At 47.1% G+C, this 212,826-nt stretch overlaps 7 protein-coding genes and 1 long non-coding RNA gene across 23 annotated transcripts; 4 read left to right on the plus strand and 4 right to left on the minus strand.

The window, feature by feature from the left end:
* Positions 1–954: 954 nt before the first annotated feature.
* LOC115649930 lies at positions 955–15,343 on the minus strand. The gene is made up of 2 exons (XR_003999969.1): positions 14,413–15,343; positions 955–5,626 (listed from the first exon to the last, which is right to left on the minus strand). It is a non-coding gene; the product is annotated as an uncharacterized LOC115649930 (long non-coding RNA).
* Positions 15,344–21,071: 5,728 nt separating this feature from the next.
* On the minus strand, positions 21,072–24,583 carry FOS (Fos proto-oncogene, AP-1 transcription factor subunit). Its single transcript, XM_030559114.1, has 4 exons — positions 24,079–24,583; positions 23,178–23,423; positions 22,688–22,795; positions 21,072–22,558 (listed from the first exon to the last, which is right to left on the minus strand). The coding sequence occupies exons 1-4, from the start codon at positions 24,217–24,219 to the stop codon at positions 21,932–21,934; spliced, it is 1,122 nt and encodes a 373-aa protein (XP_030414974.1). The 5' UTR covers positions 24,220–24,583; the 3' UTR covers positions 21,072–21,931.
* Positions 24,584–57,193: 32,610 nt separating this feature from the next.
* On the plus strand, positions 57,194–81,271 carry TMED10 (transmembrane p24 trafficking protein 10). The gene is made up of 5 exons (XM_030559116.1): positions 57,194–57,438; positions 62,925–63,045; positions 67,347–67,420; positions 78,449–78,575; positions 78,993–81,271. Exons 1-5 carry the CDS (start codon positions 57,226–57,228, stop codon positions 79,112–79,114), a joined length of 657 nt encoding a protein of 218 aa, XP_030414976.1. The 5' UTR covers positions 57,194–57,225; the 3' UTR covers positions 79,115–81,271.
* Positions 81,272–101,183: 19,912 nt separating this feature from the next.
* NEK9 (NIMA related kinase 9) lies at positions 101,184–140,564 on the plus strand. 4 transcript variants are annotated; one of them, XM_030559117.1, is made up of 22 exons: positions 101,184–101,537; positions 104,980–105,157; positions 111,572–111,627; positions 112,533–112,603; positions 113,953–114,058; positions 117,530–117,661; positions 118,737–118,847; positions 119,536–119,600; positions 120,856–120,906; positions 123,165–123,357; positions 124,854–124,998; positions 125,353–125,553; positions 126,069–126,115; positions 127,478–127,633; positions 128,084–128,192; positions 128,920–129,081; positions 129,553–129,723; positions 129,931–129,990; positions 132,090–132,280; positions 136,395–136,559; positions 137,312–137,524; positions 138,011–140,564. In XM_030559117.1, the coding sequence occupies exons 1-22, from the start codon at positions 101,349–101,351 to the stop codon at positions 138,131–138,133; spliced, it is 2,895 nt and encodes a 964-aa protein (XP_030414977.1). In that variant the 5' UTR covers positions 101,184–101,348; the 3' UTR covers positions 138,134–140,564. The 4 variants fall into 4 exon arrangements, with proteins under 4 accessions (XP_030414977.1, XP_030414978.1, XP_030414979.1 ...); XM_030559118.1 differs by having other exon boundaries at positions 138,017–140,564; XM_030559119.1 differs by lacking the exon at positions 101,184–101,537 and adding an exon at positions 102,824–102,923.
* Positions 140,565–143,713: 3,149 nt separating this feature from the next.
* Positions 143,714–148,488, minus strand: ZC2HC1C (zinc finger C2HC-type containing 1C). Its single transcript, XM_030559122.1, has 3 exons — positions 148,408–148,488; positions 145,531–146,815; positions 143,714–144,148 (listed from the first exon to the last, which is right to left on the minus strand). Exons 2-3 carry the CDS (start codon positions 146,806–146,808, stop codon positions 143,888–143,890), a joined length of 1,539 nt encoding a protein of 512 aa, XP_030414982.1. The 5' UTR covers positions 146,809–146,815; positions 148,408–148,488; the 3' UTR covers positions 143,714–143,887.
* ACYP1 (acylphosphatase 1) lies at positions 148,092–151,311 on the plus strand. 3 transcript variants are annotated; one of them, XM_030559125.1, is made up of 3 exons: positions 148,092–148,162; positions 149,049–149,144; positions 150,674–151,311. In XM_030559125.1, exons 2-3 carry the CDS (start codon positions 149,061–149,063, stop codon positions 150,887–150,889), a joined length of 300 nt encoding a protein of 99 aa, XP_030414985.1. In that variant the 5' UTR covers positions 148,092–148,162; positions 149,049–149,060; the 3' UTR covers positions 150,890–151,311. The 3 variants fall into 3 exon arrangements, with proteins under 3 accessions (XP_030414985.1, XP_030414984.1, XP_030414983.1); XM_030559124.1 differs by lacking the exon at positions 148,092–148,162 and adding an exon at positions 148,558–148,635; XM_030559123.1 differs by lacking the exon at positions 148,092–148,162 and having other exon boundaries at positions 148,660–149,144.
* Positions 151,312–152,572: 1,261 nt separating this feature from the next.
* MLH3 (mutL homolog 3) lies at positions 152,573–184,611 on the plus strand. 7 transcript variants are annotated; one of them, XM_030559130.1, is made up of 13 exons: positions 152,573–152,655; positions 154,121–157,500; positions 160,477–160,575; positions 161,846–161,916; positions 162,849–162,953; positions 164,063–164,135; positions 165,043–165,114; positions 166,791–166,899; positions 170,751–170,910; positions 179,996–180,019; positions 180,258–180,336; positions 181,614–181,765; positions 183,807–184,611. In XM_030559130.1, the coding sequence occupies exons 2-13, from the start codon at positions 154,194–154,196 to the stop codon at positions 183,888–183,890; spliced, it is 4,335 nt and encodes a 1,444-aa protein (XP_030414990.1). In that variant the 5' UTR covers positions 152,573–152,655; positions 154,121–154,193; the 3' UTR covers positions 183,891–184,611. The 7 variants fall into 7 exon arrangements, with proteins under 7 accessions (XP_030414990.1, XP_030414986.1, XP_030414987.1 ...); XM_030559126.1 differs by having other exon boundaries at positions 152,598–152,696; XM_030559131.1 differs by lacking the exon at positions 152,573–152,655 and adding an exon at positions 152,665–152,700.
* A 452-nt stretch (positions 184,612–185,063) lies between these two features.
* EIF2B2 (eukaryotic translation initiation factor 2B subunit beta) lies at positions 185,064–194,129 on the minus strand. Of its 5 annotated transcripts, none has more exons than XM_030559133.1 (8): positions 193,853–194,129; positions 192,760–192,880; positions 191,592–191,740; positions 190,001–190,164; positions 189,545–189,640; positions 188,420–188,557; positions 187,606–187,672; positions 185,064–185,603 (listed from the first exon to the last, which is right to left on the minus strand). In XM_030559133.1, exons 1-8 carry the CDS (start codon positions 194,013–194,015, stop codon positions 185,446–185,448), a joined length of 1,056 nt encoding a protein of 351 aa, XP_030414993.1. In that variant the 5' UTR covers positions 194,016–194,129; the 3' UTR covers positions 185,064–185,445. The 5 variants fall into 5 exon arrangements, with proteins under 5 accessions (XP_030414993.1, XP_030414997.1, XP_030414994.1 ...); XM_030559137.1 differs by having other exon boundaries at positions 193,902–193,973; XM_030559134.1 differs by lacking the exon at positions 193,853–194,129 and adding an exon at positions 193,606–193,803.
* Positions 194,130–212,826: the final 18,697 nt, after the last annotated feature.

Here is a 212,826-nt window from a genome sequence, read left to right on the forward strand (position 1 = left end):
AGCCCTCAGGGGAAGCAGGGAGTAGTCACAGAGGAGGCAGCAATGCCTCTAGTGAACAAGAGGAATTGCTGATCAGGTGGGAGCTGTAGAAGAGCTGTGTAGCTCGGACTCATTTATCTCACCAACAGACGTTGGTCCAATAAAAGACATGCCCTTGCCCACATTGTGTCTCTTCTGAGTGACATTCCTATGGAGCAGCAGGGACACAATGAGGCTGTGAAATGTGCATTATACTTGGCTGCCCTACCAAGAGAGCAAGGTAGGGCCCTAAACCAGCAGCTGGCCAATAAAGGGCACTGCAAGATCCATTGTTATCAGTGGATCTTGACAGAAGGCACTGAGCAGCAGACAGGATGTGGCACATAAAAAAATTTGAGGTAGCAGGGCCTGATGCGTGGCCACAGGATAGCACAGAAGCACTGGCGTCAGAAGCAACCCTGAAGAGCTGGGGAAAGTAGCCAGTAGCTGTCTCAGAGCAAGACTGAGAAAAGGGAAGCACACCCGAAAGAAGGCAGTACAAGCAGTCAGATAATGCTGGTTAGTGCTGGGGAAAGACTAGCTGTAACAGTTGGGTGGGAAGCTGAGCAATCAGTAAATGAGAGAGAGCAGGAAATAAAGTGATAGCAGGAGAAACAAACACACACTGGGCAAGGAGACAGAAATAGTCTGCTACCCAGAGCAGCAATGATGATCCATGTCTCCAACACACAAAGGCTCCCACACTGACCACCAAGTGACACCCACAACACCAGAGGCAGTACTGCCAGTACCATGCATTCAAAAATCATGACAACCCCTACCGCAAATCATGATCAGCTTAAAAAAGAAAAATCACAAAATTAAAATAAACTGTAAGTAATATTATTTGCCTTCTGGTCACATTCCCTGTTTTTCCCCATAATCCTGTGGGCTAAAAAACTTACTTTACAAAAAAATAAAATTGAGTCACATGAATCCAGGAAATGGAGCTTTAAGAAAAATACCAAATATCATAAGACTTGTGATAAAATCGTAAGAGTTAGCAACCTTTAAGAGGTGGCAGGAAGCCCAGCCTTGTGAGTCTGAGAGACTAAAATTGCCTTCTTGCCCAAGAGGTTTAGACTCAGGGGGCATACTGGGTGTCTGATGAACTCTGGAAAGCAAAGATACCTTTGTGCCTTCTTGCTAGACTGCTCTCCTAGGGGCCTGGGCTTTTTCTAACTAAACCACTAAGACTTGTACCTAGGGTATTTCTACACTTTTCTCCCTGCCAGTTCTAGTAAAGATTATTAGGAAGTAGCTAAAGAAACAGCACTTGTATATCAAGGAGATAAGTGCCTGCTTAAAAAGATAAAGATTCCTCAATTAAAAGATGTGTGTATGTTGGAAACCCAACTAGGGCTTGAGCCTAGAGAGGCTAGTGTTTGGAGTGTCCACAGCACTTGTTTTCAAAGTCAGGGTACACCATAGTGCACAAATATCTGAAAGCCCTTAGTTACCACAACCTACATATTTTACTAATGCACTGTTTATCCCCCTCAATTTACTCTGAAACTGCTTTTACGCACATGACAGCACATTGATCTCAGGGAGCAGGTCCTAAACATTAGAATGAGGAACTAGGAGTCAGACTTACTAAGTTCTATTCCCAGCTCTGCCACAGGGTTATTATATGACCTTAGACAGTCATTTCCCCTCTCTGTACCTTGGTGTCCCGTTAGAATGGGATCAGAATCTTCATCTACTTCACAGGGCTGTAGGGAGGCCTATCAAGTCAAGTACAAGGTGTTGGTGCTTATCTTTAAGGTGCTCAGTGGCCTAGGGCCAGCATATCTAAAAGATGCTCCTAAAGTTCTGAGATGAAAACCATGGCCAACAACTCCACTCCTCTGACACAATGGAACTCTCTACAATAAGGGTGAAGCTTGTCTGTGCAGGAGGCAGCTTTGACAGAGGCCAGGCCAAGACTGTAATGAACTCCCACAGAAAGTAAGGACCATCACAGACCTCATCACCTTCTGCTTGACATGCAAAGCATGTCTTTGACCTGCCTTCTCTAACAAACATGTTGCAACATTTATTTTAAAAAAACAACCCTAATGAAACAACACTCCACTGCACACCCTGGGCAGAGGATGAAAGAACAAACCACATAACTGATGTTAATCAGGTCACTTAACACAGTGTTTCCTAAATGGTGGGCTCTGGGACTAGTGTGGGGAATGGGTTGGCAGGAGAGCAAGCCTGCCCTGCACTCATGCTACAGCAGTGGCTCCTGGCATATGGGGCCAGGCCAGCTTCCTGCTCCAAGCGTTGCCAGAGATGGATTAAGGTTTCAGGGGGGCATGGGCTAGAGCAAGTGGGGGGGCCTCTCCACCCCTTCCGCCTGCGATTCCACCCACGTTCCACCCCTTTCACCTATGGCCCCACCCGTAGCCTCACCCTTTTCCACCCCTTCCCCTACAGCCCCACCCGTTCCATCCACAGTCCCACTCCATTCCACCCCACCCTACCCACTGCAGCACTGCAACCGGTTTGCTCCTTTCTCCCCACCCCTACAGCCCCAAGACCAGAGAAGCTCTGTCCCCCCCCCAACACACACACCATGCCCCAGCACCACAGCTGGGACTGAGAGCTCCCACAGCCCTGAGGCTGTGGCAGGGAGAAAGAACTCCTCCAGTCCCAGGGCTGCAGCCAGGGTTACCCAGCTCTTCTGCCAGGGCTTCAGGCTTTCGTTCCCCGCAATGGATGTCTGTTGGGGAACCCATTTCTCTGGGGCCCCTGGGCATGAACTCCATTGGCCAATATGCCACTGTGTATTGTGACTTGGCACACGTTGGCAGCATCAGAGGGCAACTGGGCCAAACCTGAGTGGCCCTGCAGCCCCATATGCCAGGGTACAACGGCGATCACTCAAATTTGGCCCAGCCACCCTTCTCAGGAATTCCATGAATTTGGACCCTAGGTGTGTTGCAAAGAAAAAAAAAAGAAGTGGGTAGACCCCCTTAATAAAAGTTTGAGAACTACTGATTAATGCACTACTGAAAGGTGCTCAGACTGTTTGTCCTTCGAGTTTGACTATGACCATGACATCACTGGTTGGTTTGGTTTCTGTGAACATGCGAGTGGCTGATCAGGCCAATTTGAGCTTTGAACTAACAAGAGATGCCGCTACGGGTCACTTGATTAATAGTGACATGCTGCTGCTGTGAGATTTATACTGCTTGCGCTTCTGCTCTGCCTCAGCTGGTCTCCTCCACTCACAGACTAGCTCCAGTACAGATGAGGCTTTGTCAGGTAGAACAATCATGAGCGAGATCTTCCCAAAGCTCTGGGTCAATGTTGAAATGCTCCAAGGATAGCCTGAGGGAGTCCCTGAAATGTTTCTTTTTGCCTCCCTGAAAGCGATTTCCCTCCTTTAGCTTGCTGTAAAAGATCTTTGGCAGTCACTTATCTGACATTCTGGTGACATGATCTCACCATCTCATCTGTGATTTCATCAGAGTATGGATACTTGGAATGCCTGTCCGCAGGAGAACCTCCGTATCTAGAGCTTTGTCTCGCTGTCTTATCCTCAGTTTCTTCAAACAGACCATGTGAAAGTGATTCAGCTTCACAGACTGGCATCTGTACACCATCCAGGTTTTACATCAGAGTTGGCAATGCAAGGTCTTTGTAGACTTTCAGATTTGTTTGTTGACTATTGCCTCTACGCTCCCACACAATTGCACATAGTCTGCCAAAGGTCACACTTGCTCTGGCAATTCTGGCATTGGTTTCATCGTTGTGAACTGCACATGATAGTGTACTGCTGAGATAGGTGAACTTGTCCACTGTCTGAAGGGTTTGGCCAGTCACCTTGATAGTAGGCTCTACATAAGGCTTTCCTGGTACAGGCCAATACATCACTTCTGGCTTCCTGATAATTGTGAGACCAAAGTTGTCACAAGCTGAAGAGAAATCGTCCATACTCCACTGCAGGTCGGACTCAGATTTGGCATTCAGGAAACAGTCATCAGCAAACAGAAGATCACGAACAGTCACTTCCTCTACATTTGTCTTTGCCTCTAGTCTCCTCAAAGTGAATAGCTTGCCATTAGTCTGGTATCTGATGCCAATCCTAGTGTCACAGTCATGAAAGCCATCTGTAAGCATGGTAGAAAGCATCATACTGAAAACAGCTGAGGCCAACATGCAGCCCTACTTGACTGCACTGATGACTGGGAATGGTTCAGATGACTCACCGTCGTCCACAATGCGAGAGAGAATGCCATCATGGAATTGCTGAACCATTGCAATGAATTTCTCTGGGCAATCAAGTTTTGCCATGATCTTCCCAAGGCCCTCCCAACTGACTGTATCAAATGCTTTTGTCAGGTCAATGAAAGTCATACAGGTTGGAGTTCTGTTCCTGGCATCTCTCCTGAAGTTGACAAGCTAAAAATACCGTATCTATAGTCCTGCATCCTTTCCTGAAGCCATGCTGACTTTCAGGCAGGAGCGCTTGTTCAATGCATTGCACAAGGCAATTCAGCAGAATTCTGATGAGAATTTTGCTGGCTACTTACAGTGAGATGCCCCAATAGTAGTTGTATAAACAGAAAGACAACTGACAATCCTACAAGTGGATGATGGATGCATCCTTGTACTCCTGGGATAAAGTTCTTTGTGTTACATTGATTGGAAAAAATCAGTCAATTTCAGAGTCACGTGTAAGCCTCTGGCCTTTTAGACTTCTGCTGGTACAGCATCTGCTCAATCACTTTCACAGTTTCAATCGGCATTGGGAGATGAGCAAGAGATGTTGATACTGATCTGGGGCAGTCAATCAATTGCCTCCTCACTAACAGATTATTCTTTATTGAGGATGTGTTTAAAGTGTTCTGCCCACCTTTGCAGTATCTTTTCTTTACCAGTGAGTAGTGTGGTGCCATCAGCTTTCAGTATTGGAGATGTTCCCGATGACCATGGCCTATAGATTGTCCTCAGAGCACCACAGAAGTATTTCATGTCATTCCTGTCTGTGTAGGATTGAATCTCATCTGCCTTGTTGCTCAGAATGAGTTTTAGATCTCTCTAAGTTTACGTTGGACAGTCCTCTTGATGTTGTTAGGCTACTTTCTTAGATGTTGAACTGTATCTCCTAAATAGGCCTTACGGAGCCAAATGTTTCTCATTCAACAGTCTCACTACGTCAGTATCATTTTTATCAAGCCAAGCTTGATGTTTACATGTGATGGAATCAAAGGTATTGGATGCAGCCAAGTACACAGAATCTCTAAAGGATGCCCAATTTTCGTTGTTATTAGAGTTTGCATCAATTGTAACAAGTTGGCTGCGCAGTTCAAGGAAAGCCTGTTTCACATTCTCCTGTTTCAGTTTGGAGGAGACATTAAGATTTTTGGATGCCTTTTTACCTTGTGGTTGCCTACTAGGATGTAGCTGGATATTCAGCTTGGAGACTATAACCCTGTGATCAGCCCAGCATTCTGCACTTCTCATGGCCTTTGTCACTCAAACATCCTGTCTGTCTCTTCTCCTGAGGATAATGTAGTCAATGAGATGCCAGAGGTTGGAGCACAGATGCCTTCAAGATGTCTTGTCACAGGGTGCTCAGATGCTATGGTGAAGAACTCAGTGTAAGAACCTGTATAGAACAGAACAGACGCTTAATTCACTAATGTCTGTGAAGGACTCAGTCTCAAATAGAAAGCATGAGAAAAGGGCAGAGTACTTATTTTAAATTCATGTGATTATTTCAATGCATGATATGGTTTTAAAAAGCAAATACAAAGCTGTTAATAGTCAGAGTTGATTGTCACCATATTTCTGAGGACATGCAAGATTGCTTAAAGGGCACTATTTGTAATCAAACTAACCAGTAATTACACTATATTTATGACAAAATTGAAGGCTACAAAGGATCTCCTTGTGCAACCACGTGCCACAAGGGACTAAAATTAGCTGTTAATTGTTGTCACATGCATGTGACAGTTCAGGCCTCTAGCAACAGGGAATGTCAGGGGTTACAGCAACAAGTGAGAATGTAGACTGGGAGGATGGCAGAACATAGAATCTGGTGACACGGGAGGAAGGTAGATCAGAAAGTTTTCTTGGGTTTTGACTGACTGAGTGGTTGTGCTGGGCTGCAACTTTGTGACAGTCTAAGGCCTGATCTACACTACGCATTTATACTGATTTTAGCAGTGTTAAACCAATTTAACGCTGCACCCGTCCACACAACAAGGCCCTTTATATCAATATAAAGGGCTCTTTAAACTGGTTTCTGTACTCCTCCCCGACGAGAGGAGTAGCGCTGAAATTGGTATTACCATATCGGATTAGGGTTAGTGTGGCCGCAAATCGATGGTATTGGCCTCCGGGTGGTATCCCACAGTGCACCATTGTGACCGCTCTGGACAGCAATCTGAACTTGGAGGCACTGGCCAGGCAGACAGGAAAAGCCCGGCGAACTTTTGAATTTCATTTCCTGTTTGGCCAGCGTGGAGAGCTCACCAGCACAGGTGACCACGCAGAGCTCATTAGCACAGGTAACAATGCAGTCTCCTGAGAATGGAAAAAGAGCTCCAGCATGGACTGCATGGGAGGTACTGGATTTGATCGCTATATGGGGAGAGGATTCTGTGCTAACAGAACTCCGTTCCAAAAGATGAAATGAAAAAACATTTGAAAAAATTTCCAAGGCTATGATGGAGAAAGGCCACACCAGGGACTCAGTGCAGTGCAGAGTGAAAGTTAAGGAGCTTAGACAAGCCTACCAGAAAACCAAAGAAGCAAACAGAAGGTCCGGGGCAGGGCCGAAAACATGCCGCTTTTACGCTGAGCTGCATGCAATTCTAGGGGGGGGGTCCGCCACCACTACCCCACCCCTGTCCATGGATTCCGAGGTGGGGGTGGTAAACTCAACCATGGTTGAGGATTCTGCGGACGGGGAAGACGAGGAGGAGGAAGAGGAGGACGAGCTTGCAGAGAGCACACAGCACTCCGTTCTCCCCAACAGCCAGGAGCTTTCTCTCACCCAGACGGAATTACCCTCTCAGCCCTCCCAAGCCAGTGGCCCAGACAATGAAGCCATGGAATCAACCTCTGGTGAGTGTACCTTTGTAAACATAAAACATGGTTTAAAAGCAAGCTTTTTTTAATGATTGATTTGCCCTGAGGACTTGGGATGCATTCGCGGCAAGTACAGTTACTGGAAAAGTTTGTTAATATGTCTGGGGATGCAGCGGAAATCCTCCAGGGACATCTCCATGAAGCTCTCCTGGAGGTACTCCAAAAGCCTTTGCAGGTTTCTGGGCAAGGCAGCCTTATTCCGTCCACCCTGGTAGGACACTTGACCACGCCATGCATGTAGCAAGTAATCCGGTATCATTGCATGACAAAGCCTAGCTGCGTATGGTCCCGGTGATTGCTGGCATTCAAGCAATGTCCGTTCTTTATCTCGCTGTGTTATCCTCAGGAGAGTGATATCGTTCATGGTAACCTGGTTGAAATTCAGGAATTTAATTAAGGGGACAGAGATGGCCATTCCTACTGGCCTGTTGCTTAAAAGAAATCCTTCCTTGCAGGTAGCCAAGCAGGGGGAAGGGAGGGGGGTAATGGTGCTGAGCTTTTTCGCGTTTGGCTAGCAGGGATCTTCCCTGCTACCAGCCACGCGGTGGGGGAGGGGAGGGGAGTGATTAGCAGTGATCTTCCATGATACCAGCCACGTGGTAGAGTGAGGGGTAAAGCTATCATCCCAGAGAATTGGATGGAGGGGGGTGGTTTCTGCTGCTGCATGTTAACAGGAAAGCAGCAGCACTGAACGGGCTTTGCTTCGTATTTGGGAAAGGAGGGCACTGTGTATATGAAGGCTGCAGAAGCCAAAAGACAATGGCTTACCATGGCCGCATGGAAGCTGAATTCTGATGCCTGGACCTGCGTCTGTAAGATCTCTAGCACCAGAGCCGCAGGCACTCAATATTGATGCAAAATGCGACCTTATAGTGAAATCACATGTGCTATGTAAGGTGAATAGTGTTGTTCACTGTGAAAGAGTATAACCAGTGTTCTGTAAAATGTATCTTTTTAAATACTTCTCTCCCTTTTTTACCTCCCTCATGCAGCTGCAAATTTTTCAAGCCTCCCTACTCCATCCCAAAGGCTATCTCAGATAAGGCAGAGGAAAAAAAGATGCGAGACAAAATGTTCTCGGAAATCATGGAAGTAACCTGCAATGAAAGAGCTCATCTGAATGAGTGGAAGGACGTGGTATCAAATTATAGGAAAGATGCCAGTGAACGTGAGGACAGGAGGGACCAACGTGAGGATAGGAGGGACGCTCGAGATGAGAGGTGGCAGCAGGAAGATCAGAGGTGGCAGGATGCAACACTGGGGCTGCTGCGTGATCAAACTGATATCCTCCGACGTCTGGTGGAGCTTCAGGAACAGCAGCAGGGTCACAGAGTGCCACTGCAGCCCCTGTGTAACTATCCTCACCACTCACCATGTTCCATATCTTCCTCACCCAGATGTGTAAGAAAGCATAGGGGAAGGCTTTGTGCACTCGCCCACTCCACCCCCGCGGACAGCCCAACCGAAAGGCTGTCATTACTTTGAAATATTTTTAGTGGCCTTTTCCTTCCCTCCTATCCTTCTCCCAAACCACACCCGGGATACCTTGTCAGTTCTCTCCCTCTTTTTATAATGACTTTTTAATAAAGAATACATGATTTTTAAATGATAGTGACTTTTTTTTTCCTTAAGCTGTAATTGAAGAGGGAGGGTGGGTTGCTTACAGGGAGTGAGTCAATCAAGGAGGGGGGTTCAATCAAGGGGAAACAAACAACAGTCACACCGTACCCTGGCCCGTGATGAAACTCATTTTCAAAGCTTCTCTGAGGCGCACTGCTTCGTGGAGTGCTCTTCTAATAGCCCTGGTGTCTGGCTGCGTGTAATCAGCAGCCAGGTGATTTGCCTCAGCCTCCCACCCTGCCATAAAGGTCTCCCCCTTACTCTCACAGGGATTGTGGAGCACACAGCAAGCAGCAATAACAATGGGGACATTGGTTTGGCTGAGGTCTGAGCGAGTCAGTAATGTGCACCAGAGCGCCTTTAAACAGCCAAATGCACATTCTACCACCATTCTGCACTTGCTCAGCCTGTAGCTGAACAGCTCCTGACTACTGTCCAGGCTGCCTGTGTATGGCTTCATGAGCCATGGCATCAAGGGGTAGGCTGGGTCACCCAGGATAACTACAGGCATTTCAACATCCCCAACTGTTATTTTCTGGTCTGGGACATAATTCCCTTGCTGCAGCCGTTTAAACAGAGTAGTGTTCCTGAAGACGCGAACGTCATGAACCCTTCCTGGCCACCCCATGTGGATGTTGGTGAAACGTCCCTTGTGATCCACCAGTGCTTGCAGCACCATGGAAAAGTACCCCATGCGGTTTACATACTGGGTACCCTGGTGCTCCAGTGCCAAGATAGGGATATGGGTTCCATCTATCGCCCCCCAGTTAGGGAAACCCATTGCAGCAAAGCCATCCACTATGACCTGCATGTTTCCCAGAGTCACCACCTTAAGCAGCAGCTTAATGATTGCTTTGGCTACTTGCATCACAGCAGCCCCACAGTAGATTTTCCCACTCCAAATTGATCCCCGACTGATCGGTAGCTGTCTGGTGTTGCAAGCTTCCAGAGGGCTATTGCCACTTGCTTCTCAACTGCGAGGGCTGCTCTCATCTTGGTATTATGGCATTTCAGGGCAAGGGAAAGCAAGTCACAAAGTTCCATGAAAGTGCCCTTACACATGCGAAAGTTTCGCAGCCACCGCGAATCATCCCAAACCTGCAAAACTATGCGGTCCCACCAGTCTGTGCTTCTTTCCCGGGCCCAAATCGGCATTCAGTGGCTAGAACCTGCCTCATTACCAGCAGGATCTCAAAGCGCAGGGGCCCACCGTTTGAGAGAATTCTGTGTCCATGTCCTCATCACTCTCGTCGCCACTCTGCCATAGCCACCTCCTCCTCGCCTGGCTTTGCAGGTCCTGGTTCAGCATAGACTGCATGAGAATGCGTGAGGTGTTTATAACATCCATGATTGCGGTCTTGATCTGAGCAGGGTCCACGCTTGCTGTGCTATGGCGTTTGCACAGTTCAGCCAGGAAAAAAGGCACAAAATGGTTGTCTGCTGCTTTCACAGAGGGAGGGGTGAGGCTGTACCCACAACCACCCACGACAATGTTTTTTGCCCCATCAGGCACTGGGATCTCAACCCAGAATTCCAAGGGGCGGGGGAGACTGCGGGAACTATGGGATGGCTATGGGATAGCTACCCACAGAGCAATGCTCTGGAAATCGACGCTAGCCTCGGTACATGGACGCACACCGCCGAATTAATGTGCTTAGTGTGGCAGCGTGCACTCGACTTTATACAATCTGTTTTACAAAACCGGTTTATGTAAAATCGGAATTATCCCGTAATATAGACATACCCCAAGGCTGAAAGTGTTGTCTCTAGCAATGCAGGATTGGTTATTGTATCCCTATTCCCTTCCATTCCCCAATCCATTTCTCAAACTTTGTGCACAATTCTTATATTGTGAGTCAGTGGTGAATGATGTCAGCTCATCTTCATTAAGATTCCTTTGTAGCCTGTGTGGTACAGGTGAGCACAAGATCATTAGGTTACATTTCTTCTTAACTGATCTGCCAAGGCACACGCCTCACCTGTGTAATCACATGATCTTTTTGCTTCTCCTTCCTTACCCCACATCTTCCTCCTATTTGATACATGCACTCATTGCATCACTATTCTTAGGAGGAAGGACTAGGGCTGTTTTCTACACCAAAGTACCTGCAAAATGTAATATGATCGAACTTTTTATTTAAAAATTCCCCACATTGTAGCCCAATATATTATAGACTATACTCTTCAGTACAGGCATTGTCTTTATTTTTGTCCTGTACAGTGCTGAGTATGTTGCTAACTTAAAACAAGTAAATACTATGTTGTGAGAATGTAACACTTCCCCTGAAATAAGGGAAAGGGAAAACAGTCCTTAATAGCTGAAAAATAAGTTGTAGTGAAAATTAAAATGACTCTTAGTGCTGCAGCTGCTTCTCTCAAATGGCAGCTACCAGAGACTGTGCTCAGAAAGGTTTGTATAAAAGCAGAGTTCTCAGCTGGTCAGACAAGGAGAAAGCAGGGAGCTCTTAGCAAAAAGAAGACCAGATGTCCACCTCTCTGAGAGCAAGTGATGAAAGGGGGGGGGGGGAGAAAGCTTGAAATCTGAACTGGAAACAGTAAAAGGTCCCATATACTTTAGTTAATTTCATCCTTTTGTTTTACTATGACATTCTGTTGATATAATATCCAGATCCCTCTTGGACATCACTTGCTTACAACCCAAGAGAATGATGAATGAGTGGCACTACTGGTGGTGAAGACAACTGGTAATTCTAGAAAATTTGCTCCTTAACTGCTCAGGAACAAGATGACCACCTGATGGAAAGCCCAGAAGGATGTAGCAGTCCATCTAAAGGTGCCAATCATAGCAGTGATGGAGAACAAATACGGTGCTATTGGTGTACTACTAACGAAGTTGGCCCAAACTCCATAGGCAGCAAGTATGATAGAGCTGATGCATGCTAACCAAGACCAAAAGATTCCAAAGAAGGCAGGCACTCTAGAAAGAAGAGAAGAAACCTAGAGCATAGGAGGAAGCTGAGACACATCATAAATAGTAATAGGGGGCAGCAGATGAAAAGTCAATGGCACTTCTTAAGAATGAGACCCTGACCTAGACCACATCATGTTTAAGGAGAGGAGCTCTTCATAAGCACCGATATGTCTACTGCACATCTCATTTATCGCTGGATAATCAGGCTGGTATGCTATTTGACAGAGATCCAACAGGGCATATAGGGCAACTGAAGAATCTGAGCAATACCATATGGCAAAGGCAATAATTCTTTGGCATCTCCTATCAACTCCGCTTCTCTGAAAATCAATATAAAGCAGATAATACCATGAAGTTGTATTGTTCTGCCTTATAAGCAAGAGAGACCTGAAGGGAAGATCAGTGTAGAAACAGCAGATCACACCTTAAATCAGTATATACTCTTCGTCAGGGCCAAAAAGAGAATTGCTGAGGAAGCACAGGGATGACACTTTAGCTAAAGGCTTCATTGTGGCAGAAAAAAGAAAAGTCAGGTTACCAATGAGGCAGCCACAGATGGAATGAGTGGAGCCATCCAACAGAGTAAGAGATGTTTAGATTCATGATCACGTTCCTTGTGGCAAGCTAGAAATAAAATCTGCAAAAAGGACCTCTGCTTTCTAACACATTCTGATGCTGCAGAGTTAAATTAGAAAAGTGATGGTTTTCATTCTCTTAGATGACAATTCATATCATCAGTACCCTGATTTACCTTTATATTAAATTCACCTTATTTTTGGTGGAAATTTTCACAGTGACATGAAATTTTATTCTTCAGATGAATAATTGCATTGTACAAGTTTCTAGGGGAAACCTGGAGGTTTGGGATGGGACATTTGGGGCTTTACGCTGCCACAAAGGAGCAGAAAATGATTTGGGGTTTTTACATTCAAGACAACTAACTGAGTGTTTTTGGATTGGGGAATAGATTCATCTTTATTAAACTAGGTTCATATCACACCCTCTTTCTATGGGTAGATACAGCATGAACTCTGCAGCTGCACAATACCCAGGCTGCAGTTCTTAGTTGCGGCAGTTTAGCATATATGGTTCTAGTACCCTTAGAGTTAGAACTTGGCCAGAAATTCTCAGCTACAAGGAACTACTTCCTTATAAAATACAGTAGAATCTCAAAGTTATGAGCACCTTGGAAATAGAGATTGTTTGTAACTCTGAACAAAATGTTATGGTTAGTCTTTCAAAAGTCTGCAACTGAACATTGACAATACACTTTTGGAACTTTACTATGCAGCAGCACTGTCCATGAATCGCAGTTAACTCATGTGATTAACTCCAAAAAATTAACTGTGATTAATTGTAGTTTTAATCACAGTGTTAAACAACAGAATACCAACTGAAATTTATTAAGTATTTTGGATGTTTTCCTACATTTTCATATATATTGTATTCTGTGTTGTAACTGAAATCAAATACTTGCACTGTAAAACTGAAACAAATGAAATAGTATTTTTCAACTTACCTCAAGTAAGTACTGTCCTGCAATCAGTTGTGAAAGTGCAACTTACAAATGTAGATTTTTTTTGTATTACATAACTGCACTCAAAACCAAAACAATGCAAAACTTTAGGGCCTACAAATCCACTCAGTCATGCTTCGGCCACCATTCCAGAGGACATGCTTCCATTCTGATGACACTCGTTAAAAAAAATGTTTTAATTAAATTTGTGACTTAACTCCTTGTGGGAAAAATTGTATGTCCCCTGCTGTTTTACCTGCATTCTGCCATATATTTCACATTATAGCAGTCTCAGATAATGACGCAACGTTGTTCATTTTCAGAACACTTTCACTGCAGATTTCACAAAACACAAAGAAAGTACCAATGTGAGATTTCTAAAGATAGCTACAGCACTCAACCCAAGGTTTAAGAATCTGAAGTGCCTTCCAAAAATCTGAGGGACTAGGTGTAAAGAATGCCTTCAGATGTCTTAAAAGAGCAACACTCTAATGCAGAAACTACAGAATCCAAACCCCCAAAAAAGAAAGTCTGCTGATGGCATCTGACTCAGATAATGAAAATGAATGTGTGTCAGTCTGCACTGCTTTGGACTGTTATCAAGCAGAACCTGTCATCAGCATGAACACAAGTACCCCGGAATGGTAGTTGAAGCATGAAGGGACATATGAATCTTTAGTGCATCTGACACATACAATCTCAAAACACCAGGTACAACAGTGCCATGAGAACACCTGTTCTCACTTTCAGCTGACAAACAAGAAGCAGGCAGCATCATCTTCTGCAAATGTAAACAAACTTGTTTGTCTGAGCAATTGGCTGAACAAGAAGCAGGACTGAGTGGACTTGCAGGCTCTAAAATTTTACACAGTTTTGTTTTTGAGTGGTTTATGCAACAAAAAAAAAAATCTAATTTGTAAGTTGCACTTTCACAACAGAATGCACAACAGTACTTCTATGAGGTGAACTGAAAAATATTCTTTTTTACAGTGCAAATACTTGTAATTAAAAATAAGCGAGCACTATACATTTCATATTGTGTTGTAACTGAAATCAATATATTTGAAAATGTAGAAAACATCCAAAAAATATTTAAATAGATTGTATTCTATTTTGTTTAACAGTGCGATTAATCATGATTAATTTTTTAATGGATTGACAGCTCTACTAAGCAGAAGAAAATGCTTTTAACTATATTTATATGAAACAAGCACAGGCACAATTTCCTTACCTTGTCAAATTTTGAACTTTCCCTGTATTTTTTTAGTATGTTTAACACAGTAAGGTACTGTATCCCGGGGGGGGCGGGGGGCGCTCTGCTGCTGCCTGACAGCAGACTTCGTGTTCTAAATGAGGTGTGTGATTAGTCAGTTTATAACACTGAGGTTCTACTGTATATAATTCACCCTCCCGCAAGAATGACTAAAACAAACAGAAAAACAAGCCCCCTGAAAGTTTCAAAAGGAACAAGATCCCAGCCTGAATAAATCATAGGTCTGACCCAGGAGACGGGACAAACTCCTGTGCTCGCTGACTTGAACTAGTGATCGCCAGGCTAAAGCGCTGTTCAATTTTGGGTATAGACCCCCGAGCATCCACACCACAATTAAAGAGCCCCTTAGCCCCAGCCCGCTGGCACAGGCCAGCCGCAGGCGCCTAACTGCTGTACAGCCCCACCCTAGGCGGTGTCCACTGCACCCGTACCCACTCCGGCGGCCCCCCAGCGCCTGCTCCATGGCTCCGCAGTCTCTGCAACGCGCACGCCTGCCTGCGGGGCGGCAAGGCGAGGCCCAGGGATAAATCCTCGGGGACCGCTCGGCGTTCTGCAGGGGAGCGCAGTGCCGCGGGAGTCCCGAGCCGGACCAGCCCAGGGACGCGCCGCTCGGCGCTCTCCCGTCTGCCGACACGCAGGGGCTGGCCGCCCGCAGGCAAGCTCCTGGCGCAGCCCCTCTTGGCCGGCTCGCCCGCCGGGAGGGGAGCAGGGGTTCCCCCAGCGGAACATACAAGCCCCATTGCGGAGGAGATCCTCGGGGCAGGGCGGCTTGCCATGGAGCACAGAGGCGGTTCCATTCTCAGGGCTGCAGCCTGGTAGCCGCGCCACGTCATGCGCCCCGTACGTGCGCCACTCCGTTCTGGAACCTTCCCCCCAGCAAAGAAGGGGAGGAAGGACAAGGAAGGCGATAGAGCTTCCCATATATGGGCAGCGTCGGAAGCATTTACGTCATGGCGTCGCCCCGTCGCGTCTCTGCGGGCAGCGAGCGGAACGTGACAGCGTTGTGCTCTGCACAGCGCCCTGGAAACCAAACAGTAAACAGCTAGCGGGGGAGGGGCGGCTCAGTGCGCAGGCGCACGGGGAGCTTGCAGCCGTGGGAGAGCTGTCAAGCCAGACGGGTCCCGGCAGGGAGGGGTTCTGGAGCCAGCTGGCAGGCGCGGCACGTGAGGCGGGGCCAGGGCCGGGTGAGCTGCGGGTCGCTGGTCAGAAGCGTCCCCAGCAGCGCAGCGCAGGGCAGGCCTGGCCTCTGCGAACAGCCTCCCGTGGCAGGCAGCAGCGCAGAGGGGCGCGCCCGGGTCTCTAAACCCTTTTGAGGGGCCGCCCCTCCCCGCCGTGACCCGAGGCCAGCGCCAGGGAGCGATCCCTCCGGGCCTAGCGGCCTGTGCCTGCGGGCCCCTGCCGATCCCCCTCTGCCTGTGCCCGCCGCACGCACGGATAAAGTGCAGGCCGATGCAGCCAGTGGCAGGCGTGGGCAGAGCAGCTCTCCGGCGGCTGCAGCCGCGCACGCCCCCTGAAAGGAGAGCGGTGTCGCAGCGGGGACAGCGGCGCTGCCTGGTTACCCTGGGAGGAAAGGTTCCTTAGGAGAAGGAGTGGGGCCGGGCCGCTGCGGCAGGTTATTGTGTGTCCCTGAACCGTCTTGTGTGATCAGTGACCCCGTTGCCACTGGGAAAGCTCCCCGTCTCAGACTAACACTTGGGAGTTTACCTTTGGGCAGCGCTAACTTCTTGTCAGGGCAGTAAAGTTGCTGACACTGAAAAGTGCCTGGTCGTGTTGGTTTTTTCTGTAAGGTAAAGTGGAGCACAGAGGAAGATTACATCCCTCAAATCCTTCTGTATTTCATAAGCACAAAAGTCGCATGAATTTTTTGATGAATAGACAGTTGCTATGTTTTCCCAATGTTTGGAATTGACTAATACTGAAAACCTCTGTGATTACCTCAAGCTGCTCAGTAATTACACAAAATAAAAATAGACTTATGGCTAATGAATTTTTAAAACTGTGTTTAGAAATATCTATCATTCTTCTTTGATGGTGATTGATGCTTATGCTTCTACCATCAGAGGCTGCCATTGTACCCGTACTCTAGCACAGAGGTGGGCAAACTGTGGCCTGCAGGCCAGACTTGAGCTGGCCCAAGAGTCTAGCCCCCTCCACCTGCTGTCCCTCCTCCCCGGCAGCCTCAGCTCGCTGTGTCACCCACACTCTGGGTGGTGGGGCTGTGAGCTCCTGCCAGGCAGCCAACAGCCTCCCCCAGTGCTCTAGACTGTGCAGCAGTGTGGCTGGCTCCAGCTGGGCAGTGCTTCTGCCAGTCCTGGTGCTCTGAGTGACATGGTAAGGGGGCAGGGAGCAGGGGGGTTGGATAAGGGGCAGGGGATCCCAGGGAGCAGTCAGAGATTGGATGGGATGGAGGTTACGGGGACGGTCAGGATATGGGGAAGGGGAGGGGTTGGATAGGCATGAGAGTCCCGGGGGGGCCTGTCAGGGGGCAGGGGTGTGGACAGGGGTTGGGGCAGTTAGGGGACAGGGAGCGGGGGGGTTGGATAGGAGGCGGGGTCCCGGGGTAGTGGTTGGGGTGGGAGTCCCAGGAGGGGGTGGTCTGGGGACAAGGAGAGGGGAGTTGGATGGGTCAGGAGTTCTGAGGGGAGAAGTCAGGGGTGGGATGAGGGAGGGGCAGATGGGCACAGGGGACAGGCTGTTTGGGGAAGCATAGTCTTTGCTACCCAGCCCTGCATACGGTTTTGGAACCAGAATGTGGCCCTCAGGCCAAAAAGTTTGCCCATCTCTGCTCTAGCAGCAGGTCTAGTCTGATGATGTAGGATAGGACTAAGAAATCGATCTCATTTAAATGCAAGTCTCAAAATTGTAGTTTCTCCTACATTCAAATAGACTCTGCATCTGTGCATTCCTAATCTATATACCAGATTGTTAGGATAACTAAATCATATTTGACTGTTAATTATTCCGATTTAAATATATTTAAAAGTCTTTGAACTTTTTTTTGTGATTTATTGTTTGTAATTCGATATAGTGTTTAGACTTTTTCTTATACTGCTATGCAGTTTCCTCCTAAGAATTAGCTAGAAGTATTGCATGCTGTAGCACCAATAATTCAAGAGCAAAGAAAGATTCCCGCTAGGCCAATAATACTCAGTTTTTCAATAATATTCTGTTTTATTTTTGCCAATATCTGTGTAATGTGAGTACCAAAATATGATTGATAATTGAGGAATATGTATTTATTCCAAGTGTAGATTTGTATACTACAAGACACCCTCCCATGGAAATATTCAAACAGAAATAGTTCTTCCTTGTGCAGTAAGTCACATATGACCATGTAGTCCCATGGAATGGGACAGTAAATGAGATCAGACCCTAGTCACCCAGAGCTAGCAGCCGGAGCTCTTTAAAAAAAAACAACACAGCTCCTGCCTCCCTTGGGAGGCCCGCCCCATAGTTTGAGAACCTCTGTTCTATGCTTTGTTAGGTACTTTGCCAAAATCCAGCACCTCACCTTTTAGGAGAGTTTAGATTGTAAACTCTGATGCATGGACCTCACCTTGATACTTGTTTGTCAAACAACTAGCACAGTGTTAGAGCTACATCTATGTGTCACCTCATGGTTTGGTACTGCTGCCCATTACCTTAGTGGTGGGGCACTTTTCACTTAAAATAGATTGGGAATATGAAAGTACCAGTTTCTAAGTGTTTGATGTCTGAGAGTAGGATCTAGGACAGGGGTAGGCAACCTATGGCACATGTGCCAAAGGCGACACATGACCTGATTTTCAGTGGCACTCACACTGCCCGGGTCCTGGCCACTGCTCTGGGGGGCTCTGCATTTTAATTTAATTTTAAATGAAGCTCCTTAAATATTTTGAAACCTTATTTACTTTACATACAACAATAGTTTAGTTATATATTATAGACTTATAGAAAGAGACCTTCTAAAAAGATTAAAATGTATTATTGGCATGCGAAACCATACATTAGAGTGAATAAATGAAGACTTGGCACACCACTTCTGAAAGATTGCCGACCCCTATGCTATGACATCCTCAGCTCACCACCACACAATCTGTATTAGCATAGCAGTGCCTAGAGGCTCCCCAAATGAAATGGTGCCACCACTGTGCTAGATGCTGTACATACCTATAGCAGGAGACAGTCCCTGCCCTAAAGAGCTTACATGACGGGGCAACACAGCACCAGGCTGTCCATGTGGCCAGGCCTTCTTTAGCTTGCCCATCATTTACATCTACATTTAGTATAGGATACAGGCCCAGAGGCTATAAAAGATGGAAGCAACCCCCAATGGCAGCCTGCACCATGCACACCCAAAATGAAGGGCGGAAGGAGTGAGATTAGTGTATCAAAGTTTTTGCAGGGAGGATAAGACCAGATCCTACTTTAAACCGCTGCAGCTGAATCCCATCTCCTCAGACTACAAAGTGCATCATTTAGCACTGGAACTTTTATTGTGTGGTCTGTTTTCAATCCTTTTCTTATTTTTTGTTCATATGTGATTTTGTTAAGGACTTAAGGGCCACAGCAGAAAAGCACCTGAGGAATGTAGTACAATGTAATGCACATTGTAAGTCAGCCTCTGGGGCTGGAGACAGTTAAGCCTAGTTTTTGTTGCTCACTGGGGGAAAGTTCACCCCAGTACTGTAGTGTTTCTCCTGGCACCTGACAGGAACAGCCCTGGTGCTATTCCTCTGTCAACTAACCACACAGAATGAAAGCATGTTTCACTTTCCACATCAATATGGTGACACTAATGTGCATGTAGCTAAACATGAGCTGTTGATTTTGGGGGTGTTCCAGGCTGTCACTGTGTGACAATGGGACACTTTGCTTGCTGGAACTAAAAACGTTTGCTTGCTGGAACTAAAAATAGATTTTCAGTGGCACTCACACTGCCCGGGTCCTGGCCACCAGTCCAGGGGGGCTCTGCATTTTAATTTAATTTTAAATGAAGCTTCTTAAACATTTGAAAAACCTTATTTACTTTACATACAACAATAGTTTAGTTATGTATTATAGACTTACAGAAAGAGACCTTCTAAAAATGTATTACTGGCACCAAATCCTTAAATTAGAGTGAATAAATGAAGATTCAGCACACGCTTCTGAAAGGTTGCTGACCCCTGACGTAGGATCAGTGCTTGAGATCTGTGTCATATTCTGGTAATAGTAGATTCTTGTTTAATGTTGTAAAGCAGGAAGTTACGTAAATATTTTCACAAAGTGGGGGACCTTTGTGTTGAGAGGCTGTGAAGCTGCAATATGGATACAAAGTATAGTGCATTCAGGGGTGGCTCCAGGCACCAGCAGGACAACCCCCAGATTAGTCTAGACTAGAGCCTTCTTTGTTGCCCTTGCTCATTCATCATTGCCATCAAGTTTTTACTATCACTGGATTTTAGGGATACAGTAGAACAGCCCTCCTGTGTCTAAGCCCACAGTCAGTGCTGAAATCTGCTTAATCCAAAAATACTTTTAATAGGTGGATATCCCCCCTCAGAAGAGCTGAGTTTGTGTGCCCAAGCACAGGGAAGGGGATGGGGGAGTAGGGAAAGAACAGAGAAAGGCACTTTAAGTAAAGGAAGATGTCTATTTTAAGACTGGCCCAAGTGGAGAGAAACAAATCCACATAGTAGTTGGACTCTCCCACCTGACAGAAAACAACCATATCCATCTTAGCAGGGAAATAAATACAGCTAATAGGAAGTGAGAGAGGGAAGAAAGTAAAAGGGAAGTGCCAAAATTGCTTTAATATACAAACATTTACTGCCATTAGAACTGTGGTATAGGAGACACTTTAGACAAGCTCAGATTTTGCTACACCAGTATTTGTTACAGAAGAGCAGTGGACAGGAGTTAATGGTTTCTGTAGTATTAGATTCTGCAGAACCTAGACTGCCTTGTAAGAGTGAGTTTCCAGCCCCCTGGTTGCAAAGGAAATATGGCAAGTGTTTCCTAAACAAAAATCAGAATGTGTTGTTTGACAGTCTCAAACTACTGATTTGAGTGTCAGCTTCCCTCCTCCATCTGTTTGGAATATTTACTCTGGCACAGTGATGAGGCCACTGTTAAATACATATTGTGGTATTGCAGATCATTTTTGGTAGATGGAATGGGAGAAGGCCATAGTGGGGGAGAAAGATTTGGAAAATAGGAAGGAGAATGAATTGCTGCATAGGGAAGTACAATGTCCTTCCAGACAGACAAGATGAAAGTCAGTGTGAAAAAAGCAGCACCCTAGAAAATGATACATTCCCTCCCCACAAAATGTTGAGTCTGGTATTTAAATTCAGCTAGTCCATAACCAATCTTGCCTTGACCTTGCTTCCCTTGAAAATTGGTTGGCCACCACCAGCCATCTTAGAGTCTCATTGACCTAGACCACAGTTGAAGGCCAGCAGAATTTATGCCTGCCTGCAAAAGAGGGGACAGGCAGCATGAGAGGGAGATTGAAGTGTTGTTTGTATATGGAAATTAGGAAGTAACACATTTGAACCCCAGGGTAACTAGTATCTTCACTATTAAGTAGCCAGTGTCACATTTCACAGCATTTGGCCGTTACAGAAGTTCCATTAAAGACCCCAAAGCAGGGATAGCATTCAACTTAAATGCTTTTATTGACAATGTCTCTGAACAATAATAAGCAAACAATGCTTCAGTTTCATCCAAATTCACTTTCCACATGTCAAAAAGACCTTAAGGTAGAAAAAAATAAAATAAAAATATAAATATCTGAGAATCCATCTTAATAAATAAATTAAAGACACAATAAAAACGTTTTCATGGAAAACTTATGTCAGAACATTCAGATCACCTTGACAATGCATGATCAGTACAGTTACAATGAACATTGATGTAGGAGAACTACAGTACATGGATATAGCTATTTATCTCTATCTACTAGAAAATAAGATACAGTCTCTTTTCCCAGTTAAGATGGGTCATTGCTAAAGTCATCAGAACACGATATTGCCAGGAACACAGTAGTTATTGTTAAATCAGCTGCACTAGATACAGTTGGAGATACCCAGCACCAGGTTAGATTCCAATCATTAAACCAAGAGATTAATTAATGCTAGTGAATACTAAGTAGGGAAGGGGAGTCACCAACCCAGCCATGTTGACATGCTACAGACTACCAGCTCTCATGGATAGGTCACTGGGGACAAGACAAACTCCATGCTATTTGCTACATCTCCGGAAGAGGTCTGAGGCCTGGCTGCGGATCGCTCCGCAGGGTCCTTTAACGCCGGACCGGCCTACGCTCGCCCAGGAGCAGAAGGACGCTTTGCCCTCCCCAAGTCTGGGGTCTAGCGCTCCGGGAACCCCACCCCAGGAAGAAGGTGGATCTTTTGGTGAAAGGCCTCCCCACACACACAGCAGCAGCTGGGAGGCTTGCGATCCGCCAGGTTCGTCCCTCGCCCTGCAGTCAGTGCCCTGGAGCTGCGGCCCCTCACAAGGCCAGCAGGGTCGGGGAGCTGAGCGAGTCGGAGGAGGGCTCGTTGCTGCTACTGCCCTTCCTGTGCGCGGCTGCACAGCTGGGGAAGGAGTCGGCCTCCGGGTAGGTGAAGACGAAAGTAGAGGTGTAAGTGCTGGAGCAGGGGGTGCAGGTCACCACCGGGGTGCAGAGCGGCTCCAGCTCCCCGCACGCCCCGGCCGCCAGGGGCTCCCAGTCCTCCGTGTAGAAGGAGGAGGAGCCGGACAGGTCCATGTCGGGCACTGAGCGGGCAGTCTCCCGGGACGAGTGGGGGAAGAGGAAATCAAAGGGCTCGGGCTTCAGCTCCAGGCTGCTGCTTGCCTTGGGAGGCTCCGGGAGGGGCTCGGGCTGAGCGGCCTCCTGCAGCATGGGCAGGGCGAAGGCTGCCTCCTCGGACTCCGGGGGGCTGGGCACAGGCGCCTCCCCCAGGCCGCTGAGGTCCAGCGAGGAGACAGCGAGCTCCTCGGAGAACTGCAGCTCCTCGGGGATCTTGCAGGCTGGCCGGTGCGCAGCCAGGATGAACTCGAGCTTCTCCTTCTCCTTCAGCAGGTTAGCGATCTCGGTCTGCAACGTGGACTTCTCCTCCTCCAGCTGATCGGTCTCCTGCGGGCACAGCGAAAGGGGGAGTGAGACACAGAGCATCAGCCGTGCCCAGTGCCCCTAGGGGCGGACAGCTACTTCAGACCGACCCCTACCCCAAGCCGGGCACGAAGGAGGTGGGGGAGAACTTACCGCTTGCAGAGTGTCTGTCAGTTCTCGCCTCCGGTTGCGGCACTTAGCTGCTGCCATCTTGTTCCTTTCCCTCCTGATCCTTCTCTTTTCCTCTTCCTCTGGGGACAGCTGCGGAGGAAGAATGAGCACGATTAGTATCCACTGCCACCCCTTGCTGGTGATCTCTGGCAGCCCCACCACCCCCAGACCGAGCTCCCTCTCCGGGTCTCCGCAGCCGGAGCCATATTGAACGCGCTCTCACAGACTGCGTGTGACTTGCATGTCAAGTTAGTTCCTGAGCAGGAGAACAAAGTGAACTCCAGTCCCTCGGACAGTCCTATGGGAGCTGAGCCGGGTTATCCCTGGCTGCCACTGTCCCCTCCCAATTCAATGCAACTGCCGGGGCAGTGTCTTTACTGCTCTCCCAGAACCACTAAGCAGAACTAGCCCCGCCTCTTCCCCTCCTGCCCAGATGCTTCTTTGGGGTGATCGCAGAGAGCTGTGTATTCACCTGTTCGATTTTGCCCCTTCTGCCAATGCTTTGCCCTCTGCCTCCTGTACTTTTGACAATTCCAGCCCTCGAATAGGCGCTGGCTGGAGGAGTAGGGACCCCGTAGGGATGGGCCCGGTTCTGGGACGGTGCCACTGAAGAGATTAAGGTGGGCTGCACCAGCCATTGCAGATCTGGACTTGTGGAGATGGCAGTCACTGTCGGTACGAAGCTGGAACTGGAGACAGCGAGGTCCGTGCAGAAATCCTGAACACACAAGGAACTGATATTAGGGAGTGAAATACAGAACTAGATGAGGGGGAACCCCCGCCCTGCACCCCCTCAGCAGGCTGTATCCGACACAGTGCCCCAGAGGCTTAGTTATGTGCTATTTTAAGCCAGGCCTGCAACCCCCGGAGCCAGGCTGGCTCAGGCGCTGCGCTACCATCAGACTCCACATGAAAAGGGGGTTTGTTATAAATATCCCTGACGTCTGCACTGACGCAGGCGCCGCTCCGGAGTCTCCTCAATGAACTCCCGTTTTTATCAATGAAACTGCTTTACACACCCGCTGCAGAGCTGAATCTGGGCCACAATCCCCCTTCTCTGGGCAGGGCCCGTGGCCACACTACGGCTTCCCCCGCATCCCAAGGTAGCCCATCTCCACTAACTCCCCAGGACAGGGGACTAGACTGCTGTCTCCTCCTTCCCCCCACCCCATGCACAGGTAGCTGGGAGAAGAGGTGTACCCCGTGCAGGACAGACCCTTCCTGACGTGCAGGGCGGTCATCTCTGCACCTGAGCTGCCTCGTCTATCAGTGTACTATGGTTGGAGACCCAGACAATGCCCCTCTGCGACTCTCCCACCCCTCAGGCGTCACTGCCCCGTAGGCAATCACCAGCCAGCGTCCCGGTCCCTCACCTGCTGGTTGATAGGCGAGCCCATGCTGGAAAAGGAGTCGGCCGGGGAAGTGTAGTAGGTGAGGCTATCCCCGGCCGGAGAAGCACTGCTGCAGCGGGAGGAAGACGCGTCATAGTCGGTGGTGAAGCCCTGGTACATCATGTCGGCTAGGCTAAGATTGTCCAAACCCGGTCTGGGCGGTGAGGCTGTCCCGGTTGATTGTCTGTGTGTCTGTCCGGGCTGACTGTCCCTCTGTCCGTGCAGACGGGTTGTCGCTGTCCCCAGCCGTAGCTCTCGTCTCTTTTCTGTTTCAGTCACTCAGATTAGCTCTGCAGCTGGAGTAAAGTGCGGCGCCCCCGCCTTTTAAACTCTCCTTTTCTGAAAGGATCCTATGTCGTCACTGGCAGAGTCAAAGCCTGTGGGGGGGGGGACGGCGGGGATACGCCGCCTCTAAGCTTTCCCCGCAACTCTCGGCTCCCTTCCTCATCTTTTACGTACCCTATTGCCCCCAAGCCATGTCAAGGTGGTTACACTGAGGGTCTTCAGGGGGTCTAGGCCCCTCAGGGATAGGGAAGGCTGTTGGTTTCCCCCCTTCCACAATGGTACAGTCCCAGCTCGGGAACCCACTGACGCAGATATCCTTATATGGGATACATCCTGTGCAAGGGGGTGTGACTGACGGGAACCGCTCCAGGCTGCAGCCAAGTGCGACGCGCGCGCCAGCCCGCGAGCATGTGTGTGCGTGAGAGAGAGGGTAGATTGTACGGAATACACAGCAGCAACAGGTCCTCTTGCTGAGGCAGCGGGCCACGCATAAGTTCAAGTCCTTGCTGCAATAGCGCCCCTCCCTCCCACAAGGAGAATCGTGTTAGGTTAGTCACACAAGCCTCCGGACAGTTCATTCACCTTTCCAGAGGTGACTTTTACAGACCAGCTCCTGCCATCTGCACCTGCTTCCTCCTACTCCCATTCAAATATTTCTAATCAAGTTCGGCTGTTGCTATGATCACATGGTATTAAACTTGCTTGTCACTTTACAGACAAGTCTGAAGACAAGCTCCCTGCCCCGAGGGACTCCGCTGTCTTAATAGACAAAATACAGGGGAATGCTGGGAAAGGGGAAATGCGGCATGAAAACAATGTGAGTGAGCAGGGATTTAAGGCCAGTCTTGTTAGTTCCATTATCTTTATTTTATTGTTAATGTTTGTTTTAATATCACAGGGTAAGCTAGGTAGCTTTCTTGATGCTTTTTGAAGATGGATGGAAAACAACAATTGTCTTTACTATTATTTAGGGAAGAAGGTTTGTTGTGTTTTGTTGCGTGCTAGGGGAACTTTTAAATTATAGTTTAGAGGTTAAAGAGTTGTTGATGAAGAAAGGAACAGTTGAGTTGGGAGGGTTGTTTAGTTTTTGAGGTGACAAGCCCATATTTTGTGTTGTATTTTTATCCAGCATATTTAAGGATCTGGTGTTGTCTTAGTTACAATTTATCTAACATTTCATTCTGGAGTCCGAGTTTGAGTTTCTAAGTTAATATGTGCATTCCATATAATAAGTCTGTTAATGGTACACAAAAAGTGTCATAAACTAAGTAGATTTCTTCACATCTGTGTAACAATTTTCTTTGTTGTGTGGTACTGCCATTACAGGGAGCCTGATACTGTGCCTTTCACTTTTATAACATTTTAAAGTATTTGGAGAAAAGTTTTCACATTTTTTGTTCACCTTTAAAATGCGTTTATATAACAAAACTTGCAACTGGAGGAACTATATTTAATAAATATCTCATACATTTTCTGCATTTAGTTTTATGAGCACTATAAAAAGAATTGTTATCTAGTGATTGTGCAGTGGGCCTTATCCAAAACCTACTGAAGTCAACAGTAAGACTCACATTGACTTTACTGGGCTTTGGATCCAACTCATACTGTGGTCCAGGTTTCTAATCCATCCAGGAAAATATCATATCTCTTGCAAAGATTTGAATAGCAATTCTACATCTGTTTGTATCCAAGCAGACAATGGTGCAAGTTATACTTGCTATGTGAACATAGAATACTTTAGATCATATCCCTATTAAATTCTTTCTTAAAAACAATATTTATTATACAACAAAACCCAACAAACTTAGCTACAAAGTAAATCAAAGCGATGCTGTGTATCCCAGTTGGTGTTATGGAGCAGTTACTCATTAAAAGAACACACACTTTTCATTGTAAATAAATCTCTATCGTGCCTCAGAATTATTTCTGTCTATACTTTGGGATTGGAATATTACAGAATGTACATGTGGAAAATATAACGTCCTCCACTTCCTGCAGTGAGGAAAATGTTACACGCGTAATTATTATTCATTTTGTTATTAAATATGCAGAATACAAACTGAGAATAAAGTTAATACTGAGCACAGGTAGGAGTGGTTAGTTAAAGTCTATCCGGTGCTATGAAGGATTAAAGTGCAACCCGGGAGGTTATTGTTATTTATTGTACATTGAACTTCCCAGAAAAGTTACATACAAACAGAAGGGCGAGGGAGTTGCTAGGATGTGCCCTGTGCCATGGTGTGGAGACAGGGGGCTGCTGGCCTGGGAGACTGCCAAACAAGGGCGATGTTAGACAGAGGAGGTTTCTCCTTTCCCAGAGTTTGGGTCTGATATAATCTTTGTGGCAGTGAAGTTCAGAGACACCCACCCACGGCGGGGATGTCAGGCAGCCCTGGCTCAGGTCAGGCCAAGCCAGGAGCCAGACCGCAGACTCGCCTTGCACGGGAGCCAAGAGATCGCGGCTATACATAGTAACAGGGAAGCTGCAGCGCAGAGTGTGTTTACAGCAACAGAGCCTCGGGCGCAGTCTCCAAGCAGGGAACGTCACAGAGTCAGGCTGGGATGATCCTGCTGGCAGCTGCTCCTGCTGCCTGAGCTCATGGGCTAAAAGCAGCGCCTGATGCTGCGGCGCGGTCACCTCCATTCTTAGAGATCTGGGCCACCGGGGCGGGGGAAACAGAGCAGCAGTACTCGAGGCCCCATTACATCGATTCTTCCCGCAAGTGGAGGGGAGCTGCTCTGACCTCTTCTGCAACCCCTGCCCCTGGATAATCTTGCTCTGTCCCTGAGGGCTGGGCTCCTCCAATCGTGCCCCAGCGACAGGGTAGCCAGAGACCTGATGCGACCCCGGATTACTACCCCAGCAGTGTTCGCAGCTGACCTGGCTTCTTTCAGGCAGAGGGCAGAGCTGGAAAAGCCCCTTAGTTTTAGCCCCACTCCCATCTAGTGTATGACAGGGGCTTTGGGCAGAATTTAGTTCAGCAAAGGGGGGCTGAACATCGCTGCAGACTGAGCTCTGCGGGGCAAGGAGCTTGATCTTCATTCTTGTCTGTAAAACAGGTGCAGAAACAACAGGCCACTGAAAGATCATCACACCCAAACCTTTGCTTTATTAACACAAAATTGAGCAGCCGGGGTAAATATTTGCTGCTGGGTCCTTCCTCTACCGAGTTCCCAGCCTGACTCCTCAGCTATTGCCAAGGAATAGAATGTATTCTATTCTGATGTTTATATCAGACCAATCCCCATGGTATCTGAATGCCTCTAATGTAGATACTTTGAAATCTAAGTTCAGCTTCTGTGTATTTAGAGGAGTCTTTATCAGCCCAACTACTTTCTGAGATGTATCCTTGCTGTAAAGTACCAAGAGATGCTCACTAGACAAAACAAACCATCAAAGAAGTGCCAAAAAGGGGGGAAGGGGAGGAGGGTTCACTTAGCTGAGATCACAAAATATTTGTTGATATGTGTTTGGTGCCTGCAGATGGAAGCTGGTTGTTCCCACCTCCAACAGCTACTGTGTGTACTCTGTATCAAATGGAAAGTACTCAGAAGCTGCACGTATCTAGCATGTGTCTATGAAGACAAGGAAACCGAAAACACATGACGTGGGTTTGTTGTTTCCTCCCAGTGTGGTGTGCATACATTTATACCGCAGCATGTGAGAGGCAAAGGAGAAAGGCAACTCATGTCAGCAAGCACAACCATGGAGACAAAATATAGTCATAGCATAAAACCACACTGTCCACATGGCTGGAGCTGAGCTCATTCCTTGCATGGCCAAGATTGTTCTTTCTGCTATGAGGGGTAGGCAACCTATGGCACGTGTGCCAAAGGCAGCACATGACCTGATTTTCAGTGGCACTCACACTGCCCGGGTCCTGGCCACTGCTCTGGGGGACTCTGCATTTTAATTTAATTTTAAATTAAGCTTCTTAAACATTTTGAAACTTTATTTACTTTACATACAACAATAGTTTAGTTATATATTATAGATTTATAGAAAGAGACCTTCTAAAAAGGTTAAAATGTATTACTGGCATGCAAAACCATACATTAGAGTGAATAAATGAAGACTCGGCACACCACTTCTGAAAGGTTGCTGATCCCTGTGCTATGATATCCTCAGCTCACCACCACACAATCTGTATTAACATAGCTGTGCCTAGAGGCTCCCCAAATGAGATGGTGCTACCACTATGCTAGGTGCTGTACATACATATAGCAGGAGACAGTCCCTGCCCTAAAGAGCTTACATGGTCACACAGTGCACAGAAGATTGATGGCAGAACCAGCCAGGAGTAGAACACACATATCCTTAGTGCCAGTCCAGTGCCCTGTCCTCTGGACCAAACTGCCTCTTTACACAACTGGGACAACAAACACTTTTGTTCCATCTCTGTGGATGGGGCAACACAGCACCAGGCTGTCCATGTGGCCAGGCCTTCTTTAGCTTGCCCATCATTTACATCTACATTTATACAAGATAAAGGCCCAGAGGCTATAAAAGGTGGAAGCAACCCCCAATAGCAGCCTGCACCATGCATACCCAAAGTGAAGTGGGGAAGGAGTGAGGAGATTAGTGGTTCAAAGGTTTTGCAGGGAGGATAAGACCAGATCCTACTTTAAACCGCTGCAGCTGAATCTCATCTCCTCAGACTACAAAGTGCATCGTTTAGCACTGGAACTTTTATTGTGTGGTCTGTTTTCAATCCTTTTCTTATTTTTAGTTCATATGTGACTTTGTTAAGGACTTAAAGGCCACAGCAGAAAAGCACCTGAGGAATGTAGTACAATGTAATGCACAGTGTAAGTCAGCCTCTGGGGCTGGAGACAGTTAAGCCTAGTTTTTGCTGCTCACTGGGGGAAAGTTCACCCCAGTACTGTAGTGTTTCTCCTGGCACCTGACAGGAACAGCCCTGGTGCTATTCCTCTGTCAACTAACCACACAGAATGAAACCATGTTTCACTTTCCACATCAATATGGTGACACTAATGTGCGTGTAGCTAAACATGAGCTGTTGATTTTGGGGGTGTTCCAGGCTGTCACTGTGTGACAATGGGACACTTTGCTTGCTGGAACTAAAAAAGACTGCCAGATTTAAAATGCTGTGCAGGACTGAAACATGCTGACTGAGAAGCCAGTTACTGAACTACCAAGCTCCCTCCCTATCTGATTGGAAGATTCTATGGTGCTACAGATTGTAACAGTGGTAACCTATATTGAAAGCTTATCAGGGCTGGGACTATGTCTTTTATTTTTCTTTCAAATACTGGGCACACCTATGGAACTGTCTATATAATAATTAATAATAATAGCAGCTGCATGTGATTGATTCTCTAAGGAGTAAAATGCTGCACATGGACACAGCTTGGCATCTTTTGATTAAACATCTAAATGGCACTAGTCAATTACCCAACAATTACACTGTGTAAACCTCTCTCCCATTCCCACCCTCCCCTTTGCCTGTCATCCTCCTCTGTGCCATACTGTATCTTAACTAACTTAAAATTTAAGCTCCTGGGGCAGGCATCATGGACCCAATTCTCCATTCTCGCAAAGCTGTCCTTGGCAGAGGAATGTCAGGGAGCAAGTCTTATTGGGTGCTGGGAAGTGGTCGGGTAATTTAACCTACCGTGGAGATTCCTATATTCTCTATCCTGCTGTGGGCTCATCTAGCCTTAGACCTCTAAGTTACACTTAGCTACCATGACCCCTGGGTGCTGTTCTACAGCCAATGGCCACTGGAACACAGTGTGCTCTAACCATACCTCTTTCTTCCCCTGACACATCCCCTGCCATGGGGGCTGCAATGTAGAGACATTCTGATGGCTCTGTGCCATCTAGTTAGCTCCTTGTGCAGGGGACTTCCACAAGATTTTTTTTCTGCTAGATCGTTGTCCCTTTTATGCCAACAGTGGTGATGCAAGGCAGCTGGAGCAGGATGGACAATCTGGCCTCATATCTTTTATTTGTCTCTAGAGTGACATGCACACTCGTGGTGCTGAAGATAATAACCACACATAGCCCTAGGGAATTAGAATTAATCCACCAGCGAGAAAGGCCTAAAACATCCAAAATAAAATGCTCCCAAACTTATAAAATTAGTCAGCACCAGAGAGATTAGACGGAGAGAGAAAGAAGGTGCTCATGTACTCCAGTGACAGGCAGCAGTATAAAACTCTAAGCTAGCTAGATAACTTTCTTTTTAGCTGAACAAACAAGGTAGTGATCCAAAGGTGGGAAACTACAGATGCACCCTCTTCTCTGGAACAACAAGAGGAGCACACAGCAAAATCCTGTGGACTCAAATAGTAAGACTTAGCCTTTATTTCATCCAAGAGTCTCAAAGCACTTTATGGCACTGGCTATGAGGTGATGGGACAGGAAGTTCCCAGGGCCACTGCATGTGCTTGCCAGAAGAGCTTCACACTGTGAGCTTTTCTTTAACCCCCCAATCAGGACATCTTACAAGACCAGCCAAAGCTCTGCCTATGCACTTCTATAATGAAGTCCCATAGCTGTCGTGATCTTTAGGCAGCAGTAGGGTGCTTGTGCAGTAGGGCCAGGCTACTAGAATAATGCTACATTGTATGCTGAACTCTGTACTCTCAGGAAGTCATCCATCTATATTAGATATGAGGGAAGCAACACCCTGCTTTATTTGTTGCCAGTTAGGTGTGGCCCTCTAGCAACAGTATGGCAAAATGTTCTTAAACTATATAAAGGTAAGAACTCTTGAAATCAAGAAGAGACTGAGGCAGCTCAACTTGGTTGAGGGGATCTTCCTGCAATAGGGTAACAAAGTGGGAGACACCAAAGAAATGGACAGGATGTGAAAGATTGTTGACACTTTTGTTTGGCACTTTTGTTTTGTTTGCGGGGGAGCATCTTTTGTTTTGCCTCATCCAAAACTAGCTCTTCAGCAATATCAAAATCCAGAAAAGCCATTTACTGATATAAAGGGGCAACTGGAACCCAATCGACCTAACCCTAGACTATGGCTACTGATCCTCCCCAACCTTAAATTGCCCAAAGGGGTTGAGGCTCTGATCCTTCCAATGGAACATGAAAAAAGAAATCCTGAATGCTGAGACTACAAAGTGCCCTGGAGAACTGCTCCAGAGAAGAGTCACAGTCCTTTCAGGAGGCACAAAGAGCCACAAAGCTGAAGATTTCCTGGGGGGCGGGAATTCCAAGGCTTTGGCCCTGACTAGGGAAACAACCCTACTACACTTGAACAAGCCCCAAACCCTTTCCTCTCCTCTTTCTATGCAGCATTATATTTAGATACCAAGTTACTGAACTGGCTGCACAGGAGGAAGAATTTAGTATTTAATCCAGACAAAAAACTCTTTTTTAAATTCTGCCATCACTCAGCTCACATGGTAGTGACCAAGCCGTAAAACTTGGAGAGATTCAATCTCATTCATTCGACGTTACAGTATGGACCTTCAGTGGAGATTACACAAATTTGTTGGAGCTAAAAAGAAATGGGGAGATTTGATGTTTGCTGCTTGTTCCAGATGAACTGCAGATCACACTGGACAGCAAGATTGAACATTATACACACCCAGAGGCAGTCGTCAGCTGTGTGGAAAGATGCTGCCACTGCAGTAATAATGGCCTCAGCAAAGCATCAAGAGAATAAAGGATGAGACACAGCCGCAGCTAGAGTGAGTGTCCCTCCTCGAGGAACAAACAGTGGAAAATCACTCTGAGGAAACTGAAATTTGTTAAAAACTATTTATGAACTGAAATAAATATGGATGAAACTTTTAAAATAGTTTATGGCTAACTGTATTGTGAAGAAATATACTTGCGCAAGAGACACTGAGTGATACAGCCATCCCAGCCCCATGCACACAATAAAACACCAAAGAGCACAGACCTAGAAACTCAAGATACTGCACAACCTGCCCCTATAACCCAGACACAGAGGCTAATCTCCTGACAGCAAACCAAGGATTAGATTTATTTGACATCATGGTCTGTGAAAAAATATGTCCTCAGTGATCCCACAGCCTTTGTGAAGGGGGAGAGGGAATTAATGGGGTGTAAAACATGGCCTCAAATCCGCAAACTACTTACTACACTAAAGTGCCAATACAGTGACAAAAACAAGCAGATATGTGTGTCTGCTCCACTGCAAGGAATCGCCCAAATACAAGCCTCTCAGACTGCACCAGATCTAGACCCCACCACCATTGTAGAACTAAGGACAGTTGCAACTCTAAGGACTTTTCTGTCACAAAGGACCAATTTCTTCTGTGTTCCTGATACCCAAGCTGCATCCAGTCCTGTCAGTGTTCGGTCCCCTGCCTGCAGTGTCTCTGTGAACCCCTTCAGCTTTGCAGTTAGTATAGTGAAGAATAAAAATGTATGAAAAAAGGAAGAAAATCTTATTGTAAAAGGCGTGGGTGGCACAAGGGACCAGGACAGGGACAACAGAGCCTTTCTAGTCTACTTTATCATTTCCAAGCCAGTCTCTTGTTGGGTAGACAGAATGGCGACTAGTTGGTAGGCATTTAAATTCTTTACTATTTCATGGCTTCTTGGTAGCTCATCTGAATGTGAAACGATTGGGGGACTGATCCCTGTTTCTAGTTGACAGCTGTTCATCTCAACCACAAACTCCTCCACTTAGGATGACCAGTCAGCAAGTGTGAAAAATCGGGACAGGAGTGGCGGGGTAATAGGCACCTATATAACACAAAGCCCCAAAAAATCAGGACTGTCCCTATAAAATCGGGATATCTGGTCACCCTACACTAACTGGCCCCTTTCTGGAAAATCTCAGCAGAGGGCCAAGGACTGAATGGGCATGAGCCCTAGAGGCCAGAGGCGGCGCCAGGCACCAGTGCAGCAAGCGTGTGCCTGGGGCAGCCAGCCAAGGGGGGTGGCCTGCTGGTCGCTGTGCAGGCGGGAGTCAGGCAGCCTTCGGCGGTGGTTCTGCGGGAGGTCCACCGGGCCCGCGGCTTTGGCAGCAGTTCGGCAGCAGGTATGCTGAAGGCACGGGACTGGCGGACCTCCCGCAGAACTGCCACCGAATCCGCATGACCGGGGCGGACCTCCCGCAGAAACGGCGCTGAAGGCTGCCTGACTGCCGTGCTTGGGGCGGCAAAAAACATAGAGCTGCCCATGCTAGAGACTGAGCTCCTCTCTCACTTCGGAGGTGGCCCCTCCAGGGCCAGGGTGAAGCACAGTGGTAGGGCAATATGTAGGAAAGTTTGTCTTTTCACTGCTGCAGGGCTGCCAACAAGGGTGACCAGATGTCCCAATTTTATAGGGACAGTCCCGACTTTTGGGTCTTTTTCTTATATAGGCTCCCATTACCCCCCACCCTCTGTCCCGCTTTTTCACATTTGCTGTCTGGTCACCCTACTACTGCCAGCGCTCCAGATTCTTTTGTGAGTGACAGGTTTTGGGGTGGGCAGGACCCTACTCTTGCAATGATGACAGAAGATCCAGCCCCCTAGTGAATGGGAACCCTAGTGAATATGAGTTGTCTGCTCACAGCCTGAGGCTGAACAACTAATCTGAACTGCTGCAGGCAGCGTTCTGTCTTCTCCTCAGCAACCCCAAGCCATTCTCATGGGGGTGGGGAGGAGGAGAGAGTGGAAGAGCCCAGTAACTCGGGGGGGCTCTGCTTGCTTCTCCCCTGTGAGCAATGGGGACAGGACAGTTCCTCTGCTCCTCCCCCTTCCCTGCAGCACTTGGAAAGGGGCAGAGGGCAGCTTAAGAGCCCCTGGAGCTGCCTCCTCTCCAGCCTGGAAGGGTATGAGGAGATCCCCACTGCAGCCCTTCCCCTAGGCCTGGAAGAGCCCCAGGAGGAGCAGAGGTGAGGCTGGGGAGCAAAACTGTGATGGGGCCTGAACAAACTGGGAGTTTTGGGGGGCTGTACTGATGGAGGCTGATGGCAGGCTAGGCATGTGTGGGAACAGGGGGATGGGCAGAACAAATGTGGGGTCAGAATTCATGACAGGGCTGGAGGGGCTGAGGGGGCAGAACTGATACGGGGCATGGGGGGCAGGATTTATCTGAAGGTTGGGGGGCAGAATAAATTGCTGGGCAGGGGATGGAGAGGTGTGGGGGTGAGAGCTCCTTCAGCAGGTGCCAAAATCACCTTACCCAATACATTTTGGAGAGTAGGTGACACTAATTTTCACACCCACACTGGGGATGGGCAGGGGGAGTTCAAAAACCAAAACACAGACCAAAACCACAATATAATCTTTGCAAAAAATCAGGATTTCTGGGGTCTGAGTCAACATTTTTGGTCTTCTGAGGTGGGCAATACTGCTGCCTAGTTTGGGGATAAACAGCCCACCAGATTCCAGGGTTGTGAATCTGCTACCTAATACACCAGCGTGAAGTACACTGTCATCCTAGCAACTTCTGTGGGGAGATAAAAGCCTAAACTTTCTGTGCTTTGTGACTAAACAGACACCGGCTTGGAGCAGCTAGGAAAACTGGAGGACACCCCACAGCTACCTACTGTGATGCAGACATACCCAGGCAGGTATGTTACCCTTGTGTCTGAGCATCTTCTTAACACTTCACCGAAGGGGTTGTGTGTAGTTTCTACTGCAAATTAAGCTGATCATGGTTATTGCAAGATGTTTGCATAAAAACTAGTTTAAGAGAGCTGTAAAATGTAGACTACAGTATTATTTTGCAAAACTTGTCACCTGAAGTGAGGTGGGGTCATAGGCCTAACTCAATAAATGCTGAAAACAACGGACATTTGTGGAGATAGCACTTTATGTGTCTCGCCAGATGGAGATTTGAGCATTTGCAAAGATAAATGAAACCCCATCAGAGCTCTCCAGAGAGTGGGGCCCACTGGGCTGAAACAACAGTCTGAACCTATAAAAGCAGAAGAAATGGCACAAGTTGTTATCCATTGCTCGGAGAGACTCTGACAGCAAGGGTGTCTCATGAAAGCTGGATCCCAGCTTTCCTGAATTGAACAAGCACAGTAAGAATTTACCATTTTGTAAGAAATACCTTATTAGATGGGAAAGTAATTGCTTAATAAGTATAAGCTATAGATTGCATTTTATGTTTTTCTTTTCCCTGTAACCTTATATTTCCAAACCCTGTTACTTGCTTTTGTTTGAATCTCAGTCTCAAACTCGGTTAAATAAACTTCACTTCACCATAGACCCCATCTAACTGCCTTGTGCTCAGGAGAGTGTAAACTGAAGTGAAAGCAGTGAACTCGGGCACACTACTTGCTCGGAGATAGCAGAATGGTGTACATTGCAGGAATCCAGAAGATAAGAGAGTGGGCACTCAAATCTAACAAAGTAGGGCGTAAACTGCTAGCCTGATGGAAAAATGAGTGGGACTCACAGAGCCCAGAGCAGAGCCTGTTTTGCCAATAGCAGGGAGTGTTTCTCCTGCTGAGCTCACACAAGGCTCCCTCATGCAGCAAGATAGTGATTCACTCCAGACACCTCTCAGGTAACCCCCCAAAGTGTCACACCTACATCTTAAACTCTTTGCTGTGGTGATTTTCTGTAAATAGAGATTCTGCAATTCTTTTCAGTAGAAAAATCTTACTTCTACCAGATATCCCACAGCCAATGCTGTGGAGTGTCCAATGCAGGTTGAAAGTGGGGGCAGAGGGATATGAACTGGAGATTGGAATCAAGACACTGGAAGATAAAGCTAAGAGGGAAGAAGGGGGGTCCTCACCCAACTGCCTAGCAAAACCAACTTCCTGTGTGTGTTCATTGTCTAAATATACATCCCTTGCCTGATGACTGCACCCTGAGGTGGGAACTACTAGGATTCACACACGTGTTGTTCTCTGGTTCTCCCATGTGCTGGGTGTTCTTAGTGATTTAATTTCAGGTGAAGGATATTTGCATGTACAAATCAAGGCCAAGTCTTGTGCAAGATGTGCCAAATTAAACCTGCTCTGCCACTCCGCCCTCTAGTTGGGAGCTCACCCAGTGGAGCAGATGCCAGCTTATTCCTTCCCACCTCTGCTGGCTGCCTTCCAACCTGAATCAAACACAGGTCAGTGCCCATCCCTAAGCCTGGCTGGAAATATTTAGGCTCCCGCTTTCTACAGAGTGGGAGACACACGGACAAAGAACAGGAAACACAACCACCCCCCAAAACTGACTTGTCCCAATAAATTGTATTAGTCCCTCTGGACTGGGGTATTATCTGCACGTGCCTCCTGCTAGAATCTATACTGATTATTGTTATTACATGAGGGGCAAAGGAAATAATGAAAGGCTGCTGCTGCTAAGAGGAAGTATGGACTGAGTCAGAAAAAAAAGGAGTGTGAATGGCAGGTTAGGAGAAGGCAACTGGGAGAAAGAGAAAAGCATCTGCCGTACTAGACAGCTCTAGTACTTACAATTCAAGAAGAAAATGGTATTGCTCCCTTACTAGGGAATGAGCATGTGCATGACCACACATTAACCCATTGGTCACACACACACACGGCACATGTACAGGAGCATGTTCACTGATGCACACACACATACGGGTACATTGACAATCACTTAGCACATAGGTGCACAGCCAACCACACTCAACACTCAAGCACACACCCGGTACATGGCCACCCCACTCACACACAGGCAGGCAAGCATGAGCATCCCCTCCCCCAAACACACAGGTGCATGGCCAACCACAATCAAAGCACATGAGCCCACATACATCCAGACAGGTGCATGGCCAGCAACGCTCAGCGCACAGGCACACACACCAATACATACACACCCCGAGGGGGTGTGGGGGCACGGGCGCCTATGAGCAGGAGACCGTGGAGTCTCCGAGGGGACCCCTTGAGGTCTCACAGCTGATCTTGGCCGGGGGACGGGAGAGGCTGTCTCCTTCTTTGCTCCTAGAAGAGGAAAAGCCGATGCAGGGCGGGGCGGGGACCAGCCTTCTCTCCCTCCAGGACCCCGGTCAGGGCCGGATAAGGCATCCCCGGAGTCCACCACCCTCTGCACACGCGGCCCGGACACTTGGGGTTCCCGGAGCAAACTCCACCGCACCCGCCCGATCTGCTAAGACCCCGACCTTCCAGAGCGAGTGCCCCGCGCAGGCCTGGCCCCTCCCGGCCAATCCTCGCGTTGTTGCTGGAGCCAGGCCGGCAGCCTGACGTTGCCCTGGAGACGACGGAACGTTGAAAACATACAAAGATGTTGACGTGGGTGCGTGATTCCCATGGCAACTGGCCGGGAGACGTCATCACCCTTTCCCTCCTCTTTCAGCCCTCGCGGACGACGCAGACGGGGCGTCACCTGTCGCGGAGAGGGGAGGCGCTAGAGCCCGGTCCCTGTGGGAACAGGAGGGGGTGGAGCCTAGTTACCATAGCAGCAGGAGGGTAGGGCCTAGTCACTATGGCAGCGGGAGTGGCTGTTTGTTTGTTTGTAGTTGTGATTAGACGGGCGAGGAGTTGCAGGTGTATCTGTTCCGCAGCAGCGGACTCTGGTGCGTGCTGGTCAGTTCCCAGGCCCATCGGGCCCCTGCTACACTGTCAAATCTGCTTGTCATCCCCTCCCTCTGCCTCCCTTCCCCAGGGCTGGGAGATCCCCTGGCCCACACCCCCCGCAAAACCAGGGGAGACCCCCCACTCCCCCAGCCAATGCCAAACCAGGAGTCCTGGATTCTGAGATGTCGAAAAAGACCTAAGCACTGGGAAATGTAATCTAAAAGTTAATAAATAAATAAATTTGTTAGCCTCTAAGGTGCCACAAGCACTCCTGTTCTTTTTGCGGATACAGACTAATAGCCTGCCACTCTGAAACCTAAAAAATTCCAGACCTTTCTGGGCTTTTCTTCACCAAGAAGAAGCCAAAGGTCCAGCTCACTCTTGGCTTTAAGTCCCTTGAGAAGGGCCTGACCCTTGTAGAATATCTGAGGTAGGCCCCGTTCCCTGTGATAACCCTTGACTAGCACTCCTGCCCCCGCAGAGAGGAAACAGCACTGAAGGGCCAGAGCTGGCTAGCTGGGATCCTCAATACCTGAGCTGTCCCTGCACAGCTTTTGTCCATCAGCCACCCCCTACCCAAGAGAGATTTTCCTGTCTGATAAGGCGTGGGGAGATCCACCTACCAGTAGTTCTTCAATGATGCCCAGGGCCAAGGAGTGGTGGGGGAAGCCGGTACAAATTACTGGGACCCAGCAGTCCGGAAGGGGGCCCCCGGGGTCCAGCTTCGTCGGCCCTGTTAAGCCAGTCCACCCTTGCTGGGGGGGGCCTGAAAAATTTTTTCACTGGGGCCTGAACCCACTCTCGGCAGCCCTGATGATGCCATCAGGTGGGTGGGTCACACAGGCCAGGAGGTTTCCTAAAAATGAAAATACTGTATTGGCATGACAAGCTGTGCAAGTACAGCTGATAGATGAGAAAGGACAAACCTAGGGACTCTGTCTAGAGGCATCAATTATGGTACATCAGACACCTGCAGGGTGGGAATACCCAGCACCTCATCCTGCTGAGGCCAGCAAACTAGAAGTCAGCTTCTTTCCCCACCCTTCTCCAACAGCCAGGCTGTTGTTATCATAAGTTGTTTTTACGGTCAGCACGTTTGACTTGGCAGGCACAGAGCGGCAGTTCAGTTCGCACTGGTTTTTAAGGACTGATTCTGCACCACACCCATTAACAGAACTTACGTCTGGGGTATACCCTCATCCCAGAGCCCTGGGCAGGCAAAGGTCAGAACGGGAATTACCATTTACTTTTCAGACAAGCCACAACCTGTCTGCATGTCATAGATAATGAATGAATGTATGTCAGAAAAGCATTCCCGCAGCTCCCTGTGTGCCTCAGGGATAGCGCACGTGGGAAGGTGTGCAGTCACCATGCCATATGACTACCTGCAAGCAAAGAAGGTGCTTAGAGGAGGCTAGAGTGCCAGAAGCAGGAATCATACTCTGACTCTGACCAGTTGAACTATAGAGAATGTTTGAAGTTCTCTGCCAGAGTGTGATGAAGGCAAAGATAATTCCTCTTCTCTCCACAGTGCCCCCAAGGTCCTGGCTTTTCCAGTCACTTTGCTGATAAGTCTGCACTCAGATTCAACTAATTTGGCTGCAATCTGCAGCATCAAATCTAAGCTAGAAGAGTATGAGGAGGGGGTTGTGAAGTGTATTTTCCCAATGTACATTGGAAAACATAATCCCAATTATACATATAATATGATGGGGTCTAAATTAGCTGTTACCATTCAAGAGAGAGAACGTGGAGTCACTGTGGATAGTTCTCTGAAAACATCCACTCAATGTGCAGCGGCAGTCAAAAAAGCAAACAGAATGGTGGGAATCATTAAGAAAGGGATAGATAATAAGACAGAAAATATTATATTGCCTCTATATAAATCCATGGTATTTGTACACTTTGAATACTGCGTGCAGATGTGATCGCCCCATCTCAAAAAAGATATACACCTCTACCTCGATATAATGGAACCCAATATAACACGAATTTGGATATAACATGGTAAAGCAGCCTGTGCACTCCAGCAGATCAAAGCAAGTTCAATATAACACAGTTTCACCTATAATGCAGTAAGATTTTTTGGCTCCCGCGGACAGTGTTATATCGAGGTAGAGGTTTATTGAAATTGGAAAAGGTTCAGAGAAGGGCAACAAACATGATTAGGGGTATGGAACAGCTTCTGTATGAGGAGAGATTAATAAGATTGGGACTTTTCAGCCTGGAAAAGAGACAACTAAGAAAGTCTATTAAATCGTGGCTGGTATGGAGAAAGTAAATAAGGAAGTGTTATTTACTCCTTCTCATAACACAAGAACTTGGGGTCACCAAATGAAATTAATAGGCCGCAGGTTTAAAACAAACAAAAAGAAGTATTTTTTCACGCAACACACAGTCAACCTGTGGAACTCTTTGCCAGAGGATGTTGTGAAGACTATAATAGGGTTCAAAAAAGAACAAGATAAGTTCGTGGAGGATAGGTCTATCAATGATTATTAGCCAGGATAGGCAGGGATGATGTCCCTAGCCTCTGTTTGCGAGAAGCTAGTAATGGGCGACGGGATGGATCACTTGACAATTAACTGTTCTGTGCATACCCTCTGGGGCACCTGGCATTGGCCACTGTCAAAAGACAGGATACTGAGCTAGATGGACCTTTGTTCTGACCCAGTATGGCCATTCTTATGTTTAGTAGAAGGGGGAACATTTCACCCCATGTGTAAGGGGGTACTTTTCTCTTGGGGGCTGGGGATTGGCTGCCTCCAGAGTGTTAGATCCATGTTGGAGTTGAGGAGATAAACACAGTCTTCTCTAGCTGAGGCTTATGTCTCTCTAGCATGGGTTCTGCCCTATGAGATTCTGGCAATTTTTGACCCCTAAAGTAATGGAGGAGCATTGAGTTACAACCTGTGAGATGGACCTTATCCCTCTCATCTCATATATCCTAGTGAGGGAGCTGAGTCCACTGGTGACTCTGTTCTCTCTTTTCAGCATTTCTCACTGAAGTAACAAACCATCTGGTGGTGGGAATCTTGCCATTTATCCCCAGGCTCTCCTCCTTTTTTTCAAGGCAGGTTGTAGAGAAAGTTTCGGCTGTTCTGGCAATAGTCTGAATCCTCAGGTTTGCTACTGCTGGCCATGAGATGATATTCCTGTTGACAGACACAGGCAAGGGTGGATGGAGCTGAGTTTGTGTGGCTCCACACTTTTCTCCCTCAGGGATCCCTGAGAGTGATGTTGAGTAATTGCTTATCTGCCTCAAGTGCTTTCTCATTCAGTATACCACAGGGCTTTGTCACGTTGCCCTTTCTAATTACTGTATATATTAGGCTGATGGACATAGTGCTGAGAAATGGCTAGGGCAGCTGTGTGTCTCTTTTGCAACCCACCTGGGCAGTCTGTCCCTAGACTTTTCCCTGTGTTTGGCTGAAATTGGAATGTGGACCACAACAAGCTGACTGGGGCTCAGTCCACACAAGATGCTACCGATTGGTTCAGGAGTGATGTCTGCTTAGCGTCAAGATGCTAATGGGTTTTTTTTCCAAATGAAGTTGTTTGTCCAAATCCACACAAGGGTTGTGGACCTTTGAAAAGTCCCAAGATTAATTGTTTTTTATGTGCAAAGGGTCAGCCTCTGACAGAGGAGGAAGGGGTGAACTGAGGTCAGTCGGAGTTGGCCAAGCAGAAGGAGTGAGTCGGGGTGTAAGAAGAGACAGTGGGGGCAAGGTGCGGTTTCCAGATGAAAGAATTATTGTTATGGGGTTTAGAGAACAGAGGGTACACTGGGCATTCAGACCATGAGGAGAAGCAGGAAGTGGGAGGGAGGCTCTCAAAATGAATATGCCCAGAGGAGAATGCATGTACCCAGAGGAAGTGGGAGGGAAGCTCTGAGAATGCATGTGCCCAGAGGAGGATCTGAGAATGCATGTGCCTTTCTTGAAGATGAACCACAGACTGTGTGCCAGCTCTTTCAGAAGGGGTGTATCTTCTTCTGCACCTAGGAACCCAAGTGCTATATGTGGCTGATGAAGGTCAGGAGGTGGGAGCCCTGTCAGGAATTGGGTGTGTGTGTGTGTGTGAGAAAGGGAATGTGATTGTGTTTGTGTGTGGTGGGGGGAGAAGATGATCTGAGCAGACTGGGATTGGGTTGTGAGCCTTCTAGGGAGCTACACAGTAGGAAGCTACAGTGGTGAAGCAGCAGATTCAGGGAGTAGGCTCAAGGAAGACTTGGCGAGGAGAAAGGGAGCTCAGATATGAGAGAAGAGAGACACACAACTCAGAGCTTTGCTCCTGCCAAGGAGGAAGTTACCGATCCTGGGGATGGAGGCAAGTGCTGGAGTGTTTGAGATGAGAGATGGCATCAGGGTAGGAACAAGGCTGGATTTAATGTGGGGAAGGGAGAGGGGAGAGTGAGGGGATATGCCCCACTATTTGAAAACCATCACTTCATGACAGGAGCCAGCAGATCAGAAGCTGGTGGGAGCCACCCAGCCCACTCAGGCCCCTGGCTCTCCGCATTGTGGGAGACAGGGCACATGACCCCCCAAGACCTCCCTACATCACCTCTGGGGCCATATGACCCCGCTTACCCCCACACACATTGCCTCTGCCCCTCCAAACAGGGCAGCACATGCTAAGGGGCGGCATTCGATCCATTCTTGGGGCACAGTCCTGGCATTTTTTTTTTTTGCTTCAGAAGTTTGGGTGGCAGTCTGAGCGGCTTTTTTTTGTGTGTTTTTTTTGCTTGGGGTGGCAAAAATGGTAGAGCCAGCCCTGCCTCCAAATATAGAAGTCAAACTACACCTAGGGTTGCCAACCCTCCAGGACTGGCCTGGAGTCTCCAGGAATTAACAATTACTCTTTAATTAAAAATTATGTCATGTGATGAAATCTCCAGGAATACATCCAACCAAAATTGGCAACCCTAACTACACCTATGCTAAGGGGATGTATTGCGGGCTTCCAACCCAGCAAGGGAGCACTCTGCCCTGCTCCCATCTCTCTGCTCTTCCTCCCTTTGCCTTACTCTGATCCCCATCTTCCTTTCCCCATTTCCTGGTCTGCTGCCATCACGTTTTCCTTCATCTCCCCTTTCTGCACCCCTCATCTTATCTCTTCTCTCCCCACCTGCCATTTTTCTTATAGAATTTTGGTCTCCAATGAGTCTCTGTTCCCTCTGTCTCTCATAAAGGGGTGATAACCTAAGTGCTTTCTCTCTTCAAAATTTCCCTTTGAGTTGTAGGAGAGAGGGGAAGGTGATTCTGTGGGTACTGTCCCTTTAAGAGGAGTCAGGCCACATTGTGCTGCCTCATGCACCTTTAAATATCTTGTGAACGACAGATGGTTCTTCTAGGGAACTTACTGGAACCCTGGCTAGGACAGGATTGGATTGTGCCAGGGATGGAACCTGAGCAGCACCCATACTCACATATAGTTGAGGAACAGGATCCAAGCTTCATGAGCATATGCATACAGATGCATTTGTCAAGTATATGTCTCAATTCCATATAGCAGATAGTCCACACAGAAGATAACAGCCTGCTACTGCTGCCAGTTAATGGAGTTACTTCTTTAGCTTAAGTGGTAGTGTAGAGGTCTGTGCTTTGGTGCTTGAGGTCCTGGATTCAAACCCTGCTGACAATCTGTGGGAGGTGCTGTTATACATGCATGTATTTATGGCTGGCACATGGGCCCACACTCCCATATGGTGGTGTTAGAAGATCTAAAGCTCCTCAAACACATGCTACACGCACATACAAACATCAGTGGCTCCAGGCACCAGAGCACCAAGCGCATGCCTGGGGCGGCAAGCTGTAGGGGGCGGCCTGCTGGTCCCTGCAAGGGTGGCAGTCAGGCAGCCTTCGGTGGCTTGCCTGTGGGAGGTCCAGCGGTCCCGCGGATTTGGTGGCAATTTGGTGGCAATTCAGCGGCAGGTCCACCGAAGCTGTGGGACCGGCGGACCTCCCGCAGGCAAGTCGCCGAAGGCAGCCTGCCTGCCATGCTTGGGGCGGCAAAAAAGCTAGAGCTGCCCCTGCATACAAAACACACATGCAAGAAATGGACAGGACTCAGAGTCCCTCTGCAAATGCTCACATGCTTTCCACACAACAGCTGATGACATCCAAGCCCCATGTGCACATACATACAATGCACCTGCATGACACAGGCTCCATGAATGCACATACACCTTAGCCTCCAGAAACTAAGGGTGTAAAAATCTGAGCTGATGACATGCTGTGTCTGAGAGAGAGAGAGTGAGAGAGCTCCAAAGCAATGCAGGTCATGGCAGAATGCTTTATATAACCCAGAGCCACAGAGAAAACCAAAATAGCTGCCTCCCTGCTGCTCAGTTAGTCTCCTCCATCAAACATGGATAAAATTAGAGCAGGCAGTGACGTTCACCTACGTCTGCACAGGGACTCCAGGGAGACAGAGGGAGCCAGGCTCAGGACTCTGCCATCAGCTGCACAGGCTGCCAGAGCTTTCAAACAGAATCTGTCACTAGGGATAGTATGTGAGCTGAGGGGCAGGGTGGGGAAGAGAGTGAGGGGAGGGGGTTGGGAGCTCTGCTGTTAGATGCTCATAGACAATGTTCCAAACAGAGCCCATGCCTCCTGGAAAAGAAGCCTGCATATTCACACACAAACTGGCATTTCCCAGCTAATCACCCACTGCTCTGAACTCCAGCGAGCCTGCTTCGGAGACACCTGGTGAGCCTTGGAGCAGGTGAAGCTCAGAGGGTGATCTCTTGAGCAGATGAGCCTCAGAGCAGGCATGCTTCAGAGTGGTGACCTGTAGAGCAGTTGTGCTGCAGCGGGGTGATCCTTGCAGTAGTTGTGTCTTGGAGAGATGCCCCACAGAGCTGGTGGTGACCCTCCCAGAACCTTGCAACTTTGTGGGGACACAAATTACATGTTACTTTGAAAGCAGCAAAGAATCCTGTGGCACCTTATAGACTAACAGACGTTTTGGAGCATGAGCTTTCGTGGATGAATACCCACTTCGTCAGATGCATGTAGTGGAAATTTCCAGGGGCAGGTATATATATGTAGGCAAGCTAGAGATAATGAGGTAGTTCAATCAGGGAGGATGAGGCCCTGTTCTAGCAGTTGAGGTGTGAAAACCAAGGGAGGAGAAACTGGTTTTGTAATTGGCAAGCCATTCACAGTCGTTGTTTTAATCCTGAGCTGATGGTGTCAAATTTGCAGATGAACTGAAGCTCAGCAGTTTCTCTTTGAAGTCTGGTCCTGAAGTTTTTTTGCTGCAGGATGGCCACCTTAAGGTCTGCTATAGTGTGGCCAGGGAGGTTGAAGTGTTCTCCTACAGGTTTTTGTATATTGCCATTCCTAATATCTGATTTGTGTCCGTTTATCCTTTTCCGTAGCGACTGTCCAGTTTGGCCGATGTACATAGCAGAGGGGCATTGCTGGCATATGGTGCCGTATATTACATTGGTGGAGGTGCAGGTGAATGAATCGGTGATGGTGTGGCTGATCTGGTTAGGTCCTGTGATGGTGTCGCTGGTGTAGATATGTGGGCAGAGTTGGCATCGAGGTTTGTTGCATGGATTGGTTCCTGAGCTAGAGTTCCTATGGTGCGGTGTGCAGTTACTGGTGAGAATATGTTTCAGGTTGGCAGGTTGCCTGTGAGCGAGGACTGGCCTGCCAAGGCCTGTGAAAGTGTGGGATCATTGTCCAGGATGGATTGTAGATCCCTGATGATGTGTTGGAGAGGTTTTAGCTGGGGACTGTATGTGATGGCCAGTGGAGTCCTGTTGGTTTCTTTCTTGGGTTTGTCTTGCAGTAGGAAGCTTCTGGGTACACGTCTGGCTCTGTTGATCTGTTTCCTTATTTCCTTGTGCGGGTATTGTAGTTTTGAGAATGCTTGGTGATTTTGTAGGTATTGGTCTCTGTCTGAGGGGTTAGAGCAGATGCGGTTGTACCTCAGTGCTTGGCTGTAGATCATGGATCGTGAACTACCTCATTATCTCTAGCTTGCCTGCATATATATACCTGCCCCTGGAAATTTTCCACTACATGCATCTGACGATAGTGGGTATTCACCCACGAAAGCTCATGCTCCAAAACGTCTGTTAGTCTATAAGGTGCCACAGGATTCTTTGCTGCTTTTACAGATTCCAGACTAACACGGCTACCCCTCTGATACAAGTTACTTTGAAAGTGGCAGAAAAACAGAATCAGAAAATGCTGTGTGGGGAGACTGAACCTTCTCAAACAGAGCTGAGACCAATGGTTGCACTCACAGTCCCACAATAGGCACCTACATCCATACTGAGGCACCTCAATGAGCTTTGGCTCAGTTTTCAGAGGTGCTTGAACACAACTTGCAATGCTTGCAATGGGAGCTGGAAATGCTCAGTATATCTAAAAATCAGGTCAAATCTTATTTTAGGTGCCTAAGCTGATATAGGTATAATAATAATAATATAATATATACACCTATCTCATAGAACTGGAAGGGACCCTGAAAGGTCACTGGGGCCAGCCCCCTGCCTTTACTAGCAGGACCAAGTACTGATTTTTGCCCTGGATCCCTAAGTGGCCCCCTTAAGGATTAAACTCCTAACCCTGGGTTTAAGCAAGCCAATGCTGAAACCACTGAGCTATCCCTCCCCCCTAAGATGTCTAACCTCAGGCTCCAAGTCTGAACATTTTGGCCTCAGCTTTAGTTGTCAGGTCCAGTGATCTGAGCACAGGATAGGAAGCCAGGCAATGGGTTATAATCCCAGCTCTGATGCTTACTTGCTCTGTGACCTTGGGCAAGTCCTTTCCCCAGTGTGTGTCTCAGTTTCCCTTTCCTTTACCTGAGAATAATGCTCTTTACCCATGTTCTGGTGCTGGGACGGGAGTTTGTGAAGACAGATGGAATTAATATTTGTAAAGCACTTTGAAAAGGACAAAAGCCCTAGGGAAAATCTAAGTGCTAATTATTAGCTACAGAGACACAAAAAAAGGATGTAAGGTTTAAAAATGCTTTTCTGGTCTGAGACACATATATCCATTAATGAAAATAATTTATGCCTCCATCCGTGGGGGTTCTGCCTTCCACCCCCACCTCGCGACAGTGCTGGAAGCCTCTGGCCTTGGAGAGATGGCTCAGACTCAGCTGGTTGCTGGCAGGAATCAGAGGTATAAATAGAAGCACAGCAAGAATAAGCTAGGCCATCACAGCAGCAGCTTCTCACTCTGGACTTGAAAAATCAAAGAGAAGGAAGAAATCTCTGTTCATTTCTCCCATGAGTCCCTGAGGCTTAGTGGCCCAGAAAAGGAAAGGTGAAAAATAGCTAAGTGAGGCTTGACTGGTGGGTGCTCCACATCCATCAGGGCTCAACACTGTCCTGAAACCACCCTGACTGGCTGGAAATGGGAGACAAGGAAAATGTTTCCGCTTTGCCAAGGGCAGAGTGAGTCACACACTTCCTGTGGGGGACAGTCATTAGTGAGGATCCATCTCTCCCTATCATGTCCTTAACCAAGCTATCTATGGTATTTTAAGGCACCATCCCCTTGAAATCCAAGTGTCAAAGAATGATGAAGATGAATCATTAGTTCAATTTGCAAATAAGCACCTTCATGCTTTCCCCCATGCTGCCCCTCACACTTCAGAGGAGGTCCCTGTAAACACCCACAAAGCTATCTCATTATCCACCTTCAAATCCCTCCTTATAACTCCCCTTTGCCGTGATACCTACAAAATACTTGACAATGGTTAGGGCACTGGTGTACTGACACCACTGCCCGCCATGCTGATTAATATTGTCTCATTGTTTCCTTGTACTCCCCTGTTGGTCTATTTGTATCTATCTGGTGTCTCTTGTCTCATACTAGATTGTGAGCTCTCTGGGGCAGGGATGGTCTTTCTGTTCTGTGTTTGTAAAGCTCCTAGCTCAGTGGGGTCCTGGTTCATGATTAGGTCTCCTAGGCTCTATGACAGTGGTGGGCAACCTGTGGGACGCATGCGGCCCATGGGCCACACGCAGCCTGTCAGGGTAATCTGCTGGCGGACTGCCAGACAGTCTGTTTACATTTGTATGGCTGCCCATAGCTCCCAGTGACCATGGTTCTCTGTTCCCAGTCAATGGGAGCTGCGGGAAGCAGCATGGGCTGCAGAGACATGCTGGCCACCGCTTCCCACAGCTCCCATTGGCCAGGAACGGCGAACCGCGGCCACTGGGAGCTGCGGGTGGCTGTGCAAATGTAAACAAACTGTCTGGTGGCCCACCAGTGGATTATTCTGACGGGCTGCTTGCGGCCGGTGGGCCACAGGTTGCCCACCACTGCTCTATGGTAATACAAATAATAAATAATACTAATAGTGATAATAAGCATGTAACAGTATCAGCTGTTACTTCCCTCTGTTCTCTCCTGTGTACAGGTTGGCTGTCCAGCAGTATGTATGTGAAGTTGAATATGTTGTTGTTATATGTTCCCAGGGGCAATACTCATGAGAAGTTTTCTCCAAAGTTGTGTCTGGGAATCAAAGGACTTTAAATAATTCACTCAGAGGTCCAGATCTTTCTGTTGTTGTGGGAACCTGTGTGCTGCCCTGAGGCAACTTAACGGCTGCCACCTACAGTAACTAGACTTGCTGCAGCTTAACCATAATGTGATTCCATTAACAATGAGCCAGTGCAGGGCGTCCTGCCTGAATGCTACCTGCACTACCTGCATTTGAATACAGGCTAAGTTAAAGAAACCAGCAGACTGGGAAGGGAGGGTTCTGAACCATCCAGTTACCCAGGTTACTCAGATTACCATGCTGTTAGGGACTCGAATACTGCATTTCCCCATTTTATTAAAATCTCTACTTCCATTACTGGGGAAAATCCTTTAGAAGGAAAGTAACGGTTCATCCATCCCAGCTGTGCACCATCCCCATCACATCTCTTGTGTCCTATCCACACTGCCTGGTTATACGGCATCTTCACCATGCAGCACCATCACTCCTTTATATGGGGGGGGGGCCTAGTCAGGGAAGCTGAAAGCAGGTAAGAAGCTTTGAACTACTGCTGTAACTGAGTGAGGGTAGCACAGCTCCAAAGACATGTACTTTGTGCCTCCATCAGCAAGCCTGAGAGGACCAGAAAACATCCTGCATTCCCAGATCCTCTGCTCCTTGATCCGTCTCCTGGGGGATTAACTGCACAACAACAGTTAGTGCTGGAAGAAGTAATAATTGAATGGAGACTATTATGAACACTTATTATGGAGAGCAGCATAATTATTATCTATTCCTAGTGGGAATTAAATTTCGGGCTGGGATTCCCCTGGGATTGTCTAAGGTTGTTGTGCATACCAATGTATCTGTGCTAGTTAGATAGACAGGGGGCAGAGATAATTTGAACCTCTGCTACAGTTTAGTGGCTGGGATTCTCCTGAGAATGCCCTTGGGAGCAGGGTACACATATGAGCTTTGCACTGGAGCCAGGCTCCCACAGGATATTTAATTCATTAGGAAGATCTCGGGAATGAATACTCTTCCCTTGAACAGTGGCAAGGAGCCCTAGCACTCGTGTGGTCTAAAGGGGATTTTTGGCAACAGGAGTGCCTCAAATGTGGCTCATTCACAATTGTCCCTACACCCAGAAATAACCTGCACTTGCAGCTGGAGCTCCCTGCACAAAGAGGAAGAAGAGGCTCTCAGTGAGGTCAGAGGGAAGAGCACCCTGTCTAGTCTGACATCCCAGGGGATTTCAGCCTTGACAGCCCCTGGAAATCCCCCAGCCCCAAAGCTGCCTTCCTGACTCAGAGCTGACTCAGGTACAAAGCTGGCACTGGAATGAACTTCATCACCTTCATCGGTACGAAGGCACCTGGCACCTGTTCCCCATGTCCAGCTGACATTAAGGAGGGTCTCTGGAGCCTTTCCATTCCCACTGCAGGGAAAACTATCTTCCATGCTGCTTCTATCTCTTCACACTTAATCAGCTCCTCTTAGTCCCATGGCAGGGAAAATGTGCCTCCATTGCTTCACCTGCTCATCCATCCCTACACCCTTGTTTCCATCCTTACTGCAGCTACTACAAGACTATTGCTGCTTTTGTTGCGGCGTCCATATCAGACATTAATGAGTGTGAAACTGTTAACCACATTCTTCTCAACACCGCTTTAGACATCACCAGGGCCATTTGTCTTTGATGGCTACAATTAGGGATGTCTTTTTGCCACTGACTGACATGGATAAAATCAGTGTCTCTGAGACTTCTATTTCTCTCTTCCAGGTCCTAAACCCAGCCCAGCTGCTGAGCCTGTCTCTGCCTACAGAACTCCAGAATGCAGAAATTGCACGTTTGCACAGTCGCAACATCTGCTGTGGTCTGGATGAGACACCAAGCCCGGGAGAAGTCCCTCTTTAGAAAGGTTATTTATACTCCCTGTCTCCACGTGCCATGCTGACTTTCTGCCAGGGACAAGTGCACCCCTCATGTGCCTATGGAGAAAAGGGACTTCCCAGTGCTCATTCACTGTTTCTCATTCCTGCCTTCTTGCACATTGATCTCTGCAGAGGGTATGAATGTGCCCTGCTGATTCAGTCCTCACTAGGCTAACTTCCCCTTTTCCTAAGGGGGAATATTGATAATCTAACACTCAAGTCACCACAGAGTGCAGCTTGTGGATGACATCCAACAAACATGCCATTTAATTGCCTCCTCTACTTCCAAGCATCCTACAGCTGTGTAGAATGCAACTGCCTTGCTGTTAAATGTACTGGGAATTTTTTGCAGCCCACCAATTCGATGCTGCCCACTCTTAGGAGGTTGCTAGAGAGCTGTGCCTAATATAGGTCTGCAAATAACCAGCAAGGCATTTTTGAGTAGCACAGATGTGGCTGCAATCTGGATAGATCCATTCAGCGTGGCCTTCTATGTAAAGCTCAGCTTGGTACTACTTACTGCATCTGTGTTTGTCCCTGGCATGCAGATTCCTTTGAAATACACGGTATATACACTCCATATACACTCCATATACAGTAAGTTTAATACAACTTGTTCCCAGAGTGATATGGGATATTATTATGAAGGCATCAGTAGTGACTCCATACTTACAAAGTTTTGCATTTAAAGTAGGGATTCAACTTCTTTATTATATATGAAAAATACCATGTACCCTCCCCAGAATTACAGCATTCACTCTTTGGGTACAGAATGAAATTTCTGAGAATTGATAAAGTGCATCTGTTAATTAGCAGAGGAATTAAAAGTACGTCCTTTAAGAAATATGGACAATAAAGTGACACACCTGTTCCAGGCTAAAGCATTGGGGACTCTGGATATTTTATTTAGTATGCTGTAATTTGGTGGATTTTTCCTCTACCTCCTGTGCATATTCCTGCAACCAGTGCCTTTCTCTGCATCATTCTAGGAGCATGGCAATACTGTACATAAATAGAGAGGATAGCTGCTCTGAGAAATGATGAAAGCCAACCGCCTGGGTTTGACTGGGCTAGTCAAACACAAGCATTGTTCCAACACAATGGCATTAAATGCACTTGCTGTAGTCTTTCAGACTGTTTTGATCCTAAAAACAAAACTGAAGGGGTTTCCTGCCTCCTTGGTCAACTCCTGGTGAAAAAAAAATCTAATGTGCCTTTAAAAATCAGTTTAGTCTAATCTGGCTCCATAAACACTATCGTAATTTAATCAATTGCATGGTATCATTACATAGCATAAGGTTTCTCCTGAAGAAGAAACTTTCAGCTATGTAGAATAATGGAAAAAATATTAATCCTAAAAAAAACAGATGTAAAAAGACAGTGTAGTCCAGCCACAAGATTTCAGTGAGTTTTAACTATAAAGGAAGTTAGAAGAGCCTGTGACAAGGCAAAGTTAACGTTGTATTGATTCATCTGCAATCCCATAGTGAACAAACTATGTTTTACAATATGTTACATTGTTACTTAATATTGTATGCAACAGATAATTAAAAAAAAAATCACTAATAAGAAATAATCTTTCCTGCTCCAAACTCAGACTAAAGGCAATCAAGGAATCTCATGCAGTTCTTTTGCATTGATATCTGTTTTTATTGTTGTAGATCTCATTTGCAGATCCCTTATCTTAGATTGTTGCATTCATGCCTGGCCAGAATACACCACCTCAGGCTTCGTTTTTACATTTCTCATTTTGGGTTATGTTTAGTGTTCTCATCCCCCATGCTGTGCGGTATTATAACATAATGTCCTTTGTACGGAATCTCATCATATGCAGCAATTATACCTCTATAGTTCCAAAAGGACTCTGAGACTGGAGGTGCCTGGACTTTTTCTATTGGCCATCCATCTAGAATTATTGTCTCAGACTTTTACAATATTGGATGATTTTGTGTTTCTTGTTTGAGCTTGTCAAACTGTGTCTAAAAAATGGATAGTACTTGAGTCGTGTTTACTTCAAACTCTTCTTCCTACAGTATCTTGCTTTCAGTATTTATATGTTCTCATGAAAGCAAATCCACTATAATTATATTTGGAAGAATTAGATTTTTATCGGTAAATGTCAGTAAACATCAATTACAGCATACACAAACAAAACGGTGAAAAAATGTTTCCATCAATAACAACAGAAATTTACAGAGAGGCAAAGTAAGACAAATGCTGCTTGAGAACATAGAGTGTGATTTATGGATATTTACTTGGTATATTTTGATGTCATGTTGACAATTTGTGTTTTAATAGTTATAAAGCTTCAACTTTTTGAATCTCAACATTTACTGTCATTAACTAATTATTGTCCGCACCCACCCATAATTTCTTGGACATATGAAAATGTAAAAAAACATTGAAAAATGCTAAAACCCCATAATTTTGTGCAACTGTGAACATTTAAATCCATAATAAAAAAGCTTAAAAAGAAATGCTGATATTATCTGTCAAAATTATAAAAAAATAAAAATCTAATTCCGCCAAGCTCAACTATAATGCCCTCAACAAGCCTCAATTCCACATTTAACAAGTACTTTTGGAATTTCATTATCATTTTTTGAAGCAATGGTTTATGTTCTGTTTCTGTCTCAGCTGTAAACCCTTCTAACTACCAGAAATAATTGCAAGCATTTATTCTTCAACCTGAACACAGATCTGTTGTGTTTAATCATCTGCCACTGAACAACTGTGTTGCAGGACAGCATCCAACCCACATGCATGTGCATCAATTTCAGTCTTAGGTTCTTTGCTAATCTCAAAATATCTCACTACAGGTGTTTCAGTGACAACTTTTTTTAACTCCTAAAAGCTCTTGTCAATCATCCCAGTGCCATGCTGTAATGTCCTCAAGCAGCATTTTGAGTGGACCACTCATTTGTTACCCCTGTAAGGTCTTCTTTTGGGGGACTTTGTCACTGACCCTATGTCCTGCAGAACAAATCTCATTCAGTCCAATCTAGCACTTCATCTTGTTCAATTTTCTTTTCAAATTTCCATTTAAGGCCCTTTTCTTTGGCCCACTGCATATGCAGTTTCACATTGTGGTGTTGATCATTTTCATCCCATAGTAAATTAAAATTACTTAATTCCATTCCATCCAGATCCTCACAGACATAGGATGTAATGCTTCAGCACACCTCCTATGCTGAGGCAGTCCTAAAAGGAAGTCACTTAAACATGCAGCTAACAAAAGGGAAGGTGGAGGTATAAAATTTTGCATTTTCTGCAGACCTTGCAAAACCCTTAATTTGTATCTGAAAATGTTCTTGCAGTAGCTCCTGCTTTCAATAGCCTATTTCAAATCTTTTGGATCTTTAATCTGTTTGGTTATGTAACAGTGATCATACTGTTAACACAATCAATTCAATAAGGCAGAACAAAGTAGGCAAATATTGCCAAAGTATAAAAAACCTCAAACCCTCAGGAATCTGTCAAAGCTAGGTTAAGGTCAGCTCAGAATTGGGATATGCAATTGTTCAGCATTTCATGGCTTGTGTCCGTTTGCCAGCAGCGATCATTCCAAATCCAGTAGCAGCCAGCTACACAGAACAATGCCATCTCCGCCATCTTGTTGGGATAGGTCTCATAACTAGAATATAGGTGGGGGGGAACTGCTTGGTCAGGAAGGACAGACAGGATAAAAAGGGAGCAGGTGGTACACTATACATTGAGAATGTATACACTTGTTCTGAGGTCCAGAAGAATGTGAAAGGCAGACCAGTCTCTGGGTAATGATAAAAGGGGCAAAAAATAGGGATGACAATTTGGTAGAGGTCTACTATAGCTCACCAAATCGACGAGGTGGATGAGGCATTTCTAGAACAAATAACAGAAATATCCAAAACACAAGAGCTAATAGTAACGGAGGACTTTAACTATCCACATATCCATTAAAACAGTAATATGGCAAAACACAAAATTTCCAGAAAGTTCTTGGAATGTATTGGGGACAATTTTTTGTTTCAGAAAGTGGAAGAAGTAACCAGAGGGACAGCCATTCTAGACTTGATTCTTACCAAAAAGGAGGAAATGGTAGCCAATCTGAAGGTGGTAGGCAATTTGGGTGAAAGTGATCATGAAAATCATAGATTTCATGATGGTAAAGAAAGGAAGAAATGAGAGAAGCAGCAGAATAAGGACAACAGAATTCAAAAAAGCAGACTTTAACAAACTGAGAGAGCTGGTAGTTAAGGTCCCGAGGGAAGAATATCTAAGGGATAAAGGAGTTCAGAAGAGCTGGCAGTTTCTCAAGGAGACAACATTAAAGGCAAAACTGCAAATTATCCTGATGCAAAGGAAAAACAAGAAGAATAGCAAAAGGCCAATATGGATGCCTCTTTAATGACCTGAAAAACAAAAAGGGAGTCCTTCAACAACATGGATGAATTAGTAAGGAGTAATACAAAAAGAATAGTACAAGCATGCAGAGAAAAATCAGAAAGGCTAAGTAAAATGAGTACATCAAGCAAGGGACAAAGGAAATACGAAGAGGTTCTTTAATACATTGGAGCAATAGGAAAGATGAAGGAAAGTGTAGGCCCTCTATGTAGTGGGAAGGAGAGCTAATAACTGACGACAGGAAGAAGGCTGAGGGATTTAAAGACTATTTGGTTTCGTTTTCACTGAAAAGTTAATGGTGACCAGTTATGCAGCACAATTAATCTTGACAACAGAGGGAAGGAATGCAATCCAAACAGGAAAAGGACAGGTTAAGAATATTTAGATAAATTAGATAAGCATTAACAGGAGTGTCCATATATGTTAATTCTGAGCTACACTAGAAATTAGATTGACCAAGCTATGTTGCTCAGGAGTATAAAAGATCGACACCCCCGGAGGAACATAATTAAGCTGATTTTAAGTCCCCATGTAGACAGTGCTAGATCAACGGATATATCTTCCATCAATCTAGTTACTGCCTCTCGGGGAGGTGAATTTATTACAATGATGAAAGAACTCCTCCCATCGCTGTTGTACACCAGGGGTGGGAAAACTTTTTGGCCCAAGGGTCACATCTGGGTACAGAAATTGTATGGTGAGCCATGAATGCTCACAAAAATTGGGGGCTGGGGTGCGAGGGAGTGCGGGCTCTGGCTGGGGGTGCAGGCTCTGTGGTGGGGCAGAAATGAGAGTTGAGAGTGTGGGAGGTGGGGTCCAGGCTCGGGTAGGGGGTTGAGGTTCGGGGGGGGTGAGGGCTCCAGCTGGGAGTGTGGGCTCTGGAGTGCGGCTAGGGTATGAGGGTTTGGGGTGCAGGAGGGTGCTCTGGGCTGGGACCAAGGGGTTGGACGGAAGGAAGGGGATCAGGGCTGGGGCAGGGAGTTGCGGTGTGGGAGGGGGTCAGAGGTGCGGCCTTCGGGTGGTGCTTATCTCAAGGAGCTCCCAGAAGCAGCGGCATGTCCCCATTCTGGCCCTGACACGGAGGAGGCACAGCCAGGCAGGTTCCGCACGCTGCCCCGTCCACAGGCGCTGCACCTGCAGCTCCCATTGGCTGTGGTTCCTAGCCAATGGGAGCTGCGGGGTTGGTGCTTGGGGTATGGGCAGCATGCTGAACCCCTTGGTTTCCCCTACATGTAGGAGCCAGAGGGGGAGTATGCTGCTGTTCCAAGAGCCGCGCAGAGCTATGGTACATGTGCAGCAGGGCAAGGCCCTGACCCCACTCCCCAGCTGGAGCAGGGAAAGCCCCAGACTCTGATTCCCAGCTGGAGCTTGAGGGCCAGATTCAAATGTCTGAAGGGCTGGATGCGGCTCCCGGGCCATAGTTTGCCCATACCTGGTCTACACTGAAGTGCTACTGGCGTTTAAATGTAGATATAGCTTGAGACACAGGAGGTAATTGTCCTGCTCTACTAGTGATTGGCGCAGTGCTTAATTTGTGCCATGGTTTGCCAGGGCTAAGCATCGGCACCTCTAAGCTTGGCAGTTGATAGCCCCAATACCTCTGGGCTTGCAGCATCAGTTATGAATGTAAAAAAATTGCTTGAGCTCCAGCACCTAATTGCCTGTGCCTTGGCACCTCTCTCATTAAAATTAAGCACTGCATTGGTGAGGCCTCACTTGGAGTACTGTGTCCAGTTCTGGGCAGCACACTTTAGGAAAGATATGGACAAATTGGTGAGAGTCCATAGGAGAGGAACCTAAAAGATAAGGGTTTAAAAAACCTGACCTATGAGGAGAGGTTAAAAAAATAGGCATGTTTAGTCTTAAGAAAAGATGACCTCAAGAAGGACCTGATAGTCTTCAAATATGTTAAGGGCTGTTATAAAGAGGACTGTGATCAACTGGGTTCTCAGTGGCCATGATATGTGGGCCAAGTAATGGGCTTCACCTGCAGCAAGGACGATTTAGATTAAATATTAGGAAAAACTTTCTAACTACAAGGGCAGTTTAAAAGCTCTGGAAGAGGGAGGTCGTGGACCCCCCATCACTGGAGGTTTTTAAAAACAGGTTGGCCAGACACAGGTCAGGGATGGGCTACGTACGTTGACTTGGTCCTGCCCCAGCGCAGGGGTTGGACTTGCTGAGCGCTCCAGGGCTCTTCCAGACCCACATTTCTCTGATTCTGTCTGTCTGTCTGTCTCCTAGGGTCACTCAGTTGTTGTCTGAGGCGCTCATTGCTCTATTTTATCACCTGGTCAGCTTCAGCTTTTAACATTACCACACAGCTAATGCCGCTCTCCGCCACAAAGTCTCCAGTCCCCTCCTCTCCCTAATGCCCTGCTTCCTTTGCCCTGCTTTCTCCCATACTCGCTCCTGCTCTCCCCCCACAAGCCCTCATCCCCCCGGCTTTGTCCTCCCCCCGGGTCTCCCTAAAACATCCCCTCCCTCATTCTTCCTGTGCCATGGTCGCCCCCTCCCCCTCACACAGGCGGGCTAGCGGCGGGTCACATGGTGCGGGGGGAGGGAGGGAGCGCGGCCTGTGGGACCCGGATCCGCCGCCATGCCGCTGCCTGTACCCGGCTGCCCTCGGCTCGGCCCGGCCCTGGCCCTGCTCCTGCTGCTCCTGGGCCCGGCGCGGCCCATCTCTTTCCAGCTGCCGGGCAAGGCCCGCAAGTGCCTGCGCGAAGAGATCCACCGCGACACGCTGGTCACCGGCGAGTACGAGATCGGGGTCCCGCCGGGGGCGGCCAGCGGCCCGTCCGCCAATCTCAAGGTGCGGGGGGCGGCCAAGGGGCAGCCCCGACTTGTCCGCGTGGTGAGGGCCTAGGTCCCCGCGGACAGAGTCTCCGCGGGGGAGTGGTTCCCCGGGTCAGGCCGGGCCTGCTCGGCTCGGGGAGCGGCGTGACTCGGCCCAGAGCTGAGCTCTGCGGGACCCACGGAAGGAAGTGCCTCCCCCCCCCGCGACGCCATTGCCACTGCCACGCCGGGAGGGGACCAGGCACAGGGCTCATTGCGGTTCACTCTGTGCACATGATATGTTGGGGGGGGGAATGTGTCACTGCCATAGGGCCACGTTGAGGTTCACTCTGTGCACGTGGCATGTTGGGGCAGGGAGGAGATGTGTCACAACCATGGGGCCACGTTGAGATTCACTCTGTGCACCTGGGGTGGAGGGGTCACAGCCATGGAGCCCCCCCAGTGTGCCATGTGCACAGAATGAACCCTGATGTGGATGTGTCACAGCCATGGAACCATGTCGAGGTTCACTCTGTGCACATGGCATGTTTGGGGAATGTGTCACAGCCATAGGGTCACATTGAGGTTCACTCAGTGCACATGGCCATAATGGGGAAAGGCTGACAGCTTTAGGGCCACATTGGGGTTCAGTCTGCACATGGCAGACTGGGGGATGGGCCACAGCCATAGAGCCACATTAGGGTTCACTCTGTGCACGTGGCACACTGGGGGATGTGTTACAGCCGTAGGGGCATATCGAGATTCTGTGCAAATGGCACACTAGGAGGATTGGTCACCAGCCACAGGGCCACGTGCAGCTTGATCTCTGTGCACTGAGGGGAGAGTGACAGCGACAGTGATGCTGGGGTTCACTCTTCACATTGCACAGCGGGAATACAGATGGGAAGAGGGTTACAGTAACAGGGCCATACCGGGGCTCCATCTCTGCATGTGGCACAGTGTGACGGGATTGAGGAGAAGGTCATGGAGATAGCATTATGTGGAGACTATTCCTTTCTTGCTGTTGCCAGGGGTATTAATGGCAGGTTTACTGAGGGGAGGGTGGCAGTTGGGCGCACTGGCGCTTGGAGGGCATTCCATATGAGGAAGAAAGCACAGAAGTGGGAGCACAAGGAGGACGTGAGGGGATGTGAAAGGGTTGTTGGAGCTGAGGTTAAGGCCAAGCAGTGTGTGCACAAATAATACACATATACCATCCACATGACAAACTGCCATTCTAATGCAGCTTTGACAGTCTTGCTTGCATCTCACCCAATAACATGTCCTCTCTGGTGGCCACTTCTAACTTCACTGTCACCTCCCACCCATCTGAGCAGTGGTGTCACCTTGTCAATCAGTTTTTCAGAGACACGCTTCTTCTTTCTTTTTAAATGTGGGATATTCCCCACTAATTGTCCCTGCCTGAGGTCCAGAAGGCTTGAGAATTTGTGATAAACTTAAGTACAATATCTTATGAATCCTCAGGGCCAGAAAAAGAAGCATTATCCCACTGGAAAGGGAGGATTTCCAGCTTCACAGTGAGGGACACAACATCTGCCTTGAACTCAGGAAGGGCCCAGGATATTGGCCCTTATGCTACTTTTAGGTCTAGAAAGGCTCTTTTACATCATTTTTTATTTTATTAAATGTTAGGCTATGTCTAGACTTAAACTGCTGGAACTGCACCGCTCTAGCACTTCAGTGTAGGTGCTCACTACAGTGACAGGAGGAGTTCTCAAGTTGCTTTAATTAATCCACCTCCCTGAGAGGTGGTAGCGAGGTCCACAGTTCAGCTTAACTATGTCCCTCAGGGTTTTTCACACTCCTGAGGCTAGGTCTACACTGGGGTGAACCTAAGATATGCAACTTCAGCTACGCGAATAGCATAGCTGAAGTAGGCGTATCTTAGGTTGATTTACCTGGCCATGAGGACGGCAGTGAGTCGACCACTGCTGCTACCCCGTTGACTCTGCTTCTGCCTCTCGCCGCGGTGGAGTTCTGGAGTCGATGGCAGAGCGACCGGGGATTGATTTTTATCGCGTCTAGACACGATAAATCGATCCCCGATAGATCAATATGACGGGTAGCGTAGACGTACCCTGAGTGACGTAGCTGGCTCAATCTAACTTTTTAGTGTAGATCTGGCCTAAGCTCACTCGCTCTCTCTACCTCAGCTCTGTACATTCATTGCATTCTAGATTCATTGTAAGAAGGATGGATATACAGTGGCTTAAGAACTCAAATATTTCTGCAGTTGTTTTTCTGATAACACATGGCATGGATAAAGCTCATGGTGATGTGGTGGATTACAGAGCTCCGTACGAGCAGAGTTCGTGCTTTGCAGCCTTTTCAGAACTGTGCTCTCTCTTCTGTTCTCAGTCAGTGATCCAGTGTATCCTGGTTCTTTGCTTACCAATCCTTTGTACATCTGATTCCACTTCCTCTTCTGAGACTTCTGTCTGCCACAGAAAGCCAGGTCCTGATGCAGCATTACTTTTGTGCCAGGGTTGTGTTCTGGCTTTGTTGCCTTATGGGGCATTGAGGTTAGTATCACTGGCAGAGGGAAATGTGATTTATTTTATTAGAATGTTAATCAAGCTTGGGTTGAAGGTCCTCCCCACCCCCTTGCAGCACTTCAGGCTTGGTAATAGTCTGTGGCATTTCTTGTCCCCTTCCCTTGTCATGCAGGACTGCTGTGGCCAACACTTGTGTTCTAAGGATGCTAGGTTTGGGCTCCTTTTCTATTGAGTGTGTTTGTGCAGTGGGAGCCAGGGGGAGTTGTTTAGGACAGGATATCTCCAGGTGGCACCTTCCCCACAGCCTGGAAGGTCAGGTTGTCAGAGCAGCCTCTCAGCACTAGGTCACCAAGGTGTAGAAAGTTGGTAGTTACTGTGTGTTGTATTGAAGATGGTTCCTGTCACTGAGCTGGGTGAAATCCCAACACTAACAGTGGTACCGTCTCTTCCAGAGGAATCTGCACAATGCGCCAGCTGGCTGCAGAGTGGATGCTTTTGGGTGGATGACGTCCCACTTGGGCCTAGTCACTTGTGGCTCTCTCATTGTTTAAGCAGGCAGTGTGGGGAATTGATGGGCTGTTTGTCAAGACAGAGAACAATGCTTTGTCTGTAAGGGATGGCATTACTGTAAATAACGTTTGAACATTAAGAAGAATCCCTTTCAGGTTAGCTTGTCCTTCCATAAGAGTGTTGGCTGGGTTATAAGCTGCTTCCCCCCCATGCCCAGCTTGATGGGTAATGTGTCTGGCTGAGTCTGAATAACGGGTATCCAATACCGATGGAAGCAGACAGCAGAGCTGCCACTCTCTGAAATCTACTTCTGGGCACTCTACTACTTCTTAGCGTATGCGCAACGTGCCTCAGTTGGCACATGATCAGGATTCATCACCGAATTTGGTCCGCTGGTCGGATCATTAGCTTCCCCAGCTCTGGCTGGGTACTGATGCAGGGAGTGCGTTTTGAATGCTTATTCACCCCCTCATCCCCACCCCAGCATTCTGCTGCTAGTGTTAAAGACAAGGCAAAAAGGTAAGGCCTGTGTACCACACAACTGCTTCTGTGGAAAGATAGCACTCAGAGCTTCCCCCAGAGTACAGCAGTGAGAATCCCAGTCAACTTTAAAAGGCAGTACTCCAAATACAAGGGACCTTTAAAGTAGGTCCTTTTCTTTGTTTCCTTTACCGGATTCAGTGTGCAAACTCAATACAGTATCATCCTGAATAATTTGAATTTGGTTAATCATAGTTGTTCTGTGGTGTGCAGGGTAGGCTAACCAAGAAGCTGACCAAGTGTATCTTGTAGTCTCTCTGATGCTTGGATTAAGATGAACCTCTGAATAGGAACTGCAGTACCAAAGCAGTGATTCGCCTAGTCCAGCCTCCTGTCTCTGGCACTGACATATACTACAGAGTTCCAAGGAAGTTGCAAGAAACCCCATAATAGACAATTATGAAACAACCTGCCCACAGAGGAAGTTTCTTCCTAACCTCCTGCTAGTTATGGCTTGTACTCTTTAGCATGAGAGTTTACATCCCTTATTATTTTTAACTTGTCTAATGAACCTGGTTGTTCTCATTATCCATATAAATATCTGAACCTCTTTTGAATCCTACTAAACTCTTGGCCTCAATGATATCCTCTGGCAGAGAATTAATTAGGTTTGTTTTAAAAGAAAAAATATTTCCTTTCAGTTGTAAATATGTTGCCTTTCCATTTCATTGACTGTTTTGTGTGTCTCTGTTGTGTTTTCTTATCTCCTTTGTAAGTAGCCCTGAAGATCTCAATGTCTTAATTTGGAATACTTTCTAGACTTCTCATCACCTCAGCACCCCTTTATTTCTGCTCTGTCTTTTGAGATAGGGGGAATCATCATATCTGAATAGCATTCCACATAAGGGCATACCATTGATTTATACAGTGGTGTTAAAACCTTCACTATATCAGTTGGCATATTTGTTTGCTGCTTTTTTTTTTTTTTAACACTGCTGCACACTGAGAAGAGGTTTTAATTAAGCTATGCACAGTGATGTCTTTCCTGAGTGGCACCTACCATTGTGCTGTCAATTAATGTAACTTTGTTAGAACCATCTGTAGAGTTGACTAATCTAAATAATTTTGTGATAGCAGCACAAATTAGCAGTTACTCCTTCAACGTATATAGTCTGTCTGATCTGCAGTCCTGCTTCTGAGCTGTGCTATGAAGTGCCACTTCTACAGACCTTGGTACCCAAACATTGCCCGGCTCAGGGCATATTGACATTTGGATCTAATGGCGCACATTTGCCCCTTCTGCAGTTCTGCTGCTGGAAAGTCCGTTCTGTTTGTCCCTCGTTACCTCTCGCTGTAGGAGCCAGAGAATCTCTGTGCTTTGCTGAGCATTACTTTGGGAATTTACAATCCTAGCAAGTAAGGAGACGCTAAGGCCTGGTCTACACTGGGGGGCGGAGGATCAATATAAGATACGCAACTTCAGCTATGAGAACAGCATACCTGAAGTCGACGTATCTTAGATCAACTTAGATTGACCTACTTTGTGTCCTCGTGGCGCAGGATCAACGGCCGCCGCTCCCCCATTGAGCCCGCTTCTGCCTCTCGCCCTGGTGGAGTTCTAGAGTCGACTAGGAGCGCATTCGGGGATCAATGTATCGCACCTAGACCAGACACGATACATCGATCCCCTCTAGATCGATCACTACCTGCCAATTCAGCAGGTAATGTAGACATACCCTAAGAAGTCAATGAACAAGGATTCAGGGAATTAGACAACTTAAATTAGTCTGTGTCCAGGATGTTTTAACTAAAAACTCAGTGAAATGAGATCCTAGAAGTCTGCTGTTTTTGCCAGCCTGGGGGAGGAGAGGAATTGAAATGGGGCAGATGGAAGCAAAGTGCAGCAAACCCTAAAGAGGGCACAGGAAGAGCCTAAGTTTGTCCATGTGTCATTGAGGGACTGTGCTCCTGCCTGCATCTGTGCTTGAGCCACTCTTGCTGTCTGTCTCTCCTACAGATAACTGACTCAGCTGGACACATCCTTTACTCCAAGGAGGATGCTACTAAGGGCAAGTTTGCCTTCACCACTGAAGACTATGATATGTTCGAGGCTTGCTTCGAGAGCAAGCTCCCTGTGGGTGAGTGCAGAAAGCTGCTCCCAGCCCTCTCTCTTCCTTACTCTTGGTGGAGTATGTTGGGTGAGGGGTCAAGGTGAAGCAATTTCAATGTCCAGTTTGCAAAGCACTTTGGGATTCTTCATGCCAAGAAGAATGGGATCCTCTAGGATGAGGAGTTTCGCGTTACTGGTGCAGAACAGCTGTTGCTTGCATTAGGGTTGGGGGTGAAATGATCCTTGCGGCTCACCTGCAGAGCACTATGAGATCCTTCAGGCCCAGGCACAAGAGGAATGGGGTCACCAGCACGGAATTGTGGGCAGCAGGTGGGCTTCCCAGAAGTGCTGTTCCCATGCTGCCTCTCCTCACATCTCAATTCTGACAACACAGAGTAGGCTGATACCCATTTGTCCTCCCCATTTGCCCACTTCTTCCTCCTCCTCTTTGATGGTAGAGTGTGGTCCCTTTTTTGGGTGCACCCTGTGGCAGCAGCCCTGTGCTAGGCTGGGAGCCCCTTCCCAGAGGGGTTGCAGCACCCTGTGATAGTTGCCTGTGGTTGCACAGGGTGTCTCTTCCTTTGAGTGATCCTTTGACAGAGGGAAGAGGAAGTGAGCTGGACGTCAGTCCTGCCCTTGTGCTGCAGGGACAGTTGCCTAACTCACACTGGGGCTGCCATTTCCTGTGAGTGTGACGCATTTGCCACTCCCTGCTGAATAGCTGGGATCACGTTCAGAACAAACACCCTGAAACCGCAAGCATGCGGGTTCCATCCCCAATCTGGGGAAGGCTGATCTGATCCCTGCTGTAGCCTTACTTCGACTTGGGGTGCTCTCCTCTTCTCACAGTGTCTGCAATGGTTCCCCTTTTGTGATCCCATTCCTCTTATGCCTTATCTTATGGGATCCCAGAGAGCTTTACGGACTGGCCATAGAGATTGCTTCACTCCCACCCCCGACCTAAATGCAGGCACTTTCGTGTAGGATGGAGGAGCTGTTCTGCGCTGGGCTTAGGATGGCTGAAATGGCAGGCGCTAACCTAGCTTGAGATTTGGTCAGGCTGTAGGTTGTAACACTCTGATTCTTGTGCAATGCTGAAGATCCTGTGCCATGTTGCATAAGAATCAGGGTGTTATAACCAACATCCTGACCAAATCAGGGCTTTGATTTTATTTCTCATTCAAGAGATGGCTCTTCCAGGAGCACCGTCCCCCATCACTTTGGAGGCTTGAGTCTTTTGGAGTGGAAGGTCCTGGCTCCCCTGGAATGTCAGTTCTGGGGGAATTGATTGAATTTTCCTGAGCTAATTCAGTTGGACAATTCTCCCTGCTTCCCTGTTAAGGGGTTTCCTACTGGACCCCTTTGGCGTCTGTGAGCAGAGAAGTCCCAGCTGGGGCTGCAGCCTGGGAGGTGCTCATCACTAGCAGAGCTGTGGCTTTCCTGGGAGGGCAAGCTGGGCAGCAGGAACTGTTGGTGGAGAAAACGAAGAGCCGTTGGGCCAGGTGGGTTCTGAACAACTAGGATTTCTCAACCCCCAGCCACAGAAATGGGGAAGAGGAAGTGAAAGGTGGCAGATCAGCTCCTTGTGCAGGGCCCCAGGATCTGGGACAGGGCAGCTTGCCAGACATGGGGATCTCTCCTAGCAACTCTTCTGAGTGTGGGTGGTGTACATCAGGCTGTGTCTCTCCTCCTTTATCCATTTGCCCTGGTCTGACAATTATTGCATTACAAGGCTCAGGTCAGAATTGCTGTTAAGGCCCATGTGGAGAACTGGCCACAATCCCACCTAGCAATGGAATAGCAGGAGCTGGATTGTCTGGGGAACTGGAGCATCACTTCACTGCCAAAGCCTGGGGCAGCATCTTCGTCTCTGCTTGGCACCCTGCGTTAGGAGCACAGAACCCCTATCTGTCTGGAACAGCCTGTTCTCTTCCCACCTTCTTTTTGGGGAGAACAGACCTTTAACAGCTTCGTCTGAGAGACACAGGTTAAGTTGCATGTTTCCCCTTTGAGCTGGCACATGAGTAGTTGTGTGGACCCTGGTGAAGTTGCCCCAGGCCCAGCTACTCTCTCCCCACTTTTGAGTAGCTGCAGCAGCTATTCTGAAGTGGCCTGTGAAAGGCCCCATCTTCACGAAGGGCTTTGCAGGAGCTGGGCAGAGTGAATCAGGACTCCTAGTCTCTAAAACCCCAGGATCATTGATTTTGTTTCATGTCTTGACACCACCAATTCCTCAGCTACAAGAGGGAGCAGGGAGTTTATTGAAGGTCCTTGGAACCCAATGTAAACCACCCTGAGCCTCAGGCCTAGCAGCCTCCCAGGGGATCACCATCTGGAAGCCCCTGAAAATGTTAACCCCTCACAAAGTGCCTGCTCCCCACCCCTATTGCACTCACCGGCTCTCTCACTCTTCCTGCTACGTGGTGGCTGTCCCCTCATCTCATGCTTCAAGGTTTGTTGTCCTGTCCACCAGGCTTCTCGCTCTCCTCACCTCAGCCTGAGGGTCCCAAAACCCTACTCAAACTTCTGTAAGTTACATAATATGCAAAAAATCCCTCACTGATCTGCCTGCGTTGAAGGCCCTTGTGTGGCTGTTGGCAGTAGCTCCCCCCCCCCTTCCCTCTCAGCCTCCAGATCTGTCTGCATGACATAAACAAAATGTGTGGCAAATTGCTGAAATGTGAAACCACCAGGGTTTGCTGCGTATCATGGTGTCACTGGCAGATTACAATGGTTTTTAATTCTCTTTTAAGGATCTTTCCTCTCTGTGTGAATTATATTGACCAATTTTTTAAACAAGAACTAGACAAAAAAAATTCCACCCTGTGCAATCATAAAGACCTTCCCTCCTCCCCAAATTTGAATCCCGGGCTTTCAGGTCTACAGCAGAGACATCTCTCGCATGGGCTAAAGGAATACATTATACTCAGTGTGGAACAGCTGCTAGAAGAGTGTGCAAGACACACATGTTGCCAGTGGGTTATACAACTTTTTGGTAGACAGCAGTAGAATGTTGGACAGTAGGAATCCTGGATTTTGTTCTCGGCTTTGGGAGGGAAGTGTTTGCTAATGGTTAGAGCGTGGTTGGTTAGAGGCAGGATAGCCAGACACCTAGCTTTGACACATTCATTCTGAAAGCCTGTGTAGCTGAGGGGAATAAAGCTTGTGCCTGTTATATTAGAGATCTGGGATATTTTCCCAGCTCTGCCTGAAGTGACCTTGTGTAACTCTGCTTTTAACTTATTTGTAAATTGCGGGAATGATACCTGAGTATCTCCTAAGGAATCCTTGACTGTGCTTCCTGATAAGGACTCTGAAGTGCATAATCAGTAGAGGTGAGATTAGAACTGGTGGTATCCATGCACCTTCCTTTAGGCCAGGGGTAGGCAACCTATGGCACGTGTGCCAAAGGCGGCATGCGAGCTGATTTTCAGTGGCACTCACACTGCCTGGTCCTGGCCACTGGTCGGGGGGGCTCTGCATTTTAATTTAATTTTAAATGAAGCTTCTTAAACATTTTAAAAAACCTTATTTACTTTACATACAACCATAGTTTAGTTATATATTATAGACTTATAGAAAGAAATCTTCTAAAATCATGTATTACTGGCACACAAAACCTTAAATTAGACTGAATAAATGAAGACTCGGCACACCACTTCTGAAAGGTTGCCGACCCCTGCGTTAGGCTACAGGGTATTTGGATAGGGAAGATCTCTCATCTGCGAACACTTCCTAGTTGGGTGATGTGGTGGAACAGGCAGCTTGATGTAGCTGAAATATGAGATGCTCTGAAAAATCCTGTATACTTGTAATCTTTTTCCCCTGCCCTCTCCCATATGTGGTAGTTGGCTGTAGCCCTGTGCCTGTTGCTTTAGGCTTCCCTGTTCTCCCCCAGCTTGTTTTTTGGCTGTCATCCTTCATATTTGCAATGACCTGCACCCTGGGGTGGCTGTTGTCTGTAGCTCTTGCTCTACTCATGTGTGTCTCTAGTCTGTCTGCTGAGTGGAGGTGGCTGTGTCTTCTGCCTTGGGAAGCCCTATTCAGAGTCTGGGCACACTTTAACAGTCTTGGTGCCTGGCAACGGCTTGTGTCCTGTGCGCTTAGTGCTCTTAACTACAGCTTGTTCTCATTATCTCTGGGAGCCCTTCCATCAGCCAGGGTTCATTCAGAAGGTCCTGTGATTTTAAGCAGGACTGTGCTGCTTCTGCAGCTGGCTGGAGACTCGCCGGGGGAGGAGTGTTGTGAATCTCTCTCCAATGAGGGGAGTTGGTGAGTTCCTGGCAGCCTGAGAGCTGCGCACAATGAATCCTTTCAATGCACTTCCAGGAACGGGGAGGATGCTGGACCAGCTCGTGATCCTGGACATGAAGCATGGAGTGGAAGCAAAGAACTATGAGGAGGTATGTCCCTTGCCTGCTGCCGGTACCTCAGAGCTCCTTCCTAGCAATCACGTGATGCTGTGTTTGGATCTGGGGCTTACGACTGGAAACTGCTTTCCCAGCTGTGATGACAGCCTATCTGCAGCTGGGAGCTTCTATTAGCGTCTCACGTGGTAGAGATCTAAAAAAAATCTGGCTGCTCTAATTCTGGGTGGGCCGAGGCCCAAGAGGTAAGTTTCTCAGCCAGCCAGCTGGGGTTTAGGTATTGGAGTCAATAACAGGCTGACACCAGTAGTTTCTGTTGCCCCAACAGCAGGGGGCAATGCAAGGAAAAAGCAAAGCCTCCTAAATGTGAAGCTTTATAATTTCCATTCACAGCCACAAGAGATGCTGATCCGCAACCTCCCCGGAGGGGGCAGCTGCCTTTCCAGGGACAATTTCAGTGTTTCTCACAGTCAGAAGAGCTGCCAATACAAATCTGCAGGTTGGCTTGAAGTGCTGAGGCATGCTGAGCAGTAGGCCGGGAGAAGGATTGTGTCAGGTGTTGGGCCTGGACATGGGATACCAATTACTTGGGACAGTCACTAGCTGGTTTGGGGAGGGAGAGGTAAGGGAAGTTTGGTAGCTCTCTTTCAAACTGTTAACCAGGTTTTTTCTAAGCTTGTATTTTCTGGCTTTTGACCCCTGCAGGCTGATGCCTGGGAAGATCAGTCGTAAGCTAGGGAAAGCTCTTGTACGTGTTCAGTGGGAATAATAACTGAACACCACATGAAAAGATATACCCGGGAAGCAGGAATGGTTCAGGGAGTAGAGTGGGCAGCAAATTAGGCAGGAGTTTGCAGTGTTAGATGGCAGCAAAAAGTGATAGTGCAGTTCTGAGGTAGATAGGTAAAGACCTCGCATCCTGGAGCAGGTAGAGGACAGGCCTTCTCTGTCCTCTGGTCTGACAGTACTTATAATATATAATTGGAGATATACCCATCTCCTAGAACTGGAAGGGACCCTGAAAGGCCATCAAGGCCAGCCCCCTGCCTTCGCTAGCAGGACCAAGTACTGATTTTGCCCCAGATCCCCAAGTGGCCCCCTCAAAGATTGAATTTATAACCCTGGGTTTAGCAGGCCAATGCTCAAACCACTGAGCTATCCTTCCTCTTGAGACACTACAGTCAGTTCTGGGCATCTACCATCCGGATATTAACAAATTATACTGAGTTCGGAGAAGAGAAAATAGGGATTGGTGGTAAATGTGTCTAGGTGGGACGATAACAGGACTATAATTGTGTGTATGTATTTAAAGATTAAGTATTATCCTCATTTTACAGATGAAGAGAGGAGGCACAGAGAGGGGAAGGGACTTTCCAAAGGTCATTTAGGAAGCCTGTAGCTGAACCAAGAAAATAATCTTGAGCTCCCAAGTCTCAGCCTAGTACCTACAGTAAAGACCATCCTTTTTGCTGCTGGGAAGTGAGTTAGGCCATGAACCTGATGCGCACAGCTGGGCCGAGGCAGCACTCACAGAGAAAGCTGGAGGAGTTGCTCTCCAAGAAGCTTTTTGTCAAGTTACCCTACAGGCTCCCCTTCTCCCACAAGCAGAAGTCACTGCTCCTCCTTTCTGTCCACACTGCGGTGGACAGTGCTGACTCGCTTTATCTACCTGCAGGTCAGGTTCTGCTCCCAGAGATTAGGCATTGAGAAATAGACTCAGGCTCAGAGTCTGCCCCAATGTTACCACCCCATGTTGTATGCTAGGCAGAGTATGGGTGCGCAGGCATTCTTAGTCACCCCCACTGCAAAGCTTAGCATTAAGACGAGAGGGAGCTGTGCAACTGTCTGGTGTTTACTCAGTATACAGAATCCTCCTGCCACTTTGTGTCCCTCACTTGTTGTAGGAGAATAACCAAAGGAAAAGAGACAAGGAGAAGTGCTAGCAGCTGGAGTGGCAGAGGAGAAGGGTCTTGCTCAGTCTACACAGTCAGGCTGAAATAGAACTTGAGGCAGCATTCCCATAATATTAGTAGGAGTGTTGTAAGCAAGACATGAGAAAAAATTATTCCACTTGACTAGCATTGCTATGGCCTCAGCTGGCGTATTGTATGCAGTTCTGGGCACCACACTTCAGGAAAGATGTGGACGAATTGGAGAAGTCCAGAGAAGAGCAACAAAAACGATTAAAGGTCTAAAAACAAGACCTACAAGGAAAGATTGAAAAATAAATGTTTTTGTTTAGTCTGGAGAAGAGAAGACTGAGAGGGACATAACAGTCTTCAAATACATCAAAGGTTGTTATAAAGAGGAGGGTGATAAATTGTTCTCCTTATCCACTGAGAACAGAACAAGAAATAACGAGCTTAAATTGCAGCAAGGGAGATTTTAGATTAGACATTAGGAAAATTCTCTAACTGTAAGAGTAGCTGAACATTGAAACAAATTACTTAGTGATGCTGTGGAATCCCCATCATTGGTGGTCTTTAAGAATAGGTTAAACAAACACTTGTCACGGATGGTCTAGGTAGCACTTAGTCCTACCATGAGTGCAGGGGACTGGGCTAGAAGACCTGTAGAGGTCCCTTCCAGTCCTACGATTCTAATATGTGAAAACAGGACCTCCAGGCATGGGAAACTCCCTGATTCAGCAGCTCCTATGCCCTATTGACTTTCCTTGGCCCAGAGAAAGGGCCAGTAAAGAAGCTGGGTGTCCAGTACCCGCACACATTTCTGGGGCCCCTTCTGCAGAAGAGGTCTTTCCTTTCTTGGCACTGCACATTACCTCCAAGTATTCACAATATAAGGAGATGAAGGGCTCGATCATTGCCCCCTAGTGCACAGTCTGTGACTTACATAGAGCTGGATTCAAAGGACTGTATTGCTGCCCCTAATGGTGAAATGTGCTGCCAGTTGAGGCCTTCTGCAAAACTTCAGCTTTCAGTATCCCTCTAAGTGTGAATCAAATTAAATTCTTACCACAAAGACAAGTGGCTGATTAAGTCTTATAGGGGAGAGAGAAGGATTTATAGAGTCATAGACTCTAGGACTGGAAGGGACCTCGAGAGGTCATCGAGTCCAGTCACCTGCCTTCATGGCAGGACCAAATACTGTCTAGACCATCCCTGATAGACATTTATCTAACCTACTCTTAAATATCTCCAGAGATGGAGATTCCACAACCTTCCTAGGCAATTTATTCCAGTGTTTAACCACCCTAACAATTAGGAACTTTTTCCTAATGTCCAGCCTAAACGTTGCTGCAGTTTAAGCCCATTGCTTCTTGTTCTATCCTTAGAGGCTAAGGTGAACAAGTTTTCTCCCTCCACCTTATGACACCCTTTTAGATACCTGAAAACTGCTATCATGTCCCCTCTCAGTCTTCTCTTTTCCAAACTAAACAAACCCAGTTCTTTCAGCCTTCCTTCATAGGTCATGTTCTCAAGACCTTTAATCATTCTTGTTGCTCTTCTCTGGATGGATGGGCAGGGTTAGAGGGGGAGGGGGTCGTTCAGAAAGATGCAAGTTCCTGTTATAGATGGGTAGCAACAGTGTAAAAAGTGATTGGCATTGGTGTGACTTACCTCAATTTCAAACCAGGTAAGCTGCACCTGTACAAGTCATTTTCACACCACAACTAGGTAAGAGTTTGCACCAGTGTAACTGCACCATTGCAAGAACCCCACTATAGACAAGCCCTCAGAACACCATGCTGGTTAATAATGGAATAGTGGCATGATGGCGGACAGGTGGGTGCCCTGGAAGCCCTGGGTATATTTGCAGGGGATTAACAGATCTCCCTTTAGCTGCACTAAAGGGAGACCTGTTAACCCCCTTCAGTCCTGGAAGTATGTAAAGGGGTGTTCTGGGCTTGGCCCAGTGAGAAGCTTAGGTTTTTCCCAGCAGAGCCTTCCCATTCGCCATCCTTCAGTTCTGGATGTGGAGAGCAGCATCATAGAGGAAGTAATCTGAGTCTCACTCACTTCCAGACTTGTTTCATCAGGTGCCTGACCAGAGATTTAGTCACTGAGGGTATGCCTACATTGCAGGACAAAACCTGTGGCATCCAGTCTCAGAGCCTAGGTCAGTTGTCTCAGGGTTCAGGCTGCAGGGCTAAAAACTTCAGTGGAGAGGTTCATGCTTGGACTGGAGCCAGGACTCTGAGACCTACCTTCCTTGTGGGATTTTAGAGCCCGGGCTCTAGCCTGAGCCTGAAACTCTCCATTGTGATTTTTAGCCCCACAGCCTGTGCCAGAGTCAATTAACCAGGGCTCTTGATGCCTGGTGCTGCAGGTTTTTTTATTGCAGTGTAAACGTACCCAAAGCTACTAGGAAAGGCTGTGTGCTGTGGGCCCCTGTATAGGAAGGGGATTATTTGAGGAGGTGGCGGCATGGTATGCGTAAAGCCCTTTACTGAAATCATCAATTAGCTAATATTGGTCTGACTCTAAATATCTTTTTAAATCTATTCTCTCTTGCTCCTACTTTTTTTAAAAGCCACTGTTTATAGAATCCCCAGGTTTGATCTCCCCGTTAGCTGCACATAAAACAGCTTGAGCAGAATACGCTGTGCTGTCCATTTTACTCGGGGGAATTCCGCACCTCTGCACAAGCACAGAATTATTGTTCCCTGCAGATTTTACTTTCTTCCTGCAGAGTACACCTCTGCTCTGATATAACACAGTTCTTGGGAGACAAAAAATCTCACCGCATTATATCAAACTTGCTTTACCCCTCCCTGTTCCTTGTTTCCTGACCGCCCCTCCAGAGACCCCTGTCCCTAATCATCCCCAGGACCCCACCCCCAACCCAACCCCACTGTCTCCTGACTGCTCTGACCTCTATCCACACCCCCGCCCCCTGACAGGCACTCCCCAGCAGCGGCAGGAAGCGGAGCAGCCTGGGCCCAGTCCGCTCCACTCCACCAGTTCCCAGCTGTGGCGCTACGCTTCCCGCCGTCGGTGAGTGCAGGGAGGTTGGGGAAAGGATGTCCCCCTGCACTCACCTGCAGTAGAAAGCGGAGCGACATGGCCCCAGCCTGCTTCACTTTCCTTGCCCCGGCCCCAGCCTTGTCACTGGGGGGTGGCTGGGGAAAGGTCCTGCACTCACCTGCGGTGGGAAGTGGAGCACCACAGCTGGGAGCTGGCGGAGTGGAGCTGGCTGGGGCTGGGCTGCTCCGCTTCCCACCGCCGGTGAGGTTGGGGAAAGGATGCCCTGCGCACTCACCGGCAGCGGGAAGCGGAGTGCTGCAGCTGGGAGCTGGCGGAGTGGAGCTGGCTGGGGCTGGGCTGGGCTGCTTTGCTTCCCATCGCCGGTGAGTGCGGGGAGTTTGGGGAAAGGACGCCCTGTGCACTCACCGGCGGCGGGAAGCGGAGCAGCCCAGCCCAGCCCCAGCCAGCTTCACTCCACCAGCTCCCAGCTGTGGTGCTCCACTTCCTGCCGCAGGTGAGTGCAGGACCTTTCCCCAGCCGCCCCCCAGCGACACAGCTAGGGCCGGGGCAAGGAAAGTGGAGCGGGCTGGGGCCGGGCTGCTCCGCTTCCACCGCCGCTGGTGAGTGTGCGGGAGGATCCATTCCCCCAAGCCCCCTCCCCTGAGCAACATGGCTGGGGTCAAAGCGAGGGAAGCAGAGGGGGCTGCTTCTGGCCCTATGCTAATCCCCCGGGCCACTGTGGGGCCCCCAAAAGTGCCCTCCCACAGCTCCTGCTCCCCAGACCGGGTGGGGAAGCCCCTGACCGCCCCCAAGACCCTGTGCCCCTTATTGAACCCCTTGGCCCCGGCCTGGCCCAGCACCCTTAACACACTGCTCAGAGCAGCATGTCAGGGCTTTACCGCATTGTATGCAAACCCACGTTATATTGGGGTAGAGGTGTAATTAATTCATGCACCTGTCCCAGGCAGCGGTCCCACGTGGGCGCATCTGGTGTGGACATTGGGAGTAGCCGAGGGAGACACAAAACACTGCTTCAGGAGGCTGGGCGTGACTGCAAGACTTTGTCCCTCTTGCTCGGTATCATGGTGTGCCCAGAGCAAGGGAATGGCAGGGCTGGGGATGCCTCAGCCAGTGGCTCCTACCATGTGTTGGGCTCCAGCTGGGCTGGAGGGGAGAGAAAGGACTTCCTCTTCCCTTGAACGGGCCTTCCTGGCACCAGGGTTGGGTCAGACCCACCTCCAGGGCATCCAGACCACACACACATGCCCGCCCCCCACTTGCACCCAGACCCTCCCACCAAGCCCCACCCTTCTGCATCCAGACTCCCACCCCAAGACCCAGACCATCCCCTGCTGAGCCCCTTGCACTTGAACCGTCCACCCTGCTGAGCCCCACCCACCTGCACCACCCCGCTGAGCCCTCTGCACCCAGACCTCCACTGAGCCTCACTCCTCCAGCACTCGGACCTCCTTGCTGAGCTCCCTGCACCTAACTTCCCCCCCACCCCCAAGCGCCATGGTCCCCACACCCAATTCTTTGCTGAGCCCAAACCACCCACCCTTCACCCCCCCCTCCCCAAGTCCTATTCTCCCTGCACCTGGAACCCCCCACTGAGTTCTTGTGTATTCAGATTGCACCTGGACACCCCTCCCCCCCCCCACTGAGCTGCCCACACTCAGATTGCTCCCCACAGAACACACTCCCTCACACCTGGCTCCCTCACACTAACCCTTCCACACTTGGCTCCTGGCAGGCTGAGCTTGCTTGCCCCACACCTGGATTGTGGTGGCAGATCTGGGTGTGCATGAGAGTGTCCCCCTCTTGCTTGCTAATGCATGCACCTGGCCCAGAGGAACAGGGCTGTGGGGTGGGGCAGGCCTGGCCCTTGCGCTGTGTTAGGGTCGGGTGCAGCCCCACTGCCAAGTCCATGTCCCAAAGGGGGTGTGGGTGTCAGGGTGATCCCCGACCTCTGCAGCCAGTGGCATGCGCTCCCCACTGCCATGCTGGAGCCTCCACTTCCAATCTGTTGTCTTAATTTCTAGTCCAGTGATTGTACAATGACATGCTGAGTACTACGCTGGATATGAGCTATGTCATTCACTAACTCCCGAGTCTGGCAAAGCATTTGTTTCAATGGGGATACGCTTACGCTGTGTGGTGTTTATCACACAGTGACTCAATTACTTGCAGAAACAAATAGTATTCATGAGGGAATTCTGTGCCAAAAAAAAAAAAAAAATCTGCATATTTTATTTGTCAAAATAACAATATAATCACACCATTTTCAATTGTTTTGGTAATGTATTTCAAAGTACCTGTCAGCAAGTATGTCTGTAACAATACAGACATCAAAAAAGATTCACAAACATTTTTTTGACAAATTGATTCCTTACTAGGTATATCAGCACATCTATATGGCTCCACAGAGCAGATGGCAATACTAATAATGGTGAATTCGGGGCAGGCACCTGTGTTACTTCTACACTAGGGTGGAGAATTTAAATGTAGCAATGGCGAGAAATGTAATCTGCTTTCAAGCCAGAGCTGATTGATTTAAATCACTGATTTAAATCATTATTTAAATTAGCAGAAAACTTTGATTTAAATCATCAATTTTAATCATGTTTTGCATTTTTACTTTTTAGTTATTTTCCTAAAGAAAGATTGATTCTCATTGATAACCATTAGAACATGTTGGTTTTCCAATAAATATAGACTTTATACTAAATTTGCTGCTACTTTTTAATAACCAGGAAGCATATATTGCATTTATACATGTGTTTAAGCAATTATTATATAGCTGAACTTATATTTATTTGGAGTATTGATTTTTACATTTTCATTATGTTAGAAAATGAATGATGCATTTCTGATTTCCCAGATGATGATTAATTTTTTATATCTAATTTCTGTCCAGCTTTATTTGGATAAAAATTCAAATTCAGTTAAAAACACACAAACAGTATTTTTTTATTTATTTAACTAAAATTATTTTAAATGTGCTGAATACATAAGAAGAAAGTTTATCAAGATACCTGTTACACTTAAATCTACGATATATACTCGGTCATAAGCCAGTTCGTTTATAAGCTGACTCCCCCCAAGATGGATAAGTAAAAATGGAAAATTTTTATGATCCGTTCATAAGCCGACACTATAATTCAGGGGTTCAGCAAACTTTGGCTCTCGGGCCATCAGGATAAGCCGCTGACAGGCCGAGATGGTTTGTTTACCTCGAGCGTCCGCAGGCACGGAGGTAAACCTAAGTAGACAAAGTGTCCCGGTGCGCCAACTGTTTACCTTGATGGGCCACTGGTGGGGACATTTTTTTGGGGGGAGAAGCTGGAGGTTGGGAGTAACCCCTGTGACCACCACCACATGACCCCACCCTGAGGCCAGGACCCCCACACTCTCCCTATCCCATCCTTTCCCACCTTATCTGGGGAGGGCCAGAGGAGGATGTCTCTGACCTGGCTGGAACTGCTCTGGCAGGCTGGGCAGCACAGCCACAGCATGTTTCAGCAGGCTGGGCTGGGCGGCGCGGCCACAGCGTGCTCTGAGGGTGGCGCCCCGGACCTGCAGCTGCTTTGGAGGCTGGTGGGGGAGAACAGCGTGGCCAGAAACGGAGAGACTCTGGCCCTGCCTCTTCCCTTCTGGCTCTGCTGGCTGTGCTGCCTCTCCTTGCCCCCTCTGTTGCGGGGAGGGGCTGTGTCCCACCTCTCCCTCTCTCTACCTGTTCATAAGCCAACACCCTTCTCTGGTGCTTCCCTTTTTTACTAAAAAAATTCAGCTTATGAATGAGTATATATGGTAACTAATTTGTTAAACAAAGGCAGATGAAATTCAACAAAATGGCAGATTAAATTCAATGTTGATAAATGCAAAGTAGTGCACATCCGAAAACATAATCCTAACTATACATATACAATGATGGGGTCTATAATATATAATAATGGAGATATACCTATCTCCTAGAACTGGAAGGGACCCTGAAGGGTCCTTGAGTCCAGCCCCCTGCCTTCACTAGCAGGACCAAGTGCTGATTTTTCCCCAGATCCCTAAGTGGCCCCCTCAAGGGTTGAACTTACAACCCTGGGTTTAGCAGGACAATGCTCAAAACCACTGAGCTATCCTTCCCCCCGAAAGTAGCTGTTACCACTCAAGAAAGAGATCGTGGAGTCATTGTGGATAGTTCTCTGAAATCATCCACTCAATATGCAGTAGCAGTCAAAAAAGGGAACAGAATGTTGGAAATCATCAAGAAAGGTATAGATAATAAGACAGAAAATATCATATTGCCTCTGTATAAATCCATGGTACACCCACACCTTGAATACTGCATGCAGATGTGGTTGTCCCATCTCAAAAAAGATATATTGGAATCGGAAAAGGTTCAGAAAAGGGCAACAGAAATGATTAGGGCTATGGAACGGCTTCTGTATGAGGAGAGATTAACAAGATTGGGACTTTTCAGCTTGGAAAAGAGGTGACTAAGGGGGGATATGATAGAGGTCTATAAAATCATGAGAGAAAAGAGAAATTAAATAAGGAAGTGTTATTTATTCCTCATAATACAAGAACAAGGGGCCACCAAATGAAATTAATAGGTAGCAGGTTTAAAACAAACACAAGAAAGTATTTTTTCATGAAACACACTGTGAACCTCTGGAACTCGTTGCCCAGAGGGTGTTGTGAAGGCCAGTACTATAATGGTGTTCAAAAGATAGCTAGATGGATTCATGGAAGATAGGTCCATCAATGGCTATTAGCCTGGATGGGCAGGAATGGTGTCCCTAGCCTCTGTTTGCCAGAAACTGGGATTGGGTGACAGGGCATGGATCCATGGATCCATGGATCACCTGTCTGTTCATTCCCTTTGGGGCACCTGTCAGAGGACATGATATTGGGCTTGATGGACCTTTGGTCTGACCCAGTATGGCCATTCTTATGTAAGGAAATATTATCTGTAGTTAATAAATTGAAGTGATTTTTTCTGGTCACCCTGTCCGTCAGGATTTTAGAACTAATAGATCTCATCCTCTCATACCTATAGATGAAAAAGGAGAAACTAGTTTTTCTGCTGTTTTGACTCCTATTGGTTTCTTAACTTGTAATGAGTTAGTCATTAACCTGAACTAGATGAATGAACTGAAATGAAGAAAATATTCTCTCTGCACCTGCAGAAGAGGCTATTGCAGTCAAAAGCTGACTCCAGGTGCTTAGCCAGTAACTTCAATAAGTTCAGTGGGTTTTTTTGTTGTTTTTTTTTAAATTGGCACCAGGCATATTAATTAGTATTATTTATTTAATTTAAATTATTTTAATAGATTATAATAACTTCAGGCCTTAATATAGGTTATCATAATTTCAAATTTAATTTTAAATAGGTGTATTTTTTAAAATAAACCTGTATTTACATTTTTTTAAAATCAGTTTTAAATTTTAAAAATCTGAATTTTTTTATTTTAAAACAATAACCAATTTTTTATCCTCCATGTTCCCAGCAGCCCCCGTCTATGTCATGTTCACATATTGAGTGCGCTCGTGTTTATGCCTTAGATTTAAATGCAATATAGTCAAGTTACGGTGCTTCTGGGAAGGGGAACTTAGAACTTTCTGAGTCGGTGTGTTTACATTTTCATCCCTGAAATTGTTGCAGTACCAAAGTGGGCTTTGTAACTGAATTTCCTGTGTCTTTTTTTTTCTCTATCCTTCCTGTGGCATGTGGGGAGGGCCTGAGTGCAAGCCTTCGGCATGGAGTTATCACACCACCCACACAAGAACATGTAACTTTTCTTGTAACTTTCAGCCACGTGGCAGACTCTACCAGCCCAAACCCCAGAAACCAATTCTGAATGAATGAGAACTAGGGAGAGTCAGAAGGGAATGTGCTTAAATACATGCATGCATGAGCACCCATGCTATGTTCCTGCTGTGAGCAGGAGCAGCTATAGGTGTCTTGCTAGGAGTGGGTGGGGTAGATGGAGTAACAGTGTGGAGAACCTCGCTGTTTGGAGTTACCTGTGATTTTCTGGCCTGCAGAGGGCACTGTCTTAGTGGAGAGATGCCCCAGATCTAGGCCCATGTAAGAGCTGCTGTTTCTAGCTCAGTGACTTACTGATTATCCCCTTAACAGATTGCTAAAGTGGAGAAGTTGAAGCCTCTGGAAGTGGAACTGCGGCGCCTGGAGGACCTCTCTGAGTCTATTGTCAATGACTTTGCTTACATGAAGAAACGAGAGGAGGAGATGCGGGACACCAATGGTAAGAGTTCATGTACTCCCAGGGAGGACTGCAGCTGTAAGATCTATACTCTCACTACGTCTGGGTTAATGGGACAGAATCTGGAGATTAGGCAATTACAGCTGTCACTGTCTGTTCTGTACACTGTCAAGAGACCTTTAAACTTCTGGGAGGGGGATGCTCAACCAGCCCTTTCTAGAAGTCAATTCCTTTTCTCCCACACAATGCTCATGATTCTACCATGGGAAAATAAACTCATGGTGGTGCTGCATCAGCTCAGCCCCCAGTTCCCTCCTCCTCACCCTCAAATCTGAAATTTCACCACTGAAGTTCTACAGAGCTGAGGGAAGATGATTTCTGGGAGACCTTCCCCTCAAGAGGATCCTCTGTCTTGACTCTGGGCATCAGAGCTTCTTTGTGTTGGTTTCTCTGTTTCAGAGTCGACCAACATCAGGGTCCTGTACTTCAGCATCTTCTCCATGTTCTGTCTCATCGGACTGGCCACCTGGCAGGTCTTCTATCTGCGTCGCTTCTTCAAGGCCAAGAAGCTGATTGAGTAAAGGGGTAATTCCCCTTCCCCTCCTCTCAAACCCAGCTGGACACCGCTGGGACCCAGCCATGGCCCTCCAGAGCCATCTTGCAGATGATACATGCTGAGTGGAGGTTTTCTGCAGGAACTGTCCCTTAAGAGGGGAGGGGAGTATAAGCACTGGAGACTACAAAGGGGCTTCTGACCTCCTGTTGGATGGTAGGGACGGGGGAGGTTCTGGTGGGTTTGGGGACTCCGGAGGCAGTGATGAAATAAAATTTGTTTCTGTGACAGCTGCAGTTGGTTTTGCACGCTGTCTTTTCTCCTTTTATATTCTAAGCTTGGTGTCTCCCATCTGTCTGTGACCACTGTGTTACTCTAAGCCACTTGAACCAGCTAAGCTCATTAGGTGCCATGCAGCTAGAATTTGGGGAAGGGGGAACTCCAAAGTTCTGGAACCAACCATATGCAAACAGAGCTTGGTGCAAAGTGACAGGGTTGCAGTGCTAGCAGGGAGGGGGCATTGAATTTTAGCCTCTGTCATAGACATTGGTGTTTCTCCCTGTGGGAGCTGGAATCTTTATGATGATGGGTCAATGCATTCAGGCAGATAAGGGTTGGATTTGGAGGATGGGGAGCTAACAGGCTGGGCAAGATATTGCTGAGCTTGAAGAGAAGCCTGCCTGACTCAAACAAGTTGTTGAGAGTCAGCCCCACCCTGTCCCCATGTGTTTGTCTTGGATTTGCTTCTCTTTCTGAAACGATGCAGCAGTTCCCTGAAAACGCCTTGGTCACTGAGGGACCTTTGTGTGGAGGCAGAAGGCCTTGCTCCGATTCAGATTTGCAATGCAGGCTTGGGCCCATCTTTAGAATGGGAGCATGGTAGGATGGGAACTTCGTGAGGCCCTCTTCTCATCTGCTAGAGTTAATGCCAAGTGTAGCTGGTTGGACCTTCATTCCCTATACATGATATGCCCTGCTTTGTGTTCTGGGGATGTATGGGACACCCTCCTGGCTAGCATTCAGAGGAGCCGAGGGAGTGCAGATGAAGTGGAGTACAGTACACAATGGGAACACGGATGTGCCCCTTCTGAGGGTCTCTGAGTTGACGAGCACATGTGACAATGGCAGAAATGTCTTCCCTAAACTGGTGAGAGCAGCTGTGCTGTATGTAGTGAGAGGCCCTCTGTAGTCCTACTGCCCCTAGCACAATGTTGGATTAAACAGACCAGGTAGATTCATTTCCTGGACTTATCCCACAAGGGTTTCTGGGCAGAATTATGAAAATTCTTTCATCTTCCCTTAGAGCAAAAAGACCATCAGGGCCTAGCCCCTGATCACACACCCCTCGTCCTTCCAGCCCAGAGGTCTCCCTGCCATTCAGACAAAGCAGCGTTTGTGGTGTTTGTGTTTTCTGAAATTATTTTGTGAAATGTTTTTCTAGTCTGAATTTATCCTTCTGCTATTTAAAAAAAAAAAAAAAAAAGCCCACAGGCAGCCAGGAAGGAAGAGGAGAAAATTGAAAGTAAGACCCTCTATTGTCTTCTAAATCCATTAGACAAGTCACAGTTTTGTATCATTTGTCCAGAAATCTTGTATCTTTTTAGGCTTTTTGCTCTTTCTTCACTAGACCCTCCTCCTCCTTCCCCATCTACAAGATCCTGACCTTGTTAGTTCCACCTGCAAGTGCCCAAGATGCTTTTAATTTCTGCTTTTTTAACAGCTCTGTTCAGAACCCAAGGCCCACTTGCTTTATCCCTTTAAGCACTGGGAAGCTGTTACAACACCACAGCAAAGATGTCTCAGGATGGGACTGAGCTGGAAGAGACAGTTACAGGTAGCTTAGCTTCCCACAGTCTGAAGCCTCTAGCAGATTTGCTAAGGCTTAAAAAGGGTGAGAATGAAAAGAATGTTTGGAGACACTTCTCCTGTCTCTGCTTTTGCTCACCCCTTTGCTATGTTGGCACACTGAGATCTCTTACATAAATGAGGTTGTGAGGCTAGCACTATACCCAGGTGACTGTTGCTCTGTAGTCACATTGATGTTGCTCAGCCTCTGTCTCTGCTCTTAGCTCTTGTGGTATGGGGACTGGGGAACAGACACTGGGAACTTGTATAGAATTGCCTGTAATTACTTGTCTGGGGATTTTGTCATTTTTCTCAAATAAAGCTTCCTTTGGAAAAATAACCCTCCTGAATTGTGTGACTCTTGTCCTCTTCAGGCTACATTCCCACTAACTGATTCTCCTTGCACTCCTGACTGCAGGCACGCTAACCAGGGAAGTCTCAGCACTTAAAGGAGATTTGCAATTTCCTCCTCTCTAACCTCAGTAACTGCTTGTAAATTAAATTTGTCTGAGGAATGTAAGTGAATTCTGGGCTGCTAAAAGGAGTCATGTTGATAGGCCTGGAGATTGCAGGCCTTCAGTTTGCAGAACAGGTGCAGTACAGGCATCAGCAGGACAAACAGCACTCACACTGACCTAGAAGGACCACCTCTAACAGGGAGAGTGTCTCTGATTCATTAAATCCTTGCCCTCTCTACTAACTATGCCACCTGATCCTGTGGGGGCCATCTTTTGTGAAGCAACTGGACTGAGACCATCAAATGATTTCACCAAATAACTCTCAGCTGGTAACTGACATGGGCTGGTGCTCTGGAGCTGAAATGCTCCTTATCTCATTGTCGCTTATTCCTGTTCATTAAGAAAAATGGGGTAACTTTAGGTCTGTTCTACAGAGGGAACTTTAAATCTCAAACATGGGTTTGCCCCTTGTGAGTGACAAATATGCACTGAATGGAGTGACTGCTAGGCAATTTCTTTATTGTATGCAGGCAGCGTCCCCTGTTGCGCTCCTGTACCTCTTGCTGAGAGATGCTGGAACTGTAGTACTGGAAGCGAGCACCCCTTCCTGCACCACTTCCTCAGGTGCCCTATATGGTGAGATGGGTAATTGCTAATTCCCCTCATGATCTGTGCTGCTGCATCATTCTTTAGAACACCCCTGGCATTGCAGGAGTAGAGGAAAGGATTTCAGACTAGTGTTTTCAGGAGAGCTTCCATTCTCTCCAGTTAAGTGTTGTTGCAGTCAAAAAAATCCATAATTCTATGGCAGCTTACTTTCTGGTGTGCATACTACAGACATCTCCAGAGGAGTTGGCTCCAGGTGACCTAGGCTAGGCCCTCTCATCCTGTACTCTTGCAACCATATTTCTTATGTTTATACAGTGCCTGACACAATGGGGCTCAGGCCTGTGGCTGCTATTGGAATAATAACTGTCAGTAGACAGCTCTGCCATTCAACATTTCAGGAAGGGAAATTCTCAGCCCTGTCAGATAAGGTGTAGTCTCTCTGCATACATTTAAGTATATAATCACTAGATACAGCTGTTCTCTCATCTGGATAGTTTGGATTTGGGTCTGGATCTCCTCAACGTTCTTAGGGAGTTGATGTGGTTTGTTAATTCTGTTCCAAGTCTGAGCAATGGGCTGATGCTGAGCTATTCAGATAATTAGGTCTTGGCCCATCTCTACTTGTGACAAACAATCACCAGTAGATGTAATTATTGAAGCAAACCCCATCAGACAGACAGTGCCAGACATCTTCCACCCACCCATTCTAATTGAACATGACTAACAATTCCTACATTATTTAGACAGTACATAAACATTTTACCTAGAACTGCTTTAACTCAGATATAGCCTCATATATTCCATCTCTCTTCCTATGTCAGGGCAAATTCTATGCTCCGTACAGAATACCTACCTTGGCTGCTCTGTTTGTTGTTATGAAATTAACATCTTACACCATATCACACATCTCCCAGAAGACATCAAAATGTGTAAGAAATAACCACAATGTGCAACACCTGTGTTTTGTTGCATGCTGTGCCATGACTGATGGTAGATAATGTTTTTTAACTAAAACATGTTAAAGACATTTTCTTGCTGAGTGAATCAAATAAACCAATCTGTTAGAGAAGGGTAGTGGGTCCCTACCTGGGCATCTCATGGAAAGATAAGGGTTTGGAGAAAGAGGGATGGTTCCTGCCAAGGGTCCCCAAATTCACTTAATGTTGGTGGACACCCCTTCTGAATTAACTTGGTTTAAGCTGACCCTACTTTTAGCTTCCTTTGTTACTGCCTTCACCAGCACGTGCCTTCCTGAGGCTCACAAGGCCCTCAGGCTCTGCTCCTCTCTCCCTCTACCCTTAATGAGCAGAGAGAAGCCTCTGAGAGTGGTAACTTAACTGCCCTGGAGCGGATAGTTGCGGTTGGGGAAGGAGGGCATGGGACCGATGCATTTTTCACAGGAGGAGAGCAGGAAGTAAAGAGAGAATGGCGCCTATTAGCCTGTGAAGAGCACAGCAGTTCAGGTCCTACTCTGCTCTCTGCCTTTTCCCCTCTGCCTCCCTCTGTAAAAATGTATCATCGTACCCAGTTGCTCTCCCCCTTCTGCCTACCCAAAACAACCACGGGCATCCTTCTGGGCTTGTTTCCTTAGAGGCTTCTCTCTCCCCCTTAGAAGGGAGGTGGAAAGGGGAGAAGGGGGGCAGAAAGCAAAATGCACTGTAGAAGCCTGGGACACTTGAGTTCCCTGCCATACCAAAAATATTAAACTGGTATTAGTCACCTAGCACAGAAAGAACGAGCAATGAGAAAAAAAGGATCAATGTATGTATGATATTTGGATGGTTTAATATGAATTTTTATATTATAAATGGACATTATAGTGAGAGGCAATTTAGAAATACCTAAAGATTACATCCTGTATCTGCATTACGGTAACAGATTATCTCCACACTTTGTTTTATTAACTAACATATGTGGCATATAGCTTAAGCAATACTTAGGTTATCTGGCAACCTTAACTTTGAGCTAAAGTTTTTAGCTGAAAATGTCCTTTTGTAGGACGGGGGTGCGGAGAGGGGGAGAGAGGAAGAAAGCAGCAGAAGATACTTTAGGAGCTTAAGCTGATTTCAGTTATAAAGTTATATGTTGATAAAACTTTGTGTCAGAACGAGACTTTAAATGAATTATTTTCAGTGTGTAAAGGGGTATATGTCTAAGTCTTTATGTACTGAAACGAATTCAGTGTATAAATTTTGATGCAATTGTAAACTCTTCAGGGCATGTTTGATGTCCTCCTGTGTGCTTGAGGTAGAATGGTAGAGTGATTTCAGTTGGGGCCATTGGGTGCTACCTCTATACAAATAATAAATAAAAAGAATAAATGTGAATAACACTCCTGCTGAAAGGGCCTCTTGAATTTCTGCGCTGTTTGCTAATTCCACATAGATGGGTTGTAGGTGTTAAAAGCAACTATAATTTTTCTGCTGAATTTACAATTTTGACTTGGATTCCTGTGAATGCTAGATATACTTTAGCCAAACATAAGTTATTGTGCTCAATACAGGGGTAACTGGGTGAAATGTAATGGCCTGTGTTATATAGGAGGTCAGACTAGATGGTGTAATAGTCCTTTGTGGACTTAATCTCTATGAGCCTATGAAATACTGGACCTAAACCTTTGTGTTGGAGGGTCTTAGCTTTTCCCTCATTTTAAGTGGACACTCCTTTCTTCAGGTACAAACAATGTAATGTGCTCCTCCTAGTGAATCGAGTACATGCAGTAGTTTCTGTACATGAAGTGAAAGGCATGGAGCTTTAACCTGCACCAGACTCAAATCCTGGTAGATGGTGAGGACTCAATATTTCAAATTTTATACTGGCTGAGGATGTTTGTGGCAGTTTATGGGGAGGAAGACCAACCACCTTTCAGCTGATTGTCTTTTGTACAAAATATTATCTGTGTAAGTCTTCATACACAAGTATTTTTTATTGCATAAGGGTAGAGGTTTGTCGGTATAATGTATATGATTAATGATGTCATTACATAACTGACACCTTAAACCGTACTGATCATCAGGTGACCTGCCTTGTTTCCCACCTTCACTATCTAAAATGACATCTGAAGTCCAAGGTCTTTGCTCTTCACATTAGCTCTGTTGCCAGCAGCGCTGCTAAGCTAACCATGGACAGATACAGAGCAAAAATGCTCTGCATATACTGGGAATGCACAGACTAGGAGCACCAGAGTTATGGGTCACAGGAGAAGAGTGGCAATGAGGAGCAGGGGGCTCGCTCAGTGCATGCAATTTTATGTCCAATGTTTGCCAGAGTCCATTTGATTAGCAGCTTTCCCTGTGTCGCTAAGGATAAAAGATACCAGGTATATTTAGTATATAGAGGTGAAATATAAGAATTAATGTTGTAACATAGGCCCGAGGCCTGTAAAACAACCGCTTAGCTAAATTAACTATGACCTAAATATTTGACATAAGCCTCTAACCAGTAAGTGACCCTAAATCACAAGTTGTCACAACATAGCAATGACCCTATAGCACAAGATGTCACAAACATGAACGACACACAGAAAACTTGAAACTCAGAAGTCTTATGAACATAATAGAGTGTTTCCCATCAAACCCCTCTCACATCTACACTTTTAAACAATGGAGTGGCACCATGTTGAAAATTTTTCATGTTGGCCTTCGGGAGGAGAAACTGGTTTGTTTATATGCCAATAATGCCCAGAGGTGCCAGTCAGGATTGGAGTGCTATTTTGCTTGTAATTGCACAAACAGATCTGTCCTTGCTCTGAATCACTTGCCATCTAAATTGGAACAAGATGTAGTGGGAGGGTGTGGAACAAACCACATGGTGAGGGGAACGATAAAGTTGCCAATAATAGGAACACGAGTTGCATAACTTACTTAAGTTTACAATTTGGAGTGTGTATGTAGATAGAGAGAGAGATATAGATATCAAGGATCATTAAAGGCCTGTTGGTGATTCTTTAGTTTCACTTGTTCACTTCTCTCTCTTTTTTTAATTATACTGATTAAGGATGCTAATAAACTTGTTTTTAACATTTTCATATTAAAAGTTGCCTATTTTTGGTTTTATAGATAAAAATGTACAGAATGTTTGTGTGAAAATGCCGTTTATGTTAGACATAAAACATTAGTAACATACCCAGATTTTTTAAAAGGCTAATTTTTAAAGTCCTGTAATTTAAAACAAATAATAATGAAATAAATTAAAAGGAAAAAGGGAAATAATCTTTACTATAGTCTGTGAGTGGTTGCAAAAATGTTAAGGCCAAGAATGTTTCCGGAGTTCTAGGTCAATACGTGAAAATGAGGCCTAGACTGGAACCTTAACTATGAAGAGACTAAAGGCCAAAAGTGAAATCCTGGCCCTACGAAATACACAGGCAATGTCACTGGGGCCAGGAGCCCTCCAGAGTTCATACACTAACTGTGATGTGTGCATATATTGCAGTTTGCACAAGCACATGCACAATGAGCTATTTACACACCTAAGGCAGTCTCAGCATTTTGGGAGATTTGTCCCCCAGCCCCTCCACAAATCCCAGTGCTGGGGTGGAGGATGGGAGCCACAGTATAAGGAAATGAAGTTTTCTGTTGAAAAAGAACACCATGAAACTCTCAACACAAGTCATCCCCGCCCCTCGCCCTCCAACTTTCAGAAGTGGTAATGGAGCCTGGACCTCAGCCCTATGTGGAGCATCTTTGAGCTCTAATACACTCTAGGACCCAGCCAGCTGGTGTGTCCAGAGCTCTTTGCTATGGCATGTTCTGCTGTGGGTCTCCCTCAATTGCTTTTATTTAAGTTCAACTTTATTTAAATAATAGAATAATTATGTGATGCTGGCATACCCAGTGCCAGCTCAGGCCACTGTCGTTAGGCCTCACTGAACCCTTACAGATACATAGCTGGAAACCAGTGTTGCTTACCTGTGTGTTAGGTTACTAAAACAGATATTAGCGTTAAGACAATGTGTTTAGATTTTATGGAACACTTGTGGGATGTTTCATGTACTAATCCCACTTACAATGTCTGTATCTCATATTATAAATGATTGCTCTGTAACTATAAAAATGTATGTGATTTTTTGATGTAAAGTGACCATCTATCACATAATCCATCTTACCCGGGTGGCAAGATGAACTGGAATGTTCAAGGAGACTGTCTGTGACTTCATGATAAAACTGCTACAGTGTTTTTGGAGTTCACATTTTTTATTGGATTGGTGAAACAATTATAGAATGAACCACCAGTCTGGGGTTTCTGCCCTGCCTTTTGATAGTCTGTCCTGAGATTGGCACTCATGGTCATGAGACACTCCAGCCAGTGCGACACATTAACTGGGCCAAAGAATTAGAATGACTCCATAGCCTAGTGGTTATTGCATTCATCTGACAGGGGGCAGATCCCTGTTCAAATCCTTTCTCCTGCTCTGGAGACGGGGGGGGGGGGGGAGTGGTAGTTGAATGACGGGCCTCCCACATTCAGAATGAATACCTTCTTCACTTGACTAAATGTTATGACAGTGGTCCCCAACGCAGTGCCCACGGGCGCCATGGCGCCAGCGGGGGCATCTTAATGCGCCCGCATCCTGGCCCCCAGGAGAGCACCTGCCAAAATGCCACAGTGGGAATGCCTCTCGATGATGACACTTGTCGCCAACAAGTGATGTAATCGAGAGGTGTTGCCTCCGAATTTCAGTGGGGACGCCTCTCACTGACGCCACTTGCCGTCGACAAGTGATGTCATCAAGAGGCGTCGCCACCGAATTTCGTTGGGAACGCCTCTTGCTGATGTCACTTGTCGATGACAAGTGACGTCATTGAGAGGCATCACTCCCGAATTTCGGCGGGGACGCCTCTCGATGATGTCGCTTGTCGACAGCAGGTGGCATCATCAAGAGGCGTTGCCGCTGCATTTCGGCGAGTGCTCTGCCGCCGCTGTGGTCCTTCGGCTGGCACCCGCCAGCTAAAAAGGTTGGGGACCACTGTTATAAGGGATGGGGGTCTCCCTCCCCACTTGTATATGAACTTGCCTGAAGGGCCCAATCCAGTAAATGGCTTCCCAGTACACATACTCTATCACGCCCCAGAATACAACTTAGGGAGCCAAACACCTATCTTCCCCTGGTTCATGAATCACAGAGAGCACTTCCCTGAAACCTGTACTTAAGCACCCCTCTCTGAGAGAGGGTCAGGGCTTAGCATACTCTACTTGCGTGTGTGTCCCATTGGTTAGCTTAAGCAACTCCCTGCCTACTGTGGTGGCTTTGTGGATCACATTCTAAGGTACGTATCTCCCCATTCATTGTACAGAAACCTAGGTGCCTAATTCAGGCTTTGTGGATCCCAGTAGTCTGCCTGTGATTTTCTAGGCACCTAAAAGTTAGGTACCATGATGCTCATCCATTCACATAGCCATCGCAATGTAAAATCCTAGTGAAGATAAAGCACTGTAGTATTTGCCTTGATGTAGCTAGTGGAGATCAAGTCAGGCAGGGAGAGGGGCATGGGTTTAACCTGCACTAGTTATATCGAGGTATAACTCAACTTGCCTTTGCTAGAATTTTACATCACAACAGCTATTCCCAATACAAAACCACAGCTTTCTGTAGTGAAGACATAGGCTCTGAGGATTGCACAGTAGCTGGGGTTATCTGACTCTTGAGAATATTAAAGAGACAAAGTGAGTGAAGTAATATTTTTTATTGGACCAACTTGTTGGTGAGAGAGACAAGCCCTCGAGCCACACAAAGGGTATGTCTACAATACAACTGCTAAAGCAGCAAGGCTACGGTACTGCAGCCGTGCTGCTGTAGTGTAGACACTTCCTACATTGACAGAAGAGGGTTTTCTGTCAAAATAATTAATCCACCTTTCTGAGAGGCAGTAGCTAGGTTGACAGAAGAATTCTCCAATTGACCTAGCCACATCTACAGGGAAAAATAGGTTGACTTAACTACAACAGACAGGGTGCAAAATTTTTCACAGAACTCAGTGACACAGCTTGTTTGGTTTAATTTTTAAGTGTAGACCAGGCCTAAGGCTTGCATAGCTTTTTGCTTATCTTTTGGTGCATTTCCTTTTGCCATCTGAGGTGGATAGATGTCCGTTACATTTTGTCATTTTAAACACTTAAGTGTTTTACAGGATTATGAGAGTTTGCTTTACTTTGTAAAGAATGTTTTTAATGCAGTTTATAACACATGAGCTGTGTGGCTCTCAAATGACAAATGAGTAGTGTTTTGTCTTATGCTCTCTGTTGGCCCATTCCATGACCTTTGAAACAGCTGATCCTGTGATTTTGCTGCAACAATAAAATGATTGTATTCATTTGTGTTGCAAGTGGTCAGCATGGTCTGTCATTGTTCATCGCCCTACCCCTGTATTTTCAATGTTGCCCAAACAGTCTCTGTCACGGGACTGATGGTAGCTGGGTAGCATTCCCAGTGCTCATGGCTGCTAGGGTCACACGCACAGCTGATGCCTGTAAGAGTTGTTGTTTCCTTGAGGCCTCATTTGATCTGTATTATTTCATTTTCTCATACTAGTGACTTAGACGTTGAATAACTTCCTCCTGGGAATTGTTACACAAAAAGAGCTGCTACTGAACAGTTCTCACAAAATGTAATCTCATCTCCTTGGTAGTTTTTTCTCTCTTATTTTCTTTCTATAGTTCATCACCTTGAGGTATCTTTTCCCTTGAGCTGTTGAATCATGTACAAACTAACCTGTGTGATTTTGTATAAACAGCATCAGGGGAGGTTTCATGTTGCATTACAGCTTTATAGAAAGGAACTCTCTCTCCCTGTTTTGGGATGTGGTGCCTCAATAGGTGCAGCACAAAACCTTTGCTGCCATATCACACTGTAGCTCCTGTCTGCTTTTCTGTAAACCCTCATCATTTTGGTCTCTTTCACCCACTCCTGCTTCCCAGATTTCTTCTTCCCATTCAGTGTCTCATTTAAGGATAATTTTCCGCCAGGTGTGTCATGGTATAAATCCCCACTCTGAACAGAGTCCAAAAGATGGGGTACCAGCATAAATTCCTCTAAGCTTCATTATCAGCTTAGATCCTGTAGTGCTGCCACCAACCAGGACTTGGAGTGCCTGGTACACTCTGGTTCCCCCAAAACCTTCCCTGGGGACCGTAAGACCCAGACCCCCTGGATCTTAACACAAGGAAAGTAAACCCTTTCCCCCACCGTTGCCTCTCCCAGGCTTTCCCTCCCTGGGTTACCCTGGAAGATCACTGTGATTCAACTCCTTGAATCTTAAAACAAAGGGAAATGCACCTTCCCCCCTCCTCTTTTCCCCTCCCCAAGAGGTAATACAGATTCAAGCTCCGTGAATCTAAAACAGAGGAAATTCCACCTCTCCCCCTCCACCTCTCTCCCACCAATTCCCTGATGAGTACAGACTCAATTCCCTTGAGCCTCAACAAGCGGGAAAAAAATCCATCAGGTCTTAAAAAAGAAAAGTTTTTAATAAAAGAAAGAAAAAAAGTAAAAGTTGTCTCTGTAATTTAGATGGTAAATGTTACAGGGTCTTTCAGCTTATAGACACTTCCCCCCAGCACAAATACAAATTAAAATTCTTCCAGCAAAATACACATTTGCAAATAAAGAAAACAATCAAAAAGACTAAACCGCCTTCTACTGGTACTTACTATTTGAATAGAAAATTAGAGAGCCTGTAGGTATGTCTGGTCACTCTCAGAACCCAGAGAGAACAGACAAACAAACAACACAAAAGAAAGACTTCCCTCCACCGAGATTTGAAAGTATCTTGTTTTCTGATTGGTCCTCTGGCCAGGTGGTCCAGGTTCACTGCTTGTAACCCTTTACAGGTTAAAGAGACATTAACCCTTAACTATCTGTTTATGACACGCCCCCCAAATCGCAGACAGTGGGGAACCTCACTGGCGGTGATTTCTTCCTAGAACTTTAGAATAAACAGATTAATACAACACATGCACCTTTACATATACTACTAAGAATGTAAACTACAAGACTTTTTATATTTTAAGGACAATTTTTAACCGGTGGATTTTGGGAAACTTTCAAGAGAGAGTGCATCAGCTACTTTGTTAGAAGCTCCTGAAATGTGTTGAATTTCAAAATCAAAATCTTGGAGAGATAAACTCCGTCGAAGAAGTTTTTTGTTGTTCCCCTTGGCAGTATGAAGCCACTTTAGCACAGCATGGTCGGTTTGTAGCTGGAACCGCCATCCCAAAACGTATGAGTGTAGCTTTTCCAGGGCGTACACAATGGCGTAGCATTCCTTTTCACTGATGGACCAGTGGCTTTCCCTCTCAGACAGTTTCTTGCTGAGAAACACGACAGGATGGAAGTTGTGATCCGGTCCTTCCTGCATTAGAACTGCTCCTACACCATGCTCAGATGCATCTGTGGTTACTAGGAATGGTTTGTTAAAGTCCGGGGTCCTTAGCACAGGTCAGACATGAGCATCGCCTTAAGCTGGGTAAAGGCCTTCTGACACTCATTAGTCCACTTAACTGCATTCAGCTGGGTCTTTTTGGTCAGGTCGGTCAGTGGGGCAGTGATTTGGCTGTAGTGTGGTACAAATCGCCTGTAATACCCGGCCAAGCCTAAGAAGGATTGGACCTGTTTCTTTGACTTTGGGACCAGCCACTTTTGGATAGCATCCACCTTGGCCTGTAGGGGGTTTATGGTTCCTCAACCCACCTGGTGTCCCAGGTAAGTTACTCTGTTTTGGCCTATTTGACACTTTTTGGCCTTAACAGTTAGTCCTGCCTGCCTGATGCGTTCAAAGATTTTCCAGGTGTTCAGGCCATGAATCTGAAAAAATGGCCACATCATCAAGGTAGGCAACTGCATATTCTCCCAATCCTACTAGTAGACCATCTACCAGCCTTTGGAAGGTGGCGGGTGCATTTCGCAGCCCGAAAGGAAGCACATTAAATTCATACATCCCCGCATGGGTGATGAATGCTGACTTCTCTTTGGCAGGTTTATCTAGCGGTACTTGCCAGTACCCCTTGGTTAAGTCTATTGTAGAGATGAACTGGGCACGTCCCAACTTCTCCAATAGCTCATCAGTGCGTGGCATTGGATAGTTGTCTGGACGAGTTATCTCATTTAGCTTACAGTAGTCCATGCAAAAGCGTATTTCCCCATCTGGTTTGGGTACCAGAACCACTGGAGATGCCCATGCACTGTTAGATGAGCGGATTATACCCATCTGTAGCATGTTTTGGATCTCCCGTTCTATAGCAGCTTGGGCATGAGGAGACACCCGGTAGGGTGGGATTCTAATTGGGTGAGCATTACCTGTGTCAATGGAGTGGTATGCCCGTTCAGTCCGTCCAGCGGTGGCTGAGAACAATGGGGCGAAGCTAGTGCACAGCTCCTTGATTTGTTGTTGCTCTGGGCTTTAGGGAGGAATTGGGAAATGCTATGAGGTAGTTAACAGCTCCCAGGCGCTCCTGAACCGTGAATGGCCCTTCCTATGATGCTTCCATCTTATCGGCCTGTTGCATCTTCAAGACCATAACCTGGTCTCCTACCTTGAAGGAACGCTCCCTGGTATGTCTATCATACTAGGTCTTTTGCTCTTCCTGAGCATCCTTTACGTTTTCTTTAGCAAGGGCTAAAGAGTGTTGGAGGGTGCTTTGTAGGTTGCTTACAAAGTCTAGAATGTTAGTTCCTGGAGAAGGCATAAACCTCTCCCATTGCTGCTTTACCAACTGTAATGACCCCTTAACCTCATGGCCACACACAAGTTCAAATGGTGAAAACCCTAAATTGGGATGGGGTACGGCCCTGTAGGCACAAAGCAACTGCTGCAACACTAGGTCCCAGTCATTGGAGTGTTCATTCATGAATTTACGTATCATGGTCCCCAAAGTTCCATTAAATCTCTCCACCAGGCCATTGGTTGGTGGTAAGGGGTGGCAACCAAGTGATTCACCCCATGAGTTTCCCATAGTTCTTTCATGGTCCCTGCCAGGAAATTTGTCCCTGAATCTGTAAGGATATCGGAGGGCCAACCTACCCTAGCAAAAAGGTCTATTAGGGCCTGGCACACAGCTTTAGCCCTGGTGTTGCCTAGAGCTACTGCTTCCGGCCATCGGGTAGCAAACTCTACGAAAGTCAGTATGTACTGCTTTCCTCTGGGGGTCTTTTTTGGGAAAGGACCCGGAATATCCACAGCTACTCGCTGAAATGGGACCTTAATTATGAGGAGTGGCTGGAGAGGGGCCTTGACCTGGTCTTGGGGCTTTCCCACTCTTTGGCACACCTCACAAGACCAGACATACTTGGCAACGTCCTTGCCCATCCCCTCCCAGTGGAAGAACTTCTCCAACCTGTCTTTGGTTCTGTTCACCCCAGAATGGCCACTGAGATGATCATGGGCTAAGCTTAAGAGCTTTCCCCGGTACTTAGTTGGAACCACCAACTGTTTCTGCAGATTCCAGTCTTCCTGGTGTCCACCAGAAAGAGTCTCCTTGTATAAAAGTCCTTGTTCTATAACAAACAGGGATCGGTTAGAAGAGCTGAGAGGCGGTGGGGTGCTCCGTGCCGCCGCCCAAGCTTTCTGAAGGCTGTCATCTGCTTCCTGCTCAGTCTGGAACTGTTCCCTTGAGGCTGGGGACACCAGTTCTTCCTTAGACTGGGGACTTGGGCTTGGTCCCTCAGGAAGCGATGTAGGTGATGGGGCTGTTTTCGTTGCTGGTGAACCGCTCTCCACTGGTGCACCAGGTGGTATTTCAGGCTCTGGCTGAGCCTCTTGGGCATGGTTGTTTGCTGCTTCTGCCAGTTCAGGCTCGCTGGCACCCTCTGGCGTTGGGGTCGAAGATGGGTTTGCAAACGCTGGCGTCACTGCCGGCAATAGTTCTGGTGCTGGTTGCTTTTCCAGTTCCTGGTTTGGGACTCCTTGGAGGCACTGTGGCTGTTTCAGTCGTTGGTAAGGGATCCGGGTCCACTACCTCTGTCTGGGTCTCTGGTAACACAGATTGGGCCCCTGTGGACGGCTCAGGAACAGGGATGGGTCTGGAAGCTTGCCTGGTTTGGCTGTGTGTAACCATTCCCACCCTCTTGGCCCGCTTGACCTGGTTGGCCAAATCTTTCCCCAGTAGCATGGGGATGGAATAATTGTCATAGACTGCAAAAGTCCACATTCCTGACCAGCCTTTGTACTGGACAGGCAGTTCAGCTGTAGGCAAGTCTACAGCTTGTGACATGAAGGGGTAAATTGTCACTTGGGCCTTTGGGTTGATGAATTTGGGGTCCACCAGGGATTGGTGGATAGCTGACACTTGTCCCCCATGTCTCTCCACACGATAACCTTCTTTCTGCCCACTCTCAAAATTTCCCTTCGCTCCAAGGGTATTTGAGAGGCATCTGGGCCTGGGGATCATTGGTGTGATGGTGCTGTAATGAACTTCACTCGGTTGGGGTTCTTGGGACAGTTGGCCTTTATATGTCCTAGTTTATTACACTTAAAGCATCGCCTAGCTGACTGGTCACTGGGCCGAGGTGGGTTACTGGAGACTGGTGAGGTGGGATAATAGGTAGTCTGGGGCTTTCCTTGGGTTGTAGGTGGGGTCTTGGGTTGCCCTCAGTTATAGGGTTTATTGTCGGTGTGCCCCCTGAGGTATTCGCTCCCCTTGACAGTAGCTTTTTTCTTTTCTGTCACTTCCATCCATTTGGCTCCAATCTCCCCCGCCTCGGTTACAGTTTTGGGTTTCCCATCTAGGGGTATGTCTACATCTACAATTTTGCAGCGCTGGTTGTTACAGCTGTATTAGTACAGCTGTATAGGGCCAGCGCTGCAGAGTGGCCACACTTACAGCAACCAGCGCTGCAAGTGGTGTTAGATGTGGCCACACTGCAGCGCTGTTGGGCGGCTTCAAGGGGGGTTCGGGGAACGCGAGAGCAAACCGGGGAAGGAGACCAGCTTCGCCACGGTTTGCTCTCGCGTTCCCCGAACCCCCCTGCAAACCGCAGGGAAGGAGACCTGCTTGCACGGGGGTTCGGGGAACGCGAGAGCAAACTGGGAAAGGAGACCAGCTTCGCCGCGGTTTACTCTCGTGTTCCCCGAAACCCCCTGCAAACCGGGGAAGGAGACCTGCTTGATTACCAGACGCTTCCGCAGGTATGCTGGGATACCTGCTTATTCCACGGAGGTCAAGAAAAGCGCTAGTAAGTGTCTACACTTGATTACCAGCGCTGGATCCTCTACACCCGAGACAAAACGGGAGTACGGCCAGCGCTGCAAACAGGGAGTTGCAGCGCTGGTGATGCCCTGCAGATGTGTACACCTCCTAAGTTGCAGCGCTGTAACCCCCTCACCAGCGCTGCAACTTTGTGATGTAGACAAGCCCTAGGATGTACCTTTCTATTTACTCAGGGACACCCTCTAAGAACTGGTCCATTTGTATTAGGAGGCGCAGCTCGTCCATATTGTTAACCTTTGTTCCTGATATCCAGGCCTCATAATTCTTTCCAATGTGTTAGGCGTGTTGGGGGAATGACACATCTGGTTTCCATCTTAGGGCTCTGAACTGCTGACGGGCATGCTCAGGTGTTATTCCCATTCTGAGTCTGGCCTTGGTTTAAAAAAGTTTATAATCGTTCATGTTTTCCTTAGGCATTTCAGCCGCCACCTCTGCTAAGGGTCCACTGAGCTGTGGCCTCAGTTCTATCATGTACTGATCTTCAGGGATGTTGTACCCATGGCAGGTCCTTTCAAAATTTTCTAGGAAGGCCTCAGTGTTGTCACCTGCCTTGTAGGTGGGAAATTTCTTGGGATGTGAAACAATAACTGGTGAAGGGTTGGTAGGGTTGGCTGGAGCATGCTGCCTGGCCTGCGCTAATTCCAGTTCATGCTTTCTCTCTTTTTCCCTCTCTTCCCTCTCTTTTTGTTGCTTTTCCATCTCTTTTTGTTGTTTTTCCATTTCTCGTTGGTGTTTCTCCATCTCTCGTTGGTGGGCCGCATCTTTGGCTTCTTGTTCTCTTTTGTGGGCTGCCTGTTTGGTTTTTTCTTCTCTTTCTCTCAACTCCACCTCTTTTTCTCTTATTTCTATTTCCTTCTGTTTTCTTTCCATGTCTCGCTTGTGGTCTGCATCTTTGATTTGTTCCTCTGCATACAGTCTTGCCCGTTCCTGTTTCAGTGCGTCCTTGGTAGTCACGGTTCCTGCTTTCTTGTGTTGGGGCGCCCTCTGGTGTTTACTGCCTAAAATGCTGCTGCTTTGTTGCCTTCTTAGGGTTGCTTAGCAACAGTGTCTTTTTTAACACTTTTTAACTAGCCTTTCCTGATAGAGTTAAAAAAAAAAGTAACTCTTTGATTTGCAAATACGCTTTGCTGGTCTCTGCTATTCACAGCTTAAGCCTGCTTTGTTTAACAAAAGACCCTTGTTAAACTTGATGTCTTTGCCTTCAGAGTACTCAGAAGGAAGAGAGAGGAAAAAAAAAAACGTGCAGACTTGCTTTTAAAACCCCCCTTCTCTCTGCTTATAAGCAGCTAGCAGAGAAAAAAATAATAATAATCTTACTGGCTTTTCGATTCCATCTTGCCCACACACTGCCACCATGTCATGGTATAAATCCCCACTCTGAACCTTAGAGTCCAAAAGATGGGGTACCATCATGAATTCCTCTAAGCTTAATTACCAGCTTAGATCCTGTAGTGCTGCCACCAACCAGGACTTGGAGTGCCTGGTACACTCTGGTTCCCCCAAAACCTCCCCTGGGGACCGTAAGACCCAGATCCCCTGGATCTTAACACAAGGAAAGTAAACCCTTTCCCCCACCGTTGCCTCTCCCAGGCTTTCCCTCCCTGGGTTACCCTGGAAGATCACTGTGATTCAACTCCTTGAATCTTAAAACAAAGGGAAATGCACCTTCCCCCCTCCTCTTTTCCCCTCCCCAAGAGGTAATACAGATTCAAGCTCCGTGAATCTAAAACAGAGGAAATTCCACCTTTCCCCCTCCCTTCTCTCTCCCTGTCTCCCACCAGTTCCCTGGTGAGTACAGACTCAATTCCCTTGAGCCTCAACAAGCGGGAAAAAAATCCATCAGGTCTTAAAAAAGAAAAGTTTTTAATAAAAGAAAGAAAAAAAGTAAAAGTTGTCTCTGTAATTTAGATGGTAAATGTTACAGGGTCTTTCAGCTTATAGACACTAGAGAGAAGCCTTCCCCCCAGCACAAATACAAATTAAAATCCTTCCAGCAAAATACACATTTGCAAGTAAAGAAAACAATAAAAAAGACTAAACTGCCTTCTACCGGTACTTACTATTTGAATAGAAAATTAGAGAACCTGTAGGTATGTCTGGTCACTCCCAGAACCCAGAGAGAACAACAGACAAACAAACAACACAAAACAAAGACTTCCCTCCACCGAGATTTGAAAGTATCTTGTTTTCTGATTGGTCCTCTGCTCAGGTGGTCCAGGTTCACTGCTTGTAACCCTTTACAGGTAAAAGAGACATTAACCCTTAACTTTCTGTTTATGACAAGGTGTATTATATTAGCTATACTTTACCAAGTTGAATTTCATTCTGTTTCTATATTTCTAGATACTTTTCATTTCTCTGTCATTGGTACTGTCTGCAGTTCCCTCAATTTAGTAACATTTACAAACTTCATTAACATGGTGTCTGTCCCTTTTGAAGATAATCAATGAAGACATTAAATAATACTATTTCTATCAATGGATCCATCCATATGAGTCTTCCTATCCAAATCCATTTGAATTAATCTTTTAATTAAGATTTTGTGGGACATAGCATAGAATACTATTCTTCACCAAACTCCAAACATATTCTAATGTAAATAATTTATTCACTTTTTTTTTTTAAAGCAAACAGGTCTGTCCGACAAGACTTATTCTGTATTCACTGCCAATGCTTCTTATTAATCATAGTTCCATTACTCTCCAGTCTTCAGATTCTGCCATTCTTACATGCATTGATTAATATCTTACTATGCAAGTGGTCCCACTGATTTGAGTAGGACTACTTGTGGAGTAGGGCAATGCTCAGTGTAAGGGTGGTAGATGTTTTGTGATTTTATTCTCTATTTGTTCATCATTTTATGGACAGAAGTTAAATTTACAGGACAATATTGGACAGGATTACTCTTTGTGTGTGTGAAAAGGGGTACATTGATTTTCCACTTGTCTTCCAGTATCCTGCTCCTAACTCCAGAACTATTACTCTCACTTATGTCTTCATTTTGCCAGATCCCTTCTTCATGATGCAGGGACAAGGAGTGCAAGATACTGACCTATTCAACTGAGTACTGTATATCTGAGCTTTTACACACTCCTGTCAAAATCCTTTATTTATGAAGTTAAAAATGTGGCACTACCATTTTTCCTTTCTAGAAGACACTAGCTTTGAAAGACAGGACAGACAGAAGAGAAGAACTTCATGTGGAAAAAGTTATGTCATACAGCAAATGAATTTTGATGGGCAAATTATTGCTCTTTTAAAAAGTGTTTATAATGGAAATGCTGAGTAGCTCTTTAGCCCTAGCTGCATTAGCCAGCACCATAATCATGTCACATTCTAATGCGCAAAAAAAAGCCTCTCTATTTTCAAACTGAGTGACACAGACAATACTAAGCAGAGTTTAGTTGCCTCATTTATTTTGGGGAGATTTATATTTGAACTCCCAAAGTCTTTTGTGTGGTTAACGTCAAATAGCCTAAAAATGAACATATTCCTGGCATTAATCCATATTTTCTTATATTTAACTACAATTATCTGAGAATAAAATATTAGTACGATAGATTGTTTACATTTTTATGGGCAGAGAAACTCTAGGGCAGCATTTCCCAAACTGTGTTCCATGGAGCACTAGTGTTCCGCATGATGTAAATAGGTGTTCCATGAAAGACACTTGCACTTGATTTTTGTACTACTTTATATGCATTTTCCAGTTAGAAATTGTTAGTTCAAGTTGTTTTATAAAATAAAATATATTTGAGCATAAATAACACAATTTTTTTACCTGAGAACCAAACAACTACAAAATAATATTATAAAGCTAAAAAGTGTTCAGTGGCCAAAAATAGTTTGGGAAATGCTGCTCTAGGGTTAAAATCATTAGTACTTCTTATGACAGAGGGGCTATTGCAGCCTTAGGTCTAAATATTATTTATGGGGCTGCTCACAGTAAGTTTACTTTGTCTTGGGTAGAGAAAGTCCAGAATGCAGCCATGTATTTCTGATTGGAGTGGTCTGGCAGAAGCATATTGAACTGGGCTGTGCTTCTGCACTGGCTCCCTCTGCTGGTCACTATTTGCAAAGCCCTGAATACCTTTGATCCAAGTTACTTTTAAAGGCTGCCTCTTCATCAAGGCTTCCCTGCAGTCTATCTGATCAATGGCCCTCTCTCCAGCAAGAGCTTGAAGCTGGTTGTTTCTGGCATTCAGGCCTGGTGGAGATTTTTTATTTAACCACGTGACAAATTTGTGAAGAAGCACGAGCCTGGCCAGGCATCAGTGGTGCTGTGGGGAGGCCTGGCCAGGCTCCCTCCCCAGAAGGCGGCTCCTCATTGAGACGGACGAACACAACCAACCGAGAACCCCCGAGGCCTAGGAACAAGCCATGATGGGGAAAGGAACAGCCCTAGCTAGAGGGGCTAATGGAGCCGGACTCCAGCAACCCTCCGCCCCCAAACTACCCGCGGGCCACAGAGATCTCCCAGGCCCCCTCCCCCACCACAGCTGTCTTCGCTTCCCAATCGCAGAGCCCCCTGGAGTGCTCCCCCAGCCCCACAAAGCCCCCTATAAGTGCTCCCCAGCCCCCGAATGCTGACCCCACAGCCTCTCCCTCACAGAGCCCTCCTCGATGCTCCCCCAGCCCAGCCCCACAGAGCTCCCTCTGAGCGCTCCCCAGCTCCCGAATGCTGCCTGCAGAGCCTCTCCTCAGAGCCCTGAACACCCCCCAGTCCCCCTGAGTGCTCCCCCACAGCCCCTCCCTCAAGAGCCCTGAACACCCCCCAGTCCCGAGTGCTCCCCCCACAGCCCCTCCCTCACAGAGCCCTGAACACCCCCAGTCCCCCTGAGTGCTCCCCCACAGCCCCTCCCTCAAGAGCCCTGAACACCCCCCAGTGCCCCCGAGTGCTCCCCCACAGCCCCTCCCTCACAGAGCCCTGAAGACCCCCCAGTGCCCCGAGTGCTCACCCCACAGCCCCTCCCTCACAGAGCCCTGAACACATCCGTCCCCCAGTGCTCCCTCCACAGCCCCTCCCTCACAGAGCCCTGAACACCCCCCAGTCTCCCCGAGTGCTCCCCCCACAGCCTCTGCCTCACAGAGCCCTGAACACCCGCAGTCTCCCCGAGTGCTCCCCCCACAGCCTCTGCCTCAGAGCCCTGAACACCCCCGAGTGCTCCCCCCACAGCCCCTCCCTCACAGAGCCCTGAACACCCCCGTCTCCCCGAGTGCTCCCCCCACAGCCTCTCCCTCACAGAGCCCTGAACACCCCCGAGTGCTCCCCCCACAGCCCCTCCCTCACAGAGCCCTGACCACCCCCTCAGTCCCTCCGAGTGCTCCCCCCACAGCCTCTGCCTCACAGAGCCCTGAACACCCCCGAGTGCTCCCCCCACAGCCCCTCCCTCACGGAGCCCTGAACACCCCCCAGTCTCTCCGAGTGCTCCCCCACAGCTCCTCCCTCACAGAGCCCTGAACACCCCCGAGTGCTCCCCCCACAGCCCCTCCCTCACAGAGCCCTGAACACCCCCCCAGTCCCTCCGAGTGCTCCCCCCACAGCCCCTCCCTCACAGAGCCCTGAACACCCCCGTCTCCCCGAGTGCTCCCCCACAGCTCCTCCCTCACAGAGCCCTGAACACCCCCCAGTGCCCCCGAATGCTCCCCCCACAGCCCCTCCCTCACAGAGCCCTGAACACCCCCGTCTCCCCGAGTGCTCCCCCCACAGCCCCTCCCTCACAGAGCCCTGAACACCCCCCCAGTCCCCCCGAGTGCTCCCCCCACAGCTCCTCCCTCACAGAGCCCTGAACACCCCCGAGTGCTCCCCCCACAGCCCCTCCCTCGCAGAGTGCCCTCTCAGCGCCCCCCCGGAGGCCTGCCCAGCCCTTCTCCCTCCGAGCCCTGTCCTAGACGGCCCGCCAGCCCACCCCCCCCGAAGGCTCCCCCTCATGCGGGTGCCCGCCGGGCAGCGGGAGCGCGCAGGTCACTGCGGCGGCCGGAAGCGGTTCCGGGACGTGCGGGAGCCAACATGGAGCCTGTCGGGGCTGCGGGAGCTAGGGGAGGCCGGTGAGGGAGGGGTCCCACACAGAGCGGGCGCGGAGCCAGGGACGCTCCCGGTCTCTCCTGCGAGTGCCCGGCCCTGCGGCGGGCGGAGCTGCCCGGACCATGTCCCTGGGCGAGTACGAGCGGCACTGCGACTCCATCAACTCCGACTTCGGCAGCGAGTCCTCGGGCCGGGGCGGGCCCCGCGCGGGCCCCAGCCTGGGCGCCGAGCAGGAGGAGCTGCACTATGTCCCCATCCGCATCCTGGGCCGCGGCGCCTTCGGGGAGGCCACCCTCTACCGCCGGACCGAGGTACCGCCAGCGGCTGCGCCCGGACCGCGGCTCCCCGGCACGAGGGTCCCAGGCCTGAGGGCGTAACCGGCCCCTGCTGTCCCTGGGCGCTCCCCAGGTGCGGCCCTGAGCCCGCGGGCAGCAGGCGGCCGGCCGCCTTCTCCGCCGCCAGGGCCGCGCTGCAGAGGAAGCGGTGGCCCAGGCCAGCCCGTTGCGCTGTGGAGGCGACGCGGGCATGGCTGGCTTGGCACAGGCTCCTACCGGTGGCAGAGGTTTCGGTCTCTCCATCAGCTGTGGCTGGAAATAGGGATCCTGCGCGCCCTGCCTCCGCTGATAAAGCCCCGCTACTGCAAACCGTCTTGCCCAAGCCAGGGCCTGCTTCCTAGACAGGGGACCAGCATGGGCTCCGGCCACACCTCTCCTGCTAACTGGTATCGCAGTGAGCTTCTGCCAGTTCACTTCCAGCTCTCTTCCGCTCTTTGTAGGGCACTGGGATGGCAGAGAAACTGTGGCCTGGTGTATGCTGAAATAGCCATAGAGCTGAGCATTTTCAGCGTAATGTGGAATATTACCGCCCAAAGCATCCAACTCCTGCAGAAGTCTTCTATAGGCATTGAACAGGAGGAGTTGCAAGATAGGCCACTGGTACTCCAGAGAGCGCCCTTGGGAAAATAGTAGTTCTTTAACAACAGCTTCTCAGTTATTGCTGAGAGAGAGAAGCTAAACCACTACAAAGTTGTGCCATATGCCTCTGCAGGAGCCTGCATGCACATCAGCGACATCGGCTGGTCAGTGGTATCATAGATCTAATTATTACGATGTGTACCATGGTAAGGCAGATATCTTCAGTCATAGGTATCAGTACAGTTTCTGTGCCATACCCAGGCCTGAAAGCTGATTGTTTGGAACAGGAAAGCAGAGGAATTGAGATGCTGGCAGCATGCCCTATAATAATCTGTTCAATTTTCTCCCCCAAAATAGGAAGTTAGGGCCCAAGTGATGAAGATGTTAATGTCAAGCAATTTTTTTTGAGCTGGAGTCTGGCTAGTGCTCCTTAGAGGATTGTTGGCCTTTTGGCCTTTCAGATTTTCAAAGTGAGGAATTAAGAATCCCTGCCACTAACATACCTAAATTTTTCTGCTGCTTTCATCAGTTATAACAAATACGAGGCTATCCTGCAGAGCTGACTGAAGCTCCCTTAGTATGTTCACAACCTCTGTAAAAACAGAGGAAACTCAGCCACAGAAACCAAAGCGCTCTCTTCTCCCTTTTCAATTAAATCCATCCAGATTCCTTTTTTCGTTGCTGCTGCTGCTGCTGCTGCTGCTGGCAGAGAGAAACACTTGACTCCAGTTATCGAATTGTCTTTAGGATTTATTACTTCTGCTGGAAGAAGGGGACAACTAGGTATTGTAGCATGGGTGACTGGGGACAAACGATGTTTCACCAAGGCATTGACAGAATGACCCAATGAATGGACACAGGGCCGGCTTTAGGCCGATTCGCCCGATTCCTGGGAATCGGGCCCCGTGCCTAAGAGGGCCCCGCGCTTTAGGCGCCTTTTAAATTTTTTTACTTACCCTGGCTGCGGTCTGCTCCGGGGTCTTGCCTCTGACCAAAGCCCCGGCGGGAGCACAGCTGCCCCACAGCCCCGCTCTCTCAGCTAGAGCTCCGTCCGGAGCGCCGCAAGCCCCGCGGCCCCGGCTGGCGCTCCGTCCGGAGCGCCGCAAGCCCCGCGGCCCCGGCTGGCGCTCCGTCCGGAGCGCCGCAAGCCCCGCGGCCCCGGCTGGCGCTCCGTCCGGAGCGCCGCAAGCCCCGCGGCCCCGGCTGGCGCTCCGTCCGGAGCGCCGCAAGCCCCGCGGCCCCGGCTGGCGCTCCGTCCGGAGCGCCGCAAGCCCTGAGCCCCCGGCTGGAGCTCCGGGCCTTTTAAATAGCCCCCAGAGCCCTGGGGCAGCAGGGGGCTCTGGGGGCTATTTAAAGGGCCAGGGCTCCAGCTGCCTCTGCCACCCTGGTCCTTTAAATAGCCGCCAGAGCCCCGCCGCCCCCATATATTCCCCAGGGCTCCTACAGCTATTTAAAAGCCAGCTGCCTCTGCTGCACCCCCTGCCCTGCCCGCACCAGTCCCGCCCACCGCTGCCTGCAGCCAGCTCTGCACCCCCTGTCTGCAGCCAGCCCCTACCAAACCCCCTGCCCTGTTTCCAGCCAACCCCTGCCACACACCCTTGCCCGCACCAGCCCTACACTGCCCGCCCTGCCCTGTCTCCAGCCCACCCCTGCTGCACCCCCCTGCCTGAAGCCAGCCCACCCCACACTCCCCTGTCTCCAGCCAGCCCCGCATCCCTTGCCCTGCCTGCAGCCAGACCCTACCTCCAGTCAGCCCCTGCCCTGCCTCGAACCAGCCCTATGGCCACTGCTGCCCTGCAGTTGCCAGCCCTGTAACCTGCACACCTGCTTCAATGAGGGGAGCAGGAAGCAGCGGGGACCCACACATGTGCAGACCCCCAGGGAGTGGCGGGGACCCACCCACATGTGAAACGGCAGTCATTAATAACCAATCAACAGCATATATGATGCAATGTACATAATATACAATTTTATTATTTATATAGTTATGGAAAGTAAATAATACATGGAAGAAATGGAAGGCTTTTTTTTACACTTTTTTTTCTTTTTAAGTCATCCCTGCCAGGGCCCGCCGAAAGTGTTCGAATTGGGCCCTGCACTTCCTAAAGCCGGCCCTGAATGGACAGTATAATTCTACAATTGGGTGGGTCTATAAGGGCAGACTGTTACAATTCTCTGTAGCTCCTCAAGTCTCTGGATAAACTGGCTCTGGAGTAGTGAGGAGCTTCTGAGGGCCAGTGCTCTTTCACCATACCCTACATTAATGCTTGTTGGGAAAATAATGGATTATAGCAGATTTGTTGTTTTCCTGGGGAATGCACGATGTGTTTGAGTTTGTGCAAGAAAAAACAACCACCAAAAGACAATTAAAAACCTCCTATTTCCCTATAACACTTTCCTTGATAAGTTCTTAATTTATTTTAAAACAAGAGAGCACTAGCCAGCTAGAAAAAACAGCTACATATAGTGATTTTTAGCCTCAGAAATAGAGAAACTTCAAATTAATTCTGTGCAAAAGCTTTGCCTGAATCATAGAATATCAGGGTTTGGACGGGACCTCAGGAGGTCATCTAGTCCAACCCCCTGCTCAAAGCAAGACTAATCCCCAGGCATATTTTTGCCCCAGATCCCTAAATGGCCCCCTCGGATTGAGCTCACAACCCTGGGTTTAAGCAGGCCAGTGCTCAAACCACTGAGCTATCCCTCCCCCTCACTGAAAGCTGTAAGCGGGAGAAAGTGTGTTTATCTTTCATAGAGGTTTAATTTCCTGACTCAAGGGTACATGTTGTTCTTTACCTTTCCCAGCAATATGTTTTAATTAAGAGTCTTTGTATTTCAGGATGACTCGCTTGTGGTGTGGAAAGAGGTGGATCTGACCCGACTATCAGAAAAAGAGCGTCGTGATGCTTTGAATGAAATAGTTATCCTTGCTCTGTTGCAGCATGACAACATCATTGCCTACTACAATCATTTCATGGATAACACCACACTGCTGATCGAGCTGGAATACTGTAATGGTGAGATCCCCAGTCCCACTTGCAAAAAGGAAGGTGCTATGCAGCTCTGGAGCAGAATCTGCTGGAGCATTAACTGTATTTCTTAGTATCTTCTAGAGGGAAGAGGAAAAAAGCCAAATCTTGTAGTGCAGCTGGAGAAAGGGATATTGGGGGTCTGTGGCAGGGTGCCAAAAAGAGAAGCTAAGTGATCAATCTAGGTCATTCCAGAGACTGACTAGTGATTGTGAGCAGATGGAGCATTGAAAGAAGTGGAGGTATTGTTAATACAGAGCTTTAAATATATCTCCCACATTTGAGCATGTACATAGGTCTTTCTGCACTGTCCTCCTATCAGGTCATCTGCTCCAGCTTCCTGCCAGTACAGGGCATGTCTCTGTTTTAGGGACATGGCCAGAAGACACAGCACCTTTATAAATGAGTAATTTCTTTAGCTAGAATTACAACCAGGGCTTGAAAATCCTCCTGTCCAGGGTAAGCAGGAATCTTTCCTGGGCATGTGCCATCAGCTTTTGTAGAATCTAAATCTTCTGTTGGAAAAAACTTTTCTAGCCATTATGGTTGTGGAGAGAACCTTGCAAACGTGAGCCAAGTTTGAACCAATGCAATGATAACTTCCAAAGTCTGAAAAGAGATTGATGGTGGGGTGGTCAGCAGATACCACTGTTGGGAGAGGGGAGCGGCCAGGCTATTACTGCTGGTAAGGCAGCTGGGAGAAGAGAGAATGTGCAGCTGCTACTGTTAAGACCAGAAAGCTCTGGATGGAGCTACTACCTCCACTCTCTGGAGTAGGGGGCACTGTGGTGTGGGAGTCCAATCACCCCAGCAGATGACTATGTGAGCTTGGGGCCTTCCACTAACACTACCTGGCACTTAAGCAGAAGATTATTCTGTATGGGAGCAAGGTCCCTCATGTTGCCACCACCACCACAGGAAGGATGAGGACTCCACATATGCACAGCTTTTTGAAGGTGCCTCACACACAGGGCTCTCGGCCTGTGGGGATATTGGCAGGAGGAGGTACTTGTACAAGAGCTCTTTGCTAGGGTGGCAGGCAGAGGGCCTATAATCATTGGCTCTCATACTGGCCAGGGCCTCGCTGCTCGTCAGGTCCACTGCCCTTGTTTTTAGGTGAGATGAGGTGTCAGTCTAGGACAGGTGGGCAAACTGTGGCCCGCGGGACCATCCTGCCTGGTTCTTGAGCTCCTAGCTGGGGAGGCTAGCCCCTGGCCCCTCCCCTGCTGTCCACTGTCCCTCAGAGCCTTAGCTCGCCATGCCGCCAGCGCTCTGGGCAGCAGGGCTGTGAGAGCTGCCAGCCTGCCCTGGTTTTCTAAACTGTGCGGTGGCATGGCTGGCTCTGGCCAGGCGGTGCAGCTGCCAGTCCTGGTGCTCTGAGCAACATGGTAAGGGGGCAGGGAGCGAGGGGGATGGATAAGGGGCAGGGGATCCCAGGGAGCAGAGGGCGGTTGGATGGGGGCGGAGGTTCTGGGTGGGGGCGGTCAAGGGACAGGGAACGGGGCGGGTTGGATAGGCCTGTTGGGGTGGGGGTGTGGATAGGGGGTGGGGTAGTCAGGGGACAGGGAGCGGGGGGGGTTGGATAGGTGGTGGGGTCTGGGCGGGGGTGGGGGGGTTAGGGCAAGGGGTCCCGGGAGGAGGCTATCAGGGGGCAAGGAATGGAGGCAGTTGAATGGGTTGAGGGTTCTGAGGGGGGTGGAAAGTGGGAGGGGGAGGATGGGGTGGGGGCAAGGTTGTTTGAGGAGGCACAGCCTTCCCTACCCGGCCCTCAATACAGTTTTGGAACCCCGATGTGGCCCTCAGGACAGAAAGTTTGCCCACCCCTGGTCTAGGAGGAGGGAAACAGCCCCCTGACACCAGTCCTCTTGTCACTCTGACAGAAGCTCTGATTTGGGGCCAGTATAAATTGATTTGAGGGGACAGATAAGGGCTGGCCAGTATTAAGGGTTACATCCCCCCATGTACATGCATGTGTGCAGATGCACACACACACAGTCTTTCTCTCTAAATTGTCTTATTTGAGGGCAGACCAGCATTAATTGACTTATTTGGTGTAGGAAAGGGCAATATGAGTTGAGAGCTCAGAATTCACCCTGCAGGAGACAGGAGTATTAGGGACCAGCTAAGGGGGACCAGGAGGAGGGTGTGTGACTTAAGACACAGCTGTATTTTGGCCTAACAAATGGGCTTAGTATTTGGGCCAGTCAGTGTTGGGAAAATATTATAAGCCCTGAAGATAGCAATAGTGGAGCAATGAAATGCACCAGATGTTGCTCATTGTTTTATTTCTGATGTTGACAGTGGGTTCCAGTTTAGTATAAACTGTGAATTTCAGTATTAGATGTTTATGCACTGCCTCCTTCCAGATAACTAATGAATATGATAAGACCCTACTAGGCATCTCTTGAAAATGGGATGCTTTTGAAGTTTATTGTTGCTCTGTGTTTGCAGTTCATCAGCCAGGTTTCAGTCCAAAATAATTTATATTATTTTTTCAAGCAAGATTTCACTAGACACTATCAAATATACTGTGGAGATCCAAAAACATATGGATGGAAAATAATATTAATATATAACCCTTCTCTCCCAAGGATCCAGGGATTTACAAATGTAGTTAAATATTATCCCCATTTTATAGATGAGGATGCTGACACACAAGGAAGTTGTGACTTGCATAAGGTTACACAGCAATAGTGGCAGAGCTGGAACTAGACCCAGATTCATCATGGAAGAGTGCCAGTTAATTCGTTTTTTGAAAATAACTTGAAGCATAATTGATGGGAGAGGGAAAAACCTGGGAAGCAAGAATGAACAAGAAAGACCCCAGTGTGTTAACTGGCAGCAAATTAGACATGAGTTTGCAATGATTTGATATGAAAAGAAAAAAGCGAATGTGATTTTTGGCTCGCATACACACAGAGGCATCACATAACCAAGTGGGGAAGTAAAGTGTCTCCCTGCGTATGACTGTGGAGATATTGTACCTGAGATACAGCATTTATACCTGGGCAGTTCTGTGCCAAAAAGATGCCGGTACACTGGAAGGAGTTCAGAGAAAACCAAGAAAAATGATTAAAGGGCTTGGGATAGGCGGGATGGGGAGAAAGGGAGTTTGATTTATGAAGAAAGAAAAGAGCTAAATATAAAAGCTTGGCTTTTAAATTACTAAAGGGGAAGATGCATTGTTTTAAAATATTTTAGAAGGTGTGAATGCAAAGCGAGGAAAGGTTTGCGTGTGGCCTGCATATGACTAGGCAGAATGGGAAGAAATTAAGCAAGGGAAATTTAGATTGAATATCAGGAAAATCTTCCTTATAGGGAGATCTGTAGAACACTCTCTCAAGGGATATAAAGGAATTCCGTCATCAGCACTTGGAACACCTAAGATTTGACAAAGCCTTGGAGAATGTACTGCAGGATATGCTGTGCTGTCCCCATGGGAATGAAAAAGAGGGCCTAATGGGTCCCTTCATCCCTTATATCTATGATAATCACCACTGGAACATGAGTAGATGATTGAGGACTAAAATGGTGCAGGATGTAATCAGAGGAGACTTGAGACTTACCAGTAAGATGCTGGCTTGGTAGGGAGTATTTTCTTGCTCACTGCTTGCTGCAGTCCATTTGTTTATCATTCCTTTTAGCTTTCCTTGATCTTCAACTCGCCCTCTTGGAATTGCTAAGCAGCCTGAAGAGAGAGACTCTGATTACTGGTTAAGTCTTCTGCTGTTGTTGGATTGTCTGTTTCACATGGTATATCTTTCATCAGGGCATTTGATGGTCACAAACCTAGATAATGGGGCTTGCACGGACAGAGACGATGGGGATGTAATCACTGCTGCTCTAGGGGATTTTTCTGCAATGGTTGTAATTCTTTTTATTTTGTGTTGAATTTTTTGCTGTGTTCTGCCGGGCAGTCTAGTCTGATTTCCTGTACAGGGTATAAAGGTCTGCCCATTCTAGGAAACACTGTTACATAAGGGACTAGCTGTTCTTTCATATACATCTTTTAGAACAAATTAAAGGTGGTTCTGAGAGAGAATAATCCCTTTCTCGCTTTAGATGTGCCAATTTTCCTGTTAGAGGAAAGGGGTTTGCATTCTGAGGAACTTGTTTGTGTGAGACACTGCAGGGTCTAAGGGTATGTCTACACTACGGGATTATTCCGATTTTACATAAACCGGTTTTGTAAAACAGATTGTATAAAGTTGAGTGCATGTGGCCACACTAAGCACATTAATTCGGTGGTGTGCATCCATGGTCCGAGGCTAGCGTCGATTTCTGGAGTGTTGCACTGTGGGTAGCTATCCGGTAGCTATCCCATAGTTCCCACAGTCTCCCTCGCCCATTGGAATTCTGGGTTGAGATCCCAATGCATGATGGTGCAAAAACAGTGTTGTGGGTGATTCTGGGTAAATGTCATCACTCATTCCTTCCTCCCTGAAAGCAACAGCAGACAATCATTTCGCTCCCTTTTTCCCTGCAGACGCCATAGCATAGCAACAACGGAGCCCGTTTTGCCTTTTCTCACTGTCACCATATGTGTACTGGATGCCGCTAACAGAGGCGGTACTGCAGCGCTACACAGCAGCATTCATTTGTCTTTGCAAGATAGCAGAGATGGTTACCAGTCGTTCTGTACCATCTGCTGTGCCACTGTAAATTGGCGATGAGATGATGGTTATCAGTCGTTCTGTACCATCTGCTGCTGTCATGGGTGTCCCTAGCTGAGGTCGGCCGGGGGCGCAAAGACAAAAATGGGAATGACTCCCCGGGTCATTCCCTCCTTTGTTGTATCTAAAAATAGAGTCAGTCCTGCCTAGAATATGGGGCAAGTGTGCTAGAGAACCAGTGTACCAGAGAGCACAGCCGCTCTGTATCAGATCCCGCAGAAATGATGAGCTACATGCCATTCTAGGGGGTGCTCCTGCAACAACCCCACCCATTGCTTCCCTGCTCCCCCAACCCTCCTGGGCTACCGTTGCAGTGTCGTCCCCCCCATTTGTGTGATTAAGTAATAAAGAATGCAGGAATAAGAAACACTGACTTTTGAGTGAGATAAAAAGAGGGAGAGGCAGCCTCCAGCTGCTATGATAGTCCAGGTAGGACATTAAACGGTGCAGGGGAGAGGAGCCCAGCATCCCGCTGCTATGATAGTCCAGGCAATACAGAATCTTTTCTTTAGACATGAAAATGGGGGGGCTGATGGAGCTAAGCCCCTAGTTACTATGATAAAGACAGTTACCAGCCATTCTGTACCATCTACTGGGAATGACCGAGAGTCATTCCTATTTTTACCCAGGCGCTCCCGGCCAACCTCACCTGAGGCCAGCCAGAAGCACTCACGGGATGATATGGGATGATAAGGATTTCTATCAGTCCTTTTGTATGGTACCGTCTGCCACCGGGGAAGGGAAGGGAGAGGATGCTGCTGTTCACTGACGCTGCACTGTGTCTACCAGCAGCATGCAGTAGACATAGAGTGACGTATAAAAAAGTCAAGAAACAATTTTTTTCTCTCTTCTTTCCCCGGGGGTTAGGGGAGGTAAATTGACAAGATATACCCAGAACCACCCCGGACAATGTGTTTGACCCTACAGGCATTGGGAGCTCAGCCAAGAATGCAAATGATTTTCAGAGACTGCGGGGACTGTGGGATAGCTGGAGTCCTCGGTACCCCCTCCCTCCCTCCTTGAGCCGTCCATTTGATTCTTTGGCTTGTCACACAGCACTGTGCTGTGGACTCTGTATCATAGCCTGGAGATTTTTTTCAAATGCTTTGTCATTTTGTCTTCTGTAATGGAGCTGTGATAGAACAGATTAGTCTCCCCATACAGCGATCAGATCCAGTATCTCCCGTACGATCCATGCTGGAGCTCTTTTTGGATTTGGGACTGCATCGCCACCCGTGCTGAACAGAGCTCCATGCTGGGCAAACAGGAAATGAAATTCAAAAGTTCGTGAGGCTTTTCCTGTCTACCTGGCCAGTGCATCCGTGTTCAGATTGCTGTCCAGACCGGTCACAATGGTGCACTGTGGGATACCGCCCGGAGGCCAATATAGTTGATTTGCGGCCACACTAACCTTAATCCGATATGGTAATACCCATTTCAGCACTACTCCTCTAGTCAGGGAGGAGTACAGAAACCGGTTTAAAGAGCCCTTTATATCGATATAAAGGGCCTCGTTGTGTGGACAGGTGCAGCATTAAATCGGTTTAACGCTGCTAAAATCGGTTTAAACGTGTAGTGTAGACCAGGCCTAAGTGAAGATTACAGAGGGAGAGCTACTTCTGAATAGGCTGCAACAGTCCAGCAGATTCCTAACTGGATTCCTGATGATACATCAGCAGAACATTTACTATCACTAAGATGTGCTTCTCTCTCTCACTTTTAATTGCAGGGGGGAACCTCTACGATAAGATCCTGCGGCAGAAAGACAAGTTGTTTGAGGAAGAGGTAATTTGGGCTGTTTGAGGATAGCAGTGTTGCTGGTTTCAGTGCTACTTGAACATATATAGTTCATGGGTGTTTATACCATGCTCCTTCCCGTAGCATTAGCTCTCCTCTATTCTTGTCAGGGGTCTCGCCTTGTATCCTTTGGGCTGTAGTCCTGCCTCTTCTTTTGGACATCATAAACAGTTATGAGGCATCAGGAAGCCTTTTATATCTCAAGTGGAATAATGGAGGGAGAATCAGTGGCTGTGGCTGCTTTACAGCCTCAGCTGAGATTTTGCTTTAAGATCTCCCTTTCTGCATTCCCGTCTGACTATCACTCTGCTCTTTTCTCTGTTTTGGCCTTCCATGGGATCTATTCCAAATACGGGTTGTTCACTGACTACTTTAATGAACCTGTCTGACTGGACTTTTTCCTGGGCCATACTTGTTAATGTGTACTCTTCTTTTCTCATTAGCTCCCACATTCTCACTGCTTCCTTCTCCTATTTTGTATTAAGATTCTCACATTTGCGCAGCTCATAAAATAAACTTGAAGAATTTGTGAGTCTTGTAAAGATAAAATAGTCCAAGTTGGGGGTTGCAAAGACCCACCCCACACCAAATTCCCTCAGAAGATCATTAGCTGCCACTCCTAATTATTTTTACTGGTAAGGTACCAATTTCTGTAGCATGTGTCACAGTGCACTTTGAAGATCACTGACACAAAATTATCTTATGGAGGTTCCCTCTTATAAGGATCCCCAAATTGGGATATTTCCAGGGGAATGAAAAAGACCTCTCCCTAAAAGAGCCTCCAGCCAGGATATTCCTTGCTGATGGTCACCAGGTTCTCTTGCTGTAGCTTGCCAGGACAATGGTGTGTGTAATTTTTGGACCTCATGTGACCTTTGTTCCTGCCTCTACAGATGGTAGTGTGGTACCTATTTCAGATTGCATCAGCCGTGAGCTGTATCCATAGAGCTGGAATCCTTCACAGGTAGGTGTCTAATGTAACAAAGCTCGGGTGAAAGTGGATTCATGTGTCTGAGAGCCAAACCCATTTGAAAATCTCTGCACTCCTATTTCTGAAGCGGCATACCCCAGGCTAGCAGGAGGCATGAGGAGAGGGGAAATCTGTCATACTTGTGTGATGTTCCTTTGGGAAGCTTCCCTGCTCAGGGCTTATCTGAGTGCTTTGGCATTAAATGCCAGCTCACCTCACAAGTTTAGGTTAGAAACTGAATTACTGATTTTGCACAATTGAACTAGAAAAGAATTGCTCTGTATAGCCCATGCTGCGGCCATTGGAACCTATTGATTGTTGATTAAAAAGGTAAATATCAATAAGGGAATAAACCAGCCTCTGACTTGAAGCACAAAACAAATTTATTTCCTAAATCAGGCAGGTTGGAGGTAATCACTAGTGGAGAACACTGTCCCCATCTGCAATAATATTCCAGCATCAGATCAGTGTGTGACTCTGCATCATTACTCATGTGGGCTAACCACATCACACCAGTGCTCCATGGACTGCAGTGGCGGCTTCTTCACAATTCCAGGTGCTGATGTTGATCTGTAGAACTCTAAATATAAAATAGTGTGTCTGGGGTACTATGTTTTCAGTGAGGGGCTTAAAGCTCTGGATTCACATTCTTTCATACTTAACAGTCTCCTAACCTTAAGAGCTTAGTGTAAAGCTCATCTTTTCCCAAAGGCCTTTGCCTAAGGCCAGAGGTACTGGAACAATTTGTGTAGTGTGGGTGCTGAGAGCCATTGAACCAAACTGTAAACCCAGTATATAATGGAAACCACTTCAAGCCAGGGGATGTGGCAGCACCCCTAGTTCCAGCACCTATGCCTAAGGGTGAGGCAGACGGCTATTATATTTAATAGCTAAGTTCTAGGATTGGGTTGCTTTTACAGTGCGTTTTATTTTGTTAAGAATTTTCCATGGGTTCATATGCTTGGGACTGGCCCATTTCTGAAAATGGAAAAATAAAACTGTCTTTAATGATCTTCACTTTAGTTCACAGGAGAAAGAACTATAGTCTGTACATTGAGCTCTGAAGGATGAGTGTTCTAGACTATTTCTGTTTGTGCATATATGATAAAACACAGCTAAGGTGATTACTGCCCTGGGACTATGGGATGAGAAGCTCTGTCAGTGATTGCAACAGTGAGCTTTCCATGTCTGAAGAAATGCTAATTGAGTATGATGCAGTGAGAGACGCCAGTCACGGCTAACAGAAAAAGGAAGGCAACAAGTTCACTGCAAATCCTGATGAGCAGAAAAACACTCAAGTACCCCAGCTCCATAGTGACACTTCTCTCTCTTTTTCTCACCAGAGATATAAAGACATTAAATATCTTCCTCACCAAGGCAAACCTGATTAAGTTGGGAGACTATGGGTTGGCAAAGAAGCTGAACTCTGAGTACTCCATGGCTGAGACTGTGAGTATATTGTAGCAGAGCAATTTTGGGGCAATGTAATCAAAGAGTTTTTGTTTTAAAGAAAAAAATTAGACATGTGAATGCTTGCTGGTAGGGGAAGTGCTTTTTAGTGGGTGGAGGAATAGGGATGTGAGTCTGCATCAAATGGAAGGGGATTATGGAGAAGGGATAAATGAAGCTGGGTGATAGGGGAGGTGAGAGTGACTTGAGTGCTCAGGTGAGGGGGAGGGACGCTGGGAAGGAGACATGGGGATAAGTGGCAGGAGGACTAGAGGACAACTGAGGCAGGGGCGCTGGTCAGCAACTCTGGTCGGTCCTACATTCCATAGGCGCCGACTTCTGGCACCGGTGGGTGCTTGACCTGCTCCTTCCACAACTGTGCCCCGCCCCCATTCCAACCCCTTCCCCAAATCCCTGCCCTCTCCCCTCCTCATCCCCTGAATGCGCTGTGTTTCTGCTCATCTCCCCCCCTCCAGAGCTTGTTATACCACAAAACAGTTGTTTTGCGGCAGCAAGCACTGGGAGGAGAAGCAGGGATGTGGTGCGCTTGGGAGGAGGTGGAGGTGAGCTGGGTGCAGAGCACTCGCCAATTTTTCCCCGTGGGTGCTCCAGCCCTGGAGTACCCACAGAGTTGGTGCCTATGCTACATTCTCCCCTTCTGTATGTATGCACCCTTCATGGGAGATAGGATATGGAGGGTCTTGCCTCTGGGGATGTGCCAGGGTCCTGGGAGGACTCTGCCCATCTTTTGGATCTGATCCTGCTTCCCTGATCCCCTCTTGAGTCAGGTTCTGGAGGGGGCTTGCCTGTCTGGCAGTCCCTGAGCCCCTCTCCTTACCTTTTCATGTGAGCTGGAGCTGCCCGCTCCTCTAGTGGGGGAGCGAATCTGAGTCCATCTCTCTGATGCCAATGGATATGTCTACACAGCAAAGAGAAATCCTCGCCTGGCCTATGCCAGCCAACATGGGCTGCAAGGCTGTTTCATTGCTGTGTAGATTTCAAGGCTCTGGAGGGTCCTAGAGCCTGGGCTCTAACTTGAGTCTGGAATTCTGCACAGCAGTGAAACAGGCCGAGTCCCATGAGCCTGAGTCAGCTGGCACAGGCCAGCTGCAGCTTTTTCTTGGCTGTGTAGACATATCCTATATGAGCCAGGATCTGGAGAAGCCCTACGCTTCTGCGGGGAGCTGGGAACAGAACTAAACACTGCTGACACAGGTGAGGCATTGAGAATAATCATGCTTGATGCATATCATGGGCTCTCCAGTGCTAGGGCAGGGAGATGGAAACACCTACTGATGAATGGAGCAATTTACACATCTCTGAGTTATTGTTTCAGACTGTGTTAATCTCTATAGGGTGTTCTTATTCATCTGAGATCATCACACCTCTCTGAGCCTCCTATGTTTTTAGGATTATCTTGGGTTGGGGATCTGCATATAGAAAAGCAGTTGCTGATGATTAATTTCATAAATATTATAGTGGAGCAGCAGCTCTGCTACAGTTAGGATTGAGAAGATTTATCTGTTTAAAGGATGATTTTCCTATGTGTTCCAAAATCTGCATGCCTGTCCATATTGTCTTGAAATTTGCTGTGTCTTATAGGGGTGCAGGGTAGGGTTTGTGATCCACATTTGGGGTCATTTGACCAAGGGGTTCCTTAGATATGACCCTCCCCGGAAAAAGCTTTTCTTTAAAGTTCACAGATTCTTCCAGCACTTTTTGGGCACACTGGGCTTCTGCAACACTAATGGTTTAATGGGACAGGAGCAGGAGGGTGAACTAGAAGTGGTGTTGATGGGTGGGAATGGGAGCTATGTGTTGCAGGGAATAGTGGGGGTGGTCAGGAGGAGAGAGAGGCATCAGTCTTCGCTCACAAAACTCAAAGCACTAAACTGCTCAGACTTTGATGTAGCACAGGTGTTTGGAGCACATTGTCCTGGAACATCCAATACAGTTCCGTTGAAGGAGCTCTCTTCTTCTCCCTCCAGTATCTGATCTCCCTGCTCCATTGTTCCTGTGGTGATTAGTAGGCTTGGAATTGGAGACTGCTCTCAATCCCAACCTGTTAAGGATTTTATAGGCTAGGACACCTGCCAACACACACTTTTTTCCCCTAAGGGTTGATTGTTAAATTTAATGCAGCTGTTGGTGTTTTGCTAGGATGCTTCCTTCCTTTAAAAACTTCCTTCCAGAACATCAGCACTATTACATAGCTCCACAACAAATAGGAACTTGGGGTTACTGTAGTATGCCCTAGTAGCTCCTGCTATAGCAAAACCATTTCAGTTGTAACCATTTTCCTCACATTCATAACATTTAGAAATTCACCTTTTGTGCTGAGAATTTCCATGCTTGATTTTTGCTCAAAGGAGTGTGTGTGTGTCTTTTTCTTGCCCTCTCTTTTTTGGCTGGTGGATAGTTTGAGCAAAATTCATTCTGACACTTTTGAGTTCTCTGAGGGTGACAATAAATATATGCTGAAGTTGGTATTTGACTGTATGACTAGAGTTCGTGGAGTTGTATAACTACCACCCAGCTTAAGGGAAAATGGATAGTGGATGATAGAGTAAGAAGAGATTGAAATAACCCTGTGAATGTTCTGGTAAGTTTCTAGCAAAGACTAATGAAAGCCTGCCTCATTTGTAACATAACTGCCCATTCTCCCAGCCTAGCCTAGCAGTCCCAGGATCTGTTGCTGAGACGGTTTGCATAAAGAGGATTATAAATATCCCCCTCTTCCTAAAGACGTGATCTATTCTCATTTCTCTCTCAATTTCATTCCACAGTGGTTAGTCTGACTCATTGCTAAGGGGAAGAGCCTATTCAGCTGGATGCTTCTTCCCACTTACACCACTTGTCATGTTCATTCTCAGTTTCTCATTGTGATTTTGAGCTGTTCATCTTTGATGTGGTGTTCATGATGGCTTCTGCAATTAACCAAAATATAGGTTTCATTGTTGAAGAAAGTCCAGTCCTGCAGCGGAAGTCTTCCAGATGGGACTTGGGCCAGCTTTTTGGCTTCCTGATCCTGAAAACGTCCCTCTTTATTCTGAAACAGGGCAGCCTTTGTCTGCTAACATCCCACGGTCAGACAGAACTGCTCACCAGCTGTGAGCTGGCAGCTGCTTTCACATGCTTTGTCAGATTGTTTGCCCCTCACCTTCCCAAGACTACTCGGAAGGAGGGTGAGGAGAAATGGATGGCTGAGCTTGATATGTTGTCATCGCCTGCTTTGTAGTCCTGTTTGCTCTCACCTGCAAGGTGATGAATGGTGAGGTAGGGCTATAGGTCCCTCTCTTGAAGTCCTAACTTCCACTATGTGCTACATCAGAGTCTGAGCAGCTTGGGTACCTTGGCTTTTCTGTAAACATTAGAAAATTAGGGTTTGCAATGGAAACACTGATGGGTCCATAGTAATTATGGTGGGTCTGGGTGGAATGTGTATGAAGATTTTCTGCTTTTGTTGTCTAGTTGGTGGGAACTCCATACTACATGTCCCCAGAGCTCTGCCAGGGGGTGAAATACAACTTCAAATCTGATATCTGGGCTGTGGGCTGTGTTGTCTTTGAGCTTCTCACTCTGAAGAGAACCTTTGATGCTACAGTAAGTCCACAGACTGAGGGATAAATTGAATACGCTGTTTGTTATTGTCACAGTGTCTCTGCTTGTCCTGTAGTTTTTCTAACTTTTATTTTTATTCCTTCATGGCTATTGGTAATTTGAGTATTTATGAACATGACGGTCTGAGAGCACAACCGAGAGCTGAAAGTAATATGGGTAAACTTTTCCTGCCTGGCTTTGCTGATACTCTTTGATCCTCCCCGCAGCCTGAGACATCACACACACGCAGGGAGTGTAGATGGTCCTGATTTGTACTAGTGTTTGAAGGGAAATGTTCCCTTTTGACTAAAGCAGGACTTCATTAATTGGCTGTGCAACCAAGTCCCACTCTCCCCTCCACCTCCCCCTAGAAGTCTTATGCTGGTAGTTGAGTGTTTCACATACTGCATCCTGTTGTGAGAGTTTGTAATTTCTGAACCTCCTAGGATTTAATCCTTTTGTCTTGTTCCACAGCTTGATTATGTGAGGAGTGTGGCGGACTGGCACAGCTGGGAGTTATCACTCAGCTATGTGGGGAGCATGGCTGGCTGGCTCGCACTTGTGGGTGGGTGGCTGAATAAAGCTGTCAGCTAGTGTAGTGTGGCCATGTGGGGAATGCAGCCAGCTGGCGTGGTATGGCTGTGATATTCTGTACCAGCTATGGGGCTATTTCAAATGACTGTCCTTTTCTGACTTTTCATTGTCAGTGGTGCCAAGACTCCAGTACGTGAGTGCCTACATGGTATCTTCAGAGCTGGGGAGCTTCTGTACACTGATGGAACCTGACAAACAGGGAGGAGCCCACCCTCCCGTCCCTCCTTGCCTCATTTGGAGAGAAGCTTGGTGTTGCCACCAAGCCCTAGCTTGGAAAGCTATCTGGAAGAGGTAGCATTTCTGCAGGGGAGGTGACTAGGTTGCTGCAGCACCTAGTAGCAGCTGAGAGGAGGGGGAACATGTTGAAGTGGGAGAGTCAGAGAAAGACATGATAAACATCAGAGGCCTGCAGCATCCCTCCCCATTGGGCACACTGTCCAACTCAGCTTAGCTCCTTTACAACTGGTCATTGTTTCCTCCTTAGAATCCCCTAAACCTGTGTGTGAAGATTGTAAAGGGAAATCGGGCCATGGAGGTTGATTCCAGTGTCTATTCCCTGGAGCTGATCCAGATGGTGCACTCCTGCCTCGATCAGGTTGGGAAGATTAATTTTTTCTTCAGATCTTCTGCCCATTGCCTAAGTCCTGCAGCTCCAGAACAGTGGGTGACTGCTGAGATGGGTATTTCAGAGTGGGGTATGTAGGTGCAGACAGATTCCCACATGCAGCTGCCTGTGCAGCCTGATGTGTCAGTGAGAATGACTTCTGCTTCCTCTTGTTCTCTGAAAACTTCCTGTCTGGATGCCTTTCCAGCTCCATGGAATTTGGCGGGCTGCTGGATTTTCTCTGATGCTGTATGTTGGGGGAATGGTTAGAGGCTGAGGTTTTCACATTCGTCAGCAGGCCTATCAGCATAATAGATATGGAAGCATCTTCCCAGCGTGATCTATCCTAGCTCCACCTCTGGCTCCAGCTTTCTGGGCCGTGGCTCTTGGCTTAATCTTCTTGTTGCCCTCAGAGCACATGCTTCTTGAAGGCAGTTAAATTGCCCACATCTTTGGAGTGTTGGGAGTCCACAATTTGAATATCTGGCGTTTAACCCTGTGCTGTCCAGAGATGTGATGGCCATTTGGTTCATTTCTGTTTGACCACTTGCCTTTCTGAAGGCAAGCAGGGCATGAGAGGAGGAGACCAGTGGGGCTTGGAATGGGCTATTCTATCCCAAGATTTCACTGTAGACACTGACCCTTTCCTTAGGAGTGACCTGTTGCTCACCTCTTTCAGGATCCTGAGAAGAGGCCAACTGCTGATGAGCTGCTTGAACATGTTCTTCTCAGCAAACGCAGGAGGTAGCCAAATGTTCTCACCTTGGACGCAGATGGGCTGTAGAGGTCAAGAGGGACCTTGCAGCTTTATGCAAACTAATAATTCTGATGCTTCCCGAATTCAGCCCTTAGATTGATTTCTGGCTGGTAGGAGAGACACCTGAAATAGACTCTACCCTTTTCAAGAGAGGGGAGTGGATTGCAGCTATTCAGGCAAGAGAAAACCTTGCTGGTGTCTTTTAATTAACCTGTGTGCCGATGGAAGCATGGAGGTCTGGGGAGTGTCCATCTGCCGTCTTCGGCCTAACAGCTGATATGCTGAGAACTCTGGTGTGTTTCTCTGAGACTCCTTAGAGAGACTCTAGCTACTGACATTCAAGTTAGACCTTTGGGAACACGTAGCAGTGCTCAGGGACTTGAAAGGTCATTGTAAAAGCCCTTTTATCTCCTGTATCTCATGTAATAAGCCCAGTCCAGCACTTTCCCCTTAGCCCTCCTTGCAGAGTTGTGATGGAAATGCCCCATTTCAGTGGGTGCCCACACTTAGCTGCACTAAAGACCATGTTGACAACTTACCAGAAGCCTGAGGACTGTGCTTGAGTATTTGCCCACTCTCATCTTCAGTGCAGAGGGGCAGCCCACAGAGATTGCACGTCAAGTCCCAAGATGTGCTGCTTCATGGAGTTCTAAATGGCCTGGCAGAGACGTAAACTATCCTTCATGTAAGATGAGGGTGGCTGTGGGCCATGCTGTTGGACTGTTTGAGTTAACCCTTTGGCCACCCTGGTGATAGTAGACCTATTTCCTTGCTTGAAGGTGCTTTTTGTTGGTATGCAACTCCCAGAATGATGCTCCAGGCTGTTGTCTTGCTGAACATTCCATCTTTAGGATGAGATTTAAAATCCACATCCTGTTCACTTGTGGTCATTAAAGATCCAGTGGTACTTTTCACAAATGTTGGGGTGTAAGCTTCATCATCATGGCCAAATTCTGGCTCTGGTATATACTTTTTGCCTCCCTTAATTCCCACGAGAGTTTGTTAGCTCTGTGGTACGTTACTTCTGCCCCAATCATGTGTATTGCTGTAGGATGTGTAAATAGCTGCTGCGGTCCACCCCGGAAGGAGCAGCATTTAATTTGAAGAGAAAGTAATTCCTGTGTATGGCTTGTCAGTTTGTGGAGTCTGTAAAGTGTTTAGGCTATAGTAATATGTAGTTACTATTTTCTATAGTGTGTTTCTTTTTTTTCTTTTTCTTTTTTTTTTTTCCCCCTGTGGCAGGGAGATGGAGGAGAAAGTCACTCTGCTTAATGGGCCAACCAAACGACCAAGGTAATGATTTGAGCATGTATTTAAAGAGAGATTTGTAGAGAATAGCTCCCTACCTAGTAATTTTGCTGAGAATGCTAGAGATAAGGCTGTGACATTCTTAATGGAGTGTTATAGTTAGAAAAACTTTAAATGCTAGAAACTCAGGGAGGGTGCAATTGTATGCTCATCAGTGTATGAGGCTGTAATCCGACTCCCTCTTTTTAGGCTCGTCTCAAGGGCAAAGGTGGGAGTTTCTACTACATGTGGGGAGATTGTTAGGTGGATCATTCCGTCTCTAGGCCAAATAGGGAGGGTTGTCATTTGCTTGAAGGGGCCCCATGATTATTGGCAGATAACATGCAGCTAACTGATGCTGAAGCAGCCACTGAGACCCAGTTCAGAAGAGCAGGAGGTGTCCTGTGTGCATCTCAGTTCCCTCAGTGTACATTATGTCACTTGGCTTGGTGAGTGCCCTAGGGGAAAGGGATGGAGTATGGGGGAGGCACTGCTTGGACTCTGAGGATGCTGCCAAGCACAGCTTATATCTGTCAGCTACCCATCCTTCTCCGTGGAGAGAAGGTGTGGTGATGTCCCCACATGCTTGGCTGTTTGTGGTAGTCTGGGGTCCATGGACAGTGTGAGAGTTGGCTCTGGCCTGTATCTGGAGGGTGTGATCTCTGACTGGTATTGGGAGGGCAAATGAGGTAGTTACAGTGGGTTTCTAGGCCAGATAGGGAGGGTAGTCAGTATAGACTGGGCTCTTCGGGCCATAGTGAAATGGGGGAGATGCTGGGTCTACACTGTGTTGAGGGTCAGATGTGAGATGTTGAGCTCTGTGGCACTATTGATGGTTGGATGAACTGCAGAATGGTGAGGTCACTGGCCCATATGTGGTGGGTGGGTTGTGATTCGTCAGTTTGTGGTGTAAGGGAAATTGTGGGTCTGTGGCCCATTTTAGTAATGTAGATGGAATAGAGTGAGTGCTGATGAGGGGGCAAAGCTAACATTGGTATTTTCTGATCTTTAAAGTGTGGCACTTTCTATAAAAGTTCTATTAGCAGCCTTTTGAGGGTGATACATTCTGAACCCTAACTCAGCCCTAATGAAGTTTTTGTTGGATAATTCCTTTGTGTGTATGTTAAGTTTGAGTGAAAGACAGTGTCTTATACTCAGATAACTCAAAAACAGTACTGGAGCGGTAACTCAAGTTAGCTATGGTTGTGGTGCGGAGATGAGCACAATTAATTGAGGTGTGGTGGAACAGTGAAAATTACAACGAATAAACCATAGTTTTTAAGTAAATCCCATGGCAGACTCACATTCCTAGAGGCTAGTTTCCACTTTGAGGCTTTTGAAAATGAGGACGACTAGATTTTTTTAAAATGAGGTGAGATGTGGTGGTATTTGTAACCGTCATTGAGCATTCCAGGACATAATAGTCACTGCCCACAGGTACCAGGCTGCCAGTGAGGAATTGGGCTATTCATTTTAATTTTCTGACAGTTTTCCATAAAACAGGATATGTGCATAAATTCTCCCTTAATCCCAGCTAATGAGCTAATCTGTAGCAAACAATTTCTGCAATAAATGTAGCTGTTTTTCTGCTGGTGTATTATCAAACAGTTTGATTTTCACACATTGATTATTTGAAAGCATTGGCTCAGCTCTGTGTTTGATCCTGTTTCAGTCCATGTGTTGTTCACAAACTACCCGCTTTGACTGTGGCTTCCATTTTGTGATCTGTTGTTTGTGGAGTGATTGGTCACGTAAGTTATATAGTGTGTTTTTGTTCCTTGATTGGATGTCTGAAATTCTGTTAAAGGGAAACTGGAGATTGAGGTGGCCATGTGTTCCTTTGTGTATGTTTGCGTGATTATTTGTGAATCTTTCACTTTCTGAGCACTTTTTCGTGAGTATCATGAGACCTTCACATTTGACAAATACCAACTGTCATGTCAGTGTTCTAAATGTCATTAGATTGGATTCTGGTTTTTATTTGAATGATCGTTGGAGGCTCCTTTTTCTGCAGTACTCACCCAGCTGTGCTCCTGAGCATATTTAGAACACTCCAAACATCACAGTCTCTGAGGAGAGAAGAGTTTTTGTAAAGAAAAACCCACTGATGTTTGTGAAGAGCTGCAGCTCAGACGCAAGCAGTCCAGTTCTCTTTTAGCTTCTCCTCTGTGTGAGGACCAGAAGAAAGGATTTGGGTTGGACAGTGTTGACAGTGGTCATAGCTTCATACTAAGGTCATTTGTGTTCTGGGGGATGTTATACAGGTCGAGCACCGTCAGTGAGACACCAATTGCAGTGGTGACTTCGCGCACTAGTGAGGTGTATGTTTGGGGGGGTGGGAAGTCCACCCCCCAGAAGCTGGATGTCATCAAAAGTGGCTGCAGTGCGCGCCAGGTGTGTGCCGGAAACACTCACTTTGCTGTGGTGACAGTGGAGAAGGAGCTCTACACTTGGGTGGTAAGTGAGCCAAGCAGAAAGAACTTGGGAAGGCAAGGAGCCCAGGGATAGAAGATTTAAAAGTTAGAGTATCCAGCCATAGGTCAATTTATCAGTCTGTTAGAAACAGGAGAATGGAAGCTCAGATTAAATGTAGACAGGTTTGGGGATTGGATGAAGTAGCGGAAATGGTTGGAGGCAGCCCCTTTGGGTGCTAACCTAAACCTCTCAAGTATAGTTTTTTATGGTGGGTAGGGGGTGGGGGGATCAGAAGTTCTGCTGTGGAGTCAGGTGTTGAAGTGCTGCTGATGTTACCGAGAATTGCAGCACACCAAAGGGTGGTAAGTTAGGGACTGTGGCATGGTGCCGTGAGCCAAGTATCCTTTCGTTCTCTCCCTAATCTCAAAGTGCAGTGTCAGTCTTGTACTGTTCCATTGGCCTATATTTATTTTTGGAGAAGGGTTTTCAGAGACCCCATGGAAGGGTGGGGGGGTCCATTAGAATGCAGGAGTCATGTGCTGAGTGCAGGAACCGTGGCCTTACTGGATATAGGTAGGACTCTGAGTACTCTGCAGCAAGCTGGTTCCAAATTCTGCAGCAAGGGCCTCTTCTTTCAGTGACCAAGCTGGGGACTGCCGCAGCTTAAGGTAAATGGAAAAATTGTTTTATAGTGAATTTTAAAATAATTCACTTTTGTTTCGCCAGTTGCTTTGGTATTAAACTAAACAAATGTATCCTACACCTACATTTTCAGCATTCTGCAGATTTTTGTATTGACAGCTCACAACTGCAGCATAGAACCTGTTCAGAGGGGAAGGGGAGGAGCAGGAAATGTTGATCATTGAATTAGGGAATAGCTCTCTTGGGGAGGGAGGCTGTTGGTGATTATGGGACAAACACATTCACTACTAAAACCATCAGTGAGCTCATTAACATTGTTGACACTCTAATTTTCATATTTAGGTTTCAGCATCAACAACCCACCAAGATGAGAGGGGAAATTCAAAATTTTCAGAGCTATTGTTTGTTTGTCTGCAGACTCAGGCAGACGTTGCTGCATCAGTGACACTTGTTTCACACGCTTAAGGATTTCTTTGCACTCATAAGCATTAGCAGTGTTTGTAATAATGAAAGCTGAGATCCTTGAGCACAGTTCTGCACCAATAATCATATCCTGCAGCATTACGGATTACACAGGGCCTTAGCCATATAGTGCACCTGTCCATTTGAGTAGGCATGGGAAAGAAGAGGCATTCCTTCTCAACTCTTGTGGCCATCAGCTGATGGCTTGAAACCTGATTTCGCCTCCTAAGGGCATAATTAAAGCTACCTGAAAGCCCAAGGTGGCATTTGTATCATACCCCACTGAGAGACCAGCCCTTTCCCTAGGATATGGTAGCTAAAATGCTTTCCCTTGCTGTTTTCTCCTTAATTCCTCATTCTCAGGCTTCAAGGGTACTGACAGTATCCACCTGAGCTCTGGATGTGCATCCTTACCAGGCTTTTATATATTACAGAATATGCAGGGGGGCACAAAGCTGCATGGCCAGTTGGGGCATGGAGACAAAGCTTCATACCGGCAGCCAAAGCGTGTGGAGAAGTTGCAGGGGAAGGCTATCCACCAGGTGTCCTGCGGGGATGACTTTACCGTTTGCATCACAGGTGAGAGACTGATTGGGTGGCATGAGGAGAGACCCTGGTTTGCTGCACAGTGGACCAGTCTCTCTCCAAGACCAGATCAGCAGAGCAACTTTACCAGGGAAAGGCTACTCTTTGGCTTTCTCTGTGCTTCTCAAACAAGAGGCCTGCAGGTCCCAGCATGCAATGATCCATCTTAATATGAACAACTAGGTTACATTTCAGGCAAAGACTTTATAATCTCCTTGGGCCACTCCTTTGTATTAAAGATGAGGGTGACCACAGGGATCAGGCTCCTTTGGCCACTCCACGGGAGGCTATTAGGCAGCCTGATGCAAGCTCCGTATGCTGTCTGAGTTTGCTCCTTCTTTCATGCAGATGAAGGCCAGATGTATGCCTTTGGCTCGGACTATTATGGTTGCATGGGTGTTGACAAGGCATTTGGCTCTGAGGTCCTGGACCCTCTGCAGCTGGACTTCTTCCTCAACAATCCTGTGGAGCAAGTCTCCTGTGGAGATAATCACGTGGCTGTTCTGACCAGAAATAGAGAGGTCTACTCGTGGGGCTGTGGGGAGTATGGTATGTGCAGTCATGTCATGTCCTCTTTCTGGGACCTGTTCCAAGCTTTGGAGGCCTAGGGACGTCAGACACAGTATGACCCTGAGAGGGAATGGAAACACATCCACTTTTACTTGCAACTGGCAGGACGGTGGCTACGATGCAGTTATATAAAGCAGGGAATAGATGAAGGCTGCCTAGGGCATCTTGGAGGCCAAAAATCATGTAGTCGTTCTTGAGGTTTTCTTTCCAAATTAGATTGAGAGATGAGGAATGAAACTTTGGGATTTTACTAGGAAGTTGGGAGGCAGGGTGGTTTCCCCAGGAATAGATACTCTGCCTTTGGGACGCAGAGTTCTCTGTGAACTGCAGCAGTGCACGTTGTCCTTGATGAATAGAGAGCAGCACTGTTTCCCAGAAGCAGGGCTCCTGGCTTTGGGGGATTTTGCTAGGAGGGCATATCCCAAGGACAGGCCTCTCAGCCATGGAAAGATTGTGCATTCCTGTTTCTCACCATAGTCTCTCTGCTGACACAGGGCGTCTGGGTTTGGATTCGGAAGAGGATCACTACACCCCTCAGAAGGTAAAACTCCAGCCGCCTCCTTCTGAAACACCTCTCAGGCATTAATCTGGGCCCAAATGAGTCACTGTTTTTGAAAATTTGCTGCCTGAGTTTGTTTTTCCCAAGGCACTGCAGAGCTTTGAGGGTTCCATATTCACTTAACCAATCACTGGCACTAGATCTAATGGCAGCTATCAGTCTGTCTGAGATGGGAAATATAGCTCTCAAAATGGCCAAGCTAAGGTGCTCCCCGTGCCTTGTGACTTCCAACTTCACTGTTCTGCGACCTCCTTGCAGAGACAAATAATGGCAAGTGCTGAACTTGACAAGAAAGTCCTGTAGGAGAGGAGCTTCCTGAACTATTAGTCAGTACCAAATTCCATGCCCCAAATCTACAGAGGAAAATTGCACTTCTCTAACCTACTGAAATTCTTTGAATATTTCACAAAATAATGGCAAAAGGAAAATGAGTTGATATAACTTGTCAGAAATTATTGGAAATCCATATAAAATCCCTCCCAAAAGGAGTGGGAGGTGAAGTTCTATCATGGGTTAGAAACCAGCTAAGAGACGGAAAAAAAAAGGATCAATTTTCTTCATGGCAAGAAGTTTACTTGGAGGCTCCAAGTGTTACTTGTTGTATTTATTAATGATCAGAACAGATGGATTAACCCCCCTCTGTTTAATTTTGCAGATTACACAAAATTATGTAGGTTAGTCAATAGTAGAGAAGACTATGAGGCACTCTGGAACCTCACATGGAACCAGCAAGTCTGCATGGCTAAAATGTTTACTGTGATCATTTTCCGCCACTCACTACAAAGATCACTCCTCACCATCTTTTCTTTACCAAAAAGATGTTGTGTAGATAAACAATCCCCTGATCTTTCATACTTGTTCTTACTTCCCCTACGCTGTCTGTTATTCTAATTCAGTGAGGATCAGATGTTTACATTAAATAGGAAAGAAGATGCAGAAGGAAGAAAAACACATGCTTTGAGGATAAAAGCCAAATTCTGATAGTGCTTAATAAGTGACTTCCCTTATGGAGTAATAACAGTTACTAATGCAAAATACCATTAAGGTCACAAGCTTGGTAGGATTCACTGGAGGATCATACGTTGATATGAATGGGCTTCAGGTCATAAAACCGAACTAATTGTCAGGAAGGTATAACTTTCCGGTGGGCAGTTTATTCTGTTATGAAGTTTCTTACACATTCATCTGAAGTAGCTTGTACTGGCCATTGTCAGGAATAGGACCTAGACTAGATGAACCACTGCTTTGATCTAGTCAGGTGTTTGCTGTGTTCTCGGTTTCGACCTTTGCTTCTGCTCGGTATCTGTCAGGTCTTGATTCCTGGCAATTATGTTTTCAATCTAGGTGGATGTTCCAAAGACCTTGAACATTGTCTCAGTCCAGTGTGGCTGTGATGGGACTTTCCTGCTGACCCAGACGGGCAAAGTGCTGGCATGTGGACTCAACGAGTTCAACAAACTGGGCCTGAACCAATGCACGTCTGGGATCATCAACCATGATGTGAGTGCATCTGGTGCTCCTGTGCCTGCTCCCAGGGTTTCCTAGAAGATGGGGAAGCAGAGGTCCCCCAACAATGGCAAGGAATCCATCACATGGGATACGTCCATCCACTGGATCCCAGCTCAGAACTGCAGGGGGAAGGGAAATCCTAACGCACCTGCTAGTATGATGAGAGGCAAATCATTCCCCAGCCTCACATCTGCCAGTGGGTTCAGTTCACTTCTGTGGTGGTAAAACAGCATGTTAGCTGCATCTGGGGCACTCATACAACGTAAGTGGAATCTGAACCTGGCAGGAATTGCCTGTCTTCTTGCAGGGCTGGCAGACCCAGCACAGTCCTCTACCCAAGACTTGCATAAATAGATCTTGGCTGATGAATGTGCGTGATGTGTGTGCCCCTGGGGTGCTGGCTCTGGGCTTTACCTGATTATGTCTGGTCTCTTCCTTCAGACCTACTATGAAGTTCCCTACACCACTTCCCTTACTCTGGCCAAGCAGCTCTCCTTCTACAAGATCCGCACCATTGCCCCAGGAAAGACGCATACAGCTTCCATAGATGGTGAGACCAACTCACAGTGCAAGTGGTATTGGGGAATGGCTCCACTTCCCCATTCCCAGTTAGAGGAGCTAGTTGTCCCCAGGGATAGGCTTTCACTGTACATGTCACTGGCTTGTATGCTGTGTTCGGAGTTAGTAGGATACCATTTGTGCTGGTCCTTTAAATCAGCTCTATTCCATTTCATTTCAGCTCCACTGAGCAAAGTAGAAGCTCATGAAGCCCCATCCAGTGATTGCGAGCCGAGTGCTGACCTCTGGGCACTGAAGGTTTTAGATAGGGTCTCAGCTCCCTTTGCCACTGGCTGTCAATTCCTGGAGCAGGCATGAATTTCACATTGTTCAGCAGCAGCAATATCAGAGCTTGGGTCAGCCCTCCTAAAGGGAGGAGAGGCTTGTGCATGGAAAGGATAATACCTTGGGAAAGGCTGACATTCAGCTTTAGAACCTGATCAGGCACCTTGGTTCCCCCTGCCAGAGCACCTCTGTTAAGGCACTGGGGAAGAGTCACGGGATCCAGAGTCAAAGGTGGGAAGCAAAGAGATATTTGAATGGCTGGGGGATTTTCTTGGGTTGAAGCAATTATCATTGGCTAATAGTTCCCTTCCAGCATGACCAAGTTCTTGGCTGAGTCCTTTTTGGTCATGGGCTGTTGCTAGTAATTCTCTCTGTCTGCATGGCTGCTTCCTGTCTTGGGTACCTACCATGACTCTCCTCATTCCTCCTCTCAGAGCGGGGACGCTTGCTGACCTTCGGCTCCAACAAGTGTGGACAGCTGGGTGTTGGCGACTATAAGAAGCATCTGGGAATTAACCTGCTAGGAGGCCCCCTTGGGGGTAAGCAGGTGATCAGGGTTTCATGTGGAGATGAATTCACCATAGCTGCTACTGACGGTGAGTGGGCATTTGTGGGGCTGCAGTGGACTCCTCCTGTGGGCTGGGTCTGCAGAATAGTTTGACATTTGGCTGCCATCTAGCAATGGAAGCATTTCCTGTATCTTCTGCCATTCAGGGCAGCACAGAAAGACTGCCATCTTTGCAGTTAGCCGTGGCACAGTCAGGCTCTGAAAGGCTGTGACTGGAACAGGGAAATTTTCCCAGATTGGTGCCATATCAGTGGGGTAGGGCAGCACAAAGCTTTAGCTAACGCTGTCCATAGGCTGACAGGTGGTGGGCTGGAGACTAGCTGCTAGACTTCACTACACATAATTTTAGCCTTCCAATGGCTAGTTGGTAGCAGGTGGACTAGACGCCCTGTCTGTCTTGAACTGGAGTAGCTATGGTAAAGAAGTGAGGTGTGGTGGGGCCCCTGGAAGGGTAATGAGATGTTTCTAAGTTCAGGCTGATGGATCAGTTTTTTCCTAGATAACCATATCTTTGCCTGGGGCAATGGTGGGAATGGACGTCTGGCAATGACACCGACAGAGAGAGCTCATGGCTCCGATATTTGTACTTCATGGCCTCGGCCCATTTTTGGGTCCCTGCACCACGTTCCAGATCTGTCCTGCCGTGGCTGGCACACCATTCTCATTGTTGGTGAGTGTGTTTCAGAGACAGGGGCTGTTCCAAGGACATTTGTTGTGATAACTCAGTACTCACTAACATGAGCTTACTGGGAGAGAGGGTCAAGATCACTGGCGAGTTCATGTTCGTCCCAGTACTGGAATGCTGGTTTTGTCCTGTTTTGATTTGTACCACCTTTGTGAGAGCCCTTTACCGAAGGGATATTCTTTCTTTCCATAGAAAAGGTGCTGAATTCCAAAACCATCCGATCCAACAGTAGTGGCTTGTCCATTGGTACGGGTGAGTAATCAGCCCTGGGTAAAGCCACATGGGTCACTCCACAGCTGGGGTTCCTGGGCAGCAGCAGCTTTGATGCACACTGGAAAGGTTCAGACATGTGCAGGGTCATTTCAAAGGGCTTTCAGAGCCAGTCATTACCCATCCCACCGTCACTGCTTCCTGCCTTCGCTGGGCTTCCTGGTCTCCTTCCCTACTGGGGCCAGCTGGCTGCCTCCTTCTCCAGTATAGTAGTACCTGTGAGGAGCATGATTATAGGAGGTTACTTGCCTCAATTAGCACAGTGCGACACGTCTGCTTAGGTGCAAGCAAAACCAGTCCTTATTAACCAAACCAGGTTTCAGCCCACTCAAACCCCCTAGAAGTGTGAGATCTGAGAAAACTAGAGCAGCTGAAATTTCTGAGGAGCAAAGACTTCAGGTCCTTGGAGGAGGCCCTGGAGATAACAAATGTGAGAGCCAAGCAGCAGAAATGTAAATGTCTGTATGCTCCATGTTGAAGTCCCTGCCCAGCAGAGGTCTTGCAGATTGAGTTAGACTGAATGCAGACAAGAAGGCACATGGTCTGTGCAGGGTGGTTCTATTATTTTATCCAGTCACCGTGGTATCTAGGTATGAATTATGGTATCTGTGTCCAACTGGCTCAGGCCTCTGTATTTTTTCAGACATAGCCCTTGCACCAATGCACTGTGAGAGTGGATGCAGTTGGTCCTGTCACATGGTTTCAGTTCTGTCTTTGCAAGGTCTCAAGGAAGAATGTGAGGGGCTTTAAATAAAGAGAAGGAGGCCAACTAGTGCACAGGATGAGGAAGGGCCAAGCCTAAGGGGAAGGATGCAAACAGCATGGGAGAGGAGTAGGAAGAGATGGAAACAGGAGCTGAGCTGTGTGGGGCCTTTAACATGAGATGTCTGAACTTGATGTGAAAGGCAAGAGGAGATCAGTAGAGGGAGGTTATATGGTGACAGCTGCTGGAGGAGACACCTCTGGCAGAAACATTTTAGATGGACTGAAGGAGGGCAAGATCAGAGGCTTCTGGTGGGAGAACTGGACAGTGTGGGATCTGTGTCTAGTTAGCTTAGCCTGGGGTGCCAGTGGTTCAGTAACTCTCACCAAAGTGGCAACGACGTCATTAACTTTCAAACAGACTGTGTTAGAAGGGTTAGGAAGGCAGGGCAGGCTGATAGGATTGGGCTGGATGCTTGTGGAGGTGGTGGGACTGGATGAGTATCTACAGAGATGAAGACAAGGAGATAGTGTGTGTGGGGGAAAAGCAGTCAACTCTTCTGTCTGATCAGTCCAGGCATTTGTCGTCAGTGTCCCTTTATGTGACAGGAACATATGAACATAAGAACGGCCATACTGGGTCAGACCAAAGGTCCATCTAGCCCAGTACCTGTCTACCGACAGTGGCCAATGCCAGGTGCCCCAGAGGGAGTGAACCTAACAGGCAATGATCAAGTGATCACTCTCCTGCCATCCATCTCCATCCTCTGACGAACAGAGGCTAGGGACACCATTCTTCACCCGTCCTGGCTAATAGCCATTTATGGACTTCACCACCATGAATTTATCCAGTTTTCTTTTAAACACTGTTATAGTCCTAGCCTTCACAACCTCCTCAGGTAAGGAGTTCCACAAGTTGACTGTGCGCTGCGTGAAGAACTTCTTTTTATTTGTTTTAAATCTGCTGCCTATTAATTTCATTTGGTGACCCCTAGTTCTTGTATTATGAGAATAAGTTAATAACTTTTCCTTATCCACTTATAACTTAGGGAAGCAGCTTGATGGACAAGGAGGTGGTTACCTATCTTAGAGTCACCCAGGGACTTTGGGGTTGGGAGAGGTGGGCCAGGAAGCAAGATTGTGTGGCAGAGGGTCACTTTTGGGGAGGGTGGCATGGTGTTTTATGACTTACATGGCTGGAAGGAGACAGTCCAGGCAAATACTCACCCTCAGGTTTCTGCAGTTAAAGTAGCTTCTAGGAGGATAACCCCCTCTTCTCTTTTATCTGCCTCATCTGGGATCCAGCACCTGCTGCATTCCCTGAACTGATAGAGCCAGTGAAATGTGTAAGGTTGCTGCTTCTCTTTCTTGTCTGCCAGTGGCTCAGAGCTCCACAACTGGTGGAGGAGAGGAGGAGGAAAATGAACGGGAATTTGAAACCCCTGATCCAAGTGGAGGCTTTCGGGGAACCATGGAAGCAGATCGTGGAATGGGGGGCTGGGTCAGTGCAACAGAGGCCATGGGGGACAGCAATGCCGACAGCAGCTCCTGCCCTGGTTGGCTGCGTAAGGTAACAAACTGCCTCATGAATTTATCTAAAATCCCAGGGATCACGGTTAAGGGAGAACAAGCTGCCCCTTTTTCCTCAAAAAGCCCAGCAAGAAGAGCTCCAAGAGGCTTCTCTCTAAACTGTCTGCAGCCTTTCTTCTTCCCCACCAGAGGGCATAGGAGACCGCCTCTTCACCAGATTGGCATTTCTCTGCACTTCTTGTTCTGTGGTAGTACCTGGATTTAGACACACAGCCAACACCACTGGTTTGGTCAACTTAATGTACGCTATTTACACCCACACACCTCATACATCATTTGAAAGCTTATCACGTCTGCTTTAATATGAGGTACAATGTGGAGCCGGCAAGTGGTGCTATTACCATAGAAATGGGATAAACAGGGACACCAAAATGACCATGTAGCAATGCAACAAGTCGCTGGTGCGGCACCTCCTGCTGTCCTCCAGGGAATTGGCTTTTCCAGCCTCGGAGCGCCCTCTGCTGGCTGGTGTCCCACCTGTTGCTGGCCCCCATGTCCTTCCTAGACCCCAGTGCCCCTTTACCTTGGGTGCTGCCCTCTGGCAGTACCTCCACAGATCTGGGTCTCCTCTCCCTGAGGAACCCTTAACCCTCTATCCCCACCTCACCTCAGTCTATGGCTACTGCCAGTCTCCATCTAGCCCCCACTCACTGGGGCAGACTGCAATGTACAAGCCATTCGTCATTGGCAAAGAGGGGGTTTGGACCTGCTGTCTTTGCCTAACCCCTGGGCTGCCCCCTGCAATCCCAGTACCTGGTTTGGCCTTGCACAGGGCCTGCAGCCTGGGGAGTTGCCAGGCAGGAGCTCCTCTCACTTTTCCCCAGCCCTGCTCTGTTGCCTGCACCTTCAGCTCCCAGGCAGCTAGGTCCTTCTCCCCCTGAAGCTGGAGGGAGAGTGCCTAGCTCCTGGCTCATAGCCCTCTTATCAGGGCCAGCTGAGGTCTGATTGGGCCATGGCCCAGCTGTGGCTGCTTCCCTAATCAGCCTAGCTTTTAGCTCCCAGCCCTCTCCCAGGGTTGACTGTAACCCATTCCAGACCAGGGAGCAGGTGACCACCCTGCTACAGACCACTTTGAAATATTTGCATACATTTGTTAGTTTAATGACTCTAGGTGTTATTGCAAGACATAAAATTCAATTTCTTTGTGACCCAAAGCATCACATCATCAATCTAAAGGTGAAACAAAATCTAATAACACATTTTTACAGGTATCATTGAAATGTAATAACGCTGGTAACATCTCCAGTCAAGATCTTGTTCATCATTATGATCTCTGTCAAGAGTGCATGGGATAACATAGTCTTCATTGCCTTGGCTTATACACAGTTCTGTGCAGGGAAGATTGTTCTGACTACAGACGCAGTAGATTGTGCAACAACCTTTACTGGTACAGGCACAAATAAGGGCTTGTAGAAGCTCAGCTGCTATCGGACCCTTGAAAAGTATAGGCAGTAGTTCATTCTCTACATTGCAATAGTGATCCAATAGCTGGTTTACCGATTTGTGGGGACATTCAAATATTTGTTTGCCAAGGTGCACTTTTTATGTGCTTTTCAGAACTGTCCTCAGGCCTAGATTGAGGCATAAGCAGTTCGGTTCTCTATGGGTCTCTTTCTTTCTCATGCTGGTCAGACAGCACTGCTACCAACTTCTTTGGTGCAGAAATTGCAGCTTGTCCGTCACTCTTTCCCGATTTGGCAAGATGTCTGAAGTGGTACAGTACCTTTGTTTTGACAACATTAAACACAGTGTTTTCTAAATACTAAACAGGGCTGATACAGACACATCCTGTTAATACATGTACAGCAGGAAGTGCGTTGCAGAAGTCAGAGTGAATGCATCACAAATTGCATGCGCAGATATGAAGCAGTGCTTGTCTGTTGTGCTGGTAATGGTGCCTACATGTTACCTATGTGTTCCAGGTTTGGAAAGCAATGAACAGCAAGGATCAAAACTTGTGTATCAGGTGACCTTCTTATGGTTCCTTTGACACACACAGAGCCAAAATCTATATTGGTACATACAGCATGCAAAAGTATCTTTTTGTCTTCTTTCTCTTGAGTACTGTATAAGTCTTGGACTACTTCAAAACCCTCTACTGGTGATGGCCTTTGCTTATTTCACCATCAGAAAAGCCTCCCGCAAAAAGGAATGTTTGTGTTGGGTGTGCTCCTGCACACTCAGGTGCATTTTTAACCCTATATTCATAGAGGAATTTTAGAAGTGACCGCCTGTTGGATACCACATTCAGAATTTTTTCCGTGGCATCCACCAATCACCTGGTATTTCTTGCATCCAACCTTAGATCCTGTCCAGCACTGTCTGTCAGCAGTTTTCACAAAGTTCCTGCCATATCTGTCAAAGACTTTGATTACAGAATTGGCTTTGTCAAATCCTTTTAGGACCTGCCTTAGGTACTCAGCAGGTAATTCATCGAATGCGTAGAATTAGTGTCCAGCCATCAGCTGTACGACAGCCATGGCATTTCTGGCTTCTTTGTTGTATGCGCTTTGCTCATGGAGTCTTCCAACTTGAGCTTCCAGCTGATGCCTTAATTCAGTTTTATCTGTTCTTTTCATTGTTTCATCAGTATGGAAGAGGGACACAGGCACAGGTCCTATTGGGTGACTGAGAAGAGTTGCCATTGAAACATCATCTCTGCATCTTGCTAAGGACTGGGCTCTGCAGAAAACAATTTTAGGACTAATAGCTGCTGCAAGTTTCCCTCCTTTGCCTGACTTAAACTTGGTGGTCTTGGCCGTGTCAGCAAATGTTTTGGATGCCAGATTTCTTGACTGAGCTGAAAAAGATATGTCCTGTCAGAATCAAGTGTCCCTCTCATAAGTCTGTATTTGTTCTTCACCGACATCTGCTGTTCTCAGTAGACTCCTGTACACCTGATTTTTACATGCAGTCCAGCAAATATGTTGATAAACTCCTTTGGATGTGATTCAGGTCAAATGGGTTTGTCATATAGTTGATGACATTGTTGATAAGAGCTGTAACATGCTCTTCATCCTTCAGTGCAGAAGTCTTCGTTACTTCTCGTTAGGCCACTTCTTTCTCCCATAGCTTTTGCATATTTATATTATGGCTCTGTGTGTTATCATCTCTAACACTAACACTGAGCTCTGCATAAGTGTCACTGAATTAAAAAGCCAGTTTCTAGAATATTTCAAATGCAAGTACTGCACGCATAGGCAATTACAAATTAAAATATTTTACCAAGCAGACTAGATGCTACATTATATGTACAATAGCTTATAGATGGAGAAGCATTATATTAGAAATTCACATACATTTATGTGTACCTACTATGCAGCACAAACTGTAGGCATGCAATCTGCTTCTACTGGTGCAAAACCTTCAGTATGAGACTGATCTGATCAGCAAATTTTCAATTGAAGGTATAGAAAACTATACCTTATCACTTGTAAGATACTTTGATATTGATATTCACCATTTTTTGCCACATTCTAAACAGCTTCATTTCTGAAAAAAATACTTGCCCATGCGAAACTAAAAAATCTTTTAATATATTGTTGTTTGGTAGCTTTGACCAATAAGTACTACACTAAGGTGTTGAAATTAAGTTAAACAGTAAAAACTGTACTCATGGTCCTGTTGCAGTGTTTCTGGAACTGTGCAGAAAATGACACTTTTTTGTTTTAAGATACCAGTGTTTCACCTTGTAAACAGGCTTATGGCACCACTTGACTACTTCATTTTATGCCTCTTCTAAACATTCATAAAATAAGCTTTCAAGTTATATATGGTGTGGGCGTGTGTAGGGTGAGTACATTAGTATGGCCCTTTTTGGAGAATTGTTGCACACCTAAATGGTCACATAAATGGGACCTGTCGGCCAACCAGCCCACACCAGGAATGGTGTGGAGTTCACCCCAATGAAGATCTGAGAGCCTAGTGCTGTCCCAGGCTACTATCCAGAGGAGAGTGTCGCTGCTAGTCTGACTTCAAGCAAGGGGTCTGCTGTATGAGCCCTTAAGCCATAGTCTTGGTGTCCTGGCTGAAGAGATGCAGGGTGTTTGGGAGCATGAGGAATCTCTGATACAATGTTGCTTGTGTGTGTCCAGGAACTGGAGAATGCTGAATTCATCCCCATGCCTGACAGCCCCTTTCCTATGAGCACAGACTCTTCCGAGCCTGAAAAGGAGACTCTTCCCTACGTGGAACTGCAAGGACTCAAAGCGGCCTCTGATGCTCCTGCAGAATTCAACAAGCCCAAGACAGAGCCCCAGGTAACATATATCTTAAGACCACATCTCCCACAATGAATGAAGGTTGACTAAGAGCTGATGGGAGCATAAATGGCAACGTTTGAGTTGTGGGAGGTCTAGTGGGGGCCATTGGGTCAGGCTAATTGATGGTCTGGATGAGAGTGGAAAAGGGCAAGTTAATGATGATCACAGTTGATGCTAACTTGGGAGGAGTTGTGAATACCAGTGAGGAGAAAGAAATCCAAGAGACAGCAAACACATGGGTAGGAAATAAAATGAGTTTCAGCTTAAGAAAAATGCAGCTAACGCATCTGGGGAAAATATTAACCCCATGCTGGGAGACTCCAGTGGGAGGGAAGAACCTGGGAAGCATGGACAGGGCAGGAAATTATACAGGAGTTTACAGTGCTGCCATCTCTAGATGAGGTGCTAATTCCCGACTCACCTGGGAAATTAGGCTGGGGTGGGGAGGCATCAACAAGGATCTCAGAATGACAAGCAGGTAGGGACAACAGCTGCAAAGAGGGAGAGGGAGGAAGGTGTGTCCAAGTTTGGGGTCAGGGGAATTGGCAGTGAATAACATAAGGGTTAATATCGAGCTGACCTGGCTGCCGAAGGATCCAGCACTTGGCATTTGAAAATCTGCAGCTTCAGCAGCTGTGGTGCCATCTTCCATCCTCATTCTCTCTCACCACGGCACAGACAGCCACTGGCCTGGGAGGTTTCACATGTTCCACACACATACAAACTCACTCCCTCATCTCTCTTCGCAGCAAATGTGTTCAACTCTAGCCCTGCCCTGTGTAGAGGGAAAGGCAGCATCTCCAGCTTCAGCCTGTGTGTGCAGCACTTTGCAAACTGAGGTGGAGCGGTTGCAGGGCTTGGTGTTACAGTGTCTGGCTGATCAACAGAAGCTGCAGGAGGAAACCAGTCGTCTTAGTGCCCAGCTCCAGAGGTTCTGCAGTGGGATTGAGGGAATGCAGCAGGTGAGGACATTCCTTGGGTGGGGCATTCAGGCTGAGAACTCCCACACCTGTTGGAAGTTGTGTGTGGGGGTAGAGAACTTTGATCCTGACTCTGGCTGGATTTGGGGGAGGGGAGGAGAAGAGGAAGAGCTTTTAATCAAACTCAAATCTCTTAAGCCAGGAGGAGATGGGACAGAGCAGAGGGGTGTAGGGTAAAAATTTCTTGTGCATGTTGCTCTTTGTCAACTGCAAAGACACTCTGGTTTACCCCATGGCAATAATGTAATAGTAATACAGCCATGAGGCGGGCACTTCAGTGCCTAAAGGGCTTTAGGCAGCTTGTATTTCTCCTGTCCAAGAAGAGGGGAGCAGTTAGATGTAGTGTGCCCTGGCTGGGATTGCCATAGTAGCTCTCTCTTTGATAGAAACTTGCATCTGAAGTAGCCAGCAAATTGTGTATGGCCAGCAGCCAAGTTCTGGGAGTGATTAACTGTTTTGTCTGGACAGCTGCAGGCTTATTCCAAAGGAACCCAGACAGCCAAAGAAGAGATGGAAACGGATCCAAAAACTGACTTGGATTCAGATTCCTGGTGTCTCTTGGGAACGGACTCATGCCGCTCCAGCCTCTAGTCTCCTGAGCCTGCTGGGGTCCATTCAACTTCACAACACACTAACTGAATGCAGAGAGCGGCTTTCCTGGCTTCAGGTCACTCACAGATAAGGAGCGAGGGCGGAGGCTCCAGAGCAACACCCATGTACGTTTGGTGATATGGTCTAGGAGTGAGTTTTCAGAGGGGCAGGGCCCTGAGCTCCAGGCCATGGTCAGCTCAGTGATTATGGCAGCAGCAGCTCTTCTCTGTACCTCATCCATCAATCCTGCCCTTGAGGCAAGACGACCCTGGACCCATCATGTTGATGGCTCCAGTAGCAGCTTGTGGCCCTTTTGTTTCATTGCTTCCTGAGAGCTGACCTTGGGACCCCAGCATTAGTCGCTGCACTTCTAGGTGAGAGAAAGAGAACCATTGAGAACGGAAGTTGGCTGAACTCTAACTCCCCTACCTTCACTTTAGAGTGCTGAACTCTGAGCTGCTCCCGGCCATTATGGCAATGGACAGGGCCCTAGCCTGTGGGACAGCTCAGTGCTGCTCATGGGCAAACAGAGCTTTGAATGTGTTTTACTCTGGAGGCAGTGGGGAGATGGTGATAGAAAGCATGCCCCTGACTTGAGGTGCAGCCTTTGGCCATACAGCTGTGTGCCCTAGTCCTACAGATGAAGTTTAAATGCTTTATTCTGAGGACCTACCACTTCGCTAGTGCTTTTCACCCTCCAAACACTGCACAAACAGGAGAATTGGATGTAGTTTCCAGTTGTAACAGAGGGAACTGCTTGAGATAGGGCTCTTGAGTTCAGACCAGCTGCTTCCTAACCAGAAAAGGTGTGTCTGGATCTCAGGCTGTGTCACACTCATTACTCCATCTGTTCAGCTAGTTTTGGGTGCCAGAGCTCCTCTTGTCATGTCTGGTTTCTCAGAGTGAGTCCATTGCTGCTCCTGGCTTTGCTTCTACTTATCCCTCACAATAGGCTGACACACAGTCTCCATGCTGATGTCAACCTCGTCGGTATTTCCCCCGACCCCACTCCATTGTTTTGACAAAGTGGGAGCACAGCTGCCTCTCAGCATGGGTCTCTACTGCAGTGCACATAGAATGTATCTTTCCCAAGGGCAGTATATGGTTAGGCCTCAGTCTAAAGCTCACCCCTTCTCTAGCTGCACCAGGTTCTCTCCCAAGGAACTTGAAGTGGCCTGACACTTGGGACTTTCCCATATCCCTAGTAGGGAATGAGATTAGATTTTTCTAAATTGTTTAGCTAATTGACTTGGGGTGGATTTTTGAGTTGGGAAGGGCCTCTAGGGGGAAGCTAGTCCCTCACCCATTCCCCAGGGTGGGGCTTCTAGGAAGCAGAGTCCTCTCCTCCCGTGCAGTGGGGTGGGACTGTGATTTCATTATCCCTAAAACTGTCCCCATCACCAGGGTGTCTCTAGTGTTGCCTTGAATCTTTCAATGAGAGCTGTTTCACCTACCTTAGACTTTTCTTCCCTTGTGGGGACTGTTTAAGGGTGCTAACGTTTTTCTTGATGAAATCCTCTGTCTGGGGACAGATGCCAAAGTGTCATGCTTGGAATCAGTGCTCTTTTAGGATCTTCTCTCGTGCCTATCACTGTAGTATCCTAGAGCTGAATCAAATGCAGTCTGTTCTGGGCAGCAACCTGGGCAGAGTTAGACCTCAATCTGGCTGTCTTTATTGTTATAGGGAGGGAAGGAGGGAGACAGCTCCAGCGTAGGGTCTTGAATGCCAGGAGTTCAAGGGTTGCTTGGTTACTGTTGGTGACTATGCCCTCTCTTCTCCCATATGCATTGGAGCCAGTTTTTAGGTTAGGAGTCCCAGCATAAGAATTCTGTTGCTGCAGTGGAGATGGAGTCTCTCATGTTGCAGCAGTGGCTTTGAGAAGGAGTGAAGTGCTAAGCCTAAGCCATGTCCAATAAGCAAGCACCAAGCTGATGGGAGTTGCTCTCCTGCAGTGCACTGCTATCCTCATTTCTCAGTGCTCTGCAGTTGGGAAGACTGGATTCCCCTTGGATCTAGTAGACGATTCAGATACCTGGCAGAAAGTGTCCTGTGCTCCATAACCTCATATGTGCCTTAGAGGATTCACGCTATCCAAGTGGTGCCTATTACAGACCACTGATTTTCACACCAGCTAGCTATGCAACCAAAAAAGCAGTTTAAACCCAGCACCATGTTTTGGGCTGGAAAGTGAAGGGCAAGTGGGCAGAAGTGCCTTTGAACAGTTTCAAACCCCTTTTTACTTCTCCCCCTTTTGCATTGCTAGCTCCATATGTCAGTCTCTCTTGCTAGTTTTGCTATTGAGTTGTTATAGTGGAACACGACTTATGCCTGCTCTGACACTGGCAGAATAACTAGTTTGTCATTGTCTTTCTTTGAAAGAATAAAGAGTGGAGTGGTTTGTAGTTTGTTTAAATAAATGTTTAAACTAATTCTCCAGTGCGTCCTGACTCTGTGCATATTCCCACCTCTCCTCCAGGCAGAATCTCAGCTCAAGGCAGGTTCCTGTTGGAGCAGGGTCTCCTGTGTTCTCATTCCACCAAGAGGTGTGGGAAGGTGTGCACACACTCAGCTTAGGGGAAGGTTCATTGCTGTGACAAAGTGGCAAGTTTTGCATTACTAGGGACATCTACATGAAAAGAGGCTGTGTGTTCCATGAGAGACCTGGTCTCTTGATGCTGCTTCCCTTCCTGATGAAGATACCATTTTCACCACAGCTCCAGTGGTACCATGTGGGGTATGAGCAGCAGGAAGAGAGAGGCTCCAAAGGAACAAAATCCTGGTTCTCTTAGAACAGCTTTTACTGGAGTGTTAAAAGTCTCCTAGAGTCACCTATTCAGGAGTTTTAATAAATGGCACTGCTGCCAGTTCTGATGATTTATTTGCATTACCAGAGCACCTAAGAGCACCAGTCATGGATCAGAGTCCCATTGTGCTGGATGCTGTACAGAGAACATAAAAACTCTGATTCTCCCTTGCTTCTCTGGAGGTTTTAATCAGGGCCTCCTGTATTCCGTGGTGTCTGTGTGCCTGCCTGAGTCTGCAGACTAACTGAAACAGTAGCTCAACAAGAGCAGTGAACTGCCCATTGTTGACTCTGAAACATAAAGATGGCAAGCCAATTATCTCCTGGCATAATTCCACTGACTTCAGTGGTGTAACCCCAGCAGACAATTTGGCCTACAACTTCAGTGTCAACATTAGCTATTTAATCTGCTCATCATTTTAGCAGAAAGTTGTAGTTAATGTGTTTATCCCACAATTCCAAACTGCCTCCCACAATTTCCCAACAGCTAAAAGCTCCATTGTCCTTACCAACTTCCCCTGCTGCCTTCTGTGATGCAGATCAGCATTGTTGACACCAACAGCCTTTGGCACATTAAGAACAGGGTGAGGATATTGTAAAATTGGATTTAATATAAACACATTACAGGGGTTACTGTACTGATTTTCTTAAACTCGTTTCATGTTTAGTTCATTTTAAACATTCATTTATCCATCAGTTCAGATGAATTTCCACTCTCCCTCCTTTCCCATTTTCTTGTTATTTACTCCTCTCCTGCCTTCCTGTGACCTCACTGCTATCCCACAATAAAACCAGAAATGGAGTTACTAAACCATGCGCCCGGCCTCCCATGATCACCTGCATGTATGCTGAACCCATTTCAGACCCTGTGTCTGGATTTTAATATTTCTTCCTAGGCTGTAAACTCTTCAATACTTGTACAGTGCCCAGAACCATGCAGCTTTAACCCTAACTGGGGTCTTTGAGCACTACCCTAGTGACCCAAGGGAGGGGGCTTTGCTCACTTATCTTTGGGACAGGAGATCTCCTACTTCCTTGGGACACTATTACACACCTCACAGTCAAGGACTATTTCCACATATCCAGCCACTGACTAAGCCTAGTTAAATCTGGCCCCTGTGTATCTTCCCCAGGCTGTGCTGAGTTGGGGCAGGATCACCGTGGGCCTTGAAGTAAAAGCTACTGGGCATTTTTTGTTCATTTTCTCCTCTAATTAATTACTTGGTCTTCTATTGGTATCCCTACACTGCTTCTGACCCACCTGCTAGGGCTTCGTTAGTATTGAACAACCTGCTACTTACACAGGGCCCAAAGACATCTGCCAGCCTGGATGCTCTCCATGGAAAACTGAGGCTGGAAAGAACCTTGCATCTGAATCCAAGTTCATGCACCTGGTAAGTAATCCCTTTGTACCAGTCACCCTGTCGCCTAAAGGCTCTGACCAAGCTCTAGGAGTCTTTACTATTCCACAGTTGACGCTGGAACAAGCACACTTGAGATGAAAGGTGCCTCTCCAAATAGTAAGAGGCTGGTCGTGCATAGCTCCTCTGCTACTGAGGCCCCTCTGCAAGCTCTCTGCCCCAAGGAATTCTTGTGCTGAAGCAGCATTTTATGGGTCTCCCTCCCCAATCTGCTGTTCTGATTAGAGATGCTATGTCAAACATGGCCCAAAACTAAGGTTTTTGGATGTTGAAAAGCAAAATGTTACTGACCCCAAGTCCAATAGAAACAGTCCCAGGATTTTCATGAATTCCAGTGGAAACTAAATAAATCCTCCTGTGGGCTATTGCAAGAGAAGCATAGAATGAGCCTGCCTGCTCAGTTTTCATTGTTCAGCTTAAAACCAATGCAGAAAATAAACAGGACTGAGCACAAAAAGCAGCTGAGAGAGGGAAGCAGTTCTGGATTCTGCCTCCAGGGGCTGTTAGAAACAGAGGGAAGGAAAATTGTAGTTTGTACATTATGTTCTAGCTTGCTAATGTCATTTATTTTCCCTCTCTCTGCAAGGAAACCACCTTTCCTGACTTATCCAAACTACTGTATCAGCCCACACAAGGTCTCTCTACTGCAGGAGCTAAAAATTCCCTCCCACCCCCTCTTCCCAGAGAGAGCCCCACACAGCCTTGGCAGAGGAAGCTGGAGAGTTGATCTCTGGGGGCTCTCATGTGCCAGCATCTGTAGCTAAACAGCAGTAGAATTCTAGCCCACTCCCCAGCTGTTCTGCAGGCAGGTGCTTTCTTCAGCAGTCAGGGTGCTAACATACAAATATCAGTTTGAGCTCAGCAGCATAGGGGTATTTTTGTGTGACTGGTTCAAGGCTGAGCACATTGTTGGTGCCTAACTAAAGGGCTTCTTTCCATCTGCGAGCTCTGGATGACCTCTGCCCCACGCTGTACTACTTCATATCAGAGGAAAGAGCCCTCAACCTTTCATCCCCACCACCTGCCCATAGCAGCTAATCATGATTCTGAGGACCAGCCAGCCATGGTGGTTCTTCCCTTGCTGCTGTCCCATCGACAACCCCATTCCGTACACAAGGGACATCATGGTAATCTCCTCCCACTCACACCAGGACCCAGCAATCTCTTCAACCAAGAGAACTTGAACTCTTTGTGAAGAGCTGTAGAAGGGGAAGGGATGGGAACCAGCAGCAGTAGGGTAGTGGCCTAAACTCTCACAGACCTATCTGCATACACTCGGGAACCAGCAGCAGTAGGGTAGTGGCCTAAACTCTCACAGAGCTATCTGCATACACTCGGGAACCACTGGCTGCAGCTCAAAGTACAAGCACTTTAGTATTCTGTTCATGGGGCCTGAGCTCCTTACTCACTTTACATGGGGATATCTTAAAAGTTAGCAGTCTGCTTGGGGGATGGTGAGAACACAAAGCTTGCTCTAGATGGAAGCCACTTTGAGAGAGAGAGCTGGGATTCACTGCAGTGTGTCATCCTTAACGTCTCCTTTGTGGTGGTGGGGGGGGTCGGTTCTTGATGGTTTTGCACTTGGGAATATGTCTCTCAGCCACCTTGGGTGCAAAGCGGCGGTTGCAGTGGGGGCAGGAGATATAGTCTGGGTTCTCTACAGGGGGCAGTGGGGGCAGGTCTGAGAGCTTCCCCCCTTTGGAGATCACATGCTGCATTTCACGGGCCTGGCGCAGGGTCCGGATGAAAGACTCATGCTTTTGTCTCCAGTTGTTCTTGGGTGGCTCATTCTGCACAGAGGGGGAAGAGTGGTTAGTATAGATGGCAGGAGCTATGACTGGGCTGGCTCCAGGTTCTGCCTTTACTCACCATCTTCTCATAGAGGGCGTAACCCCATACTCAGCCCTGAACCCACCTCCAGTTCAGCAAACCCCCAGATTGGTACCACCCCTTTAAGGCAGCTGAGACAGTGGAGACAGATGGTGGGTGCCAAGGGAAGGCCTCAGTCACCAGGAGGAGCAGGGGAAAGTAGCCACTTCAAGGGAGCCTGCAGCAGTAGGTCCAAGATACATCAGGCCAGGGGCTGCTGGAGCTTGGCTGAGGGAAGCTGATGTTCCCATTGGTTTGTTTTAACAATAGGCTTTTAGATCAGGTCCCAGGCTGCCCCCAATAGCAGCTCCAATTATACTGCAGCTCCCTCAACCTAAGCACAGCAGACATCCCCCACCCCTCCCAACACTAAGAGGTTGCCCCCGATGGGAGCATCCTAGCCTGGTGGGAGAGGGTTGAGCCCCTTTCAGAGGGTTCTACCCCTTGCACGGTGTAAAAGGCCTGGAAGTGGCCTAGGTGTTGGAATAATTTTTATAGTGGGGGTGCTGAGAGTCATTAAGCAAAACTGTAATCCCTGTAAATGATGGAAACCACTTCAAGCCAGCAGCTGCAGCACCCCGTGCCAGCACCTATGGGAAGTGGAGGTGGGTCTGATTTCCCCCTTGCTGCTGGGAGTGCCCCAGTCAGGATCTCCTAGTTGCTAGTCTTGGCCCATGGTAGATTAACTGTGCCCAGGAGCCCAGGCCAATTTGGGGGTATGACAAGCAGAAGCCATGGTTGCCCTAGCAGGAGCCTCAAGCCCAACTCTGGGGCTGCTGCAGTACAGAAGTGAGGGTGTACCAACCTTATTTCTGTGCTGCCTCTGGACGTGGGTCTGATCTCCCCACCAAGAGCAGCTGTGCAGGGGAAGGACAAGTACCATCCCTCCCCAGCCCAGCCTGAATTAGCAGCCCCCAGCTGGGGCACTCCAAACAGCACCCTGAGATTGGATTTTACGGGGAAGGGCTATTTCACAGCCTATGACACATTTTTCACAGCTGTGAAATTAGTAGGGCCCTACCTTTCATACCCCCTCATTATTTTGGAGATCAGGTGACTATCTCCAGGAAGCGGCGGTGTCCTAAACCAAGCACCTAAAACCTTCTAATGCTGGGTCTTGTGCATGGGCTCATTGCTGGTCTATCCCCTAAAGTTGGTGATATTCTAGTGGGCCTGAATGGAGTGTCAGGGGCATAGTAGGTATTATTAAAACAGGTATAATTTCATGCTTCTTAAAGAGGATTCCAAGGGGGAAGGACTGACCCACCCCCAGGCCAGCCAGTTGCCTCGAAGTGCATGTTACCTGGGTGGGGTTTTTGCCCTTCCAGTGCTGATATTGCTCCAGCTCGGTTCCCCTGGCTCTCGCCATGCTTGAGTCAAATACTTTCCTTTTGGAGCCTTGGCTCTTGCTGCAAACATTCATGTGCTTTTCCAGCCGGAGGTGAAGAAACTTACGCCCACAGAAGCCACACTCTCCTAGCTCCCCCTGCTCCCTGCCAATGGGACCCTGTGAATGCAACAGTTCTGCTGCAGGATCTTGTTCTGAGGAGGCTGCTGCAGGTGGACCCTGGCTGTGTTTCATGACCAACTTTGAACAGGAGGCCATGCTCTCCAAAGCCATGTGCTCTTGAATTTTGCTGTTGCTGGCCACCAGCCGCCCCTTCTTGAGTCTCTCTATGCCCTGCACATGGGGAAGGTGGGTATTGTTTGGCACGGGCATGGCACCCTCTGGAGACTGCTCCCAACCACAGTCCCCCTCACTGGGCCTGGCTGTAGCCCTGAAAATGTTCCCCCCAGAAAGCCCTGCTGCTTTCTTCTCTTGCATCCTCAGACCCTCTCTCTCCTTTCTCTCTTCCACCTCCACCTGCTGCTTCTCTCTCTGGATCCTCCTGAGTTCCTCCTCTGTTCTCCTCAGCTTCTCCCTGAGGAGGACCTCTTTCCTCCGGATCTCCTCCTCCAGGCTCTGCCCTGCTGCCTCCAGCCTTTGGATGTAACCCAAATCTGCTCTGCTTGGATGGGTGGCTGACTGCTTATGCTGCTCTGCTGCCAAAGAAGATGGCAATACAGCTGGCTGGGCCCTGGCTGCTGGCAACTTCCCTCTTTTCTTTGAGCTATCGTTATTGCTGGGAGGTTCAGCCATGGGTGGCGAGCTCCTGAGCTGACTTGTGCTGACCACTGGAATGCTCTCAGCCTTGCGGTGAAAGACTGGTTTCAGAGGGTAGGATCGATCCACCCCTTCTCTCCGCCTGGCTGCCCACTTGGAGGGCAAAATACTGGTCTGGCTGGTGAGATACCTGCTATGGGGTCCAGCAGAGTAGAAGCCTCCCTGTCCAGAGTCCTGCTGGCTGCTCCCAGAAGAGAGAGAGCAGGAATAACTCCGGCTTTTGCAGATGCAAAGATCCTTCAGTTTCTCCTCCTTGTCACGCAAGAGCTGTTGCTGGAAGTTGTTCTTCAGGTGTTCTAGCTGGGACTGGTGCCCAAGGGCCTTGGGATAGTATCTCTTCTGCCCTGTTAATGGAAGACTGGGAGCTGCCACCATAGAATCCACAGGTGGACACACAGCCAGTTGCAGCTGAGCCATTCAGTGCCTGCCACAGAACATTGGGGCAAAAACAAAGACATTACAGACATGTTTGTTCCCAAGCTGAGGCTTCCTCCCCCAAAATCTATACTCTAGAGCAGGGGTGGGCAAACTTTTTGGCTTGAGGGCCACATCTGGGAATAGAAATTGTATAGTGGGCCATGAATGCTCACAAAATTGGGGTTGGGGCTCAGGTCGGGGGTGTGGGGTCCAGGGTGGGGCCAGAAATGAGAAGTTCAGGGTGCAGGAGGGGGCTCCGGGATGGGTTGGGGGAGTGAGCTCTAGGGTGGGGCTGGGGATGAGGAATTTGGGGTATAGGAGGGTGCTCTCGGCTGGGACCAAGGGGTTCAGAGGGCAGGAAGGGGGATCATTGCTGGGGCAGGGAGTTGTGGTGTGTAAAGGAGTGCAGGCTCTGGGGTGGGGCTGGAGATGAGGGGCTGGGGGTGCAGGAGGGTACTCCAGGCAGGGATTGAGGGGTTTGGAGGGTGTGAGGGGGATTGGGGCATGGGGAGAGGCTCAGGGGTGCAAGAGGCTTAGGGGTGCAAGAGGCATGCTGCCCCATCTGCAGGCACTGCAGCTGCAGCTCCCATTGAAACACCGGAGAGGGCCACTGCAGCGGGGCAATTGGTGTGCATAGGAGCCACAGCTTCCAGGAGCCACATGGAGCAGTCCCTGACCCTGCGCCCCAGCTGGAGTGGGGCAAGACCAAGACCCTGCTCCCCAGCAGGACCTCGAGGGATGGTTTAAAACGACTGGCGGGCCGGATTCAGTCTGTGGGCCGTAGTTTGCCCACCCCTGCTCTAGAGGCAGTGCGCTGACTAGCCCAAAGAACATTAATGGAGCTGTTGCATTCTGTAAAATTGCTTCTTTCCCCGCCTGTGCAATGTCTTGCTATGAAAGCAGAAGGAATGTGCTCAGCCAGCAGGGAAGTCTATGCCACTGAGAGCAGGAAATGGAGGCTATAGCCTTCTGCTGATATTAGAACTCACCAAAACCTCTCTAAGTGGCACATTGCAAACAAGGCTGAGAATGGGGCAGGTTTGCAGGGACTCTGTCAGACTAAACTGCATTTATTGTTATAACACACACACTTTTCCTTATATTAACCGACAGCCCGAGGTTACTAAAGCTGAATGAATTTTGACAGCACCTGCAAAGTGCAGCTGATGCTGATGATTGTTTCCTTCATTGCCCTTCTCTCAGCCCAGCCAGTGAAAATCAATGAGGTCACGTTCCTTGGTGGGATATTCCCGTGCCCCAGCCGCTGAGACAAGCAGCGTTGTGAGACGGAGACCAGTCACGGCTTGCTCCGCGAGAGGTGGCTGCTGAGCTGGGACTTGAACCAGGCCCTTAGGTAAAGCACCCTGCCTCCTTTCCGCGTGGGGAAGGCCAGGCCCGGCCCGGCCCCCGTTATCCCCCCCGTCTGCGAAGGGGGTCGGGAGGTGCTCGGCACCACAGAAAACGCCCTGCGGCGAGCGAGGCTGTCCAGACACGCTCCGACACCCCGGCAGCCAACCCCCTGTCCTGCCTCCCGCCCCGGCGAGGTGCTGCCGTCACGCACCCCCGGGGAAACAAACGCCCCGTCACCGCCATCCTCACCTGGGCCTCCGGCCGCCGCGCACAGCCTGTTTACTCCAGTTGCCTGGAAACCAGCACGCCAACGCTATCTCCGGGGTCGCTCTAGCCTCCAGCTGAGTCGGCCGCTCTGGCACTCGGCTCTATGGTCTGGGGCTGCTCTGGTCCCGGCTCTATGACCGGACGGCGGTAAAACCTGGAGCGCCACAGCGGTTGGGCAGCGCGAGTTCTCGCTCTGGCTACGGGTCCCTGGTGGGTGAGCTCGGCCGGACCCGCGCGCGAAGGGATCGGGCCCGTCTCCCCGCCCTGCTGCTTATTCCTGAAGTTGCTGACGGGGACCTGTGGTGGGCGGAGGCGGGACGCCTGCCCGGGGGGGCTGGCGAAGGCGTGACCCCGCCTCCAGGGCACGGCGGGGAGCAGGGGCAGCTCCCTCTGCCTGCTGGAAGCGCCGGGTGGCTGCTTAGTGGCTCTTCCTTGGGCACGGGCCCTGGGACGTTAGGCACCAAATAAAGCGCAGTTCCTGCCTGCCTGTCTCCCCACTCCCACCCCCCGCAATGCAGCCGCAGTGGGGCCCTGCGGGAAGCCCGTCTTCCCTGCATGGGGGAGGAGGGTGGCGGCATCCCCCTGGATCTCTGCTAATAGTCGCCGCTTTGTTTTTGTACCAGGCTCGCGTGACTATGACTGAGGGCAACAGCCTCATCTCTGTGGACTATGAAGTTTTTGGGAAGGTCCAAGGAGTGTTCTTCCGCAAGTACACCCAGGTGTGTCTGCTGCAAATGCTGGAGCAGAGGGTGAGGCTGGCGGCTCAGCCAGGATGGGGCGGCTTAGGCACCTTGATCTAGTCACCACCAGGGCCCAGGCTGTACTGAACTCCCACCTGTATTTGAATCCCAGCACAGGCTGGGCCTGAGCTGCCTCTCCCAACTTGGCATTGGCCCCATCTGCCTTGTAGCTGCTGCTGTTTCCCCCTACTGCTTTTGTATGTTTTCTCCTTTTGGGGTAGCTGCAGGAGTCACCAGTTTTGCCTTCTGGATCCATCACTTTTTGTGGGAGAGGACTGAGGTTGTTGCAGGCACAGAGGGTGCCCGAGGCAAGTAACAGTGGTTCGTGCCTGGAGTGCTTAGCGCCAATGAACACACACCAGGGTGGAGAAGCAAGCAAAGTTTATTTGAGATCTCAAAGCGGTGCTGGGAGACTTGACATACCTCAGATCCACCACACCTACACAAGCGGCTTTTCCCTTTTTATACTTTTTTTTTTCTCTTCTTTCTTCCCAACCCCCCCCCTTCCTCCCCCTGTAGCAGTTACGTAAGCGCAGGTGCACTAAGTAATCTTGGCTGCGGCAGCTCGTTAGTAAGTTTTCCTTCTGCAAGTTATCTTGTCCTTCTGCCTCATTATTTCTGCTTTAGACCAGTTAGAACTGTTGCAACTGATAACGGCTGTTACACCTGGCCTTTTAGGTCGATTAAAGTTCAAACATGGAGGGACTCTTGTCTGCTGAGGCCTGAAACCAGGAAGGCTCCATACCCTTGTGGCCTTCCACCTTCCCGAGTTACTTAGGGTTATGCTTAGTGACACCAACAAGGTGGTCCAGGTGTTGGGTTGTGACTTGCTGAGGACTTGTCTCACTAAATAAATCCAGCCCATTAAATCCCAGCTCCTAGAGTAAGAGTATTTCTTGGGACTGGAGTGGTCTAGTTATTGCTGACCCCCCTAGAGAATAAAATCTGAGTTAAATTTTGTACTTTAATGAAAAATGTTAACATTCAAGGTCAAAGTCTTTTCCTTTTGGAACCTCCCATCCTGGGGAGTCACCTTACCCTCTTCCTGGTCAGCCAACATTCTGTTGTGATCTCTTAATGGTCTCCATCTCAGACTCTTTCCATCAAAGGTCCCAGAGGCTTTTGTGAGGCTTCTGGGTCATTTGTAAGTAATTCAGCTGAGACTGAGTCAGGAGAGTCTTTGATGAGTCACTAGCATCATGGCTTTTATACCCGCAGCTGTGTTTTGTTTGGAATCTCTTCATGCTACCTGTTGCCAGTGACACTTGGATTGTATTCCCTAGGGGTAACTCTAGGGATGTATTGCAGGTGCTATTCAATGTAAAGATGTTACAGTGGATAACTGGATTAATCCCAAAGTGCATGCTGTATGGCTATTCCATGGGATCTCTCTTATAGACGGCTTTACCATGGTCCTCCCTGGGGACTGATTCCTATATAAAAATGCCAGTCTGTGGTCTGCCTTCAATTCATATTAAGCCCATCTTCATCTCACATTTCCTTTTTAGGCTGAGGGTAAGAAGCTGGGGCTGGTTGGCTGGGTCCAAAACACTGAAGATGGCACTGTGCAAGGACAAATCCAAGGTCCCAGTGTCAAGGTACAGGAGCTGCAGGAATGGCTCAGGAAGACAGGCAGCCCCAAATCCCACATCAGCCGAGCAGAATTCTGCAATGAGAAGAAGATTGTTGCACTGGAGTACAGGAACTTCAGCATTGTGAAATAACTAAACTGAAAGACAGAAAGCACTGAGGAGAGAGTTGAGCTCTCAAAAACTTCCCTACCAACCTTGTTCAGTCAGATAGTGTCCAAAAACAGAGAGCCCTTTGTTTTATCTTGTTACTGTTCTAATTTATTATTTGTTTGTTATAGTATTTAACCCTGAATTTTCCTGAATGCCATGGGCAGGAAAACAGGCAGACTGGAGGGTGAGACTACCTTTAATGAAGGGATTGTTTGGAAACCCAACCTCTCATCTGAATTTATTTGCAACCTTTCAAACTCATTTTATATATAAGAGAGCACATAGTCAGTATAGTGTCCCATCTAGTTCACAGAAGTCACATAACCAGCCTTGGAATTGATACCTTGGAGGGCAGAACCATGGAATTTTGGCTTCTTCTAATATTAAATACTGTTAAAGAATAATTTACCTCTTTTTTTTTTTACCAGTTCTCAGAAACATCTGTTTTATCCCATCCAGCCATGACTGTATTTGACAGTTTCTGTTCTATTGGGTGCCTTGTGTGTACTTCACACTAGCGTCATTGATGTTTTTGGGTGATGGTTGGCCAAGCTGGGAAAGCTTTTAGGGGTACTGCAGCAACACAGCCAGCAGGGAATATTGCTGCTTGTGATGTTTATCACAATATATGAATGAATATAGGGCTGGTACAAGACCAAACGCCATAGAAATTGAAGTCCTCTCTCTGTCCCCTCAGATTGGTAGAGTAGTAGCACAGCATGCCCAATGCCTTGCTGCTAATTCTCTAGGAGGGAGAGGAAAATTCGGTCTGTGTAGCCAGTTCAGTCTTTAGGCTCTATACTGACCAATAAAGTGGTTGATTAAAACCAATTGTAGCAGTGGTGATGGTCTTGTCATGTTGTCACTTGGCTACTAGTAAGTAGACCTATCAACTCATTTTGCAGGTGGAGCTGCCATAATGGGTTTGAAATAGGACCAGCTTCTTAGGGTTACCATATTACTATTATTTTTGGCATGCATCCCTGTACAACCATGGTATATTATTGTTTAGTTCATCCAGTTATTCTGAAACATAAGATTTTTTTTGTCCCATTTTCATTAAACTTAGCCTGCCCACTACTTCTTTGTGTGAGCACAGATTGCTGTGGAGTAGACCCTGTATGTTGCTGCTCGCCGAGATTTTGGTACACTACCATATGAGGCAGGCCAGCATAGAGGCAGCTGGCCTCCAGTCAATGTTAACATAAGGAGAGGAAGAAGTGAATCAGGAATGAGCCTCTCTGGCCCTATATGGCTAGTGACCTCCAACCCATCTGCACCCTCAAGGGAATGTCCTGTCTACTTACTAGGTATTTATATGGCATCAGTCACCATGCCAGTCTAACCCCAACCTAATTTTCCATGCCACCCACCGTCAAATGTCTGCTCAGCTTTTCTATAGGCGCTGCTCCATTCATGAGTGTTATGGGGATGATAGGGAAATCAAGGTGGGCAGCCTTGGGCACACACCCTGACCATGCCCCACTGAACAATACTGACAATATGGTGCGTTTGCCACGTCAGAGAAGCCAGTGGGGAGGCAATCAATTGACAAAATGCGACAGGAGCCACCGTCAAGAAAGACTACAACTCCCAAGATGCACTGAATCATGTTGCAATGTATGCTGGGAACTGTAGTCACTTCCGGCCTGCAGAGGGTCGTCCCTCGGCCCCACATATCTTCACTGCGCATGTGCCACAGGGTTTTTTCTCCCCGCTTTCCTTTCACCGGACTGAGTTTGGGACTTGTACGTTGCGAGTCAAAGAGGCCGTGGCGGCCGGTTTATTGGTTGGTTGGTCGGTCTGTCTGTCTCGCGCCCGGCCTTTAGTGTGGAGGGGGCCCCTCCCCCTTCAACGGGTACTGAGGGAGACAGGGGAACTGTGCGGGGACATTTTAATTCAGTCACCAAAATGCAGCTGCCTCCCTGAGCTGGTATGGTGGTAGAGGGATTGGGAGGCCCCTGTTTGGCATTGGGCAGGGCTGGGCTGGGCTGGCACAGCTCCCTCACCCTGCTGCGCCCGGGGATCTGGGCGGGCTCCTTTAAGGGCCTGTTGCTTGTAAATCGATAGACTTCATCCCTTGGCTGGCTGACTTCATCCCTTCCTTCCCTGGGCAGTGCCCTAGCGAAACTGGGCATCAAACTTTCCCAGCAGAGAGCCAGAGCTGTAACGTGCTTCACACGGGCACCTGTGTGACAGCTTGGTCTCAGTGAGGACCTTTTGCAGGTGCTGGGGTGAGTGACCTAGGCCAGCCCAAATTGAAAAGCCGGTTGATCGCAGCCTGTAGTGTGGACAGGTAATTGCACTGACACCTGTGACTAGGCTGAATCCTGGGATCTGGGCTATGGTTGAAGTAGATTGAAATAGGAAGGGGAGCACTTGCTGTACCTGCAAAAGAGGAAGGGAGCTAAGCGGGAATGCTTCTCCCCAAGAAAGAGAAAGGAGAGGGGCTTTCCTCTGCTTTTAGCGCAGGACGAGGACCTGTGCTTCCCCAATCCTCTTCGCTCTAACATGTAGATGTGAGGTTCAAGGGAAAAGTATACATCCTGCTAAATACCAATAGGTGATAAATGAATCCATATGGTATAAAATAATCATAATAGAAAGAAAAGCTTAATTTATTAGACATCCCCCCACCAGCTTTGAGCCATCCCATGTGCCAGTGTGGTTTTATGGCAACTGCATCTTCCCAGCTGGATGCATGTTGGAGTGTTTCCAAGGATAGATGCTGTCTGGCCATGATGAGGATGGATATCCTGAGTCTGCTTGAAAGAAGAACAGCAAAATAAGTTTATTGGATAACGATGTGAAGAGGGCTCTGAGCCTTGCTCTTGGTGGCATTCAGTACATATTGCTGAAGTTACTTACAATTGGTGCTTTCCCTGTGCTGGTCATTGATAGCTTGTTTTTGTTCTTTGTTTTTGGATTTTCTTATAGGGAGTATAGGATTAAGGAAAGGAGTATAGTGTTAATAAGGATCATGAAAATGTAAGCACTCTTATTCTTTATTGTTGCACTTTCATGCCTAGGGCACTGGCGGATGCCTGGTCATAGCCAGGGCAGGGAAAGTGAGCACAGAAAAATGCTCTGAATACCAGAAAAAAATTATGGCATTCATGGAGGCAAAATTAACTTTTTAAAATAGTTATATGGTAACTATTAGAGATTTTTAAACTCTGAGCTTTTACTCTTTGTCCCTTTGTTTTTTTACAGGGGACTGTTTCAAAGAAGGAAAAGGAATGATCTTCCTGAAATTTCTTGGGTTCCTCACCTTTCTGCTTTTGCCATGATGAAATGTTTGGTGGAAGACGTGCGCTCCAGGTTACGCTCCGGAGTGGCCATTAACTCACTGGCCCAGTGTGTTGAAGAGCTTGTCCTCAATAGCATTGATGCTAAAGCAACATGTGTGGCCATACGGGTGGATTTGGAAACCTTCAAGGTCCAGGTGGTGGACAATGGCTCTGGGATGGGGAGAGAGGATCTAAATAAAGTGGGTAATCGATATTTCACTAGTAAGTGCAACTCAGTGGAGGATTTAGAGAATCTGAAGTTCTATGGTTTCCGAGGGGAGGCTGTGGCCAGCATAGCAAATATGGCCAGCATAGTAGAAATTTCATCCAAGACCAACAATACAGTGAAAACCTTTATGAAACTGTTTCAGAATGGGAAAGCACTGGAAGTCTGTGAGGCTGAATTGACTAGACCAAGTGGTGGAACAACAGTAACTGTGTATAACTTGTTCCACCAGTTACCAGTGAGGAAAAAGTGCATGGATCCCATGCTGGAATTTGAGAGGGTGAGGCAGAAGGTAGAGGCTCTTTCGCTCATACATCCTTCTGTCTCATTTTCCCTAAGAAATGATGCTTCCTGTTCTATGACGCTTCAGCTCCCCAAGACGAAAGATATGTGTTCCCGTTTTTGTCAGATTTATGGACTGGGAAGAACACAGAAATTACGAAAGATAAATTATACATCTGGGGGGTTTGAGTTAAGTGGCTATATCAGTTCTGAAGGGCATTACAATAAGAATATGCAGTTTTTGTATGTGAATAATAGACTGGTTTTAAAAACAAGATTGCATAAACTCATGGACTTTTTATTAAGGAAAGAAAGTGTTATTTGCAAGGCAAAAGGTGGCCTTGCCAATAGACATATGAGTTCAAGTCCTGTTCGGCATCGTGGCCCAGAGCTCTATGGAATCTTTGTTATCAATGTGAAGTGTCAGTATTGTGACTATGATGTATGTCTGGAACCTGCAAAAACTCTGATAGAATTCCGCAATTGGGATGCACTTTTAGCTTGCATTGAGGAAGGAGTGAAAGCATTTTTAAAGCGAGAACACTTATTTGTTGAACTGTCTAGTGAAGACATAAAAGAATTTAATGAAGACAATGGCTTTAGTTTGTATGGGATCAGAGCTCTGCAGCCTGCACTCTCTGAAGAAAAGAGCATACAAGACAATTTTAAGAAAACATATGATGATATTGTAGATTCCTATGAAATGTTTAATTTGCAGTCAAAGACTGTCAAAAGAAAAGTGACTATTCAGGAAAAGTCTTCAGATCTCATAAATTCAAATGATAATGCAGAAAAGGAAGTCTCCTCAGGTCTGATCATTGCTGAACCAGCTGACACAGCGAGTTCTCTGCTCAACAAAGAAGGCACCACTTCTAATTTCTCAGAATTAGGTATCTCAGAACAAGAGCCAAAAGAGTTCAACAATCCCAAAATGGTGTTTGTGAGCTGCAAGTCTTCAGAAAATCTCTCTGGAGAGTCCAGGTCAGAAAGAGTAGAAATAGAGAGTTATGCTGAAATGTCACGTTCTACTGAAAATTGTGTGGAAGATGCAAGAATGCGGGAGGACAGTGCAGCTCAGAAAAGCAGCATCAACATTGCCTTTGGAAATAGTGTCACTCAAGGGCAGCATGAGAGAGTTGAAGATACAGCTGATGGACCAGAACTTCTTTGTGGGAGAGCATTGATGGGAATGTCTGATGTGATGAAAGATGACAGTAAAAAAAGTAAAGGGCCAAATAATGATGGTGAAGGAAGGGTTGTTAGATCAGTACCACTGAAGTTGTGTTCCACAGGCCTTATAACTCATGTGATGCAAAATCAGCCACCACATGAACAAACTGAAATGAATTGCTCATTAAACATGCATTCTAAACCAGGTCCTGTAATTGCCAAGGACATATTTGGAAACAAGATGAGCTTTTCAGTTCAGGGTCTAAATGTTCAGGATACTTCTAGTATTTTAAATAAAGAGTATACTACACTACCCAATAGAGAAGTATGCAGAGCATATGCATATGAGTGGTTAGAAAATGAGACTGTATCAGACCAGAAGAATGAGGAGGTAGCTTCCAATACTGCAAGAGATAGAAGGGAGAGTGTAACATCACACACTAGAGAGTTGCTTCCTGTCACTTCCTTGAGTTTTGCTCATAATGAAAATAATCCAAGCAACAGAAGACAAATGGTTGAGTTATCTGTTATGCCCAGAACCCAAGCCTATAAGAAGCTGAGCTTGTCAGTACAGTTGGGGTCTTTAGAACGATTCAGGAGACATTATGGGAAGGTCAGGAGTGCACCATCAGTATCTATTCCAGAGAAGAGGAGTGAATTTGAACCTCCAGGTGTTCTTGGTTGTCTAGCTGATCTTGACACCTTGAAGAATCAGAATAACAATTTTGAATGTGTTAACATTCGTGAAACTCAAGTTCTGGAACATGCTGATTCTAATATTTGCCAAGCTGATTGCCTCCTTTCCTTGGAGAGGTCTCAGTTCTGTGGCAAAGAAACTTTGTTAAACAGAAAAGCTCCTTGTGTGAGAGAGAGTCCTTTGACATTGACTGACTACTCTCAAATTAGAAGAAAAGACCTAAGTAGCAGTAGATCACTTGGATCACTAGCTTCTAAACTGTTCAGAATGAAGGGTGACCACAAGGAATTTTTAGCTACAGAAGTGGTGGGACAAGTTGATGAGCAATTCCAAGGAGATTCAAGCAGAAGAGGTAACACATTGCATCTTTTGTCTCAAACTGATGATTTTTTGCAGAGTTCTTATCAAATGTGTCAAAGCTCCTCACAAGAAGTAGGGGTAGACGATTGCATCCTTGCATCCGCCTATGATGAGCAGGATGTTCCCTGCAAAATGTATAGTACAAGAGGAGGGACTATGGAAAATGCCGTGAACCAGTCACTGCTCATCAACACAGATGGGGAGTACATGGCCACCACAAGCAGTGGTTTGGTGTTACACAGTGAAAAGAGTTATTCTGAGGGCATCTGTAAAGATGGAAATATTGTATCTTCAAAGCAGACTTCAAAAGCCACTGAGCTTCCCAATGTAACTTTGTCAAGTAGTTTGGAAGTACCTGGAGATGTCAGAAATGCAGTTCAGTCTAAAAATGAGGAATCAATATTTGGTCCTGTCTGGATGCAACATTTTGATGTTTCACTGGGTAAGATGGTATACGTCAATAAAATGACTGGACTAAGCACCTACAGTACTCCTCCAACTGAAGAACTTCAGGCTGCTTGTACTAAAGATATAACTACAATGGCTGTGAATGTTGTCTTACAGAGTGGTAAGTACATGATGTTTAATTTTGTTGCAAGGAAAGAGTGATGCAGATAGTTTGGGTCCTCCTAGCAGTCTAAAATACTCTTTATGGCAATGCCTGCAATTTTCATACAGAAATAACTATTGCATCACATGAATTAGTTCTGTAGAAAACAGGAAATTGTTGATGGCAATATGGAAATGGTACAGTAGATTCACATTTTGAAAAAGGTATGAAAATAGCATACTGCTTAGCAGACAACCACCTAGTGTCACCCTGCATCATGCTCTGAGAATTCTCATGATCATGACCCATTTTGTCGTTTAATTTGTGAGATCTTATACCAGCTTGAGAAGTGTGTACACTATGGGTCAAATTTTTGAAGGTCTTTAGTAGGGCTGTCAATTAATCACAGTTAACTCACATGATTAACTCAAAAAAATTAATTGCAATTAATCTGTGTTAATTGCACTGTTAAACAATAGAATACCAATTGAAATTTATTAAATATTTTGGATTTTTTTACATTTTCATATATATTGTATTCTGTGTTGTAATTGAAATAAAAAAGTGTACAAAAACAAAACAATGTAAAACTTCAGTGCTTACAAGTCCACTCAGTCCTCCTTGTTCAGCCAATCACTAAGACAAACAAGTTTGTATACATCTACAGGAGATAATGCTGCCCTCTTCTTAGAATCATAGAAGATTAGGATTGGAAGAGACCTCAAAAGGTCATCTAGTCCAATCCTCTGCTCAAAGCAGGACCAACCTCAACTAAATCATCCTAGCCAGGGCTTTGCCAAGCCGGGCCTTAAAAACCTCTAAGGATGGAGAGTCCGCCACCTCCCTAGGTAACCCATTCCAGTGCTTCACCACCCTCCTAGTGAAATAGTTTTTCCTAATATCTAACCTAGACCTCCCCACTACAACTTGAGACAATTTCTGCTTGTTCTGTCATCTGCTACCACTGAGAACAGCCTAGCTCCATCTTCTTTGGAACTCCCCTTCAGGTAGTTGAAGGCTGCTATCAAATCCCCCCTCACTCTTCTCTTCTGCAGACTAAATAAGCCCAGTTCCCTCAGCCTCTCCTCATTAGTCATGTGTCCCAGCCCCCAAACATTTTCGTTGCCCTCCTCTGGACTCTGTCCATTTTGTCCACATTCTTTCTTAGTGGGGGGCCCAAAACTGGATGCAATAATCCAGATGTGGCCTCACCAGTGCCGAATAGAGGGGAATAATCACTTCTCTTGATCTGGCAATTCTCCTGCGTTTGTAGCCAACATTGCAAGTTATTTGGGTACCAGATATGCTAAACATTCATTTGCCCCTTTTTTCTTCGACCACCATTCCAGAGGACATGCTTCCATGCTGATGACACTCGTTTAAAAAAAAAAAGTGTTAATTAAATTTGAGAGTGAGCTCCTTGAGGGAGAATTGCATGTCCCCTGCTTTTATGTCGTTTCCTCCCCCCCATTTTACCTGCATTCTGTCATCCATTCATGTTATAGCTGACTCAGATGATGACCCAGCACATGTGGTTCACATTAAACGCTTTCACTGCAGATTTCACAAAATGCGAAGAAGGTACCAGTGTGAGATTTCTAAAGTTAGCTACAGCACTTGACCCAAGGTTTAAGAATCTGAAGTGCCTTGCAGAATCTGATCGGGATGGGTTGTGGAGCATGCTTTCAGAACTCTCAAAAAAGAGCAACATTCTGATGCAGAAACTACAGAACCTGAACCACCAAAAAAGAAAATCAACCTTCTGCTGGTGGTATCTGCTCAGATAATGAAAATGAACATGCATTGGTCCCCACTGCTTTGGATTGTTATTAAGTAGAACCCGTCATCAGCAGGGACGCATGTGCCCTGGAAGGGTGATTGAAGCATGAAGGGACGTATGAATCTTTAGCACATCTGGAACGTAAATATCTTGTGATGCCGGCTACAACAGTGCCATGAGATCGCCTGTTCTCACTTTCAGGTGATATAAACAAGAAGTGGACAGCATTATCACCTGCAAATGTAAGACTGAGTGAACTTTGTTTTATTTTTGAATGGAGTTTATTTTGTTCATAATTCTACATTTGTAAGTTCAACTTTGATGATAAAGAGATTGCACTACAGTACTTGTATTAGATTAATTGAAAAATACTATTTCTTTTGTTTGTATACAGTGCTTGTATACTTGTAATCAAAAATAAATATTAAGTGATCATTGTATTCTTTGTATTCTCTGTTGTAATTGAAATCAGTATATTTGAAAATGTAGAAACATCGAAAAATATTTAAATGGTATTCTATTATTGTTTAATGGTGTGATTAATTGCGATTAATTTTTTTAATCATGCGATTAATCGTGATTCATTTTTTTAATCGCATGACCCCCCTAGTATTTAGTTGCTTAAAGATGCAAATCAGTGGACATTAGGCATCTGGTGGTTTTGAAAATCCCACTAGGCACCTACCTGCATTTTTCACTACCTAAATACCTTTAAAACTCTGGCCCTGCATCTCTGTGTCTATCAGTTTCTCTTTGTAAAACATTTTCTAATATTTCATGTAAAGGACAATATAACCATGCACTGTGTATGTTTCATATTTACTTCATTTTGCACAGAAATATACTGTATTACAAATATGCTTCTTTCTGTGTTTAATGTTTTAGTCTTTGTTCGTATCCTTCATTAAAACACACCTCTTCTGCCAAGCCAGCCAGTATTCTCTGAGTCACATTAGAAGTCAGGTTATTAGGTACTTATATTAATTTATTTTAAATTAAGTTCCCTATACTAGCTTCTGATCATTCAGAGCACTGTATTATTATTTCTTCGTTGTAGACTTCTGGTTCTATGGAGCAGGAATAATATCTTCATTGTTTGTACAAAACTGAGCACGCTATAATGATTTAGTTTAATAAAAATATGAAGAACGGGGCTCTAGAGATGTTTGGAACTTTGTTAAATTTGCAGCAGTAAATTTTTATTGTGTGTTTAGGGTTTCAGTGCAGGTGCCATCCTTTTAGAAGTGAGCTTGTTCTACCCTTCCTTCCTAGACCTCGGGAAGAGAGGATTCTGGCAAGCCAGGATTTCAGAGGTAGGGTCATTTTGCCAGGAAGAGAGAACTGGCAGAGGTGAAAATAAGCGGATCCAGTCCGGTATGGTGTACCAGCAAGAGTCAGTATGCTGTGCTGAACCGGACCGGCTTCCTCAGGCTGGTGATTTAAAGGGCCCGGGGCTCCCTGCAGCGGCCAGAGCCCTGGGCCCTTTAAATCATCTCCCAAGCCCTGCTGCCGGAGCTCTGGGGTAGCAGCAGCAGGGCTCCAGCGGTGATTTAAGGGCCGGGACTCTGGACACTGCGGGGGGCCTTGGGCCCTTTAAAACACTGCCCGAGTCCCGCTGCCAGAGCCCCGTGGTAGCAGCGGTAGGGCTCCGTTGGTGATTTAAAGGGCTTGGAGCTTCACTGCGGTAGCGGAAGCCAGTGGCGCAGGCCCTTTAAATCGCCCCTAAGCCCTAGGGCTCCCGGCCGCCTCTGCAGCTGGTAGCTCTGGGGGTGATTTAAAGGCCCCAGGGCTCACAGCCACAGCCAGAGCCCCTGGGCCTTTAAATCTCGATTTAAAGGGCCCAGGTATTTAAAGGCTCCGCCTCTTCTGGTTGAGGCCACGCCTCTCTTCTGGTTGAGCCCGTGCCCCCTGCTCAGGACTGTGGCATACCAGTAAGTCCTTTAAGTTACTTTCACTCCCAGTACAGTGAAAAACAGAGCAAAGAACTCTGCCAGATGTCCTGACAGGGACACAGATTTACTCAAGGTCTGTTAACAATGGACTCTTTGAGTCATCTCATATGTTGAATTGGAAAAAAATCCTGCAGGGTTGAAGCCTATTAGAAAGTGTTTATATTTATAAGATGATGTTCCCAGTTCTCTGTAAAATCATGCTCATAGTTTAAAGAGCAATTATCTAATCCCCTCGTCTGTCCTCACATTCCAGTCTGAATGTAGAAATTAGTTTAGTCCTTGGGACTCTTTCCCAGGAAACGATGAAATCAATGTTTTGGTATGTGGCTTTGTCCAGAGGGAGTGGGCAGCTGAGTTTATCCATCTTTTCCTTTCCAGATTTTGTTGGGTTGTTCTGTAGTGCATACTCTTGTCAGAGAAGCTGCCCAGAGTCCTCCTCCTATCTGACAATAGAAAAGAGCATTCTCTTGTCTCTTTTTCTCCCTTTTGTTCAAAAAAGAAAAGAAAAAAGAAACCCAGACAGTGTGAGCTTGAGGGTCCCAGCTTGGTGGGAATGAACAATCTGAGTACATCTTCTGTTGGCACTCCTAGGCTTTCTTACTCTCCATGTTATACACAAATTCTCTCCTAGATGCTGATGGGGAGTCTCTCCGGTCCTTGTTTTCAGAGTGGGATAATCCTGTATTTGCTCGATACCCAGAGGTGGGTATTATTATGTTCTAGAGTTTCAGTGGGAGCCGTTTCAATCTTGTCTTCTATTATGTTGATATTTTTTAACTGAAATGGCAAATACTATAACTGTTATGTATATTTATTCTGTTGTACATATACCAAGCTTGTCTATGGTACCTTTTTATAGATTATTTGTGAGTTCATTTGTGGGTTTATGCAAATTAGAAGTGATTGGTATTACAGCTGATCTTAAAGAATACCTAGTGTTATTTGGAATCCAAAGTGGTGGTGTGGGCTGAGTCTACAATGCAAAAATAATCACCTTGACTTAGGATAAAATTCTGTCCCTTGCAATACTCCCCTCCCTCTTATATGTGTTATGAGTTATTTAAATATGTTTGTAGCATTGGCAGACCATAATGTGTGAGGGAGAAACAACATTGCACACTATGTCTATGGAGCTTTTAGAGCCATTTCCTTTATAGTCACAGGGAAATATCTTTAATCCGTGTGAATAAGTGTACAATTTCAGTCAGGATGTGCAATATGTATACAAATATTTCCACTTGTGTACAATACAGATGCAGGAGCAAACCACCTGCTGGTGAGTTTCTGAAGGGAAACAATTCTTTAGAACATCTGCTGTAGTAACAGTCATTCTGAGATGATACATCTTCCTGGATGTTCAGCTCACTGAGTGTGTACGTGTTGGCTGACAACTAATGTCAGATTGTCTAATGAAATAGCTCTTAGTGTGTGGGAAAGTGTTGAGAGAGGAGCAGAGAGATTACCAGATGGTATTTTGAGCTAGTTCTGTTCTTGTTAGAGGAACCAATGCACTAGGTACAGAGGGACCCTTTTCCAGAATAGTCTTATTCAAAGCTGGCAGTTTGATTTTTTGGCTTTAAACTCAATAGTTAAGTCTGCATCCTGTAAATTATCTGTGTTTATCTTTTTCACAGGTTGCTGTTGATGTGAGCAGTGGCCAGGCTGGGAGTCTGGCTGTGAAAATTCATAATATCTTATATCCCTATCGTTTCACCAAGGAAATGATTAATTCAATGCAGGTACAATAAGTCAGATAGCAGCTTTGTGTAAACACCAATATTTCAACTGCTACTAGCCAAATAGTATTTTATTAATGTTTCTGCTGGGTGAAAAAAACATAGTGAATTAAATAGATAATACTTTTTAATTTGCAAGAAAAGCATTATTGGTTTGTGAGAGAGACATCAACAGATATATGCATATCAAGTTATATCTCAAAACCATCTCTTGGATGATTGTAAACAGTTGCCTACACAGTGGTTCCCAACTTGCTTGAGTTTAAAGCTGGTTAAGTCAAGAAATAGCCCTGATATCACTGCCTTGTAACTTACAGCACTATCATTGGCACTTCACTAAGTAACATTTTGATAGGCAGTTGTAGGCGTAGCTATTTGGTTAATTCTGATTCTTTGACATACATTTTCAAAAGAGATATGCCGAAGAAATTCTGACCTGCAGCTGAGCAGTTTCAATAGCAATCCCAAATCTCATGTGAGGACTTTTAAACTTATTTTGAAGTGTGGTTCTGCTCTGAAAAGTGACACTAAAAATGGCACAGTAAACATGAAACCCAGTTGTATCTTAGTGCTTCTGTATCAAATGTTTTGCCCATAAATTTTAAAATTAATATAAATATGCTGCCAACCTTGCATTTTTACTTTTGGACTCTGAGAGCCATTCTGGGTTCTTTTCTTCTCTCACATCTAATCTAATGCAGGTTCTGCAAACCAAACTATTCTTGTTTACATCCATGCAGTCACATTGATTCCTGTGGTTTTGTAGAATTATAAATGGTTAGGACTTAGTAAAAAGCTAGTTCACCTTGTGCATTAATACTAGAATCCAGTTCATTTTCTCTTAGTTGTGTTACCTCTGTAAGGTTAATGGGAGTAAAACCATTTGTCACTAATGGCAACAGGTTTGTTTGAAACACCAGGGAAGAGATCTAGAGATTTGAAGGTTTCATTTTTACATTAACTTTTTCAGGTGGAACTGCAATTGTACTCAACCAGTGGTCCCAATATTAACTATTGGTGAGGAGAGGAGTTTATCTCTCAAAAGTTTTGTATGTTTCCCTTCAAAGAAATGGTTTTGCCAATGGATAATGAACATTTTGAATATGTTACAGGTTCTTCACCAAGTGGACAATAAATTTATTGCTTGTTTGATCAACACTAGGAGTGACGTGAATGCAGATGCAGGTAAGAATCCCCATTAGTACTGAGTAGGTTGAGCTTGCCCTCAAGTACAGTTTCAGTACAGATAGGACACTGACCTGGCATTCTGAAACATGTTCAGAAGATGTGATTTTTTTCAGGGGTGTATTCTTCTGATCTGATAGTTCTGTGATGCTAAATGCAAAATAACAATGCAAAATTCCTCTTTCAGTAATATTAAGGCTCTAACTTGTATCTGACAAAAGCCAGGAAACCAAAAGCAAATGCCAGGATTGTGTCCTTGTCTTCTGCTCTTGAGGGACAGGAGAAAAAGGCATGTTGTTATGAATTAAGGAGAGTGCTGGCCTTCACTTGGAATTTCCTGGATTTTTCTCTCTCTCTGTTTTGGAGATTGCTAATGGACTTTGTTCATGGTGCTCCTCAGGTGCTGTGGTGATTAATGCTGCTATCGATAAACACCTTACCTTTTGGTAATGTGAAATATATTGAACTTCATTCTCAGTTAATGGTTGCATTTCATCTTCTGTATTGAAACTAGCTTGAGCAATAAAAAAATGTTCTCCAAACCAGTAGCTTCTTGTTTTTTTATCTAATCTGCATAATAAAATAGAACAGATTGTAGTTGACCTCATCTTTAATATACAGAGAATGGGAATTTGGCTGATGACACCATCATACATACAACTCCTTTAACTTCATGCTGGCCACTGCAGGTTTTAATGACTCGTCTGGATCCTCGCATTTAATTTCTGCATTATTTTATTTTCTGTTAAACTAACTTCCTCCTGAATTTAGCTCTGTTAAATAGACTTATCCCCAGCTGCTAAATCTGACCTCGGTGAGACATGGGCATTGCTCCTTCTTCCTCCCAATATGTGCAGTTGTTTGGAATGAAGGTGCCTGTTGTTAACCTCCTCCCTTACACGTCTAGATGGAAACCTGCTGGTGTTGGTGGATCAGCATGCAGCCCATGAGCGTATCCGCTTGGAGCAACTTATTGCAGGTGAGGATTCATATGTCCAAAAAAGCTCTTTATTGCCCCAGCAAAGTGTAACTGGGAGCAGTCTCCAGGAGGAAAACCGTGAGTCAGCTTGCTAACAAAATTATTTTAAATATAAATTTTCTCATGGGGTCCAGAGATCGAATATGATCTTCGACCTTTCCTATATCATTGGCCCGTATGGGCATATAGGCATCTATGAGCTAATATGTGAAAAAAATTATCTAAATATTGGCACCCAAGGGAGCACTAGGTGCCTTTCAAAAGAGAGAGAATGATCCATACCCCAAGGAGCTTTCAGGTTGAAATAGGTCTGGGGGCTAACAAGACAGGCAGGATGAATAAAGTCAGGAAAATGGGGATAACATCAATAAAATTAAGAGGTTTAGCAGTGTGAACTAATGGGTGGGATGATGGCGTAAAGAGCATGGGTTGTTTTCGTTTAACTAAACACCATGATCAGAAGAGAAACCTAAAATTCACCACATTTAGTCATCTGAAACTGTATGCAGAGGGATAAGTCTTTTCTCTTGCCCAGTTAAATTTTGGTTATAGGTCTGTAAAACACAGTGCCCATTGACATCCATTGAGCACTTAAAAGATCACTGGCCTTCTCGTTCATTAAAAAGGCCATGCAGTCCTTGCAAAGAAGATTCCAGGAAAGAAACACTGCTTCTTTTGGCCTACTGGTGAAAACAGCTAAAGACTGAGAACCCTTCTGGGATCGAGGGAAATGTCTAATGAATGGTATTAAAATGGAGACTGTGTGTCAGGACCCAGACAGAGGTAGCCATATCTAGTGGGTAGCAGCCTGGTTCAGGAGGACCTTGTTCCAGGTTATGGGGAATCAGACAGGCACTAGGTTGAACTAATCCAGACAAGATCAGACACTATTAGGATCACCAGGACTCAGGCCAAGGTCAGGATACTCGTAATCAGGCAGATCAGAGTCTATAAAGCTGGGTGAGGGATCCAGACAGCAGTGACATAGAGGCCAGTTGTGTGTGCCTCTATTTAGGTTTACATAGAAGCCCTGACCAATCAGAGCTCCCAAGGGAGGCCTTCCTGACATAACTTCAGGTTTCATGTTTTCTCTGCTGGGTTAGTTAGTAGCAAGCCACTGAGTGAGAGCAAGGAGGCATCAACTAACTGGGGAACCAGCAGACCCAGCCAGTTTTGAGATCTGCAGACTCATGACACAATGCACTGATTTTAAATTGGCAGGAGGGATAACTCAGTGGTTTGAGCATTGGCCTGTTAAACCCAGGGTTCTGAGTTCAGTCCTTGAGGGGGCCATTTAGGGATCTGGGGCAAAAATCTGTCAGGGACAGTACTTGAAGGCAGGTGACTGGACTCACTGACCTTTCAACATCCCTTCCAGCTCTATGAGATAGGATAGGTAGATTGTTCAATTCACAAGTGGCCATCGCATGAGTTGAGCTAACTCTTGTATTAACCTTTGCTATGTAGAATAACTCCTTTAACACTGATGGGGGATCCAAGTGTGGAATTAATCATACTCCCTAGACAATGATTGTCTCTTCCATGACTATCCTTGTTCCCCATGAGTCTCAGGAGGAATTCAAGCACGGAGGGCTACATGCCAAGCCATAGGGCCATTGAGGATAGAGCCTGCGTGTACATTTTAATAACAGTATTTGTAATTTTTCTGCCCATAGATTCCTATGAGAAGCAACCTGAAGAATCTGGCAAGAAGAAATTGCTGTCCTCCACCATCTGTCCCCCACTAGAGATTGAGGTAACAGAGGAACAGAGAAGACTTTTACGGTTAGTAATGGTTGATGGCTCCAATATCTTGGATAGGACTCCAGTGAATAGGAGAATGTAATTTCTGTGTGCTGTTTTGGATACCACAGCCATTGCTGGAGTTGCTTTCATTCTGCTTTAGGCACACATTGAGTGAGTTCCAATAGCTATAATGTGAGGAGAAGAGAATAGAGGGGTATGGGAAGTTCGTACAATGAATCGTTAGAAAAGAAAAGTCTCTCTGCTCTTGGGTGACAGAAACCAGAATCACTACATAGAATAAGAAGTGAACATTGTCTCTCAAATATTTTGGAATAGTGGATTGTCTACTGTCAGGAATTCTTCCATCCCATACAAGAATTTAGATTAGATTCAGATTTGGGTTTGAGTAGTTACATTTATCTAGCATTACTTAGAGGTTTATTCAGAAATCTCTGCTCTCACTCTCAGCAGGCACTCAAGTGGGGTGGGTATTTACTGTTACAAGATGTTCTCTCCTTTTGTGCTCAGAGTAGGCTTGTTTGGTAATGGGGACTTTTCTGCCCTTCTTGTGTGGACTCATTAGGAACATGGAAATATCTGTACTAGATCATATTTATAGTCCATCTAATTCAGCATTCTCCTTGAGAGTGGCCAGTGCCAAATGCTTCAGAGGCAGGTGTAAGAAATTACATAATGGATAACTATGGAATAACCTGTTCATAGAGGAACATTAAGAAAGAGGGTAAATAGGAGCAGCTGATTTACCTTCTTTATCCCTGTTCATTATTTTATATGCCTCTGCCATCTCCTATCTTAATCTTTCTTCATAGGGAAGGCTTTCTGGACCATTAATAATTTTTGTCACCCATCTCTGAATCCCTTCTATTTCTTTTCTATCTTCTTTGAGATAGGGTGACCAGAACTGAACATAGTACTCCAGGTGAGGATATCCCATTGATTTATACAATGACATTGTGACGGGTTCCCCGGGGTGCAATCTGGAACTGAAATACCACTGAGTCCTCTGTCTCACCAACCTGAGCTCCCTCTCCCACTGTGATGTTGTGGCAAGCTGCAAACTCCTCCTGCTGCACTTGTACAGACATCCACAGGCAGGGACATACCCAACTGAGTTACGTGAATGCTTTCACCAGTCACTCATGAACCAACAATAGACAGGCTCCAGCCAATTCCCCCCAGTTCCCCAGCCTAGGACCCCAGATCTGTACCGTCTTGCCCCGGTCAGAAGCCTGACTAGTGTAAGTCTGTTCCCAAGTCTGTCTGTCCCTCAATGTGGAGAAGATATGCACCAGCTTTTGTTCCTGAGCAGGAACAAATACTTCAAGCAGAACCCACTGGTTTAGATAAAATATAAAACAGATATATTAACTACAGATAGATTTTAAGTGATTATAAGTAGTAAGTGTACAGATCCAAGTTGGTCACCTAAAAAATAAAAGTAGTGTCTCACCCTGATGGTATAGTTACTTAATACACAAGCTGGGATTCTCCTTTCCAGTCTTGGATCATCTCTCCAGTTCAAAGTCTCTGTTCTCCATGCATGTTTCCAGGTGTTGAATTGTGGAGGGAGTGAGGCCAAGTGATGATGTCACTTCCCTCTTTTATAGCTTATTCCAGCTTGCTGGAAAGATCCTTTGCTTTGCAGTGAGTCAAGCTGTCTCCATTGTCCGTGTGCTATCTCGAGAAGTCTCGATTGTATATGGTTCCTGGGACAGTCCTTGTGAGTGTGTATTCCCCTTAATGGGCCATCATCAGTATCTGTCTGTTCCTTTGTTGTACATGAAAGGCTGGTTGTGGGTGTTCCCAACCTTACAACATATTTCAGTAACACACATACAACAAACTTTGTAACTTCATATACAATGATAGCTTATACAATCTAACGGAATATTAATGTTCAACAAATCAAAACTTTTAAATGATACCTCACAAGGCATACTTTGTACAAAGCATATCATAAACATATCACTATGATAAATATGGGAGTGCCAGGGTGTTGCTTTGAGATACAGAGTGTCACAGACATTACAATATTTCCATATTATTTTCTGTCTCATACTTTTTACACCCTAACATTTTGTGTGCTTTTTTGGCTGCCACTACACATTGAGCTGTTACAGTGACAGCCAGGTCTTTTTCCTTAGTGATTGCAATTAATTTAGAACTTCAGATTCCGTTATCCTTCCTAATCTCCATCTTACTTGCTCATTTTTTTATACTCCTTTCTATTGGCTTTACAAGAATTTGATAGCCTGTTTTGGAAAGATATATATTTGGCTTCAATAACCTCTTGTCCCTTATCGTTTAACCACAGTGAACTATTTTTTACCTTCCTGCTTGCTTGTTTAGGGCTATGCTTTCCTTCTGTAATTCTGTTCTGGTTACATAAGTGGCCTCCATGCAGAGTCTAATGATTTTAATTTCTTCATTCTTGACATTAGGGTTTCTTTGACTAGCTTCCTCTTTTAAAAACCATTCTCCTTTCTAAACTTGTATCACAATTCTGGTTTTTAGTATGATTCCTCTCAGAGGATATTGAACTTTATGATATTGTATATTTGTCACAATGTACCTCACTGCTAGGGCACTTCCTCCTGGCAGCTCTAGGAATTAGGTCTTTCTGAGTCCAATGCCCCATTTATTGCTTGTCTGCATGCCCTGCAGCCTCTTGCTCTATGCGTCTCAGGGTGCTCTCTCTCCATGGCTTGGCCCTCCAGCCAGCTCAATGTGTTTTCCCCCTTTTGAGGGTTCAAAGTCTTTCCATCCAAATTGTCTCAGGCAGTCTTCCCATTCGCTGCCTGGAGTGTACCACTTCCCCAGTGGCTGGTAGGGGAATCTGGGTCTACCCTCTAATCAACAGCCAAGATCTACAACATCCCACCTTGCTACTATTTCCCTGAGCCTTGTCCTACTCTGCATCTCTCAGGCTTGCGCCACCACCCTTCTGGATAAACTCTTCCTTCAGGGCGTGAATCCCTGGGCTTTCTACTGTCTCCCTGGGTTTCCTCTTTTCCCTCTCTAATGCCTAGGGAGCAACTGCAGACTTCTTAACTGCAGCCCTTTTCTGCTGCCAACTTCCTACCTTTATACTAGCCCCACTTGTTCCCTCTCAGTAGGGCTTCATCATCAATCAGGCATTGCTTAGGGCTTGTCTAACTTAAAACATTGCAGCAGCACTGCTGTAACATTCCAGTGAAGATGTTACCTATGCCAATAGGAGGGCTTCTGCCATCACTATATCTACTTCAGCTCCCCGAGAGATGATACCTAGGTCGATGGGAGAATTCTTCTTTCTACCTAGCACTGTCTACACTGGGAGTTAGGTCCATTTTAACTATATCGTTCAGAGGTGTGGATTTTTCACACCCCTGAGCAACATAATTGTATTGATCTAATTTCCTGGTGTAGCCCAGGCCTTAGCAAATCTAATTTACCTCAGGCGTGGCCTATCAGGTTAATTGTCTCTTCTCAGGCTCATTAACCCTTTCCAGGCTAGTGTGGGGGTGAATACCCTGTCATAATATTGCATTGCATGTATATAATATATTGTGGTCGCTATTACCTGAACTTCCTGTGTGTATCTTAAGAAAAGAACTGTAGACAAGGGAAAAAGTGTTCACCATCCTATTGTGCAATAAAGCGAACTCCTGGGATCTCAGAACCATGGAGCCAGCATTCTGCACAAATTTAATGGAGAGAAATGTGCATTGAAAGAGGAGCATTGCTGGGAAACCCTGAGATGTCGTCATATGGGTGGAGGAGATGGGAAGCTTCTGTGTGGGGAGTGCAGAAGTGTCCAGCTTGGAGTGATCCTGTAGGTGTGTGGAAGAGGGTGCTTCAGTTTCTCATTTCTGAGGTTTTCTTCTCAGGTGCTGCCGCAAAAGCCTGGAGGAAATAGGCCTTGAATTATCATTTCCAGAGAACAACAGCTCCCAGATTCTAGTTGGGAAAGTGCCCCTGTGCTTTATGGAGAGAGAGGCCAATGAATTACGACGGAAAAGACAGCCTGTGGCTAAAAGCATTGTGGAGGTTAGTCCTGGATGTGGAGCTTGAGCAATTACATTGTGATGGTGTCGTTCTGCTCTATATTAATCGTGCAGGGTGTTGGAAGAGTGGCTCCTAAGTGAGAAAGCTAAATGCAATGCTTTCAATAGAATATTTATCCATGTCCACTGGCCTCAGGACTGCTTCTTTGCTGGTGTACTTTTCATCTTAAGTGAGAGAGTCTCCTCCTGAAAATGAAAGGAGCATGACTTACTAATGCTATTCTGTCCTTGCGGGATAAAACAGCAAAGATTTACTTATTAATTGCATAAGAGGCTACATGGATGGATGGCAAGACTATTATTTTAAGTTTAATACAACTAAAATGAGACTCCCAGTATAGAGGCTAGTATTCAGCAATGTAGGTGACAAGGTTGGTTAAGAGGGGTCCTGCTATTTTTGGTGAAGTGGAGTGGGCCACCAGTCTCTCTTCCCTTAGACCTGTGTGGCAGCAGAATTGATAATATATACCACCTCATGTACCTTCGACAGAGAGGCAGTGTTAATAGAACACTAGACTGGGACTCAGGAGAGCTCAGTTCTATTCGCACTTTGGCCCTGGCCTGCTGGCATGTGACCCAGGGCAAGTCACCTCACCGCTCTCTGCCTCAATTTCCCTGTAATAATAATGATGTTCCTTTGTAAAATGCGTTGAGATCTACTAAAAAAAGCACTAGATTATAAATTGTTATTATTGAACACAATTAGTGTTAGGTAGTGATGTTTGTTTTCTTTTAGTCCCATAATTAGTCTAACTCTAAGTCTATAACAGACATAATTAGAATCATAGAATGTCAGGGTTGGAAGGGACCTAAGGAGGTCATCTAGTCCAACCCCCCACACAGAGTAGGACCAATCCCCATTAGGGATTATTGCAGATTTGGGGAAGTGGATAAAATAAAATTCATAGTGGGTGAGTTGCAAGGAGGATTGCATTTAAAGATTAAAACAATAATATTTTAATTTGTTCTTAAGGCTCTCTTGCTCCAGTTGTATCTGTGTGGCTTTCATTTGCACCTGGGAGCAGGGGTGGCTCCAGGCACCAGCGCTCCAAGCGCGTGCCTGGGGCAGCAAGTCACGGGGGGTGCTCTGCTGGTCGCCACTAGGGCGGCAGGCAGGGTGCCTTCGGCAGCTTGCCTGCGGAGGGTCCGCTGGTCCTGCGGCTTCAGCGGACCTTCTGCAGGCACGCCTGTGGGAGGTCTGCCAAAGCCACGGGACCAGCAGACCCTCCATGCTTGGGGCTGCAAAATGTCTAGAGCCGCCCCTGCCTGGGAGGAGTTTAAACTTTGAAATTCCTTAGAAAATGTTGTTGGTATGAAACAATACCTGCAATCAGGAATCAGATTTGAAAAATACAAGTGGCAGTAATCTCTCATATTCTGCTCACAACTCAGACTCCATCCATTCATGATGCCAAAATCATATACCTCTTATAGCAGATCATTCATAATTTGATTGCCCCTCTTTCTTGAGTGCTTTGATCAACAGTGACATAGTTAACAAGACTGACATTTAATTGTCATCATTTGGTGTCAGAGTTGTCTTCTCCTATAAACAAATAGGGGCAGTTCATCCCTCTCAGAGCTATTGTTTCAGGCTTTCTGAAAACTGAGCCAGAAATTGCTGCATCGATTGCTTACAGTTCACATTTTGAAGATTTTCTTCACACCCATAAGTATTAAAGACTTAAAAAAAACAAAAACACTTAGGGATAGCTCAGTGGTTTGAGCATTGGCCTGCTAAACCCAGCATTGTGAGTTCAATCCTTGAGGGGACCATTTAGGGATGGTGGGGAGGGAGAGTAAATGTCAGGGACAGTTCTTGGTCTTGCTAGTGAAGGCAGGGGACTGGACTTGATGACCTTTCAAGGTCCCTTCCAGTTCTATGAGATAGGTATAATAACAAGATGCAGCCAGCAGGCTGAACCATTGTGAGCCGTTCCAATCCTACTCCTGTTTGCAATATGTTTCTCTTTTGTTCGTGTGTGAGAGTTTACATATAGGGAAGGTGCCCTTTTCAAGAGGTAATACTGCTGATCTCTTGGGGCAAAAAAAAAACAGGTTGTGAAATGCTGTTGGCTTAAAAAAAAAAATGACCCATTTCCTTGTACTTAATGTAGGAAACTTGGAGACCTTAAGCTTACAAAACAAGTGTCATAACCACCCCAATACAGACTGCTTGGATTTGACTCATTGAAGGGAGCCCTTTTTTGAACAAATATTTGGTTTTATGGTGTTTGCTCTTATTCCCCATTATATGTCATCTGCTGAATGATATTAGCAATGTGAAAAATCAGGAAAGCTTTTCCTCCAATCTATGAATAAAAACTAGGTGTGAGAGGATATCTACTAGTTATAAAATCTTGAAGGACAAGATTGTTACCGAAATATCGGGTCTGCCTAGCTGAGAGCCAATTAACAGCCTGACAGGAATAAGGAAAAATGCTTTATTCTGCAGAAAAAGGAGAGCCTGTACCTTGGTACAAAAGACTCTGTCTTACACAAATTTCACAAACCTTTTAAACACATTCAGACAAAGACCCTTGCGTGTTAATACTTGATTGGTAAGTGTAAGATTGCATGCTCCCGTTATCTGGGTAGTACTGATTGGTTTGGAGCAGGATTTTCCTGCTTTGAGGCAGAGAAAAAGAGAGAGTGCAGAAGTTCAGGCTACTGTGTCCATGAGCAGTACTCACCCCCCTCCCCACTGTCCGCTTGTAATCTATTAAGGGGGGTCAGCCAGCTTTCACAAGATGACCGGAAACAATCAGATCAGTTCACTAACTACAGATACTTCCTTTGTTTAATAAATCAGTTAGTTTTAAATTTAAAACATGTTTTGCTAAACTTTATGCTAACCATTTTTCTTTTGTATGTATCCTGCACATTTAAAATAGTTTTATTCTAAAAATAAAATTCTGTTTTTTGTATTTTTAAATGAATTTTAAATTCCATCCCAAGCAGAGATGGGCAAAAATCACAAGTAAAAACATAATCATCTAGTAAATAAGAAATGCATACTTCACCATTTTCTAACATAGTAAAAGATGTAAAAGTTAAGAATCTTAACAAATGTAAGTTAAGCTATATAATTACTTACTGTATGTGTATAGATATACTGTATCTTCCTGGTTAGCAAAAACTAAAAGATGCTCCAAATTTAGTGTAAAGGCTATCTTTAGTTGCAATTCAGCTGGGTTTTGTGGTTACCACAAAATTAAAGGATTTAAATGTTTTAAATCAGCGATTTCTGCTTGCTGATTTAAATTGTGATTAAAATCAGTGATTTAAATTACTTTGATTTAAATTAATCCACTCTGTTAGAAAACAGCATCTTCTGACACATCAAGTTCATTCTTTTTTGATTGATTGTCCACATGGGTCACACGAGCACTGGAAGTGGAATACATGTATATGAGGTCTGATTCTTTTGGCTAGCAATGCCCATGAGGGCCACACCTGTACCCTGGATGTCCTCATGCCTTTCTTCTCCCCTTTTTCCACTGCTAGAGATAAAGGACAGAGTAGGCCCAGCTGACCCTCAGTTCCTTCTTTCTACCTGTGGCTGCAAGACAGAACCCCTGCAGCATCTGCTTCTCTGCACACTGTGTGACTTTACTGATCATGTGTGTAACGAGATATATATATATATATATATATATATATATATATATATATATATATATATATATATATATATATATATATATATATATATATATATATATATATATACACAGAGAGAGAGTGTGTGAGTAATATATTAGTATGGTTAGCGTAGTGTCTTTTTTACACTTAGTGGCTATATATAAAAAAACAAACAAACAAACAAAATCCTCTTATTAACGTTAGAGACTTCCCCAGTACCAGGATATAGTCTCTATGGCTGAAAGGAAGTCCCAAGGGTTCAAAACTTGCTCCTCCTATGATTCAGTTGATCTGCTTAATGATTGGCACTCTTGGGGATAGATGCTCAATCTGTTGCCTCTTCTCCAGAAGGATACAGAAGGTGAGAAAGGTCCACCTTAAACATTTTTTTCTGAAGCTCTCAGGTAGAGCCTCCTCAGAACCAGAGAGAAAAGGGCCTCTCTGGCCTGAACAGGCTTCCTCAGTCAATGCTTCAGTTTTCTGAATAGGGTAGGAAGGAATATCTTTCCCACAGCAAGCACAGACCTCAGTCACCCTTCTTGGGACCCAGTAAAAGGAGGCATAGACGTCCTCAGACTATTAAGACAAAGGGTAGTTCATGGCCCAAATTAGGTTCCTCTGACACCCTGATAAAACCCAGTTGTTGAGCTCACATGGTACTTTCTCAGGCAGTGGTCCACATTTTACCTGGTACTGATTCTCAGTGCATGAGATGTCATTGATTGTCACCTCTGAATCTGGTACAGACCCCTACAGTACAGATGCTCCCAGCACTGACTTTCTTGGCACTGAAGTTATTTGTGGTGTCACGTGATCTTGCAATGACTATGAAGCCTGAGTCACCATTAGTATTCTCAGCTATAAGAGTGCCTTCTGTATTTTGGTATTTACTACCAGTATTGCTACAGTACTAGTCAACTCTTCAGCTGCAGTGGTGGGGAAGATTCCAGTTCACCCCAAAACTCTGGTTAGGGTAGAGGAGGAGTACTCATTTTCTTTCTCCCCTCCTGAGCATAGTAGGAAGGATATTCCCCCAGCCACTCATCTCTTTCCCATTCATATGACCTTTACTGGTCTAACAGGGAATCTAGGAGTTGTATATGTAGACCTATGGCACCTCAGGGAGCGCATTCACCTTGATATCCAACCCCATAGCCCCCAGCCCCTTACTTCTACGAGGTGCAACCTTGGGCCCTTTGGGGTATCCAGCCAGCCATAGACGCCGACTTCTACTTGTGCCATTGGGTGCTTGACCCCCATCTACCCCTGGCCCTGCCCCGACTCCCACCCTTGCCCCGCCCTGCCCCCATTCCAACCCCTTCCCCAAAGTTCCCGCCCCAACTCTGACCCCTCCCTGCCCCTATTCCAACTCCTTCCTCAAATCCCCTCCCCGGCCCCGCCTCTTCCCCCAGAGGAATTGGCATCTATGCAGCCACAAGGAAAATTACCTCCACTGCCCCTTGTAGACTTAGATCTCATTCCCCTATGAAACTTCATAGAGTGCTCAAGGAGCGCTGCTGGTGCAGACTCACAGTATAGCACAGGAAGATGAGGAAGAACACCTGCAGATGGTAGAGCACTTGATCCCAGCAGTGGTCTTCTCTTCCTCACCAGATTAGGCAGTAAGGCCCTCCACTTCCACGCAGCTGGATGATTGGAAAACATTTTAGTAACTGGTGCATTACATGTTAGAAATCCCCATGGAGGTAGAACAGGAGGACTCTCACAAGCTACTGGACATTTTGTACTCTGGCTTGCCTGAAAGGTGTGCCATGCCAATTAATGAGGGGCTGTTGGAGCCAGCAAAAAAATTGTTAGTAGACCCCATCATCTGTGGCACCTAATTCTAAAAAGGCAGATAGGTGCTGTCAAGTTTGTCATAACATTGGACAGATGATGCTAGAGATCATCACCCATGGCTAGCCTACACTTCTGCTCCTTGCCCCCTATGCTCCCTTCCCCATCCCTCTTTGGGAATCCTTCTCACGAGAGCCTGTTACAAGCAGAAGTGGCCTTATTGCTTCGTGTAGAAGCCATAGAGGAAGGGCCCTCAGAATTCAGGGGAAGAGGCTTCTACTCTGTTTTTTCTCATTTCAAAGAAAAAATGGGATCTTTGTCCTATACTAAACCAGAGGAGATTCAACAAATATATATGCCACCTCAGATTCAGGATGGTAATACTTGCCTCCATCATTCCATTTCTTGTGGCTCAGGACTGGATGGTAGCTCTTTACTTACTGGATGTGTACTTCCATAGAGCTATCCACCTATTCCACAGGAAATAACTGAGAATCACAGTAGGGCCCAACTATTACCAATACAAGTCTGTCCATGGCACCAAGAGTATTCACAAAATGTCTGGCAGTAATGGCAATGCATTTAAGGAGAAAAGGTATCCATGTCTACCCAAACTCTACCCATATCTGAATGAGCAGAGGAAGGTCCAAGTAGGAGACCACAGTATCAGTTCTTTCCTTGTTTTCTCAACTGGGATTCTTTGTGAACTGCAAGAAATCGTCTCTCACCCCATAACAGACAATAGAGTTCATAGGAACCATGATCAGCTCTTGATCAGCAAATCCCTACCTCCAAGATGACAGATTATGGTCTCTCCAGTCCATAACAAATGAGCCAAAATTGACTTAAACAAGGTTGGTGTGTATGTGCTTAGGACTATTGGACCATATGACAGCATACACATATGTGACACAGCTTGCCAGACTTCACCTGTGGTCCTTGCAGTTATGGCTGAGGTTTGTGTACTCCCTGTCAAAGCATCACATGAGCAAGAGAGTCCTGGTCCCACCCTAGAACTCAATCGGTGGCTGGGAACATATAGAAAAGAGTTTCCTTCTCGATCCCCTCCCTGACAATAAAACTCATCACAGACACTTAAGATACAGGTTGGGAGTACCATCTGCATATGCAAGGGACCTGGTTTGAAATTGCATGTGAACATCCTAGAGCTCAGGGCTTCCAGCTGGCCTGCATGGCATTCCAGCTTGTTCTGCAGATCTTGACAGACAATATAGCCACAATACACTATATAAAGAAGCAATGAGGTGGTCAGTCATCCCCTCTCTGCCAGGAGGCCATCAAGCTAAAGACTAACTAGGTATGTAATTGTATTAAAACATACCATGAGTTAGCTAGATGAGATCTATTCTATATAGGTTCTTAGACTGAACTTATCACTGTAGTATCTGAGCACCTTCCAGTAGTGCCCTAAGCAATGTGACTAAACATCTGTCATGTATTGTTTTATTTTCTTATCTTCTTCTTAGGGAGAGAAGTGTATGCAGTGGAATGTCACATGTTATAGGGCTTTAGAGGATTGGGGTTTTGGGGTATTTTTGTAAATATACATGTTATGTATTTACGTTAGAGTGAAAAGGTTAAAGAAATATGTTTCGCACTTGGAGCAGAAGGTGGTGAGGTTTGTGATCATCCTTAGATCCACCCATGCAAGTTATAGCCCACTTCACAAGGGCTTAAGCAGCTTCTGGAGCATCTCTGAAAAGCATACCAATTGCAGAACTTTGCAGGGAAGCCATATGGGGGATCAGTACACTCCTTCATCCCACATTATTCCTTAGCTGAGGCCTGAAGATCTGATTCCTGTTTTGGCAGAACTGTCCTGCAATCAGTATTTAAATAGGACTTCTAGCACTCACTTCCTGATTGAGGTCAATGTTTGCTAGCCACCAGAAGTGGAATACATGTGGATAATCGCTCCCAGAAGAAACAGTGATTGCTTACTTTCAGTAACTGTGGTTCCTCGCAATGTGTTGTCTATGGATTCTGCAACTTATCCACAACCTGCCCTCCTTCCCCGTTACTACAAAGTACTATAGCTCCTAGGGTCTGTATTGGCGAAGAAACTGAGGGATGGTTGGACAGCATCTGCCCTTTATGTCTTTGGATGGGAAGGGGAGAGGGGGCATGAGCACATCTAAGGTCTGGCACCAGTGAACACTGCAGGCCAAAAGATTCCAATCTTGCATACATGGGGCAATGGTTCACTAGAGGTGGAATCAGTGTGGAAAACACATCCCTTAGAACCACTGTCACTGTTGGGTAAGCTACCATTCTTTCTTACTAGCCTTGTAATTGAACAAGCTGATGAGAGATGCTTTAAGATTATGACTCAAACAGATTCTGGAAATTGTGTGTTGCTAGCCCCTTTACTGCAGTCTTGAAAAATTGTAGTGAGTTTGGGAGTTTGCTGGGGTGACTTCAGGCTCGCCTATGGTTAGGGCGACCAGACATCCCTATTTTATCGGGACTGTCCCAATATTTACTTGTTTGTCCGGTCAGGACGCAAATTGTCCTGATATTTTGCCCTCCAGAGCACAGGTGGAGGGGGCTTGTGTGCCCCTACCCCAACTCCGCCCTGGCCCCACCTCAACTCTGCCAATCCCTCCCCCATTGGATCCCTCCCCCAATCCCCCTCCAGCCCCACTCCCTCACTGCCCTATTGGCTCCCTCTCCAAATCCCCGCCCTGGCCCCGCCTCTTCGCCACGCATGCCTCATTCCTCCTCCTCACCCCTCCCTCCCAGGCTTGTGCTAATCAGCTGTATGGCGGCACAAGAGCTGAAGGGAGGAGGGAGAAGCAGGAAGTGGCAGCCAGCTCAGGGGAGGTGGAGGCAGAGCGAAGGCAAGCTGGGGCGGGGGGTCATGGAGCTGCCGGTGGGGGCTCAGCCCCCACCAATTTTTCCTATGCTCTGGCAGCTCTTGTTTTGTTTTTTTGGTTGGTTGGTTGGGTTTTTTTGCTTTTGTTTTTTCCTGAGACTCTCAATCTTTAATTTATCCTCCCAACATAGTTGCCGACTTCCCCTTTGTCTGGTGGGTGCTTGACTCCACCACCCGCCCCGACCTTGACCCTTCCCACCCTCGCCCCACCCCCATTCCACCCCTTCCCCAAAGTCCCGCCCCCATTCCATCCCCTTCCTACAGGCCTCCTCCCCTGAGCATGCCGTGTCTCTGCTCCTCCCCCTCCCTCCCAGAAAGTCCAGAGCACTGCCAAACAGCTGTTAGGTGGTGGGAAGCGCTGGGAGCTAGGCAGAGGCTGCCGGTGGGTGCAGAGCACCCACTAATTTTTCCCGTGGGTACTCCAGCCCCGGAGTACCCATGGAGTCAGCATCTATGCCTCCCAACACTCCTGTGAAGTGCTGTCATCCCCACTTTACAGGGGTGACTTGCCGAAGGTAAACAGGAAGTCTACAGCAGAGTGGGAGACTTCAACCTGGACTCCCACTGCCTAGGCTAGTGCTCCAACCACTGGCCCATCCTCCTTGGTTATTTATCACAGTGAGTGACTTGGAACTGATACAGTAAATATGGCCAGATTGGAACAGCAGATAGGAAAAGTGAGGACAGAAAAAACAGTAAGTGATTGATTGTTCTGCCTCTTGCTTTCCAGGAATTGATTCAAGAACAAGTTGAGGTAAGTAGTGCTCTTCTTTTAAAATGGATCAGGGTAGCTCTCTACTGAAAGTCTTGTTGCTTGAGACAGGACAAAACCTGGGAGAATACCATCCTTTAGCTCTTATGGATTGACAGTGGGGAGATGTGGACCAGATGGGCCCTACTAGGTCTTCCTCATCTGTTCCTTCTCTAATGTTACTATTATTTCTTTTTCATACTCACTGGAAAGTTGGACCATGTTCTCTTTCTACTTTTAGCTATTGCAGACCACAGGAGGCGCACAAGGGACACTCCCACTAACCTTTCTAAAGGTGCTGGCTTCCCAGGCATGCCATGGTAAGTGAGCTGAACTTCTCCACAGTGTACTTTCTGGGGCTCTGGCATAATATGGCACTTTGAAGGGTTGCAGGAGTCTGACCTGTTAGAGACAGGGTGTCTACTAGGTGGCAGGAGGCAGTTGCCCTCTTTTTGTAGAGCTCTGCCAAGGACAGAACATGCTGCCTCTATTTGCATTGTTTGTGGCTGTTATCCACATTCCTATTCAGATGTGAGATGCTGACAAAATAAAGCCCTAATGTGCATCGTTCATATGAGCTCTAGAACTTTTAATTCAACAGTTCTGTGGGAGCAGGAGGAGTGCCCTGTTCTCAAAGAGCACATTTTTGGCTGCCCCAAATGGTAAGTTGTAGAAATGCCAGTGTAGGGTGTCCTGGAGACCCTGGAAGTGCTTGTTCAATGATCTGTGATGGACATCTGACTCACCTTCTGGGCTTTCAGAAGCCCAGGAGGTGAGCAGATCTCACAAATGCAAGCTGCACTAATTCTAACCCCTTCATGCCAGCAGACATGTTGCATATTGCATTAATATTCCCCTCATGGCCAAAGGGCAAATGTGTATTGGTAGCGTTGTTGCAATGGCACATCACTAGAGTCTCCAAGTGGCAGACTGCATACAAGATTTCTTTCTGCTAGAAGAGCAGGACAAGTGCCATCTTTGAACTGCAGGATACAAGCTGCTATGGTGAGAAGTAAATGAGACCATAGATTCTCACAGCTTCTGGTGTTTAGGAAAGATAAAGATTGTTAAAGTACCAGAGAGATCTTACTATCCTGCCTGGATTGGCAGTGGTTGCATTAAATGCCCAGGAGTGGAAAAGAGCGGGTGATTACTGAGGTGGTACTCAATCTCTTAAGTAGCATGTGGGGGTGGGTTTTCAGTCTTTCTCTGCTTTGGTAGCTCCTCATTTGTGGAGTGCCCTGGTTTTCGGCTCCAGAGGAAGCTGCTCACGTGCCTTGAGCTGCAACAACTGTAGCATCTAGGAAGCAAGGACATAGTTGTCCTGCCATCTAGTAGCCTCAGACCAGACTAAGCAACTTAGGCTGTGGAGAAGCTAGTCTGTGTGTGCCAGGAAGGCTTCTTGGGGGAAGTCTGATTAAGTGGAGCTAAATCTGAAGTCTGGTGTACTGTGCTGCTGGTTTGTGGTCTCAGGGTTGGGGAGGAAGTGGGAGCTGCCCCATATTAACTTGCTGTGCTGTCCAAAGTTCCCAGAGGGGAGCTTGTTAGCTGAGCTGAACTCTTGCCAGCACATGCTATAATTCGCTTCTCTTTTCAGGAGCTATTAAGTTTAATGACAGCTTGACTAAGGACGAGAGCTGCCAGCTTATTGAAGCTTTGTCCTCTTGCCAGCTGCCTTTCCAGTGTGCTCATGGGAGACCTTCCATGATGCCACTTGCAGACATAGACCACCTGAAGCAGGAAAAGCAGGTACAGTGTGAAGTGCTGGGCAGAGAAAGGCAAACAACTAAGAGGGTGGGTTGTCTGAAAAGATGCGTTTAATCTTGCTAAGCCTTTTCATCCAAGTTTCATACCAACCAATAACACAGCTCACTCTGTATCCACCACTTAATACAAACAGAGGTATCCTGACTGAAATGACCACTGATCACATGTGATGTAAACAAACCTCTAGCTCCTGTCCCTCCCTTAACCGTTCCTGTATTATTCCCCACAGTATTGTATATAAATGAAGACTGCAACTCACTGAGCACAAAGTGCATCTCCAGATACTATTTTAGATTCTACTCACGTGGTGTATTGCACATTTGCCTTTAGAACCCTACTGTTAACATGCCATTTCCTGTCATACTTCTTCCTGAAGTTATACAGACTTGGTAAGCAGCCCCTGCAATGGTTATTCAGCTATCCTGTATCTTCTTAAGGAGTCACACTATTGGTAATACTCTGCAATTATAAACTCATCTAAGGACAGACTGGAGGGAATTCAAAGAAGAGCAACAAAAAAATGGCCAGGGAACTGCAGGAGACTTATGAGGAGAGAATAAGAGTCTGTCTGGTTCGGCTAAGGGACAACTAATGGTGGGGGAAGAACTAGTAATGTGCACCTTTCTAAAGCTCCCTACTAAGTGTGCTGTTCCCTAAATATGTTCAGTACATGGAATAGCCCACAGCAGATCAATACTTTTGCTTTTTCTCTTCTTTCATAATTCAGTTTCTTAGGAAATGGCTGCCTGAAACAATACATTTGCTCTGTGTGCCTGGATGGGTAAATCTACTATTTGAAAGGAGGAATTATTTAGGGTGATATGAGGAGTTATAACCAAGAGATATGGGATGAAAGAAAGAAAAAAAATCTAGGCTAAAGATCAGGAGACCAGTCAAGGTGGAGTGATTTTCTAAAATCAGATTGAGGTTTTGTAAAATAATTTGAAAATTTGTACTATTGCAACTTTAGATGAAAATATATAATTAATTATTTTTAATAAATGCCACTTCCAGTAGGGTATTTGAATTTTACAAAAATAAATTGAATAGTATGATCCTGATCAGCTCATGCTCCAATACGTCTGTTAGTCTATAAGGTGGCACAGGACTCTTTGCTGCTTTTACAGATCCAGACTAACACGGCTACCCCTCTGATACTTTATTCACAAGAGAAGCTCCGTTTACTTTAATGGGGTCACTTGTGCTTAAAATTAAACGTGTTTAAGTGTAGTGGCAGCAGCAGTTAAAACGTATTTTTATTAAACTTTTCTGTTAGGGGCATAAAATATTTCACTTCAGAACAAAATTGCTTCAGTGTTAACAATGAAAAGTTACTTAGACTTTTAATACACAAGTTATTATGAACCATTTTTGTATACACACAGACCAAAAATTTCAAAAGCAGGAGCCTGAAATTAGGCTTCTACGCCTATATATAGGCACTTAGGTGATTTATGAGCACAAGTCCCATTGACTTCAAATCCTGCCAGAAGAGTATAGCCTTACCCAAGCATTTCAGCTTTCTTCATTCATGCCAGTTTATATCAGAATGTGGTGCTGGTTGCAAATATAGGAAGGACAGTTTACTCATCAGTTTTATGTTCTTACAGTAAGGGTGTTAATGAGGCCCTGGGCTTGTGATTTTCAGAAAAGATGAGCCTTCTAAGTGAGAGACTTAAGGAAAAAACATGTAAAATCTGAAATTCTACTAACAATGAGGAAACTAATGGAAGAAACAAGTACTTAACACCTAAGCCTAAAATGAGAACCAATGAACTAGCAAGATGTATATTTAAAAAAAAAATCTGATGTTTAATAAAATCAAATCTTGACTTTTATTCACCCTGCTGCCAAGGAACTGCATCAGATTGTGAAACTGGAAGTCACGGAGGACATTTAAAATTAGATTTGATAAAGCACTTAAGCATCTTTCTGTGTGGGGAAAAGACTGTGGAGGTCGGTGAAGTCCTTTTCTCTTAATGAAACTTAGTATGAATTCATTAATTCTCTTTTCTCCTACCAGCCTAAACCTAATTTGTCTAAACTGCGGAGAATGGCCCACGCCTGGCAGCTGTTTGGGAAACAAGGACAGCACTTGGAAGTGTGAGCTAAAAACCAGACCCTCCAGGAGTGTTGATGTCACACAACCCTTCATGCTTCCAGCCGGCAACGTGAAACCAATGTTGCTGCTTGGATGCAACTCCTGAGTCAGGACGGTATCAGAAGTACTACCTTCACAGCTGACCTTCTGAGGAGTCAAGCTAATCCATGGGAATGTGGCAGAAGAAGGCTCCTATAGTCCAGAGAAGAGGCTTCAATGTTCAGAAATTATATTGTGTGCCCAGACTTGGCTATTCAAGGATAGAAAGAGTCTCACACTTGCAAGTATTAAATTTCCTTCTTGTGAGAATGGCAGGTTTCCTCATAGCGGAAGGGTGGTTTTAATGTATTTACAATGCTTGGAAGTGTAGATGGCTAAGTATTTATTAATAAACCAACACCACTTTCCTCAGGCTCATGTCTGACTAGAGTGAGCACAGGCCATCTGCAAGGTTGCACAGGCAAACTTAGAGTCAGACCTTCAAAGAACCAAAAGTGTCACTTTATTCAACTAAGCATCTAATAGCAGAGCAATCCCAGCTTGCTGTTTCTTTTCTTGCCTGTGGCTTTCACAGCACATCAGTCCTTTTCCTCCAGGTGGAGGGGAGATCTCAAAAATATAGCCAGATGCTGTCTTCTCAGTGAAACATGAGGTTGCTGGAAAAGAGGTAGTTAAGGATCCTAGAGCATTTCTTGCAATAAAAAGTCCTGCTCATATTCTAATTTTATTCTGCCTCCACTCTTCAGTTCACCCTTTAGCTCTAAATAGACTGGGGTTTATTTCTATACCAGTAAGAGGGTCATGTTACAAATTTCTATTTACTTATTAGGCATTACGATAACACACAGGACTCAAGTGCTTAAATTAAAAACAAGAATCCTGGCCCAGCAGGTTTTACGGTCTAAGCAAAACCAGAGGAGGGAAATATTTCACTTCTTACCCTAAACTGTGATGAAGTATTGCTGTGCACTGTTAAAAGAGCTGTCATATTGCCAGAGACAGCTAAAGAGAATGCACTCTAAGGCCTTTGGTTTGTAATAGAAGGCTTTTCAGTTTGCATCCACCAAAGGAACTACAGCCATCTTGCTACAACAGCAGTGCACTACTGGGGCCAGTGTGCTGCTACTGTTTGAAGAATAAGCATTTTATTCTTGTGTAGAGAATAAGCCAACAGCAGAGATCACTACAAGCAGTCTTTATTGTAGCACACTAAGGTAATGCAGCTTAGGGGCAACAGAGAATTCCATTTATACCCGGTCCATCATTGAACAGAACTTCAGTGGGAATATAGAAGAATGGCAACAACAGGTTCCAAAAATCAAATGGATTAAAAACTGCTCCATGTGCCTTGTAATACGAGTGACAGAAGCAAAGCCAAGTGTAGATCTCTGCTCACTGCTGCTCTTGGCTAGGGTGGAAACATTATACTCCATGCAGATGTTTTCCTTTTGAAGACAGTCACCCCTATCTCTGTAGCCCTGGATTTATTTAGCTGCTGGATCTTCTGAAAGAGCAAGGTAGGAAGAGCCTGGACACTTGAGGCACTTCAAGCCAATAGAGCTTAGAGTTCATGGTCATCAGGATGGTAGAGCTCACTCATGAGGCGATAGATGTAGGAGGGTGCATTACCCCCAATATTGGAGATGAAGAGAGTAATGAGCTCTGGGGGAACATAGTCAAACACTGGGCAGTGAACATTGATCTTTGACAGGATCTCCCCTGAAAAGGAAACAGTCATGGTATTAGAGATGAGCAATGAACAAGATGTGGAGTGTGGCTTCACCATACACTGCTTGGAGCACAAGTTGTGACCCTCACCTCACCACCTCTAAAGTCAGCACTGAAATAGCAGAACAAGATTCTAGACAACCCCAACCATGGTAGGTTTATCTGAATTATGGGTATAGAGCCTGGTCTTGGATAAGAATGACAGAGTTTGCCCCTGCTGATGGCTGTTGCTGGTGCTAACCAGAAGAGCCTCCAGATGGAAAATCTGCAAAATGCCACAATGAAAGCCTTAATCAAAAGTGTCTTAACCCTGCACTTGTGGGGTCCTGCTGCACAGAAACACAGATTTAGAAGGTTGGTTGCTATATAAATGGGCGCCAGAGCTGCCATCTTTTTGAAGATGGAATCTCAGAATTTAAGGCCCAAAAGGACCATCATGATCATCTAGTCTTACCTCCTACATGTCACAGGCCACAGAACTTCACCCACTCCTTCCTGCAATATGCTCAAAACCTCTGGCTGAGTTACTGAAGTCCTCAAATCTTCATTTAAAGACTTCAAGTTGCACAGAATCCACCATTCATTCTAGTTCAAACCAGCAAGTGACTAGTGCCCCACACTGCTGGAGAAGGCAATCCCCCCTCCCCCCGATCTCTGCCAGTCTGATCGGGAGGGAGAATGGGACACACATTGCCCTCCAATATGGTGATCAGTTAGACCATGAGCATGTAGCCAGACACCTGGGAAAGAACTGGCTGGAATAACTCTGTGCCATGTCCCATCTCCAGCCATTGGAGATATGTGCTAATAGTAGTCATAAATGGGACATATGCCATTGTAGGCAACCTCATCATAACATCCTGTCTATAAACATATCAAGCTCAGTCTTGAAACAAGTTAGGGTTTTTGCCCCCATTACTCCCCTTGGAAGGCTGTTCCAGGATTTCACTCTTCTGATTGTTACAAACATTAATCTAATTTCAAACCTAAGCTTGTAGAGGTCCAGTTTTATATTCATTTGTTCTTGTGACAACACTGGTGTTTAACTTCAGTCCTTTCACGGCCTGGTGTTTGGTCCTCTGATGTATTTTATAGAAAGCAATCGTATCTCCCTGCAACCTTTGTTTTGTTAGGCAAAACAAGCCACACTCTATGATCTTTTCTTGTAAGGCAGATTCTACATTCCTCTGATTATCCTAGTATCAGAGGGGTAGCCGTGTTAGTCTGGATCTGTAAAAGCAGTAAAGAATCCTGTGGCACCTTATAGACTAACAGAGGTTTTGGAGCATGAGCTTTCGTAGGTGAATACCTACTTCGTCAGATGCATCTGACAAAGTAGGTATTCACCTACGAAAGCTCATGCTCCAAAACCTCTGTTAGTCTATAAGGTGCCACAGGATTCTTTGCTGCTTTTACTGATTATCCTAGTAGCCCTTCTCTGCACCTGTTCCAGTTTGAATTCATCTTTCTTAAACATGGGACACCAGAATTGCACACAGTAACCTGGCCTCAGAAGCTCCAGGGCAGAAACAAAACTATGTCAGCCAGTGGTAATAATCCATATAGTATTTCTGAAGTTTTATGTTCCAAGAAGTAACACTACTTATGAGCGCTACACAGAAACTAGTTTGGTTTCTCTGCTACTGTGCTAGGTCTGTTCTGCCCACCAGTAGGCAGTCACCATCAGAACCTTGATTTTTATTATTTTTTTAAATTACTACCTGTATAAGGACGCGTTTAATAGGGCAGGAACCCAACTGCAAGAATGGAGTTCAGAAGAAGCCCTGTTCCATTCCTCCCATTAGCCAAGTAGCATGTAAACTAGGACAGCGGTCAGAGTCATTTCAGAGTTTAAGACAATGGGCAGGGTTTCCTGCCCTTGGTTACAAGCTAATTCTGTCTTTACATATGTGAGACAGGATCCCGGTTCCTGCTGCCTGGGGTCAACACAGCTAGTTCCCCTTCAAAAACCTGCTCTAAAGAGGACCAGTACCTTCTGTGAATGGCAGCACTTCTTGTGGAGAGACAAACTTGTAGAATGAATCCTCTTCATTAGGAAACTGGAAGAAAGAGCAATAGCATCAGAAGAGACCACCTATCCCCATTATACCATATGGAGCTGGGGCATAAGTGCTGGAAGGAACTGAGCAGAGGAAAGTAAGTGCTTCACAGCTTAGGTTTGTAGATTGTACAGCAGTTGCCTGCAGCCTCAGACTGGAATATGCATGGCAACTACAGGTGAAACTGCAGCAAGGGGCTCAGGCAAGCCATACATTCCTAGTTCCTTTACGCCTGCTTAGATTCTGGCTGCTCTGCAGGATAGCCTGGTAGGTCAAGAGAGGAGAGATACATGAGTGCCCCGAGCTGCTCTTTATGGATCCTGTCTCAGGTCACTATTACAATATCAAAAAAGCAGAGAAGGAAAGTCCTAAAACATCTCTTTCTGCCTCTGAAGATGAGAGTTCAAATCACCACTGGATTAAGTGAAATCAATGTGGTAACTCTCAGTCTCTAGTGGATGTTGGTCTATATCATAAGAGCCCACCATTCAGCGTATCTGGCAATCTGTGCTGGAACAAAGGTCTTATCCACATCAATAGAACTGTTGTGGGGAGGTGTATCAATGGGGCAGGGGCATCCTTGCGTTAGGATCAAGGTGCGTTAGCAGAGTTGGTAGAAGCCTTCTGGGTTGCCAACCTGTATTTTAGCCAATCAATGCTATCCATCCCTCACTTTCATGAGCAATATACGTCCCCCTATTTTCCACGAGATAGAGCAGATGCTGTAATCGAAGTTGCTGCACCTACCTGCGGTGAAAGCTTGAACATGGGTGCACAGACAATGAGGGGAGTGGAGTGGTGTTTAGCTGCCAGTGCCAGGGTATGAGTCCCACTTACAGCGATCAGTGCCCCATTGGCCAAGATTGTCTTCGTACCAATGATCACCTTCCAAGTACAAATTAGTATTAGAGCACGCTGCAGTGAACTGAGACAGGCAGAGAAATGGAGCTCCAAATCTTGGGCTACTGGCTCAGACCATGCTGGGGCTAGGGGCTGCAGGTTCCCACCATCTATATACATCACAGCAAGAGGGCATTACACTGACTAGACAGATAGTGAAAGGCTGGGATTCTAGCTCAGTAGGGTGCTGGGTCTGCATAAAAGTTTTCCTCTAACTATAACAGCACCCAGAACTGTCAGACCTGCCAAGTGGAAGTTAGAAGACTAGCAGGCATTTATTGGAGAGCTGTGGGGCCCTATTCTCATCTCCACATGATAGTGAGGAAAGCAGTCCAAGCTCAGGATGTCCAGCAGTCATTTTCTGACACCCTGCCAAGGGCTGGCATACTGCCTATCATGTGATTTGTGCCCCAGGCAGAGACGCGGTGCTTCCCACTCTAGAGATGGGCACGTTTGGGGTTTGGTGTTTTGTATTTAAAAAAAAAAAATGGCTAGAGTCAAACCTTTGTCTCACCAGGCTCTAAATGTCTGTCTCAGAGCAACTCTGCCTCCACTCAGCATCACTGTTTGTTCTAATGAATACTGGAAATTTAGTCACGCAGGTGAGGGGCAGCTGGGAGTAAGTTGAGACCCCCAGTGGAAGTGTCCCAGTGTGGTCAGTCACACTGGTCTCTGCATGTACATTGTATCCTGCTCCCCATCCCCGGTCTTTTTAAATTGTAAGCTTTTCAGGGGAGAGGTTCTCTTTCTACATGTCTGTATAGTAGCACTCATATCATGCTGGGTACATTAACATTAACATTAATTAATTAATATTAAAACCCCTCCTGAGACCTCTCTAGCCACCTCTCTCCAAGCTCTTTGAGAATTTTGATAGGGGAAGCAAACTCACTTGACACTGCCTATGGATGGCCCTATAAGGCCTGAGCACCAGAACCCCACTACTGCCCCCCGCCCCCGAAAAAAACCTACCTTGTTGACTCGAGACATGACAGCAAAGATGGCTGCATCGCTCATGACAGTGGTTTCAATCTCCTCTTTGGACAGACGGACGGCCATTTCATGACCCTACAGAAGAGACAGACTCTGGTGAGTTCCTTAGGAACCAGACAAGGAAGTTCCTGAGCTGGACTTGATGCAGTGCCGGACACACTCAATTCAAGCAAGAAGTTACATTATCTGAGCCAGATATTTGCCAGATATATAGCACATATGCTATCCTCTAAATCACTGGTGGGGCAGGCAAGAAGTTTCCCCCACTTCTTTGCCACAGCCAGCAATCTCAACATTTCTTGGGGCAGCCTGGTCACTCCCTTATGCTGAACAGAAGTACCTGTTATTTCTACACCTGCTATTCCTAAGGCAGATAAAAGCACTGCACAGATACTACAGGCACAACCTGGAGAACATGGCCAACCACGGTCCTACCTGGCAGAAGGGTGCACACTCCGCCACAATGACATGGAATTTCCGCTTGCGTGCTGCCTCCTTCAGGAAAGCCTCGACGGTGCGAGAATAGCCAACGGTCATGATCACCTCATTGGAATGGATGTGCTCCAGCGCCTGCATCGCAATGTTATCAGTGGTGCCCTCTGCAAGGGAAGCCATCCAGCAGTGAGAGGAGAGTCAAGCCTAACACCTGCCATGCTGACTCCTGCCACAGACAACACCAACAGGAAGGGGAACAAGCCCTCTGCCACAGCACACAACTGCAGTTACCTCCCCCTGGAGCTATCCCATAGGCCAAAAAAAACCCCAAAACATACTTTTTAGAGCTTTGGGTTTGAAGGGAGAGCATCTGAGGGTCTGAGCTCCCCCCTGATGAAAGGGCACACCATTCCTTATCTGAACACTGAGACCCTAATTTGGTAACTAGGTTAGTACCTGACACCCCACCAAACCAGGCTCTGTGTCACATCACCCTTAACTCAGGCAGCAACATGGCCATTGGTGGAGGAGCATCAGTTCAGTTATCCAGCCCCTGCACCAGCTGGGATCAAGCTAGAGCCTGGCTGTATGTACCTTGTGGCAGCACAAAGGGCACCACATCCTGACCTCCATAGGCTCCCAAACTGACCAGGAAAGTAAGGCATACTGAAACTCTCATCATAATGGGAGAGGAAAGGACTAGCATCAGCCATGGTGGCCACCCTGCCCACAGACTAGCTCTTGGTGCCAGAATGGGAGATGCATGAGGAAGTATAGCCTGCAGTACTGAATGTGGAGGGGGGGTTGCCAAGCAATTTAATCCTCAAGAAGACAGATGGTTGCTGATCTGTGGACAGATGTAGAAGACAGTCACACTGGTCTCTGCATGTACACTGTATCCTACTCCCCATCCCGAGTCTTTTTAAATTGTAAGCTTTTCAGATGAGATGTTCTCTTTCTACATGTCTGTATAGTACCACTGAGATTGTGCTGGGTACAATATGTAAATATTAAAACCCCTCCTGAGACATCCTCTCTGGCCACCTCGATGACCTGTTGGGAAGGAGAACTGAAGCAGAATGCTGTACCATGTGCAGAGTGGAGTTTGGGAGGCTGAGCAATCCTCCTAGCTGTCTCAGGTGCTGCATGCAGACCTCCTTGGCTGCAGAGACAATCCTTGCAATCAATCCACCAGGGAAGAAGTGCAGGGGAAAATATTTAATTCTGTTCCCTGCAGGACAGAAATCTGTCTCCAGGGTCCATCCCTGTCCTGAGCACACCATGGCTCCATCTTAGTCAGTTAGAGGAAGGGCTCTGCTCAGATTCTTTCAAAGCCTTGAGTGTAAACAGCACAGGGCTGAATGTTGCCTGTTCCCAGAAGGTGCATACTTGACATTGTTCTGCTCTCCTCACAGGACCACATAGGAAGGGATCCCTGTGTGCTGCTTCCGGTACACACATTCTGCAAGACTGAGTCTCACAGCTCCCCATCCTTTCCATTCAAACTGGGAACTGGTTCTTCCCCATCCCTAATCCCATGAGCAGCACTCTCTCCCACCCTGTGATAGAATGGTTTTAGTTCATCTCCTACCGAGCTCTATTAGCAGCTCACTAATAGCTTCAATCACATTAGCCCTGAGTGGGGGATAGGGAGTGTTGAAGTCCTCACTGAGCCCTCCAGAGGTCAGAAGCTTGTGCAGTGACTCCTGCTGGTCACTCTCTTCACTGCGCCCATGGAGCCTATGGAGAGAACACAGCCCATCACAGCAAGAAAGGAGCACAAGTAAACAACCTGATGAAGCCTATGGAAGAGGCTGCTTTTGAACTACACTGTCCTTCCACAGCAGAGAAATAAGGGGCCTTACTTATTAGGGGTCAGATAAGAGGGCTACCCCTACTTTGTCAAACAGCCTCCAGAGCGGACATGCCAAATCTGTGGAAAAAAAGGCAGAAATTGGGCTTGTTTTGGGCTTAATTGGCTTGTGACTTGCTTGTTGGCTAGTTTTTGGCTTGTAGCTTGTTGCTTCTTTTTTTGATCAGCTCCTGGCAAGCAGGGGGTGGAGAGGGGGAAGAGAGTCAGGGTGCACAACAGGCCCACCACAGTCTAGACTGTACGCCAGGGGGATCTAGTCACATGAAGTGCTGCAGGTTCTTAGGGACTGGCTTGTTTTGGCCTTGTTTTGAAATGGGATTAGCTTGGTTTTGGGTTTATTGTGAAAGTCGGGGTACTTATTTACTCTGTGAAAGTTGGCAACTGTGCTCCAGAGCTGTCTGTGGCAGAAAGCTACCTGAAGCTTTGCCAATAACTGTGCCTTCTGAAAACTATGTAAGTAAACTTTGAAAGCTGCAGGAGGCACATGAAACAACTTGGCTCAAGGCTGTTGCTCCAACAGAACTCATTCTCCTAGGAAAGTGGGGAGAGAACAGCACGTGCAATACAGGATCAGAACACAGGGAGATCTGCAGCAGAGGGAGGATTCACACAGCAGTAACACATACTAGAGGTAACACTGTCAGTAGCAGGGAAACCACAAAGCTCATTGGGGCTACAAATCTTCCTAGAAAGGAATAAAGGAGTTTAACCTTGAAGGAAAATCTTTGACACAGGGAAGACAGACCTCTTTTAGACTCCTGAGGAGGTCTCACAGGAGCAGCAAAGAGAAGACACCATACAGGATCCAAATGATCTTGTCAGGAAGATCTTCTCCCATATCACTGAGAGGGATACACACAGGCACCAAGGGGAGGGAGAGCTTCACCTGCCATACTCCTCGCGAATGATCTTCAGCACTCGCCGCACCATGTTTCCCACAGTAGTCTCAGATGGCTGGGCTGCAGTCATCCTCTTGCCCTCCTTCCGAATCAGCGCCATCAGCTCCCCTGAAACAAGGGAATGGCTTTGTCTCTATCCTTCCAAGAGCAGGGCCTGGCCACAGCCTCAAGTAACTCCACAGCCAGTGGTTCTACACCAGCTTAAAAACAATCTACCCTTCAACAGCCGTGCACCTGTTTCAATTGCTACTAACATACTGGAACAAATATTTGGACAGAAAACTTAGTACCATGATCTAGAAAATAAAAGAGCCATGAGCAAAAAAATAAAAAAAGTTTCAGGTGGCCTATAAAGGAGAGATCATTCCAAACTTGACAGGCTTTTAGGTAATATTACTACATGAGTGCATGATGTGAAGACAATAGATGAGATGGGATTTTTACTAAAATATTTCATGCAGTGTATCACTAAATCCCACTCACAAAGCTAAGTCAAAGTGGTTTGGATGTCACACATTCTAAGAACTATTCAAAGGATCATAAACAGTGAAGCACTGGGAAGAGAGGGAAATCCAGCTGCCAGGTACTGCACGTGTCAGCATTAGCTCTGGTCTTATTTAACAGAGCATACTGAATTGGGAAGATCTGCAAATACCAGCAGGGAGAGAGAAATCCAGCGGGGCTCACGGACGGCGGGGAGGGGGGGTGAGAGGAGACTCGTATTCAGAGGGAAGTATCCCAAATCCAGGGCCGTGGTGGGCGGCAGACATTCATTTTGCTGATCAGAGAATGTTTCCTATCAAAGCCGGGGGGGGGGTCATTAAAGAGCTAACCCCTGGGGCAAGCCGTGATTTCAGGGCGGACGGAGGGATAATCACTGCGAGTGACAGGAACCTCGAGCACAGGCCTGTTGCTGGGAGGAAGCATCTGGGGCCGAGCGGCGCCCATCGCTGGTGAAACGAGCCCGGGCGCCGCTCGAGGGCAGGGAGCTGGCGCAGGCTGCGGGGACACCAGCGCCCCAGAGGGGGGTTCCCAGCCAAGGGCTCCCGCGGGACCGCCGCTGCCCCCCCCCCGCCTCACCCGCGCTGCCCCAGCGCCCATGGCCGATGATCTTGCGCAGCAGCCCCACCGTCTGCCGGGCCGCCTCCTCCGAGCTGAGCCGCTCCCCGCCCCGCTTCAGCCGCGCCACAAAGGCCTCGATCCGCTCCGACAGCTCCGACTCTTTCTCGGCCGCGCCCGGCATCTTGGCGGCGGGAGCGAACCGAGATCGGAATTGTGGGATCCAAAGCACCACTTCCACCCGGACATAGGACAGGAACGGATCACTTCCGCCTCTGTCTACTGCTATTGGCCGAGAGCCATTCTCTTCCCGTCCACTCCAGGCCGTTAAACCAATCAGGGAGCAGGTCGAGGAGTCTCTCGTGCGCCGATTTCGCAAGAGGAGGGTGGGATGTTTTCAGTCTAGAGGCTGTGACCTCTGACTCTCTGACTAGCGTCATTCCAGGTCCCACCCCCGAGTCCGGGCCTGTACGGTCTGCAGGGCTGGTGGAGTTCGGTAGGCTTCCTGGAGTCCACGTGGGCCAAAGTGAGACACACGTGCCGAGAGGAGGGGCGAAGGGACCCCCTCCCCCAAGTGCCTGAGATATGGGGAGCAAGTCCCTGGAACATTCTGGGGGAAGCATGAAGAGAGCGCCACGTGCATACCTCCCAACATTTCAAGTGGCTAAAGTGGGATGCTGCACCACTGAGGTTCAGCCTCTCTGCCCCTTGTGCCAAATATAATATTGCAACTGCGCATGGAGTTGCAATGATTCTGAAATTTAGCTTGGCTACCCTGGTGGAGACAGCAGAGGGCCAGACCAAACCTGAGTGGCGCTATGACGCTGAATCCCAAGTTGCAACACCACTTGGTTTGAATGCCCAGAGCTAACTGCACCTCTCCTCCCCAAGCTGCCCTGAATGTGGGAAATGTTCCTTTTCCATTGGGATGGGGCAAGGTTGTGGGTGAAAGTGAACAGTCCTGTGGAACTTGGGACTGTTGGGAGTTCTGCACGTGTGGCACATAGCGGGTGCACAAAGTGAGCCCCATGTGCCTGAAGTATGTGGAGGTCAAGGACCAAATAACATAGTGGACATGACAAAGGGAAGAAAGACCCAAAGACCGAGGGATGCGGTAAGGGAATGAGCCCTAAAGGCCCGTAGATTTGAGGTGAAGTAGTAGGGGAGCAAGCCCCAAATGCCCAGAAGAGGTGGAGGGGAAGTAAACCCCTAGTCGTCCATAAGAGGGCTCTCATTCACAAGTCAGGGTGCTCTTTTGTCTAACTTATGTTTGCAGCCTGAGAGAAGGGTGAGCGACTTAGCTAATTGGTATAAAAGAAAAGGCATTGTGACCCCCCACACCACACTTTGTAGAGCAGTGCTCCACAAAGTCTACAGGTGTCAAAGTATAACACATACTCTTGATCTGAGTTGTAACTGCTCAGATACAGTTAGGGTCTTACGTACTGGGCACTGTCATCTCCCTAGACCAGGGATTCTTACGACAAATGTTTTGGTGGCCTCAGAGTGTGGCCACCAACTCTGGTTGGTGGCGATGCTGACAATTTTTCCTAAAATATTTAATTAACTTTAGGAAAAACAAATAAATATGCACATATAGTTGTCCAAATCACTATAATTTATTTATGTAGTGTTTTTTAGACTCAGTAATAAAAGTAATTTACAGTTGTCTCTATTCTTTACTGGACATAAACGGAATAGACACACAAATAAGGTGCTTCGCATGGTTCTTGTCTCTTTTTTTGTTTCTTTTGCTATTGTGGTTGCACCAGCTGCCTGTACCTCCAACATTTCTGTCTCCGGGGGGGGGGGCAGGGCCCAACCGCTGTTAGCAGCCCTGGGAGAGGGGTACCCCCACCTCCCGGACCAGTAGGCTGTGGTCGCAAGAAAAGGCCCTGGTGGCCGCATACAGCCACGGTGCCCACATTTGAGAAACACTGTAACTGAGCTATCCTATTGAAGGTGTGGGTGATTGTGGGCAAACTGCCATTTAATCTACACGTACAAAATGTGAGTCAAATTGGTGCCGAGGTGCTGTTTAATTTATTGGTTGCCATGGAAGGGACAGAGTAGTACCTGTTGGTTAGTTCCAGGGTCTCACTAGTGTGAAGAGGGACACTTCCACATGGTGGAGCGGCCGAGAGCGCTTGTGAGCACAGCAGAGTGAATGTGTAGTGTCTGCTCAGCAGAGGAGAGAAGAGACAGGCTGGAGAGAGGAGGGTGGAAGCCATGTTGGAAGCTAGGTACTCTCTCTCACTCCCGTTTTAGAATTCCTTAATGCCTAATGCTGACATTCTGCTCATAGCAGTTTATCTTTTTCCATTGCCCACTTGACATTCACGGTCATTTCAAAGGCAGATTTTGGCCAAAAAGAATTCTGACCTTCCTCGGCCCCACAACTGAATTGGGGTGGGAAAGAAATTGGGAGTGTCCATCCTGTGGGAACCTCCATGGGCAATGACTTCTGCAGGGCTAATTTGAAAAGGAGGTGGGAGGAAGGGCCTTGGATCACATGTCCTGCCCACAGTCCAGCCCTGCCAGTTCTCAGGAGCTCTGTTTTCTTTACCCACAATCCCCATAGTGTCCCCTGATGGAAATAGTAACAATCCCACGATTCCTGATAGCGGAATCAGAGTGAGACATTCCTGAGGTCACTTCCCTCTCTGCCCATCTCCTCTTGAGGCTGACTTCCCAGCCTATGGGTTCTTGCAGCCTGTCTCTGGCAAGGCTTGTGCAGATATAGTGTGGGGACAGCCTGACTTGTGCCCCATTCCCTTAGGTCTCTGGAGGCTATGCCACTTGGAGCCGCTTCCAGTCTTGTTCGCTGCTCCTTCCATTCATTCTGAATCCCAGTATCTCTACTTTCTGCTGCAATAACAAGGCTTTGGATTAAGGCTGTTAGATGTTATTTCAGCTGGGATGGGGCGGGATCAGCAGTGGGAAGAAATGGCTAGAGTACAAACTGCCTGAGAAAACGCATCTGGAATGTTCCCAGGGAGGGTAAGTGGGGCCTCAGCACCAAAAGTCCCTCAGTAGAGGAGTAAGGGAGAGGAGAAATGGGATAGGGGAGGAGGTGCTGCATCTCATCCCAGAATCCCTGCCCCACACAGAGATAATAGGGACCCAGCTTCTCTTACTGAAGCTCAGGGCACATTACTAATGCTAATTAATGGGGGGCCTCCTGAGGTCCCTGGGTAGCAGGTGAGGATCACTGGTTTTCAGATGAGAAATGACTTGGCCAAAGCTGTGCTGGCTGTGAGCCAGCCCCTTCACCCCTCTCAGTTTTGCCAGCCCATTTCCAGAAAGCCCTTCCCAATTGCCAGATAGCTAGAATGGGAACTGGAAGGGACAGTCCAGCATGCTAGTGGGATGCAGTAACCTGAGAGGAGGGGGGACAGCAGAAGGGGTCTCACTGCTTCTATCACTGCACTCATCCCAATGGCTGGAAGTGCTGTAGCACAGAGGAAGGAAGATTGAATAGGGATTCCCAGGTAGGCCCCCTGAAAGATGTGGAGCCTACATTGGTGGGGAGAAAGGGTGAGCGTTTGCGGGTGTCAAGCTGTCCCTCAGGGCAGACTGTTAAGAGGCAGGACACAAACCCCAAATTGGTTGTGAGTTCCATAATTAAATGTCACCGTCTGTCAAGTGTAAACTCCTTAGTCACTAAAACAGCATAACCATGAAGTCACATCCAGTCCCCTTGGATACTCCAGTCTATAGGCGCCAACTGCACCCACAGAAAAAAGTAGTGGGTGCTGAGCACCCACTGGCAGGCCCCACCAATCAGCTCCTCTGCCTCCCACCTGCTGTTGATCAGCTGTTCAGCGGTGGGCAGGAGGTGCTGTGGTGGGGAGAGGGAGGAGGGGGACAGAAAGAGGTGGAGCAAGGGCAGGGGAGGGGCCTTGGGGGAAGAGGTGGAGTGCGGGCAGGGCCTGGGGCTGAGCAGGGGTTGAGTACACCCTCTCCCCCCAAGGAAAATCAGCAAGTCAACATCTCTGCTCCAATCTATCTTGTCACCTAGGCAAGCTTGCCTTTGTGATAGATGGTTCTCTACACCAAAAATCACAACAATATTCAGGTTACTCCCAGTCCCAAAGAACCAATCACTTACCCCAGGTCAGTTGCCCCTTAGATCTCGCACCAAAGATAACGCTTGTAGCTAAGCCTATAATGAACTATCTAAAGATTTTATTAATGAGGAAGAGGAAATTAGAGTTATTAAAAAGGTTAAAGCAGTTAAACATACACACACAAATGAGTTACAATCTTACGTTTCAAAATGTAATAGACGCGTCTATAATAAGCAAACTTTATTTGTCCCAGGTTAAATGTTGGGGATCTCCTACTGATGCCTAGAAAACCTTTCCTTCCCAGAGTCCAAGCAGCACAGAGATACAGTTTCTCCTTGTCAGGGATTTTAATTCCCTTCTCTTCGTCTCTGAGCTTCTCTTCATGGGGTGGGGAGAGCAATGAACAAAGTGTTTTGTCCTTTGATGTTCCACAATAGTTCATCTAGTATTGATGGGCTGGAGATAACACCTCCTGTTGGAAACTAGTATTTCACACTCATTAATGCTTTCCTGTCTGGTGATTTACAGTTACAGAGAATTACAATGCAAACACTCATATGACCTTATGGTATGGGATACAGACAGGGGTGAAAGTAGAAATGGGGACTTACCAGTACAGGGCTGGGTTGGGGCCGACTCTAGCCCCCGGAAGGGGTGGTGCCTTGGGCGGAAGGGGCGGGGATGGGGGGAGTCAGAGCCAGCCCCGGCCCGCCCTGTACTGGTAAGTGCCCTCCTCTCCCCCGCCGGGGTAGCAGCAGCAGTCGGGGGCTCCGGCAGCAGTTTAAAGGCCCCAGGGCTCGGCCACTGCTACTGCCCTGGGCCCTTTAAACCACTGCCAGAGCCCCCAGATGCCACTGCTACCCCAGGGCTGTGGCAGCAGGGCTCCAGGGCTATTTAAAGGGCCCAGGACTCCCCTGCTTCTTCCATCCCAGCCCTTTAAATAGCCCCCGAGGGTAGCAGCGGTGGGGCTCTGGCAGCTATTTAAAGATCTCAGAGTAGTAGAGGCACCGGAAGTCCCGGCCCTTTAAATAACCCCCGGAGCCCCGCTGCTACTCCAGGGCTCCGGCAGTGGGGCTCTGGCAGCAATTTAAAGGGGCTGGGGCTCCAGCCACTTCTGGGAGCCCCAGACCCTTTAAATTGCTGCCTCGGGAAGCCGGGCTACCCCGGTACAGCGCACTGGCTCTTGCCAGTACACCATACCAGGGCGTACCAGCTTACTTTCACCTCAGGATACAGCTGTTAAAAGTGATATCAATGCAGGCAGCAACTTACAAGCGTTCAATAAAGTCTAAACATTAAGCAGATGTTTATAATTCTAATATCTATTTTAACAACACTAATACACAGTTGAGCCTGACTAATTCCAGCTGTGTATTTGTCAGTGTCCAAGTGAGGCATAGGGCCCTTGGCATAAGCTGGCACCTGGTTTGTCAGCATCACAGCCAGCTAAAGAGTAAAACTGCCATGCTTCCAACAGACCCTCCCTGTGGCGCAGGCTGCCTTGGCCAGCAGGGGGCACACAGGGCCCCATTCCTGGAGGAATCATGGAGGTGGATGCTGGTATATGAACTCAGATAATATTTGAGAGGAGTCAGGTCGGGGCAGCTAATGGAAGAAGGACATGGAAGTAGATCCCACACATTGTGGCCTGTGCTGGGCCCCAGATTACCTCACCCTGTGCAGTAGCTTCCAAGCCCCCCACATGCAGGACCGCTGGACCAGTAATATAGGTGGGACCTGAAATGTAAGGTGCGGGCAGTGACTGGGGTTGGGGAGGGGAAAGGCAATGTTATTCAGCCCTAAATAGGCAAAGGGCCCAAGTAATAGACTGGGTTTTGATATAGGAGGAGGGTGCATCTGCCTGTGGGATAGGGTGACCAGATGTCCCGATTTTATAGGGACAGTCCTGATTTTGGGGTCTTTTCTTATACAGGCTCCTATTACCCCCCACCCCACATCCCGATTTTTCACATTTGCTGTCTGGTCACCCTACTGGGGGAAGACGTGATTTGTGCCACAGAGGACAAGGTGCCTGTACTGGAGCAGGATAGGAGGTCTGTGCCAAGCAGCAGGAAGGGTGGATGGAGGGAACACAGGGTTTGCACCACAGAACAGGAGGCGTGTGTCCTGAGAAGGAATACAGGATTTATTTTGGACAATTCAATGTTCTAGAAACTGAGAGCCAAAGCAAATGGGCTGGGAAAGCAGCGGTTCCTGGAAGCCTGAGCGCTCTTGCTGGCGAAGCCAATACCTATCTAGAATAAGGCAGGAATGTTGCTCTTTGTCTCCAGTTGCTGGAGTTCAGAGTCCATGTCTCAGGCAGTAGCAGCAGCATATTTCGCATCCCCACTCTGCTCTACCTGCCAGGCACTCTCCCCTGCACCCTGTTCTGTCAGCTTGTGAAAACCAAAGCAAACTGGCCTGTGCTGGGTGCTTGTGACAGGCACTCTGTCTGCATGGCCCGGGCTGTTCATTAGCCCAATCCACACCTGTCTCGCCCGGTTCTGGCTTGCTCCACTCCCATTTGGTGAGTGGCCGAGCCCAGGGCAGGATGATACCAATTCATGGTTGGGCTGTAGGAGTATCAGAAATGTGATACCAGACAGTTAATCAGATTGAGCACCGAGTCCCACTCCACTTTCTAGCAGATCCCTTCCCCCAGAGAGTCCCATGCGCCTGGAGGGGTTCTGTGCAGAGAAAGGGGGAAGTTAGCAACCCCAGGAGAGCCCAGCTTAGTACATGGGATCTACTCAGCAAGAGCAGTGACTGCATGGCCAGCCTTGCTCGGACAATACAGGGGGTTATAGCATGGGCAGGTGATGTCTGAAAGAGACTTATGGGGAAAGGACTGGCCTCCAAAGGATTTCTCCTGGAGGCATCTTGAATCTCTCTGCAGAGAACCTCCCCCTAACCCCCTCTCCCCTTGCCCATTCTGAGCCTAGCTAGGCAGCTCCCTTCATATGTCCATGGAGAATGGCTAATCTCACCCACTCCCCGCGATCTGTGCCATGTCCCATCTGTAGCAAGAGTTACGGCCAGTGCATTATTGGACCCAGTTCTTCCCATACACTGCATGCTCGACGCTGGAGCTACCTTTAGCCTGCAGAAGATCAGAGAGTCACTTGGCAGGTTGATGAATGTGTGTGTGTGCATGTGTCCAGGTCTGTGCAGCAGTGACTGACTCCTAAAAATAAGTGCCTCAGCGCACACCCGGTGCCATTACTCATAAATGATCGTACGGAAGTACCAGAGCACCAACAAAATAAAACAATGCTGGAACAGTGTTCAGAGCATTCCAGCATGACTCCAGTCCTGCTGTGCAGGAGCATCTGGTTAGCTCTGTGTGTGGGCTGCACGTTCCTTTGCCTCGTACCTGGTGTCTTCATTTACAGCTGTGCAAAGTGAGCATAAAATGCTGCTTCCCCAGCAGTAAATAACACACACACACACACACAAAAACCCTTGACAATGGTTGGGCAGCTGCCAGCGGCGGCTCCAGGCACTCCAAGCGCGTGCCTGGGGCAGCAAGCCGCGGGGGGCGTCCTGTTGGTCCCTGCGAGGGCGGCAGTCAGGCAGGCTTCGACGGCATGCCTGCGGGAGGTCCACTGATCCTGTGGATTTGGCAGCAATTCGGTGGGGAGTACGTCTAAGTCGCCGAAGCCGCGGGACCGGTGGACCTCCCGCAGGCAAGCCGCGGAAGGCTGCCTGACTGCCGTGCTTGGGGCGGCAAAAAAGCTAGAGCCACCCCGGCAGCTGCTGCGCCGAGACCACCCCCAGCTGTGCTGATCAGTTCTGTCTCATTCTCAGTACATTTCCCAGACCTGGGGAAGAACTCTCTGCAACTCGAAAGCATGTCTCTCTCACCTACAGAAGGTGGACCAATACGAGATATTACCTCACCCACTGTGTCATGCTTTCCCAGTGTTTCCCCTGTATCTTGCATCCATCTACTGTCTCTCGTCCTATACTGAGATTGTAAGCTCCTTGCGACAAGGATTGTCTTTCTGTTCTGTGTTCGTACAGTGCCCAGCACAGTGGGACACATACACCCTACTGCACTATAAATAACAAGAGGGGCAAGGCTTTGTAGTCAGCCCTGTGTGAGCATCCACCTCCCTGAGTGCCTGTGCCTGTGAGCACCTGTCTCTGCTTATCTTTGTGCCTGTTTGGGCATGCCTGTGTCTGTGCATGCTTGTGTCTGTGTGCTCATGTGTGTCTGTGCATGCAGCTGGGACCAGGGCGTAGGGTATCAACCAAAAATCATCGGTTCCGTGCTTTCCTTTGTTTGTTTACTTTTCGCTCTAGTAAACAGTGCAGTCCCAGAGATTAGGAAGGCAGGAGCAGGAGGAAGAGAAACTGGACTCTGAGGTTATGACCTCCTTGTGGATCCTGGGTTGTTTACATTCCCCAGCTTCAATCCCACAGCTACTACAGGCCATTTTTGTGTCTGGGTCTGAGGCAGCCAGGAGCTCACCGACCACCGGTGGGTCTATCCTGTTCCCTGCAGCCCCTGCTGCCGGAGCTCCCCCCACAACCAGCATGTGAAGTTGTGTGTCATTTTCATGAATGGAGAGCTCCTGAATGGGGATTTCAGGAGCTTTTAGCCCCTTGGCCCCCATGTGGCTGGGACATGCCAGAGCCTGATGCCCTCAGGGAATTGAAGGGAAGTGTTGGATTGTGGCTGCTTGGAGGGATTACAGTGCGAGAGACAAGTAGCATCTGGTTGTCATTAGTGAGGAGCTGCTGCCAGGACCCAGACAGAGTTAGGCAAGAAATGCCCAGGAATATCAAAAGGGGGAGGAGGAGATTGAAGGCACGTGAGGATGGGGTGGGGCAGGGAAAACAGGGTATCGGGGGGAGGGGTATGGAGAAAGAAATCATTTTCTCCAATACACAGTTTATACTAGACTGAAATCCTGTCTCTCCTAGCAGCTCAGCAGCTGCACAGATAGCCCAGGCAATGAGTTTGGAAGGTAATGCAACTAAGGGTGACTGCATCCACTGCCCCTGGAGCTTGGAGAGCTTGCAAATGGGCTCCAAAGTCTCCAGAGCAGAGTTGAGTCATGTAGCCAGAGCTAACTGTCCTGGCTCCAATGAGGGGGCAGCCACAGCTTGGAGTGTGGACTCTATAACAACAGCGTCTTTCTGCATCCCGCTGCCAGACCCTTTTAAACTCCGCTCCCTCCCACCCAGTCTCTAAGGTGTGTCCTGCTAAATTCTGGGGGGGAGAGGGAAGAGACTTATTAGCCAAGTTGGTGAGGTTGCCTCATGCTCCCACCACTCCAACAGCACCCTGTGTGTGCTCCCTTATGCACGAATCAGTGTGGAGGCCTAACGGAGGCAGTCACAGGAGCCTCTAAGAAGAGTCCAGGGGTGACAGACAAACAGGGCAGCTGACTGGAGCGCAGTGAGAGGAGCAGAGGGGTAGTTGCTTGGCTGCCAGAGGAGACTGGAATACTAATTCCCTGGGCCATTGCCTGTAGGATTTAATGAGCTGGGTTTGGCCTTATCTGCTGAGATAAGAGCAGAAACTCCCCCAGTTAGGGCTTGAAGCAGAGCCAGTGTCTCTAAGGGATGAGATGAGGAAAGCTTGGAAGCAGCAAGCTGCTCTTTCTGTTCACTGTCAGAGCAGGGTACTGTGCAGGCCAGGATAGGGATTAGTTGACATCTCTTGTCCTCAGCAGCCCCAAAAGCCAGGCTGTCCTGCCTTCACTGCCATAGTGATCTCTGCTTTTGCAGATTCTGATTCTCTATGGAAGCAGGAGAGCTACATGTAATCCACATAGTTTTTCCAAGTTCTTTCCATTGTCAAGGTACGTGAGGAGAAGATGGAAACTGGAGAGCAGGGTTTGAAGACAGGAGGCGGTGGGACCTTCTATGATGATGATGAGAGACCATTTGGATGAGAAGCTCTCTCTGATGGAGGACTATCAAGTGGGCAGGAATTGTAAAGTGACTAAACTAGGCTGAAATGCTGGAGAGGGCAGGGCTGGCTCTAGGTTTTTTGCTGCCCCAAGCCAAAAAAACCCATAAACCTCCCGGAATGCTGCCCCTGGAATTGTGCCACCCCAAGCACATGCTTGGTTTGCTAGTGCCTAGAGCCGGTCCTGAAGAGGGAATTCTGAACTTTAATAACCAGACGTGTGCTTCCAACATCCAATGTCAATGAGAAGAATGAGCCATTCAACAACAGGAGATGAAGAGAAGGAGCCTACTTACCTATACACAAACACCAGGAGTATAGGGAGCCAGCAAGACCCACAAGGGGTGCTTAATGATGGAGGCTTGGGTCTAGTGGGAATAACAACCTGAACTATCAATGTTGAGGGATTTGGGATAGGTAGAAAGGGAAGGAGAGGTGAAGGGACAGCACTATATGTCCAAACCTCTTACTTTACAAAAGAAATTTTGGGGAGGAGTTAGGAAATCTAGTGCATATGCTGCACTGGAGGAAGTATTAAAATCCACCAGCACAGGAGAAGGTTGAAGAAGGCTAAAAGATGCCATAATGGAGGGGTAAGAGATGACATTTCCTCTGAGAGAAAGCTGGACAATGTGGCTTTGGAGCTGAGCAATTCAAAGATCTGAGAATTGAAAAGAAGAACGTGTAATGGAGAAAGATGAAAGAACCAGAGAGTGTGTTAAAGCTGCAGGATGAGGATGATGTCAGGAAAAAAGCAGAATCAGTTAATGCTGCCAAAAAGCTAAGGAGACTCTGAAGTGCTCTCCCCCCATATATTAGAGGGAAGAAAAGCTAGAAAGAAATCAGGTCAGTTAATAAAAGAGGAAAGGGTGGGTGGAATCAAGGAAGGTTCTAAAATTAATTCATTTTTAAAGTCCAACCTTCCAGAAAAATGAAGAGAACTAACTTGTGATGAAAGGCAGGGAAGTTAATATTTTGAAAATTCAAACATACACAGATCAGAGGGTCTGAGGAATATACACAACTATTGAGCCATCAACAGTTATAGCACATTTGAAATTAATGGCCAACTAGACAAGCACTGGCAGACTTCAGAGACAGGAATGTGGTGCCAGTTTTCAAAAAGAAAGTGATCCTGGCAATGACAAGCCCATAGATCCAACTTTTGTCCCTAATGAAACAATAGAAACACTAGGAAGAGAGAACACTCCAGTAACCATCTAGAGGACAATGGAACCATGAGCACCATGGAACCATAAGCATCATAAACAAATGGGGTTTGTAAAGGATTCTCTCCACAGAGTTGGTTGCTTTTCCATCACCCAAAACGTGTGGACAAAGGGAAGGCAACAGGACTGAATCAGTGTCTCTGGATGTAGAAAAGCATTTGATACAATTTCTCCCTGGGCAAAATGAATTCAGTTAGGCTTCAATACATACCTATCACATAGCCTGAAAAATGGTTGTTGGGCCATAAACTCAGCTCGAACAGCAGCCCCAGCGTACAGAACATCAGGAAGGAGGCCAAGGGCCAGCCAGGACAGGAAGAGATTAAGTGACTGAACATCATGTAGGCAAGTCTGATAGAGGGGTGAGAGAAAGAGAGCATCATGCAGGGTGAAGTCAAAAGACACCAGGTACTCACATCAGTGCAGTTCTGGCCTATAGCCGCAATTGTCCGAGCTCATAAGTCAAATGGTGCTGGGCTTGTTGGTACTTGCATGGGAGATCCTCCCTCCAGTAAAACCTTGGGTGCTCATGAAGTGGTGTGGGTGACTCAGTAGGGGGAGTGCCCCCTCTGAGTAGGTACTGAGTCAGGGCACCAGCATGGTGATAGAGGAGGTACTGTCTTTTGGATGGGACATAAAACCAAGGCTCAGACCGTTTGTGGTCACTAAAGAGTCAATGACTTTTTGCCTAATAGCCTGACCTGCATCCTGGTCAGATTCCAGCTCCACACAATTACTCTTCTTCTATGCCCCCTGTAATCTTTTCCATACTGGATTCCCCTTCACTTCCTGTGCTAGGTAGTGGTGGTGCGGATCATTTATCAACTAGCATGTCATACCCCCATTTGGGTGGGGGTTAACGATCCCTGTCTGTACATCCTGTAAAGTTCTTTAGGATAAAGCCTTTGGGGTACATACGTTCATCCTCACTAAGATGAATCTGGGTAAATCCCGCCAGTGTCGTTCAGAAGGGCCCTCTTATCAGCAGGTGTGGCAATAGGGTGTAGTGTTTGGAAGCAGCTCAGCATCCTGCCCCTATCTGCACAATGTAGGAGCCTGCTGCTCCCCTGATCCTCCTATGTTTTCACTCCAGAGCAAGGCAGGATTCCGCTTTCCCTATTATTTCATTCTGGGTCAATATTATGACAGCTAAAGCCAAGAGTGCTGCGTCCACATGATAAGCAGCCAGAAATACTAAGTTGGGTGTGGATGGTGCCTGAGTTTGGCAGTGGAGAATGCCCAGCATCAGGAAAGACAGATTGTGGGAGGGGGCAACAGATGGGGCAGATTGATGGATAATTGCCTCCATCTCTTGGAATAATTGCCCCCTGCTCACCCCAAACCCAGGTAAGGAGCATAATAGCCATGTCCCTGAGGAAAGGGGACTAGAGCAGCGGTTCTCAACCAGGGGTACATGTACCCTTGGGGGTACATCAACTCATGTAGATATTTGCCTAGTTTTACAACAGGCTACAGAAAAAGCACTAGCAAAGTCAGTACAAACTAAAATTTCATACAGAGGACTTGTTTATACTGCTCTATGTACTGTACACTGAAATGTAAGTACAATATTTATATTCCAATTGATTGATTTTATAAGTAAATGGTAGAAATGAGAAAGTCAGCAGTTTTTCAGGACTAGTGTGCTGTGACATTTGGATTTTTACATCTGGTTATGTAAGCAAGTAGTTTTTAATGAGGTAAAACTTGGGGTATGCAAGACAATTCAAACTCTGAAAGGGGTCTGGAAAGGTTGAGAACCTCTGGACTAGAGGATCTGCTCAGGTGTTCGGCTCCCTTCCCCTTAGCAGCCCAGTCCCATTCTCATGGGAGCGGATCGATTCAGCTCACAGTGTGGTGTCACTTGCCGGCGGTATCTACAGCTTGCTCGTCAGTATACAGCACAACAGCTGCCCTCCTGTACTTGCCTTGAGAGTTCTCAGCTCTGCCTGGGCTGTCCAAACAGTGGCAGAGGGTAGCGCAAACACGGCCTTTCCAGGCTCCTCACCCTGTGCTTGTTACGGTTCCAGCCCTGCTCCTCTAGCTGGTGTCTGGAGCCTGTTGTTTATTTTTGTCCAAGCACACCACTCTGCAGCTGTTTGAGTGACATTCCCGGGGGGCCTCTTGTTTCTGGGCTCCATTCCCTCCAGAACCTCTGGCAAGGCCCAGGAAAGAAGAAGCTGCCTCACACAGTTGGCCCCCATACAATTCTGTCAGTGCCTTTCTCCATGGTCACACTTACACCTGCCCCTGGGATTTGCACTCTCGAGAACATCTGCCTTAGTAACTAAAGCTCATTATTATCCAGGCAGGAGGGGCAATGTGGGATGTGCATAGGAGCCCTATGTGCTGTCCTTGGCTGAGAGGGCGTGTTGGGGACAGCAGATGCACTGGCAGCTCTGTGTTCGTTCTCCCACGGTTACCTGGTACCGCCTGTGCCATGGCTGGGCTGGGAGTGATCGTGTCTCTGTATATTCTTCCTGCTTCTCAACAAAATAGAACAAACATCCGCCCACAGCTTTGGTCTCTCAGGATAGTTCAACTCCTCCTGCCACCTGTCTCCGGCCCAGAAATGCTGCTAAAAGCCTAGCCCTGCGCATGCTGGAATTGAAAACACAGACTACAGCAGCTACCTCTTCACCAGCACCAACTGCAGGGATCGCACCCCCCTCGTGCACCATTCACTCCACATGGTAGATGAGGCCAGCGTCCAAGTCTCAGTGTCCATCATCAGGGGCCTACCTGGCTTTGAGCCTAGGTATCTCACTGAGAGCCTCTCTTCATGGCGACAGCCTTCCTTGACAGCTATGGACAATGACATTCTCAACCTTGAGGGGGGAAGCTCATGAGACAGGGAGCCTGAGCTCTCTTGGTAAGAGGGCCAGCACCTGGGGACCCATTGCAGAGGAGAGTAGGAGGGGAATAAATCTCCAGAGCTGAGGCTAGAACCTCCTTCTTCAGCTTAGCACCTTGCAGCTGCCACCAAACCCAGTGCAAGGGAAAGGGAACACAAAATGGTGAGGGAAGAGACAGTGGGAAGGATAGATGGGAGGAAGGAAAAAACTGGCTCTCGTTCTGGGATGGGAACGAGAAGGAAGGGGCAGCAGCAATAAGGCAAATGCTCATTTGGGGCTTATGCCTGCAAAGAGGGATTCTTCACTGCTCCCCTTCCCTGCCCTCAGACACATCACTAGGCACTTTTCATCGCCCAGGACTTGGGGCTCAAGCAGTCCACAGGGCAACCTTGACACTGCCATCTCCCAGGACCCATGTGTCAGGTTCCCCTAAGAAGACTTCACTCCTCCTACAGCTGTGTCAGAGCCACCACAGCTTGCTCTCCCTGTCAGATGGGCCATTTGTATGGGAGGATGCAGGGAGGCTGTTCAGAGGCCAGGCCCAGCTGCTATCAGCTGGGTGGGCCAGCACCAAGCTGCCTGCCGTTCTTTTTCTCCCCCTTTGGCCATCCCTACAGTGAGGCTATCGCTCCCCAGGGCAGGCCTAATCCACGCCCAGCAACAAAAATAAACAGCAGCATTCCGGCCACGTGCAGCCAGGGGTGACTAACCGCCTGCCACTTCCTGCTGCTTCTGACAGCAACAACAGCAGCCTGTGCTCACAATGCATGGGGGGAGAGAATGCACAACACAGCCCACTTCCCCCCATTGTCAGCCGCCTCCTTTGCAAACAGACCTTCCCCTGTCTCCCCCTATCCTCTGCACCTGGCCCTGGAGGGAGCTTCGACACCACAGGAATTTGCAGGAAGGGGCTAAGGAATGTTCTAAGTAATACGTTCCCTGGTGTTGCAGGGGCTGGCGATATCGCTGCCTGGAGGACACTTGCCCTCCACACTGTACTGAATAGTTTTAATCCTTATGAAACACAGAGACAGAGGACACAGGGGCCCTGCTACGATACACCTCACACTCCTGTGCAGCAGCACTCCTGCTATTCCAGCCCTGGACTCCCCACACAGCTCTGTCTGTGCACCTAATTCCACACCTGTTATTGGCTAAAGAAGAAAATTGGATGGGGGCTGCTTCCCTTGCGCTTAGCACCATGTAACGATTAAATGTAATATCATGCTGCTTCCAAAAAGCTGTCCAGCACCTATCTCTTGTAAATATCACTGCTGCTGCATGCTGCGACTCTATATACCATGTTGTCACTGTCCATATTAGACTGTAAATTCTTTGGGTTATGGAGCATGTCTCTTTGTAGAGGCAAGGCCAAGAATACTACTGGCTCTTGATAAATTATGTTACCCCTTTGGTCCAACTGGTTAGCCAGTATTTGGGGCCTTGCTGAGTTGTTTTTGTTAGAAGGAAAAATTGATGCTAAGTCAGTTTTTTTTTTGGTGCAATCCTGTTTTATTTGCAAAGACTACACAAAATCTTGCTTCCCTGAACATAGTGGAAACAATCAACAGCAGGTAGTTTCCTTGCTCAGAAATCCGTGTCTGCCTTTCCAATGAGTTCTGTGCTCTAAAGAAGCACTGTCTCTCTGCTTCCTCCCAGGACCAACCAAGCTCACAGCTTTTCTGCTGCTTTCTCCCTCTCTCACACACAGCTATAGCCAATCAATCCCCTAACCCTTGTATTTGCAATCAGCCCCAGGAAAACCCTTCTTATTTTCCAGAGGCTCATTCTTGCTGAAGCCTTGCCATGGGGCTAAGAGATTTGGGTGGTGACTTTTATTGTTTCAGCTATCAGTATGTAAAGGAGCATTTAATCACTCCTTCCATTTAGCCTAAATGAAGCTTTGGTCTGCGATTGTCTAGCAATCAAAGACCTGCTTGATGGCTGCCATTAATACCTGCCAATATAACGATAATAAACAGGTGACACGAAGGGACACCTGCAATGGGCTGTTTTCTTTAGACTCTCTTCCTTTGGCAAACATTCTGATGTACTTAGAGCCTCTCTGCAGGATGTGTCCCCAACCCTGGAGAATGCCAGTGAAATGGGTATTGTCCTTGTGGACTATGCAGCTTGATTTCACTAGGGCAAACTGGAGCAATATCAAACAAAGGGGGTGGGATGGGAGACTGTATCCTTCTCAAGCTGCACACATCCCCAGGCACTGTGGTAGCATAGCATTCTTTGGACATTGGGCATATTTTGTTCTGTACCTGCACCTGGGGAAAGTTTCCTTTTTCTTTTATGCCCCAGTCTTTCTTCTGAGTCTTATTCATCTCTTGCCCTGGAGGTGGATGGCTCAGTTTCCCATCACCAATGCTTTGTGCCAGCCTGTGAGGCACTAGGGAGTGTATGCAGTCATGGGCACTGAGCTCTGCTAGTGTGGAGTACCATGATGTTCTGCATTGTAACAAAGCCCAAGGGCACTTGCCCATCCAGGCTGTGTTGGCTTTTGAATATTTTTTCTTATTTTCCCATTGAGATGGTTTGGGGAATCTGTCTCTGTCCAGCTTATGAATTCTGGTTCATTCTATGAAATTGCTGCATTGAATTCCTTGGTGAGTCAGCCATAGGTTGTTGAGATCCCTGACTCTTTCCCTCACCCTGTCTGGGAGAAGCTATAGCCCAAACAAAAGAAGTCATTAACCTTAATGACAGTGCACTCATCAAATAATAGGTATGCTAAGGAGGGTCCCTGAGTGGAAAACCAGTTCATTCAAGTTTATCACAGGGAGTGCTGAGTTGCAAATCCACAAACAGGAGAGCAGAGTGGACAGAGCAGGGGTTTATAAAGACAAGGGAGTTTGAGGCAGGGAAGAGAATGAAGGGGCTTGCATGCTTTGATAGCAGACAGGTCCTTTTAGACTCTGGAGTCAGCTGATGAAGAAGGCAGCTAGTTGCAGGAGAGAGACATCCATGATTTGCAAGAGAAGCCATGTGCAGGAGGGGGATCCTGGACTCCTTAGAGGACTCTGACCCAAAGCCCAAAGAACACTCCAAAGTGGTGAGGAAGCTAAGGCAGGGAACAGCATGTAGGTGTGTTGTTGTTTTTAACCTCAGTCTGTATCTCGCTTGAGCTGACTAATGAGTTTGTGTTAGAAACCTTTACAAATCCTGTGTGTTGTGGGCCTCAGCTATCACATATTCCTGCAGGGGTGAACTGTAACCCAGAACGCCCTGGGCAAGGGTGTTCTTATGCTACTGGGGTGTCTTGGAGGTGGTTAGCACTGGTCCTGTGGCCTAGGGCAGCTGTACAGCAAAGTGCCATTTCCATGAAGCGGTAACAGGCTGTGCCCAGGAATAGTTCCAGAGAGGCCAAAGAAGGAGCCAGTTCTGGAGCCTACCCAGATCAAGGGACACTTTAAGCACATGGGCCCAGTGTATTGGGACCCAAATGCAGCAGCCTGGTGAGTGTCCAGAAGGGGGAGCTTGACTAGGGCTGTGACACTCATCCTCTGCCAATTTGCCAGGCCAGAAAGGGAAGGTTTGTCATGTTCATGAGCTTAACTGCAATATGTCGGATGGGTTCAGATGACATGTAAGCCCTGCTGATAAATGATTCCCCACCACTACCTCCTGCGTGTCCTTGTGAAGGTGGAGGCTTGGGCTAGGAAGTGCTTTTCGAGTCTTGTCCCTTAAACTCAAGAAGGGCTGAGATGGAACAGACCAGAGAAGCAGACTCTGCCCCGGTCTGTTATTGACAAGAATGCGCATCTGCTGGAGCCACATTCCAGTGCCTGTTGCACACACCCTGGGAACATGAGCCCACAAAAGAGCCAGATGCAGCTCAGTGCTGAGGAATTCCAGCTCATCACAGGGGCCTCTTGCTCTGCTCAGAGCACAAGTGAATCATGTTTGCTCCCTCGTGCAAAAACTCAGGAGGATAAGGATTTCATCTGCACTATTGTTGCCACAGTAGAGGGCCAAGTCTATTTCCAAGGAGGACAAGAGATATCTGAACCCTGGCATTAATGCCCCAGGGTGTGGAATCCATTGTGTGGGGCTGATCCTAATGCCCCATTGTGGATCCTGCTGCCTTCAGGTGCCCAAATCTGCCCTACCCACCATAACTGCAGCTTTGCCAAGACACCCTGGAGTACAGAGAGAACATAAATGTCCTGGTTGTTCCTTTACACCAGCACACTGAGAGTGGAGTTTGGCTCCTCATGTTGTCAGGGATTGTTATTTCTGGTGACCAGAGAGTTAATTTCCTACACTTTTATAACTGAAGCTCTGACTCAGCCCAACAGCCACCACATCCTCACTCATGAGATTTCACCCTCCAGTGTGTTCAGAAGCAAAACAAGACATTCGCAATACATTGGCAGTGACTAGAGTTTGAAACTCTCTAGGGCTTTTGTCTTCACAAGGCAGCTGAGCTGGCAAGTGAGCACAGCTTCAGAGTGGATTGGCAGTATGATGCCAGGGTGAGAGGAGCCCTAGGGCCAGTCTCTTTGCAAGTTTGCATCCAAATAACTCAGCTGGATTTAATTCACACCTTTGTTGTTTCAGTACAAGTTTGTGTGTAAACAAGCGCTTGGACAGTCATGTAACATAGATAGATAACTTAGATTAAAAATGACACTGAAAACCCCCTTGCAAGTGCCAGCATACATGGGATTATATGAAAAGCAATGAGAATCCGTGAGTCTCAGGTTTCAGCCCTGGACTGGGATTGGGCTGGTATGCAGCGGTACAGCGTATTGACACACCTCTTCCAAGCTGCTTTCTTGTTCTTCTGTTTCTCAAGAAAAAGAAAGAGTAAAAAGCAAAAGTCACTTGGAAGCTGTTATGTCTGCCACAAAGTCCTTGAAAATGTGAACTCTGCGCACAGCAGTGCAGTATTATCTGCCTGAGT

Source organism: Gopherus evgoodei, chromosome 4 (assembly GCF_007399415.2).
Source record: "Gopherus evgoodei ecotype Sinaloan lineage chromosome 4, rGopEvg1_v1.p, whole genome shotgun sequence".
In the NCBI taxonomy this organism is placed as follows: Eukaryota; Metazoa; Chordata; order Testudines; family Testudinidae; genus Gopherus; species Gopherus evgoodei.

What these genes read in the sequence shown, in the direction of transcription:
- FOS (XM_030559114.1), bottom strand. Translation starts at nt 24,219, where the DNA reads ATGATGTACCAGGGCTTCACCACCGACTATGACGCGTCTTCCTCCCGC. An exon ending in GCTCGCCTATCAACCAGCAG is followed by an intron (nt 23,424 to 24,078) that starts GTGAGGGACCGG and finishes TTGTGTGTTCAG; the next exon opens with GATTTCTGCACGGACCTCGC. An exon ending in TGACAGACACTCTGCAAGCG is followed by an intron (nt 22,559 to 22,687) that starts GTAAGTTCTCCC and finishes CTGTGCCCGCAG; the next exon opens with GAGACCGATCAGCTGGAGGA.
- TMED10 (XM_030559116.1), top strand. Translation starts at nt 57,226, where the DNA reads ATGCCGCTGCCTGTACCCGGCTGCCCTCGGCTCGGCCCGGCCCTGGCC. An exon ending in GCCCGTCCGCCAATCTCAAG is followed by an intron (nt 57,439 to 62,924) that starts GTGCGGGGGGCG and finishes TCTCTCCTACAG; the next exon opens with ATAACTGACTCAGCTGGACA. An exon ending in CGAGAGCAAGCTCCCTGTGG is followed by an intron (nt 63,046 to 67,346) that starts GTGAGTGCAGAA and finishes ATGCACTTCCAG; the next exon opens with GAACGGGGAGGATGCTGGAC.
- NEK9 (XM_030559117.1), top strand. Translation starts at nt 101,349, where the DNA reads ATGTCCCTGGGCGAGTACGAGCGGCACTGCGACTCCATCAACTCCGAC. An exon ending in CGAGCTGGAATACTGTAATG is followed by an intron (nt 105,158 to 111,571) that starts GTGAGATCCCCA and finishes TTTTAATTGCAG; the next exon opens with GGGGGAACCTCTACGATAAG. An exon ending in CTTCTCAGCAAACGCAGGAG is followed by an intron (nt 119,601 to 120,855) that starts GTAGCCAAATGT and finishes CCCCTGTGGCAG; the next exon opens with GGAGATGGAGGAGAAAGTCA.
- ZC2HC1C (XM_030559122.1), bottom strand. Translation starts at nt 146,808, where the DNA reads ATGGCTCAGCTGCAACTGGCTGTGTGTCCACCTGTGGATTCTATGGTG. An exon ending in AGGGCAAAAACCCCACCCAG is followed by an intron (nt 144,149 to 145,530) that starts GTAACATGCACT and finishes CCCTCTGTGCAG; the next exon opens with AATGAGCCACCCAAGAACAA.
- ACYP1 (XM_030559123.1), top strand. Translation starts at nt 148,938, where the DNA reads ATGCAGCCGCAGTGGGGCCCTGCGGGAAGCCCGTCTTCCCTGCATGGG. An exon ending in TCTTCCGCAAGTACACCCAG is followed by an intron (nt 149,145 to 150,673) that starts GTGTGTCTGCTG and finishes TTTCCTTTTTAG; the next exon opens with GCTGAGGGTAAGAAGCTGGG.
- MLH3 (XM_030559126.1), top strand. Translation starts at nt 152,599, where the DNA reads ATGTGCCACAGGGTTTTTTCTCCCCGCTTTCCTTTCACCGGACTGAGT. An exon ending in CCGTGGCGGCCGGTTTATTG is followed by an intron (nt 152,697 to 154,120) that starts GTTGGTTGGTCG and finishes GTTTTTTTACAG; the next exon opens with GGGACTGTTTCAAAGAAGGA. An exon ending in TGATTCAAGAACAAGTTGAG is followed by an intron (nt 180,020 to 180,257) that starts GTAAGTAGTGCT and finishes TTCTACTTTTAG; the next exon opens with CTATTGCAGACCACAGGAGG.
- EIF2B2 (XM_030559133.1), bottom strand. Translation starts at nt 194,015, where the DNA reads ATGCCGGGCGCGGCCGAGAAAGAGTCGGAGCTGTCGGAGCGGATCGAG. An exon ending in TGTTCAAGCTTTCACCGCAG is followed by an intron (nt 187,673 to 188,419) that starts GTAGGTGCAGCA and finishes TCTTTCTTCCAG; the next exon opens with TTTCCTAATGAAGAGGATTC. An exon ending in AGTGCTGCCATTCACAGAAG is followed by an intron (nt 185,604 to 187,605) that starts GTACTGGTCCTC and finishes TTTCCTTTTCAG; the next exon opens with GGGAGATCCTGTCAAAGATC.